The following is a 239308-nucleotide window of genomic DNA, read 5'->3' as shown; positions in this document are numbered from 1 at the left end:
GGAATCTAGCTGATAACTGTGACCCAATTTTGAGTGGTCTTTAAAAGTAAAAGTTGAACATACGGGACCTTGAGCTATTTTCTCTCTTTTTTACAGAATTGATCCATTTGACCAATAGTATTATAACTGAGGGTCCACTGAGGTGGCTTTTGTTTTTGTTTTGTTTTGTCATCAGCTTGGAGCCTTGCCTTCTGACAGAAGGAGTGCAGAGGTTTTGGTTTGAGTATCCCAGGGTCTAATTCTGAGCACTGTTTGAGAAGACCTCTGACTGGAGACATAGGAAGAATATTGGAGCCAGTTTGTCCTATCTACCATGAGATGAAGGAGGAAAGACAGAGATGTCTTGAGTCAGGACTGATCTTTCTCTACCTAGACTACCTGTTAACAGGGAGCAATGAGTGCAATCCAGCCTGTCCAGGGTAGAGGCCAGAGCAAGTAGTGGGATTTGCACATGGACCCATGGCTCAGTCTCCCGTCACCTCCCAGTTTCCTCCTTTGTTTTTTCTTTGGGTCACATTATTCTCTTGTCCCTGCATGGATTCAATCAAGTCTAGGTCTCCTATTGTAATTTAAGAAAAGCGCAGAGCAAGAGAAAGACAAGAGAGGAAGAGAGAGAGAGAGAGAGAGAGAGAGAGAGAGAGAGAGAGAGAGGAGGGAGAGGAGGAGGAGGAGAGAGGGAGGAGAGGAGGAGGAGGAGGAGGAGGAGGAGGAGGAGGATGGGAGCTGGGCAGGGTCCTTTTAAAAGGGAACATAGTGAATATGCACAGGAGGTGCTCTTAGTGGGGCAGCTGAAGCCATATCCTGTCAGAACCCCAAGGACAGGTCAGTACAGATGCCTGAATACTAACACCTATACTTCTATAACCAGATGATTTGATGCCACAATCCCTCAAAATACCTGACTTGACATTTAATTTCTTGTAAGAAGCATATCAGCCACAGAGAGGGTGGATCCTCAACAGGGAAGGACCTAATCCCTTGGTGTAGTAGGGGGATCTAATTGAGAGGACAGTGGCCAGAGTCCTAAGGATCATCAGGACAGAAAGGCCCATGGTGCAGCCAGTGGATCACTGCAAGGGCACTTTTGGCCACTAGGATAACAGTATCCTGCAGCTTCCCTGACCGTAGCCTCCAGGCTGAGAAGACTAAGGAGTGGGATTTAAGATGAGAAGGTGGGATTGGGAGCTGAAACAATTTTGGTAGTGAAATTAGATACCACCCCCTCCTTAGCCATGGAAAGTGAGCACACAGAAGGAGAATCATCCCAGATGCTCTGAACACAGCAGTCTGACTTCAGAGTAATTAACCCCAGTGTTATTGTTTTAGTTTGGTTTGCGTTTTTGTTGTTGTTGTTATTGTTTTGGGTTTGGGGGCATTGGTTTTTTGAGACCGGGTTTCTCTATGTAGGCCTGGCTGTCCTGGAACTTGCTCTGTAGTCTAGACTGTAGATCTCAAACTTACAGAGATCTGTGTGTCTCTGCCTCCTCAGTGCTAAGATTAAAGGCACGTGTGACTGAACCCGCCCTAAACCCAGTAAGTGAGTGGTTTCTGCTACAACTGATGGACCCTCCCCTGTTGCTTTTGGAAGATGCTCTAAAATTGCTTCCCTTATTGACAACAGTTAGGAAACACCCCTGTGTTTGCAGCATCCATGTAAGGTTCACCAAGCAAGAAATCAGTGCAGTTAGCTCTCAACCTACACACAGACATGCTCATGGCTGTGGATTTTTTGGCTGCAATTTACTTTATTTCAGTGCTGGGACTGGAACTCAGAGCTTAACACGCATTAGGCAAGTCTTCTGCTGAGTCCCACCCCCACCCTTACTGTTAACATTCTTTGCCATTTTCTTCCACACTTCCACATCATCTGGGGGACCTAAAGAGCCAGTGTCTTTTACAGATAGTAGATAGCTTTGCACACACTCAGGAATATGGGGGAGCCTGGGCCTGGGAAAGGGTGTGCAGAAGGGGGTATTTGTAAGGTCAGAGTTGTCATTTCCTGAACAGTCCAGCTAAGGGAGGTCCTGTTCCTGACACCCATGTCCCTTCCCTCACATGTCACATATAGTGACAAAGCTTTGAGGGAAAATGTTTATAATTCTTGAGGGCTCTAAGGAAGAGCAAAGACAAGTTTTCAGTAGCCATGTGGTTCCCCACGAACAGCTAAGGCCCCTCATGAGTGCCAGACCCAGGAAAGCTTCCCTACACAATAGTTCACTACATACAGGGTTCTCTGTGTTGCTCATGCTAGCCTCACACGCTCACATTTAGCGATCTGCCAGCCTCTGCTTTCTGACTTCTGGAATTAAATGTGAGAACCACCACACTAGGCTAGTCTTGTAGAATCTTAAATAGATAAGGCATTTCAGTTCATACTCCAGACAATTCTTAATCTTACTATACCAATATGGAAACTGAACTATTTTATTATACCAATAAATAGATTGAGTTGCCTGGCTTATGAGTTGTCTGGGTGCAAGTTCTTGTCTACTTCACTACTGTATAAGGAAAATCAAACAGGTATCACTTCCATGCAAAATTGGGATAAAGACCCACTGAATAATCCTAGTGGACTATTTGACTAAGTGAGCAGCCTTCAGGTTCACTTACAGCAGTGGTTCTCAACATTTCTAATGCTGTGACATTTTAATACAGTTCTTTATGTTGTCGTGACATAAGATATATACACATATGTCTTATGTAACAAAATATATAGATGTAACAAAATTATTTTCATTTCTGTAATTTTGCTATGAATTGTAATGTAAATATATGTTTTCTGATGGTCTTAGGCGACCCCAGTGAAAGGGTCACTTGCCCCACAGGGGTCTTGACTCACAGGTTGAGAACCCCTGGCTCTCTGTGGGAATGAACTAGTTGTTCTTTATCGTGGTATTTACAATTAACAAGCCTAGGTTATAAAAACCCTTCACAGTTACAGAGTAAGAGAACAGAGTCATTCTTTCCAGGTTCTTAAATATTTGAATGGGGACGGAAAGCAAAGAAGGTCACAAAAACTGATACTGTACAATTAACACTAAACAAGCTGTTGCTTCTAACACACTCAATATGCCTGTGTTTGAAGACTCTGAAGACAGCCGGCTGCCCAAGTCGAAGACTAGCGCTGTATGACTGGATTCCGGCCCTTGGCATCTGTGATTATCCTTGCAGAAAAGTTGGACACAGAATGAGCACTGGTTTAGTTTACAGTTTCGTAACAGGCATGGTGTAGCCACTGACCCCGGAACGTCAGTCACGCTCCCGGAACCACAACGTCAGCGCCGGCTGTGCGGGGGCTGCATTCCGCAGAACACAGAGGGGCGGGGCCGGCCCTGGCCAGGGTGACCGGCGAGTCGGTGCCGGGAAAGCCGAAGAGGGGTCGGATCGAGGCCCGGTTGGCTGTGGGAGCGGCCATGCTCAGCGCCGCGTGCCGCAGGCTCGTCCCGGCGCTGCGGGGTCCGCGCGCACCGTCTGCGGTCGCCGGGAGGTGTCTGCTCGCGCCTGGGGTCAGGTCCTTCGCGGACCAGGGTGGCCGGGCGGAGGAGCCCCGCACCTTCCACCCGGAGCTGCTGCGGTGCCTGGTGTGCCCGCTCTCCAAGAAGCCGCTTAGGTGAGACTCAACCTGTGGCCCCGGAGAACCGTGCTGGCCCCGTGGCCACAGCCAGCGCGCCCGGAGCCCCCTCCCAGCGGCGGGTCGCCAGGCCACACACCCCCCCCGCTGGGGTCAGTCCCGCCCACGACGGAAGCAGCGCGTTTCTTGTGCTCTCCGGTGACTGCTCTGGACCGTCAATCCTGGAGACCTTCAAGGAAGAGGGTTTCCCAGGCTGGCGTCTCCAGAGCTTGTTGAACCACAGGGTCAGCGTCTGGACCTTCTTTCCTTCCTTCCTTCCTTCCTTCCTTCCTTCCTTCCTTCCTTCCTTCCTTCCTTCCTTCCTTCCTTCCTCTGTCTCTCTGTGTCTCTCTGTCTCCCCTCCCCTCTCTCTCTCTCCTTTCTCCCCTTTCCCCTCCCTCTCTCTCTTCCCTCCCCTCTCTCCCCTCTCTCTCCCCTCTCTCTCCCCTCTCTACCCTCTGTCCCCTCCCTCCCTCTCCCCTCCCTCTCCTCTCCCCTCCCCTTTCTCCCCCCTCTCTCCCCTCTCTCCCTCTCTCCCTCCCCTCTCTCCCTCTCCCCCCCCCTCCTCTCTCTCGACAGGGTAGCTTGGAGCCCTCCCTGGGACTCGTTTTGTAGAGCAGGCTTGGGCTCGAACTCACAGAGATCCACCTGCCTCTGCCTCCCGAGTGCTGGGATTAAGGCGTGCGCCACCACCACCTGATCATCTTCAGGCTTTTATTTTGCATGTTTTGATTCTTAGTTATTTCTTTCTGTTGTCTTATATAAATCCCTCTAGCATTTAGATCAACAGAGGAAGTTCTCCGCCCCTCCCCCCCTTCAGAGTGACTTGGGGTTGACCATAGCAAGGAAGGAATACTGGCTTGAAATGTAGACATTTTTTTCTAGCTGGTATGAAAAGGTTAAGGCATAACTTGGGAATGAACTTTATAAAAGATAATATGAGATATACTGATTCCAATGGAAAAAACTACAGGTTGTAAGATGATTTCCAAAAGAAATGGTTGGTTTGACTTAGTGCATATAAGACTAAAACTATTGGAGGAATTACTCTGTACCAAGAATTAGATAGGTGTTCTTTATTATCAAACTCTTCTGACCTTTGATTTCCCATAGTTCATTATGTTCTTTTTCTTCCTCAGATATGAAGCATCGACAAATGAGTTGATTAATGAAGAGTTGGGAATAGCGTATCCAATCATTGATGGGATCCCTAATATGATACCACAGGCAGCAAGGACAATACGTCAAAATAAGAAGCAAGAAGAAGTTGAGCAACATTAGACCATGATTGTTAAAAGCCTAACTACTGACTTCTAATACTGTGTACCTTTAACAGGGAAGGGCAAGAACAGTGATTCACCTCTGCCTGCCTGCCTGCCTGTTCTCCCACTCCTCTCCTTAGCAGGACTGTCTGATCTGCTTTCTGGAGAATTTCCCGTAGGGCTGCACCAGCACAGCCAGGCTTTGCTTTTACAGTCTGCTCTTACTGCCACGCCAGTATGTTTAACCTGGATGGGTCTAAAACTCTTTAAGCAGTTAGTGAAACCACAGGCGGGATGATGAAAGAGATCTGATGTAACATCTGTGAAAACTTCGTATAAATCCATTTGGTTAACAAAAAGTCTTACTTGTCTTGTTTCTTTCCGGCTTAGGACTGTGGGACAGGCTGTGGGAGCTTTTCACCCACAATCTGCCTTTGTGTTTTGAAGATTCGAACTTATAACTGCTGTACCAGAAGCATTCAGAGAAATATCTGAGTACTGATGAACAGCTTCAGTCATCAGCTGGGGCCTGTTTTTCATCCCATTCATTTAAAAGTTAGTCATTTGAAATGTTGTCTGTTTGGTTTTAAGATTGGTGGTAAGGTTCAGTACTTAGAGAATTCTGGGTGTGTAAAATTACCTTCGTCACTTTGGCATCACATGCTTCCATCAATAATAAAATAAGATGGAAGTTGACAGTTTACCACAAAACCCAGTTTGCTGCAGTGGGAGGGTGGCTGTTTGAATGTTTTTGTCTCAAGTCTGATAGTAAGAGAAAATGTGAAAATACTTTATGTAACTACATTTTATTTTCAGAGACATTTAATATTCAAAATAGAATAATTTCTCAGAGAAGGATAAAGTCAGTAATGGGAAGCTGATTATGTCCATTTAAGTTTAGAGGCATGTTTCAAGGTACACTCAGTTATTTTTGCCTTGGGAAATTTGATAAGTGCTAAAGGATTGGAACAGAACTGAATAGGACCATGCAGTATCTACTTGAGAAGCGTAGCATGAGTGTTTCAATCGTTACCTTAAAGAACTTAGGAACTGGTTATAAATTTAATTGGTTACACACACCTCAGCCCAGGGCCTTGTGTGTTCTATGCAAGTGCGCAGCCACAGAAATAGCCTACCCCTAATTTACTAATCTACTTTCTATTTATGTGGGGTAGCATTGCATGGGAAAAAAAAAAAAAAATCACAGGACAACTTTGTAGAGTTGAGTCTCTCCTTGTACCATTTGGATGCTGGGGCTTCAACTCAAGTGGTCAGGCTTGGAGGTGAGACCGTTACCATCTGAATGTCCCCCAATTGATTCTTAATGAGCCAGCATCCTAAAGTAGTTTCATAAAAGATTGACAATGATTCTTCCTGTGAAGAGAAAATTAACAACCTGTCATGTGCTTCCTATTGAATTTCCAGTATAATTAAGTATAAGTCACTTTCTTAAATTATCCCTTGGCAACACAGCTGAGCTAGATGTTCATATAACATCTCAGTTCTTGATGTGGAGTCTTTAACACTGAATTTCACACTTAACCAACTGGAAACTGAACAATGTGAATGAACAGTTTCGCTGATAAAGCTAGTGTTAATCTGATAAGTCAGTTGCAGCTTTTTGAACTTAATCATTTTAGGAAGCTGACAAGTTGTCTCTGAGGGAGCTAAGTGTTTATTGTCTCACTATAGAATCTCCGTGTACAAACTACACCGGGTGTGGTTATTGGCATAGTATACAGTCATTTTTTCTCAGAACCTAGAGAGGAACTAATAGCACAATTTTACAGATGGGCAAACAAGCATATCAGTATTGACCAGAGTCAGAGTTCATCTGAAACTCAGCACTTGAGAGGTGCATGCAGGAAACCCTTTATCAAAACCCTAACTAAGCTCGTGCGGTCACCAAAGAAGACAAGCAAGTAGAAGAATGGGGAAGAGGAAGTGGGTGAGTGGAGGGGGTTAAGAGGGTACTGGATAAACAAAATACACAATATTCATGGATGAAAATATGAAGCCCATTTGCATAATTAATATACTGCCATTAAACACCTTGACCAAAAGCAGTTTGGGAAGTAAAGGGTTTATTTGGCTTATACTTCCATATCAGTGTTCATCATTGGAGGAAGTCAGGACAAGAATTCAAACATCAGGAACCTGGAGGCAGGAACTGATGCAGAGGCTATGGAGGGGTCCTGATTACTGGCTTCTCATAGCGCTCAGCTGTGTTCTTAATAAAACCTAGAACCACCAGCAAGGAACAGCATCATTCACCATATGATGGACCCTCATCCATCAATCTCTAATAGGAAAATGTCCTACAGGCTTGCCTACAGCCCAATTTTGTGGAGGCATTTTCTTATTGAGGTTCTGCCCTTCCAGATGACTTGTGTCAAGTTGACATAAAACTACCCAGCACAATTGTTCCCTTGTCAACTTGATTCAAAAACAACACATCATGGTTAAGACACATCCCTTCCTTTCTCATTCATCTGAAAGATCTCATTTTAAAATATAAATAACTTAAAAAAATTCCCCAGTCTTTACAAATTTAAACATTTAAAAGCTCAGGCTCTTTAAAATGGCCGATCTCTTAAAAGTGTCTCAGCCATGGGTTGCTATAAAATCAAAAATAAATACTTTCTTCTAGAGGGAAGAAACAGGGCACATTTTTAATCAAATCAAAGCAAACTCTATAAGTGAAATCAATGTTCAATGTCTGGGCTTCGCTCACAATCTTCTGGACTCCTCCAAAGGGCTTGGTCACTTCTCTGTGTCTACCCTCTGCCACACACAGCTCATCTTGTAGGCTGCAAGTTGGCTCCACTCCACAACTGCCTGTTCTCAATGGTCATCCCATGGTATTGGCATCTCCAAAACACTGGGGTCTTCTGCTGCCACTGGGCTGCAATTTTCACCAATAACCTCCAACCGACTGTCTTCATGAGGCCAAGCCTCAACTTCTCTGCCTGACCATTTCAATGCCAGGCCTTCAACTGCTGCTGAGGCTGCATCTTCACCAGCGGCCACTCCTGGCTTCTCACAGTTCCAAATTTCAACTGCTTTTCATGACCCCCATTATGTCTTCAAAACCAGTACCACAGTAACAAGTTCAGCTGTCAGTGTGAGGTACAACCTTGGCCATCTCTGGAACACAGCCTGTGTTTGCTGACTCTCAAGAAACACTTCCCAAAAGATTTCACCTCAGTGATGCCCGTCTCTTCTTAATCACCGCTAATTTCTTAGCTCCAGCCAACCAGCATCAAGTATTCCACCAAAACCAAGGTTTCACTTTAATAGTTCTGGTATCTTGTTAATCACATCTGATTCTTCAATTGAAGCTAACCAGACCACAGAATCTTAATTCAAAATAACAAATGGCCCTAGTATTTAATTGGCCCTTTGAATCTTCACAAGCCAGGCCTCCCTCCATCATCTGTTTTGCCCTCAACATTCTTATTGTCCAAGCTCCTATAGAACAACTCACCAAGCATTGAACACTCAATGGATCTTCTTGGCCAAAATTCTAAAGTTCTACCGCACACTCCCCATCCCCTTAAACAACAATATGCTCAGGTCAGTCACAGCAATACCCCACAATTCTGGTTTCAACTTGTCTTAGTTAAGGTGTATATTGCTATGATGAAACAGCATGACCAAAAAGCAAGTTGGGGGTATGGTAGTTTGACTAAGAATGGACACCATTGGCTCATATATTCAAATGTGTGGTCACTGAGAAGTGGTATGGCCTTGTTGGAGGTGTGTGTCACTGTAGGTGGGATTTGAGGTTTCAAAAGGCCAAGCCAGTCCCAGGCTCTTCTGCCTTCTATTCAGCTCTAGAATTCTCAGCTACCATGCCTGCCTGCGTGTCATCAAGCTTCTCTGCCATGAGGATTAAACCTCTAAAACTGTAAGCAAGTCTCACTTAAATGTTTTCTTTTTATAAGTGTTGTCATGGTCTCATTTCTGCAACAGAACCTTGACTAAGACAGAGAGGAAAGGATTTATTTGGGTTATACGTCCATATTACTGTTTATCATCAAAGGAAGCCAGGAAAGGACCTTAAACAGGACAGGATCCAGGAGACAGGAGCTGATGCAGAAGTCATGGAGAGGTGCTATTCACTGGGTTGCTCTCATGGCTTGTTCAACCTACTTTCTTACAGAACCTGAACCACCAGTCCAGGGACGGAACCACTCACAATGGACTGAGCCCTCCGTCGGCAATCCCTAATTAAGAAAATACCTTATTGTCCTGCCTACAGCCCAATCTTATGAAAGCATTTTCTTAATTGAGGTTCCCCCCTCTTAGATGACTTTAGCTTGTGTCAAGTTGCCATAAAACTATCCAGCGCATGGTAACACTTACCTTTTATTATTTATGTGTGTCTGAATAAACTTGTAAGGGAACATAACCCTTCTCCAAGAAAATAATATTGAAGCTAACCTTAATTAAGATAATGGCTGAGCCACAGAATAGCTTATTGCCTTTCATGTTCAAGTAATATGGGGTTTAAAATCATTTTTCAAGTGATTTAAAATTATTTTTAATATTTTATTCAAAAATTGTAAAATGTGACTAAGAAGAGGTAAGTGATAAACAATCTAACCAATGAACTAAAAATCCTGACTATTCTATTCTTTCATACTCCAAGTCTACAAGGAGATAATAGGGGCTTCCCTACCAATTCACCTAAACCAGCTAACTCTTTTTATCATTGGTATTCAGACTCCTTGATAGGGAGATCTCTGAGGTTGTCAGCAAACTTGGGCACTGTTCATTGTTTGACATGATCTCAATGACCCCTGGCTTAAAAGTTAAAAAGAAGTAACAATGGTAGGCTAAAGAAATACATCAAATGTATGCATGTGTGAGCATATGATTTTATTTCTTGGTGGTCATGAAAGTTTTTATTTTCCACCATTAGCCCTTTAGAAGGATTTGCTAAAACAAGAATGCACTAGAATTAAAATCGGATCAAGTACAGGTATTTGAAAGGGAGAGGGGCATTTCTTGTCATTGCTCTGGGTGGGCTGTGAGAATCTTCAGGGGCTTTCTCAAATAATGAGCACCCCTGCAGAACAGACGATGTGATGGCATGATAAACTGGGTAGATGAATTTCTGCTCTCACAACCTAATTTACAAAAATACTTGGTGTTCTACACGTGTATATCTGGTAGAATGTTCTCTAAGTTAACTCTAGAAAGTGTGGTTATTGTCTCATAAATGACAATCCTTCAGTGTTTAATGAGAATCTTATTGCTTCGTAATTCTCAGTGTGAGAGAGACATATACATTCTTACAAACATTCTGCATATATCCACAGGAGAGTCAGTGCCAGAAAATACGTTTTGCAAAATGACCTTCTACTCCTTTGTCGACTACATGGTGACTGTCCTTGGCAAGCTCTCTCTGCCTACCTTTCCCAGAATTCTCCTCGTCCTAGTCCTACCAATCTTCCTCCCTCATTGGCCAGACAGTGTTTTATTCATCAACCAATAAGGGAAACATATATACAAAAAGACACCCCCCATCATCTAAGAGAGGATATAGCTATGACTATCTAGTCTTCAGTCTCATCAAAGACCCAAGAAGGAAAATAATACGTTGGGTGCCAACTGAAGGTGGGGGTTAATTAATTCACTAGACCCAAGATAAATGATAAATGGGTGTTTTATTGGGGAACAACTTACACAGAACAATAAAAAAAAAAAAATGCAGCGTTTTCTTTGCCCTTCCAATAGGATTCGAGACCCAAGAGAAAGAGAGCAAGTGAGACAGAGACCACTTCTCATGCTTTCTTCTTTCCGCTTCTGAAGCCACGCCTAAAGGGGTGTGGCCACCATTACCGGTTCATAGGCAAGATGCCACTCTACACTTACCTTCTTTCCTTGTAACAGGATTTTCTTTTTTGTACTACTAAAGTTTTATTTATTGAAAAAAACTAAATTAATAAAATAGTGTCTTCTACACATTAGACTGAAAAGCAACAATCCAAAAAGTTGTCCTTGGTTTTCTCCACTAATGTCTAATGTGCCTTTTCATTTTGAGCAAACATCTATTTACAAAAATAAAAAAATCCAACAACACAAAAACAGGACCCAAAATTCATAAATTCTAATTGCTTAGGCTGAGAGATTTTACTGTCTGAAGTACCACATGCTTCAGTTATGAACTATAAATAATACTGTTCTGTAGCACAATAGGGTGACTAAACTGCATGGCATTTTATAAAGTACAAGGAATATCTCTAACAACAAAATGTTCTTGCAAAGGAAAATTAGTTTCTTTTTTTGATCATAGTACAATGTATACATGTATCATGCCCCTTAAGTAGGTGTGATTTTGTGTCAATTTAAAAGACACCTTATATTTTAGTATTGTACATTTATGATTGCCTGTTTTTTTGGTTTCAGTCTAGACCAGTCTAGGCCTTCCTAATGCTGTGACCCTTTAATACAGTCCCCCGTGTTGTGGTGATCCCCAACCATGAAATTATTTTTGTTGCTACTCCATAACTGTAATTTTGCTACTATTATGAATTGTAATGTAAATATCTGTGTCTTCCTATGGTCTTAGGCAACCCCTGTAATGGGTTGTTCTACCTCCCAGAGGAGTTGTGATCCACAGACTGAGAAACACTGGTCTAGACAGTAAACTCTGGTTCCAGAATTTTGCTTTCTTTTGGTTACTCAATTGAACACCAGTGCCATGTGTATGGTAGATTACCATTACAACGTTTATATTTGTTTATTTTTTAAATATTTATTTATGAATGCATATGTGTATATGCTCACATATGTCTACTGGTGGCATAGAGTCTCAAAAGGCACACTGGATCCCTTGGACCTGGAGTTTCAGGTATGTGCGAACCACCCAATGTGTGGGTATTGGGATCTCTGATCCTGTGATAGATCAGTAAGCTCTCTTAACTTCAGAGGTGTCTCTCCTGCCATCTTTTTTGTCTAAGGCAGGGTCTCTAAACTCAGGCTGAAGCTCCTCCAACAACTCCTGCCTCCAGAGTGCTAGGATTGCAGACATGAGCCATCATGCCTAGCTGTCACGACATTTCTAAAATAATGCTTAGTACTAAGCAGGCAGTTAGTTCCTGAGCAAATACATGACTCAGACAAGTCTTACTAAATTTTAGTGTTTTTGTTTATTTTTAGATAATTTTATGTATGCATAGTATACATATGTATAGAATATATAATACCTTGATCATATATACCCCAAATTTCTCCCCAACACATGCCCCTCACCTTCAAAACCTGTTTTTTTTTAATAACCTGCTGAATTCAATTAATGCTGCCTGAATAAGCATGGGGAACTTGCCGGCAAGTCTTATACTTTAAGCTCAGATAACATCTTGAGAGCTAGAGAACCTTCTGCTTATATAAAGTTGTGAGGTTAGGGAGTTGGCTCAGTGGGTAAGGTACTTCCTCAGGCATGAGGACTTTATTCTAATTGCTTAAAGACCACATTTAAAACATGGGTATAGTTACCTAGTCCTCTGTATCCCCAGCACTTCAGAGTGCAGAGGCAGGCAGTGAGCTGGGCCTGACTGCCTGCTAGCCTGACTCCAGATTCAGTGGAGACTGCCTGGATGCAATAAGACAGTGATAGAATAGGCCATCCAAGGGACTTTGATGGTACCGTGAAGGACCTCACTATCCTTGGGGAGTGGGGGGGGTTGGGGGGTCAGTGGAGGTCATGGGAGGTTAGAAGGGTGAGGGAAAGGGGGATTGATATGTAAAATAAAAAAAGAAAGTAGGCTGAGCAAGCATGAAGACTAAGCCAGTAAGCAGCACTCCTCCATGGCCTCTGCTTCACTTCTTGCTTTCATGTTCCTTTCCCATGTGGGTTTCTGCCCTAACTGCCCTCAGTGATGGACTGTGATGTCAAACTGTAAGCTAAAATAAACCCTTTCCTTCCCTCCCCCACCCCAAAAAGAATAGGCGTTTCAATGGCCTCAGCCTCTATGCAAATGCATCCAGGCACACCCGTGTGTCCACACACAAATATATACACATGACATACACAAAACATTCTTAAAAATTCTGAGGATGGAATTGAAATTTACATGTGAAAGTTCCCCAAAGTAAGGAATTGATAAAGAAAATGTGGTACATTTACACAATGGAATATTACTCAGCTGTCAAAACAATGACATCCAGAAATTTGAAGTCAAATGAATGGAAATAGAAGAAAATCATCCCAGACCCAGAAAGACAAACATGGTTATGTACTCATTCTTAAGTGGATATTTATAGTGGGAAATTACCAATACGGAGTCAGGTAGAAATATAAGGGTATTTAATAGGGAAAAGCCTTACTTACAGAGCAACCTAGCCAGCCAGCACAGCAGCAGTCTGTACAGCAAGAAGCAAAGTGAAACCGAAAGAGCAAACGTAGTCACACTACAGCACTCTGACCACGCCCTCACAAGCGTGGTCAGCCCCTAAGAAGGCGTGGCTACAGCTTCCCCTACAGATATTATCTGTAAAATAAAGCATAACTATGCTATAGTCCACAGACCCAGAAAGACCTGGTAACAAGGAGGGACCAAGGGGGAATGCCTGGATCTCCCTGAAAGAGGAAATAGAAGAGATTTCATGAGTGGACTGAGTGCAGGTGGGGATGGGAACATGAGAGATCAGATTAGAGTAAGAGATGGAGGAGCAAAGTAATGAAAGAGACTACTGAAAAGAGGGGGCATTTCAGAGTCAGGTAAAACCCCGGTGTAAGGGAATTTCCCAGGAATCTACAAGAATGACTCCAGCTAAGACCCCTAGCAATAGTGACCTAAACTGGCCATCCCTGTGATCAGTGGAGGGAGTGGGAAACCACCCCAGCCACATAACCTATGACCTACTGTCTGTCCCGCATATGGAATGTGCTAGGGTAAGGATGGCCTCGAGATTGAGGGAGTGGCCAACCAATGATTGGTCTAGCCTAAAACCTATACCAGGAAAGCAAGCCCCTCCCTGATACTACCTGGGTCACCAGTACACAGAGACTGGATGACCCAGAGACCCAGGAAAGAACCAAACAGGGCTGGAGGGGGAAAATGTTGACATAATGATGCCTAATGATATTGTGCTGTACTCATAGATTGATGCCCAAACCAATTGTCATCAGAGAGGCTTCATCCAGCAACTGATGGAGACAGATGCAGAGACCCACAGCCAAACATTAGGTGGAGTTTAGGGAGTCCTGAGGAAGAGGGGGAGGAAGGATTGTAGGAACCAGAGGGGTCAAGGACACCACAAGAAAATGCACAGAATCAACTAACCTGGCCCATACAGGTTCACAGAGTCTGTTCACCAACAACCAGGGAACCTGAATGGGACTGACCTAGGCCCTCTGCATGTATGTTACAGTTGTGTAGCTTGGTCTTTTTGTGGGACACCTAACAGTGGGAACAGGGGCCGTCTCTTGACTCTTTTACTGGCTTTTGGGACCCTAGTCTCCATACTGGCTCGCCTTGCCCAGCCTTAACATATGGGGAGGCGCTTTGTCTTACTGCTACTTGATAAACACGTTTTGTTAGTATCCATGGGAGACCTGCCCTTTCCTAAACAGAAATGAAGAAGGAGTGGATTGGGAGACAGGAACGGGATGGGGGGAGTACTGGGAGGGAGAAGGGAGGGGAGACTGCAGCCAAGGTGTAAATAAATAAAATACCCAACTTTAAATAAAATAAGGAAAGAAGAAGAATTAAATGAGTTAAACATGGTGACACATGCCTTGCAATGTGTCAAACAGGAGGCAGAGACTAGTAAGTTTGAGGTCAGCCTGGTCTACATAGTGAGTTCCAGGATAGCCAGGGCTGTGTAGAGGGACTTTGTCTCAAAAATAAATAAATAAATAAATAAACAAATAAATAAATAAACTGACTTGTGTAATGATAGTGTGTGGAATACCACAAACCAGTTCTCCAGGGAAACAAGTCTACATAGTTAAAATTATAAAACAGAAATTGTCCCATGGGCATATTGTACTTGAAACATTTAAGAAAACCTCAGCCAGAACAGTAAACTATTAGTGTCTGGACCACCAACAGTTTTCTTTTTCCATCTTTGTTCAGAGTGATAGCCACTACAGAAGGGTGTAGCCAGAAACCCAGGACTCCTTCCCTATGAGTTCTCAGGTAAAGGTTAAAGTAGCTCCTGGGAGGATCAGGTAACCAAAAATTTATGTAATTATTAAAGACAGTATATGCATGTATTTCTCTAACTGACATGTGGAACAACTGTAGAAAACCGTATACAGGGGGTGGGAACAGAGTCAGGTGGGGAGACTGGGAGGAGAAGAGGGAGGGAAAACTGCAGCCAGGATATAAAATAAATAAATAAATTTATAAAATATACAACTATATATAACTCTTTGGGGGAGGCCATAACCTAACACTCTCGCTATTAACTGTGTGGGACGTAGATGTGAGCAAAGCTGTAATTAGAGCAAGCAAATGATAACAGTTGGTAACTTGAATTCACAGTGGCACAGAAGAGAATCAGAAATCATGAAGTTAATGTAATCAATTCTATAAATATACTTGCTTTTAAAAAGAAACCTACAAAAACACCAAAAGGGGAATCTCTAAACAAGCAAGCAAGGGTCCAATAAGACAAAAAAAAAAAAAAAAAAAAAAAAAGGCTCAAACAAAGCAACACAAAACAAAAACTCTAGAAAAATACCATTGAATTAATTTTGTGTTGGCTGTCTACTGTTAGGTATGGGGCTTCCCTTAAAGTTTGGCTAATATACCCAGTGAAACTCCCTTGGAAAGACCCTGATTTTTTTCCTTTGCTACTACAGATAGCTTCTTGGTTATGCAAGTACTCTGTGCCTGCTTTCCCCTGTCAGTGATGGGACCCTTTCTAGCTGGAACTTGTTCGGATTTTATGTGTGCTGCCACCTTCTCTTTGGGTTCATATGTGCATTAGGCCTGTTGTGTCTAGAAGACACTGTTTTCTGGGATCTCTGCAGAAGATGAGTGGATTGATGTATACAAACCAGGAAACAGTATCTCTGAGCCTTGAGGGAGGACTTTGATGAAGGTATCCCGTTTAGAATTGAGGACTCCAAAATAGATGACTCTCAGCATGCTGTCCGGACTTGAGTTTTTGTAGTATTTCCTGTCTTCTGAAAGAAGAAGCTTCTCTGATGTGTCCTGAATGAGTCACTGATCTATGGGTATAACAGTATGTCATAAGGAGTTCTTTTTATAGCTGTGTTCCTTTAACAGTATAACAGTATTACCTTTTCCCATAAACCCATGACCTATCTAGTCTCAGGTTCTTGGCTCCTTTAGTAGTGTCAGGTGTGGGTTCCAACTCATGGAATGGGTCTTCAATCTAATCAGAAAGCAGTTGTTTTCTCCTATATTATTTACACCACTATTGTACCTGTATATCTTGCAGGCAGATGGCTGTTGCAGGTTGCAGGGTTTGTAGTGGAGAATTGTCTGTGATTTTTCCAGGTTTGTAGAGTACCTTCCAGAACCATGAATATTAGTCACTAGGGGTGAAGCTTCTAGTTAGGCACCAGCTCAACTTCTCTGTGTTCAGGGATGTGTTTTCATAAATTATAGAGAGCACCATCAAATTATAGAGAGCAACCAATACCCTGAGATGTTTGGGGGTGTCTTAGTTACTGTTCTATTGCTGTGAGGAAAGACCATGACCAAAGCAACTTCTAAAAGGAAGCACTTAATTAGGGCCTTGCTTCTAGTTTCAGAGGGTCAGTCTATGATCCTCTGGTAGAGAGTGTAGCAGCAGGCAGACAGGCAGGCATGGCACTGGGCAGTAGCTAAGAGCTCACATCTGATCTACAAGTTGCTGGCAGAGTGAGAGTGAGCCTGGGCCTGGCATGACTTTTGAAAATTCCAAGTCCACCTACAATGACATACCTCCTCCAGTAAGGCCATACTTTCTCTAACAGGGCCATACTTCCTAATCCTTCCCAAATGGGAAGTTACACTAAGCATTCAAATATGTGAGTCTATGGGGGCCATTGTGATTCAAACCACCACAAGGGCTTTTTAATGGGTCACTTTGGCCAATGTCTCAACAAGATACCTATTCCTGGCACTGGAAGTTTTACTTGGTGCCATAAGATATCTAGTTGTGCATTGTCATATATATATATATATATATATATATATATATATATATATGATCAGTGCCAGTAACAGGTAACAGGTTTCCCTATGGTTTTTCAAATGGCCTTTAGTGTTACTTGTCCCTCCCCGTAATCCCTCTTTTACAATTTCTTTCCCATCCCCCTACCATAACAGTATATTCTACTTACCCTTCCTTGGGAGAGCCTTTTCTTCCCCCTAATCCCTTGCTAGGTACCTAACTTCTGTGACTATTCAGATTGTAGCACACATATCAAAAGCTTAAAAGCTAACATCCATGTATAAGAGAAAACATACAATATTTGTCCTTTTTGGGTCTAAGTTACCTCACTAAGGATGATTTTTTCCTAGCTCCATACACTCGTAAAACTTTCATGATGTTGTTTTTTCTTTTTTAAAAATATGATTAGATTTTTAAAAATTCTGCTATGTGTAAATGTGCGACATTTTCATTACCCGTTCAACAGTTGATGACTGGGCTGTTTCCAATTTCTGGCTCTCATGAATAGAGCAGCAATGCACACGGTTGAGCAAGTGTCTCTGTAGTAGGATAGAGAGTCCTTTGTGAACATTCTGTAGCTCTATTTCCAGCTCCCTGAGGAACTACCACACTGACTTCCATGGTGGCCACACACGTTCACCCTATCACCAACAATGAATAAGTATTCTCCTCATCCCAAATCCTCACCAGTACATGCTATCATTTGTTTTATTGATTTGGTCATTCTGACTGGTACAGATAAAATCTCAAAGTCATTTTAATTTTCTTTTCCCTGGTGGGTAAGAATTTTGAATATTTCTTTAAGTGTTTCCCAGCCATTTGTGTATCGTCTTTTATAACTCTGCTTAGTTCTGTACCATTCTTTGATTTGGTTATTTTCTTGATGTTCAGAATTTTTAGTTCTTTTTATATTTTATATATTTTAGAAATAAATCCTCTACTAGATAAATAGTCTTTCCCCATTCTGTAGGCTGACACTTTGCCTGACTGACAGTGTCCTTTTCCATAAAAAGGTTTTACAGTTTCATGAGGTCCCATTTATTAATTGTTGTGTCTGTGTTATTGGTGTCCTGTTCAGAGACCCCTTTCCTGTGCCAATGAGTTCAAGACTATCAGATTCTCACTTCTATCAGATTCAGTATATCTAGTCTTATGTTAAAGTCTTGATCCATCTGGAGTTATGTGTGGGTGATAAATACGTGGTGATAAATACTTTAATTCAGGGTTGGGGAGGTGGCTTCATGGGCAAAACATTTCCTATAATAATTATGAGGACCTGAGTTGGATCTCCAGCTCCCACACAAAAGCCAGGTACAGTGGTGTGTGCTAGTAAGCCTTCTGGGAAAGCAGAAGCAGATTCTGGAGGCTCGTTGGTCAGCCAGTCTGGATGAGGCAGAAAAGTCCAGGTTCAATAAAAGACTCTTTCTCAAAAAGTTAGTAAAGAATGGTAGATGGAGACACTAAAATCAAACCTCTGGCCTACATAGATATGCACATTCAAATACACTCACATACCCACATACATACATACATACATACATACATACATACATACATTTCACACACACACACACACACACACACACACACACACACACACACACACACGCAAAATAAGAAATAGTTAAAGTCAAAGGATGAGAAAACCTGGAGAGGAATTTCATTAACAAAATGGGTTGGTGTGGGGAGCATAAAAGGAATAATGGTAGAGGCCAAAGGAACCTCTTCAGTGAGCATCTTTGAGGGCACCATTCCCAGAAAATCTTCCAGAGGCATCTGAGCTCAATCCCCAGAAGAAAGGAAATGTCTGACTTTGTATAACCTTTTAAGGGTAGCAGAAGTTTCACACCAAGTGATTTGGTTTAGCATAGTGTATGTGATAAAAAGAGTGGAGAAGCCAGGTACTGACTGGTTAGGACCATGACTCCTAAGGAGTTGCTATTAGGCCATAGTACAGATTGTGTGTTAACTCTGTGTCCCTGAGAGCGCTGCAGGGAGACACGGTCTGATTCCGGCAATAGGATCTGGCTGAAAGATGCAGGCCTGTGCTCTTACCAAAGATAAGGTCGGTCATATAATTCAGTGGCAAAATACTTGCCGAGCATGTAGAGTTCTAGGTTTTACTCCCAGCAGGAAGGAATGGAGCTCTAGGTTGGCCATTTGTGGTTGCACTTATTTCTGACTTTTAAGTTCTGTTGTATGTGATCTATTGGCCTGTACGTTTTGTTTTCTAGTAGGCACTCTGTTTTTCACTATATACTCAAGTCACAAAAGCAGTGCATATAAACCCCCTATATTAATACTTTTCTATTGATATGATAAGACATCATGAACAAGACAACTTACAGAAGGAAGGGTTTATTTGGAGCTACAGTTGCAGAGGGATACAAGTCCACAACAATTACAGCAGGGATGGATGGCAGCAGTCAAGCAGGCAAGCATGGTGGCTGCTTTCATGGAGCTGGAAGCTTTCATCTTGACATATAAACAGCAAGCCCACTGTGCAAACTGGAAATGTGACATAGCTCTTGAAACCTCAAAGTCCACCCCCAATGACATACTTCCTCCAGCAAGGCCACACCTTCTAAACCTACCCAAACAGGGCCACCACCTATGAACCAAGTATTCAAATATCTTAGCCTATTGGGTCATTCTCATTCAAACCACCATACCCTTCAACATTTCTCTTTTTTCAGTTATGTCTTGGCTATTCTGAGCCCTCTGCATAATATATTTTAGGATCAGTTTATCAATTTCTGCAGGATAAATTGCTGGGATTAAATTAAATGATCATTTGACTACATGTGCTGGTCCCAGCTTTTCTAGGTTTGAGATTAAACAGTCTCTCAAACAGTAAGCAACATAGCAAGTCTCTCTCTCTCTCTCTCTCTCTCTCTCTCTCTCTCTCTCTCACACACACACACACACACACACACACACACACACACACACACACACACGACACATACACAGACATGGACAGACACACATACCATATGCACACAGACACAGACAGACAGACAAAAAGGCACCATACATACATACATACATACATACATACATACATACATACATACATACATACATACATACGCACATATACAAACACACATGCAAACACAAAAAATGGCATGTTGCTATCAGTAAATATAATCTCTCTGTGCATATTAACTTAAGATTTCTTTAGTTTCTTTCAACAATATAGTTCTCATTATAAATATTAAAATTTTTATTAAAATTGCTGTCTGGTATTTTTATATTGTAAATGATGCTTTTTTTCAATTCAGAATATTATTGTGATCTTGAGTCCTGAGCTCTTTTTTTTTTTTATTTTTATTAATTCAAGTTAGGGAACAAGCTTGTTTCACATATAAGTCCCTTCTCCCTCTCCCTACCCTCACCCCCATCCCTCCTCCCCCACCCCAACCTACCCCCACCCCATCCACCCACCACTCCCCAGGCAGGGTAGGGCCCTCAATGGGGGCTCTGCAAAGTCCACCAAATCTTCCTGTGCTGGGCCTGGGCCCTTCCCCACGTGTCCAGGGCCAGAGTGTATCCCTTCACGTGGGATGGGCTCTCAAAGTCCCTTCTTACACCAGGGAAAAATGCTAATCCACTTCCAGAGGCTCCCTGGAGTACAGAGGCCTCCTTATTGGCATCCATGTTCAGGGGGCTGGGTCAGTCTTGTACTGGCCTCCCTGACAGCATCTAGGGTTGATGTGCTCTCCCTTGTTCAGGCCAACTGTTCCTGTGGGTTTCTCCAACCTGGTACAGACCCCTTCCATCTTCATTCCTCCCTCTCTTCAACTAAATTCCCGATTTCAGCTCAGTGTATTTCTGTGGATGTCTGTCTCTGCTTCCATTAGCCACTGGATGAGGGCTCTAGGATGGCATAAAGAGTAGTCATCAAGAGTCCTGAGCTCTTTCTATATTTACTTAATCTGCTTCTACATAGTTAATATAATTTAAATTTACGACAGTTTTGTTCTTTGTTTTTTAAATGATGTCTTCTGTTTTCTTCATTTTATTATATGGATACATATCCTGAATACAGTGCTATATGGACATGATAAGCCTTCCTATCTCCTTGGCAGTGGGAAGCATTCAGTCTTTTGATATTAAGAAGTCAACGGTATGTAGGTTTTATCAAGTTGTCAGTTTCCTGTAGCCCTTGGTTGCTTTCCCATGCATGACTAGGTGTTAAATTTGGCCCAGTTTCTTTTCTGCCTATTCTGAGGTATTCTATGGGCATTCTTTCCTATTAATGTGGTGAGATGCAATTGATTTTTAATGCATTTCTGGATTAATTCCTGTTTGGTTCTGAGGCATCATCCCTTCTACATTTTATTGGATGTGCTCAGTACATTAAAATGTAGCAAAGGATTTTGGTGTCTGTTTACATAAGATTTCTATGGTTTTCTTTCCTGTGACATCTTTGTCTGGTACGGAGCAATGCTGGGGTCAGAGAATTAACTGAAGTGTTCCCTCTTCTAGTGGTATACTTGCTTTTGTTGTTGCTGTTGATGACACACATTTCATAATCAACATTTATTAGTTTATTTGGTTCCTTTGGAGTCCAGTAAACAACTCACATACAAAGTCTCATAATGTATTATACAACATCGGTACAAGAAAGGACCTTTTTCATGAGGAGGGCCTGTCACAGCAGCATACAGGCCACTCTTATGACAAACTATGTGAGTTTATGCAATCATTTCAAAGGTGTATAATGCAGTTTATGTTTTAACGTTAAGTAAAACCAGTAAACAAGATGTATTGGTCATTTCCCACAGTAGTTACATTGCTTCATTTACTCTGTTACATCATAAAAAGACACATTTCAACTGCTTCACATTTTTCTGATGACAAGTAGGTATGGGCTCCTGATTTAGCTCAGTATTTTACTGAATTAACAGTATCTACATTTAAAATGACTTCAGGAGCACTGTAATAAGCATAAGTATAAATATGTTCAAACAATCCTAAATCTCAACACTTAGATATTGAAAATAAATTATTTAGCATTTACTAGGATCAAAAACTCCAAATATAATTCCTAATACAAAATATACATCTATATGCCTCAAAAACGTGCTAAAAGCAATCTATATTTTTGCTAACATTTTCAGAATTATACATTCTTTCAAATCAGTCATTTATTATTGGTACAGTAATATTTTAAATAAATACTATTTTATTTATTTATTTTTAATTTAATTTAATTTAATCATTAATTATTTAATAATAATAAAATAATTTATTTATAATTTTTAATTTTGGGGGTTTTGTCTGAATGTATGTCTGTGTGCCATATCCAGGCATTGCCTCGGAGGCCAGAAGAGGGTGTTAGATCTACCAGAACTAGAGACTTACAGATAGGAAATGAACTGCCATGTGGGTGCTGGGAATTGAACCCTGGTCCTCTGGAAGAGCAGCCAGTGCTGTTAACCACTTCGCTCTTTCTCTAGCCCCAATACTGAATATTTTAAATATTTAGCATATTATGAAATGATAATTGTTGTTCAGAAAATATTTCAGCCAAAACAAACATTCTAATAGCAAAGGAATATAGCAAATATTTTACAGAATATTGTTGTACTAAAAATATTAATTTATAACTTCTTCATCTCAAAAACTATCCAACTAATTCTAAGTAATCTCCTTTAACCTCTTATACTAATTAGATTAAGGAAAGACAGAAGAACCAAAGGTCAAAGACCTAATTCCTGAGGCTGTGACTATGATGCTCAGAGGTGGTTATTTCATCATCTTTGGGAGACAAACCCCTTGTTACTGTTGATTGCTACTTGAAGTGCTTCTTCCATTCTTTCCATTGTAGAATATTTCGGCAGGTCTAGAATACTGTGACATGTCAATGATCTCGGGTTATCATCTTCAGTTAAAGTTTGAGGGCAACGAAATCTTATTCCTTCATACTGTAGGCCTTTTACATGAAGCCTATCAGATCCTGTAAGAAATACTAGGAAGGAATACAATTTTGTTAAGATATTTCATCTAAAAAACCCTCAAGATAAGAAGAAATTAATGGTCATATTCAATAAATATTGAGTACACTTTTTTGTTGTTCAGATAAAACTACACAGGGGCAGGTAAGACCTAGAAAAGTCAGACATTTGGGTTTGTCCTCTACAAATTCATGCCATTAATAATATATGTGCCCGGGGGAGGTGAGAAGATGAGGGAACAGTATGGTCAAGTTGGGGGAAGGGTAGAGCAGGGGAGCAATGAAGTATCTTGATAGAGGGAGCCATTATGGGGTTAGGGAGAAACCTGGTGCCAGGGAAATTCCGAGAAATCCACAAGGATGACCCTAGCTAGACGCCTAGCAATAGTGGGGAAGGTGCCTGAACTGGCCTTCCCCCGTGATCAGTATTGTGACTGCCCTAATTGTCATCATAGAACCTACATCCAGTAACTGACGGAAGCAGATGCAGAGATTCACAGCTAAGCACCAGGCTGAATCCCAGGAGTCCAGTTGAAGAGAGGGAGGAGGGATAATATGAACAAGGGGGAGTCAAGAGCATGACAGGGAAACCCTCAGAGACAGCTGACCTGAACTCCTGGGAACTCATATGACTCAAGCCTGACAGATAGGGAGCTAGGCCCTCTGTACGTGGGTGACAGCTGTGTAGCTTGGTCTGTTTGAGGAGCCCCTGACAGAGGGACCAGGATTGATCCCTGGTGCATGAGCTGGCTTTTTGGAGTCCACTTCCTATGGTGTGATGCGTTGCTCGGCCTTGATGCAGGGGAGGGGCTTGGTCCTGCCTCCACTTAATGTGTCAGGTTTTGTTCGCTCCCCATGGGAGGCCTTACTCTTTCTGAGGAGTTGTTGGGGTGGGATGGGGGACTGGGAGGAGGGGAGGGAAGGGGAGCTGTGGTTGGTATGTAAAATGAATTTTAAATATTTAAAATTTTAAAAAGTTACAATACTTACGGAGAAATTTTTTCTTTTCATCCAAAGTTAATTTATGGAAAGCCTTCCAAAAGAGTAGAATAGTTGGATGTGATTTGTGGTATTCTCTTTCATACAGTGAATTCTTGAGAACAAGAGAAAAGAGAGAGAGAGAGAAAGTTTTAGGAAGCATATTTATGAATAATTTGGAAAAGTTAGAGGGTACTTTTAGGTTTTCACTTACATTTTCAAATTGTTTCCAGTCACAATTATCATTTCCAGTTATCGCTGTCTTTAGTTCTTCGGGCTGGAACTGCCTAATTATATCCAAGTTACACACCGTGTAAAAACCCCTATAAAATTCCTTATAAATCGTCTTTACAGAGGTGTTAAAAATGTAATCAACACACTTAGAAACATAGTCTTGCCTTGAGGAAAAAAAAACAGTGACATACTTTATCAGTGACTACAATATCATCCATTTTGCTCTTTTTACTCTATTGAAAAAAAAAAGTATATTTCTTTTCTGTAATCCACAAAGTCTATACAACACAGGGAGATGAAAACCTGGCCAACTAGAAGAAAGGTCCTTTGAGAATATAAGAGAAGGATTCAGACTTTAGAGTGTTCTCATTCTCCTTATTGCAAGGAGCAATTGTAACTCCAATCTGAACCTAAGGGATATGTCCCATTAAAATGGGAAATGCACTTAATACATCCAACCTACTAAAAATTATAGCTTAGCCGTTTTGCTCACTGCCACTCTCCACCATCATAAGGAAGTATTGTACTTCACATGACTAGCTTAGAAAATCGTCAAAAGCTCAGAATTTGTGGAGTATGATGACTATGGAATGCCATGTGATTTCCCATCACAGGAAACTAAGGGTGGACAGAAGTCCAACCATCTAACCCTTGCTTCTTTGCCTCTATACATTCCTCTCTGCCTCTCTCATCTCACTCCCTCTTGTTTGTAGGGAACCATGCAGTGTAAACATGCTCTTTGGCATGGCATGCTTCCTCTTTACCTGGAAACTTCTACCCAGTCATCAGGTTTTTATACATAAAGTGATGCCCGGAGGGCTGGTGCCTTTGTTCCTCCCCCATCTCTCTTCTAGCAGAACTAATTTGTGGAAATAATTTCTGAAAGATCTACCACACTTTCCACAGTATGATAGATTTCCTGGTGGCAAGTGACATAGTGTGGATGTGGTTTGACTCTGTCCTGCAAGGATTTATGTTTCATTTATTTCATTTATTTGTTTATTTCATTATTATGTTATTTCATTATTATATTTCATTTATTTCTCCAATTGTTGGCTATTAAGATAGGAACTTGATCTGACTGTACTGTTTATGGTGGGGCTTTTGGAGAGTGGTTTGAGTTACACAAAGTCACCACATAAACCCCAGAATTCAACTCTGGTAGCCTCATAAGGCTCTAGAGAAAGACCAAAAGACACACATGTCCGTGCTCCTTATGTCCTGTCAGGTGCTGCCCTCTCAAATTCAAGATGCCACCAGCGAGGAGGCCACTGACAGACGTGGTCCTTGAATTTCCAGAACTGTGAGATAAATAGAACTCTGTAATGTTACCCAGGGTTCGATATTTCATTATAGTAATGAAAAGTAGGCTAAGTAGGATTGCTACTAGAAACATGGACACATACACACCCCTTCCACCCCTTTAAACTGCCCTTGTAAACTAACCCGTTTAAACCACCTCCTTCTGTCCTTCCCATAACCGGTCAGACGCTGCTAAACATTTGACAACCAGTTTTCCAAAAGGAAGGTGAAGGAGGGTGAAATGTAAGGAAACAGAGGAAGAGAAATACAGAGAGAGGGTGTGGGGGGAGGGGAACAGAAAAGACAGGGAGGAAGACCTCATTTGTAACATCTGCCAATTTTTCTAAATATTCCTGCCATGGCCGACTTCAAGTTACTAAAGTTTAAATAATAACCTTTGAATATTGATGAAAAATTTACAGTCAGATCCCACAAGTTGGTACTAGTTGGTTTATTTGATACGTTACATGGTGGTCTGTCTATTCGGGTGTGAGCTTTCTACGCATTCTGATAAGTTACACATTTTGTCTTTTTCTCAGCTTTCTCGCTAGTATCTGGAAGACAGTTTAGCATAGAATAGGGACTAAAACTATCTTAGGTGACAGAAAGATTTCTTCTCTATTCATTTCTTCTCTTCTACTTATTTAGCATTCTAAAAGACAAGGAATTAAAATGAACATCTGAGACGCTCAAATATATTTTAAATTGTATTATTACAAACATTTTATGCCTACTCAAAATAGGTATTTTTGGTCTCAAATCTTACTTGTTGGTTTCGTTCACAGGTACAGAGATCCCATTTGGAATCAAGTTAACATCTTTTTTATCCCAGTGTATCTGTAATCAAAATGCAATTGACTGATAAACATGAACATAAGTCTGTGATTATTGTCAGTACATTTTCCCTATAAAATTTAAAATGACCTGAGATAGAAAATAATTTTCTAGTTCAGTCCTTTGTTTGTTGTGACAGTGTCTATTTATGTAGCCCAAGCTGGCCTCAAACTTGTTGTTGTCTTGCCCATACCTCCTTCTCCGACTCACTACCACACTCAACACACACACACACACACACACACACACACACACACACACACACACATTGAATTTTTTGAGATTTTTGAGAAAGAGTCTTTCTCTATGTACTCCTGGCTGACCTGGAACTTGCTATATAGACCAGGGTGGCCTTGAACACACAGAGATCCCTTGCCTCTGCCTCTCGGCTGCTGGGATTAAAGGCAGGAGTTATCATGCCCTGCCATATAAAAAGTTTAAACCCTCCTTAATACATGTTGATGTTTATACTTCAAGCATAAATAACCCTGTTTAGTTGAGGATATTGTTTGCATTAAATGAATGTTTACTATATCTGTATTTATGAGTCTATAGGTATAAGATATACAAATGAAGACCAGGTTGGAGAAAAATTTCACAGAAATAAATTATCTTTAAAAATGTGGATATTCCATATTAAAGGTTCTGCAATAAACTTGTTTTTAGAATAAAAGACAATGGCTAAGGGCATATCTTGGTGGTATAATACTTTCTTGGTATGGGTTCACTCTCTAGCAACTCCCCACCAGGAAAACAGATTAAAGTTAACTTATATCTAGTTTTTTCTGTTACTCACGGAAAAATGTATGTGAAGTTCTTCAACGTCACCAGCCTCACAGTTTAGAACTTCTTGCAAACTCCTATTGAAAATTTTAATTTAAAATTACACATTTTATATTATAAAATTTCAAAGTAATGATCATTCAATGGGGAAGAAATAAGTAATATAGCCATGCACAAAATTCAGTGTAAATTTCCTCTCCTACTCTTTATTTACACTCATCTTCCTAGAATTATCTCAATTTAAAATTTGATATGTAAATCTACGTTGTTAACACTGCTGCATATTGTGTAAATGATTACAGAGGAGCCCTTACCTCTAGAGTGAGGAGGCTTTATTTTGCAAAGTCTGGAGATGTCTTTGTTGCCAGTTAAGTGTTGCCATGTGGTGGCCCCGGACTCTATTAAACACATCACAATGCCCAGAGCCACCTCCCGCAAAGAGAATTCAAGGAACCACATGCCTGAGGTTGGATGCTCTTGTCTAAGAGGGAGGAGGTCCAGGCTTGGATCCCCACCCAACACATTCAAAGCAGAAAAGCTCAAAATGTCAAAATTCCCAATGTTGAGAAACTCTGCTTTAAGAAAAATGTACCTATAATAGTCCATGAAAAAGAATCACCTTCCCCAATTTTTTGTCAGCACTTTAAGAAACACTTGTTGGCAGGAAAAGGACATTTTATGTACATTCGCTCAGTTATTAGTGAACCTGAGCATGCTTTCATTTTTGATATGATATATGTGTATATATGTATATGTATTTATATATGTGTGTGTATACACATATATGTACTTATGACACTATATCTATAAACCATATGTATATGCACTTATGGCACTAAATCAATTAATAAACCACATATAACACGTAAAGCACTATATTTAGAAACCACATCTACCTATATAAACTTATAGCACTATACCCATCTATAAATCATATCTCTGTATATACACATATACTAATAGCCTTTTATTCATTTGTAAACCACATCTATTTATATAATACACTTATCTCACTACATTTATAAATCATATCTCCATATATATGCATACTTATAGTACTGAATCTATTTATAAACCACTTCTATGAATATGGACTTATGGCACTGCACCTATTCATAAAACATACCTATCTATACATATGTTCACTTATAGCACTTTATTTATAAACTACATGTATATATGTATATGAACTTACATAGCACTGTATCTATTTATAAACCACATACGTCTGCATTTGTACACTAATTTATTTATAAAGCATCTCTATATATGCATGTGCACTTTCAGCACTGTATGTATTTATAGACTAAAAAGGATGACCAATGCTCATCCTGAGAACTCCCCTAGGTACTTTCCACCTTGGTAAAGAGCTCAGGTCCAAGCTCTTTTTTATTGTGTTAGTTAGTTAATGATCAGAGGAACATCTGGCTTTTCTTCATTTTTGAAGGCTTACTCTATTGCAAGTCATGCTAAAGGAAGGCCATCTAATGGGCACATAACATTAAAATTGAAGACTTTGCCTGTGTCTCTTAGCGTGTGACATTATTTATGCTTAAACAGCTGAGCCTTAATACTGTTCTTAACAAGCAAACACATGCACTTACTTCCCCAAGGGAAAACTCAGTTCTTTTAAATCTTCCAGAGATGGCTTCTGTTTCAGAAGTTTTTTATATAAAGCCAGTGGGAAAGGAAGGTTGACAACCTTTACATTGGATAGGGAGAGTCCACACAAGACCCCAAAGAAGAAATAGTCCTTGTTCTCAAACTTAGGCTGGAAAATAAAATGGAAAAAAATACCCAGTCTATTATAAACAATCAGTTATACAAAGGTACCATTAGACAAGTAAAGAACAAATTTTGGCTCCCTTTTCTAATTAGCATCACAAGTTAGACACAAACTGGGTTTCAAAAGAATAAACATGTCAGACTCTTTTTAAAGTTATAATAAAATTTCAATTTCTTCTATAATGGTCTTTCTGTTGTTTATGTTTGTTTGTTTGAGGCATACAGGACGATCTCAAACCTCACTGAATAGCTAAGGGTGACACGGAACTCCTCTTTCCTGAATCTCCCAAATGTGGGATTACAGCCATGTGCCACCCTGTGCAGCTTCTTGCAAAATTTTTAATATAAATTAACAACACAGAACATTAAATGAATGAATTTTTGTTACTGATAGTGTATCTGAAATGTATAAACAAATGCTCAGGTACAATTACAAAGTTTTCGTGTGGAATTTTAAGGTCCTTGCCTTCCAATTTATGGAGAAGAGCAACCCCGAGGAAGGAATGTGGCTCTGTATTGATGCTTCAGCTTAGCAGAACGAAGGCCAGATAAGTGTTTCATGAATGATGTCTTCACTTAACAATGCAGCCCCACATGGATGTTTACCATTGAAAAAGTTCTCATGGGACCCCTTTCTCACTCTCGCATCCTGTCTTACTATGTTACCTCCCAGCCTGCAGAAGACCCTGTCATGATGCTTGTGCCAGGAGTCCTCGTGAGAGCTAATGAATGTCAGTGCCAGCCCTTGGAGTTCTAGAACTCTATTTAACAAAATACTCAGGTGGTTCATTAAAGTGATGACAACAAGAACAGACTAATAGAAGCTGCCTTTATTTTTCTCCTCTGCCTCTTGTAGTCCTGGTTAGAAAAACAAAACAAAAGTTCCTAGGTCCAAACTGCAGCCCAGGGGAACAAGTGTTGCTGGTATGAAATTCTAAGGCTCCTACTCCAGTGATAGTCTTGCTGTTATCAGGTTCTTGAGGGTCAGGAACTTGCAAAATGTTCATCCTCCTCACTCATCATGCTGTATTTACTCCTCAGATGGAATTTGAAATGATTTAAAAGCAGAGTACAGTCTGCAAAGGCCTCTCCTAACATAGTTTTCTATCCCATAATTTGTAACATGTACTCTGGTTCAACACTGCTATTTTTTCAAGCCATATCCATTTTTAAATTAGGGGTATGTGTGTGTCTGTTTTCTATTGAGCACAACTATATGAATATGCTTATAAGTGAGGGATTTGTTGAGTGTGGTGCACTCCTCTAATCCAAGCACTTGGATGATGGAGGCAGAGGAGGATAGTGAGTTCAAGGCTAGCTTGGCATACATAGTAAGACACTATGCAATACAATGTATAAAAAGATAAAAGTGAAAAACATTTCAGTAATGTTGACCAACTCTTTAGAATTAAGTTACCTATAGTATTCTATCAATAGTTCCTACTAATTTGAAACATTCTATACTATAACACTCAAAATTAAGGACACATCCCAAATAACTACTCCTTAGAGATTATGTAAACAATTTTACGATAGCCATACAATAGAATATCACTCCATAGTTTTTTTTTTTTAAAAGGGACTGAACTATGAACACATGCCATGACATGAATGCATCTCGGAATAATTCAATGAAAAAAGACAGATATTAAATTTGACCATATTTAATTTCATTTATATAAAATGATAGGACCAGACTATGGTTCACTCTACAGGGACAAGAAGCAGCTGAGTGGTTTCTTAGGAAAGATGGAGGAAAGGAGTGTGAGAAAGCCTTTCGTGATGGTGTACATGCTTATTATTTTGACTGAGGTGATCATTTCACTGGTGTATATGTATATCATCAAATTGGGCATTTTCCATGTTATCTACTGTATTTTGATGATATCTCATTAATGCTAAAGTTTAATGTGTATAGGAATCACTGAGGGGATTTTATATGTGTTATGAGTTCATATTCTGTAGATCTTGAGTAGGACCAGAGTGATTGTTTTTCCTGGGCTCCCCAGTAACAGTTCAAGCTGTTCTCAAGCTTTGTCCTTTCCACATGAGCTTTGAACACTGGGGTTAGGTACGCAATACTACACCTGGATAAGTCTGGTTTTCTACATGCTGCCAGATCAGGCCATGGCACAGCTCCTGCCCCATGGGGGATGTGGTGCTACTTAAATAGAGAAGGAAGGTTGTAGAGTCCTAATTTTACACTGTCATCTATGGTTTGCATATTGCAGCATTTAATATGAGAAAGACATAACTTACATTGACTGGAAACCACATACAGGAACTCTTTTCAGGATACATGAACATTTCATATTTGGGGGCTGTCATCTCTTCAAATATACAGTGGAAGAACTCTGAAGTCACCCCTCCAGCCTCAAAACAAATTTCTTTAATAAATTCAACCTACAGAAAGAAAATTTATCTCAAAGCTCTTATTTAAAACGCAGCTCTTTGCCCTTTATGGAAAAGTCTTGGGCCTGCCCTCACCATCCTAGAATTCTTTAGAACTGCCACACCCACACATGGCTTTCCCTTCTCACACTCTATATTCCCTCAGTTTGCTGCCAAGCAGTAAGTTCCAGGAGCCCACTGATTCTTAGGTTGTTAAGACAGCGAATGCATGCGTCCTTTAGATTGGCGCACTAGCTCCAGAAGAAGGAGCAATGTCTTAATATAAATTTTGGTACACTTCAAACCCCTGAGCCAGGGCATTTTCCAGTTATTTAACCTTGCTGTCTGTCTTTATATTTTCTTTTAGACTGTGAAACCTTGTCTCTAATGAATAGCTTTTGGGTTTCTCCAGCCTCTACTTCCAGTAAGCAGCTCTCCCAATGAGTGTGGGCTAAGTACCCTTGCAGTAAGCATTGGGGAAACACATACATTAACCAGTTCCTCTTTTTAAACAGTTTTCTCTGCTTCTGGATTTCATGGCCCGGTACTGACTTTATTTTATCCTTTGTGCTCTGACAATTCCTTTCCTACTTCCTTTTCTGGATAATTTTGCTTCTTTCGTTTATTTATCTGATTTCTGGTGCTGGGGATTGAACTGGGCCCTTTCACATGCTAGGCAAGCACTCTACCACTCCCAGGCCTCGTATTTTGAATATGAGCATCCTTAAGCTTCTTTTTCTCCTCTGTCTGAAAGAGCTTTCCTGCTGATCTTTGATCAAACTCTTTGGCCTGCTCAGGACTCACAGTGAGGGCAAGGATTAGGAAGGACTGTCTTGTCATACATGGTCTATTTTGTCTCCGTCTTGAAGTTAACATCTTCCCTTTTAAGGACAGTCATTTTCTATAGAGGGAAGAATGTTCTATGGAGATTCCTCACAAAGTATAAGAAAACTAGATATAAAGGGAGTCTGGTCTCTAAAATAAAATTGTTTCTCTGTTTTCGATTTAAATCACACGTTGAGAAATCACCCTCTATGCTCCAGGATCTGTTTTCTTTGGGAGATTACCACTTATCCTCTCAAGTGGTATCAGGAAAATCTACCCCCTTTGGGGTTCCAGGTTCCAGCTCTTACTCACAGCACCAGTCAATGTCCTATTAAGCATGTAATATGGCAAATGACCTGAAGTGCCACACAGTACATACTCTAGAGGCATCCACAAGGGTTTCAATAAAGAGTGGCTATAATTGAAACCTATACTGTAGAAAGTCTAGACACACAATATGGGAGAAATTGCCTATTACACTTGCTACCTATTGAGTGCATGGACAGTCCCAGTTCTTTATCATTTCTTATTGGATTTTTTTGCATGTGATTTTGCAATTTCTCCCATTAAGAGGAGAAATTAATATTTTTGCAGCCTTTGGCTTGGGTTCATTCATGACTCTTCTTTGGCTTAAACAATATTTAATGATCGCTAGCTTGCATCTTCAGTAGTACTATGAGAAGAACATGCTTGATGGTCCCAAGAGGAGGAAGGACATACAAAGTATAACTCAATGTCCTCAGCTGGTATGGACTAAGCTAGCTATGCTTAGTGCAGCTAATCCCTATCTGACTTTCAGCTATGTAAACAAACTCGAACAAAAGTCCATATGGCTGGGGATGTAGCTCAGTGGTAAAGCACTTGCTTAGCATGTGTGGAAACTGTGGTTTTATTCTTAGCATCATACTAACAAAAACATATTCATAAAATAAGCTACTCAGAAGTTCAGCTGGACTAGAAAATTTGTAAATTTAAGACATTCAGTACTGGTATGATTTACTATAATCATCAATAAGTGAGTTAATCTGCAACTTAATACATAATTAAGCTTTCCATTCCCTTAAGAGAAATGGGGACTTCTGGGAACCTTAAGACCTTAATCACCATGGTTGAGAAAGCAGCTTCTTAATTAATTTTTGATTTTTGATTTGAATTAGAAACAGGATTGTTTTACATGACAATCCCAGTTCCCTTCTCCCTCCCATCCTCGCTTACCACCCCACCAACTAAAACCCTACCTATCCCATATCCTTTCTGCTCCCCCCGGATGGTGAGGCCTTCCATAGGGTGTCATCAGAGTCCGTCGTAGCCTTTGGGATAGGGCCTCGGCCTTGGCTCAGGGAGTATTCCTCTATATGGAATGGGCTCCCAAAGTCGCAGCTTCTTAATTATGAATGTCCCCTCCCACAATTAAAAAAGGCCAGCAAGACAATTTTCTTTACCACTAGTGGTTTCTTAAGGTCAGAGAATTCAGCTTGTCTTAATTGACGCATGGTGTCTTCAACCAGGTGACTTCGTCTGACTTCCAGTGTTAAAAATGTTCTCATCCTTCCTTGAGATGCCATAGCTTCAAACTTTTAGAAAAAGAAAATTTTCAGTTGGTTTTCCTTTGGACCTTGAAGACTATGGGGGATAAAAGTGTGAAGCACACAGTAGGCCTACAGTCCCTGCAGGTGGAAGCTGGAGGATCAAAAATTCAAGATCTGGGCCTGGTGGGCTGGCTTAGAAGGCAAAAGAGCTTGCTGCCAAGCCTCCTAACTGCAATTTCCTCTCTGGAGTGTACACGCTGGAAGGAGAGCACTGACTCAGGCAAGTTGTCCTCTGAACTCCATGTAGAGATGGCAGCATCACACATACAGCATGTAAATGTCAGCATGTTTTAGAAAGAAATTCAAGCACACCTTGATTATATACCAGGTTCAAGTTCAAGGCCAGCCCAGGCTACATGTTTCCCCACCTTTTTATAAAATATAACCCTAGAGTTTGTTTGCTTTTTAGATTTTGCTCTTGCAAAAGATCTCACCATGCAGCCAAACTTCCTTGAACTCACAATACCCCTTGTCAACCTTATGAATGCTGGAATTATAGGCACAAAGCACCAGGTTTGACTTACACTTAATATTTCTAATAAAATATCTTTTGTATCTTGCTGCCAACACTCTATACACTTATAATTTAAGAAAGGTGTTATTGAATCTTTACAAGGTAAGATAATGCAATTATAGGACCAAACAAACTGTGACAACTAGTGTTCATGTGCAAAAATTAGTGACTGGCATCAATACTATTAAAATACTTATTAAAAATGTCTAATATCCTTTAAATGTATAAAAATACTTTATAAAGTAGATAGCCTCAGTTATTTTGTCATGGCAACAAAAACATACATACCTTCAGTTTTGCAGATGAGTCACATTTCATTAATTTAATTTTGAATGGCAAATCAAAGCTAAATAGAAAATCACTGAAAACAACAAGATTGGGCAATTCTGGCACCTAAGAAAAAAAGGAAAGAAAAATAAGCAAACAATTTTGACAATGAAAAAAATTAACATTCATTCCTTTCCTTAATTCCATCTCTTTATTTACTGCCAGGATCTTTGAACCTAGTTTTAAGAATCTAATTACCAAGAAACACCTCCCTTCCTTTTGTCCCACAATCTGTCTGTCTGTCTTTCCTTCTTTATTTTTGAGACAAAGTGTCATAGATCCCATTTTAACCTCAAACTTAGTATATACCAGAGGATGACCTTGCACTGCTTTTTAAAAAACTGCTTTAAATTCAAATTATTTTATTATTTTAAGTGTATGGGTGTTTTACTGTTGCATGTGTGTCTATTACCCCAGATGTGTGTGGTCTCTGCAGCATCCAAAGGTGCCAGTAGAGGGTATCTATCCCCTTGACCTGGAGTTGCAGACAGTTGTGAACCACACTATGGGTGCTAGGAACAGAACCCAGGTCCTCTGGAAGAGCATCCAGTTCTCTTATCCAGTGAGCCGTCCATCCAGCCCTGACCTTGCACTTCTGCCTTGTTTCTCCACTGAAGAGTAGAGACTGCAGGCATGCATTGCTGTACCTGCTTATGCAGTACTGGGGATCATGAACACACTTCCATTCATGCTATGTGCTCCTAACTGAGCAGCAGACCTATCCCTTAGAGGCACATTTATAAGAAAATACATTTGTTTTGTGAGCAAAATGCTTAAGTTTTCAATGGCCATGCAATTTAGCCAATTTAGTGTTGTAATAGGGACATATTTTAATCTAGGGATAGCACAGCAGCTAACACGTACCGCTTTATGCCATGAACATTCTCACAAGGGAATATGTCATACTTACGAAACTGTTATGCCGAAGTAACAGTTTGCATATCTCTGCATCAGGGTTTAACATGTGAGAAAGCTCATGTATGACGAAAGTACTTTCTGGAAGTTGATGGTTAGCCTTAAAGAGAACATAACCTGGAGTTTTACTTTCTATTAATAAATGATGTAATGTGTGAAATCTACATTCAAATGCATTTTTGAATATACATTTGTCAGTCATAGAGTAAGGGTGTTTTAGACAAGTTGAACTGGATGAGATAAACTTCACTCAGTGTATTTCACTGAAATTCAGCACTCAGAAAATTCAATTAAAATTAAAAAATAATCTTGAGGGGCACCTCATTTGATGTCAGAGTAATGATGGTGGTGGTGTGGGTCGTGGTAGGAACACAGTAGTGAGGAGCCCCTTCCAATAAGAAACTTCAGGGATGGGCCTCAAAGTGCTTTAAAAGAGGCTGACGTGACAGAAGAACCTCTTAAAACTATTATCTTCCAAGAGCAAAAAGACATAAGAACTCATGTAGCTTAGACTGGCCTTGAAACTGACAGCAGGTTGTGTGTGTGTGTGTGTGTGTGTGTGTGTGTGTGTGTGTGTGTACATACATCACACACACACACACACACAACACACACACACACACACACATATATATATATATATATATATATATATATATATATATATGAGCTTAAACTTCTGGTGGTTCTACTTCCCTTACTACAAAATGCTGGAATTATAGGATATACCACCATGACCAGATAGGAGATTGGTAGAGGATAGAAAAACAGGTGGGTGTAATTAGGTGAACATCTGATTTTATACAAAGGGAATATAAAAAAAAATCACCAAGAAGAAATGTAGTTTATTAAGAAGTAAAATTAAGCTACAAGGGAAAGGTTAAATTTAAAAAGCACTATCTTTCACAGGGAAGTGGTGACGCACATCTTTAATCCCAGCACTCAGGAGACAGAGGCAGGTGATATCTGAGTTGGAAGCCAGCCTGATCTACAGAGTGAGTCCCAAGACAGCCAGAGCTACACAGAGAAACCCTGTTTCAAACAAACAAACAAAATCAGAAGTAGTGCCTTATATTAACCCCTCTATGTATCAGGAAAGAAGAAAGCAAGAAGCACAATGATATAGACATTGTTTAAATGTCAGGACACATGCCTAAAGTTGCCATGCAACACTGTGCTTTCTTTCTCTGTCACATCAGTGGACTAGGCTTCTATTTATCCCTAAGACTAATGACCATGTTCATTACTTTCAGTTTAATAAACAGCTTTTCTTCTCAGAGCACCCAAGCATAAATCACAGCCAATTATGTAGGGAAGGAAGTTCTCTGTTGAAAGCCCTGACATCTGCTACTCATATATAATCCTTAGACTAGTGATGATGAAACCACCAAAAGCATTGCAATATCTCTGGGCCCACTCAAGGCCTATGGGATAAGGAACATCTGCATTTTAGTCAAGATCCCATGTTAGAGTCTGAGAAGTATTGTCCTAGGTGTAGGGAGCCGTCCCTGCATTCTCCATTACAATGATGGTGCCTGCAGGCACTGAATGTAAGTAGGGAGCCGTCCCTGCACCTAGGCACTTATCTGTTAGTCACATCACCAAGCTTGGCTTACATCTTATATATTGGTTGACATCATTGATTCAGGAGCTCTTTGGCAGAATTGCTGACCACTGTGGTGATCAACAATTCCTCTAACATTCTTATGTCCTCATAGCAAAAGCACAGCCTGATTCTCATTGACTGGTGTGGTACAAGAAGGAGCCTGCAACCTAGGTGTGAGAAAGGAAAACAGAAAACAGCCAGATGTGCTGATCGGTCCCACCTCCAACTCCCCATCTCCTACCCTCATTCCTGTGTGGACATGCAAACTGACCACAACTCTGCTGACGTTTCCCTTCCTCTCCCTCCCTTCTCATTTTAGACATTACTGCTTAGTATTTTGAAACACACAATAAAATATATGTACTCAAACATGGAAGACAAAGAAGCAAAAAAAAAATCCATAAAAGCCTCAACCATGAAAATTTTGGTCTCTGACTTTTTGGATAATAATTTTCTAGAAGTCTATCACATAACAAACTGCTTCTTGGTAAAAGTAGCTGGGGGTCCATTTCTTGGACTAGAAAACTACATTGAGACTATCCATAGCAAAAAGACGATGACCCAGCCATGGCCAGTGACTTCTGAATACTGCTGACTCTGGACACTCTAATGGACAGCATGTGGACGTGGTGTCCTAATGGATTCTTTTGATCCTCCTGTGTAGGATTTAACAAATACTCTTGTAAGGATAGTTAGAAAAATTTATATAGCCCATACACCGAGTCCTTTGCTCTGGGTGTTGTCCTCTATGGGATTTCCTTCAGCCTGCTTTTTAACATTAATTTTTCCTAAGCTATAACATATATTCAACAACTAAAAGTAACCACAAAGCTCAAGGAGTTTTTACACCCACCCCCCTCAACCAAGGACTGCCCAGATGAAGGCATGTACATTGCCAGAACTGTGTGGCCCAGGTTAGCCTTGAACTCAAGGTCTTCCAGAGTGTTCAAAGTACTTTGTGTACTTTTTCTTAGTGAAAGAGGTCTATTATATAGCATTCTATGTTCTAAAAGAAAAAGCTTAAGAATTAATCTGAATTCCCTTCAAGTTTTTCAGTTTTCAATTCTCAGATGTTTATGGCAACCATTTTCATTTTCTACATTACAGTAAGCAATCACTCTGTGTCTATGGGTTCTGTGTTTATGAATTCAACCAATACTAGATCCAAACATATTTTACTGTAATTTTCTACTAGGAATGTAAATTATACATAATAATGTGTTTCATTATGGGATTTTTAAATATATATATTGTACCCTTAGCATATTTGCTCTCCATTGTTCATTGCTGTTCCCCTCCCACTTCCACTGTTTTCCCTCTCCCCTACCCTGCCTGTTGCTGCCTGTAGCACATGGGATGGCTGGCCCTGAGCAGGAGAGCTGTGCCTGCTCCTCACCAGCTGCAGCACTCAGCAGAGTGACCCCTGCACCTCACCTGGGCAGCACAGTAGAGCTTGTCCTGAAGGTGTGGGTGTGGGAGAACCAACCTTGAAGATCTGAAAGCAGGAAAATGACCCCGCCCCTTGCTCTTGCTCATTGCTTCAAGGGATGAACTAGAGAGGACAATGCTGAAGAGTTCACCCTGGTGGTGAAGACAAGGGAGAGATGGTAGGATGACCAACCCTGCAATTATCCGGGCCCAGAACCAGGCTTATTAGTTGGCTCACTCCAACATCCACACCATCTATGATCTACCGGAGCATGGAGCACATGAAGGGGCCAGTCCTTCAGGCCCAAAGCTGCAGGATCTCCATGACACAGAGCAACAGCAGGATATCCAAAAGGAGTGCCAGTGAGGGCCCGGCGTTGATAGTGTAGCAGAAACCAGAGGCCTCAAACCAGACCAGTGGTTCTTTGCAATCAACACTTACAAGTAAAGATACATGAATAAAAGGGTTTATTGTGTGACTCACTGTGTCACACACTACAGCTTCCATGATGAGAGTTTTCCTTTTTTTCTTTAAATTTTATTTTATCTTATTTGGGTGGGGAGGATGCAAAGGCAGAACATGGATGCTAAGGGACAGGCAATAAATAGGATCAAAATACATGATGTGAAAGACACAAATAATAAATAAAAAGAAAGTTAAAAAAACAAAAAGAGTTTAGCTGACTCAGACCTACTTTCTATCAGAGATTCCACAGCCGCTGCATGTGATGCAGACTTAGGGTCCCGGTAGTTCTGCTGCCTGCCTCAGCCCCTCCTCCCAACCCATCTCCATTCCTTGGGAACTTTCCACCAACCGTAGGCCCACTTGTTACCAGGATTACACAGCTACCACATGTTGTAAGAACCTAGGCAAATTAACTATGCCTTCCCCCCTCGTCCATTCTGATCTCTTTAGGTCAGAATGGTTGGCTGCCTCAGCCCATGAACCCAGCCCATCTCTGTTCCTTTGGAAATCAACAATGACCCTACCTCCACCTCCCACCAGGAACTTCATAGCTGTCATATGTATCATGGACCTACACAGGATACCTGCACTCCTCTCTAGCTGAGCTTATCCTATCCAGTCCCCAGGACTTGTCTACATCTCACATCCTGTGCCTACATCCAGTTCTGTGAATCTCCATAGGAATCCGTGAACCTTTGTTTGCCTGTAACTCCTTCCAAATCCCAGGTCTACTCGAAGTCACTCATCATCCTAACAGGCCAAATCTGATCAGTCTTACCTACATTTTCCACACACAAAGACTTGGCCTTATGTGCCAGCCTAGCCTGATCAAACCCCCCCACCCTAAATCCCCTCAACATCACATCCAACCTGCAGGTCTAGGCCTGGTGGCACCTTTCCTCTAGGAGGTGTAACACTTACACTTTCCATACACCAACAGCAAACATACTGAGAAAGAGATCATGCATACACTCCCATTAACAAAAGCTTCAAAAATAAAATAAATCACTAGGAATAAACCTAACCAAGAAAGTAAAAGACCTCTACAATGAAAGCTTTAAATCTCTGAAGAAAGAGACAGTAAAAAAAATTGAAAGACATTCTGTGCTCATTACATTAATACTGTGATGTGACGAATCAGCCCAAAGCAGTTTAGAGACCCAGTGCAACCCCAATTAAATGCTACACACAAATAGAAAAAATTCCTCAAATGCATATGGATCCAGAAAATACCCCCAGATAGCCAAAGCAATCCTGGGCAAAATGAACAATGTCAAGAGGACTACATTCCAGATCTCAAAATATATTGCAGAGCCACAGTAACAAAAAAGAGCCTAACTTAAGCACAAAACTAGACAGGTAAACTAATAGAACACAATAAAAGACCCAAAGGAAAATGCACATAATTGCACCCATGTGATATTTGACAAAGATACCAAAAACTTTCTGGGGAAAAGATGGTATCTTCAAGAAATGGTGCTGGGGAAACTGAATGTCCACACGCAGAAGAATCAACACATATCCACACATGCCACACTGCAGAATATTAACCCTGCATGGATCAAAAACCCAGTTTCAAACCTGAAATACTGAAACAGAGGGAAGAAAATGTTGGCAGTATTCTATAAGATACAGGTATAGGGAAAAAATGTTCTGAATAGAACTTCATTTGCCTTGGAATTAAGACCATCAATTGAGAAGCAGAACTTCATAAAACTGAAAAAAACTTTTTCAGTTAAGGAAGTCAGTAAAGTCAAGAGGAAACCCACGGAGTGGCAAAGACTGTTGGCCAGCTATACCTGTGGCAGAGTATTAATAACTAGAATATATAAAGATCTTTAAAACAAAGAGTTGAGAAAACAAATGATGAGCCATGGGTCTGAACAGAGAGTTCTTAAAAGAATAAATAACATGGCTAAGAAATACATCAAAAATGTTCATAATCCTTAAGAATTATGGAAATGCAATCAAAAGAATTTTGAGATTTCAACTTATCCTAACCACATGGCTGAGATTAACAAAGCAAGTAACAAAACAAATACTGGAGAGATGTTTGGAGAGGGGAACACTCATCACTGTTGGTGAAATTGCAAGTTGGTGCAACCACTCTTGAAATCAGTGGAGAGAAAAAAGCCAATATAAATCTACCATATAACCCAGGATACTACTCTTTAGTATATGCCAGTGCTTCTCAGCCTTTTTAATGCCGTGGCCCTTTAATACAGTTCCCCATGTTGTGATTACCCCAACCATAAAATTATTTTTGTTGCTACTTCATAACTGCAATTTTGCTGCAGTTATGAATTGTAATGTAAATATCTGTATTTTTCTGATGGTCTTAGGTGACCCCTGTGAAAGTTTTGTTTGACTCCTGAAGAGGTTGTGACACACAGGTTGAGAACCACTGTTATATACCCAAAGGACAGGACATCTGTCTTAGTTCCTTTGATATTGCTGTGCCAAAATATCATGACCAAGATAACTTCTATAAGAACTGTAATTCTTATAAAAACTATAAGAATTGCGTTAGACGGTGGGAGCCACGATGGTGGAGCCAAGACATGGCAACCAGAATAGCTAAGAACTCACATCTTGATTACAAGTACAAAGCAGAAAGAGCTAATTCAAAATAGCATACATTTTGGAAGCCTTCATGTGGTGACATACTTCTCCAGCAAGGCCACATCTCATAATCCTCCCCAAGCAGCCACCAACTGGAGGCCAAGTATTTAAGCATATAAGCCTTAGGAGGCATTCTCATTCAAAATATCGTAATATCCTATTCCACCGATACTTCCCTGGCCATTTTCATTGCCCCTACTTACAATAGCTAGGAAATGGAAATGATCCAAATGTCCTTCATTTGATGAATGAACAATGAAATGTGGTACATATACACTATGTAATATTATTCAGCTCTAAAGAAAAATGAAGCAATGAAATTTCAGGTAAACAGAGATAGAGAATATTATTCTGACTGAAGTAATTCAGACACAGAAAAACAATGTTACATGTTCTACCCATTCATAGATTCTAGCTCCAAATCTTCATGTGTGAGCATACAACATAGAGAAACCACAGAAACCAGGATAGTAAAAAGGGACTATTGGGATTGTACTGGCTGGTTTTGTTTGTCAAATTGACACAAGCTGTAGTCATCAAGAGGAAGGAGGCCCAGTTTAGGAAATGCCTCTATGAGATCCAGCTATAAGGCATTTTCTCAATTAGTGTTCAATGTGGGAGGACCAGCCCATTGTGGGTGCTGCCATCTCTGGGCTGGTGGTCCTGGGTTCTATAAGAAAGCAGGCTGAGCAAACCAAGGAAAGCAAGACAGTAAGCAGCTCCCCTCCATGGCCTCTCCATTAGCTTCTGCCTCCAGGGTGCAGCCCTGCTTGAGATCTTATCTTGACTTCCTCCAATGATGGACTATGATCCGGAAGTGTAAGCCAAATAAACCCTTTCCTCTCCAACTTGCTTTTTGGTGATGGTGTTTCATTGCAGCGATGGAAACCCTGACTGAGACAGGGAGAGAGTGAGAGAGAAGGAATCCTTGAAAGGGAATAGTAGGGCACAAATGATGAGAAAGGGGAAATAGGAAAACCAGGGAGACTTCAACTGGGGAGGAGGTGAAGGGGTCAGTATAGAAAGGAAGTGAGACAGCAGGTGAAAACGGCATTAAAGATGCTTGAAAAAGCCGTAGGAATCATTTCATTTTATTTTACTAACCTAAAGTTACATGATTTTTGTACACACACGCACGCACGCACGCACGCACGCACGCACGCACGCACGCACACACACTGAATTTATGCCACTTGGGCTGGCAGGGCTCCCCACAAGGGCCACAGACTATCTAAAAGAACTCAGTACCACACATAAGAAATTTTCTTTAGAGTTGTAGGTCAGGGTAGTTCTAGAGACTCTCAAAACAACATAGGCTATTGCTTGCTGCCTTTGGTTACTTCCCAGAGGTTGAAAACATCATACACTTCAGACACAGGACTAACAGCATTAGATATGGATCTGACCTGAAAGCCTCCTCCTGGGGGTCTAGTTTTATAGTCTCAGAACATATTATGAAAGCTGACAAGGGAGGGAGGCCACCAATAGTTCTACCCAGTTGTGATGCCTATGATTTACAGCAAGGCCAAATATGGCAAGAAAGCTCTATAGACGGTACTCGAATCTTGCCAGTAACGAGAAGCTCTCAAACGGACTTAAGGGTCATTCAACAGGAGGGAAATCATGCCTGGTACTAGAAATTAGACAACTACCCAGGGATAGCAAGGTCGGGATCTTAGGGCAGAACCTACTACTGCCACTTTACTAGAGTGCCATAATTCCCAACAGCGTTCCAGATACCTATTCTTGTATCCACGTATAATTGTAGCTCTTAACCCTCATCAGTGATGCTTCTCTTGGCAGCAGATGTAGACCATTACAGAAAACTACAACTGATCAAAGTGCAAGAGAACAACTGATCTTGTGTTGTTCAGACCCAATGGATACATCTACAGTGCCTCTATCTGAATTTCAGAGAACACTGAAAGAGGGGGTGGAAAGATCGTAAGAGATAGAGGACCAGCTAACTTGTTGTATGATTGTGTTTCCTATAAATGACAAGAAAGCTGTACCCATGATACCTCAATTATACAGTTGTCTAAATGATGTCTGAGCAATGACAGTACCAATAGATACACTATTGTGGAAGGTGGAAATGTCACAGTGTCTCACCCCTACAAAAAAGGACTATAGTCAAACTAAGGACTTCCGAGAGGGAGAATTAGTCATCTTCAGTATTAGACCTAATAAACCCTAAGTGGTTATCTAATAAGTGGCCAGCCCTGGAAACATATATAGAAGCAGCACTGAATAGACTCAACAGGTTGACTTCATACATATATGCAGTTATATACATATGTAACAAAAATAATTAAAGAGTACATGAATTCGAGAGAAAGTTGGGAAGACATGGAAGGGGTTGCAGGGAAGAAAGGGAAGGGGGAAATGATATTATATTTTAATTTGAAATATTTTTAAAGTGTGGGCTGAGGAGATGGCTCAACTAGAGCACTGGCTGCTTTTACAGAGGTCCTGAGTTTAATTCCCAGCAACCACATGGTGGCTCACAACCATCTGTTAATGAGATCCGCTGCCCTCTTCTGGCCTGCAGGGATACGTGCAGGCAGAATACTATATACATAATAAATAAATACAGTGTTCTGCCTGCACGTATGCCTGCAGGCCAGAAGAGGGCACCAGATATATCATTACAGGTGGTTGCGAGCCACCATGTGGTTGCTGGGAATTGAACTGAGGACCTCTGGAAGAGCAGTCAGGGCTCTTTTTTTTTTACATAATTAAACAAATGCAACACATCTTTACACAGTTAAGCAAACACTCTGCAATATAATCAAATGCAACACATCTTTGTATAGTTAAATAAGTGTTCAGCGACACCAGACATTGAAATATATGAGCCCATGGGGGTCATTCTTATTCAAAACATTGTACCTACTTTATAGGTTTATGGTATGGATCAGATGAGAAAATGCATGTATTTATTTCTGTTGGTCCTATTCTTCAGTTCGTGCCAACTTATGAGTGCTTATTTAGTGAATGTAAAGATTGCAATTAAACAGTGTTTAAATGTGTGGTTACTAAAGAACAGTCTCTCTGGGGAGCACAAATGCAATATCCAGACTGAAGGATTCATAGGAGCCAAACCTATAACACAAGAAGATCCCTGACCCAAGTCCCTTCTAGCTGTGAGCAGTCAGTGCTCTTAACCTCTGAGCCATCTCTCCAGCAATAAACAAATCTTTAGAAATGTGTATTCAAAGTGTTTAACTGTCTGAGACCTAAAGAGTTATTATTTAATAAGTTGGTATATATATTTCCTTAGAGGAAACCTTACCTTATGCACATGTTTCATCACTTCTAAAAGAGCTTTAAGATCACATTGATGCTGTATTTTTGAATATGGATCATGCAGTTGAGAGATGATGGTGATAGCTCTCTTTAACATCTGGACCACTGTATCCAGAGAAGAAGCTTCTAAAGATGCCCAACACTTTCCTGAGGGTGTGAAAATCAAATATGATAAACACGCTCCTCTCAGCCTTACATCCCAAAGTTTCTGCTGGGTTATTTAAGACATATCTACCATCATAATCATAAAAAAACTTTTCTATGGATATTATCACAAACAACACACTACTCAGCAGATGTAGGGGAAAGCTTTATTCTGAAAAAAAATCATTAAAATTAAAGAACTCAAACTCAGGATTCGAAGAAACTTGCTACTGGCTCATATTTATGATTAGTTTTCTTTGCATTTATTGTTCTTATTTGATTTGGTGTTCCTGAGATCGGGTATTGTTACATAGTCCAGGATGGCCCTGAACTTCTGCCAGGCTTCCCACCTCATCATTTGGGTGCTGACATTAAGATCACGTGCTGACATCATTACATTCAAACTAGCAATTTTGTCAAACAGATGCAAAAATCTAAAACTATACAATCAATATTATTGACTCTTTTATAGAAAAATAATTCAAGTTTTCAGATTTCATAAACAGCTGCAATATGCATGTATGCTTATTTTAAATAGCAGATACCTCACTTTTAACATTATTGAGCTTACATTGGACTTCAGTACTTTTAAATAGGAGTTCTCTGACAATAACTTTAGTAAATATTAAAATCCCACTTCTCAGAAGGCATTGGCAGGAAGATGGTCATTCTGGGTTACGAGAGACTCCATCTCAAAAAACAACAACCAAAGCGGATAAAATAAATTACCAAGCTAATGCAATTAAATGATATTATCTAATGATATTATCTAGATGCATACCACGCAGATCATGGACTCCAGTATACAAGACATTTAGTACATTCCATATTCTGAAAATAAAACTTAACAATAAAGGTGAAGGGACAGTTGAAAACTTGTTAGAAAAAAAAAATAAAATCTAATCTCCATAAACCATATGGGCCAAAGATTTAAACATGAAAATTCTAAGAGGAAAGAAATTCTGACATTTACAGTAACATGGGTGAATTCTAGAACTTGCTAAATAAGCCAGGAACATGGGATGTTTTCTTGAGTGTAAACAAAAAGTATTGATCTCAAAAAGGTAGAAGGAACAGTGACCATGGAGGGAGGATAATTAACTGGTACAAGTGTGCAACTGGAAATACTTTCAGCATCCCAACATTGTAAAGCGACTAATAACAAATAATTGTTTAAAAACAGCCAGTAGAAAGAATTTCAAATGTTCCCAACATAAAGAAGCAATAAATGTTTGAGAAGATAAATATGTCAGTTACTTTTTTTTTTTTTTTTTGGTTTTTTTGAGACAGGGTTTCTTTGTGTAGCTTTGGAGCCTATCCTGGCACTCGCTGTGTAGACCAGTCTGGCCTCAAACTCACAGAGATCCGCCTGCCTCTGCCTCCTAAGTGCTGGGATTAAAGGTGTGTGCCACCAACGCCCGGCTATGTCAGTTACTTTGATCTGATTTGTATACACTGTAAAAATGTCACCCTGGGGCTGAAGAGATGTCTTAGCAGTTAAGAGTACTAACTGCTCTTATGGATGATTGGGTTTGCTTCCCAGCACCCACATGGCATCTCAGAACCATCTGTATTTCCAGTTCCAGGGGATCCAACATTGTCTTCCGGCTTCCTTGGCCACAGGCATGAATGTGGTGTACAGACATACATGCAGGCAAAACACCCGTGCACATAAAAATGTTGAAGATAAAAAATTTATGCTGTACTCTACAAATATGTATAATTGCCATTTGCCAATTAAAATATCTTTAAAAATAAATAAAAATGATATCATAAAGGGGTGGGAATATAGCTCAGTAGTAGACTTTCCACCTAACATGTGCAAGGTACCAAGTTCAGTCTCCCAAACTATATATACATACATACATGCACAAATCATGGTAGGAACATAGGAACATATTTTTAAATTTGAGAGTGAATCAGGCCTTTTGAAATGTGACTCTTAGATCTAGAAAAGAAAAGCACTTTTTGAGACAATGCCTTATATAACCCAGACTTCACTATTTACCCAAGGCTGGCCTTGAACTCTTGGTCCTTCCTCTTCCTCTACCTTCCAAGTGCTAGAATTACAGATGTTCACTCCCACACCCAGAAAAATCTCTTGGAAACAATGCAAATGCTGAACCTAGAGGCATGACTCTGTGGTTCAGTTTCCAGCACCCACACGATGGTTCACAACTGTCTGTAACTCCAGGTCCAGGGTATCTGATACTCTCTCCATGCCTCCACCAGCTCTGGTGCACACTTGATGCACATACATTCACTCAAAGTACACACAGAGACATAATTATTATATTTAATTTAAAAAATAAACTGCTCCTTCAACCAATAAACATGCATGAACAATGTAATAATTGAATCCTGTAAAGGAGCTTTGCCCTTTTCTTGCATGTGTAAGTTTATGTACACTGAAGAAATACATGTCATTACTATCACAGCAGAAGAAGAATGGAAGCATCTGTCCATAGCACATTCCATCTTCTGGACTGGAGTTTGTTTGCCCAGGCCTGTGCACTGGCAATGTGAAAGTGATGGAAACTTTAAGAGTTAGTTTAATGTAATGCTTAAGCCACACTTGGTATTTCTTGACAGAGAGTTTTTATAAAAGTGTGTGTGTGTGTGTGTGTGTGTGTGTGTGTGTGTGTGTGTGTGTGTGTGTGTGTGCCTGCGTACGTGCGCGCGCACGTGGCACATGCACATATGTGTGCACACTTGTGTACACATGCACAGAGGGAAGAGAAGGATGTCCAGCATCTTGACTTATCATTCTATGCCTTATTTCTTTGAGAGAGGTTCTGAATCTGGAGCTAGTCTAGTAGCCAGCAAGCCTCAGTTCTCCTTTCTCTGTTCCTCCCAGCTCCGGGGTTACAGGTGCACACAGCCATGCCAGCTTTTCATGTGGGTGCTGAGGATTGGAATATGTGCACTTACCCACTTCCAAACTACCATAACAGGGGGTTTGATGTTTATACACAAAGCTTAGAGTCTGTAACCTCCTTCTAAAGTGCTAAATCGTTCTTTTATAGTTCACTTATATATACCTCTGCAGTTTTAAAGCACCAGACCTTCAACATTTACTTAAAATTATGAAATATCTTAACTTTGAATAAAGTAACAGTGATAAATTTAACCTTGCTTTTATCACTCTTTGTCAAATGTTTGAAGTTTTCAAAATGTGGTTGAACATTGTAAAATATGATTTACCTTGACTGGACACTGTATGGTTAACTAACAAAGTCTAATGCTATTATAACAAAGTCTTAGTCCTATTCAAGTCTAAGAACAACACTTGCTCTGTGTGTCGAGAAGTTGTGGCTTTTGTTTAATCTTTGCAAAACGTCACGTACCATGTACTAAAATAGGTATGAAATCCATTTGATGTTTGCTACAATTTCTACTTCAAAAGTGATTCTACTTAATATATTTATAAAATGATATAGGACTTACTCAAGAAAGCTAATGATTCCTTATTCATTTTACAAATAGCCTTTGCAAATTTAACTGTCAGGGTCTTCCAGTTCCTGTTATTCTGCATCAGTGGACATTCCGGGAGCAAAAGAAAAATCAATAGAGCATCTTGATGTTGAGAATGGCATGGAAGATCTCCAAGCAGATTATCCTCAAGACATGTAGTTATCTGTGGTCAAAAGGGGACGAAGGACAAGGCTGGGGTTATGGAAGACACAGTATTGTGACTGAGTACAAATTATGACTGCAGGTTTCATTCCACTAACTTCTAATTAGGAAGTCCATTTAAATCCTTCTGAAGCTTTTTGATGAAATGCCATCAACCCTTTAACATTCCACATTTCTCTGAGGTAGAACTCATTTGAGTCATCTGTCCATTTTATTTTAGGGTACATTAAGGAAATAAAGTGGAATCACATGTAAATGGATATACACAGTGAATAGTCCCCCAGAAACAATTCTGTAAGCGGGTCGCAGGGGCACCTATGTGGAGTCCATTACTCAGAAGGCTGAGATGGGGAATCACTTGAGCTCGAAAATTCAAAACCCATTTGGGTGAGGGTGTGGCTTGCCTAGTGTGCAGGAAGCCCTGACTTTGACCCATAGTACCACATCAATCAGGTATGGTTGTACAACACTCAGATAAGGAAAAATGGTTAGAAATTCAAGGCCACCCTAAAGAGATAGAGTCAGTCTGTGATACAGAGACCATGTCTCAAACAGAGAAAAAGAAACTGCTGCTACTTTCTCACACACGGACACATACAAAATCCACTTTTGTCATTGTTTTTTTCATTGCCAACATAGCTTTGAGTTATTACTTACTCCATTCAGGGATAGACTTTTAAGATACAACAGACATAAAATACAACAGCAGGAAAAATTGGAGGTTTGGTGGTTTGTATTTTCTTTTTGAAACAAATGTTATTTGGAAAACTAATGTGTCTTTCTGTATACCTCAGGGTGGTCTGGAATTCTTGAGTCCTTGAGCACCTTGCCCCAGCCTCTCAAGTGCTAGGATTACAGTCAGGAGACACTATGCCTGTCTGTATGGTCATCTTTATGCTTGTTTGAATATTTATTGAGTACAACGTAAAGAAAGAGACTTGATCAAAAGACAATAGAGAAAGAAAGTCACTCAATTTAATATAGTTCAAAGCCACATCCATCTGGCCTAAAATCAGCCTGGAAGAGAACCATTGTGTCCTGTGTTCACCTTGCAAACTTCTTTCATTGTCCTTGTAGTGTCACAGTGGATGGCACTTCTCGGTGGCCCCCGAAGTTGAGTGGAGCCTTGTGAGTGAGTGAGTCCTAGCTTTTGAATGTGACGGTGATATGAAACCCTTTTACGTTTGGCCTCTATGGCCTCTCATGTGACCAAACCCAGGAGATCAAATAACGGATTTTATAGCTTTAGGGTCCTGAGATATTGGAATGGAGCCCAAGTTAAGAGGGAAAAAAAAAAAACCTGTGTGGAATTGCCTCCCCCCCCCAACTGGACTTCAGTGAGAGGATTAGATCTTCACTGGATTGGGTCCTTGAGGTCCAGAAGTCCTCTGCCAGGCAGCTAGCACTAAAACTGTCCATCTAGTGGATCTTCACATCTTTTTCTGTTGTTTTTGTTTTTGTTTTTCGAGACAGGGTTTCTCTGTGTCGCTTTGGAGCCTATCCTGGCACTCGATCTGGAGACCCAGGCTGGCCTCGAACAGAGATCCACCTGCCTCGGCCTCCCGAGTGCTGGGATTAAAGGCGTGAGACAACAATGCCCGGCTGGATCTTTACATCTTTAACTATAGTGTCTGCCTATACATGACATAGTGCTAAATAACACGGTATATGCAACAATAAAGGGTGGAATTCTGAATGTTTTCTTACTACATTTACAGTTTGTTGTCTTCATATCTACGAGAATTCTTACATTTTAATTATTTTGTTTTATTTTGGAGACAGGACCTCAAGTAGCCCAGGCTAGCCTTAAACTTGTTACATAGCTGACATTGACCTTAAATTCTTTGATTTTCCTGTTTTCAAAGTGCTAGAATTACAGATGTGTTTTACCATGCCCTGTTTTTATGGGGTGCTGGGGAGCAAATGAATGATAATCTCTGTGGACTTTAGTAGCCCCTTCCTTCTACTACATGAAAACACAAAGATAGAGTCTTCTATCAATTTCTCCCTTATCAGATACTGGTTGTTTTGGCAGCTTAATCTTAGAGCTTCCAAATATCCCAGCTCCAAAGCTATAAAAAGTCAATGTCCTGTGTTTATAAGACACCCACATCGCATACTACATGATGTTGTGGTGTCCCCAATGTACCAAGACATCCTGATAGCTGTCTATTGTTAATTTGCAGCTTCCTGTACTCACAACCTAAATTTGTAGTTTCCTTTCTACACAACCCAGAACCACAGACTTTAAAGACTAAAATCATAGGTTTTTAAAAAACTGTTACCCAAAGAAAAGAAGGGCTGAATCAGTAGCAGAAACACACTTAAGATCCATCCCAAAACAGACATTTGTCTTTTTAAACCACTTACCAGAGGATATCCTGCTTCCTAAACCACCATTCTTTTTATATGCATTGCTAGATAGAAACTTTATGTCTCAGTATTACTTTCCGTACGTTGAAAACAAAACGACTACATTCAGAGTGCATTTAATGGTTTAAAAAGAAATAAATGCCACAAGCCATCACAATGTCTGAACTATAGCACCTTCATAATGGAGACTAGTCCCCTACTCAGCCCTATCCATAGGTCCTTGCCTCCTACCTCCCGCCAAAACTGAGCTACTATTATATTATTCCTATAAAGAAATGCGATTGTGCTGTATCTCAAGTAAGCCAAATAAATAGTGGCTGTTACCAAGGGAGAAATCCATTTCACTGCTGTTAACTTCTTGAAGACATTCCTTGCCATTGTTAAGTCCACGTCAACGAAATTCTCCTCTCTTGTATCTCTATAAACACAATACATTTTAAAAACAGACAAACAGATGAAAAAAGAATATTTTAAAGTTCCAGATGATATTATCTGTTTTGTTAATCTTGCTATGCACAAAATATTAACTTCATTAAAAGGTTGCCTCTTTTGAAACTAATAGACTATAGTGACACAGAAATGTGTAGGTGTGTTCTTGTTAAAGAGGAATAAACAACTTGTTATCTCTATGTAAGCAACATCGAGTATGGGCTGCAATTTTAGCAGGATTTGATTTTTTTCATTTACTTTATTTTATGATACTAGGATTGAGCCCAGGACTTTTGACTTAGGGCCTTATACATGGCAAACCATACTCTGCCACAAAGTTACAACCCGAACTCTAGCAAGATTTTATATGCTAAATCTAAGAAGCCTTCAACCCCGATAGTCTATTCCACAGACTGGGCTTGCATCCTCTCCACATAAGGCCATTTCTGATTATTTATTTCCTTATTTACTTGGATATTTATTACTTGCTGAAACAAAGTCTCACTATGACCAGGCTGATCTTGAACTTGTGATCTTCCTGCCTCAGCTCAGGTATGCACCAATATGCCTACTCACCACTAAGCTTTATATTTCCATGGTTACATTAGAGGTGGAGCGATGCAATAATAGTGGTTTAACTATTCCCTGAGACCTTGTCAGCACAGAGGTTTGATGGCTCATTTTAGAAACTTCTTGAAAGATGCCTTAACTCATTAATGGAAAACATGAACACATAGTTTGTGCAGTGGGAGTCTCAGAATCTCTTACCTCAAAGCCCTGCCCTTGCTATTTCCACCACATTCCTTGCATACTTACTCAATTCTTCCCAGCCCTGCTCCTTTCTACAATGAAACACTGCCCAGATATTGTCTAGGTAGCAGCTTGATTTGGCCATATTTTTGTGACCAGCATCCAGCAAGCCCAATAGCTTAAATAATAATAATAATAATAATAATAATAATAATAATAATAATAATAATAAATATTTTGTACTTGCTGAATTAAGTATCAATAGTGGTATTAGAATATGTGGACAAGTTCTAACTGTAAATTTTCCTCCAAAATTCTTTCTCCTTTGCAACATTTGCCTGGAAATTTAAAACTCCCAGAAAGTGGTCATGGACATGATTCTTCTTTAAAAAGACAGTGTTGTAAAAGAAGAAGAGGTCACTTTCTACCTTGCTCCTGGACCTGTGTGACTTTTCTGATGGGTCTAAGAACTCAGTATAACAAAGAGTATCAAGAGAAAGGCATACACGTTTTATTAAAATTATATGTACATAGGGATGAGTCCAAAATAAATGACAAAAGCATGAAACTTTATATTTTTTAGACAAAGAACAACATATTTGTGAAGGAATGATAAGATAAATGGGTGAATAGATTCCTTTGGATGTGAGGAGGAGTGTATGTGTGTTTATGTGTGTATGTTTATGTGTGTGTGTGTGTGTGTGTGTGTGTGTGTGTGAGTGTGTGAGAGTGTGTGTGAATGTGTGTGTGTGTGTGTGTGTGTGTGTGTGTGTGTGTGTGTGTGTCTGTGCGTCTAGCTATAAGGGTTACTCCAGTGAATAGCCATGTGGATTCCTTACAACTCCACTTACTGTTCTACTTTCTCTCTTTGATATAGGGTGACATCTTTCCCTTGGCCCTTACATTTTTATTGTTTGCTGCATGTAGAAAAAAACTTGGCCAGATAATCTGTTCAGTAGTTATCATGCTGTTGTGGGATATTTGTGTACTGTGTGACGTTGTATTTCTGTGATTGGTGTAACAAAAAGCTTAACAGACAATAGCTAGGTAGGAAGTATGGGTGGGACTTCCAGGCAGAGAGAGAGGAAGTAGGAGGAGGAATCTAGGTGCATGAGAGAGACACCTGAGGACATGGAGAGAAAACAGGACGTGAAAGATGGAAGAGAAGTAAAAATCCATGAGGCAAAACATAGATTAATATAAATGGGTTAAATTAAGTTCTAGGAGCTAGTGGGACAAGATTAAACTATAAGCCGAGCTTTCATAATTAATAAGTCTCTGTTGTTTTTTGTGAGCTGGTGGCCCAAAGAACAATCTGTTACATCATGCCTTAGGTGATGTCAGCTGGAAATTATCAATGTACCAATTTGGCACATTTCAAGCTGGTATGGCCTTAACTCCTAAACTATGCTTATAGAAGATTCCCCTATATTAAATAGGGGAGTCTGAGGCTAGCATAAAGAAGAAAGGGGACATCGTGTCCCAGAGAATATTTCCCTTCCAAACTGGAAGGTTAGAATGGAAAAGATATGGCAGAATGGGTATAGGATTACAACTATTCATCACAACTATCCTGATAGAGCCATCCAAGGGGTTGTAGGTGAAGACACTGACACCCACTGTCCCTGAATCAATCTGCAACAAATAGTTCATTAGTAAGGGGCAGAGCTTTTGGAGTCTGTCCTCTTTCCATGCCTGAGTGTTGATGGGCCCATTCTCTTCTAGACCCTGATGGGGGATGGCCTTCTGTACACTGTGAATATATGTTTATCTTATTGGTGATGAATAATGCTGATTGGCCAGTAGCCAGGCAGAGAGTATAGGCAGGACTACCAGACTAGGAGAATACTGGGAAAAGGAAAGAGAGAGGAGCTGCCAGAGAGAAGCCATGTAGCTACCCAAGGAGTAACATGCTAGAATATTATGGGTAAGCCACAGCCTCATGGAAATACCTAGTTTAATAGAAACAGATTAATAATTAAGAGATAACTAGTCAATAAGAAGTCTAAGCCATTGGCCAAATAGTTTATAATTAATATAAGCCTCTGTGTGTTTATTTGGAACTAAATGGCTGCAGGACCAAGAGGAACAGAAAATTCCATCATCAAGACCCAGTCAGGCATCCACAGCTCGGTGGAGTTTGTGGTTTTAATGGCTGTGTCTTGTCCAGAACATTGCATTTTCCAGACCTTTTTACCTTTGGACATTCTTTTCTGCACCACTTTGTGCAATGTTCCCTGAACTTTAGAGGGAATGGCATGAATATCTTATTTAAGACTGAGCATTAATCTATCACTTATTCTCGGGACTTTATGCAGCCATGAGTTTCTGCATTTACCACCATTTACTGAAACAAAACAAAACCAGCCTTCTTTTGTTAAGGCTGACAATAGTTTGTTTCTGAATACAATTGTAAATATTCAGAGAGCAGTTTGATGCAATTCCACATTAGCTAAACAACAGTTTTAGTTCCTCCATAGGGTCTGTGATTTTCCCAAGCATATGTTTATGACCATATTTACAATACTACACGTGGATTTGCTTCTATGGAGTGGGTCTCAAATCCAATTAAGAGAGCAGCTGGTTATGCCTTAACAGTAGTGCTCTACTGCACAAATGGGCATATGCTGCAAAGCAGACTGGTATTAGAGCTTTAGGGTTCACAGCTGGGTAAGACCGTTGGTTATCTTTTCTTTCCTAAAAGCCTACATTGTCCTTCTGAGACTATGAAATTAGCCAGCTGGGAGGAATCTTATAGCTCAGTTCCAACTTGATTTCTCAATATCATGCAACCAAGACATGTGGTCTTCAGCAGCAGGCTCTTATCATCTAGATGTAATGGTGGCTTCTCTTTAAAATGTAAAATAAAATAGACACTGCACAGCAGTAGAAGACATAGAACATCCTTCTCTAGTTTCTACCTGTATATGCACAAGAATCTCTCTCTCTCTCTCTCTCTCTCTCTCTCTCTCTCTCTCTCTCTCTCTCTCACACACACACACACACACACACACACACACACACACACACACACTGCCCAGGCTACTTTTATATCAACTTGACACAAGCTAGAGTAGTCAGAGATAAGGGAGCTCCAATTGAGAAAATGCTTCAATAAGATCAGGCTACAGGAAAGCTTGTAGAGCACTTTCTTAATTAATGATTGATGGGGGAGGGCCACTTCTGTGCTGATGGTCCTGGGTTCTATGAGGAAGCAGGTTGAGCAAGCCATCGGGAGAAAACCAGTAGACCAAACTACTCCATGGCTTCTGCATCAGCTCCTGCCTCCAGATTCCTTCTCTGTGTGAGTTCCTGTCCTGACTTCCTTCAATGACAAACAATAATTTGGAAACATAAGCCATACAAATCCTTTCTTCCCTACGTTGCTTTTGGTCATGTTGTTTCATCACAACAATAGTAACCCTAAGTAAGACACACTCAAAGGAAGAAAAAAAGAATCAAAGAATTGCTATGCTTGTAGGATCAATGAGCACGGGTGAAGACAGTGTCACCAGGGGGTGTTGACACAATGTGTACTTTATCATCTTTGAACCCATGAGTTAACTTGAAGCAAGTTCACAAGAGAAGCACAAGACCTATCTACAGGAAGAAACAGTAGAACAACTTACACAATAGCAACAGACAAAGCAGCAGTGTCAAGGTCAGCTGGACTACATGAGTACCGTGTGTACTGCTAAGTCTGTCTTAAAAATTCAAAACAAATTAACTAACCAACCCTTAGAATCAGATCTACTGTTAAAACCAAGTAAGGAAGATATTAGATTTTGCCTGTACTGATATGTGAAAAACAAATGAATACGATCTCATTTCTTTATTGATCCCACTCAGCAGGAACTATAAAACTAATTCCTGGTTTTTAAATAGTAAAGCAATATCAGGCATATTTGACCAGCTGTAGATATAAATAGCCCAAATAAAAGATCATTTCCTCTAACAAGACAACAGAGGAAAGAAGATGAAGGAGTTAGTTTATAAAATGAAAGAATCCTTTATCAACCAGAGAATTCTTTGTGTTGGACTCTCTGTACTGACAAAATTCACACTCAGCCTGGTTCTATAATTTTCATTTTAAGTACACCCCCCCAGAATCTGAAATTAAGATAATTCTCATTGAAGTTTTACCTTTTCTTCAAAAAGCTTGCAGTCAAACAAGCAGAGGATGAAAATATTAAGTTGATTTCCCTGCAAATATAATAACAAAGGCAAATTCAAAACCGGACAGTGTTATGATAAATCTTTCCACCAAAAGCTGCCCGAGCCCTACCGCCACGTGGGCAGTCTCCGTCAGCTGCCCGAGTTCTGCCTGCCTCGTGGATGAACAAAATAATACACAGACTTCTATTAAGTACAAATGCTGCTTGGCCAATGACTAGGATTCTTATCTGTTAGCTCAGTCTTAATTATCATAAATCTATATATTTTATAAGACTTATCTTATCGGACACCTTCCATTAGTGTCCTCCCTTGCTGGTGGATCACATCACTGCTGGACCAGGAGTCAAGGGGAAAAAAGGGGGGTACTTCCTGGTTGTCCTTCCTTAAATATAAGTCTCCCTGCTATGTCACTTCCTGCCTAGATCACCACTTCTCTACTACATTTCCCAGAATCCTCTTTGACTCCTATTCCCATCTACTTGCTGTCTCATTGGCCAAACAATATTTTATTTGTCATCCAGTAAGACAAACACATACACACAAGCACTTCCCCCATCAGGACAGTGTCCAATCTTCTGACATTGTGAGGTAATATTGTCATATACTTGGTCTTCAACCCGTGGCTCATGACCCCTTTGGGGTTGAATGACCCTTTCACGGGGGTCACCTAAGACTATTGGAAATATAAGATATTTACATTATGAATTATAATAGTAGCATATTTCAGCTATGGTGTAGCAAAGAAAATAATTTTATGGTTGGGGATCACTACACAATGAGGAACTGTATCAAAGGGTTGCAGGAAGGTGGAGAACCACTGTCATATACAAATGTGTTGGGTAGTACTTACAGCTAGTACTTATACCTAAATCCTTCTTTATCTTATGTCTGAGTAAAAAATGGAGCTCTAGATTCATTATGAATACCCAGATTATGAGTATCCTACTTGTGGTTGTTACTACTGAGTCTCACCAAAACTCTTCATAGTTGATTTTCCAGGCATTTGAATAAAGTCCATCACTCTGAAGACCTAAATTCTGAAATGCTAGTGAGTCAACTATGAAGACCAGAAAGCAATACAACTTACATTAATTCTTTACTACATCTGCCTTACTTAGAAAGGTGTGTGGGGTATACATTCTCCTTGTAGCTCTTGTGTATAGTAAATAAACGATTAATCATTATGCACATCAACAACCAATCCAACCAAAAGATAGTAAAAGAGAATCATTCTGTCACAGCAAAGCTAAACCTTCCTTCTTACAGCTAGAACAATGTGATCAGCATTTGAAAAACCATGGAAGTGATTGTAAGTCATCAAGCTGGGTTACCTTTTGGCTTCTGCAAGCTCCTTATTTATTTTTGCTGCTATCCATTTCTTTGCTAGCGACTGGTTGATTCGGCTAATTTCTGGCAGGATTTTCATGGAAACACTCTTGGACCTAGCATGCTTCAAGAAAGAAAATAAAGATGAAAATGACCAGGAAATGCACAATTATTGAGTAACAATCAATAAAACACCTGGCACACATAAGTTCTGCCTTCTTGGGATGTGTTTGGTGGGTTGAGCTTTGGCATCAGATTAGCCTGAACATTTGGCTTTCTGACTTGGGTCATTTCACTTGGTCTGCATTTTAGAAAGTGTAATAACACAAGAAAAATAGAAAATCGAGACGAAATGGGTGGTTTTATATCAAAATTCATCTTACCATTATTCACATGGCCACAAGACGGAAATAACACATGTCAATCAACAGGTGAATACATTTTCAATATGATACATATATAATATGTAATGAAATATTATTTAGCACTGAAGAAATTGATATACTAATATAAGATGGCTGTATACTAAAATATGCTAAGTGAAATAAATCAAATAAAACCAGAAGACATTATAAGATTCCACTTGTATAAAATATGTCCATATGACAACTTACAGAAAGAAAGCAGATACTACCTAGGACTGAGGAGATGGAGAGTGAGGAATTATTGTTTAATAGACATCAGGTATCTGTTTGGGGTGATTACAAGGTTTGAGAGGTAATGACAATAGTTGATGACATTATGATTGCAATTAATGCCACAGAATACTGCAGGCAATGTGTTTTAAATGGTAGCATACAGCACATATAGGCATCTTATATGTAATTTGAGATAGGTCCTCACTATACAGTCAAGACTGGCCTGAAACGAGATCTTCCTATCTCACCTACTCAGCCCCCTTGAACACTGGGTACTTGGTGATGTGATATATATATATATATATATATATATATATATATAATATATATATATATTGAATTGGCTGGACATAGTGGCACATGCCTATCATCTCTGCACTCAGGAGGCTGTTGTAAGAGGATCCTAGTTCTAGATCAGACTAGATACACAGTGGGAGCTTGTATGAAAGACGAAGAGAAGAGAGAGGCATTAATGCTTTGCTGTAAAGTATACCTCCATCTCTACTGAACTTGACATGACTGGCAAAATTCTATATCACTTCTTTTCAAGAATCAAATAAAATCCTCTTGAAAAATATGTGTACCACTATGCTGCAAGTCCTCTGCCCTGCTTCCTGGTAATGGTGTCTGAGCCAGGGCCTTGTTCACACAAGCAGAGGTGTCACTGATCTGCACCTCTACACCCTACCTGAGCTCCTTGATCTGAATCCTGGTGCCTCTGCAGTTTATCAATAGCAAGATTTATTTTCTCTTACATCCAAGGATCTCAGTACACGTGCCATTTATTCAAAGTCTTTAGCTTCTCTGTGTACATGACATCAGACTACGCCCTCTGCCCCCGCTTCCTTGAAAACTTAATAAGCACACGTCACCTGTGTGTTCATCACTGCTTCTGTCATCATGCTTCTTGTCTTCATTCTTGACAGCTTCAAAGTTGATGAAAGCAATCTATCTTTACTCCAGTATCTCAGTTCCCAACCTTATCTCTATTCCTGTCTCTTCTTGTTTTAGCTATTCATGACCTAGATAAGGTTTCTAAACTGAAAATGATCGACACCTGGGATTAGATAATTCTTTGTTGTGAAGGATCCTATACATAATACGATATTTAATTCTTACTGTTCCTAGCCCCTCCCCACTAGATACCAGTAGTAATCACTGTCAATGGGCCAATCTAAAAGGTTTGCAGACACCTCAAATGATTGTTAGGCTGCAAAAATCACACTTACTTGAAACACAGCACTTTATTTCTAGGTCATAAACTGGATTTGATCATCAACAATTGCTCCATTTTAAGGGTCAGTTCAGAACAGTCCTTATGACCATCACACATCGTTTTCTTGATTCATTTTTAGAGTGAAGCCCCCGGTGCAGCATTCTTTTGTGTACTCAGATCTCGGACTCCATGAGTATCTCACTCTTCTTCAACTAGCTTAGCTCCTATGCTTCGCTGCTCTAGTCACTCTCACAAGCCCTTCATGCTTCACTTATTGCACTGCAAAATTCCATCTACCATTATGTTCCAGTCCGATTACTCCAAAGTCATTTCCAAATGTCTAACACCACTGAAGACAACATCACAGGGTGTTGACCAAGGACACACAGTCTATGACCACAAATTTCAAATGGACATTTCCAAAGACAGTCGCTCTCTCTCTTTCTCTCTCCCTTCTTCCCTCCCTCCCCTCCTCCCTCTCTCCTTCTTCCCTCCCTTCCTTTTCCCTCCTTTTCTCTCTCCCTCTCTCTGAGATAACATTGCACACCTTCTTTAGTCTTGACTCATTTACCCCCTGCTTCTCTGGCACTCACATTAACCTTAATCATCAGCAATAACGAATCACCAGCTAACCCCCAACCTTCAGTCACAATGGTCTACATCTCTGCTCAGACATCTCAATTCTGCACTTACCATAGTTTTTGTCAACTTGACATAAAGCGTAGGTACTCTCAGTTGAATTGATTCTATCAGATTGGCCTGTACTTTTTTTTGTCTCTAGAGCATTTTTTGATTAATAATTGATGTGGGGGGGCCCAGCCTGCTGTGGGTGGTACCCAAGCATGTGAGCCTGGGATGGATAAGAAAGGCAAGCAGTGTGCCTCCATGTTCTCTACTTCAGTTCCTGTTCCTGAGGTTCTGCCTTGAGTTCCTTCCCTGACTTCTCCTCTCGATGGAGTGTAAGCTGTAAGGCTATTCAACCCTTCGTATTTCCTGTTTGCTTTCAGTCACTGTGTTATATCACAGCCACAGAGAAACAGATGCTACACTAGACTCTATTTTCTCCCTCCTGCTCTGGGACATTCTTCTGCCACTCTTTCAGTGAATCATGAGAAACCCTCCTGTGATCTTCTAATTAACTTTTATGACAAAACATCTCAGTTGCCACAAAACTTCCTCTCCTCTTGTTGTGACCCTACCCGAGGCAGGCTTCTTGCTCTCTGTTAAAACAACACAATCTTCCCTTCCCAAAGGAAAATTAAACTGGGTGTGCCTCTGACTTGACTTTTATGTGCTGTTGCTTCTGTGGATAAGCCACCTCCTAGATTCCATGTCAGAAACCATTCTTTCATGTCTTCTTTCTTCCTCTGCTACATTCCAACATTATCCCACAGCCTGACTTTGTTCTTCTTTCCCCCTTTCAGGCAGCTCCCCGTCCCATCAACCCTCTCTTCCTTTGTCCCAAGCCTCTCCCCCTCCCACAGCCCCCAAGCATGTCCTGGTGTCCCTACTTTGGGATCGAATCTAGGGCTTTTGGTGTGCTGGGCAAGTATTCTCCCATGGAACCACATCCAAGTCCTCTGTTCACTTTTTGGGACAAGGTGTTGTTAAATTGCCCAGCATTCTAATGTTCAAAACCATTCTAACAGAGGAACACATTAATTTAGTAAGGAATCTGAAAACATGAAAAATACACCATCTCAAACACTAGCCTGAGATTTAGGGAAAGGTTGGTTATGGCTCAGGGGAGAATGCTTGCCTAGCAAGTACAAGGCTCTGGGTTTGCTTCCCCAGCAGCAGAAAAAGAAAGAATTCCTGAAATCTAGAGGAAAAAAAATAAGTTTGGAAAGAAATAGCACATTACTGATACCCGATGAGTTGTTGCAAAGTTGGCATATGCTCCAGCAAAAATGTCTTTGACTTTAACATCCACGAGGTCTAAAAAAGGTAAAATATACATGTTTAGAGTTTTACCTGGAAAAAATAAATCTATACATAGCTAAGTCAAAGTTATTAATTTGTTGAAAATTTATACTCTAATTTTTTATTACAAATAGCACAAGAATTTAATTTTGACCACATCAAATGTTTTTTATTCACTCAAAAAAAGTTTTAATTGTCTAGGCACTTTCACAATGAATCCGGGTTGACATACTTAGATGAGTGCTTAAATATATCAAACACACTGTTAAGATAATTAAGTAATCAACTTGATGTATTCTTTTGTATTGGTTAAGTTTTTAGAAATGATTACCCATTACTCTAGGGGAAAAATGCAGTAATTTAAAATAAAAGAACTAAGAACCATAAGCACAGTTCAGCGGGATCCTGTGAAAGAAGGCTGAATGCTGTCTCCTTCAGTCAATCAGCCATGAGCTTGTGGGAACACTCATACCTGCTGCAGAGAGCAGGCAAATGATGTCAGAGCTCTCTGCTGGGGCCTTCTGATGAGTTGGGTTGCTTGTGGGGCGTGGTCCATGGCCTAAAGATACCACCTGGCCAGTGGTATAGACATATGCAATGGTGTGATAACTACAACATAAAATACAATACAGTGATAATATGATATTCCAAAGAACCAGACTCTCATGATTTCTAGGTAAAACAAAATGACAGATTTACCTTCACCACCACGAAGCCAGCTGTCTCATTACAGTGTTAGTGCTGCAGCAAATTAGGTGATGTCACTAAACTATGTCATTAACTTAGCAGTAATATTAAAATTAGTATTAGCAATGGGGATTTACTATGCTTTCTATAGTGTGGCTTTTTTTGTTTGTTTTTAAATGGAGGCTTGCAACGATCTCTCCATGTAGCACAGGATAATCTTCACTTTCTGATCCTTCTGCCTTATCTCTTTAGTTATCACAGCCACACCTGGTACCACTGCCGCCACACCTAGACTGTGTGATTCTCAGGACCCACTCCAGGACTTGGTGAGTGCTAATGAAGGGGTTAAACTTGCCCACTCTCACAATTGAATTTAGATTTCAGATCTCTGAGAGGTACAAAAAAGATGTCTCTCACAAAAAAAAGGGCCATTTATCCACAATACCCTTGCATTCTGAGATGAGGGAAAGAGACCTACAGGCCTTAGTCAGCCCCACAATGGCTCAAGGACAATTCCTGCAGCCCCTTCTGAGTCATGTCCTGACTTGCCCAAGCTTGAGCTAAGATAAGAGATACGATAATAGAGGGAGAGATTGTAGGTTTAAAGAAAAATCAGGCACTAGGGAAATGTCTGGAGAGCTACAAAGATGACACCAACTAACAATCTAAGCAACAGAGGAGAGGCTACCTTAAATGCCTGCTCCTGATAATGAGATTGATGGCTGTCTTTTATGCCACCCTAGAACCTTCATCCAGCAGTTGTTGGAAGTAGAAGCAAACGCCCACAGCTAAACCTTGAACTGAACTGAAATCCAGTTGCAGAGAAGGAGGACTGATGAGCAAAGTGGTCAAGACCAGGCTGGTGAAACCCACTGAAACAGCTGACCTGAACAAGGGAGAGCTCTTGGTCCCCAGACTTATAGCTCGGAAACCAGCATGGGACTGATCCAGAACCCCTGAATATGGATGTCAGTGAGGAGACCTTGGAAATCTATGGGGCCTCTTGTAGTGGATCAGTACTTATCCCTAGCATAGGAATGTTAAAAAATGGTAAGACTAACCTTCAGTCAATGAAAAGTATACTAATGTAACTGCTGCTTGCTTAAGCAATTATGTTTGAGATGACCAACTGCTCCTGAACCTCCCCTAACTGCTTAAAAGGACCTGCGTGCCTTTGTTCATGGTTGCCATTTTGTACATGTGGCTGTCCCCTCGTATGCTGGCTTCTGCAGATAAATGCTCTTTGCTTTTGCACACTATTTGAGTCTGGGATATTCCTTCAGCATTTTCTCAGACCCTTAGTCTACTGGCAAGCACTCTACCATCTTAGCTATATATTGTGTGTTTTATGTATTAATTCTTGATTTTTTAAACTTAGCATGCAAAATATTAGGCTGTATCATGATACCCTCAAACATTTTTGTTGTGTCCTTTTTTGTTTGATCCTCTTGGCCATATTTGTCCTCATCCCTCTGTGTCCCTCCTCCCACCCCTCCCAGCCCTGTAGCATCCTTTCTGTCTTCATGTCACATGTGCTCCATTGCCCTCCTTTCTCAACACGTCTTTTCTCCCTTTTTTTGGTCCCCTTTATTGTTTCATGACCTATCACGCTTTCACCCACACTTATGAATATAGACAAACGGTAACGCTAAGATCTGCATGAAAAAGAATTCGTGCTTGTCTGTGACTGAGTCACCTCTCTTAATATAGTAATTTCCAGATCTATTCATTTTCCTGAAAATTTCATATTCCATTTCTCTGGATAGCTGAAGAAAACCCCATTGTACATGTGTATCACATTTTCATTACCTATTGTACTATTTCCCTGCTTTTGTGAATAGTGTGCAAGTATTTGTGGTAAGATATGAGTCCTTTGGGCGCGTGCCCAAGAGTGCTACAGCTGGGTCAAATGGTAGTTCTACTTTTAATTGTTTGGGAAATCTCTGTACTGGTTTCCATGGTGACTGCACCAGTTTACACTCCCACCAGCACTGGATGTTGTTTATTTTTTCCACCCACACCAAGATTCCTTGTGCATTTTTCCTTGGTAACAGACGGTCCGACAGGGGTGAGTGGAATTTCAAAGGCTACAGATGTTAAACATGTCTAAAAATGCTTACAGGTCATTTGTGCTGCCTATTGTGAGAATCATGTGCTCAATTCATGGCCTGTTTATTAGCAGACTGAGTTTGCTTCTATGTTCTAGATCTTAGCCCTCTATCTGAAGTAGCTGGCAAGGATTTTCTCCCATTCAGTAGGCTGTCTGTTCACTCTGCCAGTAGATTCCCTTGCTTTGCATAAGCAAGCTCTCAACTGTTACCCAATTCAATTTGTTAATGCTTGGAGCTACTTCTGATCTACCAGAGACCCACTCAGAAAGTTCGACCATGCCTGCATCTTGAAGGATTTTACTCTTGTCTCCCTGTAGCATTTTCAGGGTTTCAGGTTTCAAATTAAGGTCTGGAATCCACTTGAGTTGACCTTGCTGTTTTTCTTTTTCCTGTGTCTGTATACATCTGGTGTTCATGCGTAGGTATGCCCACATGAGTGTGGGCAAATATGTGTGTGTGTACTGGTGGGGGCCATAGGCTGAAGTTGGGACTCTTCCTCCATCACTTTTATTCCTTATTCATTAAAGTGGGCATCTATTAATAAACCCAGTCAAAGACTGCTGATATGACTAGTCTCTTGGGGATGCCTTGTCTTTGCCTTCCAAGGCTGGGATTACAGGTGGACTGCCATTACACCCCCTGCATTTACATGTGTTCTGGGGATACGATCTGTGGTCTTCATGCTTGTGCTTCAATCACTTTAGTCACTGGGTTACCTTCCAGACTAACTTTGAATTAATTTTTTGTGCAGGGTGAGAGATATAACTTTAATTTTATTTTTATTCAGGTGGATATCCAGTTTTACTAGCAACATTTGTTCAAGTGCTAGGTAGCTGTATCCGTGTAAATTTATTTCTGAGTCCCATGTTCTAGTTCATGTGTTCTAAATTCAAGCATTTTATTTTTTAACGTACTGGGTTAGATACAGAAATGCTCAAACTGCCTTTATAATTAGGTTATCCAAAACCCTGAATATATGCAAATAGTCAGCATGTTCTGTATGTATGAGATTAATCTACTTAAGATGACAAACACTACCACCTTTAATATTTAACTCTCTCCTACCCTCTACTCATAGGAAGGTGCTCTATAGTACTAAACTTCTAATAATTACCCGTTACATGATTATTAATAGAAATGAGAATTTTGAATTAAAATATATTTGAAAGAAGTAAATTTTCAAGAAAAATGCTTTATTAAAAGTACAGCCACATGTCTTTTGGCTTATAAGTAATAGGAATAATACTTTCTATTCAGACGTTTAAAAAAGATTCAATACCTTCCACACTCTATCTTTGAAACTTGGCCCTTGATTCCTTCCACGAGTTGTGGGCCTCTTCTCTTACCCCTGGGGTTGTTCTGTAGCTGCCCAGAGCTATTGTCTCCAAATGTAAACACTTGCCCATCCTTTTTAAAAATAAGAAATTAGGTTAATTTCAGGTTTTAAAATATAACTATCACAAGATGAAAGCCATATTTGAAACTGGTTTGTATATTTTATAAATTGACTAATAAATTTCCATAATGTATTCCAAAATTGTTTATATTTACTTATTCACAAATTTCCAAAAATTATTCCAAAATTATTTATTTTTATTATTTCAAAAATTATTTATAAGTTTATTTATGGAATTTCCTTTAAAATTATGCACTTTGAAGAAGTTAAAAGTATATTACACACTTAAAATTTCTAAGAGAGGGGCTAGAAAGATGGCTGAGAACTCAGAAGGATGTACTGCTCTAACAGAGGACCAGAGTTTGATTCCTACCATCCATGTCAGACAGCTCACCATCACCTGTAACTCTAGCTCCTGAGAATCTGAATCCTATTGTACTTGCACTCATGTATACACACACACACACACACACACACACACACACACTGCTAGCGTTCTCTTGTCGACTAAGATTAATATAATTCAAACAGTTGAGGTTTACTAACTTAAGTCATGGTTTTAAAACAAATACTAAAAATAATAAAAACAATTTGATGAACTAGGAATGTAGCTAAGTGGTAGATCCTTCCTTTTATTTATTGAAAATACTAGTAGTTAATAATAATGATGAAATTTAAAAATCACTTGGTGTATCAACTCTTTTTCGGGCACCGAAAATCAAGTCCAACAAGACAAGCATTCTACCATTGATACTCTACTTGGTCCTGTAGAATGCAATTTTAAAACCAGCATTTAAATTACAGAAATCATTTTCAAGTCTGTTCCTTATGATGATGAGAGGAATCTGACTCGCTGGAATACACTGGACAGCCAGGACAAGAGGTAGAGGAAAACACTAACAAAACTGGCTTGTTGTTGTATAAAAAAGGCACGTAACCAAGTGTGTTCTTGTCTGCGGAGTGGATTATTGAAAATGGTAAAAGCAAATTTTTCTGTAGACCTACATTGACAGTGAATAATGACCTAAAAGATTAGCTCCTATATTAGCTTCTACTACAGTATCTTGAAATATTTCTTGATTTATATTTAGTTCAGTTTTCTACTTTAGACATTTGTAGATTAAATAGGTTTTTGATATTGAAATTCATCTTATGTCTTATTTGAACACTGTGTTTTTAAACTTATAAATTTAAAATCCTAATTTCCAGGAGCTAGAGAGATGGCTCAGTAGTTAAGGACACTTACTGCTCCTGCAGAAAAACTAAGGTCTGTTCCTACAACCCACAAGGAGCCTAGCAACTGTCTGTAATGTCAGTTCCAGAGAATCTGGCCCCGCTTTTGACCTCCATGAACACTGTGTGTGGCATTCAGACATCCATGCAGACAAAACATCATATCCACAAAATAAATCTTTAAAACAAAACCTAATTTCTAACATAGTGCTGTTAGGGAGGTAGAATGGGGCCTTTGGTAGATGATTCAGTCATGAGGATAAATCCTTCATCAATGAAATTATTCTCTCTATAAAAGAAGACTTAAGAGAGAACACTCTGACCCCTTCCACATGAGAACACAGCAACTATCACCTAGGAGTCAGAATGTTACCCTTCACTATATGTAAGTCTGCTGGTACCTTGATCTTGAACACCCCGGCTTCTAGAGCTGTGAGAAGCATGTCTATATGATGGGGCTTTGTTACAGTAACCTGGACAGACTAAGATCACTTGTTTTCAACCACAAACACACACATATCATTTTACTATTTCTCCAATGACTAAAGAGTAGAAGCACGTTTTGAATTACCTTGGTAAGCACTGCAGTGTGCTCATAACCACAGCTGATATAAATCACACCTAGATTCTTCAGGGCATCAATTGAATGAGGCTTGGAGATTTGCACTTCTGAAAGAAAGCAGACTTTCTAGGATATAAGAAAAAGACTCAGAAGCAGATTTGTGTACTTGAGACTGGCTTGCACTACAAAGTGAGACTCTGGAGTGTGCATCTCAGAATTTTCTTTATGATTGTATAACTTTTGCAATCTCTACATTTATGTCTTATAATTCAACATAATTTTAAAAGTGAACATTCAGAAGTGTTAAAAAGAAAAAAATACGATTTGAGGGGGAAAATCTTCACTCAATATTTATTTCTATCCTTAACCTTCTAGAACATATAAAGCTATTAACCTAGAGCATACTAAGCTTCCAATATAATTTTGTATTCATTTCTGATGCATAGTAGGTACCTGAACATATGTTAGTGACACAGAGAATGAGAAAATGCCTTCAGAGGGTGAGATGGGATGTAAATGCTTTCCAAAGTTCTGGCACCTAGTAGGTGCTGATATATATTAGCCAAATGGAAGGGATAAACAGAGGAGAATGGAGTTCTTGGAGAAGACTTCTTAAGGAATTGTATTTTAGAGAGACAGTTTTCAGAGACATTTTTTCTTATCACAAGAGCTAGTCATTTCCTCTAATATGATCAGTGGTTCCTAAATCCATAACAGTGGCTGAAGCCTGACTGCCACTCACAGACATTCTGATCTAATGCACATAGAGCCCAACCTGGGTACCAAGAGCTTTAAACGTAGACAAATGGTTTACATCTCAAGCCCAGAGCTTTGTAAGTATGATAAGTTGCTGGACAAAGGGACAATAAGGTAGTCAGTAGAATTAAAAATGCTCATCAGTTGACCTTAAAGTAGGGAGATTAGCCTGGATGATCCAGGTGGACCCAGTGTTACCCCTTTAATTGAGGAAACTGGAGGCAAAAGAGCCAGTGTCACAATAACATGATTTAAGAAAGACTTAATCTTCCACTATAGGCTTTGAAGACACAGGGAATATCCTATTCAGGCTAGTGTCCTATAGAAGCTAGAAAAGACAAGAGAGTGGATTCTCACCGAGAACCTTCAGGAAGCAAGGCAATCCTGCTGCCTGAAACTGAGTAACAGACTCCTGACCCTAGATAAAAAGTTCATTGTTTTAAGTTGCTGAAAGTTTTGTGGTATTATTCCAGAAACAATAGGAAACTGATACAATGCCAATGTGGTAGTGCTTGGAAACCACTGTGATGTGTCCTTTGGCAGGCTAGTCTTCCAGCTGCAAAGGAATAACAATTTGTTGTAAGGACAAAATTATTTTCTTACCTGTGGAGTTTTCCCCACTGAGGGCCAGCTGCCCAACACTGTTGCTTCCCCAACCATATGAAGTCCCCGTGAGAGAGAGAGCAAAACTGTGAGAGCCGCCTGCAGCTACCTGGGCCAGTGGGATTCCCTCCAGGGACGTCACCTTCTGTGGGCTGGCTTGGGAACTGGACTGCATCCCCAAGCCCAGCTGCCCTTGGCTGTTTTTTCCCCATGAAAACACTTGGCCATCTACAAAAATAAAGAACATTTAGAATTGTACACCTACTGGATTACCAAAATAGTAAACACTATCACACTCAATTCCACGCTTCTTTTTCAGTTTTATTGAAGAATAACTGACAAAATAAACCTATCTATATTTGAAATGTTGAAGTAATATTCTAATATCCATATACACCCTAAAACAAATGCCAGGATTTGTTCAAATTGCCTCACACAGGGTTTTTGTTTGTGGTGTTGTTTTCAAATTCTGCTTGCAGGGCTGGAGCTATATGGCTCCAGAGTGTGCTCAGACTAAGCAAGGTCTTGGATTTAAATGTCCAGTTCCAAGTAAATAAGCAAACAGGAAAGTGTAACAAAACAAAACCCTGCATCCTTAGTGAATGTCAAGTATATAAAGCATTATTGTTAGTGATAGGTACATTACGGGATAGCAGGTTTCCAGACCCCATTCATCCTATACATCCTCTCATTTCCCTCACCTGTACATTCCTGGCAACCACCATTCTATTCTGTTTCTAGGAATCCAGTTTCTTTTGATTTTACATGTAAGTGAGGTAGTATCTGTCTTTTTATGTTTGTCTTAAGTTACTACTATAATACAAGTTCACACATGTGTTGTAAATGCATGATTTTCTCCTACTCCGTATTGTACTTAATTCTACAAACCTACAAAAAGGAAAACAAGGATAAAGGAGGAAATGAGACTAAAATTTTCTGATGAAAGGCAAAGCAAGTATGTCGTTAAATTCATAGTTAGGAGTCCCTTCAAAACAAAGCCCATTCTTTTCCTTTGCAACGGCAACTGTGTTCTTACAGCTTTTCTTCCACCAAATACTTGGAGTTGCCCTTGACTTGTGTTTTCTATATGATTCAAACTAGAAAATCCTAAGTCCCCCACCCCCTGCTGCCAAACCTATGTGGAATACAACCTTTTCTCATCTCTCAATTGTTACCATTTTAGCCAAGTCACCATGGGAAATTTTAGTAGCCTCAAACGGTTATTCCACATTCTGCCCCCTTGTTCCCAACAGTCCTTTCTGCCAAGGTGGTCAAAGTGAACTTTTAACAATTTATGTTTAGTTCCCAGCTCATGTCACCCTGCAGCTGCCTGCCAGGGATCCTGGCACCCCACCTCTCCCCAGCTACTCTTCTCGCCAGATAACAGGCTCCTTTCCACAAAGGACCTTCTAGCAGGATCACGTGATGAGGAGACACAGGTAAGCCTCCTGCATGCTTTGGCATGACCCTGGCACTGGTCACCCCATGTAGACTGGTATAGATCCATTCTCCAGGCCAAGCCCAGTACAAACATCCTATACTAGAGTCCAGCCTCACAGCTTACTGTGTCCACATCAGAAACACAAGCAACAAAAGAAGTCCGCAGGCCTTTGTCTTCTTGCAAAAACAATATAAGAGATCAAGACAGTATATATGCCACCAAATCTACTAGTCCTATAGGAATGTTCTTCAGTGCGAATTACCTTTATGGGCACTGAGGTACAGTACCTAAAAAGAACAACATAAACTTCATCAAAGAATTCAAGCAATTTAAAAAAAGACACAGTGTAGTGAACCTCGAGAATAAATGCCCATTTGATGTTCACGAAAAACAAACATGAGTGAAATGACGAAGACAATACAGGATTTGAGATTCAAATTCAATAAGAAGATAGAAATATTGAAAAGAACTCAAGCTGAAATGGAGATAGAAATTAAAAAAAAAAAAACCCTCAATTACCCATTGAGAAAACTCAGGAAAGGCTTACAAGTAGAATTGAACAAGAAAAAGATGGAATATCAAGGTTAAAAATAGAAGAATTAGACAACACAAGCAAAGAATGTGAAACCTATTTTAAAAGACAGGAAAGGAACAGACATTAATTGTGAGAAAGTACAAAAAGACCAAATCTTGGAACTAAGGCATAGATAAAGAAGATAGATCCCAGATGAGTGTCATAGGCCAGAATTTCAGCATGATCACAAAAGGAAAACAGCCCTGACCTACAAAAAGACACAAGAAACACACAGAATACCAAATAGACATGACCAGAAAAGAATTTTCTCACAGCATACAGTAGTTAAAACATTAAAATATAGAGAAGAAAGTGTATTGAAACTTGCAAGACAGAAAAGCATACACAAAAGAAAACCCATTTTAGTAATACCTGATTTCTCAATGGAAACTCTGAAAGTCAGAAGAAGTTAGAGCAATGAATCCAAGTTCTAGAAGACCACAAATGCCGAACTGTATGTCTGTATCCAGTGAAACTATTAGCCATATATGAAGTAGAAAAAAAAGAAAAACTTTCTGTGATACAAACATGCTGAAAGAATTCATACATACAAAATCAGACCTGGCACTAGGGAGATTTCCAGAGATCTACAAGGCAATGGTGGAGAGGCTACTTACCCTAAATGCCCTTCCCCTATAATAAGACTGATGACTACTTTATATGCCATGCTAGAGCCCTCATCCAGTGGCTGATGGAAGCAGAGGCAGACACCCAAAGCTATACACTTAACTGAACTTTGGAACCCAGTTGCAAAGAAGGAGAAATGAAGATCAAAGGGGTCGGTACCAGTCTGGTGAATCCCACAGAAACAGCTGGCCTGAACAACGGGGAGCACATGGACCCCAGACTATTGTCTGGGAGACCAGCACGGGACTGATGCAGACCCCTGAAAGTGGATGTCAACCACATAGAGGCCTTGGCACTCTATGGGGCCCCTGGTAGTGGATCAGTATTTTTCCCTGGTGTAAGGAGGGACTTTGAGAGCCCATCCCACATGAAAGGATGCACTCTTGGCCTGGACACATGGGTGAAGGCCTAGGACTGACCCAGGATGATGTGGTGGATTTTAGGTAGCCCCCATGGAGGGCCCTACCCTCCCTGGGGAGCAGAGGGGGGAGGGAGTGGGGGAATGGTGGGGAGTTGGGGGGAGGGGAGAGAGAGGGAGAAGGGATCGACATGGGAAGCAAGCTTGTTCCTAATTTGAACTAATAAAAATAAAATAAAATAAAATAAAACTTTCTGTGATACAAACATGCTGAAAGAATTCACACACACAAAATCAGACCGGCACAGAATACTGGAAGAAATACTTCAGACTGAAGACAGCTAGCTAACAGACTGTAGAAAGAAAAAATGAAGGTACAATTACTAAACAAAAACTAGGAATAAGAACATAGACAGCAAAAAAGGACAATAAGACTGCAGCCAACACACACCTTTAAATAATAACTTGAAGTATTAATGGACCAATTAAAAAACAGAGGCTGGATTTAAAAAACAAAATCCATATTTCTGTTAGGTGCAAGAAAATAATCTTAGCTTTAAGGAAAGAAACTACTCTAAAGTGAGAAGATAGAAAAAAATATTCCCAAAAATAGGATCAGGCAACAAGCAAGCATTGCTATCCTAATATCTGACAAAATAGACTTCAAACTGGAACTAATCAAAGAAATAGTCAAGACTCAAAAGAAATTAGAATTCTGTTCATTTCAATCAAGGGAACAGTTAACCAATAAAACACTACAATCCGAAACATATAGGCATAAAACTCTAGTGCACACAACTTCATAGCAACTATAGGATCAGAATAAAAGACACAGATTAACACCAAGCCAATAACAGCAGATGATGCTAACACCTCACTTTCTCAAAGTACAGAAAGGTAAAGAGGCCATCTGGAGAAAACAATACAAACATCAGAATTTCATGACATCATACTTCAAATGAACCTAACTGATATCTTCAGAATATTCATCCTAACACAAAAGAATATACATTCTACTCAGCAGATCATGGAAGCTCCTATAAGATAGTCCATATACTTGGGCACAAAAAAATTCTCAACTAATTCAGAAAAATTTAAATAACTCAGTATCTTATCTGACCACAATGAAATAAAATAAAATTACCAATAAACAAATCTCAATCAATATACAAACTCATGGAGATTAACCAACTAATTACTGGGATATGAATGACCAAAGAAGAAATCAAGAAAAATAATTTTAAACTTTTTGGAAGTAAAATAAGAACACAACACACCCAAACAGCTGGTATACATTAAAAGCATTCCTCAGAGGAAAATGTACAACTCCAAGCTCCTACATTGAAAACTATAAAGATTATAAATAAATGACTTAATGATGCAACTCAAGAATTGGAAAAACAAGAACAAACCAATCCCAAATCTAGCAGGTGGCAAGATAAAACACAAATCAGTGCAGAAATTAATGAAATGGAAACAAACAAAACAATACAAAGTATCACTAATCTTAGCGCTGGTTCTTTGAGAAGATAAACAGCATTGACCCAATAAATTAAAAGAAAGAAGAAAGAAAATGTTCCAAATGAACAGAATCAGAAATGAATATAAAAAGGTTACTACAGATACCAAAGGAATTCAGAATATTATAAGGCAATGTTTGAAAAACCTGTGCTCTACTAAGTTGGAAAATCTAAAAGAAGTGGATAAATTTTGCAATTCATCCAAACCACCAAAGTTAATTCAAGAAGTACCCAACAACCTAAATAGATCCGTTTAAGAACTAAGGCGATAGTAATTGTAATAAAAACCCTACCAACTAAAACAATCCTAGGCCCAGATGAATTCATAGCAAAATTCTACTGGACTTTCAAAGAAGATGTACAACCAATACTTAAATTATTCAAAAAGAAAGAAAACTTACAAACTTCTTTATGAAGTCAGTATCACTCCACATCAAAACTGGGTAAGTACAGGACAAATATGCCAAAACCACAGGCCAATATCCCTTATGAACATAATTACAAAAATGTTTGATGAAATACTTTAAAACTATGGTGGCATATGTTTCATAAGATCACTAAAGTTGGCTTTATTCCAAAGATGTAAGAATGGCTCAACATATATAAGTCAATAAATAACATAAAGGTAAGGAAAAATCACATGATCATCTTAATAGACACAGAAACAACATCCAACATACTTTCATAGTAAAAGTCCTCGAGAGAGTAAGACTGGAGGGAACATACATGACATTAGTAAAGGCTACATATGACAAACATGTTAAATGGAGAAAAACTTGAATCACTCCCATTAAATTCAGGAATGAGGCAGAGTTGTCTACAGTCCTCACTCCTTTTTAATATAGTGCTCCAAGCACTATCTGGAGTGATAAAGCAATAGAAGAAAATTAGAGTCAAAAACAGGGGAAAAAAAAGCAAAAATTATCCTTATTTCCAGATAACATGGTATTAGACATAAGAGACTCCAAATACCCCATCAGATCAACTTCTAGAAAGAATAATTTTAGCAAAACAGCAACATGCAAAAATCAACTCATGAAAATCAGTAGGTTTTCTAGAGACCAGTCTGAGGAAGAGATGATGTGCCCATTTCACAATACCCTCAAAGATAATAAATATCTAGGAATAAACCTAACCAAGGAGGTGAAGGACTTTACAGTGAAAACTTTGAATCTCTGACGAAAAGATAGGAGATATTAGACAATGAAACAAGATAAAACAAAACAAAACAAAACTCAGATGCCCATGAGTAGGTAGAGATGATATGGTAAAAATGGCAACATTACCAAAAGCAATGAACAGATTCAATGCAATCCTAAGCAAAATCCCCACAACATTCTTCATAGAAATAGAAACAATAACTCAAAAACTCACATAGAACCAGAAAGACCCTAGGTAACCAAAGCAATCTACTGAGACAGTGTCTTCTGGATAAGACAGAGAAGCTACAGTATGACTGTTAAACAAGACTTGAACAATGATACTAGCTAACATGCCAAAACCGAAGGGAGAAATCTCTTAGAGATCTTACGCCTAGAAAAAGAGCTACAGACAATAACGACTGCTGAGAGAAGAAAAACTCGTTTTCACCAGGGATGCGCCCCCTAAATGTTTATCCAATCCCACGTACTCAGCTCTGAAATCAAATACATACAAGCAACTCTGAATGAAATCATCACGATGCACTTGTATATCTATCTACTCATACGTATGTATATGTGTAACAATAAGAATTAACATTCAAGAGGCAATGAGTTTGAGAAGGGAACATGGGAGGGGTTAGAGGGAGGAGAAAGTGGGGAAAATGATAGAATTCTATCTTAATTAAATAAAATTGTCATATAGGTATAATAATGTATAGTTTGCAGATTACTTATTACACACATATGTGTGCATGTCTCCAGGACTTGGAGATACCTCTGTAGAAGAGCCTTTGCGTAGCACGCCTTGTAGTTCTTTTACGAAGTAGAAAGACTTTTGCCTTCCACTCCCATACTCAGCCTCTGCCTCCTAAATGCCTGTTCCGTTCCCTTCCTCCTGTTTTACTGCATAACACTATAGCCATGTGCTCCTGGTTTATTTCTCTACTTCCTCCAGAACAGGTTCCTAGAGCTGTTCATTGCCTTATCTTCTTGGTCCAAACTTTCAGACATTCAGTGAATATTTTACGGATGACTAGGGTGAGATACATCAGCATCTATGCCGAATTTGACCAGATATTTTGTCAATTATGTGAGATAAACTTAGCTTTTCTACACTGGTCAATTGCTTAATAGATGAAGGCACTGGTCGCACAGCCTGGCGACCTGAATTGAATCATTGGGACTCACATGTTAGAAGAGAACCAATTCTTGAAAATTGTTCTCTGACACCCACATGCCCACACACACATACACAGAACAAAAATCAATAAAATTTGAAATATGTGCATCATACTATAGACACATTCTCAGGGTTCCAATGGGCTACTGCTCTTAACTCTGAAAAAGCTGATTCTGTTATTACGCACCTGATAGAGGTGATGGCAGTTATGGGTATACCAGCACAAATAAAAACTGACAATGCTCCAGCATATGTCTCTACAAAATTGGAACAATTTTTCAAATATTATAACATAAAGCATGTTACCGGTATACCACACAATCCTACAGGACAAGCACTGGTTGAGAGATCTAATAGAACACTTAAGGAGATGCTCAACAAACAAGCTTGGAAGACTAAACCCCCCAAACATAGGTTGCATAATGCTTTATTAACACTAAACTTTCTTAATACCAATGAAAAAGGACAAACAGCTGCAGAAAGACACTGGACTATGGAAAAAACTGCTGAACTCAATCAACCGGTATACAAAGATGTACTAACCTCTGCATGGAAACCAGGACATGTGTTACGTTGGGGTAGGGGTTTTGCATTGGTTTCTACAGGAGAAGAAAAACTTTGGATACCATCAAAGATGATCAAGATTCGAGTGGAAAAGGAAAAACCTCTCGACGAGGACAAATGACAGGTATTCTACTAAGGTATATCTTATAAACTAAATAGAAACCCCCCACAGGAAAGGGAAGTGTTTTGCTTTTATCTTCACAGGAAAACTCATCTCCAGAAGGCAAAGGACACTGCATGGGTAGACACTTAAGAAGAGAAGGTAGCTATAACCATCAACTAAAAGGAATGTGCCATACGGTAAACTTACAGCTGTCTCTCAAAAAACTCTATTTCTCTTTATTTCCTAGTCCCTATTCAATTAAACCAATGCTGGGTTTAGAGGTGGATTTGGCTTTCCTCCTCTAAAATCCAAGCACGTTATTTAACTAAGCTTTAGTGTTTCTGTATTGTATCAAGAAGCCAATTGATATAATACAGAATAAAAGAAGAATTTGGGGACTGTCTTTGTCTTTTCTTGGATCTTTCTCTCAAGGTCTATACCCTCTCATAATTGTTATGCTCTCATGGTTACATTCCCCAGCATGTGTACATACACAAGCAAACATTTCTCTGCTAACTTTTTATGTTTGAGTCCCACACAGCCAATGAAGACCTGCCTGACAGCAATCCCTGAACACCCTGGAAAGAAAATGGGCCACACCTCCTCGACTGCACTGGATCCACTTGCTCCATTTCAACTGACACTCCGGCCAGAGGTTCGGATACTGACTTCAATCAAGTTGAGGATTTCAAGCGAGTTTTTCAACCAAGTGAATCCCATCTAACATGGACTGGATACAATTCATTCAAGACTTTCACTATACTAACATTTTCTTCCTACAGGACCCCACATGACTGTCATCATCCCATTTCAGCAGGAAATAACTTGGAGGATGCTACGCCCCCTTTCCCCATTGTTGCCACTTAGGATAGTGTATATACTTAGTTAGGGATAGCTTCCTATTGTTTATGGTTGGGATTGGAAAGAGGTGTTCCGGCTTGGATACCTCTCTCAAATGACTTTAGGGTTTAGTTAAAATAGATAGTTAGGATGTGACATAAGCAGATTGTTGTATCTTCTTATATTTTACCTTTATGATTGTTCATTTAGGATTCTTTAAACTGTTAAGTTTTAATCCTCTTTTAGACTAAAAGGGGAATTGTAGGGGAAGCTTAGCCACGCCTACTTAGGGGCTGACTACAGGTGTGCCTGACCACGCTTGTGAGGGCGTGGTCAGAGTGACGTAGGGTGACTGCGTTTGCGCTTTCGGTTTCACTTTGCTTCTTGCTGGACAGACTGCTGCCACGCCGGCTGGCTAGGTCACTCTGTAAGTAAGGCTTTTCCCTATTAAATACCCTTATATTTCTACCTGACTCTGTATTGGTAATTTCCCACTATAAAGAATATTTAAAATTAAGCACTTCCAGTGCTTAAATACATAAGTAATAAAGGTCAGTGCATCTTCAGCATTTTCTGTTATGTATAGCAAACTTTTAACTCCTCTAGATTTGTCTGTTTCTTTCTCTAAAAACTACTTTTGAGGACATAGCATGAAATGTGAAGTTCTTCTGAATGTCTGTAAAAACGGTAGCAGATGTATGGAATGCCTTCTGCACAGCCTCAACACCAGACCATAGGGAGGAGGGGTGAGGTGTGAGCACTGGGAGGAGGAGGAGGGGGTGAGGTGTGAGCACTGGGAGGAGGAGGGGGTGAGGTGTGAGCACTGGGAGGAGGAGGGGTGAGGTGTGAGCACTGGGAGGAGGAGGAGGTGAGGTGTGAGCACTGGGAGGAGGAGAGGGTGAGGTGTGAGCACTGGGAGGAGGAGGAGGAGGTGAGGTGTGAGCACTGGGAGGAGGAGGGGGTGAGGTGTGAGCACTGGGAGGAGGAGGAGGTGAGGTGTGAGCACTGGGAGGAGGAGGAGGTGAGGTGTGAGCACTGGGAGGAGGAGGAGAGGGTGAGGTGTGAGCACTGGGAGGAGGAGGGGGTGAGGTGTGAGCACTGGGAGGAGGAGAGGGTGAGGTGTGAGCACTGGGAGGAGGAGGAGGAGGTGAGGTGTGAGCACTGGGAGGAGGAGGGGGTGAGGTGTGAGCACTGGGAGGAGGAGGAGGTGAGGTGTGAGCACTGGGAGGAGGAGGAGGTGAGGTGTGAGCACTGGGAGGAGGAGGAGAGGGTGAGGTGTGAGCACTGGGAGGAGGAGGGGGTGAGGTGTGAGCACTGGGAGGAGGAGGAGGGTGAGGTGTGAGCACTGGGAGGAGGAGGAGGGGGTGAGGTGTGAGCACTGGGAGGAGGAGGGGGTGAGGTGTGAGCACTGGGAGGAGGAGGGGTGAGGTGTGAGCACTGGGAGGAGGAGGAGGGGGTGAGGTGTGAGCACTGGGAGGAGGAGGGGGTGAGGTGTGAGCGCTGGGAGGAGGAGGAGGAGGAGAGGTGTGAGCACTGGGAGGAGGAGGAGAGGGTGAGGTGTGAGCACTGGGAGGAGGAGGGGGTGAGGTGTGAGCGCTGGGAGGAGGAGGAGGGGTGAGGTGTGAGCGCTGGGAAAAGGGGAAGAAGCAGGGAGGAGAATAGACAAAAACAAATCAGTCTGAAAAGAGTCATAACAAAACCTAATTCTCAGTGTGCTCACTACAAGAATGAGCCAGGCAGTCGAGCTGCACGTCTTTGATCCCAGCACTCAGGAGACAGAGACAGGTGGATCTGTGAGATCAAGGCCTGCTCTACAGAGCAAGTTCCAGGACACCCAGGGCTATACAGAGAATCCCTGTCTTGAAACAAAACAAAACAACAACAACAACAAGTCATAAATGCATTAAAATGAAACCTGGTGGATTTAAAACTTCATGGTTATCATTTATATTTAAAAATATTTCCTAGTGACATTCAGAGGTCCCCCAAAGTATTCTTTACCTTCTGATAATGCCAAGGAGTGGTAGTGTCCACAGGAAACTTGTATTATTTTTATGCCACCCAGAGTTTTTATTCTCCTATAAGAAAAAGCCACAAAAGTCTGTTTAGCCTTATTTAGGATGAATTATCTAAGAAATTACAAACATTTAAACATATTTAAAAAAACAAATTATTGTTGATGATTTACTAAAGCCACTGGAGATCAAAATAGCAAATACTAGTTAGCTGTAGAAATGGGGTGGTGGTGGCGCACACCTTTAAATCCCAGGACTAAGGATTGAGAGGTAGATGGATCTCTGCTAGTTCAAGGCCTCGCTGACTACACTGGATTGATCCAGTCTAAACAAACAGCTCACACAAAGATCATCCCAGCACCTGGGATCACATGCCTTTAATCCCACCCAGTGCTAGGGAGGTGGAGACAGGCAGAGAAAGGAATATGAGGAGGAGGACACAGGATCTGAGAGCCTTTTGCCTCTGAGGATTTGTGGAGATAGGATTGCCATTTCAGCTGGGTAGAGGTAAGACCTGCTGGCTTGGCTACTTCACTTCTCTGATCTTCAGTGGTCTTAATAAATCATAAACAACGGATTACCACATATTCTAGATAATGCCATTATTTCAACGAGTTAAACCGTTTTTTTTCTCCTTTCCTTCTTTTTGTGATTTTAGTTACTGAGAGTAATGGTTTCACTCCCAGCCTCCAAGAACTCCTCACCGTCTCTGTTCCCTTCTGAAGACAGAGTAGCCTTGGGGTTCTCCCACTTATTCTGCCCTTTCATATCTCGTTATCTTCCCACCGTGACCCTGCCAATGCCACTCCCATGGCTGTAATTTCCCTGGACAGTGTAGGGGACAGGAGCAATCTCCCTCATCTAATCACGTTCACAAATCCTAAGTGACAAGATATCTGACTAGCCAAGGAGAATCTGCTGTGCTCTCCTTCCTAATCAAGTTTCTTCATTGCCACACACAGCACATGGCCAAAAATCACATTGCATCCGTTGTTTTTGTTTGGTGTGTGTGTGTGTGTGTGTGTGTGTGTGTGTGTGTGTGTGTGTGTGTGTGTGTTTGGGGGATTTAGGACCTTTAAGGGGAGGAGGGAGAGAAAGGGTGTCACGCAGATCTTGCTGGTCTCTGGCTCTCTGTAACTGAGGATGACCTTGAACTCTTGTCTCTGTCTCAGTGAAGGTCTATGTATTTCAGAGCTTCGAAGGAAGAGAATGGTGTGTTCCATTAGGTTTTTTCATTAATTGAATATTTGGAAAATACATAGAGTGTGGTTAATGTGAGAGACTCTGCTTTAGTCAGATACAAGATAATCAAGTGAGATTTCTTTCTGGATCCTTTGTATCTTGATGGTTTGTACTTAAAATACTTGTCTTTGTTTTTAATTTAATGTAGGAGTCCAAGTGTGTCCCCATATGTATATTACAATAAATAAAATCAGTACTCAAGAATCACATATCATGTCATTATTACTTTCTCCTTCTTGGGCTCTAATTAATAAGCTGGTTCTACAAATGATTCCCTGACCTCTTCTCTCCCCACACTTTAACCCTTTAGGCGAGGGATACCTTAGTCATAGTCATCTTTGTGTCTGGTACTTAAGTACCTAGCACACAAAAATATTGGTAAAAGGAGTGAATTAAAAATACTTACATAGGCATTAAATTTATTTCCTTAAATTCTCCGATCCCCAGCTGCCCTTCCGAACCTGCTCCCCAAGCAAAGACCCTTCCTTTATGGCAGACAGCTATGGAGTGCTCCTTCCCACAGCTCACGAGGTCAATGTCCAGAGTACCCAAAGCCTGAATTGGTTCTTTAGAAACAAAAGCAAATAGAAAACTCCCATAAGATTATATGCTTCTAAGAGCTTAAGACAGTAATTGCCTTCAAAAAAGAAGAGTTTACCCAATCTTTGACTCCTTCAATATCTGTTAAACCAAAGTCTAGTCCTTACTAAACATCTAGAGGAAACAAACCATCATGTTCATACTATGTGTGTGGAAACAGCTGCGTTATACTAACTAAATGGACACAACCTGTCTGGCAAGGCTTGCACTCCCCAAGTTCCTATGTAAGCAAACTGAAACCCAGCATAAAATGAGGGTCACAGCCCAGGGAAACGAAACTGAAATATGCCCAGTTAATCTCTACACAGAGAACAGAAGCTGCCCACTGACTTTAACCAGGCTCTGACCGCTTTAACTAAGAGCATTATTTTGTCTTGCTCCCTTAAGCTCTGTATGCTTTTGTGGAAATTTCTGGCTGGAATCTGCTCACAGCCCTTTCGCTCTAATGCTGTTCTCTTCATGAGTGACAAAATGCCCCAATTAACACTCTAGGTTATTAATGTACACAGATTATCTTTTTTATTTATTTCTGTATTCTGTTTTGGTTTTGCAATGCTAGGGTTTGACCCCAGGGTCTCATTCATGCCTGCAAGCGCTCTATCACTATTTTTTGATGGTTCCACACAACTTATTATCCAGTAAAGGCCCAACACCCTTTCATTTGTTAAACAGAGTACACAGTTCCTGAATCTAAGCACCTTTGAGTTTCATTTACTTTCTGTGAATTCCCATGCACACAATTACTCTCTAGATAAAAGATTAATAAGATTACATGGTGTTTTTATTTTATTTTATTTTATTTTTTGCCTGCTAATTTCTTTTCCCTGTTAAATTTACAGTTTCCAGGAACTGCATCTACAAGGACAGAGGACTAGTTTCATTTTCTGCACAGTTCTCCAAATTACAATTCTAAACACATAATCAAATATGGTCAATGCCTGGGAATGTAATATAGCCCAATGGTAGAGTGATTGCCTAGCATGTAAAATGACAAAAAAAAAAAGCAGAAAAACAAACGCACTTTAGTTAGATCCATACTTACAAAAATATAATCAGTAGCATATATTTAAAAAACCCTACTAGATTAATATGCTTTAGTAAAAGCACAACTTGTTTAAATACAAACACAATACTTTATAATGCCATGATTCTATAAGATCAAATACACAGAAAAATAAGAAAGCAGGAAATATGCCCTGTTATTAGAGCTGCCTCTTGGTGTGATTACAGGTGGCTTCTTTGGAAAAATATTTTATTATTTTTATTTATTTGTATTGCGTGTGCATCACTGTGTGTATATGTGTGTGCTGTGCCCACGGAGGCATCAGAACCCCTGGAAATGGAATTACAAGGTGATTTTAAACTGCCACATAGGTGCTAGGAACCGAACTCTTAACCACTGAGCCATCTCTCCAGACCCTACAGGTGGCTTCCTTTCTAGGTTCCTACAACAGCCTTAAATGCCCCCAAAGTGCTATTATACTTTTGTTTAAAATTAGGAGAAAAGATGCCCCAGGGGATTGCTAAACTAGTTAGAGGCGCGCAACCCACTCGGTTTGGAAGACAGACCTCCCCCAGAAAGTCTGGAAAGTCAAGGGGGAGGGACCTTATTTCTGTCTAGAGGAACGCAATTCTGATTAGCTCTCAGTTTCTCAAGGAAGAGTAACTGGAAACCGAAACAAACTCTAGAGCTTGGGGAAATGAAACTAATTGACTTGCGCAGCTCAAAGCAGGGTACCAGCATCGAGGCATCCCAGGTATCCCGGTTCAGAGACCGAATCGCCCACATCCCGTCCCTGCTCCTGGGCTGGGTACTCACTCACCTGGCTGTTCGGTATTCTGCTCTCTCTTCTGGCCCAGCTGGCCCAAGCTGTTGTCCCCACAGGAGTACACCCGGTGGTTGCTGAACAGTAGCAGGGAGTGGCGCTCCCCACTGGCTGCCTGCAAGAGCTCAAGGCCATCTCTCCCGTTCAGGCGCCGAGGCTGCCGGGAATCCGCAGCCCAGTGGAAGTACATCTCTGCACAAGCCAGCCACCAGCGACTCTGGCGTGACAGCTGGGTCAAATGGGCTCCCAGTGTAAGTGACCAGGTTTCTTAACTCCTCCCAGGAACGCTGCCCTGTCTCTGACGTCACGGTTCTTTCTTTCTTATGGGTATCCCTCTGTCTGGTGCCACCAACAGCTTTCCCACAGGGAAAAGACCTTGCAGGTCTTAAACCTGGCTGCCTGAGTTTCAAGTGCTTGAGTAGCGGACAGGGAAGAATTAAGTATCTCCACCATACCTAAGCCACTCTGGGCAAATTGCTAGGTTTGTGACATGTTCATTAAGTGACAATAAGTTCACAAGGTATAGCAATTTCAGGGGCAGCCAATTCTCAGGGATCCGGCTTTCCTTGTCAACCCTCGCTGAGGTTCTTTTATGCCAGTCTTGTTTATTAATTTTCGGATCACACATTAAACATCACAAGGTAAATCAATCTGTCTGTCTGTCTGTCTGTCTGTCTGTCTGTATAACATATAGATCACGGAGCGTGCACAAGGGGTTAAAATGGTAAGAAGTTTCACAGAGGCCTAGGAAGCCAGAGCTGGAAAACCTTCTGGGATACAAGAATGAACCCCCGGCCAAGGTGCAAGGAAGAGGCTGTTGTCCAACTGAGTCCAATTTCACAGGCAAAACTGAGTCCAATCGCAGAGGCTGAGAGCGGAGTCCAGTTGCAGAGAAATGAAAACCTTCGTATCAAAATTGGATCAAGCCTAGTGAATATAAAAATAAAAGAGCCCCAGAGAAGGCACAAGAACAGAGACCCTCTCACTCACACATTCGGGAGCCCATACAGTATAGCACTAAACTGAAAGCTATAGTACACATGCAGGGGACCTGGTGCAGACCCACTTGGGCTCTGTTCTTGCTGCTTCAGTCTCTGAGTTGAGATGAGTTTTGCTCACTTGATTTAGAAGGTCTTGTGTTCCTTGTGCCTCCCATCCACTCTGTCTCACCCACTCTCCTTCTGCCTTCTCTTCTGTGGGATTTGGGTTCACTGAGATCTGAAGGGAGGAAGTTTATGGAGATGCCTCTTTAGAGCTGTGTTCCAATGTCTGTCTGTCTCCCTCTCTCCCTCCCTCTCTCCCTCCCTCCTGCCTTCTTCTCTCTCTCTCTCTCTCTCTCTCTCTCTCTCTCTCTCTCTCTCTCTCTCTGTGTGTGTGTGTGTGTGTGTGTGTGTGTGTATTTGTATCTTTGTGTCTGTCTGTGTTTCCCTTCTTTCAATTTGCTGGTCTGGGTGTATTTATTCCATGCGTTTTAATGGTTGTAGTTAACCTCCTTAGTTGCAAGTTTTCCTTCTGTCACCTATAGAAATTGTGTAAATTTGACTTTATCATTGAATATCTAGTTTTCTCATCTATTGTAATTGAAAGTTTTGCTGGGTATAGCACTCTGAACTCTGAAGGTTAGAAGAGGAAGGTCTGTGAGATCTACAGGAGATGGGTATGGTGATATTTTGTTGATGTTAACAATAAAGCTTGCCTGAAGATCATAGTGCAAAGCTAGCCACAGAGAGGCCTGGCAGTGTGTACCTTTAATCCTAGCACTTGGGAGACAGAGGCAAATGGATCTCTGTTACTTCAAGGCCACACTGAGCTACATGAAATGGACCCAGTCTAAAAGAGGAATAGAACTCACACAAAGGTGATCTCAGCACTTGAGATCCCATGCCTTGTCCAAGCACTAGAGAGGAATATGTGGTGGGAGGAGACAGGAGCTCATTTGCAGTCTGAGGTTTGGTGGAGAGCAGTGCAGTCTGAGGATTCATGGAGACAGGATCGCCCATTTCCATCTGAGGTATAGGTAAAAGCTGCTTTGCTTTTCTGATTTTCAGCTTTAACCCCAATATCTGTCTCTGGGTTTTTATTATTAATACCAACTAGAATTGGTGCTACAGATGGAAGCAGAGAGTCAGGGGACTCCCACCAGAGCTGGGGATGAGGCTGAGGATTGGATCTGGGGGAACAGAGCACCTGATATATTCTTTTTTTTTTCATTCATTTATTTAGCTCATAAATAAAGTCATGCACAATTATGATACACAATGCAGTATGTTCACAATGGCATGGCTAAATTAAACCAATTAACATGTTATATCACACATATTCATCATTTTTGTTTTGAGAACACTTAAATTATACTAGCACCTGATATATTCTTAAGAGATTAAGTATAGCTAATCTTGGTTTTAATGAAATGACACATTTAATGAAATCATGTCCTTTCATAATCATCTTATTTGCTATGATCGTTTGGTTACCCAGCACTCCCATCTTACATGAGCCTAGTTTTAGTGTCTAAATGACTCAAGTTTGGTCACTGTCTCTGTAAATTTTTTTCTCATTATCCAGCATAATTAGAACTTTAAGAATTGCCAGGTCCAAAGGAAATGCCAATTCCCCAAACTCCAAAAGGCAGTACATGTGTACAGAAATGACAGTCTTGAGCCAGATTATAGATGGATTTCTGGCAGTTGGACAAAAGCCAGCATTACTCAGGAATTTGTGAAATGGTTTTTGTCTGACAAAAAAAAAAAAATCATTTCCCTTGCCTCTGGCAGAAGGGACAGATGGTTCTCCATTGACACATACTGTGATTGCACAACAAAGCCTATGCTGGCTCCAGGCTTCTGTAGTCCGCATTCACAAGCACCCATTATACATTTCAGTGTCCTAGCCCTTCTGACCTACTGCCGGGCCCTAAACTCCCAGGCCTGTTGCAGCTCCCAGGCTTCCCTCCCCTCAGCTACGTATTCATCCTCCATATAATGGGCTGTTCTCCACTACCCCACTCCTGCTATTCCTTGCCATTCCTGCTTCCCTAGCCCTGGCCATGTCCAGTCTGCTTCTTTTTCTCTCTGTTCTGGACTCTTCCACGTGCCTCTGGATAGTTTCTCTCTCTAACCACCAGTAAAAATCTTTCCCCTAATAGGGTGGTCATTTGGGTAGTTTTCTGCCCCTGCCCCTGCCCTCTGTACACATCTGGTGATGAAGACCTGAGAGGAGCACAAATGCCCCCTCCCCTCACAAGGGGTCCATCGACCCTAACCAAACCAGGCTGCTGATCTGGCCCTCCTAAGATATATGAGTCCTTGCTTTTGCTGGCTTCTGCCACCCACCAGATTTCACTCTGAATCCTAGAGTTCACCTCTCCAGTCACTTCTTCTCCACCTGCTCTAACCACTTATCTCTCCTCACTTACTGGGTAAGTGTCCTCTTGGTCTCTCTGGCTCCTGAGCCTGCAATGCCCTCCTGGATGCCTATCACTTGGCTCTGTCTCTCCTTGGCAGGCTGGAATCTCCTCTACATTTCTCCACTGTGATCCAGGGCATCTGTCTGCTAAGGCACTTACCCCTCTCCTCTATTGGAATTCTCCCTTTGGCAGAGTTCCTATTTGTGACCATAAATCTCTCCTACCTCACCCTTGCTCTGCTCCTGGCTCCCTCCCCACCTGCCTCTCAGCTCACTCCTGGAGATTGCTCTGTGTCTCACTCACCTACTGGAGCCTAAACTAATCACAGGCTCTCATTAGATTCATGACTCATTAGACTCACTGCCTTTTAATCAATTCCCCTCCTTGGACTCAGAGATCCCAGTAAAGTCTCCCTGTCTTGCTGCAAACAGCTTGGCCTCGATACAAACTAGACAATCAGTCACAATGGCCAAATGGCACACTCAGTTTTCAAATTCTCACAGATAACAACAACTTCTGCCACATCACAAGCAAATGAGTCCCCAAATCACGTATCTCTTAACTTTCTCTACTCTCCACTATTAAAAATCTCTAAGCTTTCTTTACTCTTCGTTCTTGAAAAATCTAAACTTTCTGTCTCAGGATTTGTAAGTTTATGGGTTATGGTTCAAAGATCTGGAAAATCTATAACAAAACGTTAATTTAAAACGTGTAACAAAAAGGATTGGTCATTAAACCATTTATACATAGCCCGTCTTGAATTGCTAAAGCATGCTAGTGTGACAGGAAAAGACAGTGCAGAGGTTGCTCCATCCTGTGTTATTGCTGAGACGGTTTTTAGGCTTGACTAGAATTTGATCTCCTTGATGAGAAACCCCTTGGAAAATTAGCTTACCCCATTTTAGGAACTCAAGTCGAGATGCCCCAGCTACATTGCAACTTATGCTAAAATACTTACCTACACAAAGCCTCTCCCACACCACCCCTTCAGCTGCCCAGGGAGATGCCAGAACATGGTTGTTCGCCTTCAAAAACCCATGCTCTGGACATTCCATATTACACTCAGGTGTCCAAACAGCTGAGTGTAGTCCCAGTGGCTGGAATAAAGACTTTCAAATGCCTATCAACTGTGTCTGACTGGCCAGCTCTGTCGGATTCCCTGGAATACTAGTTTGTAACTTGGATTCAACTCTTGTTTTAAAAATAGGTTTGCTGCCTGGTGGAGGTGGCACACACCTTTAATCCCAGCACTTGGGAGACAGAGACAGGTAGATCTCTGTGAGTTCGAGGCCAGCCTGGTCTACAGAACTAGTTCCAGCTAGGGCTGTTACACAGAGAAACCCTTTCTAGAAAATCCAAAACCCAAACCACCAACAACAATAAAACAAACAAACAAACAAAACAAAACAAACAGATTTGCTACAGCATACTACATGTGTAACTTGGATTCAATTCTTGGTCATAAAAATAAAAGTTACTAAAAACAAATATTTGATAAATAAAGTTTTTGATTCCTAAGGTTGTAAAGGTCTACTCAGGCTAACAAAAACTTAGCGAAGTATGTCTAACTTTGTATGTCTAAGGCTTCTAAAAAAAACTGAATAAGGAACACTGTGTATTTGATAAATAAGGTTTACAAATTCCTAAGTCTATTCAAGCTAGCAAAAACTGATTTGAAGATGTAAATCTAGATTTTTTTTTTGTCTTTATTAACTTTGTGAAGCCTTAACTATTTGGATAAACTGAGTCATACAAGAAGCTGGTATTCTGTGTAGGTACACTATGAAAGGACCAGGAAAACAAGGTTCTCAATCTCTCTGTGGACTGTATTTATGTTTTAAAGCTTTATTTTGGTACTAAAGTCTTGAAGAATAATATTTTAAGATATGTTACTTTTGTTTATGTTGCATTTGTTTAACTCTGTGAAGCTGTATAACTGTGCCTGCCTATTAAAGAGCTGGATGGCCAATATTGAAGCAAGAGGTGGGACTGGCAGGCAGAGAGGATAAATATAAGGAGAAATCTGAGAGAAGAGGAGCTGAGGATCCAGAATGAGAGAAGGAGGAAGAAGACTTCAGGGGTCAGCAACCCAGCCAGACATGGAATAAGAAGGACAGAAAAGGTACAGGACCAGAGAATGATAAAAACCCCTCGGGTCAAACATAGACAGGATAATATAAGTTAAGAAAAGCTGGAAACAAACAAGCCAAGCTAAACTAGGCATCCATAACTAAGAACAAGCCTCTGTGTGATTTATTTGGTGGCTGGATGGTGGGCTCCACAAAAGAGCAAAACATCAACACTGAAGAATCTTCTATTGAAACTGTGATGTTCTGTAAGGATCAGGAAAATAAGGTTCCCAGTTTCTCTGTGGATTGTATTTATGGTTTAAACTTTTATTTTGATGCCAAAGTTTCTTCAATTCAAACTAAGGCTCAAACTTAACAGGGATAAAGTTGTAAAATAATAAGCTTATAAAAGCTACTAACTTAATCAAGACTTACAAGTTAATGGTCTGCTTATGAATGATCAAATTCTGTTTGTAAGCCATGCTAAGTACAAATGTAATTCATTTACAGAGACAAGCTTTAACCTTCTGTATATACTTTTAAGGTTAAGCCTGAAGCAAGCGACTAAAAACAAGTAAAGTTTATTTAAAACTTTAAAGAGATCTGCTGAATATGGCATGTAAGGTGTTTAATGAAAAGTTTTCCCCTGGTAAACAAAAATACCAGCTTCTAGGAGCCCGTGGCTATCTCCAAAGCAGACTCAGCTTGGATTTGCCTCATGTTTGAAAATGCTGACCACTGAGAAAAAAATTGCTCCATGCCTTGCCCATGGCAAGGGCCCTGGAATAACTCTGGAGACTATTGGCTTGATTGCCCACTCCTCCTTGCCGAGGTAGTCCTCAAGTTCCTCCTCCACAGGAAAATCTCTCAGATCTTCTGGGTCGGGTCGCCAAAGGCTGATGTTGCCTTGAGTGACTGCCGGAAGACTTAACACTGTCCTGTGTGGCTACCACAGACTTATGGCCTCTGCCCCCACCCCAAAAAAGCCATCGAAATTACCATGAAGTATATCAGGCTGGCTGTCCAGGTAGTGGATAAGGCTGTCATTTTAATTGGTACAGATGCCACTTGATCTATACTTCCTGGTCAAATGTATCTTTCTCAGATCTCTGTGATGGCCTTGATGGAGGGCCCTAGTTTTATCAGACAGTTTAGCAGCATCAAGACCACCTCAGCCAGCCCCTCTCACGAGGCTACACTGCCATGTTAGTCCATTCATGACTGAAATATCTGCTTTCACCTTAAAAATAATTTTTGGCTTTACAATAAGTTTGGGTAACAAAGATAAACATGGGACCCCTCCCAAGGTGAGTGAGTGACTGCTCTTGCCCAACTCCTGTCCAAAGCCCCATTAGCCTGGATCTCTCTGGGCCTGGGCCTGCTTGGAGTAGACCCGGCCCAGCCAGGGAGGAGCTCCCTGAGTCTGGAAACACCTCACTCTTTCTTCCCGGCCCCTGCCCCCCACCTGACCCCTCCCGAGTCCCATTCACCCTGATCTCTCTGGGTCTGTGCCTGCTTGGAGTGGACCCGCCCTAGCAGTGAGGAGTCCCCTGAGTCTGGAAACACCTCACCCTTCCTTTCTGATCTGCCGGCCTGACCCTTCCAGAGACCTAACTGAGAGTGAGGAGACTACCAGGAGGGGCAAGACCATCCAGAGCTGCAGACATTGAAGTCCTGGCCCACACACACACAAGAGGAGATAGAGAGACCCCACCTGCACGCACTGGAAGAAGTTATGGGAAGAAGACAGAATAAGAACACACTCAACAACAGAAAGACCAATGTGACACCACCAGAATCTAGGGACTCCACTCCAGCAAGATCTGAAAAGCCCAACACAAAGGATGAAGAAGAAATAGACCTCAAAAATTATCTCGGGAAGATGATAGAGACCTTTAAAGAGGAAACAAGAAAATCCCTTAAAGAAATAGAAGAAAAAACAAGCAAAAAATTACATGAAATGGAGGAAAAGAAAAACCAAAAAGTTCAAGAAATAAACAAATCTCTTAAAGAATCTAAAGAAACCCAAGAAAAAAACAACCAAACAAGTGAAGGAAGCACTTAAAACAGTTCAAGGCATGAAAGCTGAAATAGACACAATAGAGAAAACACAGAATGAGGTGATGCTGGAAATAGAAAGGCTGGATAAATGATCAGGAACTAAAGATGTGAGTATAACCAATAGAATTCAAGGGATGGAAGAGAGAATCTCAGCTATTGAAGACTCGCTAGAGTATATACATTCATCAACCAAAGAAAATCTCAAGTCCAACAAATCCCTAACACAAAATATCCAGGAAATATGGGATACCGTGAAAAGGCAAAACCTAAGAATAATAGGTATAGAAGAAGGTGAGGAAATACTGAAATCCAGAAAACATATTCAATGAAATCATAGAAGAAAACTTCCCCCAACCTACAGAAGGATATGCCTATGAAAGTACAAGAAGCTTACAGAACACCAAACAGACTGGACCACAAAAAGAAGTCCCCCCGCCCCTGCCGACACATAATAATCAAAACACCAAACCTTCAGAATAAAGAGAAAATATTAAGAACAGCAAAGGTAAAAGGCCAAGTAACATATAAAGATAGAACTATCAGAATCACACCCGACTTCTCAATGGAAACTTTGAAAGCCAGAAGGTCTTGGATAGATATCTTACAAACACTAAGGGAGCATGGATGTCAACCCAGACTACTGTACCCAGCAAAACTTTCAATCACTATAGATGGAGAAAACAAGGTATTCCCTTGTCCCGCGCCCGCTCTGTATTCCTCGCCAGCAAGAAATACACGCAGGACACTCGGATCCTTCTGCAGACAAGCTTTAATGCATTAGACTGAGCAGAGACTGAGCAGCGACTGAGCAGAGACATTTGAACCAAGAAAACCATCCCTTATAAAAGGCTGACCAGCCGCCTGGGACGTATTACCCTATGAATGGCTTTAGCTCCTCAGGCAAAAATGAGCCACGGGATAGGCAGAGATCAAAGGAATGGAGATTACCCAGCGCCTGTGAAGTAATTCACACCTTGGTGTCTTCAGGCAGCATTATAATGCAGGAACCGGCTTCCTACATTCCCTGACAAAAACAGATTTAAACAATACATATCCTCAAATCCAGCACTACAGAAGGTTCTGGAAGGAAAACTCCAACCCAACGAACATAACTACACTCACAAAAACATAGGCAATAGATAATCCAATTTTACCAAACACGAAAAGAAACAGGAGGGCAAAATCCACACAAAATGACTCCACTAACAATAAATCCAAAACAAACAAGAACCAATGAACAATGGACATTAATATCCCTCAATGTCAATGGTCTAAACCTGCCCATAAAAAGATACAGACTAACAGAATGGATACGAAGACAGAATCCATCCTTCTGCTGTATACAAGAAACACACCTCAACTTCAAAGACGGGTGTTACCTCAGAGTAAAGGGTTGGGAAAAGATTTTCCAATCAAATGGGCCCAAGAAACAAGTTGGTGTAGCAGTCCTAATATCTAACAAATTAGACTTTAAACTTAAATCAATCAAAAGAGATAAAGAAAGGCATTTCATACTCATCACAGGAAAAGTCCATCAAGATGAAATCTCAGTTATGAACATCTTTGCCCCAAATATGAAGGCACCCACATTTATAAAAGAAACATTACTAAAGCTCAAACCACACATAAAACCACACACACTCCTCCATTGCTGGTGGGAGTGCCAACTTGTAAGACCACTCTGGAAATCAGTATGGAGGTTGTTCAGAAAAATGGGAATCAGTCTACCTCAAGATCCAGCAATTCCTCTCTTGGGTATATACTCAAAAATGCATGTTCATACAACAAGGACATATGTTCAACCATATTCATAGCAGCATTGTTTGTAATAGCCAGAACCTGGAAGCAACCTAGCTGCCCCTCAACTGAAGAATGGATTGAGAAAATGTGGTACATTTATACAATGGAGTACTACTCAGCAGAAAAAAACAATGGAATCTTGAAATTCACAGCCAAATGGATGGAACTAGAAGAAACCATCCTGAGTGAGGTAACCCAGTCACAAAAAGACAAACAAGGTATGTACTCACTCATATATGAATTTTAGACGTAGAGTAAAGGATTACCAGCTTACAATCCTCTTCACCAAAGAAACTAGGAAACATGAAGGACTCCAAGGGATAAATGAATGGACCCTGGGAATGGGAAGGGACAGGAATTCCTGAGCTAATTGGGAACATGAGGCTAGGGGAGAGGGAGCTGCCACAATGAGAGCAGGAGAAGAGAAGAGGAGAGGAAGAAATGGAGGAGCAGAAATATTGAGTTGGGGGAAGAATAGAGGAGAGAGAGCAGGATGAGAGATACCATATTAGAGGGAGCCATTATAGGTCTGAGAAGAGATCTGGAACCAGGGAGATCTCCAGAGACCTGCAAGGATGACACGATCTGACAATCCATGCAATGGTGGAGAGGATAACCTAAATACCCTTCCCCTAAAATGAGATTGATGACTACCTTACATGCCATCCTAGAGCCCTCATCCAGTGGCTGATGGAAGCAGAGGCAGACATCCACAAATATACACTGAACTGAACTCTGGAACTCAGTTGCAGAGAGGGTAGAATGAAGATTGAAGTGGTCGGTATCAGGCTGGTGAAACCCACAGAAACAGTTGGCCTGAACAAGGGGGAGCACATTGACCCCAGATGCTATCTGGGAGGCCAGTACAGGACTGATCTAGGCCCCTGAACATGGATGTCAATGAGGAGGCCTCTGCATTCCAGGGGGCCCCTGGTAGTGGATTAATATTTTTCCCTGGTGTAAGAAGGGACTTTGAGAGCCCATCCCAGGTGAAGGGATGCAGTCTTGTCCTGGACACATGGGGAAGGGCCTAGGCCCAGCCCAGGATGATGTGGTGGACTTTTCGGAGCCCCTGTTGAGGACCCTATCTGCCTGTGGAGTGGAGGGTGGATGGGGTGGGGGGCTGGTCGGGGGTGGGGGAGGAGGGGGGTGAGGGGTGAGGGGATGTAGAGGGAGAAGGGATTGACATCTGAAACATTAGGGCTTGTTCCTAATTTGAACTAATTTTAAAAATTGAAAAAAAAAGATAGACATGTTACTTGATAATAGAAATTTAAAAAAAAACTTAAGAAGTTTAAATTACTTGAGTTTCTTAAATAAAAGAAGGCTTTGTGGTGGAGTCCCAATTACCTACCAGCCTAACTTGGTTTAATACGTAAAAATCAGGCCTTCCTTTGCCTAGACTAGGTCTTTCTACTAGCTCTCCCACTGAGAAAAGTCATCTCAAACAGGTTTTACCTTGCTTATAGCCTATATTCTGAGAAAGACAAAATCACAAAATAGGGTTCAATGTAAAAGCAAACTCAAGCTACCATGCTGCTGTCTTTGGAAGTGATTCAAAGTATGTAAATAGGATACTTCAATATTAGATATAATGTTGACTTCAAAGTTCAAGGTTTAACCTTAATAAATGGTACTGTGATACATTATTAGTCCAGCCTTGGTAACAGTTATAATCAGCACTGGCTACTAAACCTTTTTTTTTTTTTTAATCATAGTCACAGACTCAAATTTTTAAATTTCCTTTGGACATCACAAGAATAATTAACTTTTAAATTGCCTGAAGCTCACTTTAAATCTTCAAAAGAAAGCTTCATTTTGGGTACCTATATGTTAAATTCAAATTCTCACAGGCAAAGAAAATAAATTTGTTTCTATTTTAAAGTATGTATGTTTGTATATGTGTGTACTGGGCCAGGCCATTTTTATCACTATGAATATATAACAAATTAAACATTGTAAAAGGCCCTGTAATATGTTCAAATGTTTAACAAACTTTATTTTTATTTACTGTAGCTAGAGATACACAAAAATTTGCCTTAACTCCTCTTATCAAAATATACAAAAGACATCAGTCTCTAATAACAACAATATTCATGATGTTTTATGCCATAAGTACTGATGTTTCTTTATTAAATTAGTGTCTAAGGAGTCTGTAGAATAATGAGCCAGGATTTTTAAAGAATAGATCAAAAAGCACTTGTATTTTGCTAATAAAAAGGAAATGAGTGATACTACAAAGACTCCTTCTACAGACTCAGTGCATCTCTAACCATTAAAATAAAATGATGTGTTTAGCTATACTTATAGGGATTATAAGAAAACTGTAAGTACAGGTGGAAACAAATCCAGCTTTAAAATTTTAAGTGTAATAATCTTCTATGTTACATGTTACATCAGATTCAGAGGACAAAAGAAAGGAGTCTGACCTATATTATGACAGCTAATAACTTGATTTGATTCAGGACTTTCTTTCTTAATGGTTTTACCAGCTATTACGCTCGGCTGGAGGCTGGCATCCTGCCCTCTACCTGCCTCATCTACATCAGATCCTAGGAATTAGAATCTTAGCTGTATGGGAATGAGTATGTGGCTTCCTGCGCATACAAAATGTGATGCATGGCCAGCAGGGGGAGCTGTGAATAAGAATTCCCAGAAAGAAGCCATCTGTGCAGGCTCACTGATTAGAACCTCAGGGTTGTGGAGAGCTTAGAATGTTGCTTTTCCAGAAACTACCACTTATGTGGGCTATCTACAGCCCACAAATAATCATTGTTTTTGCACCTCTGTGTTAAACCTAAAATCCTGTGACTATCATATGCAAACCTCTGTAATGTATTAATTTGACAAAATCCAGTTTTCAACACGTCAAAAAACTAAGAACATTTTCAGCTTCTGAGACCTGAAGCTGAGACTTTTTTGTTGGGCTGTAATCTTTGATGTTCCCACCAATGTCTTTGAAAAGTACTTTGACTTACAACTTTACTTTGTACTGTAAAAGTATAAAACTTTCTTGAAACTGCTTCTATGTTGGAACATGGAATTTGGGGAATCTAAACCTATTGTGTTCCAGGGCCATGGTCATTTTCATTTGGCTGCATGCATAACAAACTAGCTTTTAGGCCATGTGAGGTGTGAGCTGACAGCAGCTACTTCTTCCCAGTGAACATTCTCTTCCGGTATTCTGGAAGGAGAGGGAGGCTCTCAAGATCAGGAAGCTGCTTGATCATGGTGGATGATGTTTTTGATGGGTTCTTGGATTCAGTTGGTATTTTATTGAGTATTTTTGCATCAATGTTCATGAGGGATATTGGTCTATAGTTCTCTTTCTTTGTTGAATCTTTGTTTCGTTTGGGTATCATGGTGCCTGTGGCCTCATAAAATGAAATTGGCAATGTTCCTTCTGTTTCTATTTTGTGGAATAACTAGAGGATTATTGGTGTTAGCTTTTCTTTGAAAATCTGGTAGAATTCTTTCCTAAAACCATCTAGCCCTGGGCTTTTGGGGGGGAGGAAAGGAGTTGGGAGGTTTTAGTGACTACTTCTTTTTTTGTAGGAGTTAAAGGTCTATTTAAATCACTTATCTGATCTTGATTTAACTTTGGTAAATGGTATACATCAAGAAGTTTGTCCACTTCCTTTAAATTTTCCAATTTTGTTGAGTATAGGTTTTTGAAGTATGTCCTTACGATTCTCTGAATTTCCTTGGTATCTGTTGTTACATGCCTCCCCCCCCCCCGCCCCATTGTTTCTGATTTTGTTAATTTGGATATTGTCTTTTGCCTTTTAGTTAGTTTGGATAAGGATTTATCTATCTTGATGATTTTCTCAAAGAAAAGCCATTTTACAGCTTTAGTCCCTGAGTTTGATTATTCCCTGCTGTCTACTTCTCTAGGGTGTGTTTCTTTTGTTCTAGAATTTCCAGGTGTGCTGTTAAGTTGTTAGTATGAGATCTCTCTAATTCCTTTATTAAGGCACTAATCCAATTAAAAAATGGGGTATAAATTTAAATAGGCAGTTCTCAACAGAGAAATCTCAAATGGCCAAGAAACACTGAAAGACATGTTCAACATTCCTAGCCATCAGGGAAATGCAATTCAAAACTACTCTGAGATTTCATCTTATACCTGAAAGAATAACTAAGATTTAAAACACAAGCAACAGCTCATGCTGGCAAGGATATGAAGCAAGGGGGAACACTCCTCCACTGATGGTGGGAGTGCAAACTTATAGCAACTTTGGAAATCAATATGGCAGTTTCTCAGAAAACTGGGAATTGATCTATCTCAAGACTTAGCTATACCACTCCTAGGCATATACCTAAAAGATGCTCCATCCTACCATACTTGCTCAACTAGTTCAGAGCAGCTTTTTTCATAATAGCCATAAACTGGAAACAACCTAGATGTCCCTCAACAGAAGAAAGGATAAATAAAAGTGGTACATTTACATAATGGAGTATTACTCAGCTATTAAAAACAATGACATCATGAAATATTCAGGCAAATGGATGGAACTAGAAAAAAATCATCTGAGTGAGGTAACCCAGACCGAGAAAGACAAACATAGTATGTACTCACTTATAAGTGAATATTAGCTATTCAGTAAAGGATAACCGTGCTATAATCCAGAGAACCTAGGTAACAGGGAGAGCTCAAGGAGGGGGGCATAGGAATTTCCCTGGGAGGAGGAAACAGAATAGACATCTTGAGTGGAGGAGAAGATGGGGGGGCAAGAACAGGGAGGGATCAGGTAGGGGGAGAATGGCAAGAAGAAATGGGAGAGGCAGTTGGAATTGGGGGGACATCTCAACTGGTATTGGGGGCCCTCTAGGGGTTGAGCTTGAAAGCTAGAGTAGTGGAAATTCCCAGGAATTTTGAAGGTGACCCTAACTAAGATTCCTAGCAATGGGGTTATGGAGCCTAAACTGTCCTTCTCCTGTGACCAGGCAAGACTTTCAGTGGAAGGAAAAGGACACTAACCCAGCCACATAATCTTCAACCTACAATCTGGCCTGCTTACAAGATGTGCTGGAATATAGGTGGTGCAGAAATTGTGGAAATGGCCAACCAATGACTGGTCTAGCTTGAGACCAATGACACAAGAGGGAACCCACCTCTGGCATTGCCTGGGGGACCAGGACCCAAAGGCTGGATAGCCCAGAGACCCAGGATAGAACTAAACACAAGTGGAAAAAAATCAATGAAGTCTCTTCATGAAACTAGTCTTGGTAGCATACACTTGTAATCCCAGCATTCTGGAATTGGCAGGAAGTTCTGAAATTAAAAATTGGACTCATCAGGGTAAAGGCATTTGCTAGCAAGACTGACAACATTATTTCCTCTAGACAAATGGTTCTCAACCTGTGTGTTGTGATCCTTTGGGGTCAAGTAACCTTTTTCACAGGGGTGGCATATCAAATATCCTGCCTATGAGACATTTACATTAAAATTCATAACAGTAGCAAAATTATAGTTATGAAGTAGCAATGAAATAATTTTATGGTGGGGGTCATCACAACACGTGGAACTGTATTCAAGTCTTGCATTTTAAATCTCAATCTTATAATTTTACCAATAAAGACTCAGGAGTCAGATTCTGGGATTAAAACCTGCTATCTCAGGGAGGCAGAGGACAGGAACAACTGACCTTCCTCCAGCATCTCAAAGAAAGCTTCCCTTCCACTGTCTCAAACCAAAAAGGACAGTAAAACTCAAAACCCTTCCTCATTACTTCCTTGTGTTTCTCTATTGATTTTCCAGAGTCCCTTTAAGTCTGTATGGCTACTTCCTGTCAGCTAGTTGCTGGCTGTGCCTATTCACCCAAGGTTGATTTTATTTTATTAATACAATCTCCTCCTTCACAGTGTGCTCAAATATCTCACAACAGAGTTGCAGCATTAGGAAGGTTGATAACCACTGCTCAAGACTCACATTGGGTGGAGAGAACAGATTTTTGCAACTTGTCCTCTGATCTCCACACATGGTATAATACATTTATGCATAACGCAAGAATGTGTGCACGCACAAACACACCTATACACACAGTCATAGTTTTTTTTTCTGTTGTGATAAAACATCTTGACCAAAATCAAGTTGGGGAGTAAAGAATAGAAATAATTTATTACATTTATATATTATAGTTTATCATTTAGGGAAGCCAAGACAGTGCAGGAACTGAAACAGAGATCATGAAGGAATACATCTTACTAGCTTGTATACAGCTGATGCTTATCAGTCGAGGCATGGTACCGCCCACAGTGGACTGGACCCTCTCATATCAATAATTAATTAAGGAAATGCCACACAGTCCTGCCTACAAGCCAATCCAATAGAGACATTTTCTCAATTTAAGGTTCCTTCTTCACCTATGACCCTATCTATTGTGAAGTTTACAAAAACTAAGTGCAATTGACCCCCTTGTCAACTTGACACAGAAACGCATCACTATTAAACTACAACCTTTCCTTTCTTGTTTAGTCCTAAGATTTCAAGTTAACATCACCATATAAAACATTATAGTCCTAGTTTTTAAAAAAAATTCCAATTCGAAGTTCAGGTATCTTTAAGAATTAATTTCTCTTAACTATGGGCTCCTGTGAAATCAAAAGCAACTCTTGTAGAGTTCTGATATGTGACATGACACTCGTTAACCTTGAAACAGGCAAAATTAAGGAAGCTGGCCTCCTAGTATCCTATTCACATGAACTTTCATATTATCCTATAACTTGCAAACATGTATCTTCTAAAAGAATATTTTAAATAATGCATCTTGATGATATACACTACCAACTCTCCATGTACCCCAGAACCATAAATATATCACAGCCACCTTTATGTCCTCTTCTTCATTTACTTTTTTATAACATAGTGAGTTGAAAACTTTGAAAAATGTTTACTAAGCCTTTGTATTTATTTTGACATCTCTCTGTTCAATCCCATGCCCCCCCTTTTTAATTGGATTGCTTTCTTGATGTTCTGTGGATATTTTAATCCTCTGTTGGATTCTTAGCAGATTTTCTACTTTTCTGTGGGCTTCCTTTTCTCTCAATTAACAGTTTTTTTTTCTGTAAAGAAATAGTTTAATTTCCTAAGGTCCTGTTTGTTGATTATTGGATTTATTTCCAAAGTAATAAGATCTCTCTGTTCTGAAACGACTTACCTATGCCTAAATCTTAAAGTGTACTTCCTGTTTTTTCTCTAAGAGTTGCAAAATTCCAGGCTTTATGTTGAAGTTCTTGATCCATTGGGAGTTGATATTTTATACAGGGTGAGAGCTAAGAATCAAATTCAATTGTTATGCATGCAGATATCCAATTTGCCCCAACATCATTTGTTGAAATTACTGTCTTTTCTCCAATATGAATTGTTGATCTTTTTAGAAAATCAGGGGGTTGTAGTTGCATGGCTTTGTATCTGGTTCTTTTATTTTAAATAGTGATCAATGAGTTTGTTATTGTGCCAATGCCATGCTGTTTCTATTCCTATGGCTCTATGGTACAAGTTCATATAAGGTGTGGTGGTAACTCCAGCAGTGTTCTTTTAAGCTCAACATTGCTTTGGCTTTGTAGAGTCTTTTGACTGTTTTTTCTGTTTTTGTAAAGAATGTTCCTAGAATTTTGATGGAACTTGTATTGCACCTGTGGGTGGATTTTGATAGAATGAACATATCCATGACATTGATGCTTCCAATCTAGGATCATAGAATGGATTTCCATCTTCTGTCCTTTTCAGTTTCTTTCATCATGGTCTTAGTTAGGGTTTCTATTTTTCTTCATAAAACATCATAACCAAAAGAAATTTGTGGAGCAAAACAAAAGCAGGAACTCAGGGCAGGAACTGAAAGTAGAGACCCGGGGAGAACAATGATTGCTGGCTTTCTCCTGGGCTGCTCAGCTACCTTTCTTATACACTGAGGGACCTCTTGTCTAGGGATACCATCACCCATAATAGACTAGGCCCTCTACACATTAAATATCGGCCAAGAAAATACTGCCCCCCCGACTTTCCTCCAAACCAATTTGAAGGAGTTAATTCCTAAACTGACCCTGTCTTTTCGAGATGACCTTAGTCTATGTCAATATGGCCAAAAGCACATCAAATTCTTTCCTTGATTTCTTTCTCAATATATTTGTCATTGATATGTAGAAAGGCAACTAAGTTTGCATTTAAATTGTTTTACATATTTATCAGTGTTTATTTTAGTGTAATACCAGCTTCACTGAATTTGGTAAAGTTCCTTTTGTATTTTATGGAGTATTTGGAGAAGCATTGGTGACAATTCCTAGAAGTCTGGTAAACTCCATCAGTGAATCATTCTGGGCCTGAATATTTTAAATTTTTTGTGATAGTGAGGAGATTTTTTTAATACTGCTTCAAGTTCACTGCTCATTACAGACTTCTTCTTTTTTTCTTTTGGTATTTTAAGTGTTTATAGTTTTTATTAGTTCAAGTTAGGGAACAAGCTTGTTTCACATGTAAGTCCCTTCTCCCTCTCCCTCCCCACACCCCCATCCCTCCTTCCCCACCTCCAACCTATCCCCCACCCCATCCACCCACCACTCTCCAGGCAGGGTAGGGCCCTCAAAGGGGCTGTGCAAAGTCCACCAAATCTTCCTGTGCTGGGCCTGGGCCCTTCCCCATGTGTCCAGGGCCAGAGTGTAACCCTTCATGTGGGATGGGCTCTCAAAGTCCCTTCTTACACCAGGGGAAAATACTAATCCACTACCAGAGGCTCCCTAGAGTGCAGAAGCCTCCTTATTGACATCCATGTTCAGGGGTCTGGATCAGTCTTGTACTGGCCTCCCAGATAGCATCTGGGGTCGATGTGCTCTCCCTTGTTCAGGCCAACTGTTCCTGTGTGTTTCTCCAACCTGGTACAGACCCCTTCTATCTTCATTCCTCCCTCTCTTTAACTAAATTCCCGATTTCAACTCAGTGTATATTTGTGGATGTCTGTCTCTGCTTCCGTCAACCACTGGATGAGGGCTCTAGGATGGCATAAAGATTACTCATCAATCTCATTTTAGGGGAAGGGCTTTTAGGTTATCCTCTCCACCATGGCCTGGATTGTCAGATCGTGTCATCCATGTAGGTCTCTTGAGATCTCCCTAGTGCCAGATCTCTTCTCAGACCTATAGTGGCTTCAACTGATATGGTATCTCTCATCCTCCTCTCTCTCCCCAACTCAATATTTCTGCCCATCCATTTCCTCTCCTCTACTCCTCTTCTCTTGCTCTTAGGATGGCAGCTCCCTCTCCCCTACCCTCATGCTCCCCAATTAGCTCAGGAGTTCATGTCACTTCCCATTCCTGGGGTCCATTTATCCCTTAGAGTCCTTCATGTTTCCTAGTTTCTTTGGTGAAGAGGATTATAGGCTGGTAACCCTTTGCTCTATGTCTAAAATTCATATATGAGTGAGTACATACCATGTTTGTCTTTTTGTGACTGGGTTACCTCACTCAGGATGGTTTCTTCTAGTTCCATCCATTTGCCTGCGAATTTCAAGATTCCATTGCTTTTTTTCTGCTGAGTAGTACTCCATTGTGTAAATGTACCACATTTTCTCAATCCATTCTTCAGTTGAGGGGCATTTAGGTTGCTTCCAGGTTCTGGCTATTACAAACAATGCTGCTATGAACATCGTTGAACATATGTCCTTGTTGTATTAACATGCATTTTTTGGGTATATGCCCAAGAGAGAAATTGCTGGATCTTGAGGTAGACTGATTCCCATTTTTCTGAGCAACCTCCATACTGATTTCCAGAGTGGTCTTACAAGTTCACACTCCCACCAGCAATGGAGGAGTGTTCCTTTTGCTCCACATCCTCTCCAGCATAGATTGTCATTGGTATTTTTGATTTTAGCCATTCTGACAGGTGTGAGGTGGTATCTCAGAGTTGTTTTGAGTTGCATCTCTCTGATGGCCAAGAATTTTGAGCACTTTCTTAAGTGTCTTTTAGCCATTTCAGATTCGTCTGTTGAGAATTCTCTATTTAGTTCTGCACCCCACTTTTTAATGTCGTTGTTTGGTGTTTTGGTGGCTAGCTTCTTGAGCTCCTTATATATTTGGAAATCAGTCCTCTGTCAGATGTGGGGTTGATGAAGATCTTTACCCATTCTGTGGGTGGTCATTTTGTCTTACTGACTGTGTCCTTTGCCTAGCAGAAGCTTCTCAGTTTCAGGAGGTCCCATTTATTAATTGCAGACCTCAATGTCTGTGCTACTGGTGTAATGTTCAGGAAGCAGTCTCCTGTGCCAATTTGTTCAAGGGTATTTCCCACTTTCTCTTCTAGAAGATTCAGTGTGGCTGGATTTATGTTGAGATCTTTGATCCATTTACACTTAAGTTTTGTGCATGGTGACAGGTATCTATCTGCAATCTTCTGCATGTTGAATCCAATTGTGCCAGCACCATTTGTTGAAGATGCTATCTTTTTTCCATTGTATAGATTTAGCACCTTTGTCAAAAATAAGGTGTTCGTAGGTGTGTGGGTTAATATCAGGGTTTTCAATTCAATTCCATTGGTCTATCTAACAATTTTTGTGCCAATACCAAGCTGTTTTCAGAACTATGGCTCTATAGTAGAGCTTGAAGTCAGGGATGGTGATGGCTCCAGAAGATCCTTTATTGTAAAGAGTTGTTTTGGCTATCCTGGGTTTTTTATTTTCATTACAGACTTCTTAAAGTAGTCATCTCATTTTGGCTTAATTTTAAAGGCAAAACCCAGTGATTTTTTAAAATTTCATTGGCATGTGTGGTAATAGCTTCATTTCTGTTCCTACTTAAATTAATTCAGTCTTTGCTCTCTTTCTTTTGGTTGCTTTGGCTAAGGGCTTGTCAATCTTGTTTTTTCTTGTCAAATAACCCACTCTGTTTCACTGATCTTTGTATATTGTTTCTGTTGTGGTGGTTTCCATTACACTGATTTTTGCCCTTTTTATTCCTTTGCACAGATTTCTGCCCTAATCTCAATGGTTTCTTTCCATCCTGGTGTACTGTGTACACCAGTAGCACAGACATTGAGGTCTGCACCAAAGTATATTATTAAGTTATTTATCTGAGATGCTCTGATGTTTTAAAACAGGCACCTATAAACCTTCCTCAGAAGACCATTTTCATTGTACATCATAGATTATTTTGGTATGTTGTGCTTTCATTTCTAGTCTATGTAGGCAGTAGTGTCTTTCAGAACTTAAAATAAATTGCTTCAGAGTCTTCTGGCTGTTAAAGTTTCCATTGACAAGTATGCTGTCATTCTGATGACATGTCTTTTGTTTGTTTCTTTTTCAAGGCAGAGTTTTTCTGTAGCTATGGAGCCTGTCCTGGCACTGGCTCTGGAGACCAGGCTGGCCTTGAATTCACAGAGATCTGCCTGCCTCTGCCTCCCTAGTGCTGGGATCAAAGGCGTGAGCCACCATGGCCCAGCTCTGATGACATGTCCTTATATGTGACTTTGTGTTTCTTCTTTGTCACTTTTAACATACTTTCTTTGTTCTCTGTATTTGATGTTTCAATTATACTATGATAGTGGGAGGTTCTTTCCTGGCCTTGCCTGCTTGGTGTCTTAATGCTTCCTGTACCTAGACCCATTTCTGTTTTTGTAACTCTGGGGAATTTTTTGTTGTGGTTCTCTTAAAAATGGTTTCTACAATTGTAGAACAAGATTCTTTTCTTTCTGTGCCTACTTTCTCAACTTTCAGTGTCTCCAGAGTACTATATAAACTTTGGAATTCCCCCGGTGCCTTCTAAGTACTTTACCTCTGTTCTTGTTTGACCCTTCCAGCTCCTCTACTTCGTCTTCAGATATTTGGTGCTTTCCTGATCCACTCTACTGGAGAGACTTTCCATGGAGCTTCTTTATTTGACTTAGTGTTGTTTTGATTTCCAACAGTTCAGACTGGTTTTTCTTCTGATTTCAGTGTTTACTGAGTTTCTCTTGCACGTCTCACCTCACTTGCCTCATTTCCTTCCACTATGTGTGTGTTCTCATTGGGAACTGACTTTTCTTCTTTTATTTCTTTACTCATAATCTTTCTTTGGATTATCTGTCTGGGATTTCACTGTAGCTAGATTCCATTACTACAGGATTAATAATTTTTAGAGGAGTTATTGCTTTGGGTTTTTTATGTTTCTTGTGTTTCTTCAACAGGATTGATACATTTGGGGGTTAATTCTCTGCTTAGTGATTAACTTACTCTTTTGGTTGAAGAATGGTTTGCAATGGTACATTTGAGGTTCACAGTTCAGAAAATAGTTCAAGAGCACAGGATACCAAGTACAAACTTTATATTTTCCTAAAGTGGAATGTTAATTATGAGACCAACATAGCTGCTTAGATATTCCCACAATGCAAGTGTCATACTAATCAGTTAATAACTATGACCCCTTTAACTGAAATAACTGCTGGAAGATAAACCATCAAAGACAGAATGAAGTATACTCAGATTTAAGTTAATAAGATCATGGCTGGGAGGGAAATAGTTTGAGTGACAATAGGGATGAGTGACAGATTATTTTTTAAAAGAAAATAAATGGAATAAAGTAACTGGGGCTGGGGAAACTGGGTTAGTGAGGATAGAGATGAATGGCAGATTGTGTTTTACAGGAAGAAAAAGTGGAGTCAAGTAGCTGGAGGCAGGGGAAGTTAGACAATTGTTACAGTCCACAGATTTTAGAAACTGTTAAAGCTATGATACTTATCAGTTTGATTGTTTGTTTTTATTGAAAATGGACTCTTCTCTCATATAATACATCCCAACCACAGTTTACCCTCCCTCCACTCCTCTCCTCTCCCCTCCCCCTCCCTCTCCCCTCTCCCCCTGATTCACTCCTCCTGTTTTCTCTTCAAAAAATGAGAATGTCTCCAAAGGACAACAACCAACCCTCATATGGAGGCTGGACAAGGCAACTCAAGAGGAGGAAAAGAGTCCTGAGAGCAGGCAAAAGAGTCAGAGACACAGCTACTTCCACTGTTAGGTGTCACACAAAAACGCTAACAGCCATAACACACACACACACACACACACACACACACACACACACACACGATATGGCCCAGGCCCGTGCAGGCCCCATGCTTGCTGATTCAGTCTCTGCAAGCCTGTGTTAGCCCTGCTTAGTTGATTCAGTGGCCCATGTACTTTGGTGACCTCTATCACCTCTGACTCCTACAATCTTTCTTTCCCCTCTTCTGTGGAGTTCCCCTAGCTCTGAGGGGAGGGACTTGGCCTCTGATTTAGACCCTCTCTGTACCTAATGTTGGGCTGTGGATCTCTGTACCTCTTCCATCTGCTGCTGGAGAAAGCCTCTCTGATGACAACTGCACAAGGCAGAATATCATTAGGACTATTTCATTGATTTTTTTCTTTTATTTTCTTTCTCCCCCCTCCCCTGCTAGACATGTTTGGCTCTATCCCAAGTCTCCAGGCTATACAGTCTCCAATTGGCTATACTCTGGACATCCAGGTAGTGTCTGGCATAGACTCCCTCCCAAGTTAAACCAAACATTGGTTGGCTACTTCCACAAGTTCTGTGTCACCACTGCCCCAGAATATCTTTCAGGCAGGACAGATTGCAGGTCATGGATCTTGTGGCTGCGTTGGTGTCCATGTTTTTCTTTTGGTAGCCAGCAGAGTACCTTCTTGCACCAAAGAGACTAGCGCATGGGGACAAAGGCTCTCTATGTTCAATGAGTTGTATGGATGTTTGACCTTGGCAGTGCACCCCCATCAGTTTCCAGAGAGTTACTTTCTGTCCTAGCATTGGTCTGGGTTCTTTAGGGATCACCATGAGACCCCCTTGGTCAACAACTCAACTAAATGCAACCAGTCTTTCCATTGGAAGCCTTGCTTGGCTACAAAAGATGACCAGTTCAGACTGTATCCTCTGTTACTAGGAATTCGTTCCTAGAGCCATCCTCATAGATTATAGGAAAGTTTCCACTGCAGTATGTTTCTACATCACCCCTAAATGCCCCCCAATTCTAGTTGTCTCTCCCAGTACAACCCAACCCCTCCTATTCCCATTCCTACCCACTCTCAGTCCACTCACAAAATCTATTCTCTTTCTCCTTCCCAGAGAGGTCCATGCATCCTCCCTATAGTTCTCTTTACATAACCTCATTAAGTCTTCAGATTATAGTTTATCATTTACTTAACAACTAGTATTCACCTATAAGAGAATACATACCGTATTTGTCTTCCTGGGTCTGGGTTACCTCTCCCAGGATGATCTTTTCTAGTTCCATCCATTTGACTGAAAATTTCATGATGTCATTGTTTTTAACAGCTGAGAAATACTCCATTGGGTAAATGTATCACACATTTCATTTATCCATTCTTTTGAGGGACAGCTAGGTTGTTTTCAGTTTATAGCTATTATGAATATAGCTGTAATGAACATGATAGAGCAAGTGTCCTTGTGGTAAGATAGAATGTGTTTTGGGTATATTACTAAGAGTGTTATAGAAGGTCCTTAAGGTAGATTGATTCCCAATTTTCTGAGGAACCACCATATTGATTTCCATAGTGACTATACAAGTTTGCATGCCCACCAGCAGTGGAGGAGTGTTCCCCTTGCTCCATGAACTGTCATTTCTGTTGTTGATCTTAGCCATTCTGACAGGTGTAAGCAGTTTTGATTTGCATTTCCATGATGGCTAAAGACGTTGAACATTTCTTTAAGCCATTTGAGATTTCTCTACCGAGAATTCTCTGTTTAGATATGTGCCCCATCTTTGATTGGATTATTTGGGGTTTTTTATATTTGACTTATTGTGTTCCTTTTTAGTTTGTTTTGTTTTGTTTTTTGAGACAGGGTTTTTCTGTTATAATAGCCCTAGCTGTCCTGGAGCTAGCTCTGTAAACCAGAATGGCCCCAAACTTACAGAGATCTACCTGCATCTGCCTCCCAAGTGCTGGGATTAAAGATGTGCTCCACCACCACGTGGCTTGAGTTTTTTATATATTTTGGATATTAGCCTTCTGTTGGATGTGGAGTTGGTGAAAATCTTTTCCTATTCCATAGGCCACCTCTTTGTCACATTGACAGTGTCCTTGGTCTTACAGGAGTTTTTCAGTTTCATGTGGTCCCATTTATTAATTGTTGATCTTTTTGTTTTGTTTTGTTTTTTTGAGACAGGGTTTCTCTGTGTAGCTTTGGAGCCTATCCTGGCACTCGCTCTGGAGACCAGGCTGGCCTCGAACTCACATAAATCCGCCTGCCTCTGCCTCCTGAGTGCTGAGATTAAAGGTGTGCGCCACCAACACCCGGCCCAATTGTTGATCTTAGTGTCTGCGCTATTTGTGTTCTGTTCAGAAAGTTGCCTCCTATGCCAATGTATTTAAAGCTATTCTCCACTTTCTCTTCCACCAAATTAAGTTTGTATGGTTTCATGCTGCCTTCTTTGATCTATTTGGACTTGTGTTTTGTGCAGTGTGATAGGTAGGGATCTATTTACATTCTTCTACATGATGCCATCCAATTTGACCTTTTGTTGAAGATGCTGGGTTTTTTCCAGTGTGCATTTCTGGCTGCTTTATCAAAACACATGTGTTTCAGCCCCAGAGATGCTAAGTAACAAGAAGAGTCCAAAGAGGGACATGCATGGAAATGGATAAGATCTTCTGGGTAAACTGTGGTGGGAAGGAATAGGGAAAGGGATGGGGGATGAGAACATGAGGGGGTAGGATGGTCAAGTTGGGGAGGGACAGAGAGAGAGGCAGAGCAATGAAAGAGATGTTTTGATAGAGGGAACCATTATGAGGTCAGGAAGAAACCTGGAACTAGGGAAATTCCCACAATCTACAAGGATGACCCCAGCTAAGACTCTTAGCAATAATAGAAAGCGCACATTAACTGGCCATCTCCTGTGATCAGATTTGTGATTACCCTACTTGTCATCATAAGCAGATGCAGAGATCCACAGTCAAGCACTGGGTCAAGCTCCTATAGTCCAGTCAAAGAGAGGGAGGAGGAATTATATGATCAAGGAGTGGGGGCAAGATCATGATGAAGAAATCCATAGACAGCTGATCCAAGCTGGTGGGAGCTCATGGAATCTGGACTGATAGCTGGGGAGCCTACATGGGACTGAACTATGCCCTCTGAATGTGGGTGACAGTTATGTGGCTTGATCTCTTTGTGGGACCCCTAGCAGTGGGATCAGGATTTATCCCTGGTGCATGAATTGGCTTTTTTGGAGCCTTGATGTAGTGGGGAGGGACTTGGTCCTGCCTCAACTTAATGTGCCAGTCTTGGTTGACTCCCCATGGGAGGCCTTATCCTCTCTGAGGAGTAGATGGGGGATGAGGATAGGTGGGGAGAAGCTGGAGGAGGGAAGTAAGGGAGAACTGTGGTTAGTGTGTAAAATGAATAAAAAAAATAAAGAAATTGCATGACTATAGGTGTATGAAACTTATTTCTGGGTCTTCAATTCAATTAATCAATGTGTCTGTTTTGTGCCAATACCATACTGTTTTTATTACTATAGCTTTGCAGTATAACATGAGACCTCCAACAGTTATTTTAATTGTTCAGGGTTGTTTGAGCTATCTGGGTTTTTGGTTATTCTGTTTTGTTTTGTTTTTTTCATATGAAGTTAAGAATTGTCCTTTCAAGGTCTGTAAAAAATTGTGTTGGAATTTTTATGGGGATTGTGTTGAATCCATAGATTGCTTTTTGTAGGATGGCCATTTTTACTGTGTTAATCTTACTAATCCATGAGTATGGAAAAGCTTTTCATCTTCTGATATCTTCTTCAAGATAAAAATGGGAGGACATAAGGATGAGAGAAAGATAGAACAGTGTAGGAAAAGTATATGAAATATAGGTGAAAAGTCTAATAAAAATACCCTTGGGGACTAGGAAGTTAGCTCAGCAATTAAGAGCCCTTTCTGTTTTTGCAGAAGACTGGAGTTCAGTTCCCAGCTCCTCCATCAGGTCACTCATAACCACATATAAGTCCAGCACACAGGAACTGGTGTTCTCTTCTGGTCTCATTTGACACACAAAGACACACACACACACACACACACACACAAACACACACACACACACACACACACACACCTTTTCAAAAGAATGTTTTACAGTAATTATATGTAGAAACACACACAGTAATCCTAAAATCTAACTAATCAATATACAAATAAAAGCAAAACCATTATGAGACAAACATATAAAAGTGAGAATTAAATAATAAAATACAAGATAGAAAAAATACTTACAGAGTGATTTACTGTCACTGCTGAGCTGAGTTGAAACTGGAAGTTCTAAGAATATTCTGGTTCTAGCAGACCCCTTTACTTATATTTCTAAATTGGATTACTTGGAGTTTAATTGCTGAGTTGAAAAGGGTTTTATATATAAGTCACTTATCAAAGATATGATTTCCAAAGACAATATTCCCCCGAAATACCTAAATGTATAAATGTTTAAATCCCTTATATAAAATAGCACAGTGCTTGCCAATAACCTTTATGTCTTTTTCATATACTGTATAGCACCTCAATTATTTATAACAAATACCATGTAAATGCTATGAAAATTGATATTACACTATGTTAATTTGGCAATGATGATAAAAACAGGACACCTTTACATCTCCATTAGATACTTTTTTCTGAATATTTTCTATTCACAGATGGATAACAGACAATATAAAAAGTCAACTCTATTTTGTTGCACAAACTCCATCTTAACCTAGCTTTGTTTGAGTCTAACAGTCTAAAAAACAAAATGGAGTCACCTAGGTTATTGGAACATGCCATCAAGTTTATATTAACTGGTTATCAGAACCAGGAGAGAGGTAACAATTTTCCCAAAGGAATCAGTTTTAGTTGGCTTGATAATGAAGTTATGTCTGACTTAATCCTTATAAGACAACCTGAAGTGAACTCAATTATTTGTCTATTGTTCTGTCCCTCTTTTCTCTTTCCACATTTACAAGGACAGTAACTTTGGTCAATTAGCTCTTTGTTCTTTGTTTCTACTTTTTTCAGACCTTATCTGTCTACAAAACAACCTCTTCTGTTTGGTTCAGTGAACACTTACTCTGTTTTATGAAATGAAGTTTTACCTGTGTGAAAACTTGAAGCTCACAGCAATTAAGATATTTTTAATTATAAATCTGCCCTTGGAGAGATTAAATGTAAAAAAATTAAACACATGTAACCACAACTCAAGATATAGTCAAGGCAGAAGAGAAAACAAAGATCTCAGATGAATTTCAAACCAGTTTAATTCTTGTATAATGAGAAGTGTGCAAACTGCTTTAGCCCATGGGGAAGCTTTAAGAAGTTTGCAGTCACAAGTTTGCAGTGTGTATACAGACTGCTAACATCGTGAAATGTCAGAAGCAGAAATTGTTTCTAAAGTTTCAGTGTTTTCAAGGCTGTGTAAATATCTAGCATAGTAGCAACTCTACTAATATTCACTCATGGTAACTAGATGAAGAAATTTAATCTGTGAGAGAAAATAAAAGGTACATTTTCTACCAATGCCATTCAAAATCAGCCTTTGCATTTAAATAAGAACAGAAGAATAATGGGGCAAATAAGAAAAAATAGAGAAATTAAGACTTTGAAAGCAAATCAAGAAGAGCAGTGTTGAGATGAAGAAATGGAGAATGCATGAAGGAAATTAGGGTTTGTGTGAGGGCAGACATGTATACAAGTGGTGCCTGTGTGTGTGTGTGTGTGTGTGTGTGTGTGTGTGTGTGTGTGTGTGTGTGACATGTATGTGATTCTTACATGAGGAATATATGTGTGGTACATACGGGTATGTGTGTGCATATGGGTACATGTGTGTGGTATATGCATGTGTGTGCACATGTGAATTTATCAAATGAAGATATCAGGTGACCTGCTACATCAGTCTCTGTCTTGTTCTTTTAAGAGCTTTCTTCCTTCTTCTCAGTGAATCTCAGACTGGTTAACTAGCAAGCCCCAATAATCTTTCTATCTCTGCCTGCATAGTACTGGAGTTATAGACATATGGCCACGCTCAGCTTTTTACAGGAGTTCTTGGAATTTTAACTCCAATCCTCATGCTTACACAGCAATTGCTTTTTACCCACTGAGCCTCTTATCAACCCCCAACAAATCAGTTTTTAAAACACTCCTGCAGAATGATCAGGTACTTGTCTACACCACCAAGAAGTTTGTTGTGAGATTGTGTCTCCTTGAAATGACAGGGAAGTGACACCCAAGATACCTCTTGTTTAGGCTGCCTAAACAAGACCTGAATGATGATAATATCAATAGACATGCTAACAAGGAAAGGGAAAATGTCATGGAGTCCACTCCTATACAAAGAACTATAGGTAACTAATGACTACTGAGGGAGGGAGATTAGCTTCCCCCAGAGATGATTCCTCCAGTTGGTTATGCAAAGTGGTCATCCCTGAAATCATATACACACAAGATACTCTAAATAAACCCAGCAGGTTATATTTATGTATTTATGTGTAGTTGAGCTTTCTTTGGACTGTCAGCTTCCAAATAGTGACATGGAGACTTCTTATTGAGTATGAAAGCTTTAGCTTATTCTCAACTAGTTTTTATAACTTACATTAACCCATTTATATTAATCTACATTCTGTCATGTGGCTCATCACCTTTCCTCCATACTCTATGTCTTACTCCATGTCTTGCTGGCAAATCCTACACTTCAGATTCCTTCCCAGACTTCCCACCTTTTTCCAGAAGTCCTGCCTATCCTCTTCTGCATAGCTGTTGGTTGTTCAGATCTTTATTAAACAAATCAGAAGGTGCTTTAGCAAAAATATCTTTACAATGTGCAAAAAGATTATCTCACATTTCCCTCTTTTGTCTAAAAAAGGAAAAGTTTTAACACAGTAAATCTATATACAACAAGAACAATTATCAAGTAAGAATTACAATCACAATGTACAGTCCATTAGCATTTGGCAAATTCAGAGAAAATACTCTATTATCTATCCTATCTTGCTGAGTCCAAAGCTGTATACCTAAACCACTTTCTATAGTAACTTGTATTACCATTCTGAAATACCTTTTTAGACATTAAAACATTTACTTAGATAAACACTTAAATTTTTATGTCTCTCAACCTTAGAAATTTTGTGAGTTTTTTTTTTAATTTGGTAACAAAGAAAACAATAAAACTAATTGTCTAGGCTTCAACCCTCATCAACTGAGTAAACAAGAAAGTGAAGAGCAAACAACTTAAAAACTTACAGAAATGAAAGAAATAACTAGAAACCTGGACAGTCACTCAAGGTTCTTCTGCAACATTGGGACATCTGTCTTCAGCCTACAGGCCTAGAATATCTGACAGACTTTTCTGTGAAGCAAGAATTTTGAAGGACTGGCCTACTGTGTCTTGGCAAAGTTTGGCAGTCACTTCCTTTGTGTCCTGCTTGCCCAGTTTGAACAGCATACTGTCAGCAGTCAAGGCAAGGGAAGTTTCTTGCCTAGCGGCTAACTTTGTCACAGTGAAAGCAGACTCCATATGGAGGTTTTTCAATGTCCATCATCTTCTCTTAAGTAGATTTGTGCTGCCAGGAGCAGGCATATTTCACTGCCATGAAAAGTTGCATGTTACTAAAACATCTTGAATGCCATATTCTGTGGATCTCTGAAGTGTTTGAAGACCATCTATCTAAAATGCATCTCTGTTTGACCTTGAAAGCACACCTAGCATGACTACAAGGTTGATTGTTATAGAGGACTAACTACTAATCTGCATTTCTTAGTCATCCTAAATAGTTTGTAATAATACCTTTCAAGGATTAGAACTTTACATCACATTTTAAAATGAGCTAAATAGGTACAATAACTTAAAAAAGAGTAGAAACAGGTATATAGTATGCTATATTTAAAAAAAAACTTAAATTGGTATCAATGTATAAAAATCCATACCAATGTAAAATATTTGAGACTAGTAGTTGCTTTTTAGTCTACAAGTAGACTCGATAATCAAATCTTTTATCCTATCATTCCTATATTGCCCCTTTTTTTCTTTTCAGAAAGAGATCCCTAAATCTAACCTCTTTTGTTTATTTTCATCCCTGACCACAACCAGTAACCCCCCCTAGCATTACATGCCATCCTTTCATACGGCATGGATGAAGATTTATGTTACAATTTGTTTATGTAGTCCAAACGGACTTATAAACAGAGGTCAATAAACTTACTGACAGATGTCTTTTACTGTCTCAAACGTAGATTAGAGAATCATCTTATTACAGACATCCCTAATGTACCAAATGACCAAAATCCAACCACCCACATCTTGGGAATATGGGCTTCATGTTCTTAAAATTACTTCCTTTTGTCTGGGAGCTATGACATCTTTAGGAAATAATGGTCAAGTCCTGGGAGAGCTGGCTGTATCATTTGCTGTCTGTCCAGTCCCTGTGTGATGGGAAAGTGTAGGGCTTATCTCAAGTCTTTGCTAGAGTAGTCTGTGAGGCTGGACCATCTCAGCTAACAGCTTTGGATTTGCTTTGAATATAGATTTTTGAGGAAACTGCAACAGAGGCATTCGGAGAGGCTACGTGTCTTCATTGGTGTCTGGTCCTTTCTTTTCTGAACACATAAACTTTTAAAGGTAATATCCATATCTGCATTAACACGTCTATGGGCTGTGTAATATGCACAAATCAGCTAAAGGTGATTCACTGCTCTATGCTTGAGCAGGTAAAAGTTATGTGTCGACTTTATAAGTCTGTTTGGACTGCATAACCAATAATATAAATCTCCATCCTTGCCATATGAAAGGACAGCATGCAATTATGAGTCATGAGGACTCGGTAGCCAACAAGATTTATCGGGTATCATCTAGTTTTAGAGCTGCTCCCATGTTGAGACATTAGTGTATATACATCAGTTGTCTAGTAGTTTTTCTTGGTTTCTTCCTTCATGTCTGCAGCCAAGATTTTCAGGAGGTCCCCTGCCCTGGCCAAATTTGATCGTTATTAATTTTGGAAGAATCCATAGCTTTTTGTTTCCTGTGGAAACAAAGGCATAGCCTCTTCCCCGTTTCCTGGCTTCCTTTCTGAATTTAAGACACCCATAAATATATATAGACTGGTTTCATTCAGCAGGTTTTTTTTTTTTCTACAACCCAATGTCAGCAGTATTTGTTATTTGCTCTTAGCATTTTAAAAATTTAAAGTTAGTAAAGCACTATGTAGGATCCAGATGCTCTGTGTATTTCCCATCCTTATGTGGCTTATTCTTTTTACTCTCTCTTTAAAAACTTCATTTCATTATTTTTAAACTATTATTATGACTGTCTATACCTATTTTCTTTTCTTTCTTCAGCATCTAAACACATTTTTAAGAATACTATACCTGTTCAGAGATTTTCTCAGTCTAGACCTGACTTTTTACATTTCTGCAGCCTTCTCTGACTGTGTGTGCTAAGCCTTAAAGGGGCAGGCTACCATTAGCACATGGCATTGGTGGCTGGCTCTATCTCACCTACGGTCAGTCCAGCAGGCTACACCACTGGTTCTGGGCTGTAGCCATTGTTTGCCTTTCCCTGAGAGCATAGCCTCATTCCTGCAGGTATCAGCCAGGAACTACATTTATCCACTCCAGCTCTGGGAAGTTGGTGAGCCTGGACTGAGACAGGTGCTTCTATCTAATCTCTGCTCCAAAGCAGGGCCTCTTAAAGGAGACATGCCTCTATAAGCCAAGAGCACAGTGCTTGTTTGAGAGATTGTAATTGCTAAGAAACTGGCTCTCTTTTTGGAAGGTTTTCAGCTTTCTCAGGCCCTATGTAGATATATGAATCTCACATTGGGTGCCAAATGTAGTTGAACTTTCTTTGGACTTCCAGCTCCCAAATCATAACATGCAGACTTCTTATTGTTTTTAAAGATTTTATGTATTTATTATGTATATAACATTTTGCTTCCATGTATATCTGCACATCAGAAGAGGGCACCAGATCTCATAACGGATGGTTGTGAGCCACCATGTGGTTGCTGGGAATTGAAGTCAGGACCTCTGGAAGAGCAGTCGGTGCTCTTAACCACTGAGCCATCTCTCCAGCCACCCCCCCCCCAGACTTCTTATTAAATATGAAAGTTTGATCTTAGCTTAGGTTTGTCCCAACTAGCTCTTATAGCTTAAATTAATCTGCTGATATTAATCTACATTCTGCAGCTTAGTTTGTTACCGCCCCTCCTCCATACTGCATGTCCCACTTAATCTGCCTCTTGCTGCAGAATCCCATGCCTCTGATTCTTCCCAGAGTTCCCATCTCTCTCCAGAAGTCCTGCCTATCCTCTCCTGCCTGGCAATTGGCAGTTCAGCTCTTTATTAAACCAATCAGAATGTGCCTTCGAAGAGACACATCTTTACAGTATATACAATGATTATCCCAACATTTATGCATATATATTGGGGTGGTTTGAATGAAAATGCCCCCCCTCCAGCCACATTTGTTTGAATACTTGATTCCCATTTGGTTTATCTATTTGCATAGGAGGTATGACTTTGTTGGAAGAAATGTGCTACTGGAGGTGGGCTTTGAGTTTTCAAAACACTGGTGCCATTCCCAGGGCTCACTCTTTCTCTTGGCCTTCTGTTTGCTGAAAAAGATGTAAGCTTTCAGCTATTTCTGCCACCATGCCTTTGCTCTGCCAGCGTGGATTTTGACCCTCTTTTATAATTTTGCTTGGCCATGATGTTTTATCAAAGCAATAGAAAAGTAATTAAGATACACACCTAGACACAGACACACACACACACACACACACACACACACACACACACACACATACACACACACACACACACAGGCTATTAATGTGAGAGGGAGTGAGGAGGCACATGGGAGGTGTTGGTGGGAGAAGAGAACATTTTAGTTTTTAATAATTGAATTTTTTTGAAAAAAAGGCCAAACAAGTTGTGTGTCAGAAATTTGAATTTACAGGAAATATATCCTTGTATAAGAAAAGGGGAAATGGTGTATAGAGGCTACTAGATAACCTGGCAAGCACAGTCTGAAATAACCCTGGCATAAGACATAGGACAGGCACTAGTCATGAATGGATGCTCATTGCAGCATTATTTGGAACAAGCAAAAAGTGGGAAAAATTCCCAAATAGTTTTATGTTTGTGTTTTTCCTCTTGGGGTTGATGGACGAAGGAGGAATGCTGACCAGACAGAGTCTCTCTGTGTTGTTCTCACAGAGACTTGCTTTTCCTTATCCTCTTGCTTTTCCTTTCTGAGTGCTAGGGTTTGCAGGAGTGTGCACCACATCTCGTCCATCTACCATCTTTAAATGTTAAGAAAAGGCAATGGTTTAAGTCTGGACAGAGGATTTAGGGGTTTATCAGAGTTCAAAGTAGGATCCTGATATCAACCCACACACCTGTGAACAACTGATTTTTGACAAAGAAGCTAAAAGTATAAAATGAAGACTCCCAGACCAGACCAGTGCCTGGAAGAAGGCAGAGACCAGAAGAGCTGTCTGGACCAGCTGAGCCATCTGGATAGGACACTTTCTCACCTGTTAAGCTGCCTACAGTGTGCTCCAGGTTCCCAGATTTTGTGAGCTGTTCTGACATGCAGGGGTGGACTTTGCTGATGCAGCTGTCTTTGCTGCATTTTTGCTCCAATAAGTAACCCGTCACCCCTGTTCCTGTTAACAACTGTAATAAAATTCATTGGCTCACTAACCTGGACTTTTGTTTGACATGTGTGCTTTGTGTCTGTATATGATATGGGCTCCTTGTCTGTGCTAAGTAGGTGGGGGGGGGGGACGTGTGCCTGCGCGCGCGTGTGCGCGCACGTGCGTGTTTTAGCTCCCTAGGAAAAGTCTGTCTCGCAGCACTGCTGGTCTAATCATCGTAGTTCTCATTGCAGTTAATGTTTCTCTGAACATAAATATACATGAAGGAGACCTACCAGAAGAACTCAGGCAAAACAAGCTAAACAAAAATAGTGAGAAAGGTCAAAAAAAAGGGGCATGGGGGGGGGGAAGACACATACATTCCAAAATATGAGGAAAAATACAACAGAGGAACAACATCAAAGGAACAAAATTCTACTATAATACCTACACAAGGTGATGACTTCTAAATATTGGGAAACAAAGATATTAAGAGAGTTGAAATGCAAGAAAAAGATTCCAAAGTCCTTCTTTTAAAAAGGAGTAGCAATCAAATGGAGCACTCAAAGTTATGAAGTTGATCAGGACTTAAAGAAGACAATACCCAAAGTGGATGAGAGAATCAGTAACTCAGAAGAAGAATTTTTACCAAAGAAAACAAAATGGAACCACTGGTATTGAGAGTTATCGAAAGATGTGTGTTGCTTCCTGTCATTTTGTTGATGTAGTGCTTAGGACTTTCTTAGTCTTCTTTAATGAGTGTCATAGCACCTTTTTTTTTCTCCTGTAGTATGTTAAGTGTGTTATCTTTCTTTGTATTCTGTACACTATTCTTTTTAGGGATAGTTTGGTGGTCATTGATTCCTTTAGCCTTCTTTTATCATGAAAAGTTTTTCTTTCACTAACAATTTTTATAGATTGATTTTTCTGAGTGTGTTAGACTGGGTTAGCAGTCTTTTAGAGTTTTAAAGACATTAGTTCAAATTCTTCTTGACTTCAAGGTTTGTATTGAAAAGTCAACAGTTATTCTGATAGGTCTATTTTTGTATATTACTTGACCCTTCATAATGATTGGTGTGGATAGATATGCCATGGGTGCAACAGTGGTACGAACACTTTGGAAGTAACCAACTGATTTCTGATTAGACTTAAGGGCCACTCTTTAGGAGGATATGTATGCCTATTACTATAAATCTGTGCAAAACCCATGACTGGAGCTCTCCAAGGCTCCCAGGGATGAAAGCTATTGCTATTATTTTGCTAAAATGACGTAGTGTCAAACTGCTTTCTAAACTCATATTTTGATACTTCATAGATCAGCACAGCTCTGTGACCTCATTAGAGAAGGAGATAGGGGTCAATGCAAAAACTTATAATTGATCAAAGTGCAGAGAATAAGTTTCTGTTGAGTGCTCAGCCCCAAAAGGGACACTACATATAATATATGACACTATATGTCTGAGCACCCAAGGCTCAGACACTATCTCAAAAGAGAGTCTGTAGATATTATAAGGTCCAGAGGTCAGGGAGGACTGGAAGGAAACAGTGTCTTCTGCACCACTGCAACCATGAATTCACAGCAACCATGGTTGGCTGTGAACACAAGATCAAGCCAATCAACAGTCCAGAATGGAGAGGAGAAGTTCATGAGCCCTCACTCCTAACTGGGGAACTATGAACAGTTGAGCTTCTGGAGGAGGGAGAGTCGGTACTTTTTTAAGGGTGTAGCCCCTAGTAGGTTGAACATGCTCAGGTGGATATTAGATTTCGCTATAGGGTTTGTAATAACTAATCCAAATAATCATTAATCCCCCTCCTATTTTTGAGATAAAGTCTTGCTATATAGTCAAGGCTGGCCTGGAGTTTGAGATTTTCTTAATTAAGCCTCCCAGATGCTGGGTTTACAGATCTGTCTCCCATTAATTCTTTAGTCCCTGAGAACCTAAACTAAGCAATTGTTATTTCTGTTTGAGGATTAAAACAGTACTCTGTATGCTGGTTCTTTGTTAAACACAAGCAATCAGCAACCATAAGACAACCCTTCAGTTTAATCTTCTCAACTCTGATGATAGGGTTTAAAAAAAAAAAAAGTAGAAAATAAAGGTTGTTTCCTGGAAAGGTAACAAAGAGGCAAGAATGCTCCTGACAGGTTTGGGGATTAAGAGCTTGAGTAGACAAAGGTTCTATTTTGAGAGGTAGTGAGTGTAAAGATTGTTGAAGGCCAGGATCTGCCTATGGGAACATTTGGTGGGGAAAAAGGTGTGGGCATTTCAAAAATCCATGACTATCCTCAGGACAGGAACTGAATCAAAAGACTGCTTCTCCAACTAGTGGTGTTATGTGACTCAGTGGACAACCTTGCATGTACAAGGCCCCAGGTTTGACCCCTGTCATTACATGCAAAAGCCCCATATCTTCTGTCAATTTCTGTCTTCTTGTTTTAGGGAACGTGGTTAGTGGAGTCTGTGGGGTCTGGCAGCACTGGAGAGTTAGTGAAGTTTTGTAAGGCAATGCTGTGAGATGAAAAAAAGTGCCGGTAAGTTCAGGATTAATTATAAGTAGAAGAGTGAGAAACCAAGCAAAGAGATGACAGAGAAAGAGGAAATATGTAACTCATAGCCAGAAAAGGAATACATTTTTGCTCACATTTCAGGCCACACAGAAGCCCCCAGTGGTGGCAGGGTGATGACCATTTGGTCCCCTTTCTTCTACTCTCATTAGAACTCTGTCTTCCTCCCAGGTTGCAGCTTCCTGTCTCTTCTCATATTGCTTTTTTGGAGGTAGGCTGGGGTAGGGAGCAACCACAATGTTGTTCTTTGGATTTAGCTAAGTGTTTTCTAGTTTCTCTGTAGAAGTATGCCTAGGGATGCTTCTTTTCTTTACTTTGCAGCATCCTCAGGAACTAGATCTCTCGACATCTTTGTGGCACACACCTGTAATTCCAGAGGCTGGATGGAAAGAGGGGCTTGAGGCAGGAAGAACAGAATTTTACAACAGACTGGGCTACAGAAGGACTTTGGTTCCAAACACAGAGGGAGGGAGAGAGGAAGAGAGAACTTGTGTACTTCTCATAGCAGAGCATAACCTCCTTTTGGTGCCATTCATTTATTTAAATCTTATAAACTTTTTCTTTTCTGGGGTCCTTTTGAAGCCAGTCCTTAAAACCCTTGGTTTTTTGACACTAGCAGAGAATGCAACACAGTTGGTTTTTTCCCAGAGTATGCTAATTAGATGAGAAAAATAACAGTTTCTTTTTTTGCTATTGGAAGAGAATGTAACCAATAGAAAAGCAGCTCAGCACCTACACCCACTCTATGCACAAAATAAAGGACTGTGTGCCAGTAACTTCTGCCTTTGGTTGCCTGACAACCAGCCACAAACATGCCTTTCGTCATCTCTTACAATGTTACCTTCACATTCCAAAGGGTAGTTTGCACGAGACCCAGAATAGAATAGTGAGTTTAGAAAACTAGGTGTCTTTTCCAATTAGTTATAAACACATAGGCTTCTAGCACTGCAGATCGAAAGAACGATGGCAGCTTTTCTTAAGACTAGGTGTGTGCATTTACATAAAACTAATTACTCATTCCTTCATTTCATTTCACTGACTAAAAGCATTTGGGGGATACTGTTTATGACCATTATAGGGGAGGGTACGTGGTTCTATTTCAGTTATACCCTAACAGCTTCAGCATTTGTCATTTCCTGAGAGATACTGGGATGCCACAGTAAAGACTGCAAATGGAATCAAGTGTTGTTTCCAGTGCATGCACCAATAGATAGGAGTCATCTGGGCAAATCGATATGGTTGTAAAGAGGACAGATGTTTTGGGTCTAGCCAGTTGTCACTGAACTCAATGGTGAGTCTCCTGTTCAGTGTAAACCAGTAGATTCATATTGATAGTTATGGTTTAACAGTATGTTCACAGACAATATTAAATTATTATATATGCAGTTTGAATTCGACTTTCTTTTATTAAGGCTGTGTTTATGTTATTATGTTTCATAAAATGGTTGGATGTTTTTCCCAAATGAGCAAGAAAGCTATAAAGCTTAAGTAAGTTATGAGGGTCTGAGAAAGTTATATAAGGTATGTAAAAGGTTTCACATTGATGTGGAACCTCTGCTTGACTCTCCATGGGAACTGTGAAGCCTGGATTAAAGAACAAAAATGTTTGTCTGACCAATGCTTAAGTGTTTTGATTTTTTTGCCCAAGTTTTTTTTTAATTTTTTTAATTAGTTCAAGTTAGGGAACAAGCTTGTTTCACATGTAAGTCCCTTGTCCCTCTCCCTCCCCTCACCCCCAACCTACCCCCCATCCCATCAACCCACCACTCCCCAGGCAGGGTAGGGCCCTCAACGGGGGCTCTGCAAAGTCCACCAAATCTTCCTGGGCCCTTCCCCATGTGTCCAGGGCCAGAGTGTATCCCTTTACGTGGGATGGGCTCTCAAAGTCCCTTGTTACACCAGGGAAAAATACTAATCCACCACCAGAGGCTCCCTGGGGTGTAGAGGCCTCCTTATTGACATCCATGTTCAAGGGGCTGGATTAGTCTTGTACTGGCCTCCCCGATAGCATCTGGGGTTGATGGGCTCTCCCTTGTTCAGGCCAACTCTTTCTGTGGGTTTCTCCAACCTGGTACAGACCCCTTCGATCTTCATTCCTCCCTCTCTTCAACTAAATTCCAGAATTCAGCTCAGTGTGTATCTGTGGATGTCTGCCTCTGCTTCCATCAGCCACTGGATGAGGGCTCTAGGATGGCATGTAAGGTAGTCATCAATCTCATTTTAGGGGAAGGGCTTTTAGGTTATCCTCTCCACCATTGCCTGGATTGTCAGATCGTGTCATCCTTGTAGATCTCTGGAGATCTCCCCAGTGCCAGATCTCTTCTCGGACCTATAGTGACTCCCTCTGATATGGTATCTCTCATCCTGCTCTCTCTCCTCTATTCTTCCCCCAACTCAATATTTCTGCCCATCCATTTCCTCTCCTCTACTCATCCTGCTCTTATTGTGGCAGCTCCCTCTCCCCTACCCTCATGCTCCCAATTAGCTCAGGAGTTCATGCCACTTCCCATTCCTGGGGCCCATTTATCCCTTAGAGTCCTTCATGTTTCCTAGTTTCTTTGGTGAAGAGGATTATAGGCTGTTAATCCTTTGCTCTATGTCTAAAATTCATATATAAGTACATACCATGTTTGTCGTTTTGTGACTGGATTACCTCACTCAATATGGTTTCTTCTAGTTCCATCCATTTGGCTGTGAATTTCAAGACTCCATTGCTTTTTTCTGCTGAGTAGTACTCAATTGTATAAATGTGCCACATTTTCTCTATCCATTCTTCAGTTGAGGGGCATCTAGGTTGCTTCCAGGTTCTGGCTATTACAAACAATGCTGCAATGAACATGGTTGAACATATGTCCTTGTTGTATGAACATGCATTTTTGGGGTATATACCCAAGAGAGGAATGGCTCGATCTTGAGGTAGATTGATTCCCATTTTTCTGAGCAACTGCCATACTGATTTCCAGAGTGGTCTTACAAGTTCATACTCACACTAGCAATGGAGAAGTGTTCCTTTTTCTCCACATCTCTCCAGCATAGATTGTCGTTGGTATTTTTGATTTTAGCCATTCTGACAGGTGTGAGGCGGTATCTCAGAGTTGTTTTGAGTTGCATTTCTCTGATGGCCAAGGATTTTGAGCACTTTCTTAAGTGTATTTTAGCCATTTCAGATTCGTCTGTTGAGAATTCTCTATTTAGTTCTGCACCCCACTTTTTAATGTCGTTGTTTGGTGTTTTGGTGGCTAGCTTCTTGAGCTCCTTATATATTTTGGAAATCAGCCCTCTATCAGATGTGGGATCAGTGAAGATCTTTTCCCATTCTGTGGGCAGTCGTTTTGTCTTACTGACTGTGTCCTTTGCCTTGCAGAAGCTTCTCAGTTTCAGGAGGTCGCATTTATTAATTGCAGACCTCAATGTCTGTGCTACTGGCGTAATGTTCAGGAAGCAGTCTCCTGTGCCAATTTGTTCAAGGGTAATTCCCACTTTCTCTTCTAGAAGATTCTGTGTAGCTGGATTTATGGTGAGATCTTTGATCCATTTGCACTTAAGCTTTGTGCATGGTGACAGGTATGGATGTATCTGCAATGTTCTGCATGTCTGAATCCAATTGTGCCAGCACCATTTGTTGAAGATGCTATCTTTTTTCCATTGTATAGATTTAGCACTTTTGTCAAAAATAAGGTGTTCATAGGTGAGTGGGTTAATATCAGGGTTTTCAATTCGATTCCATTGGTCTATATGTCTATTTTTGTGCCAATATCAAGCTGTTTTCAGAACTATGGCTCTATCGTAGAGCTTGAAGTCAGGGATGGTGATGCCTCCAGAAGATCCTTTATTGTAAAGAGTTGTTTTCACTATCCTGGGTTTTTTTTATTCTTCCATATAAAGTTGAGTATTGTTCTTTCAATGTCTGTGAAAAAACTGTTAGGATTTTGATGGGGATTGCGTGGAATCTGTAGATTGCTTTTGGCAGGATTGCCATTTTTACTATGTTGATTTTACCTATCCAAGAGCATGGGAGATCTTTCCATTTTCTGGTATCTTCTTTAATTTCTTTCTTTAAAGTCTCAAAGTTCTTACTGTACAGGTCTTTCACTTTTTTGGTTAGTGTTACCCCAAGATATTTTATGTTGTTTGTGGATATTGTGAAAGGTGATGTTTCCCTGATTTCTTTCTCATTGGATTTATCATCTGTATATAGTAGGGCTACTGATATTTTTTAGTTAATTTTGTATCCTGCTAACTTGCTGAAGGTGTTTATCAGCTCTAGGAGTTCCCTGGTAGAGTTTTTCAGGTCACTAATGTAGACTATCATGTCATCTGCAAACAGTGAAAGTTTGACTTCTTCCTTTCCAATTTGTATCCCTTTGATCTCCTTTTCTTGTCTTATTTTTCTAGCTAGAACTTCAAGTACAATATTGAAGAGATATGGAGAGAGTGGACAGTCTTGTCTTGTTCCTGATTTTAGAGGAACCACTTTGAGTTTCTCTCCATTTAGTTTGATGTTGGCTATTGGTTTGGTGTACATTGCGTTTATCATGTTTAGATATGTTCCTGTTATTCCTGTTCTCTCCAAGATCTTTATCATGAAGGGATGTTGGATTTTGTCAAAGACTTTTTCAGCATCTAGTGAGATGATCATGTGGTTTTTCTTTTTCAGTTTGTTTATATGGTGGATTACATTGATGGATTTTCGTATGTTGAACCATCCTTGCATCCCTGGGATGAAACCTACTTGATCATGGTGGACTATTTTTCTGATATGTTCTTGGATTTGATTCACCAATATTTTATTGAGTATTTTAGCATCGATGTTCATGAGGGATATCGGTCTGTAGTTCTCTTTCTTAGTCATATCTTTGTGTGGCTTGGGTATCAAAGTGATTGCAGCCTTGTAGAAAGAGTTTGGTAATATCCCATCTGCTTCTATTGTGCGGAACAGTTTGAGGAGTACTGGAATTAGTTCTTGTTTGAATTTCTGGTAGAATTCTGCAGTGAAGCCATCTGGCCCTGGGCTTTTTTTGGTTGGGAAGCTTTTGATGACTGCTTCTATTTCATTAGGGGTTATAGGTTGATATAAACTGCTTATGTGTTCTTGGTTTAATTTTGGTAAATGATATCTATCCAGAAAACTGTCCATTTCCTTTACATTTTCGAATTTTGTGGAGTACAGTTTTTCAAAGTATGACCTGAAGATTCTCTGGATTTCCTCAGTGTCCATTGTTATGTCCCCCTTTTCCATTTCTGATTTTGTTATTTAGCATGCTCTCTCTCTCTCTCTCTCTGCCTTTTGGTTAGTTTGGCTAGAGGTTTGTCTATCTTGTTGATCTCAAAGAACCAACTCTTTATTTCATTGTAATGTTTTCCTAGTTTCTACTTTATTGATTTCAGCCCTCAGGTTGATTATTTCCTGGCATCTACTCCTCCTTGGTGAGTTTGCTTCTTTTTGCTCTAAAGCTTGCAGTTATTCTGTCAATTCTCTAGCATGACTTTTCTCCAGTTTCTTCATGTGGGCACTTTGTGCTATGAACTTCCCTCTTAGCACTGTTTTCAGAGTGTCCCATAAGTTTGAGTATGTTGTGTCTACATTCTCATTAAATTCTAGGAAGTCTTTAATTTCATTTTTTATTTCTTCCTCAACCCAGGAATGGTGCAATTGCGTGTTATTCATTTTCCACTAATATGTGGGTTTTCTGCAATTTGTATTGCTGTTGAATTCTAGCTTTAATGCATGGTGATCTGATAAAATACAGGGGGTTATTTCAATTCTTTTGTAACTGTGGAGGTTTGCTTTGCTGCCAACTATGTGGTCAATTTTAGGGAAGGTTCCATGTGGTGCTGAGAAGAAGGTATATTCTTTTGTGTTTGGATGGAATGTTCTATAGATATCTGTTAAACCCAGTTGGGTTATAACTTCTGTCAGATCCTTTGTTTCTTTTTTAAGTTTCTGTCTAGTGGTGTAAGGGGGTGTTGAAGTCTCCTACTATAAGTGTGTGTGGTTTTTATGTGTGGTTTGAGTTTTAGTAATGTTTCTTGCCCAAGTTTTACCTAAATATCACTCAGTAGTTAAAAGTAGCAGGCTGGCATAACTTACCTTTTGGTGTCCAATATCCACACTTGGAGGCTTGCTAAGGTAGTCAGAGGTATTAAAAGGGAGAATAACCCCTCACCATCCAAGGTCCAGTGGGTCCCAGGAGACTGTGGGGCATTTCTCCAAATGTCATTACTGTGGGGAATCATCTGTTCTCTTGTTCAGAGAGACCATGGAGACAGCACCTGGTGAGCTCTAGTCAGTATCCAGTCTACAAAGAGGAGAGTCAATACAGAGGAACATTTCCATGATTTCAAGTGAAGCCATGGTCAAGCAAGGCCTTTGCATTACCCTCATGTAGATGGAACAACTGATAAAAGGAAGGCTTGAGGAGCCAGAGGTTCCTCTCATGCCCAAGTGACCCCCTGAGATCAAGATCTTCAAATGACCATGACAGTAAACATTTAAATAAAAATCACTAACTTTGGCCACCAGCATGATCTTAAACACCCAACAGGAGAGAATAACCAAAGACTAAAATGACTATTGCTTTTCTTTAATGGTTTAAGCGATTACACTCCCTGGACATTAGGCTTAAAGCCATATGAGATCTTGCTCAGTCATTTCTCATTAAGGATTTTCCTCTGGGTAAGGATTTTCATCTGGCTGACCAGATGATAGTACAACATGACCTTGGCTCAATTTAACATTGCAGAGACTCACTGCCATCAAGATCAACAGGCCACTATTGTTTTAAACTAAAAACCAAATGGTGGTTAAATTTCTCCATTCTCCCTGTCTAGAAAGCCATCTAGGAAATGCCTTACACAGAGTCTATTCACTCCAATAGCAATTAATGTGCTTGAAAGTGGACTGTTGGTCCATCACTCTCCAGGCCAGCCTTGTCAGGACTGCTCCTGTGTGGGACCTCTCTGGGAACGGTCACTCTACCCTGGGAGGTAATACAGTGTCCTCTAGCATTCTCTCCACTCCTTCAGCCCCTTTGTTTGTACAAGTGGCCCTGAGGATGGAGCTCCAGATGCACTGTCTGCCAGAATGTTAGCACAGCCCCCTGGACTGGCCCCAGGAGCCTGCCTTATAAATGCCTCCTCTGTCATGGACAAGTCTCTCCAAGACAAATCCCCATGACTAAATGAAACAGCTCGAGTGTTTATTCCTCCTTCCATGGCAGAAGTTGGTCAATCTCTGGGCAGGCATGAAATTAAAGGGACCTGGGGAGATAAGGAAATGAAAGCAGGCTTCCTGAGATGGCTGTTCCTTGGTCCCAGAAAACATTGCCAGGTGAAACAGTGGAAAGGCAAGGGGCCAGGTATCTGTCTGAACAGGACAGGGTAAGATCCAGGGCCCTATAAAAACCCAAGCCCGCACCAAGTTAATGGACTTTCAGCATTAGGCTTCTCACATCCTGAATACATGAAGGCGTTACTTTTCTCTGAGGCTTGGTCCTCTGTCTTTCCCAGTTGCTTGGGTCTTTGTACCAGGGAAAGCATTGGCAATCTTCTAGACAATGGCCATCACCCTGTTACAAGTGACTTTTAGATCCACAAAGGTGTAACTTAAGTGTAAATTCCATCTTAAAATTTAACAGCTAGATGGAAGCAGAGACAGACATCCACAGATATACACTGAGCTGAAATCCGGACTTTAGTTGAAGAGAGGGAGGAATGAAGAGCAAAGGGATCTGTACCAGGTTGGAGAAACCCACAGGAACAATTGGCCTGAACAAGGGAGAGCACATTGACCCCAGATGCTGTCGGGGAGGCCAGTACAAGACTGATCCAGACCCCTGAACATGGATGTCAATAAGGAGGCCTTTGCACTCCAGGGAGCCTCTGGTGGTGGATTAGTATTTTTCCCTGGTGTAAGAAGGGACTTTGAGAGCCCATCCCACATGAAGGGATACACTCTGGCCCTGGACACATGGGGAAGGGCCCAGGACCAGCACAGGAAGATTTGGTGGACTTTGCAGAGCCCCCGTTGAGGGCCCTACCCTGCCTGGGGAGTGGTGGGTGGATGGGGTGGGGGGTAGGCTGGGGGTGGGGGAGGAATGGGGGTGAGGGGAGGGAGAGGGAGAAGGGACTTAATGTGAAACAAGTTTGTTCCCTAACTAGAACTAATAAATAAAAAAGAAAATTTAACAGCTATATGCATGCTCATTTCCTTGTTCCATAATATTTAACTGACTTGGCTACTCTGGAATTGGGAAACACTTCATTACACAAAATAGATTAGGTGATCTCTAGATGATGTCTTACAAAATATCTGGGCACTCCAGTCCAGCAAAATTGACATAAAACTAACCATGATGCTAAGCTTTGCAAATGCTTACTCCCTCTGTGCACTGATGCAAGCATTACAGTCCCATGAGAAAGTCTCATTACTTCTATTGTAGTGGTACTTATTTGTCCAGACTGCCAGCCCACAAAAAAAATGACTTATGAATTATGAAAGCCCGCCCTTAGTTTAGGTTTGTCCCACTAGCTTTTATAACTTAAATTAATCCATTTATATTAATCTACATCCTGCCGTGTGGTGTTACCTCAGCTCCATACTGCCCATCCTGCTTCCTCCGAGTCTGGCTGGTGACTCTGCCTTTGTTCTTCTCAGAATTCTCTCTCTGTTCAGAAGTCCCATCTATACCTCCTGGCTAGCAATTGGCCATTCAGCTTTTTAATTATACCAATCATACATCTTCACACAATGTACAAATATACCACAACAGTCAACCTCATTTTACTAGACAAAGTACAGAAAGGTTAAGCAACTTGCTTGAGCTCATACTGCTTGTAGATAGTTCACACTGGAACTTGCATACTGACTCTTAAATATTGTACTATTCCCTTCTCAAAAGAATGAAAACCGAACTCATTAGCTATTTGTGTTCTTCTGTCTATCCCTGTAAGCATCCTTGCCCTACCACTAATGGCATGTATCACATGTCAACTTTTACACTTCCCACAGTAGCCTTGATACAGTCAGCCTCATCCTACTTTTCCAGATAAGGAGATTTTGACACACTAAGAAGGAGTGATTTGCTGCAGGCTTCAGTGTGGAACAGAGAGGATTTGAAACCTGGCTCAGTCTCTAAAGCTCATTTCTTCTGTCTCTCTGTGCATGGTTATTGATGCCAAATATTGAAAACATGTTCCTGATAGTATGTTTTATAGATCTTGAATTAGTTTAGACGAAGTCGGCTTTCTGTTATGATGGGTCTCTCCCATAAAGAGATCATACAAAGAGCATTATTTTCAGACCACGTTATGCCTCCAGAAAGAATGGAGGGGAGGAGGAGGAGGGAAAGGAGAAAGAAGGACAGAGTGGGAGAGGGGAGAGAGAAAACTACACCACACAGCAGTTCTCAACCTGCAGGTCGTTAACCCCTCTGGGTGTCTAATGACTTCTCTCAGGAGTTGCCTAAGACCCTTGGAAAACAGAGATATTTACATTACTACTCATAACAGTAGCAAACTTACAATTATGAAGAAGCAATGAAAATAATTTATGGTTGTGGGGGTCACCAAACATGAGGAACTGTATTAAAGGTTCACACAGCATTAGGAAGGTTGAGAATTACTGACGTATTAAGAATGGCTGTATTTAGTAAAATCGAGAAGATAAAGGCTTACTGTTATTGAAGCACTAAAATAGGAGAAATAAGCAATTGGTTTCAGCTAGAGTAGAATATAAACCATGCCTGTGAGATGAGTTTAACCAGATTTGCCTTCTGTAAAGCTCTTTTCTTAGAAAAGGAGGTACAAACCACAAATGGCCGGCTTTGCAATTGGCTTGTTACACTGGAGTTAGGTAAGGTTACCTTTAGCCTGTTTTGAAGTGACAGATGTAAAAAGCTGTATGCCACAAGGCTGTTTCCCTTGGAGCCCAAGAGAAGGCAGAGTATACTGTGAGCTTACTGTGGATAAGGGTCATAGTGACCTAATGTTTGCCTCCTCCTCCTAAGCTCTCTGATAAGGTTCTTGTGTTATGAGGTAAAGTCTGTCCAGAGTTACTATGAAGGATCAGAGCCTGGGTGTGCATTTGCACACAGAAATTCCCTCCCTATTAAATTCCCTTGTATTTTTACCTGGCTCCGTATTGGTAATTTCCCACATTACAGTCCCCAAGAGAAAAGGGGATCTGCTGAGACCACAGATTGCTATAGGCCACATTTACGCCTATTCACACAGCACACAACCATCAGCCCTAAAACAGGCAGCAACTATCACCTGGGAGTCTATAAAAGAAAAGCCAGGCTGTACCAAGGCTTCAGAATGAGATGGCATTGCTTCTGCAACTCTGGAGGAAGGATATAAAGGATGCTCTAGAGAGAACAGCACTGGGTAGCACTGCACACTGAATATGAGTTCAGGGTCATTACACCTCTTAGAAGAAAATACATAATACAGCAGTTGACAGCATGACTGATGAAGAAACATTGCCTGTTTAAGTGCCAGTTTAACCACTTACAAACTAAGTGTCTCAGGTCACCTTCTCAGCTTCTTCATCCAGTTTCCTTAATCACAATACAAATAATAATAGTTATTTTTTCTTTCTGTTTTAAAAAATATTATTTCTAATTATGTCTATGGGTTTGGTCTGTGTGAAGGTATGTGCACATGAGCTGGTGGTATCCTTGGAAGCATTGGACCCCCTGTTATTACTGGTCATAAGCTGCCCTACATGGGTACTGGGAATCAAGCTAGGGTATTCTGGAAGAGTCATATGAGTTCTTAAATGCTGAGTCATCTCCAGCCCTCTTTCTAGTTTTTGTTTCTAGGGATTGAACTGAAGGCATTGTGCATGGTAGGCACTAACTATAATAGTTCCAAACTGGAAACTACTTCAATATCCATCGTAAAAACAAATTCATCCATTATGATAAAAATGCAAATTATGAAATTGCATAATTGAAAATTACGAAGACCTGAACTTGTACAGAAATATGGAAGAATCTTACAAATACATTGTTGAACCAAAGAAGTCAAACAAAAAGAGAATTCATAGGTTATGGTTTAAAACTACATATCACGAGTAGAAGACAAAATTAATCTACTATGTTAAAAGTCAGCATAGAAGTTGCCCCTGGAAGGAAACAATAACTACATGGCAGGGTAGAGGGTTCCTAGGTGCTTAATAACATTGTTTCTTGATCTGGAGTTAGATACAATGACAGGCTTCGGGTTGTGAGGATCTCTTGAGCCACATGCAATATGACTTTTGCTGTATGTATCTAGATCCAGTAACAAACAATTCCAAGAGTTTCTGAAACTTAACTCTACCCAAAGTAATCCTTAAGTCATCATTAGAGTTTGTGAGTTCTCAACATGAACATCACTGTCTAAATAGATCAGTATAAAATGCACTAGCCAACACAGCGTCATCATTTATTTTAAGAAGATTTTTAATTAAAACTTTCTCACACAGTGTATTTTGGGCACATTCTTTCCCCTCCTACAAACAATTCCTCTCGGATCCTCCCCACTTCCCTACCCACCCAACTTCATGCTCTCTCTCTCTCTCTCTCTCTCTCTCTCTCTCTCTCTCTCTCTCTCTCCCCCTCCCTTCATCCCTCCCTCTCCCCCTCTCTCCCTCCCACTCTTTTGCACACACACCGAAACAAACAAACAAACAAAAAATCAAAACACAAAGAGTCCAATTAAGACTAAAAATATCAAAACAAAATGTACACACCCAAAAACATTGCGTCTGTTTCTTGCCGGCTAACACTCCTGTGCCTGGGATCTGCCCTGAAGTGTGGTAATACAGTTCTACCGGTATCTGCTGTTGCCTTCTTGTTAGAACCGTGAGTACTTGTTCCAGCGGACTCAGATCCCTGTGTAAAATCTGCTCCCCAGTGTTCGCAATCCACACCTCAGCTGTTCCCTCTCTAGACATGCTTTATTTTTGACTCATTTGTTTGTTTGTTGGCTGGCTTCCACTTCTTCCTTACTTGGCCAAAGATTCTAAGGGCACTTATGTGACTACCCGAGGGATTTTAGACCTCCAGGTCCTAGGCAATGCTTCTTTCACAAAGATGGAAATCCTTACGGCATGCAGGACAATTGTAAGCCATCCCGAGATGCCTGTTAGTGCTGCCTGAAGAACACTGTTCTGAGATTTGTCAAAGAAAGAGCAAGAAAACTGGAAGACAAACAAGCGTTATACACAAGCAAAGCGTGGCTGTCTGGTTTTCGATTTCTTGGGTCATAGCCAAGATATCTCTGGCCGAAGCAACACTCCCTCCTCCTGTGGCTGGCAAAGAACAAGGTCCCTGGCACCTCTGATCCGAAGCCACCGCGGAAAGGCGGGGCGCCATGTCGAGCAGCTACTGGTCCAATTTACCGTCGCTCGGCAATGCTCAGTTGGCAATCTGAGAGGTCAAACTGCCCGTGCAGGAGGCTCGTTCCCATCTAGATCTATGATTGGCTGAGATTGAGGGACGGCATGGAGCCTTGCAGAGCATCAACTGGTCGGAGTTGCCGTCAATCATCTAGAGCAGACTCCACCCGGTCTCCATTTGGCCAGCAGCTGAAAAAAATTTCGAGCATTTACGGAGAGGAGATTGTGGCTTCTCTAATTGCTCGCTCTAGAGATCGGAATCTACAAGAGAAGTCAGTCTTATTTATCATCCGAGAAAACCTCCCTTTCCTTCCATTAGCCAATTAAGAAATTTACAGACATATAGCCATCACGAGGTAAGAGCCTGAAGAGTTCAATTCGCTCATTCCCCTAGGTTGTTGACGAGTATCTATTGGCGGCCCTCGGAATGGAGCACTAAGGGAGGATCCAGGAAGGCGGAGAAATATGGAATGGGTCCCCGCAGCTTCCTCCATCTGAGGCCGAGCCCCACGCGCATCTCTCCGAGCTAGTGTGCGAAGTGGAGAGCAGCTGCTCCCGCCGAGGCCCACGGCGGCTGCGCCCCGGCATCCGCTCCGCAGACGCACCCGAGGTCGGCCTTGAACTTGACCTCAGACTGGAAGTGAGCGCCGCGGGAGCGGGGCTGGTAGGATGGGCAGGGTCGATGGGAGGAACAGAAAAAGAGGGCAAAACCAAAGCCACCCTGGATTTCCTGCAGCGAACCCCCCTTACCCCCCCCCGCGCGCCCCAGGTGCGCGCCAGCCGGAAAGCGCCGGTTTAGCCCCTACGGGACCGGTTTCCCGGCCTGAAGACCCGCGGGTGTCCGGAGATCTGCTGGGGTACGCTGGCCTGAGAGTGTTTGCCCTGTCGTGTACGATTTTAGGTCAAGGCCAGCAAACCAGCTCAGGACCCTGTCCAGCCGGGCTCCTAAGGCGATGGGTGTAGAGAAGGATTGCAGAGCCCTAGTGATTTGGATCTGAGGGCTTGTGTTTTGCTTTGCTAGGAAAGCACTGTATCTTAAGGCCACGTGGCTCGTGGTGTCTGTTTCTGCAGCCGCTTTCTGTAGATGAGAGAATTCACCCGGAGGAAACAAAGATGAGGCTATGGATAGAAACAGCTAGGAAATTTCGAGTCTCAAAAGCTCCGCTGATGTTTTCGTTCTAGGAGTTGGAGGAATAGTAACAGCGAAGCCTACTATCCCCACCCCAAGTGCCTCAGGTGGGGAGAGGAGATGTGGCCTCTGTGGGACCTGTACCCCGGGAGAAAACGATTGGGGCAGCCAGAGATCTGCAAGGCTGCAGCGGAAGGGAAGGTGTTGCCCTGATAGAGTGTGTTGTAGCTTGTAGAAATTGGAAACCAGATCACCGCTGTATGACAAATGTCATTAAATACGGAAGCTTTGGATAATGAGTTCTTGTTAATAACTGTTTTTCTTGCAGTCCGAGTCTCTATTTCCTTGACAACATCAGCACCCCTTCCACAGAATTGAGTAATAAGTACTTTCCATTACGACTCTCAGTTCACATGTCTAAACAAATGCTCACATATACCCGAAGCTCACTGACGGTTTGTTTTCTTTCCTCCTTCCTGTAAACTAATAAATACATTTTCTTTCCTCCTTTACCTAAAAGGAGGTAAAGACATTGTGTGCCGATTTGCTGAAATACATTTAAGAGGTTTTCAGATAATTGTAGTTGTTTATTGGGGTGCAGTGGGTTTTCGTTGGTGACGATGGTAAAGAAATTTGGAGTTTAAGAATATTAAAAATTGGGCTGGTGATGTCACTTGGCCTTGGCCGGTAATGTTGCCTGCTGCCAAGTCTGCTGCTTGAGTTCTAGCACCAGGACCTACCGACAGCAAGAGAAGGGGCACCTACAAGGTGTCCTTTGACCTTTGCAGGATTGATTGCACCCCCTTACACACAAGTAAATAAGTAAAATGAAAAATCTTTTAAAATTACCCGTGTTTCCATTATGGGAAGATATCACAGTGCCAGTCACTTTATGGGTAGTTGCCTCACAGGGGTTCCTGGAGAGAGGAAAATCTAAGCCTTATCAGTAATGCTCACTACCAGAACTCCCAAGTCTGCCAGGTGCTTGCTTAAAGTGGTCGAAATAAATCTCCCTTTTGAACTGTTTTTGACATTCATCAGCTCCTTCCCTGACTAATTTGGCCTGAAAGTGCTGCTCTGTAGAATTGAGTTTCACCGCTGCTGTCTTGAAATGACTCTGTGCGGATGACATGTAACAACTTCTTTAACCTCTTTGGCTGAGACTCCTGCTAGATGGAGTTACTTACACGGGGATAACTTTGTTCTCACACTGTAATTTTAGTTCTCTTCCTTTCTTTCTGGTCAGTTGGAAGTATCAGGTTGTGGAGGACGGTAGGGAGAAAGGCTTAGCCACACAAATCATTGTGGAAATGATAGAAAAGTCTTATTTTCAGATACTCACTTTCAGTAGATAGATATTTTTAATTTTATGCACACACACATAATTTTAAAGACTGAAGTGATTAAATTGTGATACATTGTTTAAATTGTGATACATTGTATGCATTTCTATTTTGATTGGGAAATAAAGAATTTGGAATAGTTCAGACAATAGTCTTTTTTTTCCTTTTATGTACAATTAGCAATAAATCCAAGATTGCTACAGTGTATATCTAGGATTCCAAATTATTTATCTTATTTTCTTACCATAATTTAAAGTTTCTTTACTGTTAGTAGACTATGCATATGTATTTGTGAATATGCTTTGTATTCCTTTTACTTTTCTGGGATACTTTTGTTTAGTAAAAAAATAAGCGTAATTTCACTTTGAAAGAGTAAATGTAATTGTTTAAATGGTTTACTGTGTCTAGCTTAGAGTTCTAATCTGCAGATTTACATAATTCTCCCTGATTAGCAACAACTTGCTAAGTAACTGCTCTTAGTCGACAAACTGATAAGCTTATCCCAGCTGGCTCTTGCTTGCTGGTCTGACAAAGAGATTTCTTAGGCATGTATCAGGCTGTTCTCCAGACCCTGCTTTAAGGCACTTCATTTTCTGCTGTTGTTCTAAGTATTTGTTGTCTTTCTCATGTCCATTCTGCTCCCCTCATCTGCTCTTGTTTCATGGTCGTTTCTGCAAGCATTCCAAGATCTCTGGGGCTGATGATGTTTTGTTTCCAAACTTGAAGCAGGGGATGTCTTTCTTGATGAACAGAGCTTTGTTTGGTTTGGGGTGAGGATGTTTGTTTTTCTCTTGCTGTTATTGTCTTTATTTGGGGACTGGTTAGATTTTTGAATTGAGGGTCTTATGCTTGCTAAGTCTTGGCTCCACCGTTAAGCTAGACCTGTGGGTTGTGTGCAGGTTTAATTGATAGTTGTCCTGGAGCCTAGGAACACAGGTTGCCTTTTAATATTTTTCCTGAGGCTCTAAAAGGGATCTAGATGGTTTAGTTTTGGTGTGGCTGGCAAAGGAGATGGAACCACTTAAATCTGTTCGCCTAGGTGGTGTTGACCTAGTTCCTGTATCTGCTCACACTGAATCTCCGCCAACAAAATGCTCTCCAGCAGATGTTTCTCTATAACTGCTTTGCTAACTTTCTGAGGTGAGAGTGTTGATAATATGAGGGAAGGCCAAATTGAAGATAAATATTAATTTGCATAGGCTCAAAGGAACTGCCCACAGTTATGCTATCATTCAATAATCTATCTTGGGGTACTTGTTCTCTGATGAGAATGCAGTTGTGTTTATTATTTGATTTTTGAGGGTTCGAGAGAAGCATAAAATGGGGGGGGGGGATCCTAGAAGAGCTGTTTCAAAGCTTGAGTCATTTGTCTGCTGTCCTGTAAAGTAAAGTAGTACATTCCTGATAAGTAAGTGTGCATGGACTAAAGTCACTTAAATAAACTCATATTATTTTTTTTATTTTTCACACCTATTGACTTATCTATTAAAGTAATAATTACAGCTGTACCAATAACATCCATTAGTGATTATTACTTCTAATATGTGCTTTATTATATGAGTTTGAAATTCCTCATTGCTGTCACCTATAACTCACATATTTTTATTGAAACCTGTGACTTGGAGAAATTATATATTATATATATATAATATATAATTTCACACCATATATCAATAGGTGTGAAAATAATTAAAAACAAAATAAGTTTGTTTAGGTGACTTTAGTTCATGCCGCTCTGGGTCTTGAAGGACATGGTGCTAGCAGGTGCTCTGATGACGACTCCATGGCAGATGGCACCATACCAGCAGGAGGACATATGAGAGGGGAACATATATACTGCTATACAGGGAGCAAATTCAGGGGCCAGCTGGGCCCAGGCCTTCCAAATAATTTGTTCTAGTGGGAACTAATGGGCCCCAGAAGATGTGAATTTTTTCTGAGCCCAGTGTGGGGTTGAAGGTGTGTAACCAGCCTGTAGAATCACTAGTGAGAATCTTCTTTTAAAGGCTGAAGAAGTTGGGGTCTGGCATTCATTGGACTAGGAGTAAAAAATACCCACTTAAGAAGACCCTAGCTTGTCCTGTGGGAGCATCCCCTTTCTGTTCTTTGCTCCATGGGGCCCCCACCTATTAGATGGTGTCACCCATATTTAGGATGAGTCTTTTGCCCTCCATTTGCTGACCGACTACTAACTCATATCTCATGGTCTCTGAAAATGTCCTCACAGATGTACTACCAGTTTTCTGTGTATCTTAAAATTTGATCAAAATGTTTTTATTACTTTTTAAAAAAGAATTGCATGCAGGGTATTTGGATCATATACACTCTGTCCTCCTAACTCCTCTAAAGTCTACTACCCAGTCCCCACTTTTACCCTTATCCCACCCCCGACCCCCACTTGACCACTGTTTCTAATTTATATTCATGGGTGGGGAGTCTTGCTGAGCATAGTCAACTGACCAGTTGCTACACCTGTAAAGAAAAACTGGCTCTGCTTCTCCCAGAATCCACCAGCTGTCCATTGCACTTGAGGGTTCAGTTGGGGGAGTGCCCGTGAGCCCTTTCATCCTAGAATGTTGACTGGTTTTGTCAAATGTTTATAGAATTCAAACACTGTGAAGGGGGTAGGTAAATTTTTGATCCAGCATTCTCAAGAATAGTATGTAGGGTTCCTAACACACACGCACATGCACACACTCACACACACAATCTCAGACTCTTTATCGATTTTGTTGCTGGCTTCTGATGATGTATTAGCAGTGTTTTGAATTACTGACTGTGACTTTGTCTTTGCCCCACCCCACCCCTAGGTGCATCGGTTTTCTTCAAGGAATTCTGCTATTGCTCTGTCTTTCCCTGTGCCTGAGGCCTTTGGACTTGCATAATGTTATCAGCGGCCTTAATTACTTTGGTGAGAAGTGGTGGGAACCACGTGAAGAAGAGAGTATTGTTAAGATCTGTCCTTCTGCAGGACAACAGACAGGTGACTCCTACCTGCTACAGCTCCATTTCCGAGCCGAGGTGTTCTCGATTCGATCCCGATGGAAGTGGGCAACCAGCTACTTGGGACAATTTTGGGATCTGGGATAACCGTATTGATGAACCAATTCTGCTGCCACCTAGCATCAAGTATGGCAAGCCAATCCCCAAAATTAGCCTGGAGAATGTGGGCTGTGCCTCCCTCATTGGCAAACGGAAAGAAAACGAAGATCGGTTTGAGTTCGCACAGCTGACAGAGGAGGTGCTGTACTTTGCGGTTTATGATGGGCACGGGGGACCCGCAGCTGCTGACTTCTGTCACACGCACATGAAAAAATGTGTGATGTATGTATAATGACCTTGGTTTCACAGTTCCTCTATGCTTTCTGTTGAAATATAATCCCTTAGGCTGAGAAATCCAGTGTGGACCCAAAATACCCCAGTGGTCACATGCCACTTCATCAGTGGGCCGTAGTCAATGTGGCATTTATAACTGGTGATCATCTCCATTTCAGAATCTACAGACTTAGATTTCCATTTCAAGTAAATTATAAAGTACAAAGATAACTTGTGAGAAATTTTACTCATGTGTGTGCTCACCTGTGTGTGTGTGTGTGTGTGTGTGTGTGTGTGTGTGTGTTGTATGCATACATATGTGTATGTACATATCTGTGTGTGGAGGCAACAGGTTGGCGTCAGTGTTTTCCCATATCACTCCCCACCTTACATTTTGAGATGGAGTCTCGTGTTGAACCTAGAGCACACTGTTTCTGTTAGACTGACTGGCCCAAGAGCCCCTGGGGTTCTTTGTAATCCATGCATTGTCTTTATGTAGGAGTTAGGGATTTGAATGCAGGTCTTCATTTTTATACAGCAAACACTTTACCCACAGAGCTATACCTATGTAGTTCCTGAAAAGGTATTTACTCTTGTCAGCACAGGGAGGTTTGCTTACTGTCTTAGTTACTTTTCTGTGAAGACACATAGTGACTAAGGCACTTATAAAAGAAAGGTTATTTGGGGCTTTGTTTACAGTTCCAAAAAGTTAAAGTCCTTGACCATCTTGGCGGGAAGCATGGCAACAGACAGACATGATGCTAGAGAAACAGCTGAGAGATTATATCCTTATCCACAAACAGGAAGGAGAGAGAGAGAAAGAGAGAGAGAGAGAAAGTACAAACTGGTTAACAGGGAATGGTGTGGGTTTTTGAAACCTCAGTGTCTACCCCAAGGCCACACTTCCTAATCCTTTACAACAACAGCAACAACACAAAACAGTTCCCCCAGCTGGGGACCAAGCATTCAAATACATGAGCCTGTCTGTGGGAGCCATTCTTCCTGAAACCACCACTCTTAACTATGATTTGGAGAATCACATTATTGCTAGAATTAAACAAAGGAGACAGTGTGGCAGTTATGACCATGGACTATTGTTTTATCTTCCAATGTATAGTTGAAGGTAGTTTGTCAGTTGATTTCTGCATGATTTACCTCATTCTACAAACTCAGTGATTTAAATCAATATGAAGGACCCCATAACCAGTCAGGGAAGGAACTTGGGGGTTGTGAGGTGGCTCTAAGGATACAGTGCTGAGCTGCCCCCCTCCCCCCCCCCCCCCCCGTCAGCACCCCCTCCCTGCCCCGGCATGTGAGACAATGACCGGTCTTCAGATAGCTTTGTTTGTTTTTCTGAGATAGAGCCACATATCATAGGCTGGGCTAGAACTGACTATATAAAAACAAGGATGACCTTGAACTCCTGATCCTCTTGCCCTCATCTCCTAAGTCTTAGTGTTACATACAGATCACCAGCACCACTTCCCCAGACCTATATTTTCATGCCTTTAAAAAGCCTCAGGTTTGATGTAGCTCAGTTAGTCCTAGCTTGCAGGAAGCCCTGAGTTGCACCTCCAGCACCACATACCCAGGGCCTAATGGCATGATCCTCAGCCTAAGAGTGCCACGGTTCATGAGAGACCAATGAATGTCCCTTAACCCTTGGATGTTCGGCAAAAGTGTCTGAGAGGAAAGCGGTGATGTCTTGTGTAGAGTGATGCTGGGGACTGACTGTAAGAAGAGACAACTCTTGCAGAATGATCGCAGCTTTCTTTCCTCTCCACAAAGGGATTTACTGCCTCGGGAGAAAGACTTGGAAACTGTACTGACCTTGGCCTTTCTAGAAATAGATAAAGCCTTTTCCAGTTATGCCCACCTGTCTGCTGATGGTAAGTGAGCCTGGGCATGCCTCTGACCCTTGAGGATTGGCAGGGAAAGAGGACACAGTGAAGGCCTTCAGTGGTAGGAGTCTTAATGCATGTTTATTTGTAGGGAGTTTTTATAGAAATAATTTTATACAAAGAATCCTTTTAAATGATGCTTAGAATCTGAGCTTATGTCAGGGCCCCACTTAAATGTTCAATAATGACCTTTCAGAAAGGGAAGCTCCAAAGTGGTTCTGAATTTTAATTTTACAAAGATTTTAAAATGTTTCAATCTATTGTATTTTTTATGGACAAGATGTCCATACTAAGAGGATCTCATCCCCCTGCCACACCAGTAGTGTAAACACTACAGGACAATCTCATTGGCAAGGTTGATAATTATTCAGCATGTACAATAGGGAATCAAAGAGATGGTTCAGTGGGTAACGACACCTGCTACCAAGCTTCACCACCTGAATTCTAGCCCCAAGACCCAAATGGGGAAAGGAGAGAAGCGGTTTCCATATGTTAGCTTGTGACCTTCACATATGTGCCGTGGCATGTCCTCATGCACTTAAACACATATATGCACATGCAAAATAAATGAATGTGTATTTTTTTAATGAAGAATATTAGCAATAGGTCCTAAGTATGATAGAAAATGGCTAATTAGCATCCATTTGTACAGTCAGAAGGGAGATATTTGTCTTCTCTTTCTCAATCTTGCTGATTTCCTGTGGTAACTATTGATGTTTTTGGTTTTGTTAAGTATAAAGAAGGACATGGTAAGTTATTTTTAAAAAATCATGTATTGTATATAAGTTTTAAAAGTAAATGTTTCTTGTTTTGACTAAGTTTATCAAAATAATTTCAGGAAAATATATCCAATATGTTGTAGTTAGCTCACCAGAAATATATTTCTAATAAAGTTAACTTCAAAAACTTCTGTAGCAGCCATATATATATATATATATATATATATATATATATATATATATATATATGCCTCCTAACTGACTGGAAGCAGCATTGTGCGGGAATGTTTATCTTAGTTCTGTTTTCTCCTTTAATAAGAAAAGTGCACCACAGGATGCCATCTCCAGCTAGATGGAGATTCTCCCTACTTCACACACAAGGAGCTTCCACTCAAAGAGAAGAAATGACTAGTTGAGACTAGGGCCTTGTTCTTTTGTGTATTTAATAACAAAACAGGGGAAAGGGTGACCCTAGGAAAGCTGAGTGTATCAGCCTCCCTACACCCACCTTTGTTGAACCCAAGGCCTTGGAACATGCTAGGCCAGCAAGCTCTGAACTACTGAGCTACTTTTCTGGCCCCTTCCCACTCATGGTGAGAACCCTGCCATCACAGTCCCCAGGGCACTTCTTGGCCCATTCTTTCTCCATTTGTCTAGAGAGTAGTTTTCACTTGGTAAATCATTTGACGCCATTTTTGTCATCTTCCTTCCACACCACTCCTCCCAAAATTCCATCCCCCTCCATTGAGTGAGGTGTTGACAGATAGTGAAGTTTCCGCTTGAGATTTAGCTTTTGTAAGTCACAAAAGTTGTAAAGAGTAAAGCACATTAAAGAGGAAGTGAAACACTTTCTCATGGTTTTACTCTTTGGGGGTCGGGGCACAGTCTCATTAAGCATCCCTGGCTGGCGTGGAACTGGCTATGTAGACCAGGCTGGCCTCAAACTCAGAGAAAGGTATGCACCATTATGCCCAGCATGTTTAAAATACTCATTTTGGTGTGTTCTTATCCATTACTAAGTTGACTGTGAATTTGGCTGCATCTCCAGCATGGTGTTTATGGGATGTAGTGTCAGTATTATGCCTCAGCTGTATTTACTGCCTGTGGTTTGTAGGACACAAAGTTCAAGGACATTAGCATATGGTCAACACTAGAATATATTAACCCTTCATGAGTGCAATCAAGCTTTTTAAAAGTGGTATAATCAATGCTGGTGATTAAAACCACCATTATTAGACTAGTGTCAAATTTAAAAACATTTATTTTTAATAATATAATTCAGGAGGTTTTGAACTTATAATATTTAACGTTTATGTCTTAAGGAGACTCTTTAGATGACCCACACAATAAATAAAATATCATTTATTTCTAATAACCGAATTAAGATATATTGCTTAGCTTAGTTGCTCTGTCGTCCTTTGGGATCATTTCAGAACTGCATAAAGATGTCTCAAAATTGATTCTTTTTTTTTTAATGAAGAACTGATTAGAAGTGTAAGGGAACAAGATATGCAGGTGCCTAGAGCACTGTTTAAAAGGTTAGAACAGAGTTGCTGTGCACTGGTGTGCATATTGTATGCTTTTTAAAAACCAGAGTTTGAGGACTATTTCAAAGATGTATTTGTAGATGTCTTTCAGATGATAAATTAAAATTACTGAAGACCTAATACTGTGTGCTAGCCTTTCAGGATTTGATTAGAGGAAAATTAGATGTATCTCACATAAGATTTCAAAGTTGTTCAACTTTAAATTTTTAGTTGGAATATTGAATTGAGGCACTATTTTAGTGTTTTTTAAAAGTAGATAGTACTCTTTTGGTGTGTGTGTGTGTGTGTGTGAGAGAGAGAAAGAGAGAGAGAGAGAGAGAGAGAGAGAGAGAGAGAGAGAGAGAGAGGGCTAACTAGCAAACATTCTATAGGACCACAGTCACCCTCTCTACTTCCTGTCTTTCTCATCTCTTAGCATCTGCCCTACTTTCACTTCTCTTGAGCCCTTCCTGTGAGTCCAGGAAGTGGGAAATGTTTTTTGTTTTTTGTTTTTTCAGACCTCATACATTCTAGACAATTGTTCTTGTACTGAACTGGATCTCCAACCCTTTTAGCATCACCTTCAAAATTTTAAATTCAATTTCTAGCAGTGTATTTTTTACACTTAATGAAACCAACCAATGAGTTCACATACCCATCACCTTATTTTTTACAAATTGCCACTTAAAACAAAACAGATGGTAGCAAACACAGATTATGATGCTATATATCCTGTTCCTGCTGGAACTGTACAAGGGTTACACTTTGAAAGCAGCCATGCTCCTAGGGGATGAAGGATCAGAAGGAGGCACATTGCTTCGATTCAACTGGAGGTATTAGTGGGCACTGCTGTGAGCTTTAAATTCTGTTCTCTTCGCATGTAGCTCCTTGTAGAGAACTAAAATCCAAGATAACATTAGCTGTAAAGGTAAATTTGTTTTCTGTGCTGGGATTGAACCCAGGGCTGTAGGTATGCTAGGCGAGTACTCTACCACTGAGCTATACCTCTAGCCCTGCACAGTAGTTTTAAATACTCCTCTTATGCTGGAGGTCACCAAATAGAAAATAAATAATAACAGCTCTGAAGAGTTGCTCTTATTGTGTTATTTATTACTGCTTCAGGTCATTAATTTGACTTTGGTGTTCATGAGTCATACATGTCAAGAATACCCATTTTTAATAAATTTCGCAGTAATATAGGTTTATATGTATTTTACACAGCTTAATAATTACTGGGGGTGGTGTTAGATTTTACTTAATATTGTTGTTCCAAATTTCAATTATTTTTCTTCTGTTCTATCAACCTGCCACACTGGGGAAAGAGAGAGTGCAGCAGAAACACCAGTTTATGGTTACATAAAGTTATAAACATGCATTGTCATTCAAGAACCACATTGGCCTTCATATAAACAATGAATTTAAGTCATTCAGCTGGAAACAGTTCTTCCCCATACTAAAGTCCTACATTGTGTGTGATGAAAAAAAAATGTCTTGTGTCCTTTTCTGGCGTAGGAAGTGCTCTGATTGCTTCTCCATGTATATTGAAACCCCAGGCAGCTAGTGTAAACTGTAGTTCACATACATCCTCTATGTACTACTTGTAAAATACAAATTATTTTGTTTAGGTGGCGGTTTAGTATTGCCATGAGCTAAATTTACAGAGCATTTTTTTCTGACTCAAAAATATTGAACTATTTTATGTTCAAGATTTTGTGTGTGTGCATGTGCACATACATGTCTGTGTGACCACTGGTGTGTTTTGACACAGGTGCATATGTGAATAGGTTTTTTTTTTTTCATAGAACACTCTGAGAAATGCTAATCTAATGGAAAAAAAATAGATCAACAACCAGACACTGTCAACTTGAAGCGACTGAGTTTTGAAGTCATTGATTTGGCATCTCCTGGAATGTTATGTAATTTGCAAGTGAAGTTTTCACCAATAGAAACCCTTCCCCTTCTAGTGCAACTCTTTCTCTGCTCTCCTTTGTGTTGCAGGTTGGTTATGTTTGAGTGTAATTTCTGGGTGAAATTCCTAGAAAATTGCCTCTGGTGCGTGTTGTTTGTGGGTCAGCGGCTCTAGACCTGGAGCCTGTGGACACTATATTCTGGGCTTCAGTGGAAAGAGAGATCTGCTTCATTTTGTCTCAGGTGAAAGAGCGCAGCCATTCCTAGTCTAAACTACTGGGGCATCCCCACTTCCTCCTTGCTTGGTAGTTGAGGCGACTTGCAGTGGAAAGTAACCAGTGAGTGTGAAGACTTACTGAAAAATGTCTTAGTTTTCTAGTTTTGTTGTCAGGGCAGACAGTGAGTACTTTTATCTCTGTGTTAACTGTTAAATGGAAATAAGTGCTGATTCACTATTTATATTCTTAGATGCGTAGCAAACCAGAATCAACGGTTAGTTTTGAAACTTTCCCCATATATCCTGAGATTTTGAAACTGTGAAGGTGAGTTGATAAAAGCCCAAGCTCTTTTAAATTCAGAGGTGAGAGAGCTGGGAACTACAACCCAAACTCAAATTGCATTTATAAAATGTTAATCCTTTGACATCTTCACTTAAAGATCCCTTTATAGAAAGCTGTTGCTGACAGCTAACATAAAGAAAGAGTTCAGAATCCTCTGGACTGGTAGCATCTAATAAATGCCTGTCTTCTCTTTGCCTTTTAAAGTCATTTGAAAATAATATAGTTGGTTGAACTGTGAAGGTTCCACTGTTGTGTCATCTTTTGATATCAAGTTGAAAGTTAGAACGCCTGTAAAATAATCACCACTAGTCTTTATTGTTAACACATTTATGTCACGCGCTGACATACATCCTAACATGGCTGTGACATATTAGCATTGCTTTGATCCAAAACCAAGAGATCAATAGGTGCAAGAGATCAAAGATAGTGCAACTGTAGACGCTGTTTCTCAATTGAGTAAGCTTAGCATGACCTCAAAAGACTGAGTAAACTTTATCCATGCTTTTCCATTGTACTTCTGAATAAAACAGGCATTCTAATATAATGACTGGAAAATGTTCTCATCTCTTTCTAAAATGCAGTATTGGTGAAGTTTAAAAAAAAAAATCTTGGAAAGACTTAACTGTCAGTTAAGTCTCTTACAGTTTTCTGAATCAACTTACAGAGTAGAAGTCACCTTTGGATGGTCAAGAGACTTCTTACAAATGTTATTACATAGAGCAACAGTCAAGTGATTGGATGTGGAATTATTACTACAAAATAAAAAATAATCCAGTTGAAATTTTGACAGTGCTTTAAAGAATTAACAATGTTACTAGAGATAATCCCTGCTTTACTTCTCAGTTTCTTCCACTTTGCTATATTTTTCTTTGGTTCATAGTTCATAGCATTCCCACTTTCCACAAGGCTCAATGCATCTTAAACATTTTTAGTGAGTGGTAAACAACACAGAACAGATGATGCTGTGTTAGAATAAATCAAAGACACACAAATGTGCTTGGCTTGGGTGAGAAAAGAGTGGCAACCTCAAGCCTAGTAATGTTGGGCTTTCCTTAATGGCAGAGAAGAGGCACATTGCTGACATATTCTGGACCAGGCAGGGCTGCAGGAGTTGCAGCTGGCTATGCTGATCTGCTTTTGACTACAGATTCTGGAATCAGATACTTTTGGAGCTAATAGTGTTAAGAATGCCATGTTTATGAGGAACTGGAATGAATTTCATTCTTTACCACTCAGATCTGTAATCTAAGGGGGACTATAACTTTTCTTCAGTTATAGAGCAAACAAAGACCCAAACCAGAAAAGGATATGGTTCTTCAACTGATTTTTAGTTTGTTTTTTGGGTTTGTTTGTTTGTTTGTTTTTGTATGTGTGTGTGTACTTTTATAAAATGACTTAATTCTAGAAGGTAAGAATGTACACTGTAGTACTTGCAGAGCAAATGGTCTCTAGTTGGCATTTCTCTCCTTACCTATTAACTGGTACCATTTGACTGGACAGGAGTAAGGAATGGAAGAGTGTAATCCAAATCTCATGATTTTAGAAAGGCAGCTCACCTAATGGGCCCCGCAGATCTGCCAGCCTGTCATAGCAGCCAGATTAGTGACATTTTCGTGTTTTGTTTTGACACCTACTATGCACACAAAGGCATCATCACTGTGAGTTTCAGTCAGCCCTGCTTTACACACACAGAGCACCTAGAGACACTGATGCTTTGCTCACCAATTTAGTTTACCCACCTTTCTGTTTGCATGGAGCCTTGCTACTGTATCAAATAATTGTTTCTCTGCATGGTCTTACTTACATAGTTTGTTTGCATTTCATTTGCATAGCTCTTGTTAAATTAGAATGGTACATGCCAGCCTTAAGTTATCATGCTTTTGTCTTATTCTTAATAAAAATTCCATAACCAAACACTTCTATCACTAACTGATACCCTATTTTTTAATATTTGTAGCAAGCCTCCTGACTTCTGGGACTACTGCAACGGTAGCCTTGTTGAGAGATGGTATTGAACTGGTTGTAGCCAGTGTTGGAGACAGCCGGGCTCTTTTGTGTAGAAAAGGAAAACCCATGAAGCTGACCACTGACCATACCCCAGAAAGAAAGGATGAGAAAGAAAGGTACTGCCACCATGACCAGCCATTTTATGGGTTATAGGTATAGTTGCCATAGAAATGGAGTGTGGCATTTCACTCTCTGTGCTGCTGTAAAACAGCAGGGCCTCTTTGCAAGAACCACTGTGCATAGCCACGACCTCGTCTTAGACATTCTTGTTTTGGTGGTTTGGGGTTTGTTGAGACTGGATCTCTCTGTGCAATCCAGTCTGGCATTGCATCTGTATTCTCCTTTCTTAGCCTCTCAAGTGCTAGGGTTATCAGGGTGTATACTCCATGTGGCCTAAATTTTTCATTTTTATCTTATTTATCTAAGGACTTAAAAGTTTTGGCATTTACCATGGGCTTCTCAGCCTTCCCAAGTTCCTGGATTATGGGTGTGTGCTGATATTCCAGGCTCCAAATTTCAATTTGTAAAAAGGGTATTTAAACCAGTGCCTTAATTTCCTATACCATTGTCACCATCATCATCATCATCATCATCATTAATTTTACTTTTTTCCTTAACTAGGATCAAGAAATGTGGTGGGTTTGTAGCTTGGAATAGTTTGGGACAGCCCCATGTAAATGGCAGACTTGCAATGACAAGGAGTATTGGAGATTTGGATCTTAAAGCCAGTGGTGTAATAGCAGAACCTGAGACAACAAGGATTAAGGTAAGAAGGAGTCAGAAACACTAAGTCTCACACAATGAGAGACTCACCTCCAGCTGCTGGAAGATGTACCTGAAGGAAAGATGTTTTTAAAGGGGCACTAATGTGTGAAGAATAAACTTTTAAAGTAAGATGGAGTTTCCAGTCTGAGGAGAGTGAAGTCTTTGGCTTTTGTTTTCCCCTGGTAGAGGGGCTCTGTGGCCCATCCTTTCCCAAAGCCTGCCATTCAGAGGCGTTTTCTCTGTTTGGGAGTCATTCTCCGATTGCCTTCTCCACTCAGCTCAACGTCAGCCATTTCTGTTCGAACAGCATAGCTGCTGTTTACTCTAAACTGACGCCAGCATGACACTTGTCCTGCTCTATGCTTCTCTAGAGCTCTTGAGTCAGCGTGGTACGATGTGGGCTTCCACACACAGCAGGGCATGAATGTTCAGAATGCACGGAAGGATTTGCGGCCTGAACAGGATATCTCACTCCAGGCGGTGGTGATGGTATATGCCTTTAATCCCTACACGTGGGAGGCAGAGGCAGGTGGATCTTTGTGAATTCGAGGCCAGCCGGGTCTGCAGAGATAGTTCCAGGACAGCCAGGGTTACACAGAGAAACCCTGTGTCAAATATATATTCATTTTATGAAACAAATACTTATATAAGATTTGCTGTGTGGCAGCCTCTGTTCAAAATAGATACAACTATCTTCACTTTAAAGGGAAGTAAGTTGAAGTAACAACACGAGCTAAAGCATTAAAGGGGCTGACGCTATCAAGTGATAAAAAGCACTCACCTAGACAAATACCAGAAGCAGCATTTAAATCCAGACTCGCAGCATTTGTCTGTCTGACCTCTTTCCTGCTATTGCTGGGTAAAGGTTTGGTTTATCCTGGGTGGTATTGATTCTCAGGTACATTTTCAGTTTGCCCATGAACTGTGACCCAGATAACCACTCTGCAAAACAGAGTTTCCACATTATTGAGTCACTCGAAGGCCCAGACTAGTTTATGATGACATGTTTGCCTATTGTTGCAGCTCTACCATGCGGATGACAGTTTCCTGGTCCTCACCACAGATGGGATTAACTTCATGGTGAACAGTCAAGAGATCTGTGACTTTGTCAACCAGTGCCATGATCCTAATGAAGCAGCCCATGCGGTGACTGAACAGGTGACTTACCAGAGCTTCTGGTGGGAAAATCCCCGAGGGAAGAGGATGAAAATCCCAGAAGGGCAGAAGAGGGGTAGAGTGCTTTAGCTTGAGTCTTATGGTGAATTTGAACACAGGGCCTCTTGAATGCTGGGTGAGCACCCTCCTACTGAGCGAGGCACAAATTGTTGACAAAAAGTAGAGATTTTACTGTGCAGCTTTGCATCCTTTTGTTGGTGGAATTAACATCCAGAATGATATTTTAATACCTCATATCTTGGGAGCTGGAGAGATGGCCAGAGGTTAAGAGCACTGGCTGCTCTTCCAGAGGAAGTGTTCAATTCCCAGCAACCACATGGTGGCTCATAACTATCTTTAATGAGATCCGGTGTCCTCTTCTGGTGTGTAGGCATGCATGCAGGCAGAGCACAGTATTCATAATAAATAAATAAATCTTTAAGAAGTTGATGTTCTTGTTTTTCCTCTTAGCCTATTATTTTATTACCATTTTAATGGTTATTTTAACAACTATATAGTAAGTATAATGGTACATTTGATACATACTTGATACATTTTAAACAAGTTTTTCTCTTGCAATTTGTAAACCTTTTACATTCCTTGAAACGATTCATACCAGATTTCTTTTACCCTGGGGCTGAGATCTTTTGATCCGTTTGGTGCTAACTGCAGCCCTAAGCACTTCTGAAGAGAACTGACTCTAGCACTCAGCTATTTGAACTGGTCCCTAGAAGTGAATTACAATCCTGCCGCAGGCAGTCTAGTTTATGCCCACTTAACCATTTTAGAAGGAATACTATAAACGTCTCTGTCATAACTTTGTACATACGCACTTCTGAAATTTTAAATTTTAAGTTAGTATGCAAAGGGGCAGATTTCTAGCAGTGTTTCCAGACAAACATGTTATATTTTGTTCTTTTTTTTTAATCCCTCTCTAAAGCTCTTTAATTTCTTGGGCTAAATTCTTATGAGCAGTTTTGTTGGTTAGAATTAGCAGGTATTAAGGCTTTTCCATGATTGATACCATGCTAAAGGTTTCTTCAGGTGTGTCTTCTTTGGGAGCTGCTCAGTGGTCAGTCTCAGTTCACAGCTGTTTCTATTGCCATGATTGCTACTGTGGAGGACAGGAAATATCCAGACCACCTATCATTCATGTGCAATTAATAACCATATGGAACACAGATACAGGGTTAAGACAGTCACAAACCTTGTTAGATAGTTGAATTTATTAGCTGTGTAGAACCGGTTGGCTTTCCAGAAAAAGGATGCTGTCTGTTTGCACAGAAGTCCAATGACTCCAGCCCTTTGCTTTTCTCTTCCTCGTGGCTCCTGCAGGCAATACAGTATGGCACGGAAGACAACAGCACTGCGGTAGTGGTGCCCTTTGGTGCCTGGGGAAAATACAAGAACTCTGAAATAAACTTCTCATTCAGCAGAAGCTTTGCCTCCAGCGGACGATGGGCCTGATCTCCAGCCTGGATTCAGTGTTCCTAAGCAGCAGTGTATCAGTGAGCATATCAAGAAACTGGTAATACCCAAAAGGCCACCTGTACCCATGAGTCCTTGTGACCTCATAGGTCCTAAGACAATGCAAGCTTACCCAGCCATGCACACAGTAGTATTTTCATAAATCCTCATCATCATCATGTTCCACTGTACATGCTCAGTGCCAGCACCATGACAAAGCTGTGAAGCCACTGTGAGACTGAGCTGAGTTGGACAGGAAGTAGTTATGGTACACGTGATGAATTATAAATCTATGCCTTCTGTTTTGTGATGCTGGAGATTGAATCCGGGGCTTTCTAGTTTTTAAGATTATGAGGCAGATCCGTTTTCTTTTTAATGATTTTGTCCTTTATTCAGTTGAACAGGTTTTCTGAATTTTGGTAGCTCATCAATGTGTTATTTGCAGGCATTTCTTTTTCTTTCTCATTGTGTAAAATGGTTCTCACTAGCTGGCCTTGAACTCCTGGGTTAAAAAGTCTTCCTACTTCAGTTTCCTGAATACCTAGGCCTGTAGGATGCTCCAAATTAAAAATGTTTTTTGTTTTCATTTTTAATTTTTTAGAGCAGAATAAGCATAGATTTATTATAAAATAGTATTCCTGGAAGATGCAGAAATTCCAAGGGAGGAATACACACAAGTGTTATTTTTTTTTAATAAATGTACCAAGGAGTAAAAATGAAAACTAGTAAGAGGTAACTTCCCTGTTACTGTATCTTGTACTCTGGACCACATATTAGGAAATTTAACCCTGCAAAAGAAACTTCTTCAGGCAAAAGATATGGCTAAAGTGTATATATATTTGTAAATAGCTCTCTTGTGTATTTTAACTATTTTTAGCCCTTTCCCCATCCATCCCTATTTTCTATAGTCAAATATGCTATATAGCTCCAATTGTCCCTTAATCTCCCAAGGAGAATGTATAGACTCTGATCAAAACATGTACAGTGACACACTGACAGTGTTTGTGTTTGTTGACAAGATGTATGTAAGATGGTTGTTGTGTTTTTGTGTATGGTATGTTTATATCTCCTTTTATGCACATAGTAAGCAAGTTGGGTCATTTGTTAGTAAAGATAATATTACAATGACTCACATTGCTATAGACATAGCTTGAGGTTTATCTCTCCATTTTCCTCATTTCTGAGATTTATGAGGAAGAGTAAATCTTTTAAAAGGGATATTCAAACATGTCAGCTTGCTATATAAATTAGGAATATAAAACGGCACTCCTTTTTACCCGCATATAAATTTGCTGTTAAACTGTGAGTCCCTAAATGTGCGTTTGGAATTAATCTACAGTTTATTTTCACAAACCATACAAATTTGGTATATGTGTGATGAGTGTATAAATATTTTGAAGTAATATAAAATTAAAGGGAACAGACTTGTGGAGCCTTTATCAGTTAGCTTTAAATTATTGATATATTTATCTCGAAGGACACTCAACAAATTGAGTAGTTTTCTGTAGTAAAGAATCAGTGGTTGTTAGTAGATAACCACTATGGATTAAAAATATGAATGGGGGTCGGATGTCTTGCCCTATGCCTATAATCTCAGGACTTGGGAGGAGGAGGCAAGAGAGTCATGATGGCGACTTTGAGATCAGCCTGGGCTACATAGAAAGTTCCAGGGAAACCTGAACCACAGCATCTCTCCCCCAAACAAAGTATCTACAACAATTAACTATAAGAGACATTTTATTATGTGTAATTTATGTGGATAACCAAAGAACAGAAGCAACCACATTGTGTGGTAATTTAAATGTAAAATTATGGGCTATGAAAAGATTAGGGAATGTTGAGAATGACTTGGAATTTTGAGGCACAAACAAGAGAAAAATAATGAAATATATATGCCTTCAAGTCTGGTGTGTTTTCTTCCCTTTAACTTTTGTTTTAAATATGTAGTAGAAAGCAAGTAAATTTTTTTCATCTTGTTTTGGGGAATGGAAGAAAATGTATTTTAACTTTACTTGCCTATACTAGTTAGAACAGGCTCAATAAAGAATTTAAGGTCTTTTCATGCACATTAGTTGACAGGAGAAAAACATTGTCCTGGGGTGTTAGCTTACATGTGCAGTTCCAACATGCAGCAGGCTGTGGCAGAAGAATCTGAAATTTGCTATGAGCTACATAGCAAGACCCCATCTCAGGAGACAACCAAAACCCACAGGAAAGAGTCCAGTCTGTGTTCACTGTCTGAAATGAAGACGCACAGGAAGACCAGCAGAGCTGAGACGCTTTTTTATTGAATCAGTTGTTGGGACAGAATTATAAAAACAACTTTTAAGAGCACAGAGAACTTGTAAACTAATGGGCACAGCAAAATTCTCAAGCTTAAAAATGACATTCTGGTGTGTAGGCTACATTTCTGTTCTGAATTCTTTGCATTACTGCTTTTTTTTCCCCTTGAAATTAGGGTTGAGAGTGAACTTGTGGAGTTCGGAGGCTTTGAGAGTCAATGATAGATTGGGGTGAATTCCAGATTTGATGAGGAGAAATCTCTAGATGATGGCCTTGGGTGCCCTTGGTCCTGTTTCATCTAGAAAAGATTTTTGGTGCTGCTGGTGGTGGTGAGGTTTGGTGTGTGGTGTGTGTGTGTGTGTGTGTGTGTGTGTGTGTGTGTGTGTTTGGGTAGACTTGTCTCAGCCTCCTGAGTGCTGAGTATGTAGGCATACACTCCCATGCCGGTTTTACCTGGAAGAAATTTAAAACTCTAATCCAGTCTTCCTTGATAAGACATAGAGTGCTGGTCTCATAGGGGCTGGGCTGTGCCCTTTCCTGCAGGCTTTCTTAACACACATTTGTTTAAGATCAAACCTGAATGAAACTACAGGTCAATATGAAAAAGAATACACCTGTCTTTATTTTCTAAGTCTCAGTGTTAAAATATAATTTAAAGAATATCTTATTATAATCCTAAGTGATAAGCATACATGCATGCTTCTGTTATTAAAAATGGTACAATAGTGGAAAGAAAGGGTCTGTTCTTACATGCTTTTTAGTATGAATTTAGCTGGGAGTTTGCCATGTGGATGTAGGCTTGATATAAATGATGTAATACAGGAAGTGTATTGGTTATATTTATGTGTGCCTTTCATTTACATAAAGTATATAAAAAAACTTTTTTGTGTTGTCACCAGTCATTTGGTATTATGATATTTTACAATTATAAATTTATAAATATTTTATCAGTTCAGAAGTAAACATAGCCTTGCTCTCTGTCAGCTGTTCATTTGTTAGAATTCCTTGTGTCTTTCAACTGTTTCAAATTCAGGCATTTTTCCCCCCTAGGGTCAAAAGATTTCTTTGTGTTATATGATATGAATTTCCCATATTACAAACATTCTTAAATTTTTACTTTGAAGATGTAGTAACATATAATCTAAAATATGGAAATTATTTGAATTTGAAATTATTTAAAATTTGATTATTAGTTAATTTTTCTAACAATGGATATGGAATTAATCTCATGGTAACAAAACAGTAAGAAAATGCTTCCAGGTGGGACCTGGTGAGTTCAAGTTTAGAATTAACAACTGCAGCCAAGCATTTGTGTGTTCCTTTACTGTCAGGTTCCCCACATACTTGCGTCTGTAAAACCCTGTGCCATGAGATTTGGGCTCTTACATCACATTGAGTTTCCTACGTTTCATTCTGAGAATGACTTAATCAGGAATAACAAGTTGGGTTTTACAAGATGAATAAAGCCAAATGGTGACATGCCTGCTACAATTGACAGCTGGAATAAGACCCATTGGTTCTGTGGCAGCTCCCCTGGTTGTGGGATGGTTAGAATGGTTTATGATGTAAAATTCTGGGCTGTGAGAACTTAGATGTGCGGCCCCACCAACTACGACGACTGACCTGACAGTGGGTTCTAGTGCAAAAGGCAGCACAGTGATGTGACCTAAATTAATTGAATTTCTACTGAAGCTCTCCTGTGGATATTTGTTTTGTAATTTGCCGAAGTCCTGCTTGGTACAGTCACTTTGTGGTGAATTTGACTATTGTTTTAAATGTATGTGCTAGAGTAACTGAACAAACTAAAGTCACCTGTCTCAGTGGTGAAAACATCCTAATAAAATGCACATATTAAACTCCTCCTAAGCTCCAGTTCTGTTTATTTGGCATTCAGATTGTTCACTGTGTCTGTGACCTGAATGGTATAAAGGTGTCAGAGTCAATAAAGACTTGGGGATTTCCTTAGTATCTGTCTTAGTTCAGGTTTTCATTGCTGTGAAGAGACACTGTGACTATTGCAACTCTTATAAAGAAAACATTTAGTTGGGGGCTGGCTTACAGTTTCAGAGGTTCAGTCCAATAGCATGATGGGGAGCATGGCATTGTGCAGGCAGACATGGTCCTGGAGCTAAGAGTGTTATATCTTGCAGGCAACAGGAAGTCAACTGACTGTCACACTGAGGAAGTTGAGCAAAGGAGACCTCAAAGCCCACCCCCACAGTGACACACTTCCTCCAACAAGGCCAAACCTCCTAATAGTGCCTACATCTTACTCAAACAGGAAATTTAAAAACTTCTGTGATAAATACATAATGTTGAACTCAATGTAACAGACAAACATCTGTTTTCAATTTCTGTATTATAAAAATGCTGCCATGAAATATATCACATAGTTTTTAAGCTACAGGAAAACTACTATGGGCACCATCATGACCCTTTCTCTAAGCACAAATTACTTTGGAAGATAGAAATAATAGATGATATAGAAATAAAAAGAACAGGACAGATAAGAGTACATATTGCTGAGTCTGGTGGCACAGACCCAAGTCCCTGCACTCAGGAGGCCCAGGCAAGACAGGAGCTTATTCAAAAGCTGTTTTGGCAGTTTAGTGAAACTCTGCTTCAAAATAAAAAGCAGTGAAAAATGGCCTGGAGATTTCCATTAGTGGCAGGGCCCTTGCCTAGTCTTCATGAAGCGCCCTAGCTTCAATCCCCAGTATAAAAATTAAAAGAAAATTATTTTTTCCTACAGCTTCTTGTTATTAATTGGCAAAGTTTGGCTACTATGGTGGTTTGAAAGAAAATAGCCCCCCAAAAGGAGTGGCACTATTGGATGAAGTGTTTAAGTCTCTGAACAAATTGTCCTCTTTCAGTGTTTTCTCACACAATGATTAGATACACATTTGTAAAATATAAATGCATTCAGAACTCCCACTTAAATACAGTCAAAACCTAAAGGAACAGTGTCAGATGCGTGACATTTCTTTGTGTCATGGTCTTTACACATGTTCTTTCACAACATCACAAGGAGAAGCTTTTCTCTTTTTAAAGATATATATATATATATATATATATATATATATATATATATATATAATTTTTGGTTGTGAGCCTAGCCTATAACAGCTGAGCCAGGTTGTTGGAGCCCATTTCCTTTGGTGGGAGCCATGCTCAGCTTTAATCACGGGGGGAGGCTTGGTCCTGTCCCAAGTTAATGTGCCAGACTTCGTCGACTCCCATGGGAGCCCTTATCTGTTGGGAGAAGTGGGCCAGGGGGTGGTGAGGGATTGGGAGGGAGAACTTTGATTAGGAAGTAAAATGAAATTTTAAAAATATATGATTGTTTTAAGTATATGGGCCTTCTGCTTGCACGTATGCCTATGTACCACAAGTGTGCCTGGTGCCTACAGAGGCCGGAAAAGGGTGTTGGATCCTCTCCTCTGGAACTGGAGTTACAGACAGTTGTCAAGTTGTGAGGCACCATGTGGGTGCTGGGAATTAAACTTAGGTTCTCTGGAAAAATCAACCAGTGCTCTTAATCACTGTTCCATACTGCAGTCTTCACTGTGTGTTTGTTTAACAATCTTTGAGAATTTCATATATATATATATATTAAATTTTTGTTATATTTGTCCTCTATTCCTCGCCTTAATTTCTCCCAACTTTGTGTCCTCTTTTTTTTTTTTTAAATAACCCATCAAGTCCAGTTTGTGCTGTCTATATATTCATGGATATGGAGACTCCACTGGAAGGCTGATGGCCTTCCAGGAGCCACACACCCTGTGGTGGCTTGAAAGAAAATGGCCCCCAAAGGGTATGACAATATGATTGTTGGTGTAGGTATGGCCCTGTTGGAGGAAGTGTATCACTGTGGAGATGGGTTTTGAGGTCTCACATAGGCTCAAGATACCACCCAGTGTCTCAGTTCACTTCCTGTGCCTTTGGATCAAGATGTCAGGATTCTCACTCAGCTCCACCACTCTATCTGCCTGCATGCTGCCTTGCTTCCCACCATGATGATAATAGACCAAACCTCTGTACTGTAAGTGAGCCACCCCAATTAAATGTTTTCCTTTATAAGAGTTGCCACGGTCATGATGTCGTTTCATAGCAACAGAAACCCTAAGATACCCCTTTAAAGAAAAACTGACTCCCCTTGCTCCTAGAAGCCATTAGTTGTCAACAACTCCTCACCTAGAGGTGGGACTCATGAGCCACTCCCCTCTGCATGCTGGAATGTTAATTGGCTTGGTCTTGTGCAGGTAGCCACAGCTGCTATGAGTTCCTGAGTGTAGTCATCCTGTCAAGTCCTAAGGTAATTTTGCTCTGGTCCTCCCTGTCCTCTGGCTCCTTCAGTTTCTCCACCCCCTCTTCCAAGACAGACTCTGAGCCTTGGGAAATGGTGGGATATTGATGTCCCATTTGTAGATGAATGCTTCACAGACACTTATTCTCTGCATTTTGGACAATTATTTCTTTTAACCACTGTTCAGTGCACAAAGCAGCTCATCTGATGATATCTGACAGCATCGATGTGTATAGGAATATGAATTTAGAAAGCAGTTCAACACTATGCCCATTTAGCAATAGTAGTAAGTTCACACCTGGGCCCGTGAACTCTATAGCCATAGGTTCTTGGTCAGACTTACAGTAACAAGCATTCATTTTTCTCCTATGGAGTGTACAGAAAGGCAACAGTGGTCACCTGGATTGCCAAAGCAAGAAAGATCTAGCCAGGACTCACTGAGCTTTTGGTCACACATCAATGTAGGACTCCTTCAAGGACCAGGATATCACATCAGCAGCAGCTGATAGCCAGAGACAGGACTGGCTACATAATATTGTTGTTCTCACTTACAGCTTAAGGAATACAGACCATCATTGCCTTGAATGTAGGATGGAAAGGTAGGTGATCACATTACATCCACAATTAGAAGACAAATGCTGCTGTGCCCACTTTCTCCTTTTTGTTCAGTCTGGAGCCCCAGGCCAGGGCTGCCCACACTCTGGGTAGGTCGTCTCTCTTCATTTAACCTGTCCAGACAAACCTAAACATACCCAGAGCTGTGCTCCTCCATGGTGAATCTAAAGCCAATCAGGTTGACAATGAAGATTAACCATTGCCAAAATTGTGTCTGCCAATTTACAAGAAGGCCTCCCTGGAGTGTGGGATGGGGTTCCAGACTGAACAAAAAGGACAAAGGGGAAGAGTGGTAATACTTTGTTTATGATCTAACAAATTAAGCTTGCCTAAAGATCAGAGTGCAAAGCTAGCCACAGCCATAGAAGCCAGCAGCAGCCATACTAGTTAGCCACAGAGGTCAGGCCTTGGTGGTACACACCTCCAATCCTAGCACTGGGGAAACAGAAGCAGATGGATCTCTGTTAGTTCACGGCCACCCTGAGCTACATAAAAATGATCTAGTATTAAAAGAGAAACAGAGCTTACACAAAGAAAATCTCACCACTTGGGATCCTGTGTCTTTAATCCCAGCACTAGAGAGGAATATAAGAAGAGAGGAGACAGGTGCTGATTGCATTCTGAGATTTGGTGGAGAACAGTGCAGGCTGAGGTTCAGTTGATCACCCCTTCAGTCTGAGCATTGGTAGAGGTGAGAACTCGCTAGTGGCTAGCTGCTTTGCTTCTTTGATCTTCAGGCAAGCTTTATTTGTGAGATCACAAACAAAATATCACCACAAGGCAGAGCAGCAGCATTCATGGCCTGACAGTGAATGTTATGTGTCTGCCTGCCTTTCCGCCCTGCCCTGCCTTCATTGCTGTGGTTGACTGTATTCCTTAAGCTGTAAGTGAGAACAACAATAACTATACGATACGTGAGAATAATCCTTTCTCTTTAAGTTGCTTGTCAGGTATTTGGTCAGAGATAAGAAAAGAAACTAGTCCAATATGAATTATCCAAATTATAATAGACAAAGGAAACTACATTCTCCTTGTTGGGAAACATTGGTTGTTTCTCGATTTTATGTTTGTATGTTGGCAGTGTTAGGGTTAGAACTCAGAGTCCCTGCATGTTAGACAAGACTTCCAGCACGCCACACTCCTCATCTTTAAGATTTTTAAATCCCTCCTTACTTTATACCACTTTCTCTGCCACAGGGGTATATGCAAACTTTTGAATGTACTAAGTAAATGTACAAAATGTAGGTATGTTAGTTATTTAGATCTTCAGCCCTGCGAAACAGCAAGCAAAACAGAAGAAAGCACTAATGGTGCTTGCCCTCCTGGTGCTCTTCATTCTCTACTGCGCTGATTCCAGACATGAGTCAGAAGCTTTGCTGTGAGCTTGATGTCTCAAATGCCAAACACTTGTAATAGCTACACTCTTTTTCTGCCCTTGAGCTGCCTGTCTACCAGTTCAAACATAATTAGTCTAAGCGTTAACGAGGAAAACATGCTAGTGCCTCCAGTTCTGTTCTGATGTTTGCCTTTGAAAACTTCAAAGAAAGCCTGGTGTTGTGGTACATACCCATAAAGCTAGCACTCAGGAGACTCAAGTAGGAAGCCAATGAGTTTGAAGCCAGCCTGGAACACATACTGAGACCTTATCTAAAAGAAATAATAATAGTAATAATAATAAATTTGTATTTTATATTTACATATTTTAATGAAGACACCATGTACTTCAGAAACAGGGCCCAGAAGACATTGTACAAGCTTCCTAAGGAGGGAGGCAACCAATAGTCCTGTCCTGCTATGACACCTATGAATCACATCAATGACCAGCATAACAGGACAACCATGAGGGTGGAGTAGTGGCACGTATACTGTAGTAGTAACCAACAACTATCTAATTTGACTTAAGACTTGCTCAACAAGGAAGACCATGTGTGGTACTGGAAACCTAACTAACAACTCAGTGCTTGTGAAGTAGTGGTTATTGGAGGAGAATCTATAACTACCGATTTACTAAACCAGCATAATATTTAACAATTTAAGAACATTTATCTCTACCCCTCATCAAAGAAATTTACTTTTGCAACAGATGGACACCACTACAGAAAACCACAACCTATCAAAATGCAGAGTTATGGAGCCAAGTCTCAATGAACACACCTACCTATACAATGCTCCTGCTCTGAGGTTTAGGGAACATTACAGTAGAGGGGACAGAAAGACTGTAAAATCCAGAAGATCAGGGAATTTGCTATGAGATTGTTTTTCCTAGTAATATCAGAGGCTACTCCCATAATCTCATCAACATGACTACCCAAATATGAACCGATCCAGGATGACACCAATGAACATGCCAAACAGAATAGAGAGAAAAAGAAAGCCTGTGGGGCCTCAACCCCACACAAAGAACTACAGGGGGCTGAGTAAAGCTAGCAGTGGGAGAGGTGGCCTTTTCCAAGGAAGAGCACACCAATTCGTTATCCAATTCCACACGGAAAACATATATATGGGTAGCATTATATGGACCAAACAGGTTATATTTAGAAAGATAGATGGATGGATAGATAGACAAACAGACAGACAGACAGATAGATAGATATGTATATATATATATATATATATATATATATATATATATATACTTATGTGCATGCAATATCGATTGGAAAATAAAGGGGCTATGAATTTGAAGAACAGGGAGTGGTATTTTTTTAATCATTTTTTTTATTTGAATTAGAAACAAGATTGATTTACATGACAATCCCAGTTCCCTTCTCAGGGAGTGGTATTATGAGAGGGTTTAGAGGGAGAAAGGACAAGGGAGAAATATTGTAATCAAATTATAAGTTAAAAAAAAAAAACACTTCAAAGAAAGCCCAATGTGGTGGTACGAACCTGCAAAGCCAGCACTCGGCAAGCTGAAGAAAGGAGCTGTTTGAGTGGAAGCAAACCTGGGCCACTTAACAAAGCAAAAAATCATAATAAAGCAATACATTTAAATATTTAAAAATTTTAAATTAATAAGTCTCAAGAAGCTATTGAGGCAAACAGCATTTCAGCATTTTGCCACAGTGCATTTTTAAATTTATAGGTCTGTTTAATGTTTATAGCTCTAGTTATGCTTTTGTTTAGCTTATAACTCTGATTACAAAGGCTGGATCCAGTAACTACTGTGAGAACAGCACCCTATAAAAACACAAGACTTGGCACTTAATCCTGAGTTGTTTCTAACATAGTAGGTAAAACTGAAAAGGCCAAATTTAAATGCTACAAGTTGCAACTGGTAATTAGAACACCTTTACTCTTGGTGAATAATTGCCAAGCACCAGTGTTTATTCTAAAATCCTATTCTATGAAAGGAATTATTTCCATTCCCTGGTTTTATGTGGATAGATTATCCTAAGTTTACGTGTTGTTCTTTTTCTTAAACAAGTTTCAGTATCAATTTCCACCCACATTTTTAGGGTTATACATTTTCTCTTAGAAAAAGAATAAGGAAGACCTATAATATAATAAACATTTTTTGCTCTGACTTTTCACCTTTGCCACATGAGAAATATAATGGCTATTGTCTTCCCATTGCCCCCAGCAAGAACTAGCTGGGGATTTTACACACTTTGCCATAAGTGTCTGGTTTACTTCTAGTTGTTTGAAAAAAATGGATGTTCCAGGTGAACTGAATGTGCAGTTGGGTTGTGTGAGCACTACCTGACTCAGCATTGAGCACTACCTGACACAGCATTGAGCAGGAGTCTGCAAACTGTGTTTTGTAGAATCCGGAGCCCCTCACACATTTTGTTCTAATATTCCATTTGCGTAATTGGCAGCTACATTTGAAATACAGTGTTTATTTTTAAAATATGTGAACCCGGTGTTATGAAGATTTATGAATTGATAAGCTCATTTTTCTCAACACCAACTAGCATGCTAAATGCAATCCAAGGGATTAAGGATTCCTTGAAAGCAGAGCCAATACAAACCTATGCCCACGAAAAAGAACCCACTCATGCGGCAAAAGGAAGAGAAACCTAAAAATAAGTAATATAATCACAACAAAATAGGTGGTAGATCATGAATACTGACTGAGAGTACTGCAGGTTCAAATTTGTAGGTCAGTAGGCCTCACCAAAAAGTTAGCATCTGAAGAAAGTCCTAAGGGAAATGAAGGAATGCAAGATTGATAGAAAACATTCTTAAACCCACTCCAACACACCCAGAAAATATATTTTATTTCCCCATGCCAGAGAGATCCATGTGCCTCCTCAGTTCCTTCCTAACCTCTCTGGGTCTATGGCTATTATCTATTTGATGGGTAATATTCAGTTATAAGTGAATATATACCATATTTATCTTTCTGGATCTGGGTTACCTTACTCGGGGTGGTTTTTTCCTAGTTCCATCCATCTTAAAAAATTTCATGGTGCTGCTTTTTTAACATCTGAGTAATAAATACCCCATTGTGTAAATGGACCACATTTTCCTTATCCATTCTCTGTTGAGGGGCATCTAGGTTGTTTGCAGATTCCGGTTATTATGAATAGAGCAGCAATGAACACAGCTGAGCAAGTGTCCTTGTGGTAGGATGAAGCATACTTTGGGCATATGCCCAAGAGTGGTATAACTTGGTCTTGAGGTAGATTGATTCCCATCTTTCTGAGGAACCATCTTATTGTTTTTCATAATGGCTGTGCAAGTTTGCACGCCCACAGCAATGGGGTGTGTTTCCCTTGCTCTACATCCTTGCCAATGTGAGCTGTCTCTTGTGTTATTGACCTTCCATTGTAACAAGTGTAAGATGGAATCTCAAAGTAGTTTTGATTTGTATTTCCCTGATGGCTAAGGATGTTGAATATTTCTTTAAGTGTTTCTTAGCTATTTGAGATTCCTCTACTGAGAATTCTGTGTACATCTGTTCCCCGTTTTATAATTGGTTTACTTGGTTTTACTTTATTTTATTATTTTTTGGTACCTAGTTTCTTGAGTTCTTTATATATTTCAGGTGGTTCCATTTGTTAATTGCTGATCTTACTGCCTGTGTTAATGGTGTCTGTTCAGAAGTCTTCTCTGCCAATGAGTTCTAAGCTGTATCTCACTTTCTCTTTTATCATGTTCAGTGTATCTGATTTTATGCTGAGGTCTTTGATTCATTTAGAGTTGAGTTTTGTGGGAAATGGTAGGTATGGATCTAGCTGCATTCTTCTATATTGGGCTGTTACGATAAATTTTTTGCCAAATGCCGCCTGAGCCCCACCGCCACATGTGAACTTTACACCAGCCGCCTGCCCGAGTTAGGCCCATATGAATACATAGAAACTTGTATTAGGTACAATGCTGCTTGGCCAATGACTAGGACTTCTCATCTGCTAACTCAGTCTTAACTATCATAAACCTATATATTTTATAAGACTTATCTTATCGGACACCTTATTGGCGTCCCTCCGTGCTGGGATCATATCTTGCTGCTGGAGCAGGAGCGGAGGGGAAAAGGGCATACTTCCTGTTTCCTTGCTTAGATATGAGTCTCCTTGCCATGTCACTTCCTGCCTGGATCATCACTTCTCTACTACATTTCCCAGAATCCTCTTTGACTCCTAGTCCTTGCTTGCCATTGGTCAAACAGTATTTCATTCAACAATCAATAAGATAAACATACAAAGAAGTACATTCCCCATCATTGGGCTTTTCGTTCTTCTAAATCCCCATCCCACCTTCTGCCATGTAGCTGCTTGCTGACCTCCTTGTCAATCTTGAAAAGTATGACTTTCTCTCCATTTCCCTTCCCCAGTAATACTAGGATTTACAACTTGCTTGCCCTGTTATTTGTAATAAAGGGTCCTTTAGCTTTCTAATAAGTTCATTTTTAATTCACTTTATTAACAAGCCAAGAACCCAGAAAAGGTATTTAGTTCCCCCAGTAGCATGTGCAACCATAAAGGGTAAGCACCTCCTGGTGGCTCAAGCCTACAGTGATTTCTTTCTTACTGAGTTCCCTCTTTGGAGGATTCAATCACCAGGCTTTATCACTCTGTCTTATCTCAGGTATATAAGTCCTTTGGATTTGCTCTGTCTCCTGAGAAGGAAGGAAAAAGGTTTCTATTTTCTTCCATCTCTATCTCCCTTCCTTAGGGATAAGGGCAGAATATGGAGTGTACATACAGTGACTTCCTTCCTTCCTTCCTTCCTTCCTTCCTTCCTTCCTTCCTTCCTTCCTTCCTTCCTTCCTATCTCTGTTATAGTTCCTCCATGCTCTCCCAGGATAGCAGAGCATATGCACATGTACACTGAGTGTACTTGCCTATTCCTCCGTGGTTCTTTCTGTGGCTTCAGGTGACATCTTTTGGTGTTCCCATTACCTTGGGTTTTCCTCATCTTTGTAGTATCCCTCATCTGGGAGACCACAACAGCTGGGTTCCACACAGTTTATTAATCCAGTCGTGTTTGGAGGGAAGTGTGTGGATTAAGAAATGGCAGGCAGAAAAATTAAAGACACTAAAGAAAAGACAGAGACACAAGATAGAGTCGTGAGGGCATTCAGTGAATATTGAACCACCCATGTTTATTGTGCACAGTCTTTTTATACCCCATCAAAAGAGGGGGAGAAGGCAAAAGACTTCCTTGCCAAGATACGAAGAACAAGCAAGCATAATTACCTTCTCAATACCCAAAACATGGAGTAACTATCTCCTGAGTTAAATATTCTGTTTTTCCGGCAGGACATGTAACTACCACACCAAGTAACTTTATCCTGAGTTTGGTATTCTATTGTTCAGGCAGGACATGCAGTGACCACATCCTATGCCAAGCATCCTGTTGCATTCACACATTAAGCCAGCATCAAGGTAAGATATGAAATAGCCACATCTTAGGCCAAACATTTTACAGTTTGACCTTAAAAGAGCAATGGCAGGTATAAACTCTCTGACTTAAGTCAAAATGATATGAAGTCAGTTCTATAGGTTCCCATAATCTTCTTCATGGCAAGACATTTAAATTCATTCTCTTAGATGGAGAGCATGAGATTCCTTGTTCCTTTCTCTTTATTACTCTGCTACTTTGGACACCTCCAGGCACCTGCCCCTGTCCCATGCCCACATGTGTCTCCTGCTACATGCATGCTAGCCACACTCAGGTGTTCTTTCATTAAGAAGTAGGGGTGGTTATGTCCATGTGGTGTTTTCTGGATGTCCCTACAGCCATGTGATAAAGTCAATGCTTTTATTAGATCAGACTAAGGAGGTAGTTCCAGACTCCCGTCTTAGTCAGTGTTCCATTGCTATGAAGAGACACCATGACCATGGAAACTCATAAAAGAAGGCATTTAGCTGGGGCTTGCTTACAGTTTTAGAGGTTTAGTCCCTTATCATGTAGGGAGTATGGTGGCATGCAGGCAGACATGGTGCAGGAGAAGAGGCTGAGAGGTCTACTCCCAGATCTGCAAGCAGCAGGAAGACAGAACCATTGGACCTGGCTTGGACTTTTAAAAACCTCAAAGCCCACCTCCAGTGACACACTTCCTCCAACAAGGCCATACCTCCTAAAGCTTTCAAATAGTGCCACTCCCTAGTGACCAAGCATTCAAATCTATGAGCCTATGGGGGCCATTCTTACTCAACCATCACACCTATTATAGGATCTTCTGATTTTGAGGGAATTTTACATAATGCATCTCCTGGGTTCTGAAGGGAACTTAGAGATTGCCTTCCAGCCATAGGCCAGAATAGATGGCTCCCTCTTTTTGGAACTCTACTTGGCCACTCCAAATCCTTATAGGAGATAAATTAATGCTATATCTGAAATAGGTAATGATATTTTTTATGTTAAAGAATACATTTTTAAGGTAAAGTCTGACTTCTCCAGATCAAGGTACCTTTTGGGTGCTGAACTTCACCTGTCAGGAAATTGAGTCCTTACCATTAAGGTGTATCTGGAATTAGGAGAGCGTGCTACCTAAGTTCGCAGAAAGCTTTCAGTTGGTTCTCACAAACCAAAGTAACTCCTCGATTAAGCAGTAAATACTGCTGCTGGTAGTTTAGGTTTATTGATTTGCTTCTCAGAGCTACTCCACACTTTTTTTGTTCTTGTTCTTGTTTTTTGGTTTTGGTTTTTTGTTTGTTTGTTTGTTTGTTTGTTTGTTGTCACTCAGTCTGGTATGATATCTAAACTTTGTTGTAATCTCTAACACTCCGATGGGAGATTTCCTTAATCAAGACTACTTGAAGTGGGGAAATCCCTGTCCTAAATCTGGCTCGAACCTTGTAATGGCAGCACATATTAAAAACACACAAGAAGAAAGCTTTGCTGTTTGCCTGCTTGCCCTCATGCTCACTGGCAAGTTCATCTGTCCTGTTCCTGAGCCATTCATTTTCTGGTATTGGAACCTACTTCTTTGGGATTCCAGTGTAGACTGAAAACCAGCAGCTCTCTGGGATCTTCCTGGGATTCCAGCACTAGATTGGGACTGCAGAGACATCCAGTCTCAAGGATGGAACAATTATTGGATCTTTGACCTTTCCATTGTAGATATAGAAATATTATATATATATATATATATATATATATATATATATATATATGGTATGATATCATACAACACATATTACATTAATATATTCTTTTTTATTAAAGATTTATTTATTTATTATTTATACAGTGTTCAGCTTGCACCCCAGAAGAGGGCACCAGATCTCATTATAGATGGTTGTGAGCCCCCATGTGGTTGCTGGGAATTGAACTCAGGACCTCTGGAAGAGCAGCCAGTGCTCTTAACCTCTGAGCCATCTCTCCAGCCCTAATATAATATATTCTATTAGTTCTGTTTCCTTAGAGAATCCTGACTCCTAAACACAACCAGTAAGTCAGAGAAGAAAATGTTGAAAAGTATATAATTATGAAAATATTTTAGTAAAGGAATATTTCTGTGTGGTATTTGTCCATAATATTTTAGTGAAGGAATATTTCTGTGTGGTATTTGTCCAAAGGTAAAATTAACTTGATTTTTCTTGAATATGAAAGATAAAGACAAAGCCAGAAAGTCTAATAAAGCCAAGGAAGATCTTAATGAGCTGCGTAAGTTATATATAAAAGGAGACTTAGAGATGATATGTATAATATGAAAATCTTCCTAATAGCAAACTATTTAAATTAGTATAGTTCCCTTAAGTTATTGATATCTACTCTTAGTAACATTTACAAGGATTTAAACAAAAAAGACACAAGTGATAATTATGGACTAACATGAAAGTATTTGGAAAAATGGAGAGATTTAAAAACAACAGAAACATTTGCTACCTCCAAACTGGCTTATCTTGTATACTTAAGAAAGTCCTAGGAAATAAAAATTTTAAAAATCAAGCCAGCAACCTCCTTTACTTAAAATGTAAAATTATCTATAAAAATTCCTAATAAAATTGGTAATTCATAATAATAAAATCTCTTTAAAACTGCATGTGAATTAAGTTATGGTAAAATAAAACTTTAATTAGAAAATGTTCAGTTTATACCAAAACTAAAGAGAAATTTTATAGTATCTCCATCTCCTCTTTCCTTATGCTTGCCTTTTTGTTTCTTACTTTTTATAGTTTTAGTTGAGCAGGGCTTTTGTCCTTTTAACTCCCATATTTACTTACTTAAAATGTCTTTATTATACAAACTAGTCCTAAAATTCCTTTTATCATTAAAGCTGAAAATCTCAGCGTGGCTGAGTCAAGGTCCCTATAGCTTAGAGGACCATCTTCATTGTTGAGATAACCAAATGTTGCTATATGCCTGGCCTCCCGGCAGCATTTCTGGGGATTTATGCCAAGGTCCGTCTTCAAGCATGTTGGTGAGTTTCCCTCTCTGTCATTTGACTGATGAATAACATTAAACCTGGATTCTGTGTTCTTCTGATTCTGTTTTTCCAACCAGAAGCCTACTGTTATGTTTGAGAGTCTCTGACACCAAAAGCATTGTTTTGGACTCATCCAGATCCACTCCTGGGTCACATGTTGTAACACATGGCTTTCCCTGGGGAAATCTTTGTAAAATCTGATCCCCGAGTTTCTTGTAACTGGCGTGGCAGACGAAGGGCATTCTACAGAGACAACTCGTCATGTGTCTGTCAATCTCATCAGACTGTTGAGAGACTAGAAACTCCCTAAGGATATGGGAGTTTCCCTGAGACTGGGGAGGGTGGAAAGAGCAGCAGCCAGAGAGGGAGCTGTCTCACAGAAAGAGAATTCACACAGTTCAACTTACAGGATGATACCAAAACACAGATATGGACGAGTCAATGGTGGCCCTGACCACACCTTGACCAGGACGGCTTAGCTGTGGAAATCCTTGGCACTCTATTTAAACTGTATTGAGGTCTGCTGGATTTCTTTGTTCCTCTCCCCAATGTGGCCACATTGAATCAATCTCCCATTTTTGCTTTCTATTTTTAATTTGTCTCTTTTAATTGACTTATTGAGTTAGTGACTAGACCTTGGGACACAAGTTGTGACCTCCAAGTGTTACAGTGAGCTCACCAGAGGATGATGACCACTCAGACAGTGAATAGGCAATTGGAAGTCTTTATTCTAGTCGTCTAGGACCATACTCAAGTGTTACAGGGATTTAGGTGTGGTCCCGAATGTCCAGATCCCAGTTTTTGTTTTTGTTTTTGTTTTTGTTTTTGTTTTTCTGTTTTGGGTTTTTGTTGTTTTGTTTTGTTTTGTTTTTTGTTTGTTTGTTTGGAGGGGGGTTTCAAGACAAGGCTTCTTGTGTAACCCTGGCTACCCTGGAACTCATGCTGTAGACCAGACTGGCCTCAAAATTACAGAGTTTGCCTGCCTCTGCTTCCCAAATGCTGGGATTAAAGGTATGCTCCATTACTGCCTGGCTTAGAACCTAGGTTTTTAAAGGCAGAGACCTTGTCTAGGCATCTCACTCCGCAGCTGCAGAGTGAGCTTGTTAGAGTAAGCAGTTTAAAGCAAGCAGTTCTGACAGATAAGAGGTTAGCTATCAGCCCAGAGTTCTGCACCAACAGGCAGATAAAATGGAGGCTAGCTGGAGGAGGTTCTAAGGCTAAGTTAGCTGGGATGTCCTGATCTTTGGTTCTCAGAATAAGAGTTGAGTGGTTTTCCATTGTATTCTCCACCAAGGAGATCAGATTCTTGTTAAACCTGGTCTGGCCTCAGCAAGAATACAAGATGGAGGAGCCTCTGGACTGTCTTGTCCTATCTCAAGTTAGATTTATTTTGGCTCATAGTAAAACTAAAATTTTAAGGAACAAAATAATGATAAAAGACAAAGTATATTTAATCAATGTGAGCACATAGGCCAAATAAATAGAGATGTCTATTAAAAACTCAAGTTAATTTAAATTAAAAAAATTAAATCAACTTTTAAGGACAAGATACACATACTCACACAGTTCCGGTCAAGATGTTCTCCTTGATCCTTATTCCAGTTCTGGTTCAACACGGGCCCTATTGCTTGAGGACATAAATTAACTTAAAGAGATGTTTCTGTCCTTACTGTAGGATGTGTTCTCCTGTGGATGACTGCCCTCCCTTGAGATGCTAAACTCTATTCCAAAGACTAAGAAGATAACTTATGCCTGTGCTTTCATATATGTTTCATATATATGTGAATATGTATATGAAAACAAACATTTTAAAGATTTTTAAGGATTTCTTTTTACCACTACTGCCCCTTTACAAACAAATGGACAGATATTTCAAGATCTGTATTTTAGCCAGGCTTAAGTAAGAGACAACTCTAAATATTTCTTAATTATCATTTAAAAAATCTACTTTGAGGCTTATACAGATTATCTTAAGAGTTTACAGATCTTCTTACTATGTTACAGAATAATGATATATTTAAAAGAATTAGTTATCTCTGCTGATAGTTTAAAAAAGAATAATTAAGTCATAAATGCCAAACTCTATCCTAATCTGGATGTCTTATCCTACTTTGTTAGCTCATGAGTACAATAAAAAGTAGATGTTTTTCCTAACAACAATAACAGAAACTCCATGTCAAGTTACCTGTTATGGTTTCAATCTTTAGTAAATATTTAATTTAAATTTGATTAAAAATATTAATGTATTTTTAACAAATACTTATCACTATTAGATATCTAAGACACTGTGTTCTGGGTGTTTTAGATGCAGCCTTCTGATCTTCCACTTTAAATTACCTTATTGAAATTGCTCTCTAAATTTTGTAACGACAGTAGTAATGTTAAGATTGAAGTATATTGTAAAAAGATCACTTAAAAATGGGTATGCTTCTAACTCACTTAAAAATAACATAGAGGTTATAAAATTTAATTCAATCCCCAATCCCAAGATAAAATTAATGCTTGATTTTTATGTCAATATTTTCTTAAGTATTGATTTGTTCTTAGTAATATTTGCCAAAAAATAAATTTTTAAAACATTTTATTTTATTTATCTAAATGTATTCTAAATTTGCCTTGATTTGTGATTTTCTTTGTTCTGTAAAACTATGAAACTGCTTCCACTTTGAGACATAGAATCAGGGTAACCTAAATCTGTGTTCCTGGGTCATGGTTACTAGAAGTGGCTCCAGAATAAACTACCTATTACTACCCATTACTTTAAGGTAAGAGCTGTGTTTTTTTGCATTGCTATTCATATAGTCTGTGAATGTCATTGTTTGAATTAGAGAGGAGATAACCAGGAACCACTGACTCACTGGAAGTTTTGTGTGAACATGACTGTCTGGCACCTTAATTTCTGAATTAAAGCCTTTATCAAACTCAAAGACTGCCCACTTTTTCTGGATCAGCACCAAGCTTCAGCCTTTTCCTAGCCCAGCATGAGAATCCTAGGGGAATTCCATTTCCATAGTGAGCATTTCTTCAAGGGTGTGATAGCTTGAGAATGGGGCACAAGTTTCTCTTTAGAAGATCTTTGCTCCAGCCAGGACTTCGGTACTGCTCCAAGCTCCCGACAGGAAGGAAGACAAAGAGATTCCCATTCTTCCCTTTTACTTGTAGCTTACTGGCAGCTTAAAACCTAAGTTCTGTATTCCTTTTTTAACTTAAAAAAATTACATTATTAGTTTACTTATTTTGTGTGTATGTGAATTGGTGTACATATGCTATGATGTACAGAGAGTCACAGGACAATTTGTGGGATACAGTTCTCTTTCCACCATATGAGTTTCAGGTATTAAACTCAGGTCACCAAGCATGGCCACAGGCACCTTTATCCACTGAGCCATCCAGCTTTTAAAAGAAACATTTGTAATCCGTCAATGTATTTGTTGCACAGGCTCATGCTCATGGCTGCACTGCTGTAAGCATGCCACCATCCATGGATGGAGGCCAGAGCACAACTTTCTGAGGGTCTCCTTTCACCTTGCTTGAGGCAGGTTCTCTCTCGTTTCTCCTTAGATTTCTTGATTTGCACTAAACTTCTTGTCGGAAAGGTTAGGAGTTTGGAATGCAAGGGGGCTTCTGAGGCAGACTGTCCTTTGGGTAAGGGATTTATTAGAAGAGTCATTAATTACATGAATAGGTAGACATAACAGCAGCATGGCAGAAGCCCTAAGCAAGATTTAGGTGTCATAGGAAGACACACAGCATGGCAGGAGTTCTGATGAGAGTTCAGGACCATGAAGCAGAATAGGAGTCCCTTCTTATAGGTCTCAATGGAAGGGAGAGGTCTCACATGATATGGTTAATGAGTTAATCACAGTGCAAGTCAAGCTGTCCTTGATTCCCTGGTACAGGGGAGGGGCTCCTGCATTCAGGGAAGGATTGTATGACTCTACAAATGCTGGAAAGGAGAAGCACTGGGTTACCTTGCTCAGAATGGTTTCTTCTAGTTCCATCCATTTGAGGGGCATCTAGGCTGCTTCCATGTTCTGGCTATTACAAATAATGCTGCTATGAACATAGCTGATCAGATGTCCTTATTTAGTTCTGTACCCCACTTTTTAATTGGATTATTTGGTGTTTTGGAAACTAGCTTCTTGAGTTCCTTGTAAATTTTTCTTATAGTAGCTGTGCCTGTAAGAAGACAGCTTGTGGGTAGGCACCACCTGACTAGCTCCTAGTTGAAAAGCTAACATTGTCCACATGCAACACTGACCTCGTGATACCAAGCAGGTGTGTTTCTTTCAGCTAAGTTGATGACTGACGGTGGCTTGTGTAAGAATGTCATGTTAGAACCCAGCTTCTCAGGCCTCCTCTCACAGATAATGACAGGCACCCTACTGGTACTGCATGACACCCTTGCTAGCTAGCAGGCTTACCTGGCTCTACATCAAAGAGGTGTGACAATTTGTTCCCAGCCATTGTCTGCCTCCTGTCTGGGAATCAGAGCGATTGCAGACTCTTGCTGTGAACCCTCTTCTAAAAACTTAGGAGAAGAGGCTCCCTCTTCTGTCACAGAGGCTCTGATTCTCTTCAGAAACTTCACCATGAGGGCTCTGGTGCTGGGAACCAAACTCTTCTGAGAGCCCCTGCCATGCTGCTGCTCCTGCCTATGTGTCCACAGCATTAATATCTCTCACAACAAACTCCCCAGTCCCCAGTAACCTGTCTCAGTGTCCCCTGGAATCACCAACCCCAAATCCAAAACCTAAAAGTGTGTGGATTTGGGGGTAGAGAGGTACAGGGGTAGTGGGTTTTGTTGGTTATTAAGAAGCCATAGCATTAAAGCTGCCCACAGACACCTGATAAGGGTTTGTTAACTGTATTGAACTTTTTTTTTTCATTTGCTTTGAACTTTATATAGTTTTGATGCTATACCCAAGAATGCAGGGAAGGAAGGAGGTCTTCTAAAGACACTAATGTCCTTTTTTAGCTGTCAGACTTTTGAAACGATGGACCTTAAGAAATTACAATTTACCCAAGGATCTCATGCTAGGAGAAAGAAAAAGGCAAGGCCCGGCCAGCGAAGGAACCTGAGCCCGACAAGGAACTGTCCCAGAGAAGGGTTTACAAGTTGCCAGATGACCTTGTAGGAGAGTCTGGCCCACGGGAAAGCTTGGAGCTGAGACACTGGTGATAGGCCAGACTGTTAGGACCCTGAAGCTTGACCAGGGTTGGTCCCTGGATCTCTTGGCCCTTCTTTCCATGGTATGGTTCTCTTTTGCTTTTTACGTTGGGTCTTTTAATAGTCTTACTAAGAATGGGTGGCTGACCCTGGCCTATTAAGACTGCCAGAGCACGGACTCTGGCCCTAACTCTGGTCTCAGTGCTAGTATAGATTAAGCAGCTTCGTGCTGTCTTAAATGATCTTTCGCTTTCTGTACCACTGCTATAAAACATTCTGTTTATTCTCCGAAAACAAAATAAATGGTTATCTCCTTCCTTCTTCATCTGTCTGAAGTTCCTAACTTCAGATATTTCAGAATCCTGTCACCGCGGTCTGACCATCCTAGGCAGCTTTCGTTTAGGAAAGGGCTGTGTTGCATTACACACTCCGTGTACAGCTTGCCTTTCCACTTTTATCTCTGGTGGGCCTTGCAGCGAAACCTAACTCTGCTTTTGCTTTGGTTTCCTTTGCTTCCTTTTCTACTGTATCATCTTCCTGCTTAGACTGTTTTTCTAAAAAGGCAGAGCCTGTGAAAGGAGAACCCCCTCTCCTTGGAGCTAAAAGACAGGAAGTTTGCGCGCCAGCCGGGGGAGGGGAGGAAGCGTTGACTGGGTGGGTTTTTAGTCTTGGGTTCTAAAATACAGCTGCTGTTAGGGCTGGAGATGCTGCTGCCCAAAGAACAAGATATAAGAAGATCCCTTTGGCTGGATTTCCTTCTTTTCCAATTTTGCTGACAACTCCAGGAGACGCTCCCAAGCTGATTACAGGGGTTGGATAGTCTTCCGTTTGAATCCACATTTCTTTCTTAGTTCAGGATGACCAGCTAACAGAGATTCATTACTTTCGTCCTGAAATAAATGGAGAAAATGTATTAATTTCTTCGAAACTAGATTTTTGGAAAGTCTTGATTTTGCCTGTCTCTTGGGACAAAACTTATCAACGCTGGGGATTGATAAATTTCACCCAAAACTTTTCCTCAACTCCCCTGTAAGTAAGAGTGGACATTACTCTTGGGGTGCCTTTTGTCGATGTGGGCAGGCATAGATCGAAGCTCAAGTCTTTCTCCAGTGTGAAAATTACTGGATTCCTAATACCACCTCTGCCCGGAGGTTTGCGCTGCTTCCATTTGACACCACTCAGCCCGCATAACTGAGGTAAGTTGTCATCTTTGTTTTCTGCTGTCAGAGGTCAAATGTGGGGCTCTGCACGTGGCATGCAAATGATCTACCCCAGAGCTGTACTCCCAGACACGTTTTATTTTTATATCTTTGTGCTAAGTAGAAACCATTTTTTTTATTTGAGCATTGACTAATGTGTGATTAAATCTGTACTTTTTACACTTTGCTCTCTGTATGAATCACTTGAGAATCTTACTAAAAACAGGATAAAGATGGCTTAAGAATAATCAGAAGGTGTTCATATGTGTATCAGCAAAGGACAAATTTAACTACAGACAGAAATAAAAACAGGAACTCTAGAAGGAGCTCAGTAGTTGGGCACTTGCCTTGCATGTTTAAGGCACTGGGTTCATTCTTGGTGTCACAGGGGATTGGAATTAAAAACAACCATGCTGTGAGTCTGAGATTCTGTTCACTTGTTTGGTTGGTTTGTTTTGTTTTAAAGACATGGTTTCATTGGCTGACCTACAAACTGGCTATGTAGACCAGGCAGGCCTCAAACTCACAGAAATCTGCCTGCTCCGATCTCCTGAGCGCTAAGATTAAAGGCATGCACCACTGCATCCTGCCTTGGAATTTTGTAAATTTTATCTAGAATTAAGAAAAAAATCTTATTTTATTTTAGAATTTATTTATTTTATTTTACCTAGGGCTTGAACTCAGGGATTCATGTGTGGTAACCCAGTGTCCCACCTCTGAGCTATGTCCCCAGGCCCTAGATTCTGCATTTTACAATCTCCAAGGGACCACTGCTTTGAGATGCAGTGGTTTGTATTCCAGCTTTGACTAACAAGGACTTAGGTCTCTAGAGATTTTGCTTTTTAAGAAGGGGTTAGAAGGTACAGACCAGATGCCAGGGCTTGGCTGAGCACATGATTAATGCAGAGCACTGCAGAAAAAAAAAAAAAAAAAAAGAAAAAAAAAATCAGCCACCATCCCTGCCCTTGTTCTTAGTGTGAGGAATTGTCTTAAACTCAGAAGTTCCTATAAGTATGTAGTAAGCCAGGTTAATCACATCACAGAGGAGGGTGGGTGTCCCCTCTGATGACACGTTCATCTTTGAGCTTTGTTTCCTCTCCACATATCTCACAAAATGTACCAGTCTGCTTTTGTGCTTCAAGACCAGAGAGGAGTGGTTAAAACAGAATCGTCATACTCAAAAGTCTAAAATATCTACTGTCTTGTCTTTTATAAAGAAGTTTGCCAAGTACCCCATGATGTAGGTATAGGTGCTGTCTCCTCTTTGGGCCAGAGGCTATGACTCTGTCTTTGGCAATAGAAGATTGAGACAGAAATCTCTGCTTGTCTATAAGCTTACCTTATAGACAATGAGCAAGCAGAAAAGCAATATATGACATAGTGTAAAAAAGATATTCCAGAGGGAAAAAATGCTAAGGACAGATATTTGAAGGAAGTCTGAAAAAGCTGAGAGAAAGGCAGGAGTAGAGGAAGGCATGGGTGCAGCCTGCAAAAGGAGCAGTCGGGAAACCAGTGTGGATGGAGTAACCACCTTATGGTTCCCACACCTGAGCATTAGGTTGTATGCAATAGTTGTTACTGCATGGCTCAAGGCAACATCCCACACTGCACTTTAATGGTACCTTCCATAGGCACATTCTCTGTTCTATGAAGCCAGCTCTTTCATCATGATAGGGGTATTTGGTAAATGGTGTGAACAGGTGAGCATTTCCAAACCTCTTTTGCCACATCCATAGCTTGTGATGAGAATCAATGCTATGTCAAATACATGGCAATGCCTTGCCTCTTAGATACAAGGTCAAGAAATACCATGCACTGTGACAATAGATAGGGCATTCTTCAACTTCATGAAAATAATGCAGGCAAATGTTCTGCAGGCAAGACATGCAAATTTCTATCCAGAGTATGTGATTATCCTTGGAAGGATTAGAGCTGTTTCCTTGGAGTAGAAGTGGCTACCTGGTCATCCTGAGTAGTGGTATAATATTGATGGCTTAACATTGGCTTTGACTATTGGTAGATTGAAGACCCTGCAATGATATACAGAGCACCCTGAGAAAAGTAAAAACCATGTTATAAGTTCAAATATTATCCTTGTGTGCTGTCACAGCCCATTTGTGACATGGAATCATTGAAGAAGTTTGAGGAGGATGCCTGGAACAAGAGTGATATGGGCACTCACAGAGAGGATGGTCTTGGCCATCTGATTTTTTTCAAACCCCCAACAACATAGTATACTCCAGTGGACATACATATATCCTTATATTCTGTGTCTCCCCAAATCCCACCCCCTCTTCACATTGTTGTCCGGTATCCAATTAGGAAACATTTACTAGGTTAATGACTGCATATTAGGTACTAGATGCTGTGTTGTCTATATTAAAAATCTTAGTCTTGTGATGCCTTGGAGATTGACATTTCAGTCTTATTGAGGTTATAATAATCTAGTAATCTATCTGGCTTTTGTTCCCACTAAATTGGTGAGTTAAATAGGAATTAGGAGGAGGTTGTTGGTTACCTTGTCTGTTTTTGATATTAGTCGCTACCCTTCTCTTTAGGGACACAGTACTGGCTGAGTATCCTTTGTTCAAAATTCTTGCGGTCTTATGTGTTTCAGATTTGGGAATGCATGCATGTATTCCTTAAATTTTGAGGATCAGACTCAAATCTAAGTGCGGAATTTATTCACATTTCATTTTTACATACACTTTGCAGTATAGCCCGAAGGTGAGTGCACCTGCATTTTTATTGTGACCAAAAGTTTCAGACCCTGGAGTATTTCAGTTTTGGGACTTTTGAATTTGAGATTCATACTTATATTGTTTTTGTGTTCTTGGCTGATAGGAGTGGAAGGGCAGGCCCAGGGGAATCTATTTAATGCTTACTACCACCACAGCTGCCATTCTGAAGGGGATACCACCTTCATGCTCATCTGCAGAGTTCAGTCTTGAAATATTTTCTGTCCCTAGACAGGTCAGGTGGGCAGGTTTAGAGGCCATATCTAATAACCTCCAGACGAGTTGACTTTTTCCGGACAAGCATTAATTGGCAACCTCATTGCAAATGCAAATCCCTGGACATTAGCCTAATCCTATTAAATCAGAATGTTGGGGAGTGGTTCTCCCAAATCAGTATTTTCTTTCTGGCTTTGTGAGGGGTGGTGGTGCTGGGGCTTAAACCCATTGTCCCGGGGATGTTCTCTCCTGCTGAACTACATCCTGCCATTGAGCTAATTTAACCTGAGACTTGTCACATGTAATTATTGATAAATACTAACTTCTGTCAGTAGTTCTCAACCAGGAACAATTGTGCTTCTTATGTAAGGCTGTCAGATGAAATACACCATTTATGTGTAAGTTTCTCCTATGTAATAATTTTAAACTAAGATTCAAGTTTCATCTGTATTGGTTAATAATGCCCCCACTCATGCTCATGAAAGCAATCCTAATTAAATGTAGTGGGACACACACACACACACACACACACACACACACACAGAAAAGCAGCCAGGAGTGGGGAGACCAAGGGGTTTGGTGGGAGGGGAAGAGAGGATAATGAGAATAAGCATAATGAAAATACCACATATATACATACCACACTCTGAAAGAATCAGTAAAGGAAAAGAAGAACTTCCCACATCCTCCCTGCAGAGGGAGGTCAGTCTCCGAACTGACTTAGTGCTGAGTATTAGCTACAGGGCACACTTTGGTCCCCTGAGATTCTGCCTCACGGACAGGGATTTCTTTCTACCTACATTTGTCATGAAAATCTCATTCCTGGTGATCAAAGTGCTCTTGCCACAGAGTACAACAGGTCAGAGAGGTCTGCTTGCCCTGCATCCCTCTAGCTCTCCAGGAAATTGCATCATGTGTGCTGGAACAGTGAGGCTGCACGGGCTAGCCTGGAGCTCACTGCTGTCTCCCTGAGGTCAGGGTACACTTTCCTCATCAGTCACACATACCATTCTGTCTGACCTACTGACTTCCTCAGATTGAAGTCATCAATTCATTATTATGTCTTCTTTGTGTCCGGTTCACCAGAGCATTTATTGGTTGTGATCCATTATAAAGTTGAGCCGTCTCTCTAGGTCCTACTAAGCTTTTTTTGAGAAGATTGACTTACTTATTGGTGGATATGTCTGTGTAAGCGTGTATACACTTATGTGTGGGTCCACACATCTGTCTGTGTACATGTAGGCAGGAAAGGGTGTCAGGTGTCCTCTATTACTTTCGGGCGACTTCACTGAGCCAGGGTCTCTCCCTCATCCTGAAGCTCACATTTTCTCCGTAGGCTGGAAGCCAGCAAATCTTAGTGACCCGCTTGTTTCTGACCCTCTGAGTAGGGGTTTCAGGCATGCATGAGATGTCCAATTTGTTACATAGATTCGGCAATTCAAACTCCACTCTTCATGATTACACAGCAGGCACTCTTAACAGCTTAGCCAAATTTCTAATCCTAGTGAATTCATTTTTAAATATTATTGGGTGAGGGGTGTGTGCAAAGATGCTGTAGAGCATTTGTGGAGCTCAGAGAACAGCTTGTAAGAATTGATTCTCTCCTTCTACCATGTGGGTCCTGGCAGCTGATCTCTGGTCATTGGGCTTAGCAGAAAGTGCTTTCACCTTTTATGACATCTGCTGACCTTCATCAATGAATTTTTAACATAGTGATGGCAGTAGTATCCCAAAAGAGTCAAGTTTGAATTGCGGCACACTCAGGCTGAACATAATGGACCCATTATTTCTGTAAATGTTGCCTTTTTAAATTATGTTAGAGATTTTCTGGTCTTTCAATGGCAGACATTGTCGAGCCTAGACATTTGTTAGCTATCCTTTTTCAAACTGTTAGCACCACTTCCATTACTCTACCAACATGCTATATTCCAAATCTTGATTCCTGGGGAGAGCACCTATATATACCATTGGCTTTGGTTGAATTGTTGTTTGTTTGGATAATTGGGAATTCCAGGTTGATCTTCCACTTGCTGTTCTTAGTGATGGGATTTCAGATAAGTGATGTCACACCTAGCTTTGATAATTATAACTCCTAATGGCTGAACATCCCTAGCTTTTCCTCCAGATGTAAATTCCTACGGATGTAAACTGACAACTCCTGTAGCAATTTTTAGGAATGAGCTCTCTCCCCTGGAGGAGGCCATGTTACTGTCTCTGAGGATCAGTTCAATTATCTATTGCTGCTTATAAAACCTTCTGAAGTTTAACTCAGCAATTTATTATTAGTTGCATTTTTTGAGTAGGACTGGAATGAGGACAAGCCTGGAGAGCTGTTGGAATTTGTAGGAATTTTTTAAACAGCTTTTTCTTTTTTTGTAAAAGGAAACGGAGCAATAGAACAGAGAATAGAATTGGAAGGAATTGTGTGATTAAGAAACATACTGAAAATGAAGTAAAATAATAGCATGTATATGCTGTGCCAAGTGACCCACATGGACTTCATAGGAGATAACCCAGAAGAGAGAGGGGAAAGGGCTGTCACCGAGCAAAGAAAGAGATGGGGGTTGATGCAAATCAGCTGCTCTGGCCTTTACAGAAGAAAGTAGACACCTCTCCTTAGAATAATAAAGGTAGGTGGGCACTGTTAGTGTTCTGAAAGTTCTCCTTTGCTTCAGTTTTCTCAGCAAAGCAGTAAATGACATTATCATCTGAGAAGCGCGAGCACACACACACACAGAGGCAATAGTGCATCATGTGCATTTAGGGGCACATGATCAAGAGTATGAATGAGTGAATCGGATGACTATTGAAATAGGAAAATAAGGATGAGAATGGTGGCACATTCCTGTACCTTCAGCACTTGGGAGGCTGAGGCAGAAGAATCATGAGATTGAGGCCTTCCTCGGTTGCATAGTAAGACCGACACACACACACACACACACACACACACACACACACACACACACACACACACACACACAGAGTGAGCAGCAGCCATACAGTATCAGTTGGTAGACACCAGTGAGACATTAGCATTCTTGATCCTGAATTTAAAATCAAATGAGTTGTTTCCCCCACTTTGATTCAGCTGCAGGGATGAAGATAAAGAGTAGATAAGTTAGAGTGAGTGGGTTTTGCCTAGAGTATGGCTAGGTGAAAGGAGTTTAGGTGTTCCCAAGGGTGTGACTACAACAGATTGTGGACTTTCAGCAGGTGTGGGAACTAAAAGAACCTGAGCAGGATGAGGCACAACTGAGCATTGGTGTGCAGGTTCTTGTGTCATGTTGTTGGAACTGGGTGACGAGTGGAGCTGGAATAGGTAGAAAATGGTGACTTGAAAGTGAGACGAGCTTAATGATGGCAAATTCTGTACCATTCCCGGGGAGAGCATTGCTGAAGCAGGGAAGAATGTTGAGAAATCATCTGTCTGTGTAGTGAGTTCCTGAATATTGAAACAAAAGGAGTGTTACAGAGTGACAAAGATGGCAATAACCATGAAAAGTGGCCAGTGACAAAGTTGAAAGATGTGATGACGTGGAATTCAAAGCTGAGATTTGAGAGGATTGTTGGATGGTCCAATTTGAAGTGTTCATATTTTGTGTTGGCTTCTCCTCTAGGGATAAGCAATGTCAGAATGTGCGATATCCTTATGCTTTGGGGAAAACATGTTTACTTAAAGACTTTTCCTGCTTTAATCACAAGAGGGGGCCAGAGTCAAGCAAATGCATCTGCTCTTCGTACATGGATACAATATATTTTGATTATATCCGTGTCCCGCTGGTCCCCTCCAGCCCCTCCAGAACTCCCTTCAACACACCCTCCCCTCAACTTCATGTCGTGGGTGGGGGGCACGAAGGGTAAATGAATTGTCTCCCTTATTGAACATAAACATGAGCAATTAACAATGAGCCAGCTCAACATTAAAAGCTCCAATTCCTTGTATTTTTGGTTGTGAGCTTACCTTTAATGGCCGAGCCATCACTCCAGCCCCAAAGATCTAATTCTAATAGTTTTGAGATGAAAACAGGGAAAAGTGGGCTGACTGGGTTTCATCTGGAAGACAGGGTTGAGAGGCCTTACCTCTTCCCTCCACTTCCCTATCTATGTTCCTACATAGCTCAGGCTTTGCTTCAGTGTAATCCTTTTCTACTTCAAATAAGAGAATTGTTATCTTCAGAAAAGTAGTTTACACATTCAAAACTAGCCAGAAGTGTTCCTTAATTTTTTTGCAGCTTTGGTTGCATTCACCTTTTGTCTTCTATGGCAATTTCTTTTTCTGAACTCGTCTTACTTTTATATATGCCTTTCATTTTGAGTACACTAGGACCCACATGTTCAAACCCTTTCGGGGGTGGTGTATGGGTGGCTCCTGTCATAGCACTTGTGAAGGTCAGAGGACAGTATTCAGATGTGGGTTCTCTTCTGCCACTTGGTGGGATCCAAGGATCAAATTCAGATTGTCAGTCCTGTGGTTGTGTACCTCTATAGGCTGAGCCCAAATGATTTCTCTACTTAAATAATTCTATTAAAATTTTCTCTTCTAATCAGCCAAAGTATTCTCATTTCTTAAAGCCAAATGAAATCATGCCATGCTTCTATTATACCTTTGTGACTGCCTACATGCACATGGACTATCTAACTACCACTATCCACTGAAGCCATTGGACTATTTTTATTTTTATTCTTTTTCTTTGGTGCACCACACTCCATCATCTCATCATCACTGAGATAGCGTTAATGGAAGGAGTAGATGCAGAAAATAAATGGAAGGTTAAAGCAACTCGGGAGTTTTGTGCCCAAATTCTGAACCCCCCAAATCACCAAGAGACCCATTCCGACGCAAAAGCAAAGAGTCTTTTATTGTTGTTTAACGAGCTAACCCCATTAGCTAGGGCCCTTCATCCGTTCATTGTGGCAGGTGCTTGGAGAAGGAGCCAGAGGACTACAAGGTGGGGAATATATTGGTAGAGCAAGGGGAGTGTCTAGGGGGTCTGCAACAGTCTCAGGATTGGTGCATTTCTGGGCTTGGATAGCCTGTCCTGTGTTGATTGGTCAATTGGTTGTTATGGCCTATAGGCCCTCCCACAGGGCGGTTGCTATGCTTTGCATGTTGCTGTTGTGCACTTGTACCTTAAAGCACTCAGAGCCATAAAGCCTGCTAACTTCTGATTGGTTCCTCGCCTCGAGGAGGGTATCTGACCTCCTAGTGACTGGAAGGAGGGGCAAGGTCAGGCCAGCACATGTTGAGTCATGGCTGCTAAAGTAGGGGCCTGATCCCTCTAGGGAGAACATTTGAAAATAGACTAGAAAGGGCTGGACACAGTGGCACACACTTGTAACCCCAGCAATGGGAAGGGCAAGATAGGAATATTGTCACAAGTTCAAGGATAATCAAGGCTATAAACTGAGTTTCAGGCCAGCTAAATTAGAATGAGACTCTGCCTAAAAACAAAAAACAAAGGCAAACCAAAAACAAACAAACAAACAGCAAGGGCTGGAGAGATGGCTTACCTGTTGAGAGCATGTATGGCTATTCCTGCAGTATACATCTGCCTGTAACCACAACTCCTCTGCAGGCACTATATTCAAGTCCAGGCAATCTGAGCCCTTTTCTGGACTTCTGGCTTCTTCAGGCACTGTATCCACAGTCACAAACTCACAGACCGTCACACATGTACACATAATAACAAATAATTTAAAAAAAACCTAGACAACACAAAACAAAAACACCATCCCAAATAATAAAAGTAAAGAGGTATTGTAAGATTTGCTTTGGTCCTCTTCAATAAAACATTGGATTATTGGTATTTTTCACCAAATTACATTGTAATGTTCAGTTTTGATTGTCAATTTGTGAAGACCCTGAATAACTTCAGAGACAGAGGATGTAAGAAGACATACGTGAAATGTGACACCATTCCCTAGGCTGGTCTCAGGTGAATGAAAAGGAGAAAGCAAGCTGAGCCCCAACATCCGGGATACAGATTCATCATATGCTTGCTTCCAGGACTTTCCCTCCATAATGGGCTGCACCCTCCAGCTTTGAAACAAATAAGCCCTCACTTCCTTAAATTTCCCTTGTTGAGTATTTCATCATATGTAAGAAAAAATAAGCAATACATATTTTAATTCAATCAGAGGATATTTACTTGCCAGTTTGTGATGTGAATTGGCATTCTAAACTACGGAGAGACCTTTCACAAGGTGATGTTCACGTACACAATGTTTATGTTGTTGAAAAAGACATGTCTTTCACAAGTAAGTAAAGGATTTACCCTTAAGGCACAGACACAGACAACCCTTCCCGTCCTCTTAAGTCAGGCACAAAGTCACAGACAATTAGTGAAAATATCAGCTAGCAGAAGATGTTTCTGTTTTGCCTTTAAGCTGTCTGTGGCAATGCTATATTGCAGTATTCTCTGCCTCCCCCCTCCTTCCTTCCCTCCTTCCACTAAATCTCTCTAGAATGAGCGTAAAGATAATCTACCTTCGGAAGCTGCCAAAATGCTATGCATTACAAAGTCTTTTAAAAGTAGTTTTCATTCTTTGAAAGAAAATAATATTGGAGATCACATATAAAGTTAAATAAGCAGAAGGTCATTACCTGTGTCATGAACTGCAACCTGCCTCAGGGTGGAAACAAGTCAAAACCTAATTTGGAGGAGGAATGGGGGATTGTGCAGCAAATAGGCAGGTTTCAGAAAACAAAATTGGAAGAGCCTCCTGCAGTCACAGACCACAAACTGTTCAACCTGTGTCCATGATTACAAATGTCCTGATGTAACCAAGCAAGCTACCTTTTTGTTAGTTCCCTTCCCAGGATGACACTACATTGTCCCACTGCAGCAGAACTCAGAACACTTGCCATTTGCTCTGGTAAATAAACTTTGCTTAGAGACATCTGACTCCAGGAACTGCTCACTAGATCCAAACTCCACATCGGGACCAAAAACACCCCGACACTGCCGAGGCCCTGGTGGCAGTTCCGTTTCCATCCAAAGAAGAGGACAGACATCAGAGTATTGGATCTGTTTGCATCTAGCAGAAGGGAACACTGGTCCCACACCCACCAGGAGAGGAAGAGACTCCTGCTACACCCCCCAGAAGAAAGGATGAGAAGAGGACAATGTAAAAGCATATTCAGTAACAGAAAACCCAATATGACACCACCGGAGACTAGGAACCATACACCAGCAAGACCTGAACTTCACAATGCAGATGAAGCAGAAGAGAATGACCTTAAAAACATCTTCATGAAAATGATAGAGGACCTCAAAGAGGACATGAGAAAATCCCTCAAAGAAATGGAAGAAAAAACAAACCAAAAAATACAAGATATCAACAAATCTCTCAAGGAAACAGTTCAAGACCTAAAAACTGAAATAGAGACAACAAAGCAAGCACAATCTGAGGGAATGCTGGAAATAGAAAAGCTGGGTAAATGATCAGGAACTACAGATGTAAGCATAACCAACAGAATACAAGAGATGGAAGAGAGAATCTCAGGAGTTGAAGACACACTAGCAGAAATAGAATCCTCAACCAAAGAAAATCTTAAGTCCAACAAATCCCTAACACAAAATACCCAGGAAATATAGGATACTGTAAAAAGACCAAACCTAAGAAGAATAGGTTTAGAAGAAGGTGAAGAAATTCAACTCAAAGGCACAGAAAACATATTCAACAAAATCATTGAAGAAAATGTTCCCAACCTAAAGAAACACATGACAATGAAAATACAAGAAGCCTACAGAACACCAAATAGACTGAACCAAAAAAAAGGTCTCTTTGCCACATAATAATCAAAACACCAAACATACAAAATAAACAGAAAATATTAAGAATAGCAAAGGAAAAAGGTCAAGTAACTTATAAAGGCAAACCTATCAGAATTACACCTGACTTTTCCATGGAAACTCTGAAAGCCAGAAGGTCCTGGATAGATAGTCTACCTACACTAAGAGACCATGGATGCCAGCCCAGACTACTATACCCAGCAAAGCTTTCAATCAATATAGATGGAGAAAACAAGGTATTCCATGACAAAACCAGATTCAAACAATACACATCCACCAATCCAACCCTACAGAAAGTTCTGGAAGAAAAACTGCAACCCAAGGAAGTTAACTACAACCAGAAAGATATAGGCAATAGATAATCCCACTTTACCAACAGCTAAAAGGAAAAAGGGATAAAATCCCATACATAATTTCACCACCATCACCAAATAAAAAAACAAACAAGAATGAACAATCAATGGTCATTAATATCATCAACATTAATGATCTTAACTCACCTATAAAAACACACAGATTAGCAGAATGAATAAGAAGACAGAATCCATCCTTCTGCTGCATACAAGAAACACACCTCAACTTCAAAGACAGATGGTACCTAAGAATTAAAGGTTGGGGAAAGATTTTCCAATTAAATGGACCCAAAAAACAAGTGGGGGTAGCAATCCTAATATCCAAAAATTGGACTTTAAACTAAAATCAATTAAAAGAGATGAAGGAGGTCACTTCCTACTCATCACAGGAGAAATTCATCAGGATGAAGTCTCAGTTCTGAACATTTATGCCCCAAATACATAGGCATCCATATTTGTAAAAGAAACATTACTAAAACGCAAATCACACATAAAACCCACACACACTTATAGTGGGAGACTTCAATACCCCACTCTCACCACTGGACAGGAACAACAGAAAGAAACAAAGAAACTAATAGAAGTTATGGCACAATTGGACTTAACAGATATCTATAGAAAATTCCATCCAAATACAAAATAATTTACGGTCTTCTCAGTGCCACATGGAACCTTCTCTAAAATCGACCACATACTTGGCAACATAGCAAACCTCAATGGGTACAAAAAAAAATTAAAATAACCCCCTGTATCTTATCAGAATACCATTCTTTAAAGTTAGAATTCAACAACAACACGAATTAGAGAAAACCTACAAACTCATGGAAATTAAGTAACACCCAATTGCACAATTCCTGGGTCGTGGAAGAAATAAAAAAAGAAATCAAAGATTTCCTAGAATTCAATGAGAATGTGGACACAACGTACCCAAACCTATGGGACACTTTGAAAGCAGTGCTAAGAGGAAAGTTCATAGCGCTAGGTGCCCACATGAAGAAACAAGCGAATAATCACACTAGAGAATTAACAGCACAACTGAAAGCTTTAGAACACAAAGAAGCCAATACACCCTGGAGGAGCAGACACCAGGAAATAATCAAATTGAGGGCTGAAATCAATAAAATGGAAACTAGGAGAACAATACAAAGAATCAATATAAGGAAGAGTTGGTTCTTCGAGAAAATCAACAAGATAGACAAACCTTTATCCAAACTTACCAAACAACAAAGAGTGAACATGCAAATTAATAAAATCAGGAATGAAAAGGGGGTCATAACAACAGACACAGAGGAAATCCAGAGAATCATCAGGTCATACTTTGAAAACCTATATTCCTCAAAATTTGAAAATCTAAAGGAAATGGACAATTTTCTGGACAGATTTGACTTACCAAAATTAAATAAAGAACAGATAAGCAACTTAAATAGACCTATAACCTCTAATGAAATTGAAGCAGTCATCAGAAGTCTCCCAACCAAAAAAAGCCTAGGACCAAATGGCTTCAGTGCAGAATTCTACCAGAAATTCAAGGAACAGCTAATACCAATTCTCCTCAAATATTCCACGCAATAGAATCAGAAGGGTCATGGCCAAACTCTTTTTATGAGGCTTAATAACCTTGATACCCAAGCCAACACAAAGACACAACTAAGAAAGAGAACTACAGACCAATATCCCTCATGAACATTGATGCAAAATTCTCAATGAAATATTGGCAAATGGAATCCAAGAACACATCAGAGAAATCATCCACCATGATCAAGTAGGCTTCATCCCAGGGATGCAAGGATGGTTCAACATATGGAAATCCATCAATGTAATCCACCAAATAAACAGACTGAGGAAAAAAACCATATGATCATCTCACCAGATGCCGAAAAAGCCTTTGACAAACTCCAACACCCCTTCATAATAGAGGTCTTGGAGAAATCAGGGATAACAGCAACATACCTCAACATAATAAAAGCAAGCCGACAGGCAACATCAAATTAAATGGAGAGAAACTCAATTCCTCTAGCTAGAGCAATAAGACAACAAAAGGAGATCAAAGGGATACAAATCGGAAAAGAAGAAGTCAAACTTTCACTATTTGCAAATGATATGATAATCTACATAAGTGACCCCAAAAACTACCAGGCAACTCCTACAGCTGATAAACACCTTCAGCAAAGTGGCAGGATACAAGATTAACAACAACAACAAAAATTGGTAGCCTTACTATATTACCGATGACACATTGGTGGAGAAAGAAATCAGAGAGACATCACCCTTTGCAATTGCCACAAACAACATAAAATACCATGGTGTAACACTAACCAAAAAAGTGAAAGACCTATCCCTTAAGAATTTTGAGTCCCTAAAGAAAGAAATTAAATAAGATACTAGAAAAATGGAAAGATCTCCCGTGCTCTTGAATAGGTAGGATCAACATAGTAAAAATGGCAATCTTGCCAAAAGCAATCTACAAATTCAATACAATCCCCATCAAAATCCCAACACAATTCTTCACAGACCTTGATAGAACAATTCTCAACTTTATATGGAGAAACAAAAGACCCAGGATAGGCAAAACAACCCTGTACAATAAAAGAACTTCTGGAGGTATCACCATCCCTGAATTTAAGGTCTATTACAGAGCTATAGTCCTGAAAACACCTTGGTATTGGCACAAAAATAGACAAGTAGACCAATGGAATAGAGTTGAAAACCTTGATATTAACCCACACACCTATGAACACCTGAATTTTGACAAACAATCCAAATTTATACGCTGGAACAAAGAACATTTTCAACAAATGGTGCTGTCATAACTGGATGGGGACATGTAGAAGACTACAGATAGACCCAAGTCTATTGCCATGCTCAAAACTTATGTCAAAATGGATCAAAGACCTCAACATAAATCCAGCCATACTAACTCTATTAGAAGACAAAGTGGGAAATACCCTTAAATTAATTGGTACAGGAGACTGCTTCCTGAACATCACACCAGTAGCACAGACACTGATATCAACAATTGATAAATGGGGCCTCCTGAAACTGAGAAGCTTCTGTACAGCAAAGGACACCGTCAGTAAGACAAAATGGCAGCCCACAGACTGGGAAAAGATATTCACCAATTCAACATCTGACAGAGGACTGATCTCCAAAATAATACAAAGAACTCAAGAAGCTAGTCTCCAAAACACCAAACAATCCAATTAAAAAGTGGGGTACAAAACTAAATAGACAATTCTCAATAGAGAAATCTAAAATGGCTAAAAGACACATAAGAAAGTGTTCAACATCCTTAGCCATCAGGGAAATGCAAATTAAAACAACTCTGAGATACCATCTTAATCCTGTCAGAATGGCCAAAATCAAAAACGCCAATGACAGTTTATGCTGGAGAGGATGTGGAGAAAGGGGAACACTTCTCCACTGCTGGTGGGAGTGCCAACTTGTACAGTCACTTTGGAAATCAGTATGGTGACTCCTCAAGAAAATTTAAATCAGTCTACCACAAGATCCAGCATTTCCACTCTTAGGCATATATCCAAAAGAAGCACATTCATACAACAAGGACATCTGTTCAATGATGTTCATAGCAGCAGTATTTATATAATAGCCAGAAACTGGAAGCAACCTAGATGCCCTGCAACTGAAGAATGGATAGAGAAAATGTGGTACATTTATACAGTGGAGTACTACTCATCGGGGGGGAAAAAAAAAACAATGGAATCTTGAAATTTGCAGGAAAATGGATGGAATTAGAACAAACCATTCTGAGCGAGATAACCCAATAACAAAAAGACAAACATGATATGTACTCACTCATATGTGGATTTTAGACATAAAGGATCACTAGCCTACAATCCATACTGCCAGAGAAGCTAGTAAACAAGGAGGACCCTCAAAGAGACAAATATTGTCCCCTGGAGAAGGGGAAAGGATCCAGATCTCCTGAGCAAATGAGAGCATGGAAAGAGGCGGGGGGAGGGGGAGCTAGGAGAATGAGAAGGGAGGAAGTGGAGGGGTGAGGAAGACATGAGGGAGCAGAAAGGTTGTGTCGGGGGAAGAATAGAAGATAACAAGAATAGAGATACCATAATAGAGGGAGACATTTTAGGTTTATAGAGAAATCAGGCACTAGGGGAAATGTCTGGAGATCTACAAAGATGACACCAGCTAAGAATCTAAGCAACAGAGGAGAGGCTACCTTAAATGCCCTCCCCTGATAATGAGATTGATGGCTAACTTATATGCTACCCGATAGCCCTCATCCAGCAGCTGGTGGAAGTAGAAGCAGACACCCACAACTTATCACTGAACTGAACTGGAATCCAGATGCAGAGAAGGACGAGTGAAGAGCAAAGGGGTCCGACCAGGCTGGTGAAACCCACAGAAACAGCTGACCTGAACATCGGGGAACTCTTGCTCCCCAGACTGATAGCTGGGAAACCAGCATGGGACTGATCCAGACCCCAGGAACATGGATTTCATTGAGGAATCCTTGGAAATTTATAGGATCTCCTGTAGTAGTTCAGTACTTATCCCTAACATAGGTGTGGACTTTGGGAGCCCATTCCACATAGAGGAATACTCCTTGAGCGAAGACACACAGGGGTGGGCCTAGGCCCTATCCAAAAGGATATGGAAGGCCTCACCATCCAAGGGGAGCAGAAAGGTTATGAGATAGATAGGGTTTTAGTTGGGGCGGGGGGGGGGGATTGAGGGTGGTGGTGGTGGTAGGGAGGACAGGAGGGAGAAGGGAACTGAGATTGTCATGCAAAACAATCTTGTTTCTAATTCAAATTAAAAAATATCTGAAAAAAACAAGTAAAAAATAAACTTTGCTTAAAGTTTTTATTTTACTATTTAAGAGCACTATGGGTACTGGAAACAACAAACAAAAAAGTCAGCGACCAACCCCACAGCCTTTCTATGGGATTAACAGGGATGGTGTGTACCACTGTTTTTTCCACATCCTTTATTTTGCTCTTCCTCTCTTTTCTCATTAAATTTTTTTGAGAATTTGTGCATGTATAAAATGTAATATGAAATTTCTCTCTCTCCCCCAGCCCATATCTCACTTCTTCCTTCTCCTCTTCTCCTCCTTCTCTTCTATAACCCACTAAGCCCTCTTAGTGCTGCCCATCTGTGCACTGGGGCATGGGAACTACCTTCATCTTTTCAACCTGAATGATCCATCCAAGATATGACTCAGGCGTGAAACTTTTGCAGGAGTCTCCCCAGTATTTTCAAAATTAAAATTATCAGCTAGACTAATTGCCATTTCTTTTCAAAGTCTTATATTTACTTAGGCTATCTGTGGGAGAAATGAGCATAGTCCAATACTAGACTCTGCTATGTCCAAACTGTTTGGTGGGTGGCAGTCATTCTGGAATTAGGCTAAGAGGTGATAGTCAGCCTGAGGTTGTTTGAATGAATGAGAATAGTTCCTGTAGGTTCATATATTTGAATGGTGGGATCCTAGTTGGTAGAACTGTTTAGGAATAATTAGGAGGTGTGTCACTGGTGGTGCCAGGCCCAGAGGCCCAGTCTTGCTCTCCCTGTCTGCCTCCATCTTACAGGTAAGATGTAATCTCTCAGCTACTGCTCCAGTGCAATGCCTGTCTGCCTGACACCATGCTTCCTGCCGTGATGATCATGGAATAACATAATGCGTCTTTTTACAAGTTGCCTGGTCATGGTGTCTCTGCAGAGCCATAGAAAGATAACTAAGACAAATTTGGATGTACAGACCCTCTGAAGCCCCAGGATGATAACAGCTCAAGCTGGATACAAGTTTGTTCTGGGTCTCATGCTTTCTGAGATGGTATGCAAACAAAATTCATCCATAAAAACTACAAAAATGTTTTAAGGCAAGTTCTCCTTAGTAGCCCCAACTGAACTGGAATTAATATATTGCCCAAACTAGCTTCAAATGCGTCATTCTCCTGTCTCAGCTTCCTGAATGCAGGAATTACAGACCTGTGCCACCATGACAGGCTAATCCTTATTTTATTATTACTTTATATACCACCAACAACAAAACAATTACTATTAAGTAACAAGTAAACAGAGAAACCAAAACTTGGAATGGTTTTTAAGCCTAACAGAATTGTATACTTTGGGTGCATCGATAGCTAAAAAGGAAAACAAAAATTTAGTTTAGTTCAGTGGTTAAATTATTCTTAAAATTTCATCTTCAGAGACTGATTCCTTTAAATTGCAGTCAGTCATGGTGACTTTGGAATACTTAAAATGCTGACTTTTCTAAGGCTGTTGGTTATATAGTCACTTAAATAATTCAAAAATAGGACCATCAAAATAGCTCAGTAGATAAGGGTACTTGCAGCCAAGCCCAAAGACCTGAATTTGATCACTAAGTTTCACATTGTGAAAGAGAATTGACTCCCACTGGTTGTCACTTGACCTCTACATGTGCATTTTAGCTGACTTTACAGTTGTGTGGAATTGACCTATACTACTAAACACCCAGGAACAGTAAATAGAGTCATACATTATATAATGTTGCTTTGGCCAAGGACAGTGGTTCCATAAAATTATATTGTCAGGAGATATCTTACACATTTTCATTTGTGCAAGTCTACTCTGTGATGTTCATTTGATGGTGAAATTACCTAAGGATTCAAGAATGCAGACTGTACTACTTTCTTCTGGAATTTGGTTGATTTTTGAAAGCTGAAGAGGGACACACATTTTCTTACAGCCTTTTACATCTAAGCCAATTATGTCCATTCTATAAATTTTTGTGCTGATGCTTTTGTCTAGGCCTGTAATGAGAACACTATGTCATAAGCATCGCTTGGCCAACACTGTAAAATGATACTGAAAATCTCATCCTGACTTTAATGATATTTAAGATGGGAGGAAAATGTGTATGTTATATATTTTTAATATTTTTAATTTAATTTTTTTATTTTGAGAATTTTACACCAGAGTACCATATTTGTCATTAAAATATACTTTTTTAAAAGTTTTTTATTTGAATTACAAACAAGATTGAATTACATGACAATCCCAGTTCGCTTCTCCCTCCCCTCCTCCCTTATCACCCCCCAACTAAAACCCTACCTATAGAATATCCTTTCTACATTTTAGAAACAACTAAATATATGGATGTTTTTTGTTAAGGGATAATTCAAGTTTCTTGCTCTGTCTGACCAGGAAACTTGCAAGCTTTCGAGTTACTCGAAGTAGAGGTAAACTTTATAATAAGCAGATGAAAACCTGGGTAGACAGCTGCAGAGAGGGAGGAGTGATGAGCAAATGGGTCAAGACCATGCTGGAGAAACCCACAGAAACAGCTGACCTGAACAAGGGGAGCTCATGGACCCCAGACTGATAGCTGGGAAACCAGCATAGGACCAATCCAGACCTGCTGAACATAGGTGTCAGGGAGGAAGCCTCAGCAATCTATGGGGCTCTGGTAGTAGATCAATACTTATCCCTAGCATAGGCATGGACTTTGGGAGCCCATTCCACATAGAGGGATACTCTCTCAGCCTAGACACACGGGGGAGGGCCTAAGTCCTAGGCCCTATCCCAAAGGATATGGCAGACTCTGGAGATCCCCTATGGAAGGCCTCACCCTCCCTGGGGGCAGAAAGGGTATGGGATAGGTAGGGTGTTAGTGCAGGGCATGGGAGGAGGAGAGGGAGAGGGAACTGGGATTGACATGAAAAACAATCTTGTTTCTAATTTAAATTTTAAAAAATGGGAAAAAGGAAAAAATAGATAAAAATAAAAAAAATCAAATTAGCTTCTAAAAAAAAGAAAGAAAGAAAAAAGAAAACCATCACATCTTACAGACAGGGCAGGTTGTAGGTCAAAGGTTTTAAAGCTGGGCTGGTGTTAATGTTTCTCTTTTGGTAGCCCACAGAGAATCTTCCTGCACCAAACAGTCTAGAACTTAGGGGTGAAGACTCCATGCAGACATCAGGTCAACCTCTCCAGGTTCAATAAACTTGTGGGTGTTGTCCTTGGCAATGTCTGTGTGTGTCATCATCCTGTCGCCCTCTTACCCCATGCACACCCCTCTACCAGTCTGTGGAGAGAAACCCTGGAGGCAGTTTTTAATTGAGGCTCCCTCCTCCCAGATAACTTTATAACCTGTCAAATTGGCGTAAAACTCTCCAGCAGTGCCCATTGTGAGACTCCATTGAAAGCCCATTTTTTAAATTAATTAATTAATTAATTTATTTGGTTTGGGTGTTTGAATTCTAGAATTTTACAAAATATAAAAAAGGAAGGAAGGAAGGAAGGAAGGGAAAGGAAGAAAAGAAGGAAGGAAGGAAGGAAGGAAGGAAGGGAAAGGAAGAAAAGAAGGAAGGAAGGAAGGAAGGAAGGAAGGAAGGAAGGAAGGAAGGAAGGAAGGCAGCAGGACCACAAGCAGGGCTAAGGGATTTCATGGCTAAGGGCTAGTAGTTCTTATACCAGTTATTCTTGTGTCTTGAGATGCTTCAAGAGTCAAAGAAATTCAAGTTTTATGGAAGAGGACCAGGCTTGGACTTGTGTGATTTTACCAAATTCCTTAGAGCTTGAAAAGGGATCAGTGTTTGATCTCTATCAAATTCCTCCTTTGATACCCATGGATCTGAGAGACCTGCAGGAATGCAGTAGAAATGCTGGCTTTCGTGCCCACTCAGGTCTGTACTCAAAATCTACATAATCATCCAGGTCCGCAGTGACCCATGTACATGGTAAACATCGACAAGCGCTGACTCCCAAGCTGTCTGCTCACTGGAATCTCATGGGTGCTGATCTAATGTAATTGGCAGTTCTGCTGCTTGCACCTTGGAATTTAAATATACATACATACATACATACATACATACATACATACATATGTATATAAATTGTTTTCTTTAGTGTTTATTTGTTTTAATAATGGGGGGAATGTGTGCATGGCATGGCCAATGTGGAGGTCAGAGAACACATTTTGAAGGTCAGGTTTTCTCGCACCATGTAGGTGGTGGGATTGAACGAAGGATGTGATCATTGGTAGCAGGTGCCTTTATCTGCTGAGTTGTCTCACTGGCTCCCTTTGAATATTTTTTCATATGCTTTTGTCTATTTTTTTATTGTCTTTGAGAAATTTGTACTTGGGTCTTTGCTCTGTTTTTGATCTGGTTCCTTTGTCTTACTGCTATTGTTAAGTTCCTTATATGTTAATCCCTTGACAGATGAATACTTTACAAATAGTTTCTGTTTTCTATTTACTTTGTTGATTTTTTTTCCTTTCCTGTTCAGGTGTTAGTTTGATAAAGCCTCACTTGACACCTTTGCCTGAGCTTTAGGAGTCATAGACCTCTCCAGTTTCTTTGGCTAAATCAATTTCTTGAAGCATTCCCCTGTGTTTTCCTATAGTATATCAGAGTTTCTGGTCTGATGTTTAAGATTTTGATTCATTTTTGAGCTGGGTTCATGTAGTTTCTAGCTAAGTTCTGCTATGTATAGATATTTAGTTTACCCAGCACCATTTATTGAAGAGAGATTTGCTCTATGGAAGTTCTGTCTGCCTTCATGAAATGTCACCAGTTTGGGGCTGAGGATGTAACTAGCTCAGTTGTAGAGTTCTTATCTAATACAAAGCCCTAGGTTTGGCCTCCAGCGCCATATAAACTGGGAGTAGTAACAATGCATGTAATCCCAGCATTAGAGGAGAGGAAGCAGAAAGATCAGAAGTTCAAGGTCATTCTCAGCTATATAGCTAGTTGGAGGCCATCATGGCATCCATGAGATCCTATCTCGGAAAAAAAAAATAAATAACATGGCTGTAGACTTATGGGTTTATTTCTGAGTTCTCTATCTTGTTCCATTGCTTTGAGCTTTTCCAAGTATTATGCCTTTTCTGGCTACTATATCTTTACATTGATATTTTTTAAAATAACTCCAGACTATTTGAAATTCTGTTTCAGTTGAAAGAGCATGATAGAAAATGATGTCTATTTTCCTCTACAAATTTGATAAGTTAGATTTGTAGATATATTTGTTTCAATGGTAGTATTTAAATTTAGTAGAGTGAAGGAGTTTATGTGGAGATAAGTTTGAAACCCAGTCCCAAGTTCCAGCAATATGTTCCAGTTAAACACAAAGCATGATTGCAAATTCCATGAAAACAGGAAGATGGGTTAGCCCTGAACAATGCTGGTCAGTCACTAAAGGTACTGCCAGTTCTTAGTGTGGGCTTTGCTTTCTCAAAGCTGCTTCCCCCTTGGCCAGAATCTCTTTGCTTTTTCCTGAAGCACATTCACTAGCAGGGACACAAAGGGAAATGTCTAAAGAATCCCTGTAGTCCTATTTTTTTTTCAACTTCCACTGGCAGGAAATTTGACAACCTTCTCACTTCTCTGAAGTATAATCACCAAAGATGTTTCCATTTGATTTCTTTGAAAAATATTGAATAGTCCTCACAAAACACCAGTATGGTGCAAAGTACGACTTCATCAACATGCACATTACCTCACTGGGTACCTGAATTCATGACTCTCCAAAGGTTTATTTGGTAAATAAAGATTCTAATCTTAAACGTTAAAAGATATCTATTCCAATTACATTTCTAGTTACAGTTTCTTTTCTTTTTTGAAAAAGTAGAGATCAAAACTTTCAACTTATCTTCTATATGCACAGTGATTGCAATTCAGTGGCTGTTAAAAAGAACTAAAAATTCAAATAACCCATAGATGCACACTTACTTTAAAAACTGTGTCTCATCTACTTTCATAAACATAACCCTATCTTTTGTGTGTGATTCAATAGTCTCATCATTCTTCATCTTTAATGTTCAAGGGGACCTAGTGTTTGCTAAGAATATTCTTTCCTCACACCTGACTGTAGGGCACCAAGCCAGTACATCTACAAACCCATACACCTAAGACTCAGGGAACATCCTAGAAGAAAAAGTGGAAAAATTGTAAGAGCTGGGGGATCAAGATGTTTGATGTGAGATTGTGTTGTCTATATGTCACAGGAAAGCTGCACCTGTGAAATCTCAACAATTTATTGCTTAAACAAGACATGAACAATGATAACACCAGTTGGCCTTCCAATGTGGACAGGAGAAATCTCACAAGTTCCTGCCCCTGGTTGAAGGCAATTCATGGATGCTGAGAGAAGAAAAAAAAAAAAAAAAAAAAAAAAAAAAAAACAGTCTTTCTCCAGGGATAAACCCTCTAATTGGTTATCCAATGCAAGAAGTCAGCCCTTTAAACATACATATGAGCAACACTGAATGGATCCAGCAAGCTGTGTTTATATGATAATTCACACACACACACACACACACACACACACAATTTAGAAGGACATCATAAGTTGCAGAGAGGATAGAAATGATATAAATACAGTACTCATATATGAAAAAAATTTAAAAGAGCATAAAAAAAAGTGTATTCACTCTTTGACTATAACCTAAACCATTATATGACATTGGCAAGGCCCTGGGTTTAATCCCCAGCACCATGAGTGAAGAAAAAAATCTTACCTGGTTTATAGTTGATACTTTAGACTTGGGGGAGTGTAGCTCAGGGATAGAGTACTTGGCTAGTATATACAAGGCCCTAGGTTTGATCTCCAATTCATTAAAAAAAAAACAAATGATAAGAGCAAAACATAGATATAAAGAATAACAATAAAAATTATTTTCAGATTGTGTTTCTTTTATCCCAAGCTAGTATTGAACTCACTTTGTAGTAGAGGATGACCTTGAACTTCTGACTCGTCTACCTCTACCTTCTGAGTATAAGAGTGAGCCACCATGCCCAGTTTTAGGTGGTGTGGAGGAGTTAGACCTAGGGCATTGCATATAGTAGGCAAGCACTCTACATAACTACTATAACACCATTGCCTCATCAAAATTCATTCATTTTCCCTACTAGAAGAATAAAGGCTGGGGCCAATGACATGAAGATAAATCTGATGATCTGAGTTTGCTCCCTGGGACCCACAGTATTTAAAGAAAAAATCTACTCCCACAAGTTGCCATGTGACCTACACACACATACCATTGGATGAGATCACCCACACATCATACATACACTATATAAGTAAATGTAGTGATGATGATGATAATAAATAAAGGTTGAGCGTGGAAAGCAAGGGTATCACATTTGGAGTTTAAGAGGCATTTCCCTAGTCTTCTTTCATAAAACAGACAGGCTTTAGGCCAAAGGAGCAATATGAATCTCATAATCTTTCTAGCTTCTCATGCCAGTCCCTAATCTCATATTTTTAAATCCAACCAAGATCCAGGTCAACCATCTCCAGGAAGTATATCTCTCCAAATATTCTGTCCCACAATAGTGTCCTCATGCTATCACTGGTTGGGGTCTGGTCCAGGCATTCCCAGGTTCTTGGCCTGTGATGATATATTATTTATGATTTATTAAAGCTTGCCTGAGGATTCAAAAATGAAAGTCAGCCTCAAGCTATAGAGATCAGGCAGTGGTGATACACACCTTTAATCCCAGCAGCCAGAAGCTAGGAGGTGGTGATTTGCACCTTTAATCCTAGGACTCAGGATTAAGAGATAGACGGTTCTTTGTGAGTCCAAGGCCACCCAGATCTACATAAGATTGATCCAGTCCTAAAGAGGAACAGCTCACACAAAGATGATTTCAGCACCTGGGACCACAGGCCTTTTATCCCAGCATTAGGGAGGAATATAAGACAGGAGCAAGGTTTCAGTATCAGGCATTTATTCTCCAGCCACATTGAGGATAGGAAGACATTCACTCTCAGGATTCTCCAGCCATGCTGAGGAGAGATTACACACTTAGGTTCGGTGGAGCCAGGATCATCTTTCAGTGTGAGGTAGAGTAAGAGCTAGTGCCCAGCTGCTTTGCTTTTCTGATCTTCAGCTTGAAGCTTGAACCCCAACATCTGTCTCTGGGTCATTTATTTATTTGTGTTCCTTTGGTCTCTTATTCAAAACACTGAAATAAAGGAACACATAGATTGCAGAACATCAGGAAAACAATTCAGCTGTGAAGTGATAGTACCCATCAGAAAGAAAGATACTGTTTTCTTAGTTTGCTTTCTGTGGCTGCCATAAAATACTCCCAACAAAAGCGACTTAAGAGAGAAAAGACTTAACTTTGCTCATAGTTCCAGGTTACTGTCCATAATGGCAGGGAGTCCCAGCCATCAGGAGTTTGAAAACACTGGTCCCATTATGTTCTGAGTCATGAGAGCCATGGATGTATGCAAACTGAAGCTCAGCACACCTCCACTCTTACACTGTCCTCACCACTTCCTGCCCCAGAAATGGCACTGCCCACAGTGTGTAATTTTTCCCACCTGGACTGAAGTAATCAAGACATGCCTGTGCCCTATCTCCTGTTAATATCAGTCAACACTGACTGTCACAGCTGTCAGTCTTGGCAGCAGGCCGTATGACTTGGAGCTGTTAAAGGGTCCCAGGTTATCGCTTCTCTTATGGTAACTTGAAGGAAGGAGAAACTTTTGCTGCAGCAAGTGCAAAAAGGGCAATTCTCCACTGGATGGGCAGATTTAAGTTACATAATCTTTCTCTCGCTTACCTGTAGCTCTTCTCAGAATGTATCTGATTTTAATCATACACATGACCAATTATGCACAGGCACAAAATGAGGACTCAGTTTACCATGTAATCCAAACTAGTTCTTACCAGATTGGACGCCTCCCCTTGTTCCCGGACATAACAAATGTGATGAAATAGAAACTGGCTACATTTGATGTTTGGCAAGGGGAGGAGAAACTTAGTCCATGGTTTGGAGTCAGGGGTGTGTGCAGCTTTATGTAGTCGGAGGTCCAACATTGCTGACAGGTTGCCAAGCGCATTGTTTGGAGAGGGTTACGTGCATAGTACATGCAGGGGAAGGTCTTTGGTTGCCAAGTGCATTACAAGAAGATTGTGTGCAGAGCCCAAATCAAGCGGAGTCCCTGGTTGCCATTATCTGCACAGCCCACACTTTGAACTTTTAATACTTATTCTCACTCCCTTTCCTTTGGTGACTTATAACTCACTGCCTATTACAGGTCTCCAACTCCACTCTGTCATATTTTACTTTAATTTTAGCGGTGTTTGCAGTTTAGGTAATCACATAGGTCATAATATTTTCCAATTCATTCAACAAATATATCCTGAGCTCACTAAAAGGCCAGGTGTAATGTTAAGGTATAGGCACAAAAACTATTCTAATTTGCAATATCGAAACAAGTAAGTTTCAGGCATGACTCTTTATCATCCAATAGAGACATTTCTCCAGAACAATTAAAAATATTAAAATATTTGTGTTGACCTTTCCTGAGCCTTTAGCATTATCACATTATCCATCATTGAGTCAACCAGGCTTCCTGCCTATTGATTCTTTTATAGATATCACCTTTTATCATCCCTGTAAAAGGCAAATGGTGCCACATATTGTACTATCAGATAGTGTCAATACTAGACTCTTTAGTAACTGAATTCTCAGTGAGCTGGAGCAGTAGTGGATTTGAACAAATGCCTTTCTGCTGAAAATAAAATAAGCCTGCCATGGGCTGATAACATATATTACATTTAAACTTTTCTGATTGCTTAAAGGAATATTTTTGTGAGCTAAAAAAGATTCAGGCTTGTTTACTTTTAGATGAACTTACTGTGTTTCATGTGTATGAGTGTTTTGCCTGAATGTATATTCACTATGTGTGTGCAGAATGCCCACTGAGGTCAAAAGAGGGCATCAGATCCCTTGGAACTGGAATTACAAATGGTGGTGAGCCACCATGTAGGTCCTGGGAATAGAACCCTGGTCCTTGCCATTCCTCCAGCCCTTTTTACAAAGATTTAAGAGCTGAATGATGAAACTTAACAATCTTTTTGCCTTGCAAGCAATGTTCTATGGCAAATGAACAAAACTGCTGACCCCAATTTGAACTTTCTAGAACAAGAAAGTCTAACTGATACCAATGTCCTTTTCCCATGAGACAGGCCAATCCATAGGCTCAAACAGTATTTTTAAGAAAACATTGTTATAAAATGGTGGCAACAGCCAAAGGTGTATAGAGAAGAAACTAAATTTTATGGTAGATATGAGCAGGAATAATGGTCACATTTCAGTGAAAGGTTTTCTTTGGTCCATCTTTGGAGCTTTGCTGTACTCTGCCCATGGTGGCAATGGTCACATCTTCCTCTGCAATCCTAGTCTATAGTCTTAGAGAAGAAAGACTCAGAATTTTCAGCTTCATGGCACAAAAAAATTGAGTAGTTTCTAGGGCTTAAATAGGCCCCTATTAGCCTTGTGATTATCTAGTCCAGAACTTTTTCATTTTGTCTTGTTAATAGTAACTTTACAATATCTTGTACATGTATCATTATTTAATTTGCTTTCTCTTGTCTGGGTTAAAGAGTCAAAACAAAACATTCATTCTGTCCTTATCTATTCAATATATACCTCCTAAACCCCATCTTGTGAGAGACTGTTGGACTACTGAAGAATTAAAAAATAATGGCTAATACTGAGCATTTAAAATGTTTTGGGGGGATAGAGGTGGGGCTGGACACTCTCTTCTGGCATCTATGGACACTTTCATATACTTTCACTTGCACATGGAGTGAAATTTTTTTTAAAGATTCATTTATTTACGTGTTTGAGTGTTTTGCTCACAGGTATGTCTGTGTACCACATGCATACCTAGTGCCCATGGAGGCCAGAAGAAGGCATTAGATTCCCTAAAACTGGAGTTAACAGATGGTTGTGAGCCACCATGTGGGTGCTGAAAACAAAACCTGGGTCTTCTGCGAGAACAAGTGCTTTTAACTGCTGAGTCCTTTCTCCAGCACAAAGTTCTATTTATTTATTTACTTACTTTGTATGAGTGTTTTGTCTTCATGCATGTGAATATACCATGAGCATCTAGTGCCAATAGAAGCCAGATGCTGTTTTGGTGGTTTGGCTGAAATGGCCCCCCTAGACAGGCTCATAAGAGTGGCGCTATTAGGAGGTGTGGCTTACTGGAGTAGGTGTGGCCTTGGGGAAGGAAATGTGTTACTGAGGGTGGGCTTTGAGGTTTCAGACGCTCAAGCCAGGCCCAGTGTGACTCTCTTCCTGTTACCTGCTATTCCAGATGTAGAACTTTCAGTTCCTTCTCCAGCACCATGTCTGCCCTTCATGCCGACATGCTTTCCACTATGACGATAATGGAGTAAACCTCTAAAACTAAACTATAAGCAGGCCCCAATTAAATGCTTTCCTTTATAAGAGTTGCCATGGTCATAGTGTCTCTCCACAGCAATAGAAATTATAACACATATAACCTGGAAAGGCAGTTACAGAGGGTTGTGCGTGACTATGTGGGTGCTCAGAACTGTACCTGGGTCCTCTTCAAGAACAGCAATTGTTCTTAACGACCAAATCACTTTTCCAGACCTGCTTTCAGTTTAAAAGGAAGCGTGTATGCGTATACAAGTGCTTTGAGATTTGCTAAATGTATATGTATTTAATTCTTTGACAACCTAAGACAGCACTGTGAACCTGATTTTACAGATGACATACAGGCATGGAGAGGTTAAAATCACTGATGAAACAGAATGCAAAATGTTTAAACTGAAACATGCACTTAACAAAAGCAAAGCTGGAAACCCTTGATATCATGCTAAGTATCTTGGATTAAACTGTACATAACCAAAAGACAAAAACAATCAAACAAGTAAATGCTGTGTTGCCCTTAAGCCTAAAATTCTAGTTTACTAATGTTTTTGTTCTCTATGTAAGTCTAGCAAGTTTTAGTCTTCACTTCTCAGGGATTGTCTAATGATGTTTGACTTATCAGTTAACTTAGCATTTCCAAATACCTTACAGTGTTCTGGACAGTTAAAAAAGACAGTATTTCCTTAGTAAGTGGGACCACCTGTCCCCCCTCTAAGTTTGGAGAGGCTTTGAAGCTTCATTGGACTTGGCATATCATAGTTCATTCTTTCTTAAGTGTCAGTGAGGAGAGTTGTGTCGGCAGAAGTTGGGAGAATCTCTCTGTAGGTTTTCTCAGTTCTTTCCTTCCCATGAATGGGGGAGGATTACACAACACATCCTCCCTCCAGCAATGAAAATGAAACTACTTTTGTGTAATCCTTTGACCAAGAAGTCCAATAGAGACCTGAGGACCAAGAGTTTTGGTTGCTTTTTGAGACAGGGCCTCATGATATAGTTCTGGCTGGCTAGGAACTCTCAAGCATTCTGCTTCAACTTCTCAAGAACTAGGGTTACATTATACAATGCTATGCCCAACTGGGAACAGAATTTTGTTGGACTTCCACATAGACGTGTTATGCCTAGTGGGTCAAATTCCAGAGTTACAGAAGAAAAGTAGGTATTTAGTGCAAAACTTGCCAATCATTCTATATATATAGTGATCCTTCCTTATGGCACCTGATGATGCCACCTGCCAGATGCATACCAAAGACCTTGAAACAGGGCTTACTAAGGAAAATGGTCTCAGACAAACCTGCTCTGATAATGGTTTTTGTTTTCCTGCACTCTAAGGTACTTCCATTTTTTAACTTAGAAATCAAGCCTTTTCCAGTATAATGTAAATAAATGGAATCACACCAATGTGGTAGCACACACCTATAATTCCCATATGTAGGAGGTGGAGACAGGAGTTCAAGGTTCTCTATAGTCAGTCTAGGCCCACGACCATCTCAAAATAAATGTATGTATTAGTTAACCAATTAAAACTAAAATAAACAAGTTATGCATATGGTTAAGTTTATTTCTCAATGTCCTATGACTGTATGGCACTATTCCTGGAGAGAAGAGAGCAAATGACTACTCATCTCAGATAAAGAGCTGATGATAGACCTAAGTAAAATACCACCAAAGTTGAAATTGGTGAACCATTGGGTTTTGTTGAGGTTAGCAAAGGAATATGGATACGGGGTTACTTACAGGGCAGAAATGACTCAAAGACAGTAATTTCACCAAAATCTCATCCAACATGTGTGACAGCTCATTAAACCTGGGAACCTAGAGAGTACTGTATAACCTAAAGGCAGCTCAGCATGGCAGAGAGTGTCCTTTCATGTTAGTTCAGTTGGTCTGAGCCTCTTCTAGGTGGCTCAGTTTTTATTGGAGCCTTCTAAGTAGCTTGGCTGGTCTCTGACTCTTTCGGGTGATCTGGCTGGTCTGAGAGTGTCTCTCAGCAGTTTTTAATGCTTGTATATGCTTCAGGCAGGGCCTTGTGTCAGGTTGGTTTCAGGGACTTCTTGAAGCCTATGAATTGTTTACTTCCTGAGCTTAATAAGTTTTCCTGCCGGTTGGAAGGTTTTACTACCTTAAGAACATCCTGTCTCTTAATGAATTTCCTCCTAAGATAGAGGTTTATCTCAGAAGAAATTGTTACACAGCACATATTCATTACTTTCTTCAAACTTGTGAGATTTTAACTACAAAACCCCAAATCAATTATTTAATTTTACATGTGAAATTGCTCACTCCCCCTTCCTGTAAATCCTAGGCTGGCCTTGAACTTTTGATCCTTCTGCTTCAGCCTTCTGCAAACCAGTCTCATATATAAGATATCCAATTCCATTAAATAACAAACATACAACAAGTAAAAACTCTTTAAACAACATGGAAACAAGTGTCTGTGCCTGTATGTCTGTGTATGATGCTGAACATTGAACATGGGTCTTTATATATATTAGGGAAACATTCTACCACTGAACTATATCCCCAGAAATATTATCTAATGTAAAAGTGTTGATGTGGGTTTAATTATTTTAAAACTTCCTGGGATTAATTCCAAATCTTCCTAGAGTGAACATTGCTTTTTATACTTTAGAAACTGTGACTCATCACTGATACTTTTAGCAGCTGGCTTAGAAGCTGACTGAGCAAGCGTGGCTTTTCTTGCTCTGACATTCACTTGTGCTTGTGGGTACTGCAATAGTGCTGTGTTTATGGTGTGCAGGCGTCACTGTGCCATAGCAGACCTAAGACGGCAATTTATTCTATATTAGTTACTATTCAAGTCTTATTTTTCCCCATGACAAAATAAATCCTACTGTCATTTTGTCTAAATGTTGAACCTCACCCAACAAATTTACCATTTATTTTGGAAATAAGAGCCTTTCAGAATTTTCATTTGCTATACTCTAAAAACATCAAAAGCTGTTGTGTGGTTCTGCCTAAACCCTCAACCCTGCCAGGCTGAGAGTGCAAGAGCAATCTCTGAGTTACCAAGAGCAAGAGACCAGTGTTAACTTGCTAGAGTTTCCCTAAACAGAGTCAACTCATCTTCTAGATGAAGATTCTTGGGGAAATCTAGAGAAATACCTGCAGGCACACTTGCCTGATGGGGAGATTTGAGGTAATCCTCCCCAGCACCCAGAAGTGAGAAACTGTCTTCTTCTGGGTCTTAGGCATCTCTGCCTCCATTTGCCTGTATTCATCAGACTGAATGCAAGGATCCCAGCCAAAGTTCTGAATGCTTAGTGCTGCCACAATCTGAATCAATGCTTGGCCTCTAAACAGGTGCACTATCTGGCTCAGCCTCAGTGCTGGGAGCAAATGTGCAGAGTACATGGTTTATGTGTCCCTGGAGGCAACAGAGAGCTGGTAGAACACAGGCTTTCTCTTCTCCAGGGAACCCCAGGAGGGACCTAAAGCACAGACAGGTAGCTTCCACCAGTACCCGACAACCTGCCTCACCATATTTCTGCATGAAACTTTCATCCAGTTTTCCCTGCAACTCAACTTTTTTGTGCTACCAACGTGCATGGAAATTTACCTCCTAGAATCCAAATGACCTGAAACTTCTCGGCATTTTCTGTGACAAACACCACCTTCTTCCTCCCCGAGGAATAGACATTGTGAGCCAATGTTGGGCCTTCCATCTTTCATTTCCTTCATTCTTTCATAGTCTTGCCAGCTTTTAATGTTGCACAACTTTTGAACATAAAATGCTATCCGATTCTCACAGTCAATCTTTGGGAGAGGTGCTTAGGACTTTACCTCAGGTAACAGGTGTTGACAGAGTTGGCATTATGAGACAGATTCCGTTCCTGACAAGGAGGCAGGTAGAAGGGAAGCAGAAGGCAGATGCAGGACATGTCAAGTTTCGGGGGTGGGTGTAATTGCTAGTGTGAGCCTAGGGTTTGTTCATGGAGTAGAGCAGTCCTCCAGTTACAGCAGTGAGCAGAGTTGAAGCGAGTGGGTCGAGTTAACCTGGGAATTGAAACTTCCCAGCTAGCAATGGGACAAGGGTACTGGGTAGGGGTGGATGGGGTTAGTGGCTTGAATTGAACCTCCCTATCTGAAGTGGGCTTGGGAAGGTAGGTGGGACATGTGTTCCTTAGGCATGTCACAGGGATGGGGAAAACTACTGGTATGAGTCTAGTAAGCCTCCCTGGTTAGGAGCAGTCTTTGGGTATTGAAGATCTGTGCTCTTTAGGGAAGTCCATATTTAAAAAAAAAAAAAGAAAGAAAAGAAAAGAAAATAGGAAAAAGAGAGAGAGAGAGAGAGAGAGAGAGAGAGAGAGAGAGAGAGAAGGGAGACAGAGAACAGAGCATGACAAACTGGAATTATATTATATATTAAATAAGGGAAGTATAAAAGTGAATGAAAGAAAACTGGGTGGCTGGGTGGGGTTTACATGTGGTCCTTCACACAGGAGCCAGTGCTGTGCCTGCCTCTATGCCATCCACTCCAGCCTATGGCCCAGACCAGATATCTACCTCACAGAACACACATAGCAAGCCTGTAGAAGTCATAAAACTTGTGGCAGTTGGGCAGGGCGTTGGTGGTGCATGCCTTTAATTCCAGCACTTGTGAGGCAGAGGCAGGTGGATCTCAGTGAGTTCAAGGACAGCCAGGACAGTCCCACAGAGAAACTCTGTCTCGAAAAACCAAAACCAAACCAAAAATAACAACAACAACAGTAAAACAACAAAAACAAAACCCCAAAACAAAATCAGCTTGTGGGAGTTGGCTGTTTTCTCTCACCATGAGGTTCCCAGGGATTGAACTCTTGTCTACAGGCTTGGCAGCAAATCACTTTTGCCCACTGAACCTGTTCTGTGTTACTTGATCAAGTGCCTCATGTATTCAGGCTGACCTCAGACTTGTTGTATAACCGAAGACGACCTTGATCTCTTGATCTTTCTGCCTCTATCCCCCAAGTGATGGTATCACGGGTGTTTATGGTATCACACTCAATTTATGCTGTGTTGGGAATTGAATTCATGATAGGCAAGCAACCTACCTAGTGAGCTACACCCCTAACCTGCCCCCAGAGCAGAAAAACATTTGTTTTGATGTCTAAATCAGTTGCTGCATGATGAGTTGCTGACTAATCACAAGTACTTTGTACTTGATACAAATCAATCTAGGTATGAGGCTGGGCCTCACCAATAAGTCCAGAGAATGATCTTTTAAGTGGACTTGGGCTAATTATGTTCATGGTTGCCAACTGGTAAGAATTAATGTCTTAAAAAATTAAGGTATGGATCTGAGTGGCAACTAACTGGTTCCATATGGGACACTAAGAGTCACTTGTGTTCCCTACATAAGCACTTCCAGGTGTCAGAGTAAAGAAGAGTGAATGTCACTGAGCTCTTTCATCCACGTAATGACAGACATTTGTATTATCTGTCTCTCCCTATGAAAATGTCTTTTATATCTGGAACTTTCCTAGTTCCCTAGTCCAGTGTTAAAACTGTGGTTAAGAATCTCAGACACTGGCAGTTGGGATTAAAAAGAATAGAAACCATTCACAAGGTGATTGGTCTTTGCTAGGAGTTCTATGCTAAGTAGTTAATTTTCACCAAATACTTGGAGATGAATACTTTGATAGGATAGGAAGATCAATTGCTTAGTTATAATTGCCCCCACATTAGTAAAACCCAAAGGAGGAATCAAACCAGAGGCCTCTGAGCTGATCAGACAGTCTCAACTCTGTTTAGTAGTACCTGTATAGACTAAACAAACCCTTTATGTTAGCACATTCTTTTCAAAATTATTTGTTTTTTTAAATTATTGTTAAATTGTGTGTCTGTGTGTAGTATGGATATATACTCATGAGTGCCCACAGAGGTCAGGGGTATCAGGTACCCCTGGAGCTGGAGTTACAGGTCAGTATGAGCATCCCGATGTGGGTGCTAGGAACCAAACTAGGCTACTTTGCAAGAGCCCCAAGTAAAGTCTTTAGTCAGACAGGTTATTGTAAAATAACTATAAAATCTTAAATTATAGTTAATGCCAGCTAATAAAGGTAACTGTGATACTTTTCAATAAAGTGTTACCATGTAGAATGTTTAAACACACACACATATATATGTAAGTACAGAGGTTATTGTAATAAACAAATTTAAAAGAGGATTTTTATTTTCATTTTTATTGGCTTTTGGAAACAGAATCTCCTTATGTAATCCATACTGGCCCCAAACTCAGGGATCTGTCTGCCTCCTGAGTGCTGGAATTACAGGTGTGTACCATCACACCTGGCTTATGTGAGGATATTTAAATGATAGCATTGAGTTATCATCCATAGATTTGTTTAGAGTATAAATAAGCTAGACTATTTGAGCCTAAGAATTTGAGACCAGCCTAAGAAGGATAGCAAGCCATTTTGTAGTAGGTAAAATTATAAGGTGTCTTAAAGTCCCTATGAACTGGCAGAACCTATATCACCTGACTCTCCATTAGTCCCTGCCTACCTCTGTTCCTCTTTCTGCTCTTACCTTACCATCTTCTAGATACCAAGTAGTTTCCTTTCTTGGAGTCTTTGCATCGGCAGATTGCTCCCTTTGAACCACTCACATCTCTGGACTGTTTAATTTTGATACAACAACATAGCAATATGGACTTCTATTTTTGTGTTCAAGATATCTGGACACAGTATTTCCAGAAATGGAACAGTTGCCCATTCAGATCCACAGGATATTCATTCCTTCATTCAACCAATTGTCAATCAAAAATAATCATAAGAATTGTATTAGACATGTGCAGATATTTTTCCTTTATTACTCTCTCAACAGTATAGTGTAACAACTATTTAAGTAGCCTTGCATTGCATTAGGGGTTATAAGTAAAAAGTACATATAGTATGTACATGGGTTATGTGAAAATTCTACACTCCTTTATATAAAGACATGAGAATCTAGAGATGGAGGTGTCTATGGGTTGCCAGGAACCAGTCCTCTGTGGATCCTGGGTGGGTGACTGTATTATTTTGTAGTTTCTAGAACCCTAGCTTCTACTTCATTGCTTTGCCACATGTGGCTTACATTCTCAGTCATTTCACAATCCAACATGGATGTAGAGATTCTGGTCCTGGTTTGTGTTCTACACAAGGGGAAAGAGGGCAAAGAACATCCCAGGTACCTATGTGATCTTAGCCATCATCTCACTACGTGAGCTAACACCCAAGCAGCTGGGCATGCCTATGAGGTATTTTCTTCATTGATTATCTGAGGTGGGGAGAATTAGTCAGTTTAGTCACCCTAAATCTGGGCCACACCTTCATATGGAAGAAGGAAGCTTTTGTTTTATGTTTGCTGGCAAGTTCTTCTAACTTGTTGCTGAAGCATTTTTCACTGTTATTAGAACCCATTCCTTCATGGTTCCAATGTAGACTGAAGACCAGTAGCTCTCTAAGCAGCCCCTGGCACCCCAGCACCAGATCGGAACTACTGAGACTTCCAATCTTGTGGACTGAACAACTCCTGGATTCTTGACCTTTCCTCGGGGAGACGGCCATTGATCGATTACCCAGATCATAGCTTGTAAACCACTCCAATGTATTCTATTGATTCTTTTCCTTTAAGGGTACCCTGACTAATACATTTATTCCTTTATCTACCTGAAATGGTAGATAAAGGAATAAAAATTCCATTTGTCTACTGCCTTCATGGCAGCCTTGTAATATTCTAATAAGGTATTATTTTTAGCTGAAGTAGTTTTCTATCAGCCATTAGTAAAAATGTTGAGTTTGATCTCTGTTTGTACTACATATCAGCTAGGAAATTCAGACCTCTGGGTTTGGGCAATATAACCCCCACCCCTTCTTTTTAAAATAAAACTAATTACACAATCCAGTACATAAAAAGGATGCTTGGAGAGATGGCTCAGCAGTTAAAGGCTAGGCTCACAACTAGTACATAAAAAGGAAACTCTATAATTATTGACATAAATACTTTGTCTCTTGAAAATTAAAAATACGTTAACTTCAAAGGAAGTTAGTCAATGAAAATAGAATATTTTTGATGAGTATAAAAGTGTTGTGCAAAGAATTTGTGCCCTAGAGTTTATAATAAACCTCTAAAATAAATTGACTTCTGCCTTTGTTTTGATACTGAGAAAAGTTTGGTTCAGGGCCTAGCAGTCAGAAATGGTTTCAGAATTTTGTATTGGTTTTCTCATTTTATAATTTTATGATTCTCAGGTTGAATAGACATGACCAGAGATTATTTAGAGAGACGACTAAAAGTAGTACAAATTAACATACTGTTTCTAATGTTACACATGTGATGTACATATTATGCAATAAAAATATTAAATATGTTTTGATAGCTTCCTGTAAGCATCAAAATATGTGTATATTTAGGAGACACATACTGCTGCTTATTGGACTAAAGTGACCTTATTGAAATTTAGATCCCTTACATTCTGCCTTTGTTCTTTCACTTTTTTGGTGCTGCCGATTGTAACCAGGGCCTTTTGCATGCTGTGTAGGCTTTGTCACTGAGCCACACACTCCAACTATTTCACCCATTTTAGGTGTACAATCTAATGTTGCAAAAATACAGACTTTTACCAGGCATGTAGAATTGTATAGCCATTGCCATATATTAGAACGAATGCATTTTAGAACATTTATTTCAGCTCACAAAGACTATTCATTTTTGAAGTCCCTTTCCATTACCATATATTAGAACAAATGCATTTTAGAACATTTATTTCAGCTCACAAAGACTATTCATATTTGAAGTCCCTTTCTATCCAAGTACTAGGTAACTTAACTGTGTTTACCTTCCTAAGCATTTCTTATGTGGAATATCAGAGCCTTTTTACCAGCTCTTCATTTGCTCAGCTTGCTTTTGGAGTTTTTCTGCTTTGTAGCATGACTCAGTATTTCTTTTTTCATCATTGTATTATGTAGCACTGTTTCACTGTACAGCCACACCACATTTTATTTATCTACCTCTGTTCTGAGGGACTTTCTGCTTCTTCCCAGTTTGGGCCTATTATGTATAATGCTTCTATAACAATTTGCTTATAGAAATTTCCTATGAACATAATTTGTAACTTCTTTGAGATTCCTAACAGTATGTTTACTGAATCGTGTTAAAATTACATTCTGACATTTAAAGAAAACCTCAGCTTGTATTATATACCTGTAAGCTATGTGTGAGTATTGCAGTTTGAGGAAGGATGTCCTTTTGTATGCTGTGAATATATGTTTCTCTTATTGGTTGATAAATAAAGCTGTTTCAGCCAATGAACAGGCAGGATATAGCCAGGCAGGAAGTATAGGCAGGGTTACCAGACTAGGAGAATTCTGGGAAGAGGCATTCAAAGAGTGAGTCAGAAGGGAGATTCCATGTAGATATCGAGAAGGTAGGGCACCCAGGCATTCTCTGCTAAGATAAGACCATGTGGAGATACACAGATTAATAGAAACAGGTTAATAATGAAGAGAAAGCTAGCCAATAAGAAGCCTGAGCAATAGGTCAAGCAGGTTATAACTAATATATGTCTCTGTGTCTCTGTGAAAGGCTGCTGGACTGGGCAGGACAGAAACTTCAATCTACAGTTCTTTCATCCTCTCACATTATTGTTATTGTCTATGTATTTTATTTTAGCCAGTTTAGTGAATATAAAGTGAAGTCCATTGACTTTTCAATTTGTATTTATCAGTTACTGATGATACAAGTCTGTGGGAAGTTGTCTTTTGGGGGCTGCAGTCAGAACCAGCCTACTAGCCCACAGTTTTGTACCTGAGAGGGGAGTGTGGATAAAGAAGGGCTACCTAGAGGAGTTAAGAGACGACACTGAGACACAGGACAGGTGTCAGGAGGGCCATTCAAATCATACTTGATGAATGTTGAATACCCTGAGTTTTTTCTTCAACACACTTAAGTACACAACCAAAAGTGGGGACAATGCCAGAAGAATTTTATTATCATGTACAAGGGGCAAAGAGACCTACTTCCCTTAATCCTCCAGGGATTGGTAGGATTAAGCCACTTGTGTGGTAGCCACACAAGTCATGGATATTCATATGTCTTTGAAATAGCTATTTAGATCATTACCTCTTTTCTTTATTTCTTGATATTACATTGTAGCTATTCCTTATTTTTCTGTATAAAAATTGTCCTTCTATCTTTTATGCTAAGAAAAATACAATACTTGTATTTTAATTTATTTTATATAATGAAGCAAAAAGTACATTATATTTATTTATTGTTTATATAAATTATACATTTATGCACACATGCATATATATGTATATATATATGTGTGTAAAATGTCATTTTTGTTTGATATATGTCCTAGTTTGCTTTCTGTTGCAGTGATAAAATATCACAACTGAAAAAACAACCTGGGAAAGGAAAAAGTTTATTTGATTTACTTCCATGTCATAGTCCATCAGTTAGGGATGTCAAGGAATGAACTCAAGGCAGGAACCTAGAGAACTAAAGCATGGAACATGGAGGTGCTACTCATTGGATTGTTTTCAGGCTCATATATAACTATTTTTCTTATACCCTTTAGGATGACCTGTCCAGGGGTGGCACCACCCACATTGGGCTAGATCCTTCCACAACCAAAAGTCAAGAAAATGACACAAAGATGTGCCTACTGGCCAGTCTGATGGAGGCATTTTCTCATTAAGGTTCTCTCTTCTAGGTAACTATTTTGTATCCAGTTGACAAAAATCAAAGTAGCACAATATAGGAATATATTTGCTTGAACACACACACACACACACACACACACACACACACACACACACACACACCATTTGTTCTTGTTTTAGGGGAAATATTATGATATGGATACAAATTGTTTATCCTACATTTGATTTGAATATATTCTCCCAGTATGTGATTTGTATTTTCACTTTCAGAATGCTTAACGTATATTTTTAAATGATATGTACACAAAGAGTTCGTGCAGTCCTAAAGCCTGTATGTAGTGTCCTGGGATTATTATTCCACAGTATGAAATATACCACAAATGACAATTAATTTCACTGACATTTAAGCTAAGCAAGACAAGTAATGCATCTTTGGCAAAATCATGCACTAGTAGAGCTGGAAGAGGCCTAAATGACCTAAGGCCCTTCCAAATTCGTAAATAATTTCTGGCATTTTTAAATGGTTTGATTATAATTCCTGTACATCCAGTTTTATGCAGCACAGGGAGTGCAACTTAAAATCAAAGCAAAACACGGGTATCTAGTGAATTCATGGAAGGAAGAAGTGCAAAAAAAAAATAGCCATTTCTCATAATACTAGCCATTTATTTGCTAGCTCAGGATAAAAAGAATCAGATGTCAAAGAGAACAAAGAAGGGAAAGCTTAGTGATGGCTGTCAGAGAGGTGGGTGATTCTTTTATTTCCAGCTTCAATAGCAAAGTAAAGCAGATTTTACAAAGCAAGAGAGAGAGAGCCCAGAATCCATCCAGGAGGGTTTGGCTTAGAGAGCTTCCTATTTCCTGTGAGAGAGAAGGCTGACAGAAGACTGTTAGAGGGTCACAGGGCCTTTGAATAACTGGACTATATATTCAGTAGTCAAGAGTGTAGAGAGGTGGGGGGGGAGTAGATGCCCAAAGACAATAGCAGCATTGGCAGGAGGAAATGCCCAGGAAAGCCCTCTTCTCAGCATTGGATGGGCAACGCTTTCTAGACAACCTTGAGATGCCACTGTGAATAGATTCCTGTTACATGGGAGTTTGGGAGCCCGAGACCATTTCAGTGAGACTCTGAATACACACAGTAAGTGTCCTGCAACTATACACTGAAACCTACCAACAGGATGCTGCTAGGTTGGGTGTATTAGTTACATTACCATTGCTGTGATAAAATACCATGACCAAAAGTAACTATACGAAGAATGGCTTTATTTTTGCTTACTGTTCCAGAAGAACAGAATCCACAATGATGGGTGGGGAGCAGAAAGGAGAAGATCACATTTTTTTCCATACCCAAGAAAGAGATAATTTAGTAGGATGAGGCTATAAACCCATAAAGCCTTCCCCAGTGATGTACTTCATTTAGCAAGGCTTCACCTCCTAAAGGTTTCATAACCTCCCCAAACAACACCACTGGGGAGCAAGTGTCTGAATACACAGACCTCTGGGGCACATTTTTCATCCAATATACAATATGGGAAAAGTAACTTTGGCTCAGAACTACTCAGTACCCAGTGAGCATAAATTGAGTCTTCTGAGAGGCCACCCAGAGGTGTGCACAGCATCTAGGACTCTGCTTGAAAAGCCTTACCACCTGCTCAGACCACATCTGTAACCCAGTCTCTGAAGAAAAAAAATAGCCCCAAGGTGAGAACAAGACCACCAATTGCAACTACTGTACCCCAGGAACAGTGTTAGGGAGCTATCCTGGTGGACCAACACCAGTGTAACAGTGAGAAAAATGATACTTCAATCCTGCTACTTAGTCCCTCTTAAACAGTAGAAATATTTCCACTGAAGCAATAAAGGGGATATAGTTATTTCTCTTTTTTTAAAGTCAACCAACAACCTAACCTCAGACCTGTCTGTCAGCTCCAATACAACATGAAAAACTAAGAACATGGCTCTTCCAAAAACTACCAGTCCCTCAGTAATGATGCTGAATGAGCATAAATTCAATGAAATTGAACACAAAGAATTCTATAATTTTATGTTCAAAGAAATGAAAGAGGACATACGTGAACAAATTTCAAGAGACCAAAAACAAGAAACTGAATGAAAAAATAAATCAATACATGATATGAAAATGGAATTCAATAAAGAGATAGAAATACTGAAGAAAATAAGTTGAAGTACTAAAAATTAAAATTTCAACAGTTAAATAAAATGCTAAGTGGGAGCTTCACCAGTAGAATGGATGGAATGAATCATGGGGAAGACAGAGTATGAGGGCTTGAGGACAAAATAGAGGAATTGAAATCAATGAGAAACACATATCAATAAAAATATATGAATCAGATATGTGAGATGCATGGAACACTATGAAAAGACCATATTTTATGAGCCATGGACATGGAAGAACTTCATGACAAAGGCACAGAAGACATTTTAAATAAAACCTTAGGCACCGGGAGCTAGAAGAAAGAGAAGGGGAGAAGAGGAGGGGAGAGGAGGACATGAGGGTGCAGGAAGATTTAGTCAGGGGAAGAATAGAGGAGAGCAAGAAAAGAGATACCATCATAAAGGGAGCCATTATAGGTTTAAAGAGAAATCAGGCACTAGGGAAATAGTTTGACCCCCAACTAACAATCTAAGCAATAGTCGAGAGGCTACCTTAAATGCCCTTCTCTGATAATGAGATTGATGACCACCTTATATGCCATCCTAGAGCCTTCATCCAATAGCTGATGGAAGCAGAAGCAGACACCCACAGCTAAACACTGAGCTGAACTCTGGAATCCAGTTGTAGAGAGGGAGGAGTGATGAGCAAAGCGGTAAAAACCAGGCTGGAGAAACCCACAGGGACAGCTGACCTGAACAAGGCATTGCACATGGACCCCAGAATGATAGCTGGGAAACCAGCATAGGACTGTACCAGACCCCCTGAACAAGGATGTCAGTTTGGAGGTCTGGGCAATCTATGGGGCCTCTGGTAGTGGATCGGTATTTATCCCTAGTACACGAATGGACTTTGGGAGCCCACTCCACAAAGAGGGATACTCTCTCAGCCTAGACACACGGGGGAGGGTCTAGGCCCTGCTCCAAATGATGTGACAGACTTTAAAGATCCCCCATGGAAGACCTCACCCTCCTGGGGAGCAGAAAGTGGTTGGGATAGGAGGTGGGGAGCAGGGGAGCAGGGGAGGGAGAGGGAACTGGGATTGACATGTAAAAGAAGCTTGTTTCTAATTTAAAATTGGTCTAATTACAATTATTAAAATTAAAAAAAAAAACCTTAGGCATTTCGAACACCCAAACGGAAAAAAATGCTCCCCATATTATAGTTAAAATACTATGCAGAACAAAAAAGTATAGTGAAAGGTAAAAGAGAGAGACACCAAGTAACAAATAAAGGTGGGTCTATCTAAATAACAGCTGATCACTCAATAGAAAGTTTTAAACCAGAAGGTGTTAGTGAAATAGATCAGTAGGTAAAGGCTCCTACCATCAAGTGTGACAACCAGGTTCAATCCCTGGGACCCATGTGGTAGACAGAAAGAACTCACTTCCACAAGTTGTCTTCTGACCTCCATGTGTGTAGTATGGCACACACACACACCATGGCATGCCCCCATATGCACATGCACAGACAAAATAAACAGCTAAGACGGCATGGCAGCAGGAGAAACAGCACTAGGTGTAAACTCAGATTCACTTTAACAATATAATAGTGGGTGACCTCAATACCCCCAGTTTCCAGCTCATTCTGGGAGAAAAAACTAAATAGAAATATCTGCGTTAAATAACATCATATATCAAATAGACCTAGCAGCATAAATTCAAGAAGTAGAGAATACACATTCTTTTCAGCAACCATGTAACTTTCTCTACACACAAAGCAAGTCTCAACAAACAGGAAAATTGAAATAATTTCCTGTATTATATCTGACCCCAGTGGACTAAAGATAGAAATAAAATAAAGAGAAACTATAGAACATACACACAATCTCATAGATATTCAATAGCATATAATTGGATAATGAACAGGTAATTGAAGAAATTTAAAAGTCCTCAAATTCAATGAAAGTGAAATACCCAACATACCAAACTCTGGCAACAATGAGAGCAGTCTTGAGATCACACATATGAGTTATTACGTTAAAAAAAGAAAGTGATCACAAATGCAGATGGCAGAGAGTTACTTACGATCAGCATAGAAGTTAATAAATAGAAATAAAACAAAACAAAAATCCAACCAAGCAACAATAGCAAAACAACAGTCAATGAAAGGAAGATGTGGTTCTTTGAAAAGACAAGATAAACAAATCCTTAGTCAACTAAGGAAGAGAGATAAAAAAGGAAACATTTTGATAGACCAATGGAATTTATAAGATCATTGGGACATACCTATAAAATTTGTATTATGATCAATTAGAAAAGTCTAAAAGGAATGGATGAAATTCTAGATACATATGACCTTCCAGTATTAAGATTAGATAAGCAACTTAAACAGACCCATGAATCATGGGACCAAAGTAATCCACCTAAAAAAATGACTAGGCCTAGATGCTGCAAAATGTTCAAATAAGTACTAATATTAAACTTCAAGCTACTCCATAAACTAGAAACAGGAGGAAGGCTACCAAAATCTTAAAACAAAAACAAGCAAACAAAAAACCAAGAAAGCCAGTACAACCCTAATACCCAACCCAGATAAAATAAGTCAGTCTCTCTGGTGAACACAAATATAAAATTTCTCAAAATATGTGGAAACTGAATTTAAGGACATATAAAATGCATGGTACATTTAAGAGAGAAATTTCCCAATCATCTCAATAGATGCCTAGAAGATCTTTGAAAAAAGTCTAATATCCCTTAATGATAAAAAACCTTGAAGAGATTAAAAAAAAAGAAGGAATCAAATCTCAATATAATGAGGGAGTATAAACAACAAACCTGTGCTCTATTGTACTAAGGAAGAAAATCTCAAAGCTACCCACTTTTTCTGGCTCTTCTTCAATATAGTGTTTAGAATCTTATAGCAGTAGGACAAGAGGAGTACATGCAAGGGACACTAATAGTTGTCACAGAATCTAGTCCAGAATCACCTGATATTTCTGTGGGATTATCTTGATCCTGTTAATTGACATGAGAAGACCCACATTGACTATGGACTGGTCACTTACCTTGGCAGGGGATCTTGGACCACACAAAACCGGAAAATGGAGCTGAGCGCTATGAAGCATTTCTAGCTCTGTTTCTTGAAGGTGGATGCAATGTGTTGGACAGTTTTAAGCTTTACCACCTTGCATTTCCTGCCTTGAAGAGCAGTGCCTTGGATTTCAAGTTGGAATTTTTTCTCCCTTAAGCTTTTTTTTTTTTTAACCAGGGTATTTTATCACAGCAACAAGGACAGAAACTAAGACAAAGAAGAGGAATTTGAAGTAGCCTTATTTGTGGACAATGTGATCCTATAATGAAGAGATCCTGACAACTCCTCCAGGTGCCTCTTAGAGCAAAACTGTCAGGGTACAAAATTAAAAGACAAAATCAGTACTTCTATGTCCCAATGGCATACATGTTGAGAAAGAGTTCAGGGAAACAGTCCTATTCAAAATTGTCTCAACATCCAAAACCCTAACAAACCGAAAACCTGATAATAAACACAATAAAGAAAAATACGTTTAAAACAAAGCAGAAAGAAACTGAGGAAGACACCTGAGTATGTCTTCTTCATGCTCCTGAACTGGAGGAAGAAAAATTGTGGAAAAGGTCATCTATGACCCGATATTTCATGGAATTAAGGAAATATCAGGCTGGAGGCCCAGCCCTTGTCTGACATGCATGAGACACATGCTCACCTTTAAAAAAAAAAAAAAAAGTTTCTCTGTAATAGGAAAAGCAGACACTGATTACTCAACGTGGCCATACTGGGAAGAGACCAAAATAAAGATGCCCAGTACCACCCCTCCTAATTCCATCTTTGAAGTCCTGACCTGAGGTTTACGTATTGGTCGACAGGTGTGGATAAATAATCAGTCTTGGTTAGGGTGCAATCATGCCTATCATTGACCCATCACTGTCTTGATTCCTGGTTTCCAGTTTGTCCTGAAAGCTGTTTGTACCATGTGAGATCCCTTTCCAAGAAACAGGATTCTCCTTTGGCTAGCACCAGGGCACAACTCTTTCCTGTCCCAGCATGAGACTCCAGGGGAAAACTCCAGCGCCTTGGAGTCTGATAGCCAAAGAGAGGGCAGGGCGTCTTAGCAACTTTTCTGTTTCTGTGATGAAATATCAGGAGCAAAGATATCTTATAGAAGAGACCATTTGGATTTAATATTCCAGAGGGATAAGAATCCATCATAGTAGGAAGTCGTGGCAATGGGCAGGCATGATGGCTTGAGCAGGAAGTTGAAAGATCACACACCATCCACAGGCATGAAGCAGAGAGAATGATCTAAAAGTGGCATGAGGCTTTTCAACTCCCACATAGTGACATACTTCCTCTAGCAATGCCTCCCAGAGCTCCCCAAGTAGCACTGCTAACTAGGGACCAAGCGTTCAAATATCTGGGCTTATGGGAGACATTTCACATTTGCATCACCATAGAGGGGCACAAATGTTTCTTTTTAGAATGTCTTCTCTCTTGCTAGGATGGTTACATTAGTACTGGGAGTTTGCTTGGAAGATAGAATCATCTTTTTCATAGACATAGCTTAAGTTATTTGTGAATTTCAAATTAGCTGTTTGAAATATGTTTCAAAAAAACAGCTTATGAGAAAGGGTGAAGTAAAAGAAGTATCAACGAAACAAAGATTGGCCACTAGATGATATACACAAAGTGACTGCATTCTAGTCTCTCTACTCTTGGGTTTTCATAATAAGGAAAAATGAAAAGGACAGCAGATATATCCTCAGTATTCTCCTCCCTACCTTCTCTTAGCTCCCCCAGGCCTCTGTCAACTCCTTTTCCTCCCTACAGGCCACTTTCCTGTACTTACATTGTTTCATTTTCTGTCCCACTGAGTTTAACCAGGGCTGTCTGCCTGACCGTGGGCACAGAGCCGTCCAGTGGAGCCTGCTGTGTTCACCAGTTGGTACACATCTGAAGGTAATGGCTCTTTTCCCCAGAATTTAATAGTCAGTGAAGAATTTCAGAGTTTTTACTAACATCCCAAATTAGTTGACACTACAATGGTGAGCTTGAAGGGCCTTTCTGTTTGTGAAAGACTCAATCTGGGCCAGCAAGATAGCTCAACAGGTAAAGGTGACTGCCACACAGCTTGATAACCTGAGTTCAATGTAGGGTAACCACAAAGTGGAAGGAGAGAACCAGTTCTTGCAAGTCATCAGCTGACCTTTCCGGGTGTCTTGTAGCAATCACACAGTTTCGTAGACAAATTTTTTTTTCTAAAAAAGACTCAACCTGATTTGAAGTGCTTTTTTCGTGTGTGTGTGTGTGTGTGTGTGTGTGTGTGTGTGTGTGTGTGTGTGTGTGTGTGTGTGGGTGGGTGTCTGACATAGAAAGAAATGGCAACCAGCCTAGGGGATGGAGGTGGCCAAAGTTGTCAGTCAGCAGTCACATGAACCTCGTGAAATCAAAGGGAACTCAATTCTGCCAGTTTTTTGGAATCTATTTGGGAGCAGCTGATTCAAACAAGAACCTCCAGCAGAGGCTCTGGCAGGCTGACACTTTGATTTGGCCTTATGGAACCCTGAGCAGAGCCTAACCTATTGTGAAATCCTGATTGCTAGACCCAAGAGATAGTAGGTGTTGTTTTAAGATAATAATCTGTTATTTGTAAATAGAAAATGAATATACCTGCCTTCAATTTCCATAATCCAAGCCTTTGGTTCAAAGGCTAGGACCTTGTCAAACCTGAAATGTCAGCAGTAAACCTTAGCTTTCTACCTGAGAGGCTTCCAGGAAGCCTCCGCAAGAAAACAAACCACATTCCTTATTCAATTCCCATCTTCTGTTCCTCTATTGCCTTATCTATTAGTGGAACCATATTGTCTCAGGGTTTCTACTGCTGTGATTGAAACACTAAGACCAAAAACAATATAGAAAGGAAAAGGTTAATTCAGCTTATCCTTTCACAGAAGGTCTGTCAACAAAGGAAGTCAGGCTGGAACTTAAGGTAGGATAGGTACAGGTCACAGGCGCTGAAGCAAAGGCCACAGAGGAATGATGCTTACTGGCTTATTCCCCATTGCTTTCTGAGCCTGCTTCCTTATAATAACCAGGATACCAATCAGGATCACTTGCACAAGGATGGTACCACCCACAGGGATCTCCAACCTCAACCATCAATCAAGAAAATGCTCCGAATGATTTCCCACAGACTTATCTAGTGGGAACATTTTCTCAGTTGAAATTCCCTCTTCCCAAATGACTTTAGCTTGTCAGGTTGACATGAAACTGGCCAACATTCACATCTTGGAGTTTATTCAGTCCTTTCTACAATCACATCTCTGTGAAAGGGAAATCTGTGCTCATTGTGGTTTTCATGCCATTATGCTTATGGTTCAGTACTTAGGCCCCTTGGAAGGCTCTGTGGTCTTTCTGTGTACTTTACTAGTATTAAAAGGAAAATTTGTTTTATCAGACAGCTTAGGTGTCAGGTTTGGGAACCTGCAAGCCATCCTACAGTAGACAGATTCAATAACAGGAGGTAATGAAGATTTATCTACCTGCATACTGGAGCATACACATGAAAACTCTTTCTGAACAGCTAGAGTAGAGGTGGGAATTTGTATACAGAGTTAAGAGGAGAAAGTGATTCTATGATGAAAAACATGGGCATTTGGAGAAACAAACAGAAGGCACCATGGACTGTGGTAATGTTTGGTTAAGCAGTCACTTACTCAAGGAGATGTACTTAGTCCCCTTCCTGGCATTGATGTCTTCCTAAGAAGTTTATGATAGTGTTATTTCCAGAAAGCTTTGCTTTCTGTCAGTGAGGAGAAGCTCCAAAATGGCCTTTCTACCTCAGTTTAATCTTAAAGGTTTTCAACTAAAGTAACCTTCCTCCCAATTCAGTGGGAACAGTGGAATCCAACCCTTTCCAGTTTCTTACTTAGGGCCTTGTGATAGGCAGAATCATGTCCTCCCTAGATGTCTGTGTCTTACTCCCCAGAGGATCTGTGTGTGAGCCTGCCTGCCGGGGGTAGGGTGGTGAGGGAGTGGGGGAGTGGGGGTGTGGGGGGTGGGAGGGGAGTTGCACTTACAGGTGAGTTTAAGGCTGTCTATCATTATAAGTGAATGAGGGCAACAGATAAAGGGTAAGAAATGGGAAACAAGAGCAGAGGGACACTGTTTCAAGATGAAGGAATGAGTCCATGAGCAAGGAATACAAGCAACCTCTACAAGCTTGAAATGGTCCTAGAAAGGAACAAACATATTGACAGCTTTATCCTGTAGGGGAAGCTGTAGCCACGCCTACTTAGGGACTGGCTACAGGTGTGCCTGACCATGCTTTCGAGGGCGTGGTCAGGGTGACATAGAGTGACTGAGTTTTCTCTTTTGGTTTCCCTTTGGTACTTGCTGGACAGACTGCTGCCACGCCGGCTGGCTAGGTCTCTCTGTAAGTAAGGCTTTTCCCTATTAAATACCCTTAGAATACCTGACTCCATATTGGTAATTTCCCACTATATTATCCTAGTCTAAAAGATGGCTCCACATTGGGCTTATGATTTACAGATATGTAAGATGATAAGATTGTGTTGCTTTAACTCACCAGGCTTATGGTCATAGAAGCAATAGAAAACAGCATTCTAACATTCATTATTTCCTTTTTTTGTTTTGCTGTTGTTTTGGTTTTTTTGTATGTTTGTGTTGAGACATAAGTCTTTTTGCATAGCCCTGGCTGTCCTGAAACTCACTATGTAGACCAGGCTGGCCTTGAATTCAGATACTTTGCTTTTCTCTGCCTCCCTATTGCTGGGATTAAAGGGTACAACAACACACCCAGCTATTAATCCACTATCTTACCATTCACTGGCAAATAAACTCTGTTTGTTCTCTGTTTCCAATGAACAATAATTAAGATAGACTTCTGTAACCTTAAAGTTATATGGGTTCTCTCTAGCAGCAAGATGGCCATGAATACTTCATCAGACACAAGCTAGATTTATTTTAATCAATTTTAGCTCTGACACTGGAGACACCATCACTGATTCCACAGGTCAAGGGGCTCAGTCTTCTATATGGATTCTATTTCAGATTCAGTTTCGAGTCCATATCTTAGAAACTTTTGACCAAATGGCTGAAAGTTCCCACGACTCCAAACCTAGGTTCCATTCATTTGTTACGGTAGCTAAACTGAGCTGAGTTATAAAGGTCACAAATACACATCCAGATGAAGAGATACATATTAAGTGGTGTCTGGAAGGAACTTGGACACAGGGGCTTCTGTCCCTGTGCAGTTGGGGTGTGTCACTTATTCTGCACACAGATGAGTTCTCTGTGTGTTCAACTGTCCTGAAGCTCTCTGGACCATGCCACCTTGTATTTCCATGGAGACTTCATTGCATAGGCACAAGTCAAGCATGAACAACTGTGCGGAAATATGACTGTGCGGAAAAAGGGAATGGCCCAAAGCTAGAAGACTAAGGTGAGGAGACCAAGCAAGGCTCAAGTGCCTGGCTCCTTCTGGGTACCTTTGTAATTTGGGATGAGATGGGATTATTTTGGTTCTCAGGGTATAGATCAGTGGTAGAATACGTTTGTCTAGTGTGTATGAGATCTCAAGTTCTATCTCTAGTACTTCAAGATGAAATGAAGTCCACACAAGAAGCCATGTTCTTGAGTCCCTACTCCTCTTTAGAGCCTACAACAGAAGCTGGCAAAGACATACATGCCTCCCATATGTAGTTTCTGAAGAAAATGGCATTTTTGTTTTGCATACTAGCTGACAAGATATCAGAAAAAATAAGATTATAATTTCTAATAATTAGCACTGTAGGTGTGAAAGTGGGGGCAGAAGGTGTGTGTGTGTGTGTGTGTGTGTGTGTGTGTGTGTGTGTGTGTCTGTCTGTCTGTCTGTCTGTCTGTCTGTCTGTCTCTGTGTATATGTAAAAGGGAGTCAGGCAGAAACAGCAATTCCTAAGGCTGGCCTCTGAGGCCTACAGTACACTAGTGTTACTCTTTTACATAAAAAGGAGCCGGACACCATGGATGAAAAGCAAACAATCACAGCTTTGGTAGATGCTTCAACTTCAGGTATAAGTCTTAGTTACCATCCATTCATTTCAACTTTCTGTTCTTCCTAATTAAAACACTTACCTTAGGCCAGCAAGATGGCCCAGCAGCTCTTACTGTCAAAGTCTTATATCCTGAATTCAATTCCCTGGACCCACACTGTGGAAGGAAAAAACTGACTCCTGTAAGTTGTCCTCTGATCCTCGATATGTGCATTGTGACACATGCGTACACACACACACACACACACACACACACACACACACACACACACACACACACACACACACACACACACACACACACACACACACACACACACACACACACACACACACACACACACACACACACACACACACACACACACACACACACACACACACACACACACACACACACACACACACACACACACACACACACACACACACACACACACACACACACACACACACACACACACACACACACACACACACACACACACACACACACACACACACACACACACACTCACACACACACACACACACACACACACACACACACACACACACACACACACACACACACACACACACACACACACACACACACACACACACACACACACACACACACACACACACACACACACACACACACACACACACACACACACACACACACACACACACACACACACACACACACACACACACACACACACACACACACACACACACACACACACACACACACACACACACACACACACACACACACACACACACACACACACACACACACACACACACACACACACACACACACACACACACACACTTCAATTGAAAAGGAAAAGAAAACTGCAGGATCTGTAGCTGAGGATGCCGCTCAGCTGGTACAGTGCCTGCCTACCACAGGACCCTGAGTGCTATTGCCAGTGCCGCATAAAATTGGGTGCGGTGCATATCTGTAATCTCAACACATGGAAGGTAGAGAGAGGACAATCAGAAGTTCAAAATCATCCTTTGGCTACACAGCAAGTTTGAGACCAGCCTGGGCTATGTGAGACCTGTCTCAAAATATATAATAAAATAAAATAAGATAGACAGCTCAGTGATAAAAGTGGCCCCAAAGCCTAAGGACTTGAACTTTATCTTCACTGTGGAAGCAGAGAACTGAACCCTAAACATTGTCATCTGACCTCCTTGCAAGGACCTACCTGCCCTTGTATCTTGCAGTATAATAGAATCAAACAAACGAACAAAACCACAAAAGTACTTAACTCTATGAAGAGATGACCTGCCACAGTTTACATATACCCATGCTGTAACAGACATACGTAGTCCCAGCTACACAGGAGGCAGAGAGAGGAGCACAGTGATAGAGACATTGGTCTATTAAGGCCCTGGATTTGAGTCTCAAATAATTTGAGTCTCCCTCCAAATTATTTGAGTCTCAAATAATTTGAGTCCTCCCTCCCTCCCTCCCTCCCTCCCTCCCTCCCTCCTCCCTCTCCCCTCCTCTCTCTCTCTCTCTCTCTCTCTCTCTCTCTCTCTCTCTCTCTCTCTCTCTCTCACACACACACACACACACACACACACACACACACACTTTTTTTTTTCATTTCATTTCTGTTCTGCTGTCTAAGTGTGTTAGTCACTTTCCCTTGATTACCTAGGGTAATCAAATTATCAGGAAGAAAGACTCCTGGTTTTAGTTTCCAGTCCAAGGTTGCTTGGTCTTGGTACCTTTTGCCCTGTGTTGAGATGGTACATCATTGTGGAAGGGTGTGGTAGAGGAGGGCGTTTTCCTTATGGCATCTCTAAATCAAAGAAACAGGGAGGGCCTAGGTTCCCATGACCCCATGACCTGATAATCTAAGTGCATTCTGATGGGTCACACATCTTATTTTCTGCCTTCATTTGACAGAACCAAACTGAGGGCCAACCCTTTAACATGTGGACACATTCCTGATCCCACATGGTAGCCCTAAGTGACCTGATACTGCCCTGCCTTTCTTCTTTATAGCTTGACCTCTTGGCCTGTTCACATGTTCTGGCATATCTATGTCAAACCAAAGTAATCTGTTTGTGAATCCCAGGATAGCTTCTGAACGTATGTTCTCCCCACCACCACTTGCCCCCAGGCTGGGCACTCCCTTTAACAGTGAAACTTTTGGGAGGGCTTTAAATCACCTCCATTGAGACTTGTCTCAAAAAATAAAAATGAAATTATTCTGTCATCCCTTGGACCATTATAGAAACCTTTTACCCAATACATTCAGGAGTCTCTGGTAGCTAAAGATAAAACCATAGGAGCAATGTTGTGTATATAGCTGCTCTTTCAGTATTTTATTTTTTTAAGTTGGAATGATACTGAAGAAAAACATACTTACATACAATATTGATGTCAACCCAAATGCTCTCAGTTCTGTGAGAAGCCCTATTGGAAACCTGGATCCCTGGAAGTCTGGCAAAGGTGCCCCCACTTCATTTCAACATCGTGTTGAAATCCTCTGAAACAAAGAGTGTGGCTGATGGTCTGTATCCTTCCTACCAGCGCGGTGGGTGACATCCTCTGACATGCTTCCTGGTCTGTAGCCCCTTTACAAGAGCTTGGTCAGTGCTTGATATCGTCCTTGTGATGCAGGCAGCAGGTGCTTTCCTTGCCTAGAGAGGGCTGAGAGTGCCTGTAACAAGAATTGCTCAGTTTCCCATCTGAAGAGCAGCATACAGACAAAAAGTGAAAAATATGACACACCCAAGGTCTTGATAAACAATGAAATAAGTATTTTTTTTTTAAGATGTAAGGATATACTCCAAAGCCCCTCGGTTGGTGTGACTGCTCTCATACTTGTTGGTCAGGTCAGTAGCCCTCTTTGCAAACAGCTTGGGCAGCATTTAGTAATAGTCTTTTGATGTAGATAACAGGTGTTTTCCTTGCCTAATCTTTGGCCCTTTGTTTTCTGAGTTAGGCTCCCTTTCTAAGTTCTGACTCAGAAAACTAACTTTATTCCTTCTCCACTCTTTAAAAAAAATTTTAGACTTTTTCCTTTATGTGTTTGAATGTTTTGCTATGTATGTATGTATGTATCTCTACCAGGTGTGTGCCTGGTACCCTGGGAGTTCAGAAGAGGACGTCAAGGTCCCTTAGAGTTATGAATGGCTTTTAGTCACTAAACCCAGATCTTCTGTAAGAGCAACAAGTGCTCTCAACCACTGAGCCATCTCTCCAGCCCCTCTCTTCCCCACTCTCGCCATCTCTTATACTCTGGACCTGAAGGAAATCTTAAGTCTGCTTGTTAATAGACTCAGAGCCTGGGCCCTGGCAGCCCTCACAGCCCAGGTTTGGCCAATAAGCAATGAAAGAAACAAATAAGAGTGAAAATCAGAGCAAGGAAATGTACTCATTGTGTTCACCTGGGAAAGATGAGGAACCATCAGATGCAATGACCCACCGCCCCCCAAGTTCCACCTCAGGGGTTCTGACATGAAGATTAGATGTGAGTGGCTGGGGTAAAGCTAAGTAAAGCTTAGTAGTCCTCATCAAGTGTAGTCCTGCCCATCACCAGCCTATCAGTGTCTGGGATCCAGACTCTCACAAGGACTGACGAGTGAGAACTGTGTGCAGTCTTTGCCCTCGGGCTGGCACCAGCCTTCAGCCTTTTCCTACTGCCATTGAGATTCCTGAGGAAATTCCAGTTTTTCCACAGTCTGACAGTCAAAGGGAGTGTCACAATTGTATCTTTAGAATGTCTTCATTCCTGCTAGAATGGTTACATGTTTGCTCTGACACCTGGGAAACACCACCTCTCTGAGTTCTTCCTCTCCCCGGTGAAGGGATATATAGGTATCCAATGCAGAGCCTGGCTGTTCACTTCTACCTCCAAGAAGCAAAATGTTTCCACCTCTCTCTCCATAGGTGCAGAGAGCTCCAGCTTGCCTGGACTGTCATTTCCTCTAACTCCAGTGACATCATCTTTGCGCTCCCTCTTGAGTCCATTTTTAAATTATTTAATTAACAAGACCTGAGACGTGAAAAGGGGACCCTGTATCCCAGTGACAAAAATAAATATACAGTGTGTGTACCCATCCATAGCAGCTATTAATTTCCAAAGGACAGCAACCCACAGACAATCAGGGATAAAGTTTATACAAACTTGTTTCTTAATGAGAAGTACAATTCCTCCTGTCTAAATATTTAACTGCTAACATGACCGCTGGAGAAGTCAAGCATGCATTTTTTTCCTCAAATAAAAATTTTTAAAGTTTCTGAGAATAATTGAAGGGGAGGCAGAGAGATGACTCAGCAGTTAAGAGTGCATACTATTCCAGAGGAAGACATGGGATCAAGTCCCAGCACCCACAGAAGGCTCAAAACCAGCTTGAAGGGATCAGCTTCTGGAACTCCTCAGGCACTGGAGCTAACATGCACATACCCCACCCACCCCAATAAACACATAAATAGTAATTAAAAACATTCCTAAAATATCCAACATCCACTTGGGATGTACAGTTTGAGTACAAAACAACCCAGTGATTAAAAATCAAATAAACAAAAAGAACAGAAGACCTGCACCTGTATCCTTTATGGCCTGAGATTAGAGGTGCAGTGTGGAGAACTCCCGCTTTGTTATTGGCCCAAAATGAAGCTGTTGTTCAACAGCTAGTCGGGCATTGCCAGCTTGGAGGCCAAGGAAGTCCTGGTTGACTTTGAACCTACCTCCCATTTCCTTGTTTAACCTAGAAAAGTTAGCATCAGCTTTGTCACTCCTTGGAATTTAAGATAGCATATGAAAAGGTGGAAGCTTTAGCGTTTTGTTGAGGTGTATTGAGGCAAAGCTATTTCTTCTTGGTCAAAAGCATCGTGTATCTCTGGCCTTGGGTGGAAATGTGTAACATTCTGATCTGCTCCAAAGCTGACATCATTATGTGCTAGTACCTCCTCCCATGTGTTATTCCAAGTGCGCTGATCCACCATCCCTCTCCTTCCCCTAAGCTCTGCCAAGAAGACAGGAGGAATAAAAGCCCCCTTAAGGGGACAGTGGACACCAATAGCTTCCCTTGGGCTCTCTTGGGGCGACTCCAGTCCAACCGCACAGTGATAAGTCTCAGCTGCTCTCCACCAGCAGACGTTCCCCTCTCTCTCAGCACAGTCCCTTACAGAGCTTCTTTCTTGTAAACACTGTTGGACTTTCCCCCTTCTTCATTCTTTTCCTTTCAGATACAGGCAAAGTCTAAGCATGCTTTTCCAGACACCTTGGGTCTCACTCCATCCTCTCCATCCCCAAGTGTGGCTGCTTGGTGACGTCCAGCGCAAAAAGAGATGGCTTTTTCTCTTCCTGGTCTGTCTCCCTCCTCTCCACAGATGCCACGGCGTCAGCTTGCCCACCCCATTTTTGTAATTCTCAAATGCCTTGAACTTCTTTGTTTTAATTTTTATTTTAAACTAAGGAAACTAAGAACCCACAAAGGACCCACGATTTTCTTGGTGACACTATTAGTAGTTATCCTGGCTAGACAGAGTCATAGACTGTAAAGTTCAGGGGCAAGTTCAAAGAGCCTGTTGGAGCCATTTTCTATTTTTGAATTAAGAATCAGCTGGGGCTGAAAAATCAGCTGTAATTAAGAAGATGCCAGAACCACTGAGTGAAACCTTTGCTTTACTGAGACAATTGATGCTGGTCTGCTGGAGCTAAGAAATTACTGGTGATTTCTTAAGAAGAGACCAGCAGCACTGGGGCGAAATCTACTGGGGAGCGTTTCAGCACATTGGAACACAGAAGCTGTGTTCCAGAGGCAGCCAGGGTTGTACCCAATGCTAGCAGTAGAATTTGTAGTCTAAGAGTTACCGGGTGGTACTGGTTTGGAAAGCATGAAAGTCTCATGGAGGGCAGCTGAGGTTTGGCAGTGTGTGGAGTCCAGGAATAGAGCCCGGGAAAAGCTATTGGTGAAAGCCCAGTTGCAGCAGAAGACCCCAGTATTTTGGAGACACCAGAGCCATGGGATGATTGGGAAGGACAGCAGCAACCCCAGAGTGGAAAAGACCTGAGGCAAAGAGACAAAACCAGAAGATTGCGCGTGATTTTCACAGGGATCTCAGAAGTCTGGCACTGAGCTGTACATGGTTGGACTTTGCTTTTGTTTTGATTTGATTGTGACTGTGCTGGGTTCTTTCTTCTTGGAATAAGAAAGGATTGAAGTTATTTTGATTCTATAGGAATCCACAGTTAAAGACTTTGGATTAAAAAAAAAGACTCCATTTTTAAATTGTTCGAATTTCTGACTTTCAAGTTCATAATATTTTTATATGTCATATTAACTAATATGAGATCTTGGGGATGTACAAAAGGAAATGTTATTGTTAAATAGTGTTGTGTTGGTGTGTCAAGTTCACAATTAGTCAACTGTCCGGGCTACTTTCTTTGTCAACTTGATACAAGTTACAGTCCTCTGAGAGCACCAAATCTCACTTGAGAAAAAGCCTAGGTGAGACTTGCATGGAGGTTACCCTACAGGACCTTTTTGTACACTACTGATTGGAGGTGGCCCACCTCTGGGTTGAGGGTTCTAAAAATAAACTAAGCAAGTCAGTAAGCAGCATCCCTCCACGGCCTCTGCATCAGCACCTGCCTCCAGATATTTGCCCTTTGAGTTCCTACTTGAGTGCTTTCAATAATTGTTGTGTGGAAGTGTAAGCAAAACAAACGTGTCTCCCCAAGATGCTTGTGGTCATGGTGTTTCACCACAGTCATAAAAACCCTAGGACTGAAGCCATTGCTGGTGCTTCTTGAAGTACCTAAATGTAGGAAGTCTCACGGTCATGAGAGGTGAATTTGGTGTCTTCCAGTTTTATGTCTTTTTTTGTTTTTTGTTTTTTTTGCATTGAACCATCCCTGTTCTGTTCTGTGCACCCACCTAAGAGAAGCCCCCAACTTCTAGCATAGGGTCCTTCCATTCTTGCCAGCTGCCTGGTACATTTCCTGGTACAGCAACAAAGGAATCAGGTAACTTTAGGAGTGAGCCCCTTCCTCTCACCAGGAGGCCATTTCCATAAATCCCAGGCAACTCCACTCCAAGTCCAGCCTTTCACAATTACTATAGTAATTTGCCTAAATTGCATCCTTGGTATCTTGTGGTTCCTCGAAATTCACAAGGGTGAAGGAACTAGAACTAGATTTTCATTCGCGGCTTCTGACCCCAGGGCAGTCTCGCCTCTGCCATGACCCGGGCTCGCCGCCTCAGTAGCGCAGGAAGCCCCCCGCCCACTTGTGTCCCGCTGTGGTGCGATCCACTTTACCTACGCGCGATGGGCCTGGCGGTGCGAGCTGACGTCACCGCGGCGGAGCCTCGGTGGAAGGCGGGCAGACGGTCGGGGCGGCAGTGCGCAGAGCGGCGTGCGAGCGTGCGAGTCTGAGCTGCGGGGCTGCTGCTCCGCCCGGGACAGCGAGGTGAGCGCCGTGCGCAGCAAGCCCTGTGGGTGTGCTGGGCGCCGTGCGGGGCGGCGGGAACTGCGGGTCGTGCGGTGCGGGCGAGCGGACGGCGCGGCGTGGTTTTGAAAGTAAGAAATATGAATTGAGTAATTGAGTGATTTCTCCAGGCACTTGTGCGGTGTGGTGATAGAGGGTCTGCGGTCCAGAGCGGGAGGATAAAGTCCAGCCCCTATTTGCTCTAAGTGTTTGAAGACCATAATTGCTCTTGGATGGACGGATTAAATTTGCAGAGCCAGAGTCAGTACCTCAGGTGGAGACGTTTACAAGGGGACTGAACAACTTCTTCTTAAAACCCATCCCCGGGGCCTAAAGTTTGTCGGTTTTAGGTATCTTGTTACTAGGCTTATTCTTGAACGTTTCTGTGAATAGTTGAGTCTTCTACTGTTATTTTTGCCTTTACGTTTTCCTCTTTGGCAATTTCATAGGTGGATGTAATGCATTCTTATTACTCTTTTAAGTTTTTTTTTTTTTTTTTTTTTTTTTTTTTCAGAGTAGGGATCTTTCTGTGATTCCCGGGTTGGCTGGGAACTCGAGCTCAAATAATTCCCCTGTCTCAGCCTTTCCGGCACTAGAACTATTACGGGGCACCTTCACACCAAGCTCTTGATTTTTAATAATTAACTTAAAAAAATAAACAACTTGTTGCAGTAGTTGCTAAAATAATACTGGAATTTTCTGTGGAAAGTTGAGTCTTTTATTATTTTTCATCTTTGCTTTTCAATCATTTTCAGTTCGCTGGGAAGTTGAGAGAATATCGGATTTTGAGCTCATAGTTATTAATTTACTTAAAAAGACAAAAGAAATATTTAGGGAATGATATTCAAAGGTGGTAGTATACAAGTTGTTTAAAATAGAAACGAGCCGGGGCAGGAGTGGCACACACCTTTAGGCAGAGGTGGGAGGATCTCTGTGAGTTTGAGGCCATCCTCATCTACAAAGCAAGTTCTAGGACAGCCAGGGCTGTTACACAGAGAAACCCTGTCTGGAAAAAACAGATAGATAGATAGATAGATAGATAGATAGATAGATAGATAGATAGATAGATAGATAGATAGAATTAAAAAATTAAAATAGAAATAAGTGGATATGGCTAGACCAAAATTATTTCTCCTGCTCAAGTGATGATTAATCTCAATGAGTATGTCATGTTCTCAGGAAGGGCAAATGCAATCTTGTTGAGATTAGTGACCCTATGAAATATGGGTTGATCCTCTGGATTTGTGACCATTGAGCCTGGGGATATGGCTAGAAATTAGTCTTAGGGTAGCATCAGGTAATTAAAATGTCCTATATTCTTCAAGTTACCCTGCAGTTTCAAAATTAAATTTCTAGAAAGCAACAACCTTTGTGGCTTCTCTCTGAAGGCATTCTAGGTGAGTGTCTTATAAAGAAAGAGGAAGACTCCCTCAGGCCTCTATGAACCTAACTGTCCTTACGAAGGGCATCTGTCTTGGTTCCTGGTCCATCTTGATTGTACCAGAGGCTGGAGAAAAGGGACAACAGAGTTATCTTAAAGGAAAAAGAAAACATTTCACTTTACACGGACTATTCTAATAGTTTGACTTAAAATCTTCATATCTTTGAAATAATTGAAGGAGTGGACTTTAGTGTGCCCTAGAGGGCTTCCTATAGCTGCTGGGTAGGCATTTTAATCACATATTTACAAGAAAGGAAAGTGAGACTTTCAGGAGAAAAATACTGAACTTTTATCAGTGCTCACCATGTCTGTCTGTCTCTCCTTATCTTATTGTTTCCCTTCCCATTCTTCCCCCACCCCAATCCTGACCCACATTCTTAACCTAACTGTTGGGGGAGGGCAGAGGATGATGTCAAGTATCCTTTCTCAGGCCATCCACCATCACCTTGTTTTTCAAGAGGGTCTCCCAGTAGTCTGGAGCTCACCAAGCAGTCTTGGCTAGCTTATGAGCTAGCCCCAGGGACACCCATCTTTGTCTATTGCTGCCTCACCAGCATTGGAATTACCACGCAGGTCTGAATGTTTACAAGTACTCTGCTGACTGAGCTATCTCCTCGGTCCAGGAATGTATATTTTTTTACATATCCTGCAAGTCCTTAGCTTACTGTAAAGGCATGCAGGGAGGAGAAGACTTGGGCCTATAAACTGTGTCTTTCCTTTTCTACCATTGAATTAGTCACTTCATATCTGTGTGACAATTTCTTCTTGAGACCAGGGAGCACAGGAGTTAGGATGACCCATGTTTTATTTAAGGAAACCTGAATAGGTTCCTGTGCAGGTCAGTTGGAGTTTCAGGAAGGTGGTATGTTGGGCTGTGAACATTTAGTGGTTTTGTGTGATTTGTCGCTAGAAATACTGAGTTAGTTGTATAAGCTTTTATACTATGAAAGTATTAAATGGAGTCACGCATGACCTGAAAAAGGTTAAAGTGCTAGGGTACTCAATTCTGGCAGAGCAGTAGCACATATCCTCTCTTGCCAAGCTAAGTTCATAGTTGTGAGGCTCAAAGAAGACAGCATGTTGTTTAGAAACTGTAAAATATTATATTATCTGTAAAAAAAAAAAAGGTGCATAAAATACTACATTAAATTTAAATTAAAATTGTAATCAAATGTGCTAAACAAAAGCATAGAATTGCAATCAATGTGAGGCTACTGAGATAGCTTTTTATACTGATTAAAACTGCTATATCATGTATATCATGTACAGCGTATCTTAGTTCACACCATCCACATTTCAATATAACTAGTGGGTACTATTTTAGATAACATAGCTCTAGGGGCATTAACTGATGGAAGTTAATTTAGGTGGACTTTTTACCTTAAAATTTATTTGTAGTTGCAGCCTCTTGCTTTTGTTTGTTTGTTTGTTTGTTTGTTTTTCCGAGACAGGGTTTCTCTGTGTAGCTTTCGAGCCTATCCTGGAATTCGCTCTGGAGACCAGGCTGGCCTCGAACTCACAGAGATCCGCCTGCCTCTGCCTACCGAGTGCTGGGATTAAAGGCGTAAGCTACCAACGCCCGGCTTTTTTATTTGTTTGTTTGTTTGTTTGTTAGCCTCTTGCTTTTGTTTCTGAAACTATTATTAATAAACCCAGAAAGAATATGATTACAGGAAGAGTAGAAACTAAGGAAGTAAGATTTCCCTCTTATTTTAGTGTGTACCTGGCAGTGGTAGGGAAGTCTAAGAGGGGCTGCTCTTAGTTTTGCCAGCCCGTGATCTGAGTTAGATTTCTAATCTCTCTGACCCTTGGCTCCTGTTCCTTGGAGATGATGTTACTGTGGTACAAAATATATTTGATCTTTGCCCACCCCAGTCAGAGACCTCCCAGAATCCTTCCTGTCTTTGGAGATTTTGTTTCTTTTGTTATGCTCAGTGAAGTTAGATTCCAGAGTTACACCCCCAACCCCAAACTGAGTGGCTAGTTTATCTGAGTGAGGTGGCCTAGGGTGGAGCTCCCAGGTAGCCTTAGGATGGGCTTGGCCTCGGAAAGGCCTAGAGTTAAGACCTTTAGCTCCACCTGTGACCTGTGGAAAGGGAGGAAGCGGGCTGGTGGCTCAGCTCTATAAAACTTCTTAAGCAATAATACCTGGACAGAAAGATTCACTTGTCTGGTGAATGCCTTGACACCCAGAGAGGGGGCTATCTCTCAGCCCTGCAGGATAAAAGCCAGAAGCTGTCTTGTTGAGAAACCTGACTGAAGGCTCTGAGAGGAGGTATTTTTCTTGTCATTCACCTGTGTCCTTTATGACAACTATGCTTTTGTTTTATTTTATTTTGAGACAGGGTCTCACTCGGTAGCTGTTGTTGGCCTGGAACTTGCTATGTGTAGACCAAGGCTGTCCTTAAACTTTCAGTCATTCCCCTTCCTCTGCCTCTCACCTGCTGGGCTTATAGATTAACTCTACCATGTTCTGATATCAGTATCTTTTGTTGAACTCTGTTAAACTTAAGTAGAGTGTCTCCCTACATTCTGTGAACTTACCAGTATTTATCCAACCCAAGAGAGGCTATGGGAAACATGCCTATCACCAGTCATTTAGAAGTACAGGTGACAACCTACTAGCTGGATTGATGTCTGAAATAGGGACTATCTGCTGGGACTGAGCCCTTAGCTGATGGTTGAGTAGGTAGGATTAGAATACAATTGAATTATTGGATATCAAAGCTGGGTTTTACTGGAAAGTTATTTGGTGTATGTGCCTGTTTCTAATGCAGTTACAGGCATATTCATTTTGTGAGAGAGTAGTAGAAGAGAAACTATATATTTTATGTATCCAGTATACCACCTGTGATAAATACTACAAGTGAAATGTGCACTTCAGAAACTACAGAGCAACAGGCTACTTTTGGTTAAAATTTAGTAGTGTAACTTGTCATGACTAAATCTAGTAGTACAGTTTAATTCGCACCAGCCCACTCATTCACCTCCATCCTGAAAGCTAAGCTAGAAATAGAATTTATTTGGCATGTGGGGTAGTGATTTACACATTGAATAAGTAGCCACCTTAGAAGGTGGATCCAGTCCAGTACAGACCATTTTTGGCTACTTAGTTAATTTCCTTAAATCTACAAACAAGTCATTATGTCTTAAATTCCAGATATAGATAGAGATCTTCCTTCCGCCAGGACATGTACTCAATCTTGCTTCAGTGTTTCGCCTGTGAAAACAGAGTAATTACCCCCCAGTGTCATAAATACTTACCCTTAATAACTGGTTTTACTCTATGAGATTATTCAAGTGGCTTGGGTTTTCAACAAAAAAAGTAGTTGCTACCTTTTCCTTCATTCTTTTACTCTAAATGTGAAAAGATCGCCAGGATTTACTCTCTTTTTCTAGGTCAGAGGTCTTCCCTGAAGCTTGGGTTCCAGGAGGGGCTGATTACTCATCTCAGCTTCAACTAATCAAATGTCTAAGTTTCAAGAAATGTTTTTTTATATATAAAACAATACATTGCAGAAATACAGCCGTGACTGAGCTATACAGATTTAAGTTTAAAATACCTTCAAGATCAAAGATTATGTTTACAAGAAAAAAAGATGCTTTCAATGTTAACATTGAAGAATGTTGTTTATTTTCTTATTTGTCTTTATTTTGAAGCCTTTGTTGACTTACTAAAAAGTTACAAATGAAACAACACAGCAATCAGCAGAGCAGTCTGGCGATGCCTTGTATAACTGTAAACACCTAACCAAGCTCATCTTCTCATGGTAGTACAGGGCTGTGGTCATTGTATACTCTATTTCACCTTCTCTTGTCTTCCCATCAGCTTTATCTAGGATCATCTGAATTTGCCACATTATAGTTGACTGCTATATGTTTAGTTCTTCCAATATATATATATATATCAGTTTCCAATATATAAAACAAGCCTTTATGATTTTGACACTAGGGTCCATTAATAAGTATGTTGCAGTTCCTTTGTATGTGATACTTTCTCGAGACTAAATTGATACTCTGTTTCTCGGAAGAACAGTCTTAACAAAAGTAAAGCCCCTGTCTAAGTACATCCTGTGACTCTACCAGGGTATGGAGGCTGTTGCATCTCCTTACTGATGATAATCACTTTGATGAAGGAATTCACTATTCCCTTTGTAAATAAGGTATGTCTTGGGAGACACACTTGAACTGTGTAGATCCTGTTTCTTCTTAAACTTCACTTCAGTGATTTTGGCACACAGTGTCAGAACAGTTTTACTGATATTTTTGTTTGTTTTTTGAGACAGAGTTTCTCTGTAGCTTTGGAGGCTGTCCTGAAACTCGCTCTGTAGACCAGGCTGGTGGAGATCCACCTGCCTCTGCCTCGGAGTGCTGGGATTAAAGGCGTGCCCCACCACCACCCAGCTTTACTGATATATTTTAAAAGGAGTTTCACCCCGTGTTTCTATTTTTATTTTCCTTGAAGGAACAGCTAGCTGTACCTTTCCATCACTTACTTAACTCTTTGTGTCAGTACTGACTCATGAAATTTTATTTGATATGTTGGGTCATAATCCAGTAGTATCTCTATTTGATTTGCTGCTCAAATTGTCCCAGATTTTGATGCAAGATTTAATGCTATGCTGTTTTTTATATTTTCACCTCTACCATCATTTTGGAATTAGTTCCTTCTTCTCTGGTATTGCACACAATTTTTAGGCTCATTGTCATGTCTCAAACTTGGCACTCTGATTATATTTATTTAGAATGACATTAAAAACTGAGTTTGTTCTTGGTACCAAGTATCATCTGAGCCTCTGTTTCATTTGTGAATAGAATCCAGGGCCTTGCGCATGGTGGTAGGCTCTCCCTCTATGTGATCTCCCCATAGGCTACACTACATTCAGTTTCTTACACTAGCTAAGACCTGATTATAGCCGTCAATTTGGACTCCCTCTTGAGAATCCAAGAGGGAAATTCTGAGAAAGAGATAAAACTGGCAAGACTTAGGAGTTTAAGTGAATGCCTAGTTTTTTTAACCAAATACTGACCTAATAAGTATTATAAAATGTATAACCCACACATTAGCTTCTGATTATTAGGCTCTGGTAAGGAACAGGGAATATTTTATTAGCTAAGTTGCCTCACTAAACCGCACACTGACTAATATCAAAATGTATATGAAAGGAAGTTGTGTGGAGACCGAGGTTTTCAAAGTGTCCTTCCATCAATTATGAAGCCTTTTCCTCTTTAGTGTTATCTTGGGACAAATCTTTAATCTTTCTTCTTCCTTCTCAAAATAAAAGGCCTTGGCAATATTTTTATTTCCTTTGCTTTTTTTTTCAAGTTCAAAGCAGAATGTAATATGCACAGGATTTGAGACACCCCCCTCTATGCTTTTTTTTTTTTTTTTTTCCTGTTGGTTGAATTTATAGTAGCAAAGGGTTCAGATAAATTTCAAATAAATATTTACTCTTTCCCTGTTAGCAGTGGAACATTACACTGTGAAAGCACTAGAAGTCAGAATTGTTAAACATGCAGGCTTTTTCCTTCAAAAGAAAGAGATGACACCTTCACCCGGAAGGCTGGAGTGGATGTTGTCTAACAACCTGGTGATCTGCTGCCATGGAGTCAGCCTTCACCCGAATCCCCCACTATCCTAAGCAATCCTCTCAGTCAGTAGAACTTATGCTTATTAGAAATCCTTCCTCCTCAGACCTTTACCCTGAGTACTGTTTATCAGCCAGTAGAACTCATTCTTATGGTAAAGGTGCTTTGTTAAAGAGATGCACTTTACAAGGGAATTTTGATGTAGCTAAGCCAAAAGCTTTGCTGTGATATTTGTCACTCGGAAACTTTCCCCCAAAGTTTTACTGTGTTTAAATGAGTAAGAAAAATAAACCACTTGATCAGACTTCAGAAGCTTTAACCCAGTACCGGCTAAAGTCGTGCTGACCTGAGTTCCATTCTTAATCTCACCCTGATCTTTTCCTGCCTAAGGCTTGAGGGACCCCTCCCCCACAATGCATTATTGGGTTTGAAATGTGTGAACATGGATTAGAGGTTTCTCCTGCTATAATTATGGGTACCGCTATGATTTTTTTTGAACACATACCTGATGTAAAATACATGTAGGCTTCATAATTTTGAAAACAGTGCTGTTGTTGACCTCTGATTTTCTGCTTATGTTTACTGACATCTGATTATGATTACATTTGTTGAGTTATAAACTGGAAGTGAAACAGGAATGGTGGACCTTAATGTGGCAGACAAGTATTAGACACAGTTTAGACTTTCGAGGAAGGACCAGGTGGTAGACCCCCTTGCTGTGGATCTTCCTATAAAATTCTGACTCAGAAACTAAACTTCATATTTGCCTGGTTCTCTTGTTTTTACTTTACATCTCAGGATCTAAAATTCTGTGACACCCCTCGCCCCCCACTGCTGCTCTTCCTATGATGTCAGTGTGACCACACCCCTTTCACTGCTGTTCATCTTTCCATGATGCCAGTGTGACCACACCCCTCTCACTGTTGTTCATCTTCCCATGATGCCAGTGTGACCACACCCCTCTCACTGTTGCTCATCTTCCCATGATGCCAGTGTGACCATACCCCTCTCACTGCTGCTCATCTTCCCATGATGCCAGTTACGGTTAGAGTTTTTAGATGGTATTGTTTAGGATTTGTCCTTACCTTTCACAAATCAGAAGCTAAGTTTCTCCATTTGCGTTCATTTGTTTGTAGTTTAGTAATAACGACTGTAATATTTCTACTGGGGCTTTAACATATCATCCTTACCATGATGGTTAGTGATTTTAATAACTGTGGTACATTGTGAGCCTTTTAATTAATTGGAATCCTTGAGAATAGGGTCTGAGGAGATCTGAAGGATCCAAAAGTAGTAGACATTCTTAGGTCCCTTCATTTTTAGTAGCTATAATCTGCTGGCAAATTATTTTTATGGAATTATGGCTTATATTTTTAATTGTCTTTTTGAGACAGGGTCTCCAGTAGCAAAGGCTGGCCGTGAACTAAGTAGTAGAGGGTGGTCTTGAGCTACTCATCTCCTTCTCCCTCCCAAGTGCTGGGATTATAGGTGTGTCACATCCTGACTTTTGTTGTTTGTTTTTATGAGATAGGGTCCCATATAGCCCATGGTACCTTCAGACTCCCCTTTTGGCTGATGCTAGCCTTGAACTCTGGGGGCCACCATGTCTAGGTCATAAATACAACTTTTAGAAATTGTGTTTTTATTGACACTTTAGTGCATGTATCATTTGTTTAGTGTGTGTGTTTGGGGAGGGTTCATGTGTAGAAGTCAGACAAGTTCTGGGAGTTGGTTCTCTCCTTCCCCTGTATGGTTCCCAGGGAATAAACTCAGTCATGTGGCTTGGTGCTAAGTTCATTTAACTGCAGAGCCTGACTTTTAGAAATTGTAGGTTTGCAGTGTAATTAACAGGAAATGCATGTATGAGTAGGAGTCTTACATGTAGTTATATAGTAAGAGATAGCTGAAGGTAAAGAAAGTAGCAAGAGCATTCTTGCTCTGTGACCTCAGCTAAGTTGTTAAAGCAATATCTCAAATACTTGTACCCATAATTAGTGACCTTTGGGACTGTAAGGAGAGCTTTGGAGAGTGCTGTGAAGGGTTGTAGCCATTTAACTTGATCTTGCTTTTCTTTTGGAACTCACTTGAATAACAAGTGTGGTGCTTCAAAAAGTTTTATCATTTCTTCTTAGAGACCAGGTCTAGTTCTTTGGGATTCACCTCATGTTTTGCAGGAGGAAAAAGATTGAATTTAGCAAATAGAAGAGAGTTGTGAAAACAAAAGTATTTCTTTTAGCCTATACCATCTCTCCTGACATTACAGATCGGTTATTCTCATCGAGAAAATGTAAGTTACCTGGGTGATGTTTATTTTCAATTTTATTTTATTTAAGCACTTGATGATTTAAGAAAAGACACTTGTATTTTAAAATTTTTAAAACATGTGTGAGTGTGTGTATGCATCTAGGAATGCCAAAGTGACCATGGGGAGGTCAAAGGGCAACTTGGACCTGCTTCTTGCCCTGCAGCATGTGGGTTCTTACAATTCAACTTAGGTTATCAGGCAGCAACTGCCCACTGAGCTGTTTCACCAGCCCTGTTTTGTGCTATTTAGAAACTCAGGAATAAATTTATTTGATATAAGAAATAGAAAACCTTATGGCTTTATAAAATTGTTGATAAATAACCTAATTAAAAAATACACCCTAAAACAATAAATAATGTATACTTGTATTATCCAGTTCAGTATCATATGTAGAAATTGAATTGCAA

The 239308-nt window shown here is 40.4% G+C and overlaps 3 protein-coding genes across 14 annotated transcripts; 2 read left to right on the top strand and 1 right to left on the bottom strand.

The window, feature by feature from the left end:
* Positions 1 to 3311: 3311 nt before the first annotated feature.
* On the top strand, positions 3312 to 5234 carry Pyurf (PIGY upstream reading frame). Its single transcript, XM_027429723.2, has 2 exons — positions 3312 to 3610; positions 4750 to 5234. Exons 1-2 carry the CDS (start codon positions 3414 to 3416, stop codon positions 4889 to 4891), a joined length of 339 nt encoding a protein of 112 aa, XP_027285524.1. The 5' UTR covers positions 3312 to 3413; the 3' UTR covers positions 4892 to 5234.
* Positions 5235 to 21552: 16318 nt separating this feature from the next.
* Positions 21553 to 83097, bottom strand: Herc6 (HECT and RLD domain containing E3 ubiquitin protein ligase family member 6). Of its 8 annotated transcripts, none has more exons than XM_035448543.1 (23): positions 82881 to 83097; positions 80864 to 81023; positions 79202 to 79278; positions 68852 to 69079; positions 67502 to 67614; positions 65581 to 65708; positions 61976 to 62112; positions 61445 to 61518; positions 57732 to 57850; positions 56368 to 56427; positions 51370 to 51463; positions 48484 to 48673; positions 44879 to 45039; positions 35457 to 35561; positions 34508 to 34612; positions 33559 to 33690; positions 31160 to 31303; positions 28720 to 28886; positions 27129 to 27192; positions 26265 to 26335; positions 24177 to 24360; positions 23975 to 24077; positions 21553 to 22999 (listed from the first exon to the last, which is right to left on the bottom strand). In XM_035448543.1, exons 1-23 carry the CDS (start codon positions 83071 to 83073, stop codon positions 22785 to 22787), a joined length of 3024 nt encoding a protein of 1007 aa, XP_035304434.1. In that variant the 5' UTR covers positions 83074 to 83097; the 3' UTR covers positions 21553 to 22784. The 8 variants fall into 8 exon arrangements, with proteins under 8 accessions (XP_035304434.1, XP_035304438.1, XP_035304439.1 ...); XM_035448547.1 differs by having other exon boundaries at positions 24177 to 24285; XM_035448548.1 differs by having other exon boundaries at positions 24177 to 24249.
* Ppm1k (protein phosphatase, Mg2+/Mn2+ dependent 1K) lies at positions 83007 to 153724 on the top strand. 5 transcript variants are annotated; one of them, XM_035448550.1, is made up of 8 exons: positions 83008 to 83134; positions 132181 to 132450; positions 137069 to 137582; positions 139362 to 139462; positions 146145 to 146310; positions 146816 to 146960; positions 147983 to 148117; positions 149450 to 153724. In XM_035448550.1, the coding sequence occupies exons 3-8, from the start codon at positions 137143 to 137145 to the stop codon at positions 149579 to 149581; spliced, it is 1119 nt and encodes a 372-aa protein (XP_035304441.1). In that variant the 5' UTR covers positions 83008 to 83134; positions 132181 to 132450; positions 137069 to 137142; the 3' UTR covers positions 149582 to 153724. The 5 variants fall into 5 exon arrangements, with proteins under 5 accessions (XP_027285533.1, XP_035304441.1, XP_027285531.1 ...); XM_027429730.2 differs by lacking the exon at positions 83008 to 83134 and adding an exon at positions 131910 to 132058 and having other exon boundaries at positions 132181 to 132426; XM_027429731.2 differs by lacking the exon at positions 83008 to 83134 and adding an exon at positions 131910 to 132058.
* The last annotated feature ends 85584 nt before the right edge of the window (positions 153725 to 239308 follow it).

The sequence above is a fragment of the Cricetulus griseus genome, chromosome 8 (genome assembly GCF_003668045.3).
Source record: "Cricetulus griseus strain 17A/GY chromosome 8, alternate assembly CriGri-PICRH-1.0, whole genome shotgun sequence".
In the NCBI taxonomy this organism is placed as follows: Eukaryota; Metazoa; Chordata; class Mammalia; order Rodentia; family Cricetidae; genus Cricetulus; species Cricetulus griseus.
This window is presented reverse-complemented; position numbering and strand designations above follow the sequence as displayed.

Excerpts from the sequence above, each read along its gene's own strand:
- Ppm1k (XM_027429732.2), top strand. The coding sequence starts at position 137,143 with ATGTTATCAGCGGCCTTAATTACTTTGGTGAGAAGTGGTGGGAACCAC. Across the intron at positions 137,583-139,361 it reads CACATGAAAAAATGTGTGAT|GGATTTACTGCCTCGGGAGA; the intron begins GTATGTATAATG and ends CTCTCCACAAAG. Across the intron at positions 146,311-146,815 it reads AGAAAGGATGAGAAAGAAAG|GATCAAGAAATGTGGTGGGT; the intron begins GTACTGCCACCA and ends TTCCTTAACTAG.
- Herc6 (XM_035448543.1), bottom strand. The coding sequence starts at position 83,073 with ATGTACTTCCACTGGGCTGCGGATTCCCGGCAGCCTCGGCGCCTGAAC. Across the intron at positions 33,691-34,507 it reads ACTCATCTGCAAAACTGAAG|TTTGAAGCTATGGCATCTCA; the intron begins GTATGTATGTTT and ends TTTTTCTAAAAG. Across the intron at positions 31,304-33,558 it reads ACCTTAAGAAACCACTAGTG|GTTGAATTTATTAAAGAAAT; the intron begins GTAAAGAAAATT and ends TTCTTTCTGTAG.
- Pyurf (XM_027429723.2), top strand. The coding sequence starts at position 3,414 with ATGCTCAGCGCCGCGTGCCGCAGGCTCGTCCCGGCGCTGCGGGGTCCG. Across the intron at positions 3,611-4,749 it reads CTCTCCAAGAAGCCGCTTAG|ATATGAAGCATCGACAAATG; the intron begins GTGAGACTCAAC and ends TTTCTTCCTCAG.